Genomic DNA, 288358 nt, shown 5'->3' with positions numbered 1-288358 from the left:
TTGAGGAGACCTACCTCTGGACTGAGAGCGTTTCTCTTTAGGAAGTGTCTGTTTAGTGTTTTCCCACTTCTTTTTAGAAGTAGTGAGATTATTTTTTAATAAAAACGTTTTCAGGATTTTCTGTTATTTCGGGTTTTACTAGTTTTCCCCCCAAACTATCTCTTCCTAGTTCTTCATAGGATTTTTCAATAATTCTTGCAAGTTCATATGGTTGCTCTGTTATACCAGTTTCTTTTAGTTTTTGGCGTATTGTCACAGATGCTGCTTCACCGTTGATGTTAGCTAATAGTATAGCGAGACCAGTTTGAAATCTTTTAGTAACTTCATACCGAGATTTAAGGCAGGTTCTGGTCCGTATTCATTTTGAATCTGTTTTAGGACGTCTGGTATTACTGCCATAGACGGAACACGATGGGGCCGATTCCGATCCGGTAAAATAATCCGCCGTACGAATCGTATTCGTAGCCGATTCCGTACGAATGGGAAACTACCGTCCGACCTGCGAATTCCGATCCGTTTCCGTTGATTTCCGTACGATTTTCTACGACCCGTACGAATGACATTCGTTTACCCGTACGAATAAGCCTCGTGCAGACCACCGTACGATTCGTAATCAGTCCGTACAAACTCACTATTCCGATTCGGAACGAAAGGCCTGAGCGCGATACGTACGGGCCAAAGTATTCACGCTTCAACATTGATTCGTACGGGACATTCGCCTCACTGCAAGCTCCACCAATACATACTACACGCACACCCCTCGGCCAAGCCTACGCGAACCCCCCCACCCGCCAACGGCCCGTACCACTCACTCGCACACACAAGTACGACACGCACCCCCCCAACAAGCGTACGCGAACACCCCCACCCGCCAACGGCCCGTACCACTCACTCGCACGCACAAGTATGACACGCACCCCCCCCCTAACAAGCGTACGCGAACACCCCCACCCGCCAGCGGCCCGTACCACTCACTCGCACGCACAAGTATGACACGCACCCCCCCAACAAGCGTACGCGAACACCCTCACCCGCCAACGGCCCGTACCACTCACTCGCACGCACAAGTACGACACGCACCCCCCCAACAAGCCTACGCCAACCCACCCACCCGCCAACGGCCCGTACCACTCACACGCACGCACAAGTACGACACGCACCCCCCCAACAAGCGTACGCGAACACCCCCACCCGCCAACGGCCCGTACCACTCACTCGCACGCACAAGTACGACACGCACCCCCCAACAAGCCTACGCCAACCCACCCACCCGCCAACGGCCCGTACCACTCACACGCACGCACAAGTACGACATGCACACCCCCCAACAAGCCTATGCGAACACCCCCACCCGCCAACGGCCCGTACCACTCACACGCACGCACAAGTACGACACGCACACCCCCCCCAACAAGCGTACGCGAACACCCCCACCCGCCAACGGCCCGCACCACTCACTCGCACGCACAAGTACGACACGCACCCCCCCCCAACAAGTGTACGCGAACACCCCCACCCGCCAACCGCCCGTACCACTCACTCGCACGCACAAGTACGACTCGCACCCCCCCCAACAAGCGTACGCGAACACCCCCACCCGCCAACGGCCCGTACCACTCACACGCACGCACAAGTACGACACGCACCCCCCCAACAAGCGTACGCGAACACCCCCACCCGCCAACGGCCCGTACCACTCACTCGCACGCAAAAGTACGACACGCACCCCCCCAACAAGCCTACGCGAACACCCCCACCCGCCAACGGCCCGTACCACTCACACGCACACACAAGTACGACACGCACCCCCCCCAACAAGCCTACGTGAACACCCCCACCCGCCAACGGCCCGTACCACTCACACGCACGCACAAGTATGACACGCACCCCCCCCAACAAGCGTACGCGAACACCCCCACCCGCCAACGGCCCGTACCACTCACTCGCACGCACAAGTACGACACGCGCCCCCCCCCTACAAGCCTACGCGAACACCCCCACCCGCCAACGGCCCGTACTACTCAAACGCACGCACAAGTACCGCACGCACACATAAGGCCAACACCAAAACGACCACAAGGACCGTGCTAACGAGTCGCACTACCACACTGAACATGTCTCCTGTGTACACACCTTTGACAATCAATGTCCTGGTCACAGCCAAACAGCCAAACAGAGGACAACACCAACACCCACCCCATATAACACCCACCCCAACAATTCAAATTAAGCCACACCCACCATTTGACCAATAAAAGGGACCACACATACAACCCATCATCCTTTGCAACATACCCATTCTTGTGAGGAAACTGAGAGCACACAAACTATTGCAGACACATTCCTTCACACATACACCCTATCTCATCTACACCCACACCACCCCCTTCACATTCTGACCCAAACACCCTCATTCATACACACCATCAACCCCTCAATCACATACACTACACACCATGACCACACACAAGAATCCAAAATTCACTAACCCGGAGATGGAGATACTTACAGATGAAGTCATCAGAGTCGAGCCGCAGCTGTTTGGCGCATTGGTCAGACAGACCAGCCTGGCAGAAAGAACACGCCTGTGGGAGAGGATCGTAGACCGGGTCAATGCTGTTGCACCCATCAGGCGCACCAGGGATGAATGCCAGTCCAGGTGGTACGATCTGCGGAGGATGGTAAAGAAGAAGATGGCACAGGATTACGCCAATGCACACCACACTGGAGGCGGTGGTCCCCGCAGACCTCCTGTATACCAGCCCTGGGAGGAGAAGGTCATGGTCCTACTGCCAGCGGTGGGAGTACATGGAATAGAAGGAGCCATTGAGTCTGGTGAGTGTACAAAAAACACAAGTTACATGGGTAGACTAACAACAGTGCCCAGCAGCATGGGGTGGGTGGCCATGAGTCCAAGCAGTACACTACCAAATGGTGGTAGTTGCAAGGGGGAGGCACATAGGGTGCAATGTGTAGGGTAAGAGGCTGCTCTCATGCCATATGTCCCAGGGACACACACAAGCATAATGACCAATGCACAGGGATAGGTAAATATCACACAAGATATTAGACCACAGCTTCTAAATATTTACTATTTGCTGACACACCTTACAGAGATGCATCATTTTGTGACAAAGTAAGGCAGTGTAGCAAGAGAGCAAGCACAATCTACCTGTCTCCATCCCTGTCTCGCCCTCTCCCTCTGTCTCCCTCTCCCTCTGTCTCCCTCTCCCTCTGTCTCCCTCTGTCTCCCTCTACCTCTGTCTCCCTCTGTCTCCCTCTCCCTCGGTTGCCCTCTCCCTCTGTCTCCCTCTCCCTCTGTCTCCCTCTGTCTCCCTCTCCCTCGGTTGCCCTCTCCCTCTGTCGGCCTCGGTCTCTGTCTCCCTCTGTCTCCCTCTCCCTCGGTCGCCCTCTCCCTCTGTCGGCCTCTGTCTCTGTCTCCCTCTCCCTCAGTCGCCCTCTCCCTCTGTTGGCCTCTGTCTCTGTCTCCCTCTCCCTCAGTCGCCCTCTCCCTCTGTCGGCCTCTGTCTCTGTCTCCCTCTCCCTCTGTCTCCCTCTCCCTCTGTCTCCCTCTGTCTCCCTCTCCCGCTGTCTCCCTCTCCCTCGGTTGCCCTCTCCCTCTGTCTCCCTCTCCCTCTGTCTCCCTCTCCCTCGGTCGCCCTCTCCCTCTGTCGGCCTCTGTCTCTGTCTCCCTCTGTCTCCCTCTCCCTCGGTCGCCCTCTCCCTCTGTCGGCCTCTGTCTCTGTCTCCCTCTGTCTCCCTCTCCCTCAGTCGCCCTCTCCCTCTGTCGGCCTCTGTCTCTGTCTCCCTCTCCCTCAGTCGCCCTCTCCCTCTGTCGGCCTCTGTCTCTGTCTCCCTCTCCCTCTGTCTCCCTCTGTCTCTGTCTCCCTCTCCCTCGGTTGCCCTCTCCCTCTGTCTCCCTCTGTCTCCCTCTCCCTCTCCCTCTGTCGCCCTCTCCGTCTGTCTCCCTCTGTCTCCCTCTCCCTCGGTCACCCTCTCCCTCTGTCGGCCTCTGTCTCTGTCTCCCTCTCCCTCAGTCGCCCTCTCCCTCTGTCTCCATCAGTCAGTGTTCGTCCCTCTGTCACCTCAACGCACATCCCTGGGGCACACACACAGTTGCACACAAGCACTGCACAGGCCTCACAAACTCCATAGAGCAGAATGTTAAGGGATGTCTCACAAGTACCAGCAAACATCTGCTATGTGCCTGTAAGACACCCACCATTTGCTGTCAACACTGTACTGTGTCAGGACACACATCACAGAAAGCTCTGTAGTACACAATGGGCACAGGTGTAGGCAGCACAAGTCCCTCCTGTGCTCATTGCAAACACAAACACCAGGACAAGGTCACACATCCTGTGCACCAACACAAATCCACGATTATGGCAGCATGCCACATGAGGGGACAGCCAAATCATGAACAATGGACGCTTGCAATTCACAAACAAAGTAATAGCATGGCCTGTTGTACACACCCCTTACAGAAACTCATCCCCGGGGGACAGGCGTTGGATTGCAACACTGTCCCAATTGCCATGTACCACAACAAAACACGTACTCATATGAATATGCATACAACTCATACATGCACATAACAGAAGCTCCAGTCCATTGTGCCTCTCTAAAAAAGCACGTGCCCCATCTCATTACCTTTGTGGATGCACATAAGTACCAACATGGACATGGGTATTGACAAGGTGATGCGTCTTAGAGAAGTGCCAAGTTCTAAAGCCATGATCTAGAAGTGGGTGTACAGGTCCAGCGGTGTTGGCATTGTTTGGCCAGCATGGAACAGCAAAAGACATCCAAAGTAGTAGCTGACATGCTAAATAATGATGCTCTGTCTCTTACATCAACATGCTGCATCTAAACTCTGTGCATGCTTGACGCACACATAAGATTTTTCACCGTATCCAGGATGTTGCGTGAAACTTACCAATGCTTTACACGTGTGGTGCCGGCAACACAAGACACAGCAATGGCTGTGTCAGTCATTGTCAAGAGATTGAAAGAATGTAAATACCCCATCGTACAATTGTTTTTTCTACCACTAAATACACAACTGTACAATGTCAACAATGTATAGCTTGTGGAACAGTGATGCTGATAATGGATAACCAAACCACATGTCACTTGATATTGCCTTAACAGTGTCTGTCTCTCCCACACACAGGGCAACGTGCGGATCTCCCCCCCAGCCAGGGGGGACAAGGATCCCAGTCCCAGGCTCAGCAGGACCCAGACCCCACCGGCAGCGCCGTCCCTCAACGCACTGTGGATGACCCCAACCAACCTGGCTCCTCTGGATCCCAAACCCCTGCAGCAACTGTACCAGCTACATCTCTGCCAACCACCGGACCTATTCCCACCACATCCCAGCAGACAGGTCAGAGCCCTGCCCTTGATTCACAAGAGAGCCAGTCTGAAAATGAGGGACACCCTTTGTCGGGCGCCCCTGAGGTTGGTGACAACCTCCATCCTCCCAGCACTCAGGGGGCCCGTCGATCGGATGTGCCCACAAGCGCAGGCCGTGCTCATGTGGGTCAGGGTGGTGGGAGTGGCGCAAGGAGGAGGCGAGAATCTGGCCAGTCAGCTGCAGGGCCCGGTATGCCTGAACTCACTAACATCCTTGAGGCATACCGGCGGGACACCAGGGAGGTAAGCCAGCTTGCGGAGACCCTCAACCAGCTCAGAGAACAGCAGGCAGAGCAAATAGCCAGGCAAGACCTGCATTATGGACGGGTGGAGGCACACCAGGCTCAGCTCTTGATGGTGCATAGGGACATTTTCCATGTGCTACGTCAGATGGTTGCCAACATGCAGCCCCCTCCCTGTGTCACAAGGCCAGCAACATCACGGCAAAGTGCAACACCAGCCACAGGGAGGGAGGAGAGGGAGGAGGAGGAGGAACCCCCTGACGTAGCGTCCCATGCACCGTCCATGCCTGCACATGAGGGTCCCCCAAGGAAGGTGGGTCGTCCACGGCGAAGACGTTGAGGGCCTGTGGCCCATGGACTTCTCCCAGGACACTGGACCTGGCATATTGCCCCTGGGTGCAACAGCATCCCCTATGAGACTCTCCCACATGGACTTGCTGGTCACAGTCTGCCCAATGATGTCAGGCACTGTGGCCTGGACTCTGTTGACTGAAACTGTAAGGCATCTCATCTCCAGCTGTGAATTTTGGATTCCACCCCTTTCTGTACAGCACCTATTCACGTTTCATGCACAAGATCACCCAATAAATAATCTAAACATCATACGCATTTGGTGAGTAATCTTTGAAACAGCATACATGTATGTATCTGCAAATGTCAAAAATGCAAGGTATACAACAAACAGCAGTCATCCACACACTTGGATCAGAATCTGAGTGAGGACACACATTGGTCAGAAATTTCCACAAACTACATACATGGATGGTAAGACACACCTGTGTGGGACAGTCAATGCTGGAGGGGGGATTGAATCCCAATACTGCTAGCACAGGCAGGCCCAGGAGAGTCACTTTGAGGAGTACATGTCAGTGTCACAAAAGTAGTAGTCAATGTAGGGAGTACCTACAACTGTGTCCTCAGGTATGTGAGCTACCATCAGCATGATGCATTACTGTGTATGTGATTAATGCCGCACAGGATAACGGTGGCAGGACAGACTGTGGGCAATGGGCTGGAGCACTCTAGACAAGCACACCTGATTAGGTGACCTACCCCTATGGAGCTACAAGTACTATACTACTGTAATGTGAGCAACGCATACAGAACAACGACACACATCAGACAAATACCTACCCCAGAACGGCCAAATCACACCACACCCAAGAGACAGGGTCATGGTGTGTGTCCCATGTGCCAACTTGACTGACTGTGACAGCAATGTTGAAGTGGTGTGAGCATGTTTTGTTCTGGCACGTGACTGTAAGCTAACAGTTTTCTGATCTAGTGGTGTTGACAAGCTAACACAGCACAATATTGTGCCTATGTAAGGTGTGTGTGTGTGTTGGACACGGCACATGACCTGGTGGTACGTAGACCCAATGTCATGTGAATCTGCATAGTCGTGCCAGTATGTGTTGCACACACACGCATAGCAGCAGCTATGGCTGAGTACAAAGCATTTTTATAGCACGAGGGTGAATGTCTGGTGTTGTCTGTGTGTAGGGTGGCAGGAGCATGCTCTATTAATGGATGGAAGGAGGGTCATCCTGTAGGTGTCTGTGTTCCTGGATACTGTGCGCTGCATGGTGGCTGTGTATGCAGCTGCAGCAATGAGTGAAGACATGACGGCAGGAGGGGTGTGACTAATTGCTAAACAAACACATAACACAAGGGCACCCGCAATGCACAAAGTGACATGTGGATGTGAAGGCAGGAGTGTCTGCCTCACTCAGGATCACTGACAACAAAATGCCACAGTAATCACCACACATCACAGTCACTGGATCAGGGCCCTTACGGTCAAGTGGGGCACAAGACACACAGCGTCAGCAGGTGTATACAAGAGCTAGTGTGTTCAAATCCAAACTGCACCAACAAAGACATCTACCTCACACACAACATAGTATTCTAGCCTTCACCCACCCCATGCGTGTGGTCAATATACAGTTACACACATAACAAGCATGAGGTAACTACGTTCAAAATAGTATATGTGCACATTAGAAGGACATGTGTGTTGAGCCCCAAGCAGGCACTATATTCTGTAGGAGTCAGACGTCATGCACAACATGATAATTTACATTGTGAGCCCATGGAGCTTTCACAAACATACATGTGCATTGTCAATAAGTCAAATTTACACTAATCATGATGTCACCTGTAATGCCGCATTACAAATACCTACAAGGCTGTCAACGACTGGCCGTACCTTTCTTCATCAGAGTGGTGTGATGCTCTAAGGGTTCCACCTCCAAATAGCCCATTGGTCTGAGTACAAACTACAGACACAAAAGGGTGATCAGGCAAGGGAAGGAGAGGATCGGGAACTGCTGGGAGGGAGACCTGAAACAGAGGCAAATAAGCATTAGGACAACATTCTCATGTCACAGACACTTCAAAAACCTCATTAGCTACACTGTACCAGTCACACCTGTGAAGTGTACTGACTGGTGAAAAATAATGATGATTAATCATGCCATCACATGAGATACGATGCTGTGACACAGACAAATAAAAACTGGGACAGTCTGTCATCCATTAGAGTCATGTGTAACGCTCACAAGTGAGCACCCATGCAAAAAGATCTATGTAGTATAAACAAATTCCCAGGCACAGATGAGGTGGACCTCAGTAACAAATGGAAACATATGGAAATCCAACTACCGCTAACTCTAAAGTCTGTATCTGATATTGGTTAGCCATAAGGGCCATGTAGGCTAACTTGAGCAAATCCACTACAGCTGTTAGTATCACATATGATGAGGAAGCTAATGATCGACATGCAATGAAGGCACTCGGTAGCCAGTGTTTTGGTGTGTCAAGTATGCATCACAATGCTAAACATGATATGCAGGTACAATAAATATTAAGTGCAAGTGATGTCCATCCAAGCTACATAATCAGACCCTACCATAGCACAGTAATGGTGCCGGCGACCAGAGATTCATGTGAATGACCGCACTCCACTGGTGCAACACAAAAATTCACATATGCATCTTTCACACTTTTTACTTAGTCATGCTAAACATACATGGCATCATGTGCATCTAAACATCACTGCTACTCACTGTGAAGGCTGGCGTAGCAGTATTCTCAACCTGCACTGAGGTAACGACATGATAGTGACATGATATACTGCTGCAAGGGGCAATGCATCCATGTTAACTGATTCACAGGACAGTTGTCTTAAGATGTGGAACATACACTGGGCAACACCGACACCACATGGTTTCATGATAATCACACTGGACTGGCCCACAAGCTGGAGGTGAGGATCCAGTCACATTCTAATGCACACAGAGAGGCTGCAATCCCCCACAGAGTCCGTGGTTGTGACCTCTGACGCAATGTCATGCCATGGTATGTGCAATGTTGCTGTGGCAATGTCTACACACATTGATGCATTCACCAGAGTATCAAAGTACAACAGATGACAGAAGGGGTGACTATCCTGTCATGGGAGTGGCCATACATGTCATAAGGTACATAATGGAGTAGCATGTATGCAAGGTGACACTACATGCACATGAACATGTACCACTCGTTTCTACACATACCAACGCTAAACAGCCTCATATGAGTCCTTACCCAAATTGACTTCTCCACATGTCCAAGCATGCTCCGTTGATGTGGCTGACGTTGCAATCATAATGAGCAGTAGCAGGATGACCACGATGTACCCCAACGGACAACAGGCAGGGCGAGTTTTGGATGAGAGTGGCACACAAGGGGTCAAGTTCTGTATAATGTCATTTTGTCAATGTCTGTTGAATAGCCAGATGTAGTATGACACCTGTATATTCCAAGTGCACACATAGCACGTATGTGTGTAGCATTACAACTGAACGTGTAACACAGCACAACACACATCCAAGTGATCTTGCTTACAGTCTGTTGCATACACAGCATGCTACCCATGCAACTCTATAGTCCATCTTTTACATAAAAGCAGAAATGACTCACCATCATGAAAAGAAGTTGCGGATGAGGTGACCTCGGATATCATCTTCACCCTCCTCATCACTGGCATCCTGGCCAAGGCCTTCATCCTCAACGGGCGGATGTTCCAGCTCATCAGGATCCAGGTAGAGTGGCACAGCCTTCTCCACTGCCATGTTGTGTAGCATGCAGCACACGGTGAAGATGTCACACACCTTGCGTGGGCTGTATTGGAGGGCTCCGCCTGTCTTGTCCAGGCACCTGAACGGCTCTTCAGGAGTCCAAAGGTCCGTTCGATCACCTGCCTGGTCTTCACATGAGCATTGTTGTAACGCTGGTCTGCAGCTGTCCTGGGGTTGCGTTGCGGAGTCATTAGCCACGGCATGTTTGGATATCCAGCGTCTCCTGCAAATTGACATCATGTACAAGAGTGAATCATATGATGCAGATCATGAAGTTGTGACATACTGACATACAGAGCTCACAGTGTATACTCACCAACTAGACATGCCCGGTGGTTGTGCAGCTGCAGCATCATCTGTGGTACCCTGCTACGCCTCATGATGAAAGCATCGTGGCACGATCCTGGATAACGTGCACAAACATGTGAGATAATCATGTTGGCAAGACACACCACCAGGGCATTTATCGAGTGGTAGTGTTTCCTGTTGCGATACGCTTGCTCCTGAGCCTGTGGTGGGACAACAGTAACATATGTACCATCAATTGCACCAATTACATGTGGCATGCGGCCCAGGGCATAGAATTCCCCCTTGACATATGTCAACTCTTCTGGAGTAGGGAATGTAATGAATTCATCAAGGTGGAGCAACATTGCTCCCAAAACATCACCCAATACCCGGCTAAACATGGTCTGAGACATCCCTCCCACATCAGCTATGGTAAATTGGAACGTACCTGTGGCAAAGAAATGGAGGGCTGCCATCACCTTTACCTTGGGTGTCAGTGCAGTTGGATACCTGTGGCGTGGTTGTAGGTGAGCCTCAAGCCTGCCCGTCAGGTCCTTGATCAACTGTCTGCCGAACCGATATCGACGGATGCAGTTGCGCTCCCTCATGGCTTCCAAGTCAGGCAACGGCCTTTCCAGAGGGGGTGCCCTGCAAGACACAATTTTAAGGAAATGTCTTCAACTGTCTGAATAAGACTATAACAATGTACATGGCACAAGCAACACTGCTTCAAATAATGTAGACAATTTGGAGTGTGGCGTGGGATACACACTGATGCCAGCTCCCACACACTCCTCCGTGGAGAAGGAAAATACCTGTAGTGTGTGGAATGGATGTGAAATGCATACAAACGATCAGATGGAAAGGTCTTAGTGAGCATGACAATGTATCATGTCAGTGAGACACGTCATGTCAATGTCAGTAGGAGGTTGTCTGCACATCCAGACGGCTGACTGCAATACACACACACACCACATGTGCCATCATTTGCACTGTTCAGCCTTAGTCATGTTGCGGTGTGTACTTTCAGTTACAATTACATGACCATCATCATACAGCATGATAATTACATCTGTCACTGATGGTCTGTGATGCCATCACACATGTGAACGGGTCATTAACACACGTGGCATGGTGTGTGTACATTAGTCACCCTGCCATCACAGCAAGGACACAACATAGATGCTCCTACAGCAGATGCACAGAACTTTCAAAGACTAGTTACTTACCTTTTGTAAACCAATATCTGTAAGGAACAGTAGGCAGTAGCAAAGTGTCACATTTCAATACATACATAGCTTAGGACTAATTAGCCTCCCTGGGTGCCATCGATCTGACCAGTGAGTGGTGGCTATCCAGGCCACATCGGAACAAAACCAGTGTTGTAGATTGGCATCCGACAAGGGCGTGGCCACGTTTTGCCCGTACCTACAATGCATACACTGGCAGCTGTTACACAAACATATCCCACAGAGAGTGTGGGTAGCAGGCAAAGATGGATGTCAAGTAGCTAAACATCACTCCCAGAGTCAGGGAGGATGATGACATCTTTGCGTAGTGCCTGTACCTCTTGGATACCCTCTACAGCGTAGCTAACGGGAATGTGTTCTGTGGTTTTGAGGCCTGGATGCAGATGCTTCCTGGGATGGGGTGGTAGGACAGGGAACATGGTCAGTCCGGGTAGGGCAGTGGGGGTCTGACAACGTGCCTATCTACAGACAAACATGCTGCGTGGCTGTACATGCTTGCCAATATACATACAGTACTTTCATCAAGATAGGCCTGCAGAGGCTCAGCGTAGCGTTAGTGTAGTTGAAGGACCTCAGTGACAAGTTGGTCCTCACCGCAGCAACAGGGAGATGAAGGGCCATGGTTCCAACCGCCCACATAAACACAACACTGTACGTTGCCCAATCATCCAAATACATCTTTTGAGTTGAGACATCACCAGTGTCTGGCTAGGTGTCCACAACACTCGCATCCCCCAGTCCACCTGTCCTGTGGTCTTGGGACTGACACTCACGTGCCAGTGGGTCTTCATGACCCTCCCAATACTCATTAGCGCCAATTGTAATGAGGTGTGGCCAGCTCATTGATGTTTACATTCCCATGCAGCATTAAGAGCGGTGTTCTGCCACACAGTTACCACATCGGAGCCGTACAGTGTGTGGTATTGGGGCCAGCACCACCCCAGAATGGCGCCACGGCTGACACCTGGGGGAGATCTGGCAGTGAGGTTGTGAGTTGAACCAGCGGGGACCAGGATGAACATTCCGATCATGTCTGTCACAGCGGTTCTGGAACGTATGCACCGCAGGCGTCCGTCACTCAGCCAGTGATGGCGTCAGGGGCATATCAACAGAGGCGCTACTGCCCCCAGACGGGTACGGTGGGCCAGAAGCTGACGCTGAGTCAGTGGGCGGGGTGAGGGACATCATGGACATGAGGAAGTGCACTTACTCCTCCTGTGTCACATGCAGGGCTGGGACCGTAGGACGTGGTGCTGGCAACGACGGCTGCAATTCTGATGGAGCCGTGTGGTCGCTGTCACCCTAATCCCATGCAGCATTGCACTTGCATCGTGGTTATTTGTTAATGCAATTACACATCTCTGACTTCTTTTGTTTACCTGACGAGTTTGGCCTGGGGAATGATGTACTAATAAGGGGCTCACATGTCCCCACACCCACACACATGCACTCGTCCTACATCCCAACCATGAGCTATTGTGGTGCTGTGCCAACTGCTGGAGTCTGAGTGGCTTGTGGGACAAATCACACCTGGATTCATATGTCTGGTCCCCGCAATTGGAGCAGCTCTTGTTGTTGTGCCTGACGTGAAAACCGTGGAGACACAGACGGTGAGGGTCACTCACCAACATGAGGCGTTTTCATTCATCACAGGCTTTGTAAGTGACATCCCTATTGGCACGGTCTTGAGTATGACAATAAAAGGTAAATGCTCAGAAGTGTTAGTACAATGATTTAGGGTACAAAATGTGTAAGCTTTAACTTAGACCGGACCTGCGCTGGTGTTGAGGACCTAACGTGTGCACACAGAGGTGACATATGACTACTCAGATAACGTCATCAGGGCACACACAACGCCAAGGACACTTGCAGAGCCAGAGGATTTACACACCAACGCACAGGTGTACGGTATTACGGAAATTGCCATGTCCAGGATGACATGTGGGGATATTCTGAGGTGAGTAATACGTTACTGACCTGTTCATCGCATATGCTAACAGCATGCACAATGTCGCACATGGCACACACATGACGTGGTCACACAGGGTCATGCTGTGCGGCTATGACACCTCTGTGACAGTGGGCATGTTCCTGTCATCATGTGCCAGTTCCCTGTACTGAATTGTGGGCCATTCGAGTGTTCATGTGCCCGCTACATGTTGCTGACGTTAATCGGGTGGAAAATGTTGAATGCATGTGATGCACATGTGCATCATGATTGATGACATGTTGTGCACGCTATTCACACATCAACTGAGGCACAGGGTCACAATCCCTGTGCTTCTTCAATGTCTGCCACACCTGGCACATCCTGATGTATGTGTGCCATGCTGATGTATGCATCCACATCGTTGACATGAGTGTAGACTACATCCCTGCTGTGTGATTTCCTGGTGTAACTCTCCCAATGGTGACATGAAGGTGGACAGGGACGCAGCCTACACAATCGTTCACTTGACCATGTCTGACGCAATGTACCCCAATGGTACGTGCGTGTGTACGCATTGTTTCCCTATCGCATTTCGGCTCTACGCGAGCTAAGCTTACCCCAATGGTACGTGCGTGTGTACGCATCGTTTCCCTATCGCATTTCGGCTCTACGCTACCTAAGCGTACCCCAATGGTACGTGCATGTGTCGGCCTCGTTTCCCTATCACATTTCGGCTCTACGCGACCTAAGCGTACCCCAATGGAACGTGCGTGTGTCGGCATCGTTTCCCTATCGCATTTCGGCTCTACGCGAGCTAAGCGTACCCCAATGGTACGTGCATGTGTACGCATCGTTTCCCTATTGCATTTCGGCTCTACGCGAGCTAAGCGTACCCCAATGGTACGTGCATGTGTCGGCCTCGTTTCCCTATCGCATTTCGGCTCTACGCGACCTAAGCGTACCCCAATGGTACGTGCGTGTGTCGGCCTCGTTTCCCTATCGCATTTCGGCTCTACGCGAGCTAAGCGTACCCCAATGGTATGTGCGTGTGTACGCATCGTTATACCATTCAATGTGTAGCATTGGCAATGGCAATGTCACCGTACTTGGGTGTGAATTTTAAAAAATGCATAGGGAACAACTAGGGGAACAGTGTACTGTTCAAAATGCAACCAGGTTGTCATGGATACGGAGTTTTTTAAAACTCCTACAGGTGTCCTGGAAGAATCAGTTAGGAAAAAGTATACAATGTTGCGAAAGTTGTTGTTCAGCTCTGGCTCTATTTTCAAACCATGCATATGTGTGTCATGGGCTTAGGTGTGATGTGATTGGATGGAACATAGGATGCAAATTATGGTGGCCTATCACACACTACTCCTTGGACTCACAGACCCTCTGCAGCACAGATATAAGGCAGCATGTGGCTGTGGGAGGGCACTTGCCTGCACAACATTGGTGTGGTAACAACAGCTGCTGTCTCTGAATCCTCTGGACCCTGATTAGCTGAACATGGAGAGGGCACCTGCATTCACTGATGGTGAGAACAAGGCCCTGCTGGATGCCCTCCTGCCAAACTTCAGCAAGCTGTATGGGAGACCAGAGGATCAAGTGAGTGATGTGTGCAATACCTTGGAGTGTGCACCTGTTGTGTGTGTGACATCATAGCCACTGTGTAGTAATAGTGGATAGATGCAATGTTGTTGTGAGTGAGTGCCAGGGTGCACAGTGTTGTTACAAGAGAGTTATTTGTTGTAGTGTGGTGTGTGACAGCATGTCACGTGCTGCATTGCACCCAGTTTTGCATATATTGTTCAGTGAGTGCCATGTTCAAAGAGTGTTTTGCAGCCCTCATGTCATCTGTAGAATTTCAATGTCATGCAAAGCAGTTGTGTTTGCACACAGGCCACATACTCCTGGACAATGATGCAAATGTGTGTGGCATACGATGCCCTGTTGTCCTCATGTATTTTGTGCACATATGGGTGTCTTGGGAACATGGACCAGGTATACTGATGTTCTGTAACTTTACATTTGTGACAGGTATCTGCCTATGAGAAGGGTGAAATCTGGGTGGACATCGCCAGGGCTGTCCGGAGAGAGTGGGGGCCTCGCAGGAGGCTTCGAAACATAAAGAAGAGGTGTCAGGACATCCGGTGCTGGAGCCGCCGCATCGCCCGAGTCCAGCTGAAGCTGGAAGCTCCACGCCGGCATGGCGGCAGCCGCCACCTCACCCCCAACATGCTCCGGGTCCTGGAAGTGGTGTTCCCAGACCTCCATAGGCAGTTGCAGGAGGGACAGCAGCACGAAGGGGGTAGGTACATGTCTGTTTGTAGTCATGTGTGTGTGAAATGGTACCTGAAGAGCTCCAAGGCATGGTCACACTCCCATAGTTTGAGTGGTGTGGTCAGACAGGCAGTTCATGCATTGCCATTTGATTGTCCCTCTGTCAGCAGCTGCTTCTTTACATGCCTTGCCCTACTCCACATTAGAGGTTTGCTTTGGCTAATGCTTGTTTTTGACATGTACTCCTATGGTGCAGTGTCTCAGATTGCATCTTCCTTTGCACATCATCATGTTGTAGGGGGGTATGTGACACCTGTTGGTACCTTAAATGTAGCACCACATGTGCACTGTGTCTGCCCTTCTTCATATTGTGGCACTGTTCTTGAGTCTCAACAAGTGTTTTATGCACAAGTCAGCCTCAGTGGCCTTTGTCCATGGTACACTTTCTAATTATCTTGTGTTAGCTACAGGTGCACAATGTACATGTGCTATATTTTGGGCTTCTGCATACTCACACTGGGCAGTGCGTGTGTGCATATTCTCAACATCTGTTGCATGTTCTTTGTACATAGTATTGATGGTCTGCCACACAATGTGACTTTGGATGTACAAAGCTGTGATGGAAGTGTGAGGTGATGGAACACTTGTTTCAGGTCCCAGGATGGCATCACATGGCAGTTCGCCCAGGACTTTTCTAATGTGGCACAGAGTCAAAGCGAATCAAACATGACCAGGTCTTGATTTGGGTGGCAGGGTTGGCTAATGAACTGTTATGCATCATCAGCTATCCTGTTGTCAGGCAGTGGATCATGATTATGTCTCTCATACAAGTATTTTCCTTGCCTATACCTTGTCTCCTACCTTACATTGAGCGTTGTGTCTCTGACATTTGTCCACAAGTAGACTTGTCATTATGCAGAGTTCTGTGTCATGTGACTCATGATGCATGCCATGTTGAGGAATGAGGCCAAATGATTTGCAGCTGATATGTCTGATGTGTACAGGTGACTGATATGTTTTCATTCTTCTCCTTGCTCACAGCATCATCATCTGAATCTGGAGGAGACACAGGCGCGGATCAGGCAGAGGGACACACCGACAGTGCCACCTGCTTTGAGGTGTCAGAGGGAGGCAGTGGCACAGAGTGTGAGGAGAGTCTGCAGGCCGGACGACATGTGACTGACACATCTTACCATGCCGACGACTCCGAGTCAGACTCTCAGGAGGGGGTGGAATATGCAGCAATGGTCACTCATTCATCTTTGGCTGCCCTCCCCTCCTCCAGTCCCATCTCCAACCTCCCAGTCCTTGGTGTGCCTAGGGTCCATGCTAGCCCCCGTGTCTCCTTTGTTCCCGGCACCGCAGCCCCTGCCCCTGTGTCCCCTGCTGCCCTCAGTGCTGAGACTGTGGACCTACTCCGGCAGATTGCAGTAGGTCAGACATCCATGCTGTCTGTCCTCCATGGACATACACAACTGATGACACAGGTGGTGTCGTTCATGGAGGGCATGTCATCAGCCATGTCTGATCTGCGTCGGAGTGTGGCTGCCATTGAATCAACACTGACGGCACCTCTCTACACCCAGCAGCATCTGTCCCCCCCATTCCTTCAGAGCCATCCATCTCTGCCTCTCACATACCTACACAGCATACACGCACACGCCACAGGTCAGACACACCCAGCGCACACACACAGCATAAGAAGCTCAAAGCTCCACGCACACAGTCTCAAGGGCAAGTAGGCACACCCACAGGGAGAGGGGAGACACCTCACACACGCATCCACACACCCAGTAGGACAGACTCACAGCCCTGTACCTCCACCCCCAATGTGTCCCCGGGTTCAGGTGGTAGTTTTTCCGCCCTGGCTGAGGTGTGCAGCCAGGTTTTTGAATCTACTTTCGGCGATGCCCCAACCAGTGTGGATGAATCCACTACACCTGCACCCACTCCACCTGTCCTTCCCTCTCCTGTCCATGCGGTGCCGGAGGATTCCACAGATGGTGCCCCCATAGTCAGCACAGATGATTAAACGCCATGTGCAGGCAGGTTTGGGTGAGATGACACCCATGGAGGCACAAACTGTTGCAGAGACTCTATTGGACTGGCCATTGGCCTTTAATGAGCGAGGACTCTCATTTGCTTTTCTTTTGTGATTCCGCTGAATAAAGCTAATTTTTTCCTTTTCAGATTTGTAGTTTGTGTGATGATGTCTGTGACTGCTGGGTGCCTGGGAGCTGGTGTGATGTTCACATTTAGGTCTGCTAAAATGTGTCTATCTCCTGAGGGTAATGAGGTTGACAATGGTATGTTTTTGATGTACGAGCTGGGCAGTGGTGGGCACTCTGATGCTGGGAAGTGGTGGGCACTCTGATGCTGGGCAGTGGTGGGCACTCTGATGCTGGGCAGTGGTGGGAAGTGGTGGGCACTCTGATGCTGGGCAGTGGTGGGCACTCTGATGCTGGGCAGTGGTGGGCACTCTGATGCTGGCAAGTGGTGGGCACTCTGATGCTGGGCAGTGGTGGGCACTCTGATGCTGGGCAGTGGTGGGAAGTGGTGGGCACTCTGATGCTGGGTAGTGGTGGGCACTCTGATGCTGGGCAGTGGTGGGCACTCTGATGCTGGGAAGTGGTGGGCACTCTGATGCTGGGCAGTGGTGGGCACTCTGATGCTGGGCAGTGGTGGGCACTCTGATGCTGGGCAGTGGTGGGCACTCTGATGCTGGGCAGTGGTGGGCACTCTGATGCTGGGCGGTGGTGGGCACTCTGATGCTGGGCAGGGGTGGGAAGTGGTGGGCACTCTGATGCTGGGCAGTGGTGGGCACTCTGATGCTGGGCAGTGGTGGGCACTCTGATGCTGGGAAGTGGTGGGCACTCTGATGCTGGGCAGTGGTGGGAAGTGGTGGGCACTCTGATGCTGGGCAGTGGTGGGCACTCTGATGCTGGGCAGTGTTGGGCACTCTGATGCTGGGCAGTGGTGGGCACTCTGATGCTGGGCAGTGGTGGGCACTCTGATGCTGGGCAGTGGTGGGAAGTGGTGGGCACTCTGATGCTGGGCAGTGGTGGGCACTCTGATGCTGGGCAGTGGTGGGCACTCTGATGCTGGGCAGTGGTGGGCACTCTGATGCTGGGCAGAGGTGGGCACTCTGATGCTGGGAAGTGGTGGGCACTCTGATGCTGGGCAGTGGTGGGCACTCTGATGCTGGGCAGTGGTGGGCACTCTGATGCTGGGCAGTGGTGGGCACTCTGATGCTGGGCAGTGGTGGGCACTCTGATGCTGGGCAGTGGTGGGCACTCTGATGCTGGGCAGTGGTGGGAAGTGGTGGGCACTCTGATGCTGGGCAGTGGTGGGCACTCTGATGCTGGCCAGTGGTGGGCACTCTGATGCTGGGCAGTGGTGGGAAGTGGTGGGCACTCTGATGCTGGGCAGTGGTGGGCACTCTGATGCTGGGCAGTGGTGGGCACTCTGATGCTGGGAAGTGGTGGGCACTCTGATGCTGGGCAGTGGTGGGCACTCTGATGCTGGGCAGTGGTGGGCACTCTGATGCTGGGCAGTGGTGGGAAGTAGTGGATGTGTTTACTATACACCAGTTAGACAAACGTTGATCTAGCAGTCGTATGTCCCATACGTCTATTGCACTGGTGATGTGCGGTGACGTTCCGTACCCCGTGGTCGATGACGTAGGTTCGCCATGTCACCGTATTGCTCTACTGATGTGCGGTGACGTTCCGTACCCCGTGGTCGATGACGTAGGTGCGGCCTGTCACCGTATTACACTAGTGATGTGCGGTGACGTTCCGTACCCCGTGGTTGATGACATAGGTGCGGTACGTCTCCGTATTACACTGGTGTTGTCCGGTGACGTACCGTACCCCGAAGTCGATGACGTAGGTGCGGTACGTCTCCGTATTACACTGGTGTTGTGCGGTGACGTACCGTACCCCGAGGTCGATGACGTACATGCGGCACGTTTTACACTGGTGGAGTGCGGTGACGTACCGTACCCCGAAGTCGATGACGTAGGTGCGGTACGTCTCCGTATTACACTGGTGTTGTGCGGTGACGTACCGTACCCCGAGCTGGATGACGTACATGCGGCACGTATTACACTGGTGGAGTGCGGTGACGTACCGTACCCCGAAGTCGATGACGTAGGTGCGGTACGTCTCCGTATTACACTGGTGTTGTGCGGTGACGTACCGTACCCTGAAGTCGATGACGTAGGTGCGGTACGTCTCCGTATTACACTGGTGTTGTGCGGTGACGTACCGTACCCCGAGGTTGATGACGTAGGTGCGGTACGTCTCCGTATTACACTGGTGTTGTGCGGTGACGTACCGTACCCCGAGCTGGATGACGTACATGCAGCACGTATTACACTGGTGGAGTGCGGTGACGTACCGTACCCCGAGGTCGATGACGTAGGTGCGGTACGTCTCCGTATTACACTGGTGAAGTGCGGGAGTGTGTGGTGCAACGTACCCAGACATGACAGTCGTGCAATGGAGATGTGCCCGTGTGGCAACACGTACAGGTATGTTGGAGTTCGTTTTACTCACCTTCTGCGCCATCGTCGGTTTCTAAGTACGAGGTGGTGGGCGTACAGGATAGGGATGAGACGGACGATGGCGTTCATGTCCTGCTTGTCGTGTACCGGGTGCCGGTTTTGCCGGAGTGTGGGTTTACGGTAGTTTAGAGCTCTCGTAGCAAAAGAGCCGTACGGAGTGTGTTCAACACGGATCGTACTTCCTGGTTCGGAAGGCGCGGTCTATTTACGTACGGACGCTGCGTGGTGCATCAGCCGACTGCAATTCGTATGGATTTTTGATTTGTACTGTCTTTTTTACGAGTCGTACGGAGTGACGCTTTAATTTGTGATCGTACTTGCTGAATCGTACGGGGACGCCTACAGGTGCGATTCGTACGGGGAAAAACGCTCCGAACAGCAATTCGGAGCGCTTTTTACCGGATCGGAATCGACGCCCTGGAGTACAGTCTTTGCTTCAATCTACACAAAAACACATGGGCGTCTATTCCGATCCGGTAAAAAGCGCTCCGAATTGCTGTTCGGAGCGTTTTTCCCCGTACGAATCGCACCTGTAGGCGTCCCCGTACGATTCAGCAAGTACGATCACAAATTAAAGCGTCACTCCGTACGACTCGTAAAAAAGACAGTACAAATCGAAAATCCATACGAATTGCAGTCGGCTGACGCACCACGCAGCGTCCGTACGTAAATAGACCACGCCTTCCGAACCAGGAAGTACGATCCGTGTTGAACACACTCCGTACAACTCTTTTGCTACGAGAGCTCTAAACTACCGTAAACCCACACTCCGGCAAAACCGGCACCCGGTACACGACAAGCAGGACATGAACGCCATCGTCCGTCTCATCCCTATCCTGTACGCCCACCACCTCGTACTTAGAAACCGACGACAGAAGGTGAGTAAAACGAACTCCAACATACCTGTACGTGTTGCCACACGGGCACATCTCCATTGCACGACTGTCATGTCTGGGTACGTTGCACCACACACTCCCGCACTTCACCAGTGTAATACGGAGACGTACCGCACCTACGTCATCGACTTCGGGGTACGGTACGTCACCGCACAACACCAGTGTAATACGGAGACGTACCGCACCTACGTCATCGACTTCGGGGTACGGTACGTCACCGCACTCCACCAGTGTAATACGTGCCGCCTGTACGTCATCCAGCTCGGGGTACGGTACGTCACCGCACAACACCAGTGTAATACGGAGACGTACCGCACCTACGTCATCGACTTCGGGGTACGGTACGTCACCGCACTCCACCAGTGTAATACGTGCCGCATGTACGTCATCGACCTCGGGGTACGGTACGTCACCGCACTCCACCAGTGTAATACGTGCCGCATGTACGTCATCGACCACGGGGTACGGAACGTCACCGCACATCAGTAGAGCAATACGGTGACATGGCGAACCTACGTCATCGACCACGGGGTACGGAACGTCACCGCACATCACCAGTGCAATAGACGTATGGGACATACGACTGCTAGATCAACGTTTGTCTAACTGGTGTATAGTAAACACATCCACTACTTCCCACCACTGCCCAGCATCAGAGTGCCCACCACTGCCCAGCATCAGAGTGCCCACCACTGCCCAGCATCAGAGTGCCCACCACTTCCCAGCATCAGAGTGCCCACCACTGCCCAGCATCAGAGTGCCCACCACTGCCCAGCATCAGAGTGCCCACCACTTCCCACCACTGCCCAGCATCAGAGTGCCCGCCACTGCCCAGCATCAGAGTGCCCACCACTGCCCAGCATCAGAGTGCCCACCACTGCCCAGCATCAGAGTGCCCACCACTGCCCAGCATCAGAGTGCCCACCACTTCCCACCACTGCCCAGCATCAGAGTGCCCACCACTGCCCAGCATCAGAGTGCCCACCACTGCCCAGCATCAGAGTGCCCACCACTGCCCAGCATCAGAGTGCCCACCACTTCCCAGCATCAGAGTGCCCACCACTGCCCAGCATCAGAGTGCCCACCACTGCCCAGCATCGGAGTGCCCACCACTGCCCAGCATCAGAGTGCCCACCACTGCCCAGCATCAGAGTGCCCACCACTTCCCACCACTGCCCAGCATCAGAGTGCCCACCACTGCCCAGCATCAAAGTGCCCAGCATCAGAGTGCCCACCACTGCCCAGCATCAGAGTGCCCACCACTGCCCAGCATCAGAGTGCCCACCACTTCCCACCACTGCCCAGCATCAGAGTGCCCACCACTTCATAGCATCAGAGTGCCCACCACTGCCCAGCATCAGAGTGCCCACCACTGCCCAGCATCAGAGTGCCAACCACTTCCCACCACTGCCCAGCATCAGAGTGCCCACCACTGCCCAGCATCAGAGTGCCCACTACTGCCCAGCATCAGAGTGCCCACCACTGCCCAGCATCAGAGTGCCCACCACTGCCCAGCATCAGAGTGCCCACCACTGCCCAGCATCAGAGTGCCCACCACTGCCCAGCATCAGAGTGCCCACCACTTCCCAGCATCAGAGTGCCCACCACTGCCCAGCATCAGAGTGCCCACCACTGCCCAGCATCAGAGTGCCCACCACTTCCCACCACTGCCCAGCATCAGAGTGCCCACCACTGCCCAGCATCAGAGTGCCCACCACTTCCCAGCATCAGAGTGCCCACCACTGCCCAGCATCAGAGTGCCCACCACTGCCCAGCATCAGAGTGCCCACCACTTCCCACCACTGCCCAGCATCAGAGTGCCCACCACTGCCCAGCATCAGAGTGCCCACCACTTCCCAGCATCAAAGTGCCCACCACTGCCCAGCTCGTACATCAAAAACATACCATTGTCAACCTCATTACCCTCAGGAGATAGACACATTTTAGCAGACCTAAATGTGAACATCACACCAGCTCCCAGGCACCCAGCAGTCACAGACATCATCACACAAACTACAAATCTGAAAAGGAAAAAATTAGCTTTATTCAGCGGAATCACAAAAGAAAAGCAAATGAGAGTCCTCGCTCATTAAAGGCCAATGGCCAGTCCAATAGAGTCTCTGCAACAGTTTGTGCCTCCATGGGTGTCATCTCACCCAAACCTGCCTGCACATGGCGTTTAATCATCTGTGCTGACTATGGGGGCACCATCTGTGGAATCCTCCGGCACCGCATGGACAGGAGAGGGAAGGACAGGTGGAGTGGGTGCAGGTGTAGTGGATTCATCCACACTGGTTGGGGCATCGCCGAAAGTAGATTCAAAAACCTGGCTGCACACCTCAGCCAGGGCGGAAAAACTACCACCTGAACCCGGGGACACATTGGGGGTGGAGGTACAGGGCTGTGAGTCTGTCCTACTGGGTGTGTGGATGCGTGTGTGAGGTGTCTCCCCTCTCCCTGTGGGTGTGCCTACTTGCCCTTGAGACTGTGTGCGTGGAGCTTTGAGCTTCTTATGCTGTGTGTGTGCGCTGGGTGTGTCTGACCTGTGGCGTGTGCGTGTATGCTGTGTAGGTATGTGAGAGGCAGAGGTGGATGGCTCTGAAGGAGGGGGGGGGACAGATGCTGCTGGGTGTAGAGAGGTGCCGTCATGGTTGATTCAATGGCAGCCACACTCCGACGCAGATCAGACATGGCTGATGACATGCCCTCCATGAACGACACCACCTGTGTCATCAGTTGTGTATGTCCATGGAGGACAGACAGCATGGATGTCTGACCTACTGCAATCTGCCGGAGTAGGTCCACAGTCTCATCACTGAGGGCAGCAGGGGACACAGGGGCAGGGGCTGCGGTGCCGGGAACAAAGGAGACACGGGGGCTAGAACGGACCCTAGGCACACCAAGGACTGGGAGGTTGGAGATGGGACTGGAGGAGGGGAGGGCAGCCAAAGATGAATGAGTGACCATTGCTGCATATTCCACCCCCTCCTGAGAGTCTGACTCGGAGTCGTTGGCATGGTAAGATGTGTCAGTCACATGTCGTCCGGCCGCAGACTCTCCTCACACTCTGTGCCACTGCCTCCCTCTGACACCTCAAAGCAGGTGGCACTGTCGGTGTGTCCCTCTGCCTGATCCGCGCCTGTGTCTCCTCCAGATTCAGATGATGATGCTGTGAGCAAGGAGAAGAATGAAAACATATCAGTCACCTGTACACATCAGACATATCAGCTGCAAATCATTTGGCCTCATTCCTCAACATGGCATGCATCATGAGTCACATGACACAGAACTCTGCATAATGACAAGTCTACTTGTGGACAAATGTCAGAGACACAACGCTCAATGTAAGGTAGGAGACAAGGTATCGGCAAGGAAAATACTTGTATGAGAGACACAATCATGATCCACTGCCTGACAACAGGATAGCTGATGATGCATAACAGTTCATTAGCCAACCCTGCCTCCCAAATCAAGACCTGGTCATGTTTGATTCGCTTTGACTCTGTGCCACATTAGAAAAGTCCTGGGCGAACTGCCATGTGATGCCATCCTGGGACCTGAAACAAGTGTTCCATCACCTCACACTGCCATCACAGCTTTGTACATCCAAAGTCACATTGTGTGGCAGACCATCAATACTATGTACAAAGAACATGCAACAGATGTTGAGAATATGCACACACGCACTGCCCAGTGTGAGTATGCAGAAGCCCAAAATATAGCACATGTACATTGTGCACCTGTAGCTAACACAAGATAATTAGAAAGTGTACCATGGACAAAGGCCACTGAGGCTGACTTGTGCATAAAACACTTGTTGAGACTCAAGAACAGTGCCACAATATGAAGAAGGGCAGACACAGTGCACATGTGGTGCTACATTTAAGGTACCAACAGGTGTCATATACCCCCCTACAACATGATGATGTGCAAAGGAAGATGCAATCTGAGACACTGCACCATAGGAGTACATGTCAAAAACAAGCATTAGCCAAAGCAAACCTCTAATGTGGAGTAGGGCAAGGCATGTAAAGAAGCAGCTGCTGACAGAGGGACAATCAAATGGCAATGCATGAACTGCCTGTCTGACCACACCACTCAAACTATGGGAGTGTGACCATGCCTTGGAGCTCTTCAGGTACCATTTCACACACACATGACTACACACAGACATGTACCTACCCCCTTCGTGCTGCTGTCCCTCCTGCAACTGCCTATGGAGGTCTGGGAACACCACTTCCAGGACCCGGAGCATGTTGGGGGTGAGGTGGCAGCTGCCGCCATGCCGGCGTGGAGCTTCCAGCTTCAGCTGGACTCGGGCGATGCGGCGGCTCCAGCACAGGATGTCCTGCCACCTCTTCTTTATGTTTCGAAGCCTCCTGCGAGGCCCCCCCTCTCTCCGGACAGCCCTGGCGATGTCCACCCAGATTTCACCCTTCTCATAGGCAGATACCTGTCACAAATGTAAAGTTACAGAACATCAGTATACCTGGTCCATGTTCCCAAGACACCCATATGTGCACAAAATACATGAGGACAACAGTTCATCGTATGCCACACACATTTGCATCATTGTCCAGGAGTATGTGGCCTGTGTGCAAACACAACTGCTTTGCATGACATTGAAATTCTACAGATGACATGAGGGCTGCAAAACACTCTTTGAGCATGGCACTCACTGAACAATATATGCAAAACTGGGTGCAATGCAGCACATGACATGCTGTCACACACCATACTACAACAAATAACTCTCTTGTAACAACACTGTGCACCCTGGCACTCACTCACAACAACATTGCATCTATCCACTATTACTACACAGTGGCTATGATGTCACACACACAACAGGTGCACACTCCAAGGTATTGCACACATCACTCACCTGATCCTCTGGTCTCCCATACAGCTTGCTGAAGTTTGGCAGGAGGGCATCCAGATGATGATGCTGTGAGCAAGGAGAAGAATGAAAACATATCAATCACCTGTACACATCAGACACATCAGCTGCAAATCATTTGGCCTCATTCCTCAACATGGCATGCATCATGAGTCACATGACACAGAACTCTGCATAATGACAAGTCTACTTGTGGACAAATGTCAGAGACACAACGCTCAATGTAAGGTAGGAGACAAGGTATCGGCAAGGAAAATACTTGTATGAGAGACACAATCATGATCCACTGCCTGACAACAGGATAGCTGATGATGCATAACAGTTCATTAGCCAACCCTGCCACCCAAATCAAGACCTGGTCATGTTTGATTTGCTTTGACTCTGTGCCACATTAGAAAAGTCCTGGGCGAACTGCCATGTGATGCCATCCTGGGACCTGAAACAAGTGTTCCATCACCTCACACTGCCATCACAGCTTTGTACATCCAAAGTCACATTGTGTGGCAGACCATCAATACTATGTACAAAGAACATGCAACAGATGTTGAGAATATGCACACACGCACTGCCCAGTGTGAGTATGCAGAAGCCCAAAATATAGCACATGTACATTGTGCACCTGTAGCTAACACAAGATAATTAGAAAGTGTACCATGGACAAAGGCCACTGAGGCTGACTTGTGCATAAAACACTTGTTGAGACTCAAGAACAGTGCCACAATATGAAGAAGGGCAGACACAGTGCACATGTGGTGCTACATTTAAGGTACCAACAGGTGTCATATACCCCCCTACAACATGATGATGTGCAAAGGAAGATGCAATCTGAGACACTGCACCATAGGAGTACATGTCAAAAACAAGCATTAGCCAAAGCAAACCTCTAATGTGGAGTAGGGCAAGGCATGTAAAGAAGCAGCTGCTGACAGAGGGACAATCAAATGGCAATGCATGAACTGCCTGTCTGACCACACCACTCAAACTATGGGAGTGTGACCATGCCTTGGAGCTCTTCAGGTACCATTTCACACACACATGACTACACACAGACATGTACCTACCCCTTCGTGCTGCTGTCCCTCCTGCAACTGCCTATGGAGGTCTGGGAACACCACTTCCAGGACCCGGAGCATGTTGGGGGTGAGGTGGCGGCTGCCGCCATGCCGGCGTGGAGCTTCCAGCTTCAGCTGGACTCGGGCGATGCAGCGGCTCCAGCACAGGATGTCCTGCCACCTCTTCTTTATGTTTCGAAGCCTCCTGCGAGGCCCCCCCTCTCTCCGGACAGCCCTGGCGATGTCCACCCAGATTTCACCCTTCTCATAGGCAGATACCTGTCACAAATGTAAAGTTACAGAACATCAGTATACCTGGTCCATGTTCCCAAGACACCCATATGTGCACAAAATACATGAGGACAACAGGTCATCGTATGCCACACACATTTGCATCATTGTCCAGGAGTATGTGGCCTGTGTGCAAACACAACTGCTTTGCATGACATTGAAATTCTACAGATGACATGAGGGCTGCAAAACACTCTTTGAGCATGGCACTCACTGAACAATATATGCAAAACTGGGTGCAATGCAGCACGTGACATGCTGTCACACACCACACTACAACAAATAACTCTCTTGTAACAACACTGTGCACCCTGGCACTCACTCACAACAACATTGCATCTATCCACTATTACTACACAGTGGCTATGATGTCACACACACAACAGGTGCACACTCCAAGGTATTGCACACATCACTCACCTGATCCTCTGGTCTCCCATACAGCTTGCTGAAGTTTGGCAGGAGGGCATCCAGCAGGGCCTTGTTCTCACCATCAGTGAATGCAGGTGCCCTCTCCATGTTCAGCTAATCAGGGTCCAGAGGATTCAGAGACAGCAGCTGTGGTTACCACACCAATGTTGTGCAGGCAAGTGCCCTCCCACAGCCACATGCTGCCTTATATCTGTGCTGCAGAGGGTCTGTGAGTCCAAGGAGTAGTGTGTGATAGGCCACCATAATTTGCATCCTATGTTCCATCCAATCACATCACACCTAAGCCCATGACACACATATGCATGGTTTGAAAATAGAGCCAGAGCTGAACAACAACTTTCGCAACATTGTATACTTTTTCCTAACTGATTCTTCCAGGACACCTGTAGGAGTTTTAAAAAACTCCGTATCCATGACAACCTGGTTGCATTTTGAACAGTACACTGTTCCCCTAGTTGTTCCCTATGCATTTTTTAAAATTCACACCCAAGTACGGTGACATTGCCATTGCCAATGCTACACATTGAATGGTGTAACGATGCGTACACACGCACGTACCATTGGGGTACGCTTAGCTCGCGAAGAGCCAAATTGCGATAGGGAAACGAGGCCGACACACGCACGTACCATTGGGGTACGCTTAGGTCGCGTAGAGCCGAAATGCGATAGGGAAACGAGGCCTACACATGCACGTACCATTGGGGTACGCTTAGCTCACGTAGAGCCGAAATGCAATAGGGAAACGATGCGTACACACGCACGTACCAATCGGGGTACGCTTAGCTCGCGTAGAGCCGAAATGCGATAGGGAAACGAGGCCGACACACGCACGTACCATTGGGGTATGCTTAGGTCGCGTAGAGCCGAAATGCGATAGGGAAACGAGGCCGACACATGCACGTACCATTGGGGTACGCTTAGCTCGCGTAGAGCCGAAATGCGATAGGGAAACGATGCGTACACACGCACGTACCATTGGGGTACGCTTAGGTCGCGTAGAGCCGAAATGCGATAGGGAAACGATGCATACACACGCACGTACCATTGGGGTACGCTTAGCTCGCGTAGAGCCGAAATGCCATAGGGAAACGATGCGTACACACGCACGTACCATTGGGGTACATTGCGTCAGACATGGTCAAGTGAACGATTGTGTAGGCTGCGTCCCTGTCCACCTTCATGTCACCATTGGGAGAGTTACACCAGGAAATCACACAGCAGGGATGTAGTCTACACTCATGTCAACGATGTGGATGCATACATCAGCATGGCACACATACATCCGGATGTGCCAGGTGTGGCAGACATTGAAGAAGCACAGGGATTGTGACCCTGTGCCTCAGTTGATGTGTGAATAGCGTGCAAAACATGTCATCAATCATGATGCACATGTGCATCACATGCATTCAACATTTTCCACCCGATTAACGTCAGCAACATGTAGCGGGGCACATGAACACTCGAATGGCCCACAATTCAGTACAGGGAACTGGCACATGATGACAGGAACATGCCCACTGTCAGCAGAGGTGTCATAGCCGCACAGCATGACCCTGTGTGACCACGTCATGTGTGTGCCATGTGCGACATTGTGCATGCTGTTAGCATATGCGATGAACAGGTCAGTAACGTATTACTCACCTCAGAATATCCCCACATGTCATCCTGGACATGGCAATTTTCGTAATACCGTACACTTGTGCGTTGGTGTGTAAATCCTCTGGCTCTGCAAGTGTCCTTGGTGTTGTGTGTGCCCTGATGACGTTATCTGAGTAGTCATATGTCACCTCTGTGTGCACACGTCAGGTCCTCTGTTTGTTTCTCAACACCAGCGCAGGTCCGGTCTAAGTTAAAGCTTACACATTTTGTACTAACACTTCTGAGCATTTACCTTTTATTGTCATACTCAAGACCGTGCCAATAGGGATGTCACTTACAAAGCCTGTGATGAATGAAAACGCCTCATGTTGGTGAGTGACCCTCACCGTCTGTGTCTCCACGGTTCTCACGTCAGGCACAACAACAAGAGCTGCTCCAATTGCGGGGAGCAGACATATGAATCCAGGTGTGATTTGTCCCACAAGCCACTCAGACTCCAGCAGTTGGCACAGCACCACAATAGCTCATGGTTGGGATGTAGGACGAGTGCATGTGTGTGGGTGTGGAGACTTGTGAGCCCCTTATTAGTACATCATTCCCCAGGCCAAACTCGTCAGGTAAACAAAAGAAGTCAGAGATGTGTAATTGCATTAACAAATAACCACGATGCAAGTGCAATGCTGCATGGGATTAGGGTGACAGCGACCACACGCTCCATCAGAATTGCAGCCGTCGTTGCCAGCACCACGACCTACGGTCCCAGCCCTGCATGTGACACAGGAGGAGTGAGTGCACTTCCTCATGTCCATGATGTCCCTCACCCCGCCCACTGACTCAGCGTCAGCTTCTGGCCCACCGTACCCGTCTGGGGGCAGTAGCGCCTCTGTTGATATGCCCCTGACGCCATCACTCGCTGAGTGACGGACGCAGGCGGTGCATACGTTCCAGAACCGCTGTGACAGACATGATCGGAATGTTCATCCTGGTCCCCGCTGGTTCAACTCACAACCTCACTGCCAGATCTCCCCCAGGTGTTAGCCGTGGCGCCATTCTGGGGTGGTGCTGGCCCCAATACCACACACTGTACGGCTCTGCTGTGGTAACTGTGTGGCAGAACACCGCTCTTAATGCTGCATGGGAATGTAAACATCAATGAGCTGGCCACACCTCATTACAATTGGCGCTAATGAGTATTGGGAGGGTCATGAAGACCCACTGGCACGTGAGTGTCAGTCCCAAGACCACAGGACAGGTGGACTGGGGGAATGCGAGTGTTGTGGACACCTAGCCAGACACTGGTGATGTCTCAACTCAAAAGATGTATTTGGATGATTGGGCAACGTACAGTGTTGTGTTTATGTGGGCGGTTGGAACCATGGCCCTTCATCTCCCTGTTGCTGCGGTGAGGACCAACTTGTCACTGAGGTCCTTCAACTACACTAACGCTACGCTGAGCCTCTGCAGGCCTATCTTGATGAAAGTACTGTATGTATATTGGCAAGCATGTACAGCCACGCAGCATGTTTGTCTGTAGATAGGCACGTTGTCAGACCCCCACTTCCCTACCCGGACTGACCATGTTCCCTGTCCTACCACCCCATCCCAGGAAGCATCTGCATCCAGGCCTCAAAACCACAGAACACATTCCCGTTAGCTACGCTGTAGAGGGTATCCAAGAGGTACAGGCACTACGCAAAGATGTCATCATCCTCCCTGACTCTGGGAGTGATGTTTAGCTACTTGACATCCATCTTTGCCTGCTACCCACACTCTCTGTGGGATATGTTTGTGTAACAGCTGCCAGTGTATGCATTGTAGGTACGGGCAAAACATGGCCACGCCCTTTCGGATGCCAATCTACAACACTGGTTTTGTTCCGGTGTGGCCTGGATAGCCACCACTCACTGGTCAGATCGATGGCACCCAGGGAGGCTAATTAGTCCTAAGCTATGTATGTATTGAAATGTGACACTTTGCTACTGCCTACTGTTCCTTACAGATATTGGTTTACAAAAGGTAAGTAACTAGTCTTTGAAAGTTCTGTGCATCTGCTGTAGGAGCATCTATGTTGTGTCCTTGCTGTGATGGCAGGGTGACTAATGTACACACACCATGCCACGTGTGTTAATGACCCGTTCACATGTGTGATGGCATCACAGACCATCAGTGACAAATGTAATTATCATGCTGTATGATGATGGTCATGTAATTGTAACTGAAAGTACACACCGCAACATGACTAAGGCTGAACAGTGCAAATGATGGCACATGTGGTGTGTGTGTGTATTGCAGTCAGCCGTCTGGATGTGTAGACAACCTCCTACTGACATTGACATGACGTGTCTCACTGACATGATACATTGTCATGCTCACTAAGACCTTTCCATCTGATCGTTTGTATGCATGTCACATCCATTCCACACACTACAGGTATTTTCCTTCTGAGTGTGTGGGAGCTGGCATCAGTGTGTATCCCACGCCACACTCCAAATTGTCTACATTATTTGAAGCAGTGTTGCTTGTGCCATGTACATTGTTATAGTCTTAGTCAGACAGTTGAAGACATTTCCTTAAAATTGTGTCTTGCAGGGCACCCCCTCTGGAAAGGCCGTTGCCTGACTTGGAAGCCATGAGGGAGCGCAACTGCATCCGTCGATATCGGTTCGGCAGACAGTTGATCAAGGACCTGACGGGCAGGCTTGAGGCTCACCTACAACCACGCCACAGGTATCCAACTGCACTGCCACCCAAGGTAAAGGTGATGGCAGCCCTCCATTTCTTTGCCACAGGTACGTTCCAATTTACCATAGCTGATGTGGGAGGGATGTCTCAGACCATGTTTAGCCGGGTATTGGGTGATGTTTTGGGAGCAATGTTGCTCCACCTTGATGACTTCATTACATTCCCTACTCCAGAAGTGTTGACAGATGTCAAGGGGGAATTCTATGCCCTGGGCCGCATGCCACATGTAATTGGTGCAATTGATGGTACACATGTTACTCTTGTCCCACCGCAGGCTCAGGAGCAAGCGTATCGCAACAGGAAACACTACCACTCGATAAATGCCCTGGTGGTGTGTCTTGCCAACATGATTATCTCACATGTTTGTGCACGTTATCCAGGATTGTGCCACGATGCTTTCATCATGAGGCGTAGCAGGGTACCACAGATGATGCTGCAGCTGCACAACCACCGGGCATGTCTAGTTGGTGAGTATCCACTGTGAGCTCTGTATGTCAGTATGTCACAACTTCATGATCTGCATCATATGATTCACTCTTGTACATGATGTCAATTTGCAGGAGACGCTGGATATCCAAACATGCCGTGGCTAATGACTCCGCTACGCAACCCCAGGACAGCTGCAGACCAGCGTTACAACAATGCTCATGTGAAGACCAGGCAGGTGATCGAACGGACCTTTGGACTCCTGAAGAGCCGGTTCAGGTGCCTGGACAAGACAGACGGAGCCCTCCAATACAGCCCACGCAAGGTGTGTGACATCTTCACCGTGTGCTGCATGCTACACAACATGGCAGTGGAGAAGGCTGTGCCACTCTACCTGGATCCTGATGAGCTGGAACATCCGCCCGTTGAGGATGAAGGCCTTGGCCAGGATGCCAGTGACGAGGAGGGTGAAGATGATATCCGCGGTCACCTCATCCGCAACTTCTTTTCATGATGGTGAGTCATTTCTGCTTTTATGTAAAAGATGGACTATAGAGTTGCATGGGTAGCATGCTGTGTATGCAACAGACTGTAAGCAAGATCACTTGGATGTGTGTTGTGCTGTGTCACACGTTCAGTTGTAATGCTACACACATACGTGCTATGTGTGCACTTGGAATGTACAGGTGTCATACTACATCTGGCAATTCAACAGACATTGACAAAATGACATTATACAGAACTTGACCCCTTGTGTGCCACTCTCATCCACAGCTCGCCCTGCCTGTTGTCCGTTGGGGTACATCGTGGTCATCCTGCTACTGCTCATTATGATTGCAACGTCAGCCACATCAACGGAGCATGCTTGGACATGTGGAGAAGTCAATTTGGGTAAGGACTCATATGAGGCTGTTTAGCGTTGGTATGTGTAGAAACGTGTGGTACATGTTCATGTGCATGTAGTGTCACCTTGCATACATGCTACTCCATTATGTACCTTATGACATGTATGGCCACTCCCATGACAGGATAGTCACCCCTTCTGTCATCTGTTGTACTTTGATACTCTGGTGAATGCATCAATGTGTGTAGACATTGCCACAGCAACATTGCACATACCATGGCATGACATTGTGTCAGAGGTCACAACCACGGACTCTGTGGGGGATTGCAGCCTCACTGTGTGCATTAGAATGTGACTGGATCCTCACCTCCAGCTTGTGGGCCAGTCCAGTGTGATTACCATGAAACCATGTGGTGTCGGTGTTGCCCAGTGTATGTTCCACATCTTAAGACAACTGTCCTGTGAATCAGTTAACATGGATGCATTGCCCCTTGCAGCAGTATATCATGTCACTGTCATGTCGTTACCTCAGTGCAGGTTGAGAATACTGCTACGCCAGCCTTCACAGTGAGTAGCAGTGATGTTTAGATGCACATGATGCCATGTATGTTTAGCATGACTAAGTAAAAAGTGTGAAAGATGCATATGTGAATTTTTGTGTTGCACCAGTGGAGTGCGGTCATTCACATGAATCTCTGGTCGCCGGCACCATTACTGTGCTATGGTAGGGTCTGATTATGTAGCTTGGATGGACATCACTTGCACTTAATATTTATTGTACCTGCATATCATGTTTAGCATTGTGATGCATACTTGACACACCAAAAGACTGGCTACAGAGTGCCTTCATTGCATGTCGATCATTAGCTTCCTCATCATATGTGATACTAACAGCTGTAGTGGATTTGCTCAAGTTAGCCTACATGGCCCTTATGGCTAACCAATATCAGATACAGACTTTAGAGTTAGCGGTAGTTGGATTTCCATATGTTTCCATTTGTTACTGAGGTCCACCTCATCTGTGCCTGGGAATGTGTTTATACTACATAGATCTTTTTGCATGGGTGCTCACTTGTGAGCGTTACACATGACTCTAATGGATGACAGACTGTCCCAGTTTTTATGTGTCTGTGTCACAGCATCGTATCTCATGTGATGGCATGATTAATCATCATTATTTTTCACCAGTCAGTACACTTCACAGGTGTGACTGGTACAGTGTAGCTAATGAGGTTTTTGAAGTGTCTGTGACATGAGAATGTTGTCCTAATGCTTATTTGCCTCTGTTTCAGGTCTCCCTCCCAGCAGTTCCCATCCTCTCCTTCCCTCGCCTGATCACCCTTTTGTGTCTGTAGTTTGTACTCAGACCAATGGGCTATTTGGAGGTGGAACCCTTAGAGCATCACACCACTCTGATGAAGAAAGGTACGGCCAGTCGTTGACAGCCTTGTAGGTATTCGTAATGCGGCATTACAGGTGACATCATGATTAGTGTAAATTTGACTTATTGACAATGCACATGTATGTTTGTGAAAGCTCCATGGGCTCACAATGTAAATTATCATGTTGTGCATGACGTCTGACTCCTACAGAATATAGTGCCTGCTTGGGGCTCAACACACATGTCCTTCTAATGTGCACATATACTATTTTGAACGTAGTTACCTCATGCTTGTTATGTGTGTAACTGTATATTGACCACACGCATGGGGTGGGTGAAGGCTAGAATACTATGTTGTGTGTGAGGTAGATGTCTTTGTTGGTGCAGTTTGGATTTGAACACACTAGCTCTTGTATACACCTGCTGACGCTGTGTGTCTTGTGCCCCACTTGACCGTAAGGGCCCTGATCCAGTGTCTGTGATGTGTGGTGATTACTGTGGCATTTTGTTGTCAGTGATCCTGAGTGAGGCAGACACTCCTGCCTTCACATCCACATGTCACTTTGTGCATTGCGGGTGCCCTTGTGTTATGTGTTTGTTTAGCAATTAGTCACACCCCTCCTGCCGTCATGTCTTCACTCATTGCTGCAGCTGCATACACAGCCACCATGCAGCGCACACTATCCAGGAACACAGACACCTACAGGATGACCCTCCTTCCATCCATTAATAGAGCATGCTCCTGCCACCCTACACACAGACAACACCAGGCATTCACCCTCGTGCTATAAAAATGCTTTGTACTCAGCCATAGCTGCTGCTATGCGTGTGTGTGCAACACATACTGGCACGACTATGCAGATTCACATGACATTGGGTCTACGTACCACCAGGTCATGTGCCGTGTCCAACACACACACACACCTTACATAGGCACAATATTGTACTGTGTTAGCTTGTCAACACCACTAGATCAGAAAACTGTTAGCTTACAATCACGTGCCAGAACACAACATGCTCACACCACTTCAACATTGCTGTCACAGTCAGTCAAGTTGGCACATGGGACACACACCATGACCCTGTCTCTTGAGTGTGGTGTGATTTGGCCGTTCTGGCGTAGGTATTTGTCTGATGTGTGTCGTTGTTCTGTATGCGTTGCTCACATTACAGTAGTATAGTACTTGTAGCTCCATAGGGGTAGGTCACCTAATCAGGTGTGCTTGTCTAGAGTGCTCCAGCCCATTGCCCACAGTCTGTCCTGCCACCGTTATCCTGTGCGGCATTAATCACATACACAGTAATGCATCATGCTGATGGTAGCTCACATACCTGAGGACACAGTTTTAGGTACTCCCTACATGGACTACTACTTTTGTGACACTGACATGTACTCCTCAAAGTGACTCTCCTGGGCCTGCCTGTGCTAGCAGTATTGGGATTCAATCCCCCCTCCAGCATTGACTGTCCCACACAGGTGTGTCTTACCATCCATGTATGTAGTTTGTGGACATTTCTGACCAATGTGTGTCCTCACTCAGATTCTGATCCAAGTGTGTGGATGACTGCTGTTTGTTGTATACCTTGCATTTTTGACATTTGCAGACACATATACATGTATGCTGTTTCAAAGATTACTCACCAAATGCGTATGATGTTTAGATTATTTATTGGGTGATCTTGTGCATGAAACGTGAATAGGTGCTGTACAGAAAGGGGTGGAATCCAAAATTCACAGCTGGAGATGAGATGCCTTACAGTTTCAGTCAACAGAGTCCAGGCCACAGTGCCTGACATCATTGGGCAGACTGTGACCAGCAAGTCCATGTGGGAGAGTCTCATAGGGGATGCTGTTGCACCCAGGGGCAATATGCCAGGTCCAGTGTCCTGGGAGAAGTCCATGGGCCACATGCCCTCAACGTCTTCGCCGTGGACGACTCACCTTCCTTGGGGGACCCTCATGTGCAGGCATGGACGGTGCATGGGACGCTACGTCAGAGGGTTCCTCCTCCTCCTCCCTCTCCTCCCTCCCTGTGGCTGGTGTTGCACTTTGCCGTGATGTTGCTGGCCTTGTGACACAGGGAGGGGGCTGCATGTTGGCAGCCATCTGACGTAGCACATGGAAAATGTCCCTATGCACCATCAAGAGCTGAGCCTGGTGTGCCTCCACCCGTCCATAATGCAGGTCTTGCCTGGCTATTTGCTCTGCCTGCTGTTCTCTGAGCTGGTTGAGGGTCTCCGCAAGCTGGCTTACCTCCCTGGTGTCCCGCCGGTATGCCTCAAGGATGTTAGTGAGTTCAGGCATACCGGGCCCTGCAGCTGACTGGCCAGATTCTCGCCTCCGCCTTGCGCCACTCCCACTACCCTGACCCACATGAGCACGGCCTGCGCTTGTGGGCACATCCGATCGACGGGCCCCCTGAGTGCTGGGAGGGTGGAGGTTGTCACCAACCTCAGGGGCGCCCGACAAAGGGTGTCCCTCATTTTCAGACTGGCTCTCTTGTGAATCATGGGCAGGGCTCTGACCTGTCTGCTGGGATGTGGTGGGAATAGGTCCGGTGGTTGGCAGAGATGTAGCTGGTACAGTTGCTGCAGGGGTTTGGGATCCAGAGGAGCCAGGTTGGTTGGGGTCATCCACAGTGCGTTGAGGGACGGCGCTGCCGGTGGGGTCTGGGTCCTGCTGAGCCTGGGACTGGGATCCTTGTCCCCCCTGGCTGGGGGGGGGGGATCCGCACGTTGCCCTTTGTGTGGGAGAGACAGACACTGTTAAGGCAATATCAAGTGACATGTGGTTTGGTTATCCATTATCAGCATCACTGTTCCACAAGCTATACATTGTTGACATTGTACAGTTGTGTATTTAGTGGTAGAAAAAACAATTCATTTCATTTCATTTCAAAGTGCTTTATTTCGAGTATTACTCATAAAAGCAGACAAACATACATATAATAAAAAACAATTAAATTTACAACGTCATATTAGACTTAAGCACACAGTTAATATTTAAAAAAACACAATACATAAGAGAATTATCAAAAGCAGGATTGATATGAAAAAGTGCCAAAATAGTGATCATAAGTGAGCAATTTTTAAAAAAAGAAGATATATCATAAAATTTCGAACCGATGATACATTAAAATTGAATATGTTATAGAAGGTGAAAGATAAATACAAGTCTAGCAGTCTCTGACCAAATAATCATTTTTTCCAGAGAATAGACTAAAGCCTAGCAGTCTCTGAGTATATCATAAATTATTACAGAGAATAGACGTGTACTAACAATCCTGTAAACAACAGATTGAGTTATTGCCCTCTAATCGTTCTCTGTCTTAAAACCCAAGCCCACCCCAGGTACTTTGCAATGGCAATAATAATCCAATTAGCAGATGTAGTTCTTAAAATCCGCAGTGCTACCATGCTATTTTTTGTACCTAGGTTCCTACACATTGGAGCCAACCAAACTCTCCTAGGAATAGAGTACCTTGAACATGAGAACAGAAAGTGACCAAGGGTCTCATTACCTACCCCACAGGCAGGACAAGTTGACGCGCCCCCTGCTTTCCATTTAGATGTTAAGTTGGATAAAGGCAAGGAACCAACCCTCAGTTGGAAAAGCAGTTTCCTGTCCATGGGCTTTAATATGTAATCCCAATACATTTCATAAATTGGGTACAGCTTGGTCTCTAAGTAGCTAGTGGTCATAGACCCACTGTTTAAACTAAGCATACTTTTATTAACAACATGTTCCCAGTAGATACTTTTTATAGCAGACTTAGAAGGGAATAGGGCCCCGGCTGGGTCAACCCAAAGGGCATTAAGTCCTATATCGAACAAGGCAATCTTCAATGATTTAAACCATTTGATTTTGTTGTAGCAATCTCTTGTGACAACATCTTTAAACCCATTCGCATAGTGAGAGAGCTCTGGCGTGGTCCAAAGCCTACGCCAATATAAAATCGGGCGTAGTTTGGCCTTATCAGAAATTGCTCTCCTACCTAATTCATATCTTAGAGGCAATTGCGGGCTGCTCTGAGGGACGCCTATCAGATTCCTGTAAAATTTATTTTCTGAGGTTTGGAGCTCCTGAAGGTTTTCGTACCCCCATAGTTCCGCACCATACAGAGCAGACCCTATTGCTTTTGCCTCGTAGATTATCAGAGGTGATTTGATGGGCTTAGTAAATGATTTCCTTTGCTCTTTAATGATTGTGCCAGCTATTTGCTTGTGCCTTAATATAGCAATATTAAGGTGAGACCGCCACCTGTTTTCGTTGGAAATATGTATCCCTAGGTAAGTGAAGGATTTAACAACCTCCAGGGTACGGCCACTCAACGAAATATTAGATTTAAAATTTCTGTGAGGATTGAAGGCCATGAGTTTTGTCTTGGACCCATTTACCTCCAGTCCATGAGCTACACAGAAATCATCAAATATTGCCAATGCTTTTTGCAACCCTGCTGGTGTTTTTGATAAAATTAAAGTATCATCGGCGAACATTAAAATTGGAACTTTTTCACCTGCAAGAGAAGGAGCATCAACTGCCTGGGACTGCATAGAAGAAACCACACCGTTAATAAAAAGAGTGAACAGGGTAGGCGCCATTGAACAACCCTGCCTAACCCCACGCTCAACTGGGAATTCAACGGTGTCATTACCATACCCACCCCAGCGAATTTTGGCATAATTGCCCTCATGCAGCCGCATGATTAAGGACAACAATTCCCCGGGGACCCCAAGTGTCACAAGAACTTCCCACAGTTTTGACCTTGGAACCAGGTCGAAGGCAGCCCGCAAATCAACAAATGCTGCATACAGGCTGCCTCCGCCTAGCACCACGGTCCTCCACTGAATCAGCTGAAGACGGAAGACTTGGTCCACAGTGCTGGTTGCCCTGCGAAAGCCAGCCTGGAAGGGGGATAAGATGTTATTATCCTCAACCCAATCAAGCAGCCTATTTACAATTACACGACCGACTATCTTTTGAACAGTATCGATCAAACTAATCGGACGGTAATTACTAGGCAGAGCACGATCCCCTTTCTTGTATATCGGGATGATAACGGCACCCCTCCATGACACAGGGATATCTGCACCTCTGGCGATGTGATTGATTAGCAGATGGATGTATTTAGACCACCTTGCAGTATCGTTTAAAAAAACGTCTGCAGGTACACCGTCAATGCCAGGAGCACGACCGTGATGGACAGATTTAAGTGCCATCATTATTTCGTGCTGCGTAAAGGTGTCAGCTTCCATCGTGGCATGGGGTACACATACGCTATCCGTAGCCAGGTTGCTCGATGCGTATTGTTCACTAAAAAATTTAACCCAAGCATCCTGGGGGACGTTATTTGTAGAGGCATCTTCAATCCTGTCATGGCCCCATTTAACTATATGCCAAAATAACCTAGAGTTATTTTGGTCACTGGCACTCTGTAACATATTCCAATGGGCTTCATCCCAATCTTTTGTACAATTGTACGATGGGGTATTTACATTCTTCCAATCTCTTGACAATGACTGACACAGCCATTGCTGTGTCTTGTGTTGCCGGCACCACACGTGTAAAGCATTGGTAAGTTTCACGCAACATCCTGGATACGGTGAAAAATCTTATGTGTGCGTCAAGCATGCACAGAGTTTAGATGCAGCATGTCAAGTCAAGTCAAGTCATTAAATTTATATAGCGCACTACATACCCAGAGGGTCTCAAGGCGCTTGAAGAAGGGTGGGGAATTACTTGTCAAATATCCACGTTTTAAGTTGCTTTCTGAATGCTAGGTGGTTCTGAGTAAGGCGAAGGTGAATGGGAAGTGAGTTCCAGGTTTTAGCTGCCAGGTAGGAGAAGGATCTACCTCCCATGGTGGTTTTGTTGATGCGAGGTACAGTGGCAAGGGCTTGGTTGGAGGATCGTAGCTGGCGGGAGGGGGTGTAGAAGGACAGTCGTGTGTTGAGGCATTCGGGTCCGATTTCGTAGAGTGCTTTGTGTGTGTGGGTTAGGAGCCGGAAAGTAATTCTCTTATTGACGGGGAGCCAGTGGAGCTTTTTCAGGTGACCAGAGATGTGTTCTTTACGCGAGATGTCTAATATGAGCCTGGCTGAAGCGTTCTGGATGCGTTGGAGTTTTTTCTGGAGTTTGGTGGTGGTACCGGCGTAGAGGGTGTTTCCGTAGTCCAGTCGGCTCGTGACCAGAGCGTGGGTGACTGTTTTTCTAGTTTCGGTGGGGATCCAGCGAAATGTTTTTTTGAGCATGCGAAGAATGTTGAAGCAAGATGAAGAAACGGTGTTGACTTGTCTGTTCATCGAGAGTGAGGAATCCAGAATGACGCCCAGGTTCCGTGCGTGGTCCGTCGGGATGGGTGCTTTTCCAAGGGCCTCTGGCCACCAAGAGTCATCCCAGGCGGAGGGGGAGGTGCCTAGGATGAGGACTTCTGTTTTGTCTGAGTTCAGTTTCAGACGGCTGTGCTTCATCCATTCGGCTACTTCTTTCATTCCTTCATTAAGGTTGGTTTTGGCAGTGTTAGGGTCTTTGGTGAGTGAGAGGATCAGTTGAGTGTCGTCAGCGTAGGAGATGATGTTGAGATTGTGTTGGCGAGCGATGGTTGCAAGGGGGCTCATGTATACGTTGAAGAGGGTGGGGCTGAGTGAGGATCCTTGTGGTACGCCGCAGATGACTTCAGTAGCTTCAGACTTGAATGGTGGAAGGCGGACTCTCTGGGATCTTCCGGTGAGGAACGAGGTGATCCATTCCAGTGCTTTTCCTTGGATTCCGACGTTTCTGAGGCGTTGTAAAAGGGTGCTATGACAGACCGTGTCGAAGGCTGCGGAGAGGTCGAGGAGGATGAGGGCGACTGTGTCTCCATTGTCCAGTAGGGTTCGAATGTCGTCTGTTGCTGCGATGAGGGCAGTTTCAGTGCTGTGCTTGGCTCTGAAGCCGGATTGTGAGGAGTCGAGGGATTTGTTGGTTTCGAGGAATGCGGCGAGTTGGTTGTTGATCGCTTTCTCGATGACTTTGGCCGGGAATGGAAGGAGTGAGATAGGGCAGTAGTTTTTTTTGATTTCGGTGGGGTCAGCTGTGGGTTTCTTCAGGAGGGCGCTGAGTTCGGCATGTTTCCAGCTTTCCGGGAAGGTTGCGGAGTTGAGGGAGCAGTTGATGACGTCTCGGAGGTGCGGTGCTATAATGGAGTCTGCTTTGTTAAAGATGTGGTGAGGGTATGGGTCTGTGGGGGATCCTGAGTGGATAGAGTTCATCAGACGGATGGTGTCCTCAGTGGAGATTGGGTTCCAGTCATTGAGGATGTTCAGGGGGGGTGGGGGTCTTGCAGGGGGTTGGGTGGGTTGGTCTTTGGGACGGTTGTCGAAGCTGTTGTGGATGTCTGCAATTTTGTTGTGGAAGAATGAGGCTAGGGAGTCGCAGAGGGCTTGAGAGGGGGTGATGTCGTTGGAGTTGGCTGAGGGGTTGGTAAATTCCTTGACGATGTTGAATAATTCCTTGCTGTTGTGGGCGTTGTTATCTAGTCGGTCCTTGAAAGCGGCTTTCTTGGCATTCCGGATCAGTTGGTGGTGTGTGCGGGTGGCGTTTTTGAAGGCGTCCTTGGTGCTGGTGGTTGGGTCTTTTTTCCAGGCCTTCTCAAGGGAGCGACAGAGTTTCTTGGATTTCTTAAGATCATCGTTGAACCAGGAGGCCTTCTTGCTGCCTAGTTTGATTTGTCGTTTTTTCAGTGGTGCAAGGATGTCGGCGCTGATGGATAACCATTGGGTGAGGTTGGTGGCTGCTTGGTCTGGGTTTGCGGAGTGGGCTGGGGGGTTTTGAAGAAGCGATGAGGAGATCTGATCAATGGTGATTTTGTTCCAGTTTCTTTGCAGAGTGGGTTGGAGGTGGTTGTTGGATGTGGGCTTGTTGTAGGTAAAGTGAACGCAGCTGTGGTCAGTCCAAAGGAGAGCTGTGGTGTGGCTGAAGGAGACATGTTTGCTGGAGGTGAAGATAGGGTCGAGTGTGTGACCTGCGATGTGGGTGGGGGTAGTGACAAGTTGTTTAAGTCCGAGGTTGGTGAGGTTGTCCAAAAGGGTGGTGGTGTTGCGGTCGTTGTTCTTTTCAAGGTGAAAGTTGAGGTCTCCCAAGAGGTTGTAGTCCTCGGAGGGGAGCGCGTGTGGAGTGATGAAGTCCGTGATGTCTTCACTAAATTGTGCGCGGGGTCCTGGTGGCCTGTAAAGGAGGGTGCCTCTGAGTGTGGTCTTGGGGTCGGTGTAGATCTGGAAGTGAAGGTGTTCAGAGTTGGCGAGATTGACGTCTGAGCTGGTTGAGATGCGGATGGATTTCTTATGGACGATTGCGATGCCTCCTCCTGTGTGGCCGGAACGGTCCTTGCGAATGATCTTATAGCCTTCCGGGATGGCAATGGTGATGTCTGGGGCTGATGTGGCGTTCATCCATGTTTCTGTTAGGAAGGCGACGTCCGGAGAGATGGTGTCTAGGAGATTCCAGAGGTCAATGGCGTGCCTGTGGACCGAGCGGGTGTTGAGCAGGACGCATTGTAGGTGGTTGGGGTCGGATATCAGTTGTGTGTTCGTGGATGAGGAGTTGTTCTTGGTGCCGTCGAACTTGCAGGAGTTGCAGGAAAAGGGTCCATGGGTGTGTCCAGGGGCGGCTTGGACGCAGTTGGGAGAATGGCCGGGGTTAAGGGCTAGGAGGGTGGTGGCATCGTAAGTAATGCGGGGGGGGGTGGACATTACGAGGACCAGGGGCTCTGGCGCTGGGCGCGGTCCAGGCGCGGACGGGCGTAGACGGGCTTACCTTTGGCGCGCCTTCGGCGCGACTGGGGCGCGAACGCTGCGCGTGTACGCTGCGCGCATGGGCTACTGTCATATATGGATGGTGGGAAGGGGGAGGGGCGAGGGCGGCTCAGCTGGGAGGCGGGGCGGGCTCACGAGGACGCAGACCGAGGACAACAACAAAATAAACAAAATGGCAGCGGGGGTGAAGGCAGAGCACAGCGCCGGGGGTAAACGCGCACTAAAGTTAAATGAATAGCAGCGGAAGCGAGGCGAAGCAGCGCCCAGTGCACTACAGTACAAACAAACTTTACAATACAATACAATTCAATCAGAAGCGAGGCGAAGCAGCGCCCAATGCACTACAGTACAACCAAACTTTTACAATACAATGCAATTCAATCAGAAGCGAGGCGAAGCAGCGCCCAGTGCGCTACGATAAAGACAAACTTAGCATCATTATTTAGCATGTCAGCTACTACTTTGGATGTCTTTTGCTGTTCCATGCTGGCCAAACAATGCCAACACCGCTGGACCTGTACACCCACTTCTAGATCATGGCTTTAGAACTTGGCACTTCTCAAGACGCATCACCTTGTCAATACCCATGTCCATGTTGGTACTTATGTGCATCCACAAAGGTAATGAGATGGGGCACGTGCTTTTTTAGAGAGGCACAATGGACTGGAGCTTCTGTTATGTGCATGTATGAGTTGTATGCATATTCATATGAGTACGTGTTTTGTTGTGGTACATGGCAATTGGGACAGTGTTGCAATCCAACGCCTGTCCCCCGGGGATGAGTTTCTGTAAGGGGTGTGTACAACAGGCCATGCTATTACTTTGTTTGTGAATTGCAAGCGTCCATTGTTCATGATTTGGCTGTCCCCTCATGTGGCATGCTGCCATAATCGTGGATTTGTGTTGGTGCACAGGATGTGTGACCTTGTCCTGGTGTTTGTGTTTGCAATGAGCACAGGAGGGACTTGTGCTGCCTACACCTGTGCCCATTGTGTACTACAGAGCTTTCTGTGATGTGTGTCCTGACACAGTACAGTGTTGACAGCAAATGGTGTCTTACAGGCACATAGCAGATGTTTGCTGGTACTTGTGAGACATCCCTTAACATTCTGCTCTATGGAGTTTGTGAGGCCTGTGCAGTGCTTGTGTGCAACTGTGTGTGTGCCCCAGGGATGTGCGTTGAGGTGACAGAGGGACGAACACTGACTGATGGAGACAGAGGGAGAGGGCGACTGAGGGAGAGGGAGACAGAGACAGAGGCCGACAGAGGGAGAGGGCGACCGAGGGAGAGGGAGACAGAGGGAGACAGAGGGAGAGGGCGACAGAGGGAGAGGGAGAGGGAGACAGAGGGAGACAGAGGGAGAGGGCAACCGAGGGAGAGGGAGACAGAGACAGAGGGAGACAGAGGGAGAGGGCGACTGAGGGAGAGGGAGACAGAGACAGAGGCCGACAGAGGGAGAGGGCGACTGAGGGAGAGGGAGACAGAGACAGAGGCCGACAGAGGGAGAGGGCGACAGAGGGAGAGGGCGACTGAGGGAGAGGGAGACAGAGGGAGACAGAGACAGAGGCCGACAGAGGGAGAGGGCGACCGAGGGAGAGGGAGACAGAGGGAGACAGAGACAGAGGCCGACAGAGGGAGAGGGCGACCGAGGGAGAGGGAGACAGAGGGAGACAGAGGGAGAGGGAGACAGAGGGAGAGGGCAACCGAGGGAGAGGGAGACAGAGGGAGACAGAGGGAGAGGGAGACAGAGGGAGACAGAGGGAGAGGGAGACAGAGGGAGAGGGAGACAGAGACAGAGGCCGACAGAGGGAGAGGGCGACTGAGGGAGAGGGAGACAGAGACAGAGGCCGACAGAGGGAGAGGGCGACTGAGGGAGAGGGAGACAGAGGGAGACAGAGACAGAGGCCGACAGAGGGAGAGGGCGACCGAGGGAGAGGGAGACAGAGGGAGACAGAGACAGAGGCCGACAGAGGGAGAGGGCGACCGAGGGAGAGGGAGACAGAGGGAGACAGAGGGAGAGGGAGACAGAGGGAGAGGGCAACCGAGGGAGAGGGAGACAGAGGGAGCCAGAGGGAGCCAGAGGGAGAGGGAGACAGAGGGAGAGGGAGACAGAGGGAGAGGGCGAGACAGGGATGGAGACAGGTAGATTGTGCTTGCTCTCTTGCTACACTGCCTTACTTTGTCACAAAATGATGCATCTCTGTAAGGTGTGTCAGCAAATAGTAAATATTTAGAAGCTGTGGTCTAGTATCTTGTGTGATATTTACCTATCCCTGTGCATTGGTCATTATGCTTGTGTCTGTCCCTGGGACATATGGCATGAGAGCAGCCTCTTACCCTACACATTGTACCCTATGTGCCTCCCCCTTGCAACTACCACCATTTGGTAGTGTACTGCTTGGACTCATGGCCACCCACCCCATGCTGCTGGGCACTGTTGTTAGTCTACCCATGTAACTTGTGTTTTTTGTACACTCACCAGACTCAATGGCTCCTTCTATTCCATGTACTCCCACCGCTGGCAGTAGGACCATGACCTTCTCCTCCCAGGGCTGGTATACAGGAGGTCTGCGGGGACCACCGCCTCCAGTGTGGTGTGCATTGGCGTAATCTTGTGCCATCTTCTTCTTCACCATCCTCCGCAGATCGTACCACCTGGACTGGCATTCATCCCTGGTGCGCCTGATGGGTGCAACAGCATTGCCCCGGTCTACGATCCTCTCCCACAGGCGTGTTCTTTCTGCCAGGCTGGTCTGTCTGACCAATGCGCCAAACAGCTGCGGCTCGACTCTGATGACTTCATCTGTAAGTATCTCCATCTCCGGGTTAGTGAATTTTGGATTCTTGTGTGTGGTCATGGTGTGTAGTGTATGTGATTGAGGGGTTGATGGTGTGTATGAATGAGGGTGTTTGGGTCAGAATGTGAAGGGGGTGGTGTGGGTGTAGATGAGATAGGGTGTATGTGTGAAGGTATGTGTCTGCAATAGTTTGTGTGCTCTCAGTTTCCTCGCAAGAATGGGTATGTTGCAAAGGATGATGGGTTGTATGTGTGGTCCCTTTTATTGGTCAAATGGTGGGTGTGGCTTAATTTGAATTGTTGGGGTGGGTGTTATATGGGGTGGGTGTTGGTGTTGTCCTCTGTTTGGCTGTTTGGCTGTGACCAGGACATTGATTGTCAAAGGTGTGTACACAGGAGACATGTTCAGTGTGGTAGTGCGACTAGTTAGCAAGGTCCTTGTGGTCGTTTTGGTGTGGCGTTATGTGTGCGTGCGGTACTTGTGCGTGCGTTTGAGTAGTACGGGCCATTGGCGGGTGGGGGTGTTCGCGTAGGCTTGTTGGGGGGGGGTGCGTGTCGTACTTGTGCGTGCGAGTGAGTGGTATGGGCCGTTGGCGGGTGGGGGTGTTCGCGTACGCTTGTTGGGGGGGGGGCGTGTCGTACTTGTGCGTGCGAGTGAGTGGTACGGGCCGTTGGCGGGTGTGGGTGTTCGCGTACGCTTGTTGGGGGGGGTGCGTGTCGTACTTGTGCGTGCGTGTGAGTGGTACGGGCCGTTGGCGGGTGGGGGTGTTCGCGTACGCTTGTTGGGGGGGTGCGTGTCGTACTTGTGCGTGCGTGTGAGTGGTACGGGCCGTTGGCGGGTGGGGGTGTTCGCGTATGCTTGTTGGGGGGGGGTGCGTGTCATACTTGTGCGTGCGAGTGAGTGGTACGGGCCGTTGGCGGGTGGGGGTGTTCGCGTACGCTTGTTGGGGGGGGGTGCGTGTCGTACTTGTGCGTGCGAGTGAGTGGTACGGGCCGTTGGCGGGTGGGGGTGTTCGCGTACGCTTTTAGGGGGGGTTGCGTGTCGTACTTGTGCGTGCGTGTGAGTGGTACGGGCCGTTGGCGGGTGGGGGTGTTTGCGTAGGCTTGTTGGGAGGTGTGCGTGTTGTACTTGTGCGTGCGTGTGAGTGGTACGGGCCGTTGGCGGGTGGATGGGTTGGCGTAGGCTTGTTGGGGGGGGTGCGTGTCGTACTTGTGCGTGCGAGTGAGTGGTACGGGCCGTTGGCGGGTGGGGGTGTTCGCGTACGCTTGTTGGGGGGGGGTGCGTGTCGTACTTGTGCGTGCGTGTGAGTGGTACGGGCCGTTGGCGGGTGGGTGGGTTGGCGTAGGCTTGTTGGGGGGGGTGCGTGTCGTACTTGTGCGTGCGAGTGAGTGGTACGGGCCGTTGGCGGGTGGGGGTGTTCGCGTATGCTTGTTGGGGGGGGTGCGTGTCGTACTTGTGCGTGCGAGTGAGTGGTACGGGCCGTTGGCGGGTGGGGGTGTTCGCGTACGCTTGTTGGGGGGGGTGCGTGTCGTACTTGTGCGTGCGAGTGAGTGGTACGGGCCGTTGGCGGGTGGGGGTGTTCGTGTACGCTTGTTGGGGTGCGTGTCCTACTTGTGCGTGCGAGTGAGTGGTACGGGCCGTTGGCGGGTGGGGGGTTCGCGTAGGCTTGGCCGAGGGGTGTGCGTGTAGTATGTATTGGTGGAGCTTGCAGTGAGGCGAATGTCCCGTACGAATCAATGTTGAAGCTTGAATACTTTGGCCCGTACGTATCGCGCTCAGGCCTTTCGTTCCGAATTGGAATAGTGAGTTTGTACGGACTGATTACGAATCGTACGGTGGTCTGCACGAGGCTTATTCGTACGGGTAAACGAATGTAATTCGTACGGGTCGTAGAAAATCGTACGGAAATCAACGGAAACGGATCGGAATTCGCAGGTCGGACGGTAGTTTCCCATTCGTACGGAATCGGCTACGAATACGATTCGTACGGCGGATTATTTTACCGGATCGGAATCGGCCCCCAAGTGTCACAGTCCTCCACGTGTTGTGTGATCCCCATTGGTACACAGATTGTCAGAATTCTGTGTTTTTCATGAGGTGTACTATCGGGAAATACTGCCTCTATTTGAGTAATTTTTTGAGCTAACCAGAACGGAATTTGTTCCCTTTTTGCGGGTAATTTACCAATGACTGATTGTATAGTCTGTGGTGTAATTTTGGATCACTGACTAAATATTGACGGACACAATATAGACTACCCAAAATATCGACGCCAAAATATCGACGGACAAAATATCGAATTCCTATCTACAAACAGGTAAGTACCATAATATCAAGGCCAAAATATCGTTTATATATATATATACATTGTAAAAATATCGAATTTGTTAAAAATAATGTAAAATGAAAATATTATTAAAAATAAATAGCTAAAATATACTTAAAAATACTTAAATTACCTTAAAATTATTAAATAATTAATTTAACTTATAAAAAAGAAAAAATACAATCATATCTGTTAAAACATATATATATAAACATACTATTAATAAAAAATACATAATATTATTACCGTAGGATAGCCTAGGGGTAAAAATTACTATTCCCACTCCAGAGAGTGCAACAGTAGGGAAAGCGTTGGATGGCGTAGGGGTAAAAATTACTATTCCCACTCCAGTGAGTGCAACAGTCGGGAAAGCGTTGTATAGCGTAAGGGTAAAAATTACTATTCCCACTCCAGTGAGTGCAACAGTAGGAAAAGCGTTGGATAGCGTAGAGGTAAAAATTACTATTCCCACTCTGGAGAGTGCAACAGTAAAGAAAGCGTTGGCTAGCATAGGGGTAAATTCTAATATCCCCACTCTAGTGAAAATAAATAAATATAAATCACATAATTATAAATTAATCAATTAATAATTTTTAATTACCAATTAAGAATTAATTAATTACCAATTAAAAATTAATTGACAATTTATTTTAAATAAATACCAATTAATTAATTAACATGTTTAATTAAATATATTAAATTACCTCCCACCCTATTCCCCTATAAACCCACAACCCACTACTAAAAATAAAATATTATGATTCACATAATTAACAATTAATCAATTAATAAAAATTAATTATCAATTAACAATTAATTAATTACCAATTAAAAATTAATTGACAATTTATTCAAAATAAATACCAATTAATTAATTAACATGCTTAATTAATTATACTTAAATTACTTCCCACCCTATTCCCCTATAAACCCACAACCCGCTACTAAAAATGAAATGATATTAATCACATAATTATCAAATAATCAATTAATAAACATTAATTATCAATTAACAATTAATTAATTACCAATAAAAAATTAATTGACAATATATTCAAAATAAATACCAATTACTTCCCACCCTATTCTCCTATATACCCACAACCCGCTACAGAAAATAAAATAATATTATTCACATAATTGTCAATTAAACAATAAAAATTAATTATCAATTAACAATTAATTCAAAATAAATACCAATTAATTAATTAACTAATTTAAATAATTATAATTCAATCAATCAATCATGGCACTTGTATAGCGCGCTACTCACCCGGAAGGGTCTCAAGGCGCTTGGGGAGGGGGTCCGCTACTGCTCGAACAGCCAGGTCTTGAGTTGTCTCCTGAAGGCGAGGTGGTCCTGGGTCAGCCGAAGGTGGATGGGGAGGGAGTTCCATGTCTTGGCCGCCAGGTAGGAGAAGGATCTGCCTCCGGCGGTGGCTCTTCGGATGCGTGGTACGGCGGCGAGGGCGAGGCTGGCAGACCGTAGCTGGCGGGTGGACGTGTGGAAGGTCAGGCGGTCGTTGAGGTACTTGGGGCCCAGGTCGTGGAGAGACTTGTGTGCGTGGGTGAGGAGCCAGAACGTGATCCTCTTCTTGATGGGGAGCCAGTGCAGGTCCCTCAGGTGGCCGGATATGTGGTTGCGTCGGGGGATGTCCAGGATGAGTCGGGCGGAGGCGTTCTGGATGCGTTGGAGTCTTTTCTGTAGGTTGGCTGTGGTTCCGGCGTAGAGGGTGTTTCCGTAGTCCAGTCGGCTGGTGACGAGGGCTTGGGTGACCGTCTTCCTGTTTTCGGTCGGGATCCATCGGAAGATCTTGCGGAGCATGCGGAGGGTGTGTAATTAAATTACTTCCCACCCTATTCCCCTATAAACCCACAACCCGCTACAGAATTAAAGTATGCAAAAATTAAATAACATAAAATAATTACTTACAATAAATTACAAATAAATATACACTTTTCACACATAAACTAACATATAAAACACTTAAAAAAATGTGATATTATTAAAAAGGCGATATTTTTAATCACCTATATTATGTACTTCGAAATTTTGACTATCTATATTTTTAAATTCGATATTACAGTACTTACCTTCAAAACGATATTTTGGATGTCTATATTCTGTCCAGTCGATATTTTGTCCATTCTATATTTTGGACTCGATATTTAGGTTAGTCGATATTTTGGAATCGATATTTAGACCATTTACCGTAAAAAAAATTGTGTTCCCCTGTTGAGGGGTGTGCTGGGGAACCCTTATAGTAGGTTAGACTGTTAAAGTCCGCATGACATATTGTACCCACTGTCTATGTATTTTAACAAAATATTTTAGCTGAGCTAATAATTCTGGACCTGTCATTTGTTCAATGGCAGGATGTGGTGTATAGCTGGCTCATACCGGCAATGTTGCTCCTGGTCTACCTAGTGGACCGAGCCTGGTAATGTGATTTTGATGTTGAAGGGCGTCTTTAACCCAGAGCTGATTCTCTTGGTAAGTTAGTGGAATTTCAACGTCCTCGAAACGAACGTATTCCACTGGAGGTTCCTCTACTTTGTAGTAGTGGAACTCGTGTGTTACTGGATTCGCTGCAGGAAACAGAATCCATGAATAGAATACCTCTGTCTGCCGATATTCATGTGCCTCTATAACAAATATTACTTTACCACCTCTCGATGATACTCCATTATTTATAAGCTTTATAGTGATTGTTTTCCTTATATTTACCGGGATGAGTATAGCATCCGGGTCATTTTGTTGGAGACTTGTGTTGTCTAAAACTGCCTGAGCTGCTGCTGCAGCTCTCTCTCTTTCGTCGTCACTCTCTGACATTTTGTTGACCGAAAGTTTGCAGAGCAGGTGTCAAGGAAACAAAGATAAGGTGCACAATATTTTTGGAACACTGTATCCTTCAACGTTGAACAAACCAAAAAACTAATACATAGGATTTTCGTCCTACTCAGTTATGGTGGAAATTATATCCTTTTACTCACTCCAGACATCTATTGGAGTATTTTTACGGGAAAAAGGGGTCTGTGTGAAAAACATGACTGAGTTGCTCCAGTATCTAGCGCTAAGGTATTAGAGAAAACGACTCCTGCTGGAACTGCAACAACCAGAAAGGTGACCTGGCACACCTCCTCTTCCACTGCACCAAGGTCAGGAAACTATGGAACTCAGTTAACACACTAATTAACGACGTCACAGGGGCCACCCTAGCACTTGACTTCCACCATCTAGCACTGGGGTACACCGATCCCTCCATAAGATCCGAAACAGACCGAGACCTGATCGACCTCCTGCTCACAGCAGCGGTCAAGACGGTATTGACCAATTGGAAAGACACAGCGAAAGCCACCTTCAAAGCCTGGTTCAACTGGGTCATTTTCCTGCGGGGGCTGACAATATAACAACCAACAGCCTACCGAACGCAGGGAAGAAAAGTGAAATGTGGCTCTCGCTGGACAACTACCTGGCCTCACACAAGCCACCCTGAACGCTAGGGAGACAACAAGGAAAGAAGCCCCAAGCAAGATAAGACACCACTGAATAGACAACTTCAGATCGCCTACTCCGCTAACTAGCTGTGCCTCTCTACTTTCTTTACCTCTTTTTTCTATACCTTTCTCTCCACGCCACCAGGGGAACGAAAAAGCATTTGGACAGTATGCAAGGGGGAATGGGGAACGCCGAAAGAAACGGAAGAAGAAGCAAGAAGAAAATGGACAAACCCCCCCCCCCCCGGGGTCCCTTTCCCCTTGTCTTCAGTTATCTCCCATGTATATCCTCTGCAACATGTAAATATAATTTTCAATAAAAATTTACTGAAATAAAAAAAAAAATGAGTGCCTTACCAACCGTTGGGCGCCATGTAGTGTAGTTCCTATATTCCCAATAGGCGCTGCGCATTGGACTAATATATACTATAGATTAGACATAGGACTGAGGTCTACTAGGTCTCTATCGAATATATTAGACTTAATTGTGAGTGCCAGCTAGCTCAGAGGTCACTAGAAACTTTCTTGAATAAACAAGAAGGGATTAGTTTCTGACAACCGCATAAACATGACAACTTTGTTTCCAAGATAAAACTGATCTTCAGAGTCGTGGAAACAATAGATAGATATTTCACTCAGTCAATCGTGCATGCTTCGTTTCATCAGAGGTGCAGAGAATTAGAGAAACGGGCGTTTTTCAATAAAAAGTATTTATTGATCAGTCTTCTGTCTCATGCAGGAGAAATGAACTGCTACAATTGTAATACTGGTTGCAAAGTACAATGTGTACAGTACGAAGAGTATTATAAAATAATACTGTAAAAGCATGATATGGATTCTAAGCCATAAAATACATAGAATACATACATTAATAAATAAAGACTAAAAGTACTCAACTGGTGCTTCTAAAATATACCTACCCCGGTGTACCTAACCTAAGTCTAGTACAAGGGAAGAAGTAAGTGAGGTGTAGCTTAGTTTCAGTATTCTTTGCCAAGAATCTATCCAAGAATTCTCTAAGGGTCTAATCAGCTCCATACCTTGGTTTTAGAATGAAGGAGGTCTGGTATCTCTCTCTCAGGACTCGATTTCCCAACAACCCGCAAGTGTAGCTTGGAAACACTGGAGCTGGATTTTTCGGCAGGAGAAAAGACAGTGTCTCCCTCAGTGCATCTGCTGGTGGGTCGGGTTCTTTCGGCACTTGCTTTGGCGAGCTGTGTTGTGTAGGTAGATTGTCGAACTGCTCCAAACCACCGTATCTTTGCCTGGGCAAGTGTGGGCCTATGTATTCCTTGAAGGTGCCGAGTTTGACGTAAGGTTGGGCATAATAACGTCATCAAAGACTCAGTTCTTTGAAAACTCCATGAGTTCTTGGATAAATCGATATTCAAGCAAGGGGAGGTCCCTGACTGCTGAAGGCGGGTTTTTCCAAGAAATCGTTGTGGATTTTCCGAACTAGTGGAAGTAGCCATGCCGTATTTGGACTGCATGAGCTAAGTCTTAATATGGTTATGATTTCTATGCCTATATAAGGATGTGGTGATTTATACCTATATAAGGGCATGAATCTGGAAAATTACACTAGGGTCCTAAAATGCTCTTCAACAATACTTAGGAAATAGATTTTTGAAAAACCTTAGAGATTCACTGAAAAAAACAAAGGTTACAGGGACGTTATAGTTAGTCTCAAATTTCCCTTGAACATAACCAGTGAAATTCAGCAGTTATATTTACCTGAGCTAACTATAACTTACGCCTTCACAATGCACTGCTTATGACCTCACATATTACATCACTTATGACATGGTCAGTGACATCACTGATGATATCTCAAGTGATAACACTGATGACCTCATCCTGTGAGTGTGTTTCGTAAATGTTTCTGAGACTTAAAGACATATACTAAGCTACAGCATAAGTTAAATTGCTATTCTTTCTGTGCTGGTCATTTTTTGCGGTCTTCACTGGGTAGTTATAGTTAGGATTGCTGTTTCATAGACAAGATGTTTTATGGTTTGTTAATAACTTTGGTGCTGTTTGAAGAATCTTCACAAAACTTTTTTGTAAAACGCAAATTCACTTTAGCTCCTTCCTGGAACATTTTGGGGTGATCCATCAAGCGGGAGCCAAGAAAACATGAGGGTCCCAAAAGGTAAAATCCCTATGGGAAACAGCCAATACAACATGGCCTTTAGCACATGTTTGTTACAACGCAACTACCAGTACCACGCATAGCCTTTACCACTCATGCCTTTACAATGAATTACATTGTAAAGGTATGAAGGGTAAAGGCATATGGGTGATACAGGTGGTAAGGGCATATGCGTGTTAAGGTCATCAGCATTGTCACCTCAGAAGATGAAGAGACCCCTCTGAAACAAGCAGAGTCATCCCCTTTTAATAAAAACCTGCATGGCAGCTTGCAACAACTGGAACTGGTGTGGCCTCATCCCCACAGAGGTGAGGGGATTGCACATGAGGGCACGGGGCAGGGGAGGTTTCAGGGTTGGTGCTGCAGGGGTCCAGCTTCAGGCTCACGGATGTGGGTGGTTTTTTTAGGGCAGGGCTCTGGGTGGGGAGTAGCACCAGTGGCTGGTTTTAGGGTTCAGGGCTGGAGCAAGATTGTTTTAAGAGCTATGGGCCAGAGAGAGTTGCGCCAGGGTCCATTTTTAGGGCTCAGAGCTGGGGACAAGTTTATTTTTAAGGGCTTGGGGTCGTGGGGAGTTGCACCAGAGTCTTGAAAAACCTTTACCATGCATATGCCTTTAACAAACATGCCTTTGCAACAAAATTCATTGTAAAGGCATATTTGGTAAAGGCTATGCATGGTAATGTTATTCCCTGTCTAATGGCCGTGTTGTAATGGCATGTGTTACAACAGAATGCAGGGCTCAGAACCCGAATATGGTGCTGACGGGACACACGGCTCTCTCTTCAAACAGGATAATGAAGCCAAGAAGGATGCTGTGTCTGAAAGCAGTATTTATAGTCTGTCAAGCAAGTGTGAATCTGGAGCCTTCTAGAAGAGTACTCCACATTTCGTGACAGTTAGAAGGCTGTTACCAGCAGGAAGCTGAGGCAGGAAATGGAGGGTTGACTAAACAAACAGGTTGGGTACTTGAAACTTCCTGAAGATTACAGAGTGTTTCCTATCAATTAGAAGGTTATTTCTGGCAGAAGACTTAGGCAGGAAATGGAGGCTTTTCATTAGATGGCAGGGCAGTTGAACAAATAAACTACAAACAAGCATATCAAGCCCCCTCGAGGTCAGCAGGAAACAGAGGCTTTTAACTAATCAGCACCATATTTTAGGGCAGTTGAACAAACATTACAAGCATTTGCACTTAGGTAAACTGCTCTTTAAACAATGCATAGCATAGCAGAGTACATTGCACCTGACTATCTAGAAAAGTTGATGATAAAGTAGAACAAACAGCACAGGCAGACCAGGGTAAGACAATATAGGTGTGTATAAATTTATATGCACTCACACATACCTACACATACACACACACAACACAGTGGCAGTCGCCGCTGCGTATTTATGGTTCAATCGTACTTTCATGAAAAAGGCATTATTTGATTTTTATATATATTTTGAACTCATTGATTTGCATTAAATGTACCAGCTTAGTCATCTAAGCTTTGGCAAGCCACGTTTTGTGTCTATTGCCCTTGAGAAAAACAATTACGGGAACTGAAAACAGAAGTGTATTCCTATTTCAGTTCTCAAAGGAAATGTTGCTGTCATCTACAGCCCGCACTGCTGAACGAAGCAACACCAAACTAGGCTAGTAGTACATTTTTAGGTCTCACGTGGGTGTGGCAGCAAAGCTGCCCCGCCCTTGGAGAGATCTTGGAAACAAAAAGGGAGCCTAAGCCCCGCCCCTCCTTTCTATTGGGTAGCATCAGCGTTCATGGTAAACGCTGGCTTCCTATTAGAAAGTAGGGTTTTCCGTTGCGCCGTGTCCGCTTTCGGAACGGCCCTTCCGGACATGGTAGCCTGCATTATGGCCGTCGTGACGAAGTTTCTTCTCTGAAGCTTCGTCACGCTGCCTTGTTAGGTCTCGCTAGTTTAAGTAGGAAGCAGCTGCAAAGTGCTGCATGGCCACTTACTACCGTTATTGCATTTCATATGCATTTTTTTTAACTTTTTAATTCTCCATTAAGAACGTGTATTGTAACACTTGGTCCGCGTTTATTCAGGTGCTGGGTCTATTTACTGTCCCAATCCGACCCCGGGTGCCGCCGTCCTGGATGGTTTGCCCGTGTGACTCAGCACCACATCCAGCAGGTCACATGACTGGCAGTCCGTGCCCGGCGCAGCCACAGACCGTTGGAGACAGCAGTGTGTGTGAGGCAGGTGTGTCTGTCTGAGGGAGATACAGCAGCGTTTATTTATTTTATGTATTTATTTTATGCGTTTTTATAGCGGACTTTACCCGAAGGTGTCAGAGTGCTTCACAATAGGAACAGTGTGTGTGAGGGAGAGAGTCAGCAGCCTCCGTTTGTGTATGGGCAACGGAGAGAGGCAGCTGTGTATGCCCGAGGGAGTGTGTGTGTGCGATGGAAAGATAAGTGTGTGAGTGTGAGACATCGCTGTATATCTCAGGGAGAGTGACAGCAGAGTGAGAGTGACAGCAGAGTGAGAGTGACAGCAGAGTGAGTGACAGCAGAGTGTGAGTGACAGCAGAGTGAGGGTGACAGCAGAGTGAGAGACAGCAGAGTGAGAGTGACAGCAGAGAGAGAGTGACAGCAGAGTGAGAGACAGCAGAGTGAGAGACAGCAGAGTGAGAGTGACAGCAGAGTGAGAGACAGCAAAGTGAAAGTGACAGCAGAGTGATAGTGACAGCAGAGTGAGAGTGACAGCAGAGTGAGAGTGACTGCAGAGAGAGTGACAGCAGAGTGAGAGACAGCATAGTGAGAGACAGCAGAGTGAGAGACAGCAGAGTGAGTGTGACAGCATAGTGAGAGTGACAGCAGAGAGAGTGACAGCAGAGTGAGAGTGACAGCAGAGTGGGAGTGACAGCAGAATGGGTGATAGCAGAGTGAGAGTCACAGCAGAGTGAGTGACAGCGGAGTGAGAGTGACAGCAGAGTGAGAGTGGCAGCAGAGTGAGTGACAGCAGAGTGAGTGACAGCAGAGTGAGTGACAGCAGAATGAGTGACAGCAGACTGAGAGTGACTGCAGAGAGAGTGACTGCAGAGAGAGTGACAGCAGAGTGAAAGACAGCAGAGTGAGTGTGACAGCATAGTGAGAGTGACAGCAGAGAGAGTGACAGCAGAGTGAGAGTGACAGCAGAGTGAGAGTGACAGCAGAGTGAGAGACAGCAAAGAGGGTGGCAGCAGAGTGAGAGTGACAGCAGAGTGAGAGTGACGGCAGAGTGAGAGTGACAGCAGAGTGAGTGACAGCAGAGTGAGAGTCACAGCAGAGTGAGTGACAGCGGAGTGAGAGTGACAGCAGAGTGAGAGTGGGGGCAGAGAGAGTGACAGCAGAGTGAGAGTGACAGCAGAGTGAGAGTGACAGCAGAGTGAGTGACAGCAGAGTGAGAGTGACAGCAGGATGTGTGACAGCAGAGTGAGAGTGACAGCAGAGTGAGAGAGACAGCAGAGTGAGTGACAGGAGAGTGAGAGTGACAGCAGAGTGAGAGTGACAGCAAAGTGAGAGTGACAGCAGAGAGAGTGACAACAAAGTGAGAGTGACAGCAGAGTGAGAGTGACAGCAGAGTGAGAGTGACAGCAGAGAGAGGGACAGCAGAGTGATAGTGACAGCAGAGTGAGAGTAACAGCAGAGTGAGAGTGACAGCAGAGTGAGAGACAGTAGAGTGAGATTGACAGCAGAGTGAGAGTGACAGCAGAGTAAGAGTGACAGCAGAGTGAGAGTGACAGCAGAGAGTGACAGGAGAGAGAGTGACAGCAGAGAGAGACAGCATAGTTAGAGTGACAGCAGAGTGAGAGTGACAGCAGAGTGAGTGACAGCAGAGTGAGTGACAGCAGAGTGAGAGCGACAGCAGAGTGAGTGACAGCAGAGTGAGAGTCACAACAGAGTGAGAGTGACAATGACAGCAGAGTGAGTGACGGCAGAGTGAGTGACAGAAGAGTGAGAGTGACAGCAGAGTGAAAGTGACAGCAGAGTGAGTGAAAGCAGAGGGAGTGACAGCAGAGTGAGAGACAGCAGAGTGAGAGTGACAGCAGAGTGAGAGTGACAGCAGAGTGAGAGACAGCAGAGTGAGAGTGACAGCAGAGCGAGTGACAGCAGAGTGAGAGTGACAGCAGAGTGAGAGTGACAGCAGAGTGAGAGTGACAGCAGAGTGAGAGTGACAGCAGAGAGAGTGACAGCAGAGAGAGTGACAGCAGAGAGAGTGACAGCAGAGAGAGTGACAGCAGAGTGAGAGTGACAGCAGAGTGAGAATGACAGCAGAGTGAGTAACAGCAGAGTGAGAGTGACAGCAGAGTGAGAGTGACAGCAGAGTGAGAGACAGTAGAGTGAGATTGACAGCAGAGTGAGAGTGACAGCAGAGTAAGAGTGACAGCAGAGTGAGAGTGACAGCAGAGAGTGACAGGAGAGAGAGTGACAGCAGAGTGAGAGTGACAGCAGAGTGAGAGTGACAGCAGAGTGAGAGAGACAGCAGAGTGAGAGAGACAGCAGAGTGAGAGTGACAGCAGAGTGAGAGAGACAGCAAAGTGAGAGAGACAGTAGTGAGAGTGACAGCAGTGAGAGACAGCAGAGTGAGAGTGACAGCAGAGTCAGAGTGACAGCAGAGTGAGATTGACAGCAGAGTGAGAGACAGTAGAGTGAGACAGCAGAGTGAGAGGGACAGCAGAGTGAAAGGGACAGCAGAGTGAGAGACAGCAGAGTGAGAGTGACAGCAGAGTGAGAGACAGCAGAGTGAGAGTGACAGCAGAGTGAGAGTGACAGCAGAGTGAGAGAGACTCAGCAGTGTGAGTATTCCAGAGAGAGCAGGGTATGCTTGTGCACTTACACTGTGCCCTGACACACAAGAGCTAAAACAAAGAACAGCTGAACATGTGTCTTGGGAGCCTCATGGAGGCAGCCGGCCCTCTGTGAGGGGAGCAGCAAGGAGAGGACGCACCCAACCAATCAAGCACAACTACTCACACGTGACGGTCTCAAGGGGCGGGTAGAGGGCAGATCCTCTAAGTGTTGGGGTCACTGTAAGACCCGGGTCTTGAGGTCCTTGTTTTAAAAGGATTCACTTTTAACAGCCTTCTGCCGCCTCTCATCCGTCTCCATCTCTTCATCTCTTCATCTTCAGCTGATCCTCTCCCTGACCAACGACCCCGCCGCCGCCAGAGCCAACCTGCACGAAGGGATGAAAGAGGTAGCCGAGTGGATGACGACCAGCCGCCTGAAACTGAACTCGGACAAGACGGAGGTCCTCATCCTGGGCTCCTCGCCCTCCGCCTGGGACAACTCCTGGTGGCCCCCCGCCCTAGGCACCGCACCCAAACCGACAGACCACGCACGCAACCTGGGCTTCATCCTGGACGCCTCCCTCTCCATGACCAGGCAAGTCAACAACGTCTCCTCGGCGTGTTTCAACATCCTACGCATGCTACGGAAGATCTTCTGGTGGATCCCCACCGAGACCAGGAAGACCGTCACCCAGGCCCTCGTCACCAGCCGACTGGACTACGGCAACGCCCTCTACGCCGGTACCACCGCCAAGCTTCAGAAGAGACTCCAGCGGATCCAGAACGCCTCAGCCAGACTCATCCTCGACATCCCACGAACCAGCCACATCTCCGGACACCTGAGAGACCTTCACTGGCTCCCCGTCAACAAAAGAATCACCTTCCGCCTCCTCACCCACGCACACAAAGCCCTACACGACCAAGGCCCGAGCTACCTCAACAGCCGAGTCAACTTCTACGCTCCCAAACGCCACCTCCGATCAGCCAACCACGCCCTCGCCGCCGTCCCCCGCATCCGAAGAGCGACTACAGGAGGAAGGTCCTTCTCCTACCTGGCCGCCAAGACCTGGAACTCCCTCCCGACCGACCTGCGCCTGACCCAAGACCACCTCTCCTTCAGGAAGAAGCTGAAGACCTGGCTGTTCGAGCAGTAGCGGCACCCCCCCCCCCCAGCGCCTTGAGACCCTACGGGTAGGTAGCGCGCTTTATAAGTGTCAATGATTGATTGATTGATTGATTGATTGATTGATTCATCTTCCTGTCACGGCCAGCAGCAGGAAGCAACCGGACACACAGGCTCCCCATAGCCAATCACAACACTGAAATGCAGTGTTGTGATTGGTCTGAGCACCGTGGTTCGGCACACAGACGGGAACAGGGAGCCTGTGCATGCTCCTCACCAGGCTGTCTAATGCAGCCTGGTGGGAGCATGCAAAGTGCGCATAAACTGTTTGGTCGGCCCAAGAGGGCCGGCCAAACAGTTAATGCGTACACCACTCCTCCCCTGGCTCTGGCCAGCCCCGCCCCACCACTGACTGTAATAGGAAAAACAAGCATTTGCAATGCAATAGGTCTCGTATTTGCAGGAGTTTGAGCTGTTGGCATTGTAAATGACAATGCCTTTTATGTACGTGTTGGTTTTAAAAACATAAATAAAAGGAATTGCCATTTACAATGCCAATAGCTTAAACTCTCGCAAATGCGAGATCTATTGCACTGCAAATGCTTGTTAGGAATGCATCCATTCCTATAAGGGACAACCAGGCTCTGGACTCAGACAATAATCCACCAATCTCCCTGTTAGGCAAATGTGTTTTGGCATTTAGAGGGTTGGAGTCACCAAAACATGAATATCAGGTAAGTTGTACTCTTTGTGACACTCCGGTAAAGGACTTCCCGAGAGGCGAAGTGACAACACCACCTCCCAGATCAGCAGGGACCAAGGTAAGCAGGGCATGTGGTAGACAAGGTGAGTAGGACAACACACCATGCCATTAAGGGTTCATCACAGAAGATTCCCTCTGTGCTGCATGCCCGGATCGATGGCATTGCAATAAGCAATCTCAGGGTCGAGGATGAAGGCTCTGAAAGAATAATTTGCACAATGACAATTAATATTTATAGGAATGATACACATGCAGGGAAGGTGGTGGACTTCATGGGGTTCTTTAGAGAAAATGCAATACAGTGATGAACTAAGTGAACGCAGGAGCCATACAGCAAGCAGAAAGTTGCTAGACATCATCTTGCAAATCAATAACCTCTTTACATTGACTAGGAGGGGCTGTGTTCCTTCTACTGGCCCTAACCTAGAAGTGCCTGTTTTTAACCCTCTGTATCTGAGCCAGCCACACGAAGAGCCAGTAGTCCACAATCTCCACTCCTTCCCTATCTTTTGTGAATCTATTGGACAAAAAGCACAGGCTTGCCTTTATGTCTCCTTCCAAGCAAGTTCCAAGATGTAATCCTGATAGACTTTTCTAAAAAAAAAAGTGCTTTTGCCAGCTCTGTTCGGTAGTTTTTGAGATAGTAGAGTTAAAACATTTTTTATAAGGTTAACTCTTTTGCATGTGTCTGCAGTTTGGACTTGTGAATAATTTGTGAATCCAGGATTTGATTTCAAAAAGTAAGAAATCTGATTGAACGAGGGAGTCTTTTCTCCCTCCATCTCTTTCAGATCTGTGTACCAGAGTTGGTACCGTGAATCTGAGAGACATCTGGGATAGTCATTACAGGATTCAGGGTACAGTCCCTGTGACCGCCATTTGTTTTTAAAGAGCCATGTAAGTGGGCAGGTTGGCTCATCCCCACCCCTAGCCACAGTGAGGGGAACCTAAAATATCATCCCTTAGGTTAAATTAAAAAAACAAAAAGTTGTGGAATTTGCGAGTTGGTTTTCTGAAATTGACTTGTGATCCTGATGCATGTTTTTATATACATTACATAAAATAAAGAACAAAGGAAATCGCGAAGCACTATGTGTCATACCGTGGCCATCAAAAACAGGCCAAGGCCAGTGGCTTTCTCCCCTATGCATAGCTAGAAGCAGTGAACAGCTGGAGTTGGGCACTATTAGGGAGCAGAGCATAGTTGCACGCCAGACCCTGAGTGTAGCTTATGTTTGGCTTAAGTTTGTGCGCAGTAGGGAGTTTTGGCCCACTGCACGTTGGGCGCAGAACCTGGCTATTAATTAAGTGCATTAAAAAATGTATTTAATAAAAAACACAGGTAATGCTTCTGGCTCATTTGGCTCATCTTCCATCATCTACCATGCTCAAAACAGTAAGTTGCTAATGCACAGAAACAAAAAAATAAGTTCTCAGGAAAATAACGTAGTGGACAGTGCAAATAACGAAGTGGGCATTGTTGTGTTTATAGTGATAAAAAAATAAAGAGGCATTTCAGTGGGTGTACGTGTTTGAGCCAGGAAAACAAAATGACAATACTACCAAATTAAAACGAAGATACAATCCTAGTGTCCTAGATAGACAGATGAAGTTCCTCTATTTGGGAATACAGGAAATGTGCCCTACCACACTAAGCTGGTAAAGTAAAATTAATTCATGTGGTCTTGACAAAGACTATTATGAGGCAGTTGATATAGGAGAAAAGCTCCATCATCAGAGACGTTTTAGGACAGTGCTATTAAGTAATGCAACTCTCAGTGAAAAAATAAAAGGCACCAAGAGTAATGACAATTGAATTTAAATAGCAAGTAGAAGAAAAAGAAATATGAGACACAATGATAAAACGATAACATTTGCTAAACAAGTAGTGAAATAACACTGGATGTGTGTATGATGTAATTACGATATTTGAGGCTGGATGTGTGTATGATTTAATTATGATCTTTGGAGATTTGAATAGATTTGCATAATATTAAAATAAATAGGAAAATAAAAAGATTTAAGACCCCATTCACAAAGATAAATTTACAATTATGTGTAAGTTTACTACTTTTTGCTATTCACAAAATATGTGCGGAGTGATGTGCAGGTCTGTCCTAGTGGCACCCATTCCGGGAGTGCCTGCGAAGGGAGTGATGGGTCGAGAATCACCATCGATCTTTCATTGCTGCACTGTCTCAAATGCAAGCACAAATTCCACATTTGCTCCTATGCTAAAGTAAACACAGTTTATTTTTTAATGGGTCCCCAGTACTGGTCAGCGCTGTTCACAACTATGGAGAGTGCACAGTGGCACCGGGCACCCGATATGTAATTGAGCCTCAGCAATTCAAGATAATATATACGTGAAGCTTACCAAGACAACAGTGCTTATCAGCTCAATTGTACTTAAATACTGAGAAATGTGAGGAGAATGGAACCGAAAATGAGGTAATTTCCAAAGGGGAATGTTTGGAGTGATTTACTGGACTTACTTGACGCAGGTAATATAGCCAAGAAGTAGGCAGCACTCTCTCACCTGAGCTACATATAAAAACTGGTCCATCAAAGCATCCTGAACCAGATGTTCTACATCTCCAGCATGATCTCTAACAGAGTTCAATGATTACATTAGGCATGTCCACTGTCTGTGGCATTTCCCAATCATCTCACGAACTTTGGAATAGCGTTTGGATCAGAGTGGCAGAGGTGTCAGAGGTGGAGAAAGTGGAACTAGCTGATTTGTCTTCATATGTAGGTTTTGAAATCGCCACCCTTACCCTCACTACAGATTTTTGATGTAATACAGAGTAATACCAACATCAGAAAATGCTGATTGCAGCTAAATATTTTTCTAGGTCAATTTTCTGTGTTCATCAAGTGGCATAACTGTCCAAAAGTTTCTCCCTGAAAAACAGGCGGTTATCAAACTAGTTTCCATCATTAAAACAAGGATTCCAAGGGGAAAATACAATAGTAGCATCTCTTAGTCTTAGAAACATCCTACTCCCTTTGATGCTGTGAAACTTGCTGTCGCGTGTATTAAATTTAGCCAAACATCTAAGTCCAAAAGCATTACATGTCCACTGTAAACTTTTTCTGATGAACTCTTGCTCAATGCCGGGTACCTGATACACCAAAATGTGCTCTTGTTGCCTGCGACTTGAGCACTGCTGCCATATCATACACTTACCAGTCATTGATAAGATCCTCAAAAGCAATTTATTGTGGGCCAACTTGAAATCTTAGTGATCCACTCCCATCTGATTTTCAACAGCACCAGAAACCCAGAACTGTCACCCAAATTGAATTTTCACCTGTTTAATATTTTATGGTTTATGGATCGGTCTTTGCATTATGTCCTCTACTGTATTTAGTAGACCAGGCAAGCAGACAATTAGTAATGCTGCATCATATGAATTCTATAGCACTTGACTAGGATCTGACAAGCAGTCTTTGCTGTACCACTACAAGTGGCATATGTTCATGTTTCCTGTCTGATCAACCAACTCAAGTTTGGGGCTTATTTACAAGGAATTGGCGTAGGTCGTAGCAACAAGTCAATTTATTACAATGCCCTACACCAATTCGAAAGGGCAGGAATGCACCCTATTCACAATATACAGTGTATTCCTGTCCTTTTCAGCAAGCGCACAAATAGCAGCCGTGCTCAAATGAAGGCTCCCTTGCACCATAGTGCGAGGGTGTCTGTAATGTTGGCATGATTGCTTTTGTGCAGGAAGCGACACCTTCCTGCACAAAAACAATCATTGGAGACGTTTTCCTCTTTCCAAGTGTGCTGCAAAATAATCTGATATTCTTAAGTGAAACGCTTCCACTGTTAAGGAAAAACACTTCTCTGGATTTAGAAGACACTATCATGTTGTAACGTTATGTTTGGTGCATGATTTGCATCGAAAATATTTTCACGGCTCGGCTCCTGCACAGGCTCTTAGCGCAGCTCCCCATGCTGATTTGCTGTCTCATCCACCTCTTTCTCCCCACAACAGGTCCTATGGTGATCTTGGGTTCAGCTGCCTTTGTGCCATCCTACCCTCGCCTTCCAGTGCACTGTGCTCCAAGTGTCTTCTTTCACCTGAGAAATGTTGCTTCAGTACTACATGGGTCACCGAGCTGTGGCCCACTCAGCCTCCAAAAATTAGCCCCAAGACTTGTTCCACCTCTCCATCTGATACCAGATGGCTGCTACTCTTGTAATGCTACCCATGATGGTGGGAGGTCTGGTACCTACTCGCTTGTGTTTCTCTGCCATTCTCTTGTCCACCTATTCTTAGGTCAGCCCCCAGCCTCCAGCATATCAAGGCCTGGAAGTCTGATGGTTATTTTAGGCTTCTTAACCCCTTCCATGCGGATGACAAAGCCAGCTCGTCATGGGCGTTACCTGCGCTACGCGGATGACGAGCTGGCTTTGTCACAAACCGCGTGATTTTTAGATTTTAGCGCAGAGCGGGAAAACCCGCTAGCGCGGTAGCGGTTAAACTTTATCCCCATGCAAATCTTGCATCAGATACCAAGTGTCATTGCTGCGGTTCTGTTAGCGCCGGTGCATGCGCATCCACCGCCAAGCAAGCTTAAGTAACAGATGGCAGTGCTGTCTGGGATCGTTACACTCTCCGCTCTGTGTCCTGCTCACTTTCAGCTGAAGGAGCTCAAGCAATATGATTCCATGTGTAAATGGACTGTGTGTCCCTGAGGTGAAAGGTTGGAAACTGCCCTTCCAGTGTCACCGGTACACTGACGCAAGTAGCAGATTGGTCCCTCTTATGCTGCATAGTAAGTACATACCTCTATCTAAAGTCCTGTCCATTCCATCAGGGAGGGGAAAGACAGCATAAAACAGCGAACATTGAGCTGTACTGGGGCGCAGTGACTGGCCTCTCTACACACAGAGGGTGGGTGTGTGATGCACAGCACAACAAGTGTGGCGTGCGCGATGCATGACATCCCGTAGTAAGGGGCCGTAGTGCCAGGGGGTCCTCGGCCTTGCATCTGAATTGATGGGGTCCACCTTCAGCAGAAAAGAGGGGGACACACCGGATGGGCCTGCGGGGGCTGTCGGGCAATGAGTCCACCATTTTAACTTCCCTTGTATTCTGCTCTCGCGAGCCCTGGCTAACAAGGAGGTTGCTGTTGCTTGACTGCATAAAGTGTTTTAAATACATTCAAGGTGAAGACATATATGGCCAAAAAAGCACTTCTAGGGCAAAGCGCTGCATGATACTGCAGTCAGGCTCTGCAGCTGTGTTTTACTCTACAAAATGCATCTTGAATGAGGAGGGGACCCAGCTCTGTTCATATCTCATATACAACCAGCCAGAAATCACAAGCCGCCCTCCACAAGCAGCATGAATCAGAAACAGAGAAGCAACAGACACTCAGACAGAACTCGTCGCCTCAAAAATAAAAGATGCTTCGACAAAGATTACCTTGAGAATTAGTAGGCGTCACATCACCAGAAGCTCAGTGGTTTGGACAAAAATATTGAAGCAGGAAATACACCTTTCATTTATTTTATTTTTTTATTTATAAAGTTTTATATAGCAGGAACCTGACCCATGAGGGTATCGGAGCGCTCTACAATATACAATTATTTAACGTTAGATGGTTGAGGTAGTATACATACATTTGGTATTCGCCATTCAATAAAAAGGAGGTAGATAATAGTACATGGATAGCATAGGTCAACAAAGAATGATCCACGAGGGAATCAGTACGCTTCATAATACACAGTTATCAAACATTAAGTGATTTAAGTAGTAAACATACATTTGATAATCGCTTTCAATACAAAAGAGGTAGGCAGTTATATGTGGATCACGTAGGTGATCCTAGAGTTCAAGTCTTAGGATGTGAATTTGTTCATTAGAAGCATTTTTACTTCTTTTTTGAAGGAGATAAAGGAAGAGATGCAACGTATTATTGGAGGTAAGGAGTTTCAAATCTTCGGTACAATCCCTGAGAATGCTCTGCAACCAGTTCTCTTTTTATGGAAGGATTGTGGTTTCAGTAGTAGTGAACTCGCACTTCGCAATTGTCTGCATCCTCCCGATCGCTCTAGCTTCAAAGCTAAGTAACTGGGGGCATTGCTATATAGTGCTTTATGAGTCACACAAGCGATCTTTAGGTGAATTCTTGCCTCGTAGGGCAGCCAGTTCAGAGCTTTCAAGGTCGGAGAAATGTGGTTATTTCTTTTAGTTCCTGATACCAGTCTGGCCGCAGCATTAGGCAAGGCCCTCAACGGGTGCCAGCTTGTACTTGGGGAGACCGCATAGAGTGGTGCATCCATAGTCTAGTCTTGGAAGCACAAGGGCTTGTACTGCCATTTTTAAGTCGGTCTGAGGGAGGAAGGGTTTAAGTTTCCTTAGTATACTCAACTGGTAATTAGCTCCCTTGGGGCATTAGTAATTTGTGCCTGCATGTTCAGGTGTTTGTGTATGGTGGCTCCCAAGGATCTTGCAGTCAATAATGTGGGGAGCACAGTCAAAGGAAGTTAAATGTTTCAGCAATAAGTCTATCTTGGGCGTGTGATTGGGAGGGGAGATGAGAAGAAATTCCATTTTTTTTGGTGTTGAGCATGAGGTGGTTGCCATTGAGCCAACTTTGAATATTCTGTAAAATAGCAGTTAGGGCGATGAAGTCTTCTGGTGAGGAGATTTTCATATACAGTTGTGTGTCGTCCGCATACATGTGATATAGAATGTTCGCCGAGTTCAATGCGTTTGCCAGGGGCTCCATGAGTAGATTAAAAAGAATGGGTGAAAGTGCTGATCCCTGTGGAACCCCTATGGTGACCATGGAGGGTTGAGAGAGGGAGGGTTGCATCATCTTGATTCTTTGTGTTCTGTTATTTAGGAAGGAGGTGAACCATTGTAACACTGAGCCCGTAAGGCCCATCCTTCGTTCCAGTAGGGACAATAGATTGTCATGCTTAACCATATCAAAAGCGGAGGATAAGTCAAGAAGTATCAATAGGCATGATTTGTTGTGGTCTAGCATTTTTAGTATGTCATTCAATATGTGAGTGAATGCAGATTCCGTGCTGTGACCTTGACGGAAGCCGGATTGGTGTATGTCTAGGAGGTTGTGATTCTCGATGTGGTTACATAATTGTATTAGCACACATTTTTCCAGCTATTTCGCCAAAGCGGGGAGGTTGGATATGGGGCGAAAGTTGTTGAGATCTGAGGTGAGGGAGTCGGATTTCTTTGGTATAGGTGTGACCTGCCCTACTTTAAGACAGTCCGGTATGGAGACTTGTCTCAGAGAGGCATTTACAATCTTTGCCCGTAGGGGTAGAAGAGATGTTTTTATCATTTTGAATAAAGAGGGAGGTAGGGGTCAGAGAAGTGATTGGAGGGGTTGATTGCTAGAAGAGTGTTATAGATTTCTTGTTCAGGGATGGGCGAGAAGGTGTGCCAAGAGGCATTGTTTTTTTTGGTTTTCATCGGAGTACTAAAATGGATCTTGATCTGAGAGTAAAGTTTAGAATCATGAGCAATAGGTTGTGGAAGGGCCTTCTTAGATTGGATGTTGAGTTCAATGGACATTGTCTTTTCTAGGAAGAAATTGGCAAGCTCATTGCAATTGAGTGTAGCTGAATCGTTCAGTTCCATAGAGTTAGGCATGTTGCACGCTTGTTGTTTGACGATTTCGAATCGTTTTTTGGGACAGTTGATGGCATGGTTCAGTTGGGTTTTGAAAAAGTCTGCCTTGGCCTTTAGAATCTTCCTGTTGTATGAATTCCTCATCACTCTAAGGTGGTATAGGTGATCAGCGGAGGGTGCTGATTTTCAAAGTAGGTCAGCTGATCCTAGATTGCGCCGATCAGAGTTCGGGTCATGGTCTCATTGAACCATGGTTTGGAGATTTTGGAGGAAACATTTTTTACTTGGAGCAGCGCCGTAGAGTCAAGCATTTCAAGCATAGTGAAATTGTAAAAGACAGCGAGGTTATGGACATCAACCATGTCTGTCTTGGGGGTCTGGGCGGAGTTGCATCGGTTTACCAGGGCGATGGGGTTAATATTGTGAATATTCCTTTTCCATTGTTTAGTTTTAGTGGGTTGGACCCTTTTTGGGATTTCCTCGATATTAATAGAGAAGAGAATGTTGTAATGGTCCGTCCAGTCACATGGAGTGATGGATTCTAAAGATACAGTGTTCGTTTTCGCTATGATGAGGTCTAATGTCTCTCCCTTGTTGTGGGTTGGACTGTCACAGAATTGGGACAGATCCTGATCTGACAAAAAAGATTTAAGACAGCTTACAACATGATCGTTTGAGTTGTTCCAGTGGAGATTGAAGTCTTGCAGGAAGATCTGTGGCACTTGTGAGTTGTCGTTGGATGAAATGACTTCCATTAACTCATCGATGAGCGTTAGATTATCACCCAGGGGTGGTAAAATATGTGAAGTTTGCTGGCGAGGCGCTTATTGTCAGAGATGTTGATACAGAGATATTCGCAGGAGGATAGAGAGATGGAGTCTGCTTGATTAACTGAGATTGTGTTTCGATAAAGGCAGGCTAGCCCGCCACCGGGTTGCACATTTCAGTCAAGGCGGATTAAGTCGTGGCTATGAGGAACCAGTAGGTCGAGGATGGGAGAGGAGGAACTATTTAGCCATGTTTCAGTAAGGACGATAATGTCTAGATCATTCTCGATGATGAGGTTGGAAATGTCAGGAGCATGTTTGCTAGCAGATCTGCAATTAATGAGTGCACACTTCATCTTGCAAGTCAAATGGGAGAGAGAAGTTTCCAATAAGTTGGTGTTTGTGAGGTTTTCTCTATTTATGGTTTTGTAGTTGTGAGTCGGTTCTCTGAGGGGTTGGTTTGAATGGAATGGATAGTGCCACATCAAGACTTACTGTTGTCAGTTGGACTGGAAAAAGATATGAGGAGGTTGACTATGTCGTTGTCGGACAGTTCAGCAGTTGCCCTCCTTGGCCGGGATGGGTCATTGGGGGAAGGTATCGTACTGTGCCTAGAGTCCTTAGGGTGTGAATTCTTGGTGATGTATCTTCTAATCTTTTAATGAATGAGTGTGTTGGACAAGACACTAAATGAGATGTGATGAAAAGTTGTTGCCATCCAGCCATATCTTGTGCTACAGAGGGTGGTTTTTGTGGCTTGTTATGTGATTGCACAGACCTGCACGTCCCGGCCCTATGCCTTTTTGCAGAGGCTTATACAATGCTGTCTTACACTGTAGAGGTGTCCTGGGGGAGGCTGGGGGAGGCAGCGGGAACGCGAACTTCTCTGCGTTTGGAAATGCAGTCAAGGTCAAGCCCTGACATCGGAAATGCAATGCTGCACCTGTCAGAAATGCAAGCGAAACCGGTGGGTTTGGTATCACCGTGTGAGTATAACAACCTGTCGCCATCGGGCAAAGGCGGACGCTTGTTTATATTTGCATTGCGCTTTCGCTTTAACAATAGCTGCTGCAGCACTCGTTGGGTTGGCCAGCAGCTATTGTTAAAGTAAAAGCGCAATGCAAAAATAAACACGCAGCCGCCATTGCCAGAGCCGACTGAAAAAGAAGAGTTTTTACTGACTAATGAAGGAGACAGTGTAATGCCACAAGTAAAAGATCGAGTCCTCGTGGGAGGTACCAAATAGCGACAGGGCGGTAACAAGGAGGGACTAACAAGCCTTATTATCAATCAGAAGCCAGCATTTACCATGGACAATGACATCAGCAAATCAAAAATATGGGCGGAGAGAAGGCGCGGCTTCTACAGCATATTCAACTACTGAATGCGTTGCAGAGCGAGCAGCACATGCACGCTGCAACGCTAGGCTCATCCTAAAAACAGGAGAAATAATGTTATTTCTCCTTATTACGCCACCCCTGGGGACATGCATGGTTTTAACGCATTCCCAGATTTATGTAATGTTGTAAATTAGGGAATGTGTCCAAAACCTATGGACGTTGCTTGGGAACACCAACTGCGACACTCATGGCACGCCTCACAGACAGAGTGTGAGGAAAAGCAGGGACTTGAACTGCGTTTCCTCACTCCATATCTACAAGGTCATGAAAAGCCATGCAGGGTGGCTTTACATGGCCGTGTAGATATGGCTATGCCCTGTGCGCCACCAGAACGTCACAAAACGTGATTTTTGGCAGTGTACATGGCTTGTAAAGAAGCCCTATTGTGTTTACAAGTGGCTACAGCCTGCATTTCCCCTGCTTGTCGAAGAAACACAAACCCGAACCAATTGTGGGTGCGATCGGCATGTGCTAGATCTGGCCATTAAATCAGTGAAGTTTGCTTTAATGTAATATATTTGTATTATAAGTTAATGCATTTACCTACTTTTTCAGTTAATTTCTCTCATTTTGTTCATTATTTATTTTGTATTTTTAGTTCAATAAATTGAGTTGTAGACAATATGAGGCCATTAAATGTTTTCATTGTTATGTGTTATAAATAAGCATAATATTTGTTATTTTTATACACTTTCCTCATGCACATGAAATATATATTAATAGAGTATGAAAGCGCACAGAATTATCACCACAAAAGTCGTCGACATATACACGATTGAAATGATTGACTTCACTAGGAAAAACAACTTTCAGATATCTTGGTACTTGTTTATTAACATATGATTTTATTCTCATGTTGCCGTGGAATTCTTTGTTCGACTACAGTCAATTTTGTTTTATTGGGCGACTGCATGACCGCAGCTGCAGAACAGAGAACTATATATTCTAATAATGTTATGAACACTAAAAATTGGACATGCACCAAAGAATAATAGTATTTTAAGAAATCCTGGTTTGCAATGTAGTAGCCGAGTGTGGATGAAATTACTTATATAGAGGATTTAACGCAAATTACCATCACTAGGGGCCATATGTATCATCAAACTATTTTGCATTTCCTAAATAGCGAATTTTAAGGAATCGCTATTTAGGAATTGCAAAACGGTATGTATGTACAAAATCGCTTTTCAATAGCGATTCCTTAGCATTCCTAATTTGCGATTAGCAAATTGCTAATCGCAAATTAGCCATTCATTTCCATGGGCCAGGAGGCCCATAGGAATGAAAGTGCAATTTGCGATTAGCAATTAGCAATTTGCTAATCGCAAATTAGGAATTTTTCCAAGGGTGCAGGGGTGTCTCAAGAACACCCTGCTGCACCCCTGAAAAAGACATTTGGGGGCATATGGCGCACATACATGCCCTAAGGGCATGTATGGGCGTCATATGGCATCTTTTGTTTTTTGGAAAAAAGCTTTTTGAAAAGAATTCGCAAATTACCACCAACTAGAAGTTGGTGGTAATTTGCTAATCCTTAATGGCATTTTTTTGCATATTTTTTGTTTGATACATTGCATTTAAGGAATCGCAAAATTTGCGATTCTTTAAGTGCAATCGCAAAATAAGGAATAGCAAATTTTGCTATTCCTTATTTTGCATCAAACATGTTTGATACATACCATGTGTCTAATTAGGATTCGCAAAGGCCGAAATTCGCAGAATTTCGGCCTTTGCGAATGCTAATTAGCTTGATACATATGGCCCTAGGTCCTGGTCCTTGCAACCTTATTACAGGAGGATCCAGGATCATTTTCAACTGCTTGGCTTGACCCCAGTGGTTTGCATGACCTTTTGAGAGGGGCCATGCACTCCTCCCTAATCTGCCTTTTTCCTTAACTCATAACCTTCTTGCACAGGGACTGCTAGACCAGCAGGGAAATGCTGCTCATGCAGTTTTAGACCAGCCCTTATTGAATATTAGCAGTGGCCGTGCATAAACACTTTAGTAATTATCGGCTCCCGCGAGCTATGCTGGTAGATGAACAGTGGCTTTCTAAAATTAGCAGGCCTCCACCTCTTCTCCCACGTGGTTGTGGTCATCCCTGCTCAAGGATATGCTCAGGGTTACATGACTAAACCTACAATGTAATGAATGCACCATGCGTGCTTCTTGGGTACATGGTCAGCCAATCCAGGCAGGGCATACATTTCTGCTCTTGCTGTATTGTGTATCGCTCTGTAAAAGCCAAGGACAGATTACAGGAAGGGGAGAAGGAGGAGCCTTGTGAGTAGGGGTGGGCATCACTCGCGTAATTTGATGTAGTGTCATTTCATGAAATTGCAGTAAAATTATGCAAGATTACATGAATTATGCAAGATGTGTAACGTCGCATTTAGCTCATAGTGCAAAATGCACATTTGTGCCCTGAATAGATCAGAGGATACATGTTAAACTATTAAAATAGCAGCCAATGCAACAGAACATGAACAGCAGCAGTCAACAGCTCAAATTACTCTTAATTACGTAGCAGGCATTATTGGGTAATATCTGGTAATTTTGTGTCACAAGAATACCACAGAATCGTCAACATTACTCCAGAGTTAATGTAATTACTCAAAGGCCTACTTGTGAGTCTCTCTGTGAAAGAGGATGCCTGCAGGTCTACATCTGCTACACTACCTCGACACAGCCAGACACGCTTGCACACCGGCAAATGCTGTGTGCACTAGCTTGTTAAAATGCAGTGCATTTTTTGAATGTGCAATTTCCTCTTGTGAATATGCACATGTGATTCACACACTTAATCCCCATAAATCAAATCAAATCAAATCAAATATAACTTTATTTCGATTCCACATAGAAATCATAAAAGTATACATCAATATAAAAATAAAAATACAAGCTACAATAAAAACCACGGTACATATTTTACATGATACTGATTTCCATAAACGTTTACTACCGGTTTCTCATACCTAGAGCTGATCTAATAGGGGAAGGAGAGTTGATAATTGATAGAATCCCTTCCTAACAGATAATTGCGTGGGGCTATTGATCTTGGTGAGGGGATGGGTGTGGTACTCGGGTAAAAATCATAAAGATCCCAAACGGAAATGGAGCCATCTTTTTCATGGGGCTTGAAGGATCGTAAATAGGGGACTGTGTGTCTGTCCCTAAATTTAACTAAAATTAAGTCCCCGGGAATTTCTTTAGGTGATGACCCCAGCCAGCCCACCCTTCTGACGCTCAAGATGCCACCGTTTTTATTGGGTGGGAGGGGTCTATTTTTTGATAGCCAAAACCGGACTTTGTGAAATAGGGCCTGATGGTTTTCAGGTTTCCCGTGGGTAGGTGGAGGTACTCCTGCGAGAACAAGCACAAAGGGTGCTGCTTCTGGAGGCAAATTTATACAAGCTGCTCTGTTAAGTTCTGCTCTAGTAGCAGAAGAGTTAGATAGCACTGGTTTACGAGGAATTTTGGTGGCAATTGGAGATTTTCTCTTAGGAGGTCGTACAGATGTATGGGCGGTTTTAGTAACGGTATTAGGTAAATAGTTGTGAGATTGACTTAGAGTTGGGACAGTTTTTGTAGTGAGAGGCACTTTGGGGACAGTAGGAAAAATGGAACAGTTAGGTATAACAATCTTAGCAGGTGGGAAAGAATTGGCTTTGATAATAGCCTCTAGGCTTGTCAACCTATCCCCTAAAATGTTGATTTGTTCAAGCAGGGGAGATAGTACAGATCTTAACATTAATTCGAAGTGGGGCAATAGTTGTAGGTGGGAGGATGCTGCTTCGTCCTCCAACGTTCCAGTGTGCGCCTTGGATGGGGTAGGATTAATGGCGAGCGATGAGGGATCAGCACAGTCTGTTTCATCGTGCTTCCTTTTTGCACAATGGCCCTGTGTAAGTCCTATAATTTGGCTGTTATCCTCCTTGGGTGATGGGGGTGACTCACAATGTTTATCTGCGCGAGGGTCGATAGTAGAGCCTTTTACGGGGGAAGGGGCTAAAACTGGAATAAAATTTGTCCCGCACGAAGCATTTAATTCCTCCCAATATGACACTTTTTCTGTCCTGACAGAGGATTGTGGGAGGGTTTGAATTGGATCTAGGAGTTGACGACAGTCATCAGAATCTATATCACTAATCAGATGGCTCTGAGTGAACGTGTCCAATTCCTGGGCCAGGCGACCTTTTTGGGAGAAGATTGGATAGGCCCCCTTGGATGTCATACTTTATGTAATGTGGCTATGTTGATACAACAAGATGTTCATGCATCCTCTACAAACGAGAATGGGCACTGTACCTTCTTTAGCAGAAATGTCAAGGGGTCTGGCCCGTCCCCGTCCCTCTCGTGCCGCTGAGGGCCGTAGAGGGCCCGCCCTTGTCCCGGGCTTCTCCCGGCGCCGGCCCGCGCGCGTCCCGCGATGCGGGGGCTGTGTCCAGAACTTGTAACGCCTTCAGGCGCGTGATTGGCGGCAGGCGGCTGATGACAGTGCCGCTGGGGAGTCTGGGGGAGGTAGTCCTTCTCCTCCACTCGACGGCCGCTCTGCTTGGATGGCGGCGGCGGGAGGAAAGGTCAGGCGGCAGCAGCTAGGCTGATGGCAAGTGGGAACAGCTTCCACGGATTTCACCCCCCAAGGAATAGGTAATGCAGCCCCCGCTCCACCGGGGCTGCGTCCAGAACTTGTAACGCCTCCAGGCGCGTGATTGGCGGCAGTCGGCTGATGACAGTGCCGCTGGGGAGTCTGGGGGAGGTAGTCCTTCTCCTCCACTCGACGGCCGCTCTGCTTGGATGGCGGCGGCGGGAGGAAAGGTCAGGCGGCAGCAGCTAGGCTGATGGCAAGTGGGAACAGCTTCCACGGATTTCACCCCCCAAGGAATAGGTAATGCAGCCCCCGCTCCACCGGGGCTGCGTCCAGAACTTGTAACGCCTCCAGGCGCGTGATTGGCGGCAGGCGGCTGATGACAGTGCCGCTGGGGAGTCTGGGGGAGGTAGTCCTTCTCCTCCACTCGACGGCCGCTCTGCTTGGATGGCGGCGGCGGGAGGAAAGGTCAGGCGGCAGCAGCTAGGCTGATGGCAAGTGGGAACAGCTTCCACGGATTTCACCCCCCAAGGAATAGGTAATGCAGCCCCCCATAAATCCTAAGCACAATTTGAAAAAAGGCTTTCAGGAATCGGGTGGCTGAGAAACTTTTTCAGTAATCAGGTGCCAGATGTTTCCTGGAAATAATTGTTTGAACGACTGCTTCGAAAAATGACTTGGAATTTTTGAAGCAAGCATTGATTATTTTCCAAATATAAACAAGAATTCGCAATGCTCAATGGTGCCATTGTCAATTGTAATGCACACATTGCAAGCTCTGGTAAGTCATAAGGGGTGGCCGGTGGAGGGCATGAAAGAAGCATTCCTTGTGGCTCCAATGTTTTTACACAAATGTAAAACCACTTTGGTGGTTTCAAGACATAGAATAGTTACCAACTGTCAAGGACAGGTGACAACCAGTTACTCAATGGAAGCTTACACTTTGTGTGTGCTGACAGCAAGCTGCAGGAGAATAAGATAACACATCACATAACAAAACCATGCATGGCTATATGATTCCCCAGTGATACATACACAATGTGCCACTTTTTTTCCTTTGCTAATTTAATCCTTCGAATGCTGAAATGTTGGTCTGCTGTTCCATGTAGGCTTGCATCTCACAATTCGCTATTGTGCAATGATTCCCAACCTGTGAATCTTAATGGGGTAGGGGGTATGCATCTCACGGAGCACGGTCCCTTTGCACCAGAAAGGATTAGGGAATTCACTGATGCACTGCAGAACAAACCCATTGCACTGCAAGTAGCCAAATTCGAACCTGGAAATATAAAGTTGCTTTTGGGATGCAGAGGCAATACAAACATTTTTATATCGCTTCAATCCCGACATTTCACATACTTCATTACCATTGTAATGTGCATACATTATGTGCACTTAGGTACAAAGGTGTATGTACTTTTCTACTGATTTCTGTTGGCTTCTAACTTAAACATTGTCATGTTGTTAATTTTTAGATAAAAGCACAAACTCCCCCCCCCCAAAAAATAGATACAAGCAACAGAAAAACACACCTAAACATATGTGCAGATTTTTTATTTTGTATTCAAATTTGGGAACCTGTATAAAACACATATTCCTGTTGAGAACTCAATTAGTATTGGAAATTTGGTTTGGTCAATGTTGCAACAACAATGCATGGATGTTCCAAAAGGGACTGCTGTTTTCAAAGTTATAGGAAAGATTGATCAAACTTCTTTAAACAAATATTTAATTGTACCAGTTGTTACTATAATTTTACAGATGCGCACACTTTCACAAGAATTATAATGCATTTATAGATATGAATGGTGCCTTTTAAATTGCATTAAAAGGAAAATTACACCTTTGTTTACTGAAAAAATGTATGTTAAAATCGCCATGCTTTTTCAAAAATGGATATATAAATAATAACACATTTTACTGTATAGCACAACACGTTACTACTGACGAGTTGCAATATTGATTATGTTTCAATTTTTTTAAACAGCTGGGAGGTGTCATATACGAGGTAGCAAATGGTGCTAGAAGCATGATATTCTTCATGTCTTGAGAAACTTTAAGAACAATGAAGTGGTTACACTATGATCAAGGTACAATATGTAGTCCCTATTGTTGGTGCAAAGTGATGACATCAAAGTGCCTCTCTATATTTACGCCTGTATTTTTGCAAAGCATCATCAAAATAACCACATGGCAAGGGCTTGAGTCTTTCAAAATACCAACAGAAATGTATAATGTGCTGGGCTTTATCACAATGACCATTTATGTGTCAAGAGCCATGCTCTATGCGCAGTGTCAATGGCCTATAATTAGTCTACATCTAACATTGAAACGTATTAAATTATTACTATATATTGTTATAAAATGTGCCCTTCTTCTTGAAGTTGATAAAAGGCAAAGTACATTTATGTCACAAAGTGGGCCTGTTGTTCCTAGCTCCTTCACTGTGACTTACCAAGTATGTGAAAACATTTAATGAACAGAAAATGGCCTCTTAAAAAAAATCGGCATCTTAGAACTATCACCAATGTAAAATCTGTAATTTACTTTGAAGGTACAGATTGGTATGGCATGCACGTACAGCACAATGGCCTGTTATTGCCCCCTCCATTGTCTTCTATAAAATGCACAAGCAGTTAAAGACATTTTTGGGTGTGGTGCCCTAAAACAGTTGAAAGATAGAAAAAGGAAAAGGGCGATTCGGTGGCCTCTGTGCAAATCAATATGGCACAGTGGATCAGACACTTTGAAAATTAAAAATGTTGAGACTTTTTAAGCATCACTCCTTTGTTTTTTAATGTCCAATGTTTTCCAGTCATTCATGCTTCAAGGTGATGAATATATAAAGCTTTTAAAAAGAGCAGCAATAATCAATTGACTGAACAGTGAAACTAAAGTAGCAAAATACAAAAACCGAAATTGGAGAATATATATCTACATTGTGGTAATTTCTCAAGTTCAGATATGAATGCCTACGGGAAAAGTATGTGAAATTGATAAACAACCTACATTTCTTCAGTTTCTGTAAAGTTAAGGATAGAATATTCGGAATCTTGTTTGCGCTATATAAAACTTTATAAATCAATAAAATAAATAACGTTTTTTAAATATGAAGATTAGAAGCTTTTCAAAACCGGAAACATACACAATTTGTAATGATCTGGAATCTACTATATATTGGTGAGCATATTTGTCAAACTTGTGCAGTAAAGATGGGCTTTTGTAAACCTTGTCCATGCGTTCTTTTAATCAAAGATCAGTAGTAATGCAGTATAAATTGAGATATTGCAGATTTAATAGTACATTCTAATTGCAACAATATATTCGATGATTGCAGGACTGTGTGAACTACAGTAGAGCTATGTCCCTTAAGCCATGCATACCATTCACAACGGCAATTCATTATTTATTTAACTGCGTGCACCGTTTAATAAACTCAGATTTGTGAAATGTATATGACAGTCTTTCTAAAACATGGCTTTTACTTGTAGCAAATAAACTGTTGCACTGATACAACAACTACGTAGAAGCCAGAACCTATTAGGTTTAAACCACAGCCCTATTTCCACTAGTAAGTGCTTTCACGTGTAGAAAAATGAACAACTCTGAATGCAATATACGATCGTTATTCAGAAATGCACGATCAGCATATTTATGTGTGGAGCGGTCAGTTATGAATGTGGAAGTTCGGCCAAGAACGCAGGGTCCGGTTTACCAAGGTTTTGCCTTAAAGTGAGACTGCCTTCAGACTGTAAAAAGCCAAAAAACACAATCTTATGACTATCTGAAGCCGAGAATGACCACCTTCAGATAGCCTTAAGTCGTAAGACTGTTTATGCAAGGACAAAACCCTTTGTAAATCGGAGCCTTTATTCATGAATTGAGTCTTAATATCGCCTGAAGTATGGAAAAAACGTTAGTATATTAGACCTTTACATTTTTCAACAGTCATAATTGACGCGTGGTGGGTGTTTGCATTTAAAGAGAGTGATCGGTGCAAAAAAGGCATTCGGAAAAAAGTTCAACAAATATAATTTAATGGAATTTCATAATATCGTCACATTCCTCAGCATACTCCTATAGGTGTTCTACAGTGTCACACTTTCACTGCAGTATGGCGTAGAAATACAGGTCGTTGTCCGAAATGCACATTTGAATGCAGAAACTAAAATGTAAGAAGCAACTAAAATAGACTGGGAACTTACATCATACAGGTAATGTCGTAAATCTGTGCAATTAAAAAAAAAAACAGGAATATTGCTGCCTGGTGCATCTTTCAATTGCTCCAGCCAGAATTTAGCAGAAAGCACTCTATTCAGACGTGAAAGGTATTCGTGAATTGACTGCCCCCTACTTATGGATATTTGAACATTTTAGTGAAAACCGTGTTTTTTTCAGCAAGAATCACGCAGACAAACGTACTTAAAATTTTGAAATCCACACACTCAATCATGCAGACAAACTGACTTAAAATTTGCAAAGCACACGCACTCCTATTTTGTGAAAGCAAGTTATCACAGGACAATAACACTAAATTGGCCGTGCAAATAAAAAGAGACCTACGGCTGCTAAAATAAGTACCAGTTAAGTTAAATAGCACGGAAAGCTCAGCAAAAGTGTGTTTCCACAAGGATCACAAACAGAACATGTGACTAATAATTAGCTAGACTTTGAACTGGAACAACATGTTAGAGAAACATGAGCCGTGGATTTTTCTAGTGTTTACATTTGTTTTGTTTACAACTCAATCCCTGTCACACTTCCTCTGCTATCATATGCTCGATCCCTGGATGTTTTTTTATTCTCTCTGTTTTCTAAGTATTATACTGGGTGACAAGGCATGCATCAAGGATTCTAGCTTTTAATAACATTTTGCTCTTACTATCAAATGCTGGTAGAATAAATCCATGATGAATTGAGGAAATATGGTTTATGTGTCCTTTTTCACTTCTTCAAATGAACTGCAACCACGTTGTCATATAAACCACCCATATTCATGAGGAAAGGTACAAAATTACATGTTCTCGTGAATAATTTCCAATATTCCTGGATGTTTTGTTTGCAGTGCAGTAAAGCACTGCTCAACATAGCTTAGTGACCTAACAGTTTCATGTGTGATGGGTTTCTCCAGAATATCCAAGTTCTTTGTTGATTCATTATTTTTTTTATAAAATTAACTGATAAGATATTCAGTAGAGTATTTCTTTCTCTACAGTATATCCTTGATCTTGATGTCACAGTTTTCATTTGGATCGCCCTGTATTGCATCTTTCATTGCCAATACCCGGTGGCACGCCAAGATTTATTTTCATCTCCTGGAGAATGCCTGTGAAAATGCTGAATGACTTCGCTCTCAGCTCAACAGGACTATTAGGTCGACACAATATAGCTTCAATCCCACTGGTTATGTTCTGGAATAGCTAATGTGTCATCACATCTAGATCCATGTACATGTTGCATAGTGTTTCTACGGTGGCACCTCAGTTGCTGGACAAAATGCTTGTATTCCAGAGGTTTTTTTCTTCAGCAGGAATGGTCAAGATAGTTTTAGAGCTATGACACATCAGAGTTTTTGAAGCAGCCATTTTGTCTTTTTTCAAGTTTCGGTTAGATCAGCTATCCTTTACTCATATTATCCACTGGAGACTGAACCGTGCATTCATCGATCCTTTTTGAGACTGCATAGGTTATCTTCATATGCAGTTCTTTTCCATTCTAGAAGTTTGTGCCTCTCCTGCAGTAACAAACAAAAAACAACATACCATCTTTCTGTGACCCTCCAATGGGCTGTTTTTATTACTCATGTACTTCCCTAGATGTGTCTTCTAAAATTGAACATGAAGCACAGTGAAATGTTATTAATGACCAAATTGTTGTCCTCAGTAGTTTCTTCTCTTTGCCAGTCAATTCCCAAAGTACCCAAACAACATGTTTCTATGTATTTTCAATGGGGCCTTCAATCAAATCTACTGAGTGGCGCCTATGTCCTGTTGTATTAGGTGTGCCCAACTTATCTATAGGCACAACTGACGGCTTCAACAACAGTGTCCAAGTTTCAAAGCAGTTTGCTTCCTTGATTTTCTCAGAATATCATAGCACAAGAATGGCCAACACTTCTTTCACAATAATCCTGTTGCTTTGTCAGGACCAAATATAATTCCAGATGAAATCAAAATTATATAATTGTCCTTACCATTCATTCCTTAAATTGCAGTTTCTCACTTCAAATAAAGTACCATCTTATTATATCTTGGCCCTGGGGTGCAGCAGGATTGTCATGAAACGTGTTGGCCATTCTTGTGATATGATATCATGAGAAAATAAAGAAACCTAACATGTGTTTTAACTATTGCTTTTTTTTGTTTCTTCATCAACTTGATGTCATCTGATATTACCACCTAAATGCCTTTCTATTTGGTGTTCATCATCAGTATATCCTTTCTTAGTATGCAGTTTCCACTGTGAGTGCATCTTTTTTAGATAGCAAAGACTACCTTTTCAATCACTTATCAAGCATTATTAGATTTCTAATTATGTCTCTACTCCTTGTGTTGTTATGATAGTATCACTTTTTGCAATCCTTTTCCAAAACAAACAGTATAAAGTATCTTAATTTCCTAATAATGTAGATATGAAAATAAGATATCACCTGAAGTTACAGTTGGAACTCTTCTTCTCAGATAGACGTCTGCCCATTGATATCACCTAAACAGATGCGTGTCGTTCAATAGGGTGTAATAGAGACAGAATTGATAATGAAGTACATCACTAGAACTACAAGTCTGATTGTCATATCTTTAAGTTTTATTTTCATCAAATATGTACATCACTGATATTTTCATTTTAATACCAGTCACCGTAAGACAACATTCCTGAAGGATTTGCCCACAAAGCTATGGTGGGCCATGGCTTCAGTTCAGATAAGGAATGAAGGGGTTAAAATGATCATATGCGTGAGGACTTGCGGCTAAATGTGAGTGCTGTCACCTCTCCAGCTTGAAAGCCTCATCTTTCTGTAATTCATCAAATAGTTCTAATTTGTCAGCAGAAGAAATTGCAACGCGTGCCATAAAATGACCTCGATCGGGATGGGGGTGGCGGTGAAACGTCTGTCACTTTGCTTTTTGTGTGATATTGCAAAAAAGTGAATGTTTTTTTTAATACAAATTTTTACTTCATGGAGATTTATTCATGTACGTCAGCAACTTTCTAGTCTTCAATTCAGTAGTCATTGACAATGCTATGCCAATTTACAAAAGAGAGCTGTGCTGTGTTTATATCCAATGCTATAATAACTCAAATTCCTAAATCAAATCAAGAGGGCTGTACAATGAAAAATACTTCATTTTCTACGCAAAGCCATTGATAGCGATAATGTCTGTCTTTATATCAGACTTTAAATCAGTACCGCCAATGGGGACAACACAATGATTCGAAGGTAGCACTCTCCGTTGTGAAGTGGAAAACCATGTAATCAAATGTAGTGGCCCAAAATAGCTGTTAAGGTTTAATTATTCTGCTGGAGCCCACAGAGGCAGCTCCATCACACCTTTGGTATCTCACTACAGATTTAAATCACAAAGTTGAAAAGTCTTGATTGTTGTGGACTTTTATTGTCTCTTTATGATAGAGGATTACAGGATTTCAAGAGGTGGGGAAGGGCATCTTTCGAAATAAGGGCCTTCATAAAAACTAATAAAAAATTGTGAACTTATGCAATAATGGCATTTGCATTGGACCCACAGCCACAGGAATTCAGCAAGTCAAGCTGGGCAATACTTTTCAATGGACACAGAAGATGTGTATAATGGATTTATGTTTTAAAAGAATTATTAAGACTAAAATAAAACATGTTGCACTCAGATGACTCTTTTGACCCATGTTAGACTTACAAATGCTTAATTAAATGAGTGGTTGTCCTACAAACTCTTACGAAGAAATGAATGAATAATAAAAGTCAAAACACATTGTTGTACCAGTCATCTCACTGGGCCTAGGATGATGTAATAAAATACTTTAAACCTCAGGAATTCTAGTCATCAGAAAACTTTAATGAATACTCTCAGAACTGAAATGACATTTGAAACCCCGAGTTGAGTGAACTAAAAGAGATAGTCAAGAGTGCAACAAAATTAAGCAATATTCTAGACTTGATCCTAATTACATAGTGGGCATCTATATCACATCTTGGATTTGAGAGACCGCAAATTATTAACCTTTTCAATAACATCTGCTAAACTACCTAAATTTAAAACCATACTTGAGTTATGTACTATACAGTTTCAAATGTTATGTGACCTCGGACAATCTAATTTGGCTCAATTTCCTCTAATTCCCATATTGCAACCTGAATTGATATTAGTGCTGTATCAAAAAATGCTAGAATCAGAACACCTGAGAATTAAGAAATCTGAAGTAATTATTCAGCAATTACTAAGCAAAGTAGAATCTCGAAGAGAGAAATCAAGCACCAGCCAAGATAAGACACCAAGGGCCCGATGTAGGTAATCCCAGATTACCGATTCTTAAATACCGAATCATACCGATTCTGTATTTCAGGACAGGCAAATGGGATGTAGGTAATTTTACCGAAACAATTACCGAATCGGTAAGTTTCGGTAATTACCGAATCGGTATTTACCGATTCGGTAAAAGTGGGAAACATTGAAGGGTGGCAGGGTGTCACTTTGACACCCTGTTGCACCCCTCAATTATGTATGGGTGCACATGTTGCAGACATATTGTCTGCAACATGGCACTGTTGGAAAAGCAAGAAAAATGCTTTTTCCAAGGTTTTCATTATTTACCACCAACTTGTAGTTGGTGGTAAATAACGAATCCTAAAAGGGGAAAAGCACTCATTTGAATGCTCCCTACATAGCAAAATCGGTAATTTACCGATTCGGTATTTTAAGGAATCGGTAATTTACTGATTCCTTAAAATACCGATTTGGTAAATTACCGAATCAGTAAAATGCCCACCTACATCTCATTTTCCAAATACCGGTCGGTAACGTCCGAAATTACCGAATTTCGGCCGTTACCGACCGGTATTTGCCTACCTACATCTGGCCCCAAATGTGCACCCCTGAAATTGACTCCAGTAGAATTATGCAAACTTCTAAATACTCCGTTTTGGAACTAGTGTTGGAAGAAATAACATATCCATCTTACCCTAACCACGTTTCCATCACTATGATGAGTCCTGTGGCGAAACTGTCAATTATTTGTTATCCAAAATTGTAATTAGCAACAGCATCATATGTTCACACTGCTTGTTTTCAACCAGCAGATGTGGATGTCCATTCGCCAAGATCTCAGGATGGTTGGTGCATTCTGAAACCAGCCTCATATTATATGACATGATGGTGTGACAGCTGCATTTCTGGATATCTCTTTTGAGCAAATTGAAGTCCCTAATCCATTTAAAAGTGTCAAATCCTGAGAGCATACTCTCAGTTTTTGTTTCATTGAGGTGCAGCCAATGTTCACATAATGACTGATGTACATGTGAGAGAAAGTCTTTGATGGCATTTCAAGTGTCCTGCTCCTTATGTCTGTTCAAGGGGAACCTGGCGTCGTCTACATACAGGTGAAACCATGCTTTGTATTTGATGCCCTATACTGTACTTGTGATGATATTTGTTAAGGAAGCAACGTTTGTGCTAAATAGTACCAGCGTAAGGCAGTATACCTGCAGAACTCCAAAGATTACCCAAATAGGTACTGAGATTAAACACTCTAATCTGCTACATAGAGAGGAGTGATATAGATAACTGCAGGCTAACCCTTTAATTTCACTGAAAATTCTTGGAATTGAGATGAGAATGTTGTGACCCACTGTTTTGAAGGTCAATGAGGATCAAGGCACAGTCTAGGTCCTTTTCTGTGTTATTAGCTCTTTCCAAATATTCATTGTCTTTGTGCTTTGTCATTGTCACTGTCTTAAAGCTGACCTGAAGTCACTGATAAGGTGGTTAGTTCTAAGGTGAAAAAAGAGTTGGGAAAGGACAACAAAATTCAAGTACTTTTGCAACTTTTGTCCAGAGATCGGCCTTTCTGAGTCTTCGGGGAACTTTTAAACAGTGTTACAATGGCAATTTTCATTTCTGAGCGACTTCATCTGACTGTAAAGATTCATGTGTGAATTTAATGAATTTTGACTTTATTGCAGGTTAGTAATATTTATGGTACAGTTTTGCTGCACTGAAGTTGTTCAGAACGGAAAAAATAATCACAGGAGTTATAGGACTTTATAGATGGTAGTAACTTGGTTATGATTGGCTCCAGAATATCTTGAAGTGATGTGATTCTTATTCTTTATTGAAGAATGACTTTAGGTACAAGGATAGACATTGAGATAGTGCCAGCTAGCGTGCAGCTTTGGACGGTGCAATAATTTTCTCATATGGTCTGGTATAACAGCAATATCTACATAACCCAAGTGTAAACTTTTTGCAAATACTTTCAATGTTACAAAAGTGTACTGCATGATACCCCAATCACATGTTTATATTCCCCATGACTACCCAGTTTCCATTAACTGCTTCTAAACGTCTTGGTTGAAATGCTTCTGTTGTAATAAAAAACGTTCTTCATAAAGTTCTTCATTGTTCCTTGGAGCTTGGTTTGTTCTATAAAAGAATCTTAAATAAATTAAATTTTTGCATAATTACACTGTAATGTTGTATCAATCAATGGCTGGTTGTAGTTTACATGTAAAATAATTCTTGACCCACACTAGTCATTCCTGTTTTGGTTTTGCATTGTAATAGCACTATGTAAAGTCAACTGTACAACTGTGGCATACAAAGATATTATAACAATCCAGAACATAGCCTCTAGAGTCATTCTATCCCTAAAGTCCTTGAATTCATTTAAAACAAGCGTAGGAAAACTCCAAAAAGCATGTGTTTCCTTAAAAGTAATAGGAGTGATCTTCAAAATGCTTCATACTGAGTTCCCATGCACTAAAATCAAGACGTGCTCCTATAATGTGGCTCTCCGCACATCCATTCAAAACATTTTCTATTCTTTCAAATCCACTGCACCTCCTGAATAGAAAGTTTGCTAGAGAAACTTGGCTTTGAAATTCTTCTATTCTGCTTAGCTTGAACTTTCAGCATTTACAATCCCTGTTTTCTAGGTCCTTGTCCAGACTTCTTTTTGGCAGCACCAAAAGGACCCTTAATTTATAACACAAGTTCTTCTATCATCAGACTATGGTTAGTTTGGCTTCATCTGCTATTAGAATGCTGTTGCATTTGAGTATTGCAAGCAGCTGCCATCTTGTGACGCACGCTTGCATTCCTCTTGGGATTCTTTAATGGCTGAAGAGCAGGTCTCATATATTCTAACATGAATTGAATCTGCACTGCATTGTGGCAATGGGTGTTGTCCTTTATAGCAAGACTTGATTAAATACAATTAATTTCAATCGGTTATAGCATAGGAAGCAATAAGTTAGTGCATTTATAGATCATGATCCACAGAAGGCTACGTCCACAGAACCCTAGGCTCCTGAAGGTGTTGCTCTGTTTAACTTATGGTCTGAGCGCATACACAACCAGGCAGGTTGCACATCATGGCTTGTTTTTTTTAATTAAAAATGGTTCCAGTCCAAGGTGATGGGAGATGCGAATATGGATTGTGACTTCATATGTAAAAGCCCTGGTTCCTCGTTGACTCCTGCTTCGATCAGGAATTTTCCGTTCAATAAGCTTACAAGCCAAATATTCTGCAAAAATACCATGAGATCTAACTGGTTTTAGTTCAGTATCGTTGCTGCCAGCCAAGGATTGCAATCCTAAGTTATATTTAAATAAGCCTCTTCTCACTCCCATGCCATATCACTCTTGCCCCCGTTCTGCCCTTTAAATAACTAGATCTGGCACCAGACAGGTCACTTCTCAGTTGAGGAATTAGAAGCTGAGGCCAAACAAGTTGGGCCACTGAGGCTCGTAAATCAGTTGTAAGTCGCAGCTGCCTAGCCTGTACTTAGCCCATCTACTTACCCAGCTAAGCCTCTGTTAGTCTCCACTACTTCACAGACAACCTGACTGACTGCATGTGATCCACGTTCGTCGCCTTCCCACACGTACCAAAGAATCCTCAACAAGTGACATTCCAGAGTCCGAATCTTCCTACAAGCTTATGGTATGAGGCGGAGTAGCGGGTCAGTTTCATTTTACTCAGCTGACTGGTTCTGGGGATCTAAAAGATTTTTCTGTGGCCTGTTACACATGTGACCTATGAACAGAGTTCCCACCACACTCTGTTTTTTATTGGGTATCGCATTCCACCAAAAAGGCACTTTGGAGCACTTTGGGCTATTGCTTTCCTACTTCATTTTTATCCCTCCTTTTTTTTAATTGGGAGATTAAATACCTGTTGGAAAAAACACACATCCACTGCGCTCACAATATATATAGACAAATCCCACAGCCAAGTATTCTGAGTGCTCTAAACAGGTGTTGATATATAAAAAGGGCAATTAGGAGGGGGTTTCATGCAGCTGAAAGCGATAAGCTACAGTAGCGCGTTAGAAAAAGAAAATTGGGATCAGGAAGGGAGGGAGTAGCGGGATGTGGGATTGTTTTAATACAGACATTAATTTAGAACCCTGCTTTGTGACACTTTGTTCTGTTGACTGGTTGGACTTATATAGCAGGAGAGGGTGACTGTTGGCATGGCCAGCCGCTATAAACTGCCAGAGTTAAGATTGCTAAACAGGTGTTGTCAGTCAGTCAATCAGTCAGTAGACAAATGTGTTGCCCGGGCGCCATTACGGCTTCTTCTTTCTTCTGCTAGATGAAGAGTAACTGCATGGTGGTCTGTTGGATCAACCTGCGGGCACAGCAGAGTCGTCCGCTGTGGAACAAAGGTGAGTCTGGTCATTCAAGCCCAGAACATAACGTGCTGTCCTACCCTCAGGCATGTCACTAGTGGTAATTTAACTATGTCCTTGCAATATCTCCAACTACATCTGTATCTCACAAAATGTCGAATCCGCTGTATGGTGTATGTTACTTGCCAGGCCTCACCTGACTGTAAAATCAAAGATTGGGCATGACTATTGTGTACAAAGGCCCCCCAAACCCTCCTTACCATCACCAAATCTCCTTCCCAGGCCCACCTCGTAAAAATGTTGGTACTGCCTAAGAATTACAGCGAGCTTTGTGGTTCTTCTCTGTTCAGGGTAGATCAGTTTCACAAAACTGTGAACCAAGCAAACAGGGACTATAGAGGTCATGACCCGGGTTCAAGTAACAAAGCAGCATGCACCTTACCTCGGAAACCATTATGAAAGTCCCCAGCACGTTTCCTCTGGTCGGTTTCACCGGAATCAAAGAACCCTTCCGCTGATCAAATTTACCCAAAGTAACACGCATATGCTTTTTCTTTCTCTCCTCGCGGCAACAGCTGGGAACAGAGCTAAATATGATTAATTAGCACAATAAAAATCATGGACACAATTAAGATTTATGTGAGCAGGAGGGTGAGAGCTATTCGAGGGGAGTGAAAAAAAGAGGGCCCGAGATTAGGACTTAATGCTTCTCCGTGCTAAGAGGTATAAACAAACGGCTCTTTGCCAACTGCGCCCGAGCTGGCGGAAGGGGCCGCTTTACCCCGCTGGAGATCAGATGTTGAGCACAGAGCCATCTGAACATTCACGGACGTGATTTACTGCCGCGCGCTCGCCTGCCAGGCTGCAGGCATGCAGGCGCTGTCATTTGTTTCAATACTGGCCACAAACAGGGCAGGGAAACATTGGAGAGAGATGGATGGGTGGCGGGCAGCTTTTTTATTATTATGTTGCGATGTGCAGACTTAACCGCTTAAAGTTTGGACGAGATTTTATTGCCTGCTCCATTGATGGCGATTTTTCAAACTGCAAAAATATCGATCGTCTCTGCAAAGTTGTGCGATAATGCCAAGTTGACAAGTTCTTTGTTTTCCTCTTCGAATTGTGTTCTTGGGATATATGCATTACCTTGTACAAAGTTTTGTATAGTAAATATCGCAATTGGGTAAAATGTACCTTTTATTTCTTGCAATTCATTAGCGCCCTATTCAGAGAGCCGTCAGCTAGTCTTACAATGTCGGCAGCAGATGTACCCCACTGGCTACCCAGACTCGGCCTTTACATTCTCTGTGAGCAATGTTCATGTCTTCAAGTGTGCCGGGCCAAGTACCTTCACCGCGAGGGATCATCGTGCCCTATGTTTGAGTCAGACTCTATATATGCTTCTTGTAAATCTACCTCCTTACTAGTTTCAAGCTTTGGGCTTCTCATTGTTCTCAACCCTGCTCTCTCCTCCTTCACTTGCCAATTCATAAAAAAATGGCATCCCCTACATTGAAATCGTTATATTAGGCCTTGGGCACAGCTGAACCTCTCCATGGAGGTCCGCTACATCGTTAAAATGAATCCATACATTTTGAACAAAACTAGAGTTGTTGCTGCTTCAAAAATCATTGATCTATCCCAGGCGCCGGTTGCAGTGAAAATCCAGCGCTTTAGGATCTTTTATGTTTTGGGATTGTGCATTGGTTGCCCTCACCTTGTGTAGCAAATGGCTGCTGTATTCTGACCAGGGTAAAGTGGCACAAGATGTGTTGTTTTCTTGAAGCATGATTTGATGCCTGCTTGTAGCAAACCACCGTGTGAAAGGCACAGTAGCATCATTTTCTTATGGATTCCACATGTTATAAAATATAGGGGTGTTAATAATCTATGTACAGATTTTCCCTAATTTGAAAATAGGTAGGTGGCAAACAGTGTCTTGCTCACTTCATCACCGATACTTCTGGATGAAGGCCTCTGCAAAAGCTCTGTGAGGAGGCTTTTTTGTTATGTGCTAAGCTTGTTAGATGTTTTTATTATTTATTGTTTTGTAATAATCACAATTGCACTTCAAGAAATACAGGTCACATTTTATGGAAAGTTCATCATATCGTTCCATAAAGAATACTTGTAGCACAAAATGGGCGTAGAAAACACCCATTTTGGGCTCAAATGCTGATACAGTCAGTCATTCCCAGATTTTACCTCGAGGCATGCTAGTATGTCAGCAATGGCTGCCGGTGATGGTAATACCATCCCATAGGTAATATGTGCTGGCTCTTCAATAGTTATTTTCACTTCCTTGTTTCCATGCAGTGGATCTGTCAGGTTTGCAACCAGAATATTGAAACTTCAATACTGACCTGCCAAAATATGGTGGTCAAACACTGGTTACAAGAAAATAATGAAGGTAATTATGATTAGGTAAGAATAACTGTGCTATACTTTATTCCAAATATATGTATCTTGAGAGTGTATCTATTTTCAAGGCATGTTTATGTGGGGTTAGAAATGGTAAATCTATATTTTCCTTACATGTATGACATTCTTGTAGTTGATATAATGGCCTGGTCGATATTTTTGTACTCGATATTCTGACATACAACCCGTATAAAATCATATTATTACACCAAAACAAATTATTGTGATGAAAAACTAGAGAAAATAAACTAAATGCAGCTGAGAGCAATTTAGTTCTCTGAGCAATATCTTGAGCTAGGTTGTATTACGTGTTATATATTTTGGAGCTCAGATGAGCAGTATTTCCATGCCAGCCAGATATATATATAAAGAATTAGCAAAATAGGTATAAATTGTGCTAAAATATATACTTTTTGTTGTTGTTCTGTATTCATAAATTCCTAGCCCATACTAATTTGATCATTTTCATGAAGCATCTGTAAGAAGTGCTTGCATCCTTAACTAGGCATTAAATGACCAATGGATATGAAGGTGCAGATTTATCAACACTTTGCAATGGAGCAAAGTAAAGAAACAAGTAACACAAATTGTAACAAAGTTGTGATATAGTATTTTCTTTTCAGCGTTAACTTTTATTCACATTGGAAAGTAGCATTAAATTAAGGAAACTAGTGCTATGCGCTACGTTGCATTGAGGGAGCTTCCCAAGAGTAGTACATGGGCGTTCCCATGCTATCACACTTTTATGGTATTTCATGCAAAAGGCCTATCTACTAACAATTGTAGAGAAGGGTTTGAGTCAAAAACAAACATGCCCTTGAGGCAGGTGGCAAGTTTAAGAAATGCCTTAGTTACTTAAAACTTGTCCCATATTGCATGTGTTCTGCACTCTACAGCACACATAAAGGTGGGGACGTTTTTAAAGTCAGTCTAAGCATGGTATTTTGTCCTGGAAGGATTATCTCTGGATCACTAACACAATATCGAAAACAATATCGTGACACAAATATGTTGTGTCAAAAATATTGATGAAAAATATGTAGTTTCACTACATTCTAATGGTAAGTACAAAAATATCGAAAAACAACTACCCCTTAACACTTAACTACTTAACCATTAACACCTATAGACAGGTGGAAATGAAGACGTTTTCAAAACATTTTGGTACTTTGTTTTAATTTATATGTACAATCCTGAATTGGAATGGATTTTTATTTTTTGCTTTCTTTTAACAGCCCTGATGATGTCCCATGGGGGACGAAACGCGTAGGCTGGCTGTATTGAAATATTGATTGATCTGTGTTTGGAAGAGTTTGGAACAAGGGACAAGTGGACAAGGAAGCTTGCATTGGAAATTTGGATTATTTATGGACTTCAATAATTAATTGTGGATGAATTCATAATAACTGTACGCTCCTTCTGTGTGGATTTAATACATATCTATACTACTATTATAAAGAGAGAACTTGCACCTTTTGGCAAGGTAATCTCGGGAACCACAGCGCCAATCTACACACCCGATACATCTTTGAAAATGTCAGGGTGTGTAGATGGACATAGGCTATATACATTAAAAAAAAAAGCAAAATAAAAAAATTAATTTACAAAACAAAGTAGTCCCCTGAAAGTAGCGCCGGCCGGGACCTAGCGCTGGCCGCGACGCGACGTGCGTCATGATGAAGGAGGAGCGGCGGCGTCATGGAGGAGCGGCGGCGTCATGGAGGGGCGGTGGCGGTCATAGTGGTGCAGTGGTGCAGTGAGTAGCGGCGGCGACGACGACATGAAGAGGCGGCGGTGCAGTGGTGGCGACATGAAGAGGAGGAGCGGCGGGTCAGGTAAGCAAAGTAAATAGTCGGGGCGGGAGGGAGTCGGGCAGTACTCGGGAGGCTGGAGGCGGGGGGCGGGAGGCGGGAGGCGGGAGGGGAGGGAGACTGTCGGCGGGTGCACCGCTCGACAACATGCTGCCCCAGCCACCTTCTGCCCCAGGCAATGCTGGGGCGGGCTGCTAGTATATATATATATATATATATCACTCCAACATTGCTCCAAACGAACAGGTATGAGCCGCACGAATTGTGTTGAAATAAACGCTTTATTTTCAGCTGGCGTTTTCCTTATATATTTCGGTCACATTGACCTTCATCAGAGGACAGCCATAAACATCTCAGGACTACAAGGCGCACTAACATTCCGCTTGTAGCGCGTTCTTCATTTTATGCTTTCTGGTGATCAACTGATAATCAGGAGGCATGCTGCTCTGTGTAGTGCGCTACAGTCACTCTGGTCTTTTCCTTTGGTGGGCGATGTGTTGAGCATTTATTTCAGCATAATCCCCAGACAGTCAGCCTTTCAAGGACACAGCAGTGCTCTGCCATCCGGCTTTTTGCGCTTGTATGCCTGCCTCCAAACTTCACTTTCATTAAATATGCCAACACGTTTCAAGGTACAGGACCTCTTCTTCCAGGGCTGCAACAAATCACTCGAGAAACGTAATCTCTGATTTCCGGCTCTTTTTATTTCAGGCCCCCAGTGGACGTTTTGTTGGTTGTAATGCCACTTGCATGATTCCTGGGACATGAAGTCCGTGTTACATTTAAAGTGCTTTTCTTTCAGTAAGTTCGAGTTAATTTGCTTAATTATGCTGCATTCATTACCTTTAGTAGGTCGTGTTTGCATGAGGGCACCCGTCATTAAAAGCGAACACTGTGCCAAGGAAGTCCTGTAAAAGTTCACAACCCCACGTTTCGTCTGGCCATCAGCTTTGGTCACATGTGACCAAGGCTGCTGGGCCCCGAAATATATATATATATATTGGAACTTTTTACTGCTCCAAAACACTTCTCCTGGAAAAACGAGTGTGCACCCAATATCTAGTGCGAATTTCAGTTTATTGCCACCACTTCAGTCCGCCATGACACGTTTCGGCCGATTCATGGCCTTGACCACATGACACAGCCTAGGCAGTATTACCACTTTTTAAAGTGCTAGTGCATATAACCTCACAATGGACATAGAAAACATATTGCATTATGATGTTCCATTTGCTGCCTAATATTAAACTTGTAATAAAGATTATTATCTTTTCTGGCACAAATACATATTCAATCAATCAGAGTACTTGTAGAGAGCGCTACTTACCCGTGAGGGTCCCAAGGCGCTGAGAGGAGGGGGGGTGCTGCTACTGCTCGAAGAGCCAGGTCTTGAGGAGTCTTCTGAAGGCGAGTAGGATTTGGGTCTGTCGTATATGGGTAGGGAGGGTGTTCCAGGCCTTGGCGGCGAGGTAGGAGAAGGATCTGCCGCCGGAGGTCGTTCGTTGGATGCGGGGGACAGCGGCGAGTGCGAGGCTGGCAGAGCGGAGCTTCCGGGTGAGGGTGTAGAAGCTGAGTCTGCTGTTTAGGTTGGCTGGTCCGGCATTGTCGAGTGCTTTGTGTGTATGGGTGAGGAGCTTGAAGGTGATCCTCTTGTCGATGGGGAGCCAGTGTAGGTCTCTCAGGAGGGGGTGATGTGGATGCGGCGGGGGACGTTGACGATCAGTCAGGCGGAGGCGTTTTGGATGCGTTGTAGTCGTCGTAGGTGTTTGGCTGGGATTCCTGCGTAGAGTGCGTTGCCGTAGTCCAGTCTGCTGCTGACGAGGGCCTGTGTAACCGTTTTTCTTGTTTCGGTCGGGATCCACTTGTAGATCCTGCAGAGCATGCGGAGGGTGTTGTAGCAAGAGGAGGAGACGGCGTTGACCTGCTTAGACATGGAGAGGGAGGAGTCGAGGATGACTCCTAGGTTGCGTGCATGGTCGGTGGGTGTTGGTGCTGTTCCCAGTGTGGTCGGCCACCAGGAGTAGTCCCAGGCTGAGGGAGTGGGTCCGAGGATGAGGACCTCCGTCTTGTCCGAGTTCAGCTTCAGACGGCTGCTTCTCATCCAGTCGGCGACAGCCTTTATTCCCTCGTGAAGGTTGGTTTTGGCGGTGTGTGGGTCGATGGTGAGGGAGAGGATGAGCTGGGTGTCGTCGGCGTAGGAGATGATGTTGAGGTTGTGATGGCGGGCCACTTGTGCGAGGGGGGCCATGTAGATGTTGAACAGAGTCGGGCTGAGGGATGAGCCCTGGGCGACGCCGCAGATGATGTCAGTGGCTTCGGATTGGAAGGGTGGGAGGTGGACGCTCTGGGTTCTGCCGGAGAGGAAGGACGTGGTCCAGTCAAGGGCCTTCTCTTGGAATCTGGCTTCTAGGAGGCGTGTCTTTAGAGTGCGATGGCAGACCGTGTCGAAGGCGGCCGACAGGTCCAGGAGGATGAGTGCTGATGTTTCGCCGTTGTCTAGTTGGCGCCTGATGTTGTCTGTGGTGGCGATGAGGGCTGTCTCGGTGCTATGGTTTCGTCTGAATCTGGATTGGGATGGGGTCCATGATGTTGTTGTCTTCCAGGTGACAGGCCAGTTGCTTGTTGACGATTTTGTTGATTACCTTTGCCAGGAACGGGAGCAGGGAGATGAGCCGGAAGTCTTTGAGGTCCTTGGGGTCCGCCTTGGGCTTCTTGAGGAGGGCGTTGATTTCGGCGTGCTTCCAGCTTTCCGGGAATGTCGCTTTTTCGAAGGAGATGTTGATGACCTTCCGTAGTTGGGGTGCGATGGCTGCGTCTGCTTTGTTGAATACGTGGTGTGGGCACGGGTCTGACGGGGACCCTGAGTGGATGGAGTTCATGACCTTGTGTGTCTCGTCGTCGTTTACGTTGGACCAGGAGGTCAGGCGGATGGTGCTGGTGGTGTTCACAGGGGAGGTGGAGTTTGGCGTAGTCGGGGCGGTCGTGGTGTTGAAGCTGTCGTGGATGTCAGTGATCTTGCGATGGAAGAAGATGGCCAGTGAGTCACACAGTTGTTGCGAGGGCGGGATGTCGTTGGTGTTGGCGCTGGGGTTGGAGAGTTCCTTTACGATGCTGAAGAGAGCTTTGCTCTATTGACAACATAAATTAAAGAAGGAGCACCATGTTTTATAATAATGATAATATCTATCATGGTAATACTGGCATTAATGCCTACATAGCCTAAGACACCCCAGTCCAAGTGTGTAGTGTAAATTTCGGTTTGCCTACCCCTAATGATCGAAATTGTGTATAACCAAATTGTGTCTGAGTTCCGTCACTAGTCTTATAGCATGAAATGATATATTATTTCTGCTCAAATGCTTTTGAAGATAATTAATGCACAATATGTACATGAGTGTAAAGTGTGCACAATCCACTCAAGGTTGTATTGAATATCTCCCCGTCAACTTTTGAAAATGGGAAAAACCTAGTGCAACATATGCTTGAAGATAATAAAGTGACGAAGTGCTAAAAATAGAAAATTAAAACAATGTGGTGCCTAGTATGATTAATAAGTGCTGAGTGCTTAATGTCCTTGTGTCATGGATGCCTTATATCTAGAACAATGTGTTACTAAATGCTAACCGCTGACCAAGAATTGTGTGCAATACTATATGGTACTGGATTTAAATCTACATTACCCTTGCCATCGATGAAATGTTCCTATAGATAGATAAATGCTAATGGTCACCTCATGGGTCAGGTATTAAAGTGTATATAGAAGATAGTGCAAAGGTACAAAGGATCTATCATAAATATATAATGAATATCACATTTCACAGTTGATCCTCACATTGATTCATAAATAAATAGTGGCCTGTTATAAATACATTTACATATAAATATGATCCATAGAAACCAACTGTACAAAGTAATAAATACATATACATACATGATTAAAATTCTAAAACCTTTGAAATCATTCAAAATACTGTAAATGTACGAAGATAATTAATTTCACAGGTGAATTATTGAGATGGATAATGCCAGAGATACTCTAAAATCAATTCTAATATCTTGTGATGTCTTAACCTCTGTCAAATGTCATGACATAGGCATTATCAAAACCAAATCTCATAAATTGATTCCGATACCATGCGGAGATTTTGTCAACAAGTGATTCAGAGATATGTGTACAGGTCTTCGCTAGTATTGAGGCCTCCTGGCTGTTTAGAATCGAACTGCAGAATGTAACTAGTTTCCAGGAGTCTCAGTTTAGCTTCATGGTCCCCACCTCTTTTCTGGGGCTGTATGGACTCTATGACATAATATTTGAGGTGCCTAAGATTGCTATTGTGGCATGTCTTAAAATGTCTTGCCACCGGGTAGCTGGCATCATTGTTAGAGATGGCCCGTATGTGCCGGAGTATTCTTTTATGTATAGCCAGATTCGTACTACCTATGTACTTGAGGTTGCAACTGCATTCTAATATATAAAAAGCATATATATATATATATATATATATATATATATAAATATATACATATATATATATATACTATATATATACTTGAAGATGAAGGATCACAAGAAAACAACAGCCAGCCAGGGCAAAAATCTGGATACCAAAGGATACAATGAGTCACAAAGAAATTAAAATATCCAAGAAAGAAGTGACTCAAACAGATAGATTCACCAAAGAACAAAAATATATTTCCACTACAACGTTTCAGCTTTCGCCTTCCTCAGGTAGTTTCAAGATGGTAAGCTCAGTGGCTGCACAGATGACACAGCTGAATTTTCAAAAAGCATCATGAGTGAAGATTCCATTTGGAATGTGGAATCAATGCAGTCCTGAGAGTTCTTGAGATATGCAGTAATCAGGTTGTATTGTCAGTAATGTTCAGTCCATCTGGATGCAATGATTTTAAACGGTACATCCAGAAGTTTTCCCTGGAGTCCAGTAGTTCTTCCTTTGAGACATGTTCCACAGAAAAAATCTTCAAATCTGATAGTGAATGATCCACAAGGTTAAAATGATTGGCTACAGGCTGGTCAATTTTCTTATTAATTATTGCTGATTTGTGGTTCCTGAATCGTGTGCGGAGGTCATTCACTGTTTGGCCTACATATTGGCGGAAGCTGAAACGTTGTAGTGGAAATATATTTTTGTTCTTTGGTGTATCTATCTGTTTGAGTCACTTCTTTCTTGGATATATACTATATATATATATTATATATATATATATATACACATATATGTGTATATATATATATATATATATATATATATATATATATATATATATATATATATATACATATATGTGTGTGTGTGTGTATCTATATATACAATTTCCAAGTTGATGATCAAGCTAATACGCACTCAAAGGCAGGTTTGAAGAAAGTAATTCTTTATTCCCAAATTACGCTACGCGTTTCAACACAATCCTGTGTCTTGTTCACACGTGTGAACAAGACACAGGATTGTGTAGAAACGCGTAGCGTAATTTGGGAATAAAGAATTATTTTCTTCAAACCTGCCTCTGAGTGCGTATTAGCTTGATCAGCAACTTGGATATTGTGGATATTTGATAACGGCATTGGGGTCGCCGTGTGAAGACGCCACCTGACTATGGGAGGAATGATCTCGAAAGGACCCTAAATACTTGGATATATATATATATATATATATATATATATATATATATACATATACATATATATATATATACATATATATATATATATATATATATATATATATATATATATATATATATATATATATATATATATATATATATATATATATATATATATATATATATATATATATATATATATATATATCCAATGTAAAATTTGCTAGGCGCACTCTCAGGATACAGCTAAAAGTTGTGAAGTGTAGCAGGAATATGTTTAATCACACAACGTGTTTCGGCTGCCCAGCAGGCCTGGTCACATATAACAGTAGGAAAAGTATTTCACTTCAAACAAATTACATATTTGAATAACCCCATTAATTTAGAACAAATATAAAAGTCTTAATATGAACCTTATTAGTTAACCACTAGAAATGATATATATATATATATATATACAAATAAAACACAATTAAACAATTTACATTATTGGTAAACAATTTATAATTTAATTATCAATTAAAAAATATTTTTATTTATTACTTCTCACAGTACACTCCCACAAAACCTAGCAGCCCACACTTAAAATATAGCTAAAATAAATAAGTAGAACACAATTTACAAAATTGATAAGCAATTACCTAATTAATTACTAATTAATAATGATTTGTTTATTAATTATTACTTAGTTTACATCCCATGCTATACCCGTACAAACCTAGCACCCCACAACTAAAATAAAACTAAAAAAATCAATATTACGTATGTATGAAACAATTATAAATTAAATAATTATTCATAAATAATTAATAATTAATTATGACTTAATTAACTTCCCATCCTATATCCCTACAAATCCAGCATCCCACACCTAAAATATAACTAATATAGAAACGTATTACACAATTTACATAATAATTATTTGAATAATAATAATAAATGAATAATTAATTATTAATTAATTAGTACTTAATTACCTTCCCACCCCATACCCCTAAAAACCGATCAGCCTGCACCTAATATATAACAAAACAAAATAATTATTACACAATTTACATATTTTATAACCCTACACCCCTACAAACCCAGCAACCCGCCTCTAATATATGACTAAAATACAATGAATACTCAATTTACATAATTAACAACTAAATAATTAATAATACATTCATATTTAATTGTTAATTAATTATTTCTTAATATAACCTCCTACCCAATACCCCTAAATAACTAGCAACCCACTACGACATTATAAATAACTATTAGTAATTGCATTAAAAATTATAAATAAAATACAAATACAAACTATATTTAAAAATATTAACAATTATACAAACAATAATACATAAAAGTAATTTATGAACTAAAAAACATTAAGGTAATTAAAAAATGTTCCTTTTTGTAACTATATTATTGAAAACAATATTAGCAACAACGATAATTTTGACAATAATATTATTTTCCTGAAAAAATGTTATATTCTTGACAACAATTTTCTGCATTACAATATTTCTGTATCACAATATTTTCTTTCTGATATTTCTGAATCCCGATATTTACAACTGGGTATTGTGTCCAAATATCGTACCCTCCAGTAGTGTGTAAAGGTGTGTGCACGGTGTACGGCAGGCTGTTTGACCTGTATCACAGGGGATGATAGCAGCAGCACTCCACTATGCTGTGTTTTCCCCTTTGCACAATACAACACGGCATCTTTGGTTGCAGTACTGCATTGCACAACTTTTAAATAAATCTGCCCATGAATTTCTTGCCTGGGAAGGGCTTGTGATCAAAAAAGCTAAGAGATTTTGTACCACTGTAGCACTGTGTAAATCACTAGCGCTAAGAATGTACCATTAACAATCTTTTAGAATGTTTTAAGTTGATTTTAATCATACATTGGCGACTTTCTCAATATTGGAATAGTTCCAGATTTGTGAAAAAATTGCAGACATAAGTGAGAGCCACTGTTCGATAATTTGCTGTAACACACAGTGATACACCATCTCATAATTTGAAAAGTGTTACGTTGCTTTTAATAATACATTGTTGATTTTTACTATATTGGAAATGTTCCAGATTTGTGAAAAACTGCAGACATAAGTGAGACCCAGGTTCGATAATTTGCTGTGAAACACAGAGATAGACCTCCTAATATGAAATGTCGGACCAAGTAAAGAAATAGTTTTACTGCTTTCAACAAATTAATAGCATTATCTCCAAGCCTTGGCAGTGGTATGGGGGTTCTATTGAACTGCTTTTCTTCTGAATCTGATACAAGATATGAAACATTTTAGACTTTCCAAAGTTTGGCTAAATGTATGGCACTTGAGAAGCATTTGGCCTCATATACTTCATGGTGAGCTGACAGAGCACAACTTTCAAAGTTTACAGATTACTTTTTGCTGAACATTCTTACTATTTTGATGGATACACAAAACCAAATGCTTAGTTAATTTAAGCAGGGTACATAAATGACACCTGTCAATCTGTTGGCAATCAGATAGTCTGGTAACATCTGTGCACCTTATAGTAGACAGCCTTCTCACATGTTTAAAGTGCATCTGTGTCTTCAAAGAATTGTCTTGAGTTTTAGGAACCAAAACTAAAAATAGGGCTTCCATATTGCTTCTCAGCCATAAATCTGTCATTTGTGCTCTTAAAATATAATATTTCAACATAGCTCAGATTTCTTCACCCTCTAGGCTAGATTGGCTTTCCGCTAATTTAAGACCTTGCCCTAACGATTTCTAGGATTCAGATGAGCTAGGGCAAAGTGAATGGAGAAGTTTTACTCTGCATCTGTCAATTCAATCAATTAGAGGAGAAAGACAGCGCTCCATAAAAAATGACATGATAAAACTATATAAAAGTTTGCAGGAGTTGCTTTCATAGCAACAGCAGTGGGACTGAATTACTGAGCCCTCTGTTAGCTGCTGTTTCAGTGCCTCTATGGCGTGTAACAGGTCTGAGGTTTAAATCAATGAGTTTTGTTATTATTGCTTAGCAGTTGTATAGTTACTATGGCATAGCTGACCCTTATTGTGACCTAAAACCATTGCCCAATGATCATCTGTGGCCAGGGTTAGTTTGGTTTGTTGAGTAATTGGCCGGATGTACTAAGATTCGATTTGCAAAAAACGTTTGCAAATTGCGTGCCAACGTTTTGTGAATCAAATCAGATTCCACGAACCTGCCAATGTTTTAAATAGGTTCACAAAAATACAAACTACAGGGCTCCACAGAACTACTTTCTTAACTATTATTCATTAGGCATATCTCAATTTGTGAACCTCTGCGATTGACTGTAAGCGGGGGAATGGTGGCCTGTAAGGGACATCAAGCCATTATGCCTGTAATTGCATTCCAAAATGGCAACATTTATTTTTTAAGCAGCCCATTTTCCTTAAAAGAACCCGGCTGCTTTATGAAAAAAAATCTATTTTGGAAAAACTTTGGGGGAAGAGGACAGTTGTCCATTGGACCACTGCCTTCTCCGCAAAAACTGCCGTCTCCGCCAAGGCTACAACCATGATTCACAAACGGGAAGGGGTTTTCATACCCTTTGCAAATCAGTTAGTATGCCAAATTGGAAGTTCATAACTGATCAATAGTTTGTAACCGGAATTGTGACATGTGGGAGGAGTATGGAGTGAATAAAAGGTTCACCAGACCAGACCAGACCATACCACCCACACATACCATACCGACTCACAATCTGAAAGGAACGCCCCTTTCACACCCCTTCCAAGTTGCCAATCAAATTGGGTCTCTAACCCCATTTTGCGATCCTGACAAGCTTTTCTGAATCACAAAATGGAGTTAGTACATAGAAAAAAGATTTTTTGTCCCAAATCTTGTTATTTTTCAAATCGCAGGGTTTGCTTCTGCAAAAATCTCTTAGTACATCTGCTCCTGTAATTGTTTTCTAGCTCTTTACCTGGTCTTTTTGTTTCCGGGCACCATTGTGGGTAATTTGGGGAAATGTCCCCTGATTAAAGGATTTAGCAACTAAAGGTTGATTTGCCAAACACACGTTGATACTGCATTTTCAGAGAGCAGCTGGGGTCTAATCAAATCTTAATTAATAATATCAGCTACTAGGAATTCAAACATCAATCCTACCTCTAACCTGAATAGTTTGTTCAGGTACGTCTTATAAGTAGTTGCAGTGAGGCAGCTGTCCTTCCTTTGCCCATCTGATAGTTTTACAAATTAAGAACAAGACTAACACTAAATATGACTAAATATCCTAGGAAAAAGGCCTTTAAAAGCAAAATTAGTAACTCAATCCTGAATTGAGCATAACAACCACTAAAGTCACGTTTTATAAAACCAGCAACAACACTTATGGGTTTGTTAGTTAAACTTCCATCATCCTGTCACTGGGATGGCACCGTCTTGCTAAAATTGAAACCCAGCGTGCTGCTTTAGCGATATGGAAACTATCTACTTAAAAGCATGTATTTATGAAATAGCTCCAATGAAGTCGTAAATTATACGAAGAGTGCATTATAGCAGATCAGCTTTCCACAGGCAGGAAATTCTCTAATGAGATTTTGAGACTTGTGTAAAATGACTATTTGTAATGATAATTTGCCAGACACAGACTATTACAGCCCACGAGGGGCGTCCTACATACTCAAGACAGCACATTCATGATTAGGAGGTGCTCCTTAGAACTTTCTGCATCTTGGGATTCCTTTAAGAAGTCAGAACTGCCTTGATCCTCATTCCTTAGAGCCCAAACCACTAGCAGTGACACTGATAGGAGGCATGAATCCCAGAGCATCCGCTAGACACAACAGAATATCAAGGACAGAAACGCACATAGTGCTCTTGTTCACAAATATTTAAGAAGGAACATATATTAATCTGTCGGCAATCTCCCACACAGCATTTTGGATCTCATAGTTCTACTATATTTATGTATTTCTTTATTTAACATACTTTACAAACTCAAGTGTATTTAGGTAACTTTGAACCTCAAAGGCCCCACTTGACAGCAACATTACTGACCACGAGACACATCTATAGTTCACTGATGCAATGGTAGGGAAATTTCATTGAAAGTGCTCCTACCTGCACAACAGGAGCATGTTATTGCAGTCTGCTCAGTATTTTTGTATTGTCTCACAGACTAAAAGTAAACCTAACAATGCAAAATGGGCCTCTTGATTCCTTAGATGGTCCAGCAGAGATAAATAGATGGTCCCAAGATTCCATGGTTTCCTTGTTCTGATGAGACCCTAACACTAACTACAGCTAGAAACGTTGCCATTCCCTCCCTAAGTTGATTTCAAAACATGTTATGATTTGTCCGGAGATACCATATAAGAATGGACAGGATCATCATTTACGTTTGTTTGATATAAAATCCTATGCAACCTTCCTTGGCATCTGTTCAGTGTCTTGTTCTATGTTGTTGTATATACATTTGCTCACTGTCTGAGCAGTGCACCGTCTGCACTAATTGGATACATTTTGAAATGTATATTATTCTTATACTAAAAAAGTAAAAATCAACATCATATAAGATATTATGTCCTGTACCGTTTTTCAATAGCATTGATTATGATACAAGTTACACATTGAGTTATTACACTTTCAAAGCAAAAGTAGAAGGGTTGGTGAATGAGTTCCACAGGACATTTGCTTGGTTTATTACTTTAGGGAACTTAGGCATTATTCCCCAGCATGTTTGCCTTAATTTCAAAGGTAGATATGTTGACTCTTTTTGAGGAATGTAGGCCTTGGAGGCATTATTGGACATTCCCAACTTGCATCCACAAACTGGAAGGAGTTGGATTTAACACAGTAAGGGGCAGATGTATCATCACCATCATTTGCGATTCTCAAATAGCGATTTTTTAGAAATCGCTATTTTGAGAATTGCAATTTGGAATGTATGTAGAAAATCGCTATTTTTTAGCGATTTCTTAAAATTCCTTAATTGCGATTAGCAAATTGCTTATCGCAATTAAGGAATAATTTCCCATTCATTTCTATGGGCCAGGAGGCCCATAGGAAGGAATGGGAGGTTATTCTCAATTTGCGATTCGCAATTTGCTAATCGCAAATTGAGAATAATTTCAAGGGTGCAAGGTTGTCTTAAGGACACCCTGCTGCACCCCTGAAATTTACATGTGTGCGCATATGACGCACATACATGCCCTAAGGGCATGGCACATGGCACCTTTACAAATGCCAAAAAGTGCATTTGTAAAAGAATTCGCAAATTACCACTAACTACAAGTTGGTGGTAATTTGCGATTTCTTAGTGTGAAATCGCAAAACTTTAATGTTTCTTACATAGCATTTAAGGAATCGCTTTTTGCGATTCCTTAAAAGCTTGCGCAAAATTAAGGAATCGCAAATTTTGCGATTCCTTAATTTAGGGATGCGATTTTTTTCATACATCGCATTTGCCGATTTTTTTGTCGCAAATGCTGCTTTTTTAAGAATTGCAGCGTTTGCGACAAAAAAAATGGATGATACATCTGCCCCTAAGTGTGCTGAAGGTGCATGAAAGACATGTTTTATCTTTCATGAGACAAGTCGCTAGCGACAGAAGACGTTTGTATAGGTTCACTTGGCAAGTATATGGGATTAGTCAGGACTTTGATGAGGACAGAGGCTTGAATGTGTAGGAAAAGCTTATGCTAGGTGTGCTTTCATAGGGATATGGCATTGGTAGAAGGCAGATAGTAAAGGCAGTACAGATACACATGCCATCACTTTATGCTCACCTACATATTTAAACCCATTGGTGCCACACTCACCCTGATACTGTATCACTCCCTAACTAAACTAAGCAGATGACTCCAAACCATACAGAATGCAGCAGGCAGCCTCTTCCCTCAACAAACCGACACACACATACCATGCACCTCATACACCTCATGACTTGCCTCTACACATATGCGCCGTTTCTAAAATTAGTACATTCCGCACAAAGCTGAGTACTTGGCTCTTCAGTTAGGTTAATCCACAGATCAGCCATGACTGCTCTTGCGTCAGCGACAGGATGCCCTCTCGGGTGATAGTGCATGTTACAAAAAACATCAGTTTACTGTATGAGAAGTGCATTACAGTCACAGCACTGCACATAACTGTTGACGTGACATATGCTATATTCTCACTGACTGCCCTGTGTGAAATGTAGTCAAAGTGTTTATTTATTTGTAAAAGTTGTGGATATACCATCCTTTGACATGTCTGGACATATGTGTTTGCAGAGGTTTGTTTGTGGTGTATTTGTGTGCAATGTGGTTGATGTCTGGTTGAGAGATTGTCTTGAATGAGGATTCCGTCTTGTGACTGGTCCTGGGTGGTAAATTCCTTTCCGCTCATGGAATTTGCAGCATTTGGGTAATTTTGCGTTCCGCGGAGAACACAGAATTGCCGAAAATCCGCGATCTGTGGCTTCGCAGAATTTTTTGCTTGTTCGCGCTTTCAAAATGTCTGTTTGCAAAATATTTCTCCCCGAGCACGCAAACAGTGTTCGCGAACAGTCAAGTTCAAGTCAAGTTTAGTTTATTAGCATAGTTAATTAAAACCATTGCAATAAAAGCACTACAAAATACGTAAACACGAGTGAAATCATTTAAAAAAGAAACTTAAAATAAGTATTTCATACAATTTAAACACAGTTAGATCATGCTAGTTGAGAGAGTCAATAGGTCACTGGATAATGTGCTTTGCGTGAACTCAGAGATCTATACTCTTGCCTTATTTGCCAGATTATCTAAGCGAATTGACTTTGTTTGTTACTGTAGTGTTCGCATTGCTCACATCTGACAGTCTGTTTTGCGATGATGGGCTTTTCGAAGCATTTTTTATTTATTTTTTCCTTTTTTTTTAAATTTTTTTTTTTATCTTAGCAGCATTTTTTGTTCAACCATCCTCAGGAATTTTACCAGTCTACAATTCAGTTGAATATTTGTCGGGTTAAAGCAGGCCAGCACTGCTTGCCTTCTAGTGCCGATGCCTTTCTGTTTAAACGGTTCTTTCAGAAGTTGTATCCGTGCTTGGTGCATATCTTCACATAGGCAGATTAAATGGAGAATATCACCATTCTTGATATTACACAGCCTACAAGCATCTTCGCCTTTTATCCTTTGCCATGGTGGTAGATGCTGAGTGCATGGGAGGATCCCCATTCTGTACCTTAAAAAATTCATTTTTGTCACCCTAGGGTAGCCTTGATTTAAATATGGTTGTGGAGTTAGTGATTTGTAGGAGCTAAGTGTCATCCAGGCATGTGATCGTTTCGAAAAAATTGCCTTGTCTTCCAGTAGGGAGGATAGTTTTATGTTTTTCCAGACCAGCTTTTTGAAATTGAGGTGGCCGAGTTGCGCATCCCAAAGACCAGAGAGTTTGGTGGAATCTAGGGCTAATTTAAGATAGTTTCTTGCCTGGGAGAACTCCCTGTGTTGTATATCGTGCCACAATAGATGGTTAAGCGTGTTTGTATTGGCCTTGCTTATCTTATGCCAACAGATGATATATGCGCCATATCTTGCTAAGACTTGTTGTTGAAGGCCAAACTCCAACCTTATCTGTGCTGCTGACGTGTAAGAAGGAAGGCAGAACATAGTTCTGTATGCTTTCACCAGCGTTCTATCCAGCTCCTTAGCATCTCTACCCCGCATTGCCTCACTGCCATAGGTTATCGAGGGGAGAAGTTTAGCCTGAGCTACCTTCAGTAGTGGAGTCAGCATCGGTCCCATCAGTTTGTTTGCAAGATTTTTCATCATTAAGGCAGTTAGCAGACCTTTCCTTCTTATTTCCTCTTTTTGATGCCAGGTATTTATACTCACTGGCGTGGTCAATTCTGGTGCCACCTAGGAACCAATGTTTCTGTGTGCTCTTTTTGCAATTGATTGACATTGTCTTTGTTTTGCTCATGTTTATTTTTAGATTATTTTCTGTTGCATAATTCTGCAGTTCAGTTAGTAGATGTTGAAGACCAACATACGTATGACTTAACAGAATTACATCGTCTGCGTACATAAGATTTGTTAGAGTTCTCCCTCCCAGCCTCGGAGCATGGGAATTGCAAGCATACAGCACTTTTGAAAGGTCAGCCATAAATAAATTAAACAGGGTTGGTGCAAGCACACAACCCTGCTTCAGTCCCTTTGTGGTTGGTACTTTCGAGGAAAGATGAGTGCCTCCGCCTAGTTTCACCTGCACCCAGGTGTCCGTATGTAGGAGCATCAGCATGTTTAAGATGGTCTGTGGAATGCCCCACCATGCCAGTTTCCCCCATAATCTGCCTCTCTCGATGTTGTCAAAAGCAGCACTAAAATCAATGTAACATAGGTATAAGGGTAACTTAGAGGCTTTTGCTGCATCAATTATTAGAGAAAGTGCAAGAATGTTAGTGGCTGTACTAGTCATTTTACGGAATCCGGTCTGATTCAGCGGAATTATCTGATTCGTTTCGGCCCAGAGTGTGAGCTCCTCTAATATAATGCCTGCAAAGTATTTCGCTTCGTTGTCAATCAGCGCAACTAGGCGATAGTTGTTAGGCTCAGCCTTGTCTCCTTTTTTGTGAATTGGGACTATTGTTGAACCCTTCCAGGCTTCTGGTAATCTGTTTAGAAGCCTAATTTCCAGGAACAATGGTTGTAAGATGTCTGCCCATTCTTTGCGATTTGCTTTGAACAGTGCTGGCGGTATACCGTTTGATCCCGGAGCACCTTCTTTCCTACCTTTGGCGATCTGCTTTTCAATTTGAAGTGGCTGCAGATGTTTTGATGCGCCTAGTAGTTTGCTTCCTGTGGCAGGACACTCCTTCTCCCTTCTCTCAGGTGTGCTGGCTGGTGTTATTCCCTCTGAGAGGCATCTGTTGACCATTCGTTCTCCTGCGTTTTCTGTGTGGTTATTGAAGTGGTTGGTAAGATATTTTATCCAGGTTGCTTCTGAGATGTGAGAACCGATGTCCTCTAATTTTGGGCGCAGTATCCCGTTCGCAGTTTTCCAAAACCGGGCACTGTTGTTGCGATTTATATCGTATAGGAGTTTTGCCCAAATTTCGTTCTCACAATCTCTCTTAATGTTCCATTTAAATTTTTTTAGAGCTGCCCTTTGGTAATTCAAGGTTGCTCGAGCATTGCCATTTCCTGGAGATCTTCTCAGCCTACGCAGAGCCGAATTTATTGCTCTTTTCAGTGACTTCAATTGTAGTCTCTGCTTCTTCTGTATTTTGTTTTTTCCCCCTTTCTCCTGAAGATTAACTTTGGTGGGGGGAGGGCCTGCAAGCTTTTGTGGCAGTATAGCTGTAAAATGCTCCCAATGGACAATTAGATCAACTGTACTCAGGGTTTGCGAGATGAAGAAGTTTAGTGCGGCTTCAGACAGAGAATTTGCGTTGTTCATTGTGAATTTAATCCTTTTTAGATCTTGGGTGTAGATAGGCCCCAGGGTTGTATCTGGTCTGATTAGAGTAGGTACAGTAGCTGCTAATTGAATTTCCTGAGGACGGTGATCACTATCACCCTTGTCCCCCAACCTGAACCCATAGATGTAAGGGAACAGCTCAAGACTAGCAAAGGTGTAGTCCAGAATAGAGCTTGTAGTCGTGGAATAATAGGATTCAACTGGGGGACGATCTTCCGGGAATCTTCCGTTCAATGCACGTAGATTGTGATGTTCCAAGTCGTCGAGGAATCGGCTACGATGGTCTTTCTTCTTTACATGCAGGGGATCTGATTGTGCCGGGATGTTAAATATTTTGTTTAAAGCTGATACCTCCTCCCCTTCTGCTGAGCCGAAAAGATAATGATTTAAGTCACCTGTCAGAATGAATATTGGATTTTCTATCTCTGCTGAGATTGATGATTTTATTCGAGTCCTTTGCTTTATATTTGGGATGCACATATAAGTTGATTATACAAACTTCCTTTTCCTCAGCGTCCAGCTTAATCCTGATTCTGGTTGCTAATGTTGCACTTGACATCGAGTCCATGGTGGTGGCTGAGGCTATGGTTGTTGTAGAAACGTAGGTGATCAGCCCTCCTGAGCAGTGACCAAATCTTCCAGTCTTTGTTGCTGGTACCGCAAAACATGTGTAGCCCTTAATATGCTGTGGATCTATAAGCCAAGTTTCTTGCAGCAAGATTATATCGAAGGTGGTAACGTAGTTCAAAAAGTCAGGGTCCTCTATTTTTGTTGCTAATCCACTGATGTTCCATGAGCATAGACTAAGATGAAATTCCCTAGGCCTGCTATGGGTTCTATCTCGTAGATTGCGTCAGTCTGCCTGTGGATGCACCATTATTGTGCGGGATAATATTTCCCTGCTAGGACCTTGATTTAAGTGTGATACTGTTTCCAGCCACATGTCTGATTGATCCCTCAGGCTGTTTATATTCCATTGTCCCGTTCTTCCCTGTGCTCCTCTGAGTACACTTTTTGCGTACATTTTGCGTTTTGTTGATGCCGGGCTTGTGGTGCACAGTAGTGGAAGCGGATAAGCTGGTTTTTGTATTGGGGTGATGTCAATACCCCAGTTTTGGAATGCCCCCAGTTCAGCCAAAATAGTCTCTGCAATTTTGGTTGTGGACCATGTCGTCTTTGTGGCCTCTTGATTTTTTGAGTTAACAGTAGCAATAAATTCTACAAGAAGTAGATCCTTTGAGCTTATGTTAGTCAAGTTTGGGATGGACTTCATTAGTCTTAAGATGTTACCTCGATTTAATGTATCCTGAGGACCCTTGGAGGTAAAAAGGGGATGAAAAACCAAGACCTCTGTTTCTTGCGGTCTAATTCTTGATGCTTGTGATGACTGTACGTTTACAATATCAGATGATTCTGGTGGGAGTATAAAGCTGTTTGCTTTTTCAGATTGTATATCCACCTGGTTTCTTGGTCCTTCTACCGTGAGGTTCTTTTTGATTCGTTTCGGTGTTTTGAACATGAGGGTTGTCTGGTTTAGTTCTTGACCCCCACTCTGTGCCTTTTCTTCCAGTGGTTTGCATCTGGGACTGAGTTTGGTTGGAGTGCACAACCTTCTGTTCTCCCTGAGCAGTAAGGCCTGATCTGGCCTATCTGTCATTCCGCAATCCTTCCTGCAGGGCCCAGTGGCAGGGCTTGTGTTGATGATTATTTGATTTCTTGCAGTCAGACTTGAGGCCCCTGAGTCATGCCCTTCTCCACATACCTGTTGTAATATTGCTGGTTCACACCTCTGATTCGGTCTATGTATTGGCTGTCGCTTGGAACCTCGATCCGATTTTGTTAATGGCTCAATAGTTGTAATCTCTTCTTTTTTTGTTTGATTTTTATTAACCTTTTGTGAAGTTATTTGTTTGGTTCCTTCTCCTATTTCCACATGTGCCTTGCTTTCGTTTGGCTCTTTTATGACTGTTGCCTGTGCCATAAGATGTTTGGGATTGGCTGGTGACGGTTGAGCGTGATTTATTGAATTTGCATCTTTAAAGTTGGTTTCATGTTTATTCAGAAGGCCACAGAAGATAGGAAATTATTTCATTGCGTTTGTTTGGGGCTTTTGATTACGCCCTTTCCTTTTCTACTGTCGACGTTGTTTGGCATTACGTTTTTGGTGCACTCCATTATCGTGGCTACTTGTCTTCTCGATATCTGCCTCTGGCTTGCATATATTTGTATTGCCAATTATTAGCTTTTTTGTTATTCCCTCCGTATTATTAATAATGCCTTCGTCTTCAGTTAGGTTTCCTATTGTTGCACATTTAATATCCGTTAACAAGCCGCTTAACATTGTGGGCAGGGTAGATAGTTTGTCAACTACCTGCTCACATTTACAGCTGAGGTATGTATTTGATTGCGCTCTTGTTATCAGACCGTTTAGGTAACCCAGTTTTTCATCAATGCCTGCAGTAAAAACTGCCAGTGTGTTTAGTAAAGATAGCTGAATCTCCATCTTTTCAGACTGATATTGCAATGCTTCAACCGCTAGCTGTATTGTGTTTAATAGTGAGATCCATGTGCCAGTGTTTTGCTCCTTTCTGTGTTCATTCTCATTTGAGATTGTGTTATTTTGTTCTACCGTGGGAGAATCTCTGGGACACTCTTGCCGAGAGTCTTGAGGGAGGGGCACTCTTTGTGCTGGGTCTGGAGTGTAAGTGGTGAGCATGTCCTCCCATTCTTGTGTATTTAAATAGGACATGGTCGTTCTTCCCTCCTCTTTCTGGCTTGTGTCCGGCACCCTTGCGCATGGACCTCCTTGATGGCTAGACACAATACCGGGGGCCAAAGGTTGTAAAGTTGGTGATTTTGCGGTTGCTCGATTTAAAGCTTTGATAGGAGTACTGTAACTTCCTATTGCCATATTGGTTAAGGGGCTAGAGTTGATTTCAGTGTTTTGTACCACATCTTCTCTCACTGGGTCTGAGCTGATTTCAGTGGTGCGTTTAATTTCTTTGATGACATATTCTTCAGCTCTTGCATTATCATCTATTTTTTGGGGGTTGTATTCTGCGGTCCGGCTCTTCTGAGTGCTGCCCTGTTGCCTAGATTCTATTAAAGGCGATCCTGGGTTATCGGGCATTCCTACAAAAACCACCGGCGATGGGCTGTCTGCCTCCTTCACCCCAGCCGAGTGTAATAGTGGTTGGTGTTTAGATGCAGGTAGCTTGCCTTGTTGCTGAAATGATCCATTTTTGTCTGATGGAGGCAGACTTGGATCAATCCCTTCCATTTGTGGAGGTAGGGGTACCAGTGGCGAATGCAGGCCTTTAAGAGAGGCATTACTAGAAAAAAGGACTGAGCTTGCGTCCTTTAGAAAGCTGAACTTTGTATATATTTTGGGCTGGTGGGAAGGTACCGCACTGCCTGAGAGTGACCTAGCTGTACTCTCCTTCTGGCCCAGTTCAATTTCAATAAGCTTTTGTTCGGCATTGACCTGAGAACTGTTATTTTGTTTCTTTCCTTTTTTCCCTTTCAATTTGGGCGGCAAAGCCTCTCTCATTCTTCCCGACCTCATTGGGCCGCCTGGGACTGAGACGGTTTAATTCCGGCGAGGTTGTCGCCCTGCACCCAGGTCTTGAGTCTGTGAATTATAACTTAGAGACAGTGTGCTCAAGACAGGTCTCTCTCCGCGCGAGCTCGTAGGTTGGTGCGCAGAAGTTACGAAGTCACAGGCTGACAGCTCCACGCCGATTCCAACGCTGCTGCTACTGTCGTCTCGCACACCTCGCGCCTTGCACCAGAAATCTGTAGACGTGGGGAATGGACTCTGAGGCTGCTAATGCGGGGGGGCAGGAGAGTGGGGAGCTCTCTAGCTCATGACCCACTCAATCCTGGATCTTGATCCAACTCCTCCCACAGCGCAAAGGCACTCGCCCCCACCGGTCTGAACCCCTGTACCTTGTGCTGATGTCTGCCTTGGCTCGTCGTGGTATGGAGAAACGCTGAAAGCAGGAGAGCAAGGGAGGCTCTATCACTGTCTTCACTCAGTCCGTTCCAGCAGCGCCAGAGCTGGAAAAAGTCTCACGCCGTGTTTGGCAGCTCCCGGTAAACTCCCGGTAAGTTCCGGCTCCTGGTAGTCACTGCTCTCTGCTTTTCCTCTGCGGTCGGAGATCCTACAGGTACCAGGATCCACCTCGCGCCGCACGCTGGCGGCTATTCTGGCGGCTACTCTGCTCTACTCTCTGGCTCCTATGTCTCTGGCTCCTATGTCGATGAATAGCCAGGCTCCTGTCAGTTGCAGAAGCCGCAGACCGCACAATGCACGCTCCCGCCGGCTTACCGCTGATCTGTCCCTGACGCTCACTGGTGTTCGCGAACAGGAAAAAAGCCTCACGAACACGCTGAACGAGCAATTCCACATGTTCGCTGAACTTTTGCTTGCTCACAGAGATTTTTTACTGTTTCGCAGAGCTTTGCGTAGCGCGACTAGCAAATTCCGTCCACCGCTACTTGTGACGTATTAAAGTGATATGACCTTGAATGGTGTGGAATGTTGATGTGAGTGCACTGATCTGCTGGATTGGGCCTGTGGCCGTCGGTATGAAAGTGTGTAGTGCGTAAGTGGCATGTGAATGGACCATGAAGTGGTTCATGCCTTGACTTGGCTTTATGGCTCTACTTCAGTAGTTTTGGTTTCAGTATTCAGATACTTTGATAAGTATTTAAGCTTAGAAGCTAGCATTTCTGGAGGTTCCAAAACCAACCAGTACAAATGATGGATTAACTTTAAAATATTAGTACCATATTTTTATCTGTGGCAGTAAGGATAATCTGTCGCAATGGCGAGAGTATTCTTAAAGTGAAGATAATGGTCTGCCCGCCCGATATATATGTGGACGGACCATTGGTGTAACCATGGGTAAGACTACTCCATCTCTGGCATGGTTGCACCCTTCCCGTGGCCTGGCTGAGTAAGGGCCATGTGTGGTTGACCTCTATATCTGCCCACATTATTTAGATGTGTAGACATACAGTCCAGATTTCACTTCCTGTCCCCACCTGGAAAACCATGCTGGCAAAGGGCAGTGAAAACTGTCTATTGTCCCTTACCCCCATCCCCCTCAACCCCCCCCCCCGATGCCTATGAAGATAACTCTTTTCCAAAGAGAAAATCCGGCTTCGGGAACTTGCTTTAGAAAATTTTAAAGAAATTGATGGACGGCTCTGTTAGGTTGATAGAGCAGTGAGTCAAATGTAAAAAGGCATAGACAGGAACCACCGTAACGGTGGCTCCTGTCAATGCATTTAAATTGACCGCCAGCTTGGAGGTCACTTCAAAATTTGCCAGGCGGAGTAGTTTCAGCATGGCAGACGTTAAGTCCTCTGCCAAGGCAACAGAGTTTTCTTTGTCACCCAAAATGTAAAAATGGCCTAAGAACACCTCAGTTTTTTTCCATTGTAAACACCAAGAGGTATCCAGCATCATGTAATTGATTCTCTTCACTTTCCCATAATACCGTACAAAACTTGAAAGTGTGTACATGGCTAACATTAGTCATTTATTTACTTATTTATTTACTCATTTATTTACACTTTGGGTTGGAAATTTCTGTAATCTCTTGAGAGCCACAAATAGTCAACCAACTAACCCTGGGCGTAGTTCGCGTAGTAGCGCTACGTGTAGCTACGCAAAGTGCACTTCGCACTACGCGAGCTACGCGTAGCTACACGAACTGCGTAGTGCACTGTGCAAAATGCTGTTTGCACTGATTGCACAGTGCCGGATGCTTGTCCACACTGTGCAATCAGTGCAAACCGCATCTTGCACAGTGCAAGTGGTCATTTTCTGCTGCTCGAGTAGATTTCTACTCGAGCAGCAGCTTTCTCAACGCGGACTGGTAGTTTCTCATCACGAGCGGTCGCGAGCATACGCGACCACTCGCAATGAGAAACCTGCCCTATCCGCGTTGAGAATCTCGCCGTGAGGTTTATTTTTCACGCTCGCGATCGGCAACTTGATGTTGCTGATCGTGAACGAGGAAAAAGTCTCACCCGGATGTCATTTTGCTCGCTCGCGGTCACTAACTTGACGTTGAGGACCGCGAGCAATCAAAAAATGACTGCTACGCGTGTTTGCACTGTGCTACGTGCAATTTGCATAGTGCGAAGTAGCGCAAACTTCGCAAACTACATGAGTGTAGCCTAGTATTTCGCTCAGGGTTACAACCAACCAGAATTCCCATGTATCTCCACATAAACAACAAAAACAATTGTTGTGGCGCCTATGATTGAGAAATGCTAAAAACACAACATAGACACATCACATTTAGGCAGTGAAAATGCACTTTTGTTCACAATGTGGGTGGCTGTGGATTTTGGGCCCTAGCTTAGCTGGCACCTAGAAAAACCAGCAACATTTTGAAAACTTGACAAGCAGGGAAGTCCAGGGGTGAGTGACTTGCATGAGTCTTAGCAGGCTTTTTTACCCAGAAACCATTGCAGATGCCAAACTTTGTGAAGAAACACACATTTGCCTCACATTTCTGTGATGGAAAGTTATGAAATCTTCAGGCAGCTACAAATTTCCTGCCAGTATGAGCATCCCACTTGTGGGGGTGGGCCAAGAGACAAAGACACAAAAGGCCCTAAAGCGCTAAGTTGAGAGATAAGGAATAGGGGTAGCTGCTGTATTTGGGGCCATGCTGTGGCACTACCTGGGGTGTAGCTTGATCAGTAAGATTAGGGTGGTGTGAGCATCAGGTTTTCTACCAACGATGTTGGATTATTATTTTAAAATACATTATAAGAGAAGCAGTGCAAAAGGGGAGCTTAGGAGATGGTTGAAAGGAAGCGGGGGTCTCAGATTGTAAGGGATACTTAAAACACAATACTTTTGTCTGTATGTTTATGTAAAAATCCCAGGTGGAATCCGACAGCCTCCTCACTATACCCAGCTGAAAACACCTGTACTCAACTATTTACTAGAGAATAGATTTATTATGGGGTGTAACACCCCAAACACCCCCCCTGAAGCTACGTCCTGGATGCTACCTATGCAAACCTGCAAACTACAGACATTTTTGAAAACCAGACAACCAGAAGAGTACAGGGTGGTGTGCCTAGCGTGGATCTCAAATGGTTTTTTTACCCATAATGCTCCCATTGACCTTGATTTAATCAGTTTCTGTCATAGGCACTAGGTCTAGCCACACAAGTGAGGCAGTATTTTTATCTGTACAAGTAGAGCGATGCTGGATAGTAGAAATATGGTGCATTTCTGTGAAATCCAGAAGTTTCCATCACTGAAATGTAATGAAAATGTGTTGTTTCAGGCAAAGTTTGAGGATTGCAAAATAAATTCTGTGGTTTGGAGATTTGTATGAGTGGTGCCACAGCACAGCCCCAAATAAAGCAGCCACCCCTATTTTTGCATTTATGAGGGCACACAAAATAGGTTGTTATGTCATAATATCATCCACAGAAATATCGTCTGACATACATTGTGTCCTCAACATCATTTATAAAAATACTGTCTCATTGGGTGTAGATTATCTAATAATAAATCCAATGGGCAATATTTATGCAAATTACATTTAGGTCACAATATGTATGTGATATTTATGTCATACAATAAGCAGAAAATTATATTCTGGTACCATACTCAAAATAGTTTTCTGGTGCTTTTAATCAAGATATAGCAGAGTTTGCTTTAGCTGCCTGAAACAAAAAAACATAGTGGAGCACTGACCCGATGTGGATCTCAAAATTGGGGTAAGAGGTCACATTTGAAGTTAGAGCTACAGCCCACCTCTACATATTTTGATGTTTTAACAAAAGAAGCTGCATTGAAGATTATTCAGGTGTCTGAGGGTTTTGGCTAATGGTTCAGAGTTTGTGATCGGATCCCATTAGGAACAGGCGCTCCCTTCGTAAAAAGATACAGCAAGCAATAAGAATAGAAGTTAAATACGTTTTATGCCAAAATCTTTGACAATAAGAGAATAACAATATTTATTTAATCACATAACAAAAAGGAACTCAATAGAAGTGCGAAACATGAAACAACGGGGAAGGGGAACAATACGACTCAGACATTGAAAAAGAACTGACAAGTAATAATACTACAAAGTTTGCATCACAATTTTTGGTACCAATGCTAATAAACTGATAAATCATTGAGATATGCAATAGTCATGGTACTGTGTGTTGACATTTCAATCCCATTCAGTGATATAGGGATCATCATCAGGACTTAGATTATGCCTTAGATTGAAAATTGTCTGTGAAAAAAAGGAGGGGGCATCGGAAAAAGAAAGGAAAAGGAAACATTGCGGAAGGTTTAAACAATGCTAACTATTCAAGACAGATACGGAGGAGGCCGCGCTTACAAACCATGCACGTACGTGATTGAGTGTTGTGCATCCCAATGCATACAGGCAATTGTCAGAATGCATGCTGCTTTTGACAGTGCAGAACTTAATGGAATGATAAGGTCTGGTGAGAATGAGGGTTGGTCATGAAAGACGGATCAATTAATATTACCCGGTATGGTGAGGACTGTGGGCTAATTGGAAGGACTAGAAAGTACTCCTCATGGGAGGATGGCTCTCAATAAAGGAGCTGGGAAGCCAGAAAATGTGTGCTGGGGTGGAATGGGGAAAGACGGTGTCAATAGATGGAAAGGTGGGAGCGGAATGGAACAAATAATTGAGGCACAACACAAACCTGGGACTGCCGTGGAGTGTGGGCTCTGTATCCGGAGGAAGGCAATTGCCCATGATTACTATGCGTGGGAGTCAGCAGGAGCTGATAAGGGGAAAAGAGTCCAAGGAGGCAGCCGCCTCGAAGAATGCTATGCGACATAAGCGGCAATCGGCTTCGAGTTATATACTCAATGTGGCAAAACTGAGAAGGGAAAGTAGCCAAAAGGTTAGGAAGCTGTGAGGGGCATTGATATTTAAAGGAAGTGACTTGTGCTGAGCAAGGAACTTACCGCGAAGGTATACAGGCTCTGCAGCAGGACAGTGTATGACTCCCGGATTCAGGAGATGGAAGGCACGCAGAATGAGCGTGAGTAAAGTGGAGTGACTGTGATCCATAAGTGCTAGGAAGATAAGTGAACACTGCACATGCGCGTAGTGTTCCGAAGTGGGAAGTGCAAGTCATAAGTGTGGTGGCCATCTTGGAATTGGGAGGCATTGGTGGTATTAAGTGCAATAAAAAGAAAGTGAGAAAGGAAATGAATTATATGTAGACAGTAGAAGAGAATGGAGAACAATGAAAGGATTGAGGTTGAAACCAAAAGTTTATAAAATACAGACCAAGCGTGGTATCCAACATTTTCTAAAAGGATACTATAGTGCTGGTAAATTGGATCCAGTGCCGAGATACCAATGAGTAAGTGTTTTGTTGCAGAGACACAAAGTAGTCAACAAGCTTAAATGATAACAGTGCAGCTAAGACGTACAGTATTATACTGGCACTGTCCATCTTGGGATAAGAGCTAAGGCACACAGATGACTCTGGGAGTTAATTTCAGAAGAGAAAACCTTTGAACAAGAAAATAAAATAACAATATTTGAGAGTAGAGTACACCTGTAAAAGGCCTCATAGTGTAATGTATAAGCTGGGGTAAGTACCATTAACTGCATACCAATTTATTACAGACAGTTAGCAGTATGTATCCTGAATTCACCCAAAAATAAAAAAGCAAGTTTAAATATGCAAAGGACGTACATCATATTATTCACTTGCATTTCCTACTCAAGCCATCAGTCAGCAGTATCCCAAATAAATCCCCTGTTTCCTATGCTTAGGGATGTGCCTCTTTGAACCTTTTCCCTTTTAAGTAGATAGCCAAGATGGGCCCTTCTCTGGGATGTTGCTGGAGGGATATGTAACTTTTATTATCTCCTGATAAGGGACAGGCTTGTTGAACAAGAAAAGAGAAAGCAATTGAGAGTGAGAGCCAAGGTAAGCTTGAGCAATCTCAGAAAAATCTAGAGATGCGTGAGTGCATTTAACAAAACCAACAAAGCAACTCTCACAGAGACAAGTAGACGTGTGCACCCAGAATGACCTCCCAAACATTCAAAAGATTAGCTAAACCCATTTTATGCATCACATTAACCACTTGGTATTCTTTAATTAATCCAAGTTATATGTTTCATAAATCTATGAATCTCTTTTTCCAACTTCAGTGACGGACAAGCATGGGAATGAAAGGTTAGGCATGGGAAGCATCTTGTTCTGTAAGGAAAGGCAGCGTCCATTGCAGACAAAAAGGCCATTGTTCATTGCACAGTCTGTGGTTAATTCTAAGGTTGTATTTTTTTCACAACTCTGTCAGCAGGCAAAAATGAATGGTCCCCTGCTTATCTATCTGAGCCTTATAGACTGCTCACCCTTAGTTAGGTTGTATAACGTATATGTTTTAGTCCAGTACATACGGTTCATCTTCATATTCAGTGATTTCCTCTGGAGGTAGATCATTCACCACACTTATTTGAAAATGTACACTCATTTACTGTTGTGTCTTGTGAAGCCTGATAATCTTTGCAGATTAAATGCTTACTCGTTTCAAATATTGTGAATCTTTTCACATTATAAGGAGACAGGCTGGTCCTAAGTTCTGACCATAACAATTGTACCAACTGTACTGAAATCCCACTCAGATAAAATGTTGGCAACAGGACAGCCTTGATATTTTATTGCTAGCTAGCTGAGTTCTAGCCATTGTTTTTCCCAACTTCCAACAGAGAAATGCATCTTGATCTACTGTGAATAATATTTGGTCATCCAAAGACTCCAGTAACATATTTCCTATTATGATACCTGCCATTTGCTACTTCTGAATTTCCTGTATCTGTGTGCTTAAGGTAACCCTTGAACTTCCTAAAAACAACAAAGGATGTTTCTAGTGCAGGAGCCTCCAACCTTTTATGTAGTAAGAGCTACTTCTGTTCAATGAATACCCTCCCGAGCCTCAAATATTATCAGAGATGTAACAGTTAACACATCAGGCATCATTACATTAGTTGCCACCATATGCAAAGATTACCAGCAGCGATCATTTCAGTGTGTTAGGCAAGGTTGCTAGTAGTATTGTAAAAATGCTTTCTCAATATGGAATGCCTCTACATGGTTAATAAATAACAGCCATAGGTGTAATGCACCTGGCACCAAGTTAATAATATTAGTAATATATCTGCCCAACTCCATTTAATTTCTTTATTCACTCAAATATCAGCTTTGAGTCAATTTTGAAAATTCAACCATTTTTCTCCACACATCAGTTTATGAGCCCCAGACACATGCCTTTCAAATTCGGATTACATATATTAATTCAATCAAGCACACGCTTCTAATTTAGTTGACTAGGATGCGTGCAGGAGTGCTACTTACAGGTAGCTGGACAGCTACTAGTAGTTCACAAGTTACTCGTTGGAGAAACCTGTTCTAGTTATACAGCTGACATGCATTTTGACCCCAAATAGTAATTGTTTTAACAATAATTGGCACTGCTGTTGCAACATGTTGCAAGACCCCCTAGTTTGCAGGTTGGTGAACACAGTCCATCAGATCCTCTTTGCACTCAAAGTTGCAATCTTTCATGTTCGAATTCAGTCGCTTTTTTGACAATGCAAGTTTTATAAATCCTTATAAATGTAGATATTCAGCACTCAAAATAGGAATGAAAGTAGACGGCTTGTTTTTGCAATTTGGATCCAGCATAGCGTCATAGATTTAGTCTTTGAATGACAGGATCTCTTGCTGCAACCTGGTATTGGTATCCAGATGAAGGAGTAAGCTATAAACCAATCCGCTGCTTCTTTATTAACATTGGTAAATGTGTCATCCGCCTTACACAAATGAGACTGCAGCTAAAGTGCATCAATGGGATAGCTTGGCTTTTGGTACTATCAGCCTGATTCATGAAAAACGGCATTTGCGAGTCTCAAATATCGATAAAATGCGAATCGCTATTGAGAACTCGCAAATCAGAATTCATGTACATTACGGGGAAAAAAAAGCGACTCGCACGCGGGCGCTAAATCCGTTAGCGACTAACTATAATCGCAGAATAATGGCTATTTCCGGCTACCTGCGTCGGGAATGCGAGTCGCAATCTCGTGCGATCGGGAATGCGAGTCGCAATCTCGTGCGATCGGGAGTGCGAGTCGCAATCTCGCGCGATCGGGAAAACGGGAAGTCGCTTTTCGAGCACAGTGATGACATCACAACCAGGAAGCAGGCAGTTCCCACCCCCAAACACCACAGTGAGGCAAACCTCGAGGGAGCAAGTCGGAAAGCAGCAGCTAAACTAGTGATAGCGACTTTACTACCAAACTGCTGCCATGTCTGAGGAACCTGTTCCTGGCCCCAGCAACAGCGCAGGGCGTAAGAGGAAGCTGAAGTTCTCAGAGCAGGAGCTCGAGAACCTGATAGAAGGGGTGGTGGCCAACCACGACAGACTCTTCGGGATCAACTCCAGGAAGGTCCCAGAGCAAGACAAACGGAGGATCTGGCTGGGAATAGCCTCCAGTGTGAACTCCGTGGGTGTGGCCGATAGGTCATTGGAGGAGCTCAAGAAGCGATGGTATGACCTCCGAGGTCGTGCCAAGGAGAGGGTGGCGAAGCGCCTTGGAGAGGCATCGGGCACTGGAGGTGGCGGACCTACAGTCCCTCCCAACACACCCTTGGAGGACCAGGTCGAGAACACCCTTGAGAGGGAGGCGTGCGTTGGCGTCACACCTCTGGACTCCTCCCGCCCCACCCAAGACACCCAAGGTAAGTGGCATGCGACTGCGACCCTGTCCCCTATGACCGTCCCTGACCAAATAGGCTCACATAATGGCCCTTAGTCATGCCTTTGTTGCGCATCAGGAAATGCCCTGAAGCATTGTGGGAGATGTAGTATGTCCACAATGTAGTAGTACCACAATGCAGCCAGACAGGTTCCAAAGTACGCAAATCCACAGCCATCCAGGGAATGTCACCCAGCATGCATGTAACATCAGCACGTCTGGCAGTCACATGCAACTAATGAGTATCCACTTACCCTCACAGGTGGCGCAGAAAGCAGTGACAGCGAGAGGCTGCAGATAGATGAGGAGGCCCAGGAGGAGGATTCACAACCGGAAACCCAGGCACCAGCCCCTGCCGCTGCAACAACACCAGCAGCCAGGCCCCCCACCGTTGTGGCCCCTGCATCTGCCGTTCCAGCCGCAGCCAAAGCCAGGCACCCCACCGGTGTGGCCTCTGCATCTGCCGTCCCACCCGCAGCCAAAGCCAGGCCCCCCACCGTTGTGGCCTCTGCATCTGCCGTCCCACCCGCAGCCAAAGCCAGGCCCCCCACCGTTGTGGCCTCTGCATCTGCCGTCCCACCCGCAGCCAAAGCCAGGCCCCCCACTGTTGTGGCCTCTGCATCTGCCGTCCCACCCGCAGCCAGAGCCAGGCACCCCACTAATGTGCCTCCAGTCCCTGCCGCACCGGCAACGCCTGCTGTGACACCACCTGCAGCTGGTGCTACGACATCTGGGCCTGCGACAGCGGCAACACAGCGGCCAGCCACTGTGACAGGCCAGCAGAGCAGGCGTGGGAGTTCTCGCCGTCACACCACAGCTCCAATCAGCAGGAGGGGCAATGGACAGCGCCATGCCTGTTTGAGCGTAGAGAGGCGCATACTCAGGATCCATCAGCACCAGTCACAGCAGCAAGGTGCCATACAGCTCCAGCTGCACAAAATTGGGCGCAATGTGGCGGGAGTGGGAGACCGCATGGACCACATGACGGCGGCCATGGGCCGCATGACTGCAGCCATGGAGGCAAACACTGCTGCGATGATCAAGCAGCGCAGTACAGCAAGCCGGCGCCACCACCAGCTCATGAGCCGGCTGTCCTCCTACAGCAGGTCAAATTATGTGGCTGCAAATGCCACCTCACAGTTGTCGCGCCGGTCACTCACACAGCAGCACCAACTAGTTCAGTGCTGTGAGGACATCACCAGGGTCCTGGAGCACCTAACCACCGCGGTAACGGCACTACACCCTCCTGCTCTACCTGCCACTGTAGGGGGTGACGATGGCAGTGAGGGGGCTTCCAGCGTTAGCAGCCAATCTGCCACACTTGTTCCGCCACTTAGGCGCAGCACCAGGGCAACGCCTGGTACAGGTGCCCCGGAAGAGGATGAGCCTCAGAGGCGCCTGGGCATAACGCGCAGGAGGCGCACTTGACTCTGTCAGAAAAACACTGGCACAGGCTGACTATAAGCCTGCCATGTACTTTCACAATGCAGTATGAAGGAATACTGTTAGTTGTAAATAGTTGTAGTGATTACCTTTTTCTTGTGAATGAAACAAATATATTTATTTTGCAGCACACATTAGCCTTGTGTAATCATTACATTTTGCATGCAATTGTGATATGTGGGGTGGGGGAAGAGGGTGGGCTAGAAATTGTTCTGTGTGATGTGGTTGCGACGTCTGTGCCCTTCAGCTGGGTTCTCCCCGCGTGCATGGTGCGCATGTGCTGGTGGCCGGTCGTCCCCTTCTGATTCACTGCCTGAGATCTCAACAGGTATCCGGCGCTTGGTTGCAATGTTATGAAGCATTGCACAGACAGCCACAATGCGGCAGCAGGCAGCAGGACTGTAATACATGGCCCCACCTGTCTTGTGCAGTATACGGAACCTGCTCTTGAGCAGGCCAAATGTCCTTTCTATACAGTTCCTTGTCCGGATGTGCGCAACATTGTAGCGCCGTTGCTGAGGTGTGGCAGGGTTGAGGTAAGGGGTCAGGAGGTATTCCCGTAGGGCGTAGCCACTGTCACCTGAATGAGAGGAGCAGATGTTGATTGCCTGTGCAGCGCAGTGACTTCATTGCAATGTGACATTGTCGACAAAGTGTACTTACCAAGTAGGTGTCCTTCCCCAAACTCTCCCCTGAGCAGTCGTGTGTGGAGTCCGCTGTGCCTGAAGATAAAGGAGTCATGGGTACTCCCTGGGTACTGGGCGACAATGTCAGTGATGATGGTCTTGGCATTGCAGACCATCTGTATGTTGAGGGAGTGGTAGGACTTCCTGTTGCGGTACATATACTCCGTGGCAGCTGGTGGGCAGATGGCGACGTGGGTACAGTCTATGCAGCCGAGGACATGGGGAAAATGGGCTACATTGTAAAATTGAAGTTTTGTCAGGTCCAGTTCCTGTTGGCTCGTGGGAAATGTGATGTGGCGGTGGAGCTGGGTGAGCATGGCGTCAACGAAAGTGTGGAGGCAGCGTGACATGGTGGGCTGGGATATCCCCCCAGCAGCCGCTACTATGCCCTGGAAACTGCCGGAGGCCAGGAGGTGCAGGCTGCACAATACCTGCACATGTGTAGGCACCGAATTGTTTCGCCTTGTTGGGTGCTGCATGAGGGGGTCAAGTTCATGTATCAGCCAGATGATCATTTCCCCATTCAGCCTGTATTTAGCACATATCTGTTCTCTGGTTTGGCCCAGCAAGGTGACCCGCTGCCGGTAAATCCTTTCCTGCCTCATGCGTCTCCTCCGTGCTGCTCGCTGTAGCCTTCGCCGCCTCACCACCATGTACATTCCTGGCATTGTGAAACGCCTAATGCTGCTGCTGAATGTCCTTATGTGTGATTGGTCAGGCCTGGACCTGTTGGTGATTGGCCAACTGTTTTTCAAATTTTACTTAATCATGGCTTTTATGGTTACCACCTGCTTTGAGTTGTCCTTAATTTGCGCCGCGCAAAAGTGCGATTTTGGGGTTTTTCGCTATTGTATATTTTTCATGAATGCCGATAGAGAATAAATTGCGTTTCGCTATTCATTTCGCAGATTCCGTGGTTGGTCGCTATTTCCGTATCGCTAATGCTCGACTACCGGGAATCTGCGACTATTATAGCGTAATCGCTATTATAATCGCTATTCTGTGTTTGCGAATTCGCTATTTTGTTCTTGAATGCCAATTCCGTATTTTGCACCCGCAATTGCATTTTCGCAGCCATTGCGGGCGCTATTTCGCTTCATGAATCAGGCTGTATGTTCCTTGCTGACTTCCTGAGTCAAACATTTCAAGCATTTTAATCAGGCACTCTATAAGATTTCATTTGGAAAGATCCATTGACAAGGCTTTGGTAAAGCACACACTACCCTTTGGTGCACATAATAATGTATAGACTTGTACTGCTCAAAAAGGTTTTGTACCATGTAGAAAGTGGAGTTCCAACTGGTCATAACCTCTTGTATGAGGGCTTTTACTGGGATTTTATTAGCAGGCTAAATGATGTATACATTCTTCTTTGGCTTTAAACAAATGGCTAAAATGTATGTAAGCAGGTGACAAGTAGGTTTTGGACTATTGCTTCCTCTTGGAGGAAGCCTTGTAAGCTCAATTTCAGTGGGTTCTGTCCACCAATGGGTTGAACAGAGCCCACTGAAATGTATTTCAACTGACATGGCTTTGACAACATCACTGCCATTGTCATGCAAGCTTAAGAAACCCTTTAAACGTATCAGCATTGGTGCCACCAAGTAATAGACTTACCCAAACTACCATGAAGAAGAAAAACTGTGCAATGTTACACATGCAACCTACAGCTGGACAACTGGCCCACATAACTGTAGTGAGATGGATGGAACATAGTTCTCCTTCTTTCCCTTAGCAACCAATCCTAACACTATACGGTGCAGCTATGGCACAGCACTGAATGAAGAGTTCAGAAAAAAGCTCCGCCTTGGAATCTACCATTTTGGCTATAAAACATCCACAAATTTCAGAAACCTATCCCCTTCCAAGAAAGAAAAGAGGAGGAGTTTGATGGAGCAGGGTTTTACAAAAAGAAACCTGCTCGGATTGACACCCCCGTAATACATACTAACAGTGTGCAGTGGAAACTAACAACCAAATCACGTGAAATACATGGGAAACACCCATGCACTAATGTGAACTAATGCATGAAACAACTAAGCCGTATTTTACATTGCGCTTCGAAAGAAAACAAGAAATAATGCATGACTAAGCCGTATTTTGCATCTTGCTTTAAAAATAATTATAAATAATGCAGCTTTTGCTTAAAGCTTTGCTAAGAAAAATACTAACATGGGATAGTGCAAAGGTGGGTGGTAAACAGTGAAAAGTGCACTTCTATGTAATTAATGAGTGCTTATATTTTATTCGTCAAAGTGAGCCGAATGAGCCTCCATTTTCCCTAAAATTGACATGATAGATGGGGGCTGGCGAGAGCATAAATAACCCGACAAATAGACCGAAAAACTGAGCATTGCAGAAGTGCCTGAAAAGTCAAGATTGTTCAGCTACAGAGAACATTGTGTCTGCCAAAAGATGAGACTGGCCGTGGGACCCAAGACTTCTTCCGCAGACGTAGTTGAGGGACACATGTAAAATAATGAAGAAGTTACAAGTATTAAAATGAATGAACGAGTCAAGAATTATATCATCTGAAAGGATGTAAAACAAAAGACTGTAGAATTTTTAATGTAATCATGGTGGTGTGGCAGACCACCGCCCAACTCATCCAATAAGAAGCCCATTTTTATTAATTGTTTCAACTAATGTGGGTTGGACATGTAGGTTTCAGGGTATTACTGGGGTGCCTTTGGGGGTGTGGGTTTTTGGGAGAGAAGGGCTGATAGGAGAGGTTGGTCGTCTGGAGAGGAGAGAGGGGTGATTCGTTGCTGTCCGTTGGTTTGCAGACAGGCCTTGCTGTTCCTGTCCCTCTCCGTTCCTGAATTCTGAAATCTTTGTTCCCTGACTCTATTGCAGGGGACCCCACTACCTCCTTTGGTTAGTATTATCCTTCTGACTCGTACTTTGCATAATAATTTGCAAATTTATTTTTGTCTCTGAAACTTATGTCTCCTCATCTATCTCCTCTGTCATCTGTATATTGTTTCACATTATTTTGCTGAAAGTATGTCTCTTCATCTATCCACTCCTTCATATGCATATCATTGTTTTGATGATGAATATGACACTGTTTGCATTTTGCTGATGTTTTTCTTTCCCTCCTATGAGATTCTTTGTTTGCATTTGTAATCTGTATGCGATGAGCATCAATTATTCACATTTATTTGAGATAAACTTCATTAATCTTACCGAGAGTCTGTAATTATTTAGCTAACTAGATGATAGATAGATAGTACTATTATTACCATTAACTACTCAACCAGAGAGTTGATATACATGTTTAGTTATGCTGGATCAAGTTCAATTGCCACTATTTTGGCAAGCCTCCCATTGTATAAATGGATCAGATTATGCGCTCATTGGTACTCCGTATTCTTGCTGAAAATAGTTGTGATAATGCCTTTTTTTGTGACAATAGAAATTATCCCTCTTCAAGTCACGCTGATTGAGGTAAGGTGCATGAACACTTGGGGTGACCATGATAATATCATGCTATGTGGACACTTGATGTGATTGCAATAATATTCCCCACTTATGCTAAACTGAGGAGGCTGTTGGTGCTGAATGCACGCTAAGTGCAGCAGGGTTTCTTCTCCTGACAAAAACATCATCTTAATCATTACATCACCTTTATCTCTCTCTCTCTATTTTGCTCCCGGTTGTCAAGATTAAAAGCCCTCTCGACCAATTAGATAGCTCCATTTTTTAAATTGCGCAATGCAGGACTCTTGCAAGCCTCTTGCGAACCCAACCATCCTAATATACAAACATTTTTTAACCTTCATTTCTCAAAAATTACTGAACAGATTAACAACAAATCACAAAAAGCACTCTTTCTCAACCACGTCCTATCTTCCTGCCAAATTTGGTGTAATGTTATATAAATAAATAGTCACTGAAAAAAACAAAGGTTAAAGTAACGTTATAGTTAGATGATATGTTTAATAACAACGTTATGTTTTAAACTTTAAGCACCACAGAAATTCATAAGTTATAGTAATAGTTATTTCAAGTAACAATAACTTGTGCCCTAAGACAACCATAACTCGCTCCTTCGACATGCAATGCTAATTACCCAACATATTAAGTCTTCTTTGACATCATTGTTAATATCACTGAACATTTGCAGTGAAGTTATTGATCAGAAAAATGTGCTTGGTGGGGGTACAAGTTATAGTTGCTCAGGATAACTATAACTCTAACTGGTGAATTTCTGTTGTTTTTAGAGTTAAAATGCTACGTTGTTACTGAACATTTCACCTAACTATAACATTACTTTAACCTTTGTTTTTTTTGGTGTAAAAAATATATCTTTCTATATATATACATTTGCAACCAATTACAAACCCACAGTAAAAACAGAGCAGGCCAGATATAGAAGTAAGACTAAAGGCTTTAGCCCTACCTTTATGTCTGTCCTGTCCTGATTTCTGCTTCCCAAATTCCGATCACGCGAGTTGAAAAGTGGAACGGCAGTTGTAGGTGGTAGGATGACTTCACACCTTTGACGAAGTAAGTTCCAGCCTTTTGACAGATATTGAGAAACAGGCATATCTTTCCTATATGGCAAATAATGATTCACAGTTCACCTAACTATAATGTTATTTTAATCTTTTTTTTCAGTGACTTTCTAGGGTTTTAAATGTAAAGTAATATTTTATTACCATACGTTAATCCAACTCCTGCCGCACATGGCCCCTGGCCTGTAGAGAGGCGCTGCAACCAAACCCCACGAATGCAGCCTACCCCACGATGCGCACTGCCTTTGGCCGTACGTGATCAGAGGTTGGTCACAGAGCCTGACTTGCGGCAAAGCCTTGTGGCCTATCTCCCCGAGGCAGCTAAACCCCATGCTGTGCAGGGCCTTAGGTGGTGGGTGATGGGCAGTTGGCGGCAAGGCCCTGACACCAACCCAGCTGCATAGATCCTTCAGCCATGCCGTGGCGGGGGTTTGGCCACAGGGCCTGGCCTGTGGGAGATCCTGTGGACAACCCCTGCAGGCAGTCACCCTCATATTATGCACAGCCTTCTGCCATTTGTGACGGTGTTTAAGCCTTGAGTATACAGCATAGAAGTGACCTTTGGGCCCCTGGGGACCCATACCCTGGTGCCAAATAAAATGAAATGGGGGAATGCACCCCCTCCCTGAACCTTCTTGGGCCCCAGAGGCCCCACCACCGAGCCCAAATATAATAAAAAGGGGAGTGGGCCATGCAGTCCCTCTCCCCGAGCCTTATTAGATTCAGGGACCCCATTCTCCAGGACGTACATTATTTTAAACAGTATGGGGCCTCCTCCCTGTGGCCACTCGAACCCCATCCCTGGGGCCGAATAATCAATAAAGGGAGGGGGCGTGCAGCCCCCCTCCTTAAAACCTTTAAAGGCCCTGGGGACCCCATTTCCTGGGGCCGTATCTTTTTCAAAAGACCCAAAGTGGGCCACATGGACCCTGCCACAAACCTATTTTAGCCTTTGGAATCTCATCCCCAATAGCTGTGTTTTTTTAAAGGGGAGGTGGGCCATGTAGCTGCCCTCTCAAGCTTTTATAGACCCAAGAAACCCCATCCCCTGGGGGCATTTCTTTTTAAAAGGGTAGGGGGTCACATGGCCCCCTCCCAGAGCCTCACCAGGCCCTGGGGACCAAATCCTCCAGTGTTGTATCTATTTTGAAATAGAGGGGGACCTTGCAGCCTCTCTCCTCGAGCCCATTATGGCCCCAGGGACCCCTTTTCCAATGGCCCACATTATTTAAAGGAGGATGCCCTTCTGTCCACCCAGAGCACCCACCATGCACAACTTTGGGGACCCTGCAGCCCCAGCCGAATCCTCTCATGATTTGGGAGCCGTTGTTGCTCCCGAAACAAGGGTACAGCTGTTTACGCTGTTCTCCAGGCTGGAGCAATATCTTGATCTGTTTCCCTGTCAGCATCAGTGTGGCAGGGAAACAGATCTCAAGTCTGCTCCCAGCTGGAAGGAGCACTTTTAAATCTCCCACCTGCGGGGAGCAGACTTTGTATTTGCTCCCTTTTTTGGCAGGAGTCCTCAAAACACAAGTTTTCCTGCCCACTCCAGTGAGAGCAGGAAAACTGCTATGTCCTGGGACGGGATTCCGGGGACACAGCAAGTGAGACAGCACCGGGGGCTGGGGTCCCCGGGCCATTAAAGGCTCTAGAAGGGGGTCTCCCGGCCCCCTCCATTTCCATTGAGTAAAAACTTTGAGGGATGTGCCTCCCAGGGCCTCTGCAAGGCTCGGTTAGGGAAGCCGTGTGGCTACTCTCCCCTTAAAAACGACTTTGGGCCCCGGGGATGGAGTCCCGGAGCAAGAAATGGTTTGGGAGGGGACCCCGCACCTGACTCCCCCCAGAAAACCATGCCTCATCCCTCCAGGCCCTGGCTAAGCCCAGGGGGGTTTAAAAAGAAACACAGATCCTCCATGAATTAATCTCAAAAAAAAAATTCTAAATGATTTTGGCCCCAGTCAATGTCCCTCCTGGATCCCATCACCAGGTCTAGGGGGTCAAGGTATACCTACCCTGTCCCTTATGATGTATTTATAATTTTTTTAGGACACAAGTCCAGAGTACTAAGATGGCTGCCACCACTTCCTTGTTGCTGTGGTGGCAACCAATCAGATCCCAGCAGGAGATCCATTGGATCCACGAAGGATCCGCTTCCTTTGATATACAATATTTTGGCGCATTGATTGTTCAAAAACTAATGAACGGATTAACACTAAAAAGCACTGTTACTAGACCAAGATCTAGCTTTCTGCCAAATTTGGTGTAAATCTGTTCTGCAGTTTGGGACGCCCCTTTTCTCAGCCATCGCTTAATGAATAACCCCAAAACTTTCCATGTAAAAACTAGTCAAAACATAGTATATGTTTGGAACGTTTCATGGCTATTCATCAAACAGGTCTAAAGTTATTAGCAACACAAAAAAAGCATTTCATATGGAAAAACAAACCTAACTATAAATATCCAGTGGCACCTGCCACTGGGTAATATATAGATATATTTACTAAAAACAACAAAGATTACAGGGATGTTACAGTTAGGAAATAGAACTAAAAAACCTTAGACATACACTTAAAAAAACAAAGGTTACAGGGACATTATAGTTAGGAAATAGAATTTAAAAAACTTAGAAATTCACTTAAAAAAACAAGGTTAAAGGGACGTTATATTTCGGAAAAAGAAATAAATAGTTTTATGAAATTCACTGAAAAAAACAAAAGTTAGAGGGTACATGGATGTTATAGTTAGGCTCAGAGTTTTACTCATTCAAAACCAACAAAATTCAGCAGTTATAGTTACCTGAGCTAACTATAACTTACGCCCACGCAATACACTGCTTATGACCTCACATATTACATCACTCATTACATGGTCAGTGAGATCACTGATGACATCACGGTGACATCTCAAATGACATAATTAATGGCATCAGCCTCAGGAGGGGAGCCCACGTGCACCCCCTCTCCTATTAACCAAATACCCTTGGGACCTGGCCCACCTAGGGGCCAATAATTAACAAAGCGCTGGAGGTTGCGCTTCATTTTCTTTTTTAGTTCACTCCCAAATTTAAAAAAAAATGCTTTTTTGGCACTGTGGGACAGGGTCGGTGTATTTCTGCCCTGTCTCTTTTTTTCCTTTTTGAAATCTTTGATGGCTGCTAACACTTCCTAGTTTGAAGTGTAGGCATCCAATCAGATCTCAGTACGAGATCGAGAGGAGTCGCGGATACTCTGCTTCCCTATATATACAGATTTGGATTTTCCTTAATATTTCAAAGCTACTGAACAGATTTACATCAAAACGCTAAAAGGCACTTCTCTGAACTGACATCTACCTTTCTGCCAAATTTGGTGTTATTCAGTTCAGCAGTTTGGGCTGTAGCCATGTCCAAATTTCCTATGAAAATTAATATGGGGAAAATGCATTTTGGGACCCTCCCTTTTTCTCAGCCCCCACTTGACTAATCACTACGAAACTTTCAAGACAGCAGCTGAAGTAAGGTTCATATTAAATTTGAAAAATTCCTGAGGATTCATCAAACAACACCAAAGTTATTGGCAAAACAAAAAACGCTCTTCCAATGGAAACTAGGTCCCAACTAAAACCACCTACTGGCGATCGCCAGTAGGATGACATATATATCATATGTATTTCCTACTGACAGTCGCCAGTTAGTGGTTGTAGTGTTAGGACCTAGTATATATATATATATATATATATATATATAGAAGAACACAGGTTGCCCCGAATGAGAACATCGCACCAGCAGGGGTTACTGCACACAGCCACCAGCAGCAGAATCACTCAGTCATTTCCATCCAAGGTACGTATGTGACTGCCAAACGCATTTCGAGCGAGTAACGCTCTTGATCACTGGCCCTCTTCAAATTATACAAGAACAGCGGTTTGGAGTGGAACACACCTTATATTTAATTATTAGTCCCGCCTCCGTGGGCGTCAGCAAAGCAAGGCATCATGGTCTTTGTAGTATTGCCCATCGCTGCTTAGACCAATCAGTTCCATCAAAAACCCGGTTGGGCACCACAATTCAAATTGAAAAGTTCACTAAAATGTCAACCCCAGTGGGCACGGGCTCTTGGAGGGCTGCTGGTAATTCCGCCAATGAAAATCCGGCGGTTAGGCCCCCTGCTCTCCTAACAGCGCTCGATGTCGAATGCCAAGGACCCGCAACACAGCGGTGGGACATCCTCGCGTCTAGGCTTGCCGCTAAACATAGAAGAACACAGGTTGCCCCGAATGAGAACATCGCACAAGCAGGGGTTACTGCACACAGCCACCAGCAGCAGAATCACTCAGTCATTTCCATCCAAGGTACGTATGTGACTGCCAAACGCGTTTCGAGCGAGTAACGCTCTTGATCACTGGCACTCTTCAAATTATACAAGAACAGCGGTTTTGGAGTGGAACACACCTTATATTTAATTATTAGTCCCGCCTCCGTGGGCGTCAGCAAAGCAAGGCATCATGGTCTTTGTAGTATTGCCCATCGCTGCTTAGACCAATCAGTTCCATCAAAAACCCGGTTGGGCACCGCAATTCAAATTGAAAAGTTCACTAAAATGTCAACCCCAGTGGGCACGGGCTCTTGGAGGGCTGCTGGTAATTCCGCCAATGAAAATCCGGCGGTTAGGCCCCCTGCTCTCCTCACAGCGCTCGATGTCGAATGCCAAGGACCCGCAACACAGCGGTGGGACATCCTCGCGGCTAGGCTTGCCGCTAAACATAGAAGAACACAGGTTGCCCCGAATGAGAACATCGCACCAGCAGGGGTTACTGCACACAGCCACCAGCAGCAGAATCACTCAGTCATTTCCATCCAAGGTACGTATGTGACTGCCAAACGCGTTTCGAGCGAGTAACGCTCTTGATCACTGGCCCTCTTCAAATTATACAAGAACAGCGGTTTTGGAGTGGAACACACCTTATATTTAATTATTAGTCCCGCCTCCGTGGGCGTCAGCAAAGCAAGGCATCATGGTCTTTGTAGTATTGCCCATCGCTGCTTAGACCAATCAGTTCCATCAAAAACCCGGTTGGGCACCGCAATTCAAATTGAAAAGTTCACTAAAATGTCAACCCCAGTGGGCACGGGCTCTTGGAGGGCTGCTGGTAATTCCGCCAATGAAAATCCGGCGGTTAGGCCCCCTGCTCTCCTCACAGCGCTCGATGTCGAATGCCAAGAACCCGCAACACAGCGGTGGGACATCCTCGCGGCTAGGCTTGCCGCTAAACATAGAAGAACACAGGTTGCCCCGAATGAGAACATCGCACCAGCAGGGGTTACTGCACACAGCCACCAGCAGCAGAATCACTCAGTCATTTCCATCCAAGGTACGTATGTGACTGCCAAACGCGTTTCGAGCGAGTAACGCTCTTGATCACTGGCCCTCTTCAAATTATACAAGAACAGCGGTTTTGGAGTGGAACACACCTTATATTTAATTATTAGTCCCGCCTCCGTGGGCGTCAGCAAAGCAAGGCATCATGGTCTTTGTAGTATTGCCCATCGCTGCTTAGACCAATCAGTTCCATCAAAAACCCGGTTGGGCACCGCAATTCAAATTGAAAAGTTCACTAAAATGTCAACCCCAGTGGGCACGGGCTCTTGGAGGGCTGCTGGTAATTCCGCCAATGAAAATCCGGCGGTTAGGCCCCCTGCTCTCCTCACAGCGCTCGATGTCGAATGCCAAGGACCCGCAACACAGCGGTGGGACATCCTCGCGGCTAGGCTTGCCGCTTAACATAGAAGAACACAGGTTGCCCCGAATGAGAACATCGCACCAGCAGGGGTTACTGCACACCGCCACCAGCAGCAGAAACACTCAGTCATTTCCATCCAAGGTACGTATGTGACTGCCAAACGCGTTTCGAGCGAGTAACGCTCTTGATCACTGGCCCTCTTCAAATTATACAAGAACAGCGGTTTTGAAGTGGAACACACCTTATATTTAATTATTAGTCCCGCCTCCGTGGGCGTCAGCAAAGCAAGGCATCATGGTCTTTGTAGTATTGCCCATCGCTGCTTAGACCAATCAGTTCCATCAAAAACCCGGTTGGGCACCGCAATTCAAATTGAAAAGTTCACTAAAATGTCAACCCCAGTGGGCACGGGCTCTTGGAGGGCTGCTGGTAATTCCGCCATTGAAAATCCGGCGGTTAGGCACCCTGCTCTCCTCACAGCGCTCGATGTCGAATGCCAAGGACCCGCAACACAGCGGTGGGACATCCTCGCGGCTAGGCTTGCCGCTAAACATAGAAGAACACAGGTTGCCCCGAATGAGAACATCGCACCAGCAGGGGTTACTGCACACAGCCACCAGCAGCAGAATCACTCAGTCATTTCCATCCAAGGTACGTATGTGACTGCCAAACGCGTTTCGAGCGAGTAACGCTCTTGATCACTGGCCCTCTTCAAATTATACAAGAACAGCGGTTTTGGAGTGGAACACACCTTATATTTAATTATTAGTCCCGCCTCCGTGGGCGTCAGCAAAGCAAGGCATCATGGTCTTTGTAGTATTGCCCATCGCTGCTTAGACCAATCAGTTCCATCAAAAACCCGGTTGGGCACCGCAATTCAAATTGAAAAGTTCACTAAAATGTCAACCCCAGTGGGCACGGGCTCTTGGAGGGCTGCTGGTAATTCCGCCAATGAAAATCCGGCGGTTAGGCCCCCTGCTCTCCTCACAGCGCTCGATGTCGAATGCCAAGGACCCGCAACACAGCGGTGGGACATCCTCGCGGCTAGGCTTGCCGCTAAACATAGAAGAACACAGGTTGCCCCGAATGAGAACATCGCACCAGCAGGGGTTACTGCACACAGCCACCAGCAGCAGAATCACTCAGTCATTTCCATCCAAGGTACGTATGTGACTGCCAAACGCGTTTCGAGCGAGTAACGCTCTTGATCACTGGCCCTCTTCAAATTATACAAGAACAGCGGTTTTGGAGTGGAACACACGTTATATTTAATTATTAGTCCCGCCTCCGTGGGCGTCAGCAAAGCAAGGCATCATGGTCTTTGTAGTATTGCCCATCGCTGCTTAGACCAATCAGTCCCATCAAAAACCCGGTTGGGCACCGCAATGCCCACTGGGGTTGACATTTTAGTGAACTTTTCAATTTGAATTGCGGTGCCCAACCGGGTTTTGATGGAACTGATTGGTCTAAGCAGCGATGGGCAATACTACAAAGACCATGATGCCTTGCTTTGCTGACGCCCACGGAGGCGGGACTAATAATTAAATATAAGGTGTGTTCCACTCCAAAACCGCTGTTCTTGTATAATTTGAAGAGGGCCAGTGATCAAGAGCGTTACTCGCTCGAAACGCGTTTGGCAGTCACATACGTACCTTGGATGGAAATGACTGAGTGATTCTGCTGCTGGTGGCTGTGTGCAGTAACCCCTGCTGGTGCGATGTTCTCATTCGGGGCAACCTGTGTTCTTCTATGTTTAGCGGCAAGCCTAGCCGCGAGGATGTCCCACCGCTGTGTTGCGGGTCCTTGGCATTCGACATCGAGCGCTGTGAGGAGAGCAGGGGGCCTAACCGCCGGATTTTCATTGGCGGAATTACCAGCAGCCCTCCAAGAGCCCGTGCCCACTGGGGTTGACATTTTAGTGAACTTTTCAATTTGAATTGCGGTGCCCAACCGGATTTTTGATGGAACTGATTGGTCTAAGCAGCGATGGGCAATACTACAAAGACCATGATGCCTTGCTTTGCTGACGCCCACGGAGGCGGGACTAATAATTAAATATAAGGTGTGTTCCACTCCAAAACCGCTGTTCTTGTATAATTTGAAGAGGGCCAGTGATCAAGAGCGTTACTCGCTCGAAACGCGTTTGGCAGTCACATACGTACCTTGGATGGAAATGACTGAGTGATTCTGCTGCTGGTGGCTGTGTGCAGTAACCCCTGCTGGTGCGATGTTCTCATTCGGGGCAACCTGTGTTCTTCTATGTTTAGCGGCAAGCCTAGCCGCGAGGATGTCCCACCGCTGTGTTGCGGGTCCTTGGCATTCGACATCGAGCGCTGTGAGGAGAGCAGGGGGCCTAACCGCCGGATTTTCATTGGCGGAATTACCAGCAGCCCTCCAAGAGCCCGTGCCCACTGGGGTTGACATTTTAGTGAACTTTTCAATTTGAATTGCGGTGCCCAACCGGGTTTTTGATGGAACTGATTGGTCTAAGCAGCGATGGGCAATACTACAAAGACCATGATGCCTTGCTTTGCTGATGCCCACGGAGGCGGGACTAATAATTAAATATAAGGTGTGTTCCACTCCATAACCGCTGTTCTTGTATAATTTGAAGAGGGCCAGTGATCAAGAGCGTTACTCGCTCGAAACGCGTTTGGCAGTCACATACGTACCTTGGATGGAAATGACTGAGTGATTCTGCTGCTGGTGGCTGTGTGCAGTAACCCCTGCTGGTGCGATGTTCTCATTCGGGGCAACCTGTGTTCTTCTATGTTTAGCGGCAAGCCTAGCCGCGAGGATGTCCCACCGCTGTGTTGCGGGTCCTTGGCATTCAACATTGAGCGCTGTGAGGAGAGCAGGGGGCCTAACCGCCGGATTTTCATTGGCAGAATTACCAGCAGCCCTCCAAGAGCCCGTGCCCACTGGGGTTGACATTTTAGTGAACTTTTCAATTTGAATTGCGGTGCCCAACCGAGTTTTTGATGGAACTGATTGGTCTAAGCAGCGATGGGCAATACTACAAAGACCATGATGCCTTGCTTTGCTGACGCCCACGGAGGCGGGACTAATAATTAAATATAAGGTGTGTTCCACTCCAAAACCGCTGTTCTTGTATAATTTGAAGAGGGCCAGTGATCAAGAGCGTTACTCGCTCGAAACGCGTTTGGCAGTCACATACGTACCTTGGATGGAAATGACTGAGTGATTCTGCTGCTGGTGGCTGTGTGCAGTAACCCCTGCTGGTGCGATGTTCTCATTCGGGGCAACCTGTGTTCTTCTATGTTTAGCGGCAAGCCTAGCCGCGAGGATGTCCCACCGCTGTGTTGCGGGTCCTTGGCATTCGACATCGAGCGCTGTGAGGAGAGCAGGGGGCCTAACCGCCGGATTTTCATTGGCGGAATTACCAGCAGCCCTCCAAGAGCCCGTGCCCACTGGGGTTGACATTTTAGTGAACTTTTCAATTTGAATTGCGGTGCCCAACCGGGTTTTTGATGGAACTGATTGGTCTAAGCAGCGATGGGCAATACTACAAAGAGCATGATGCCTTGCTTTGCTGACGCCCACGGAGGCGGGACTAATAATTAAATATAAGGTGTGTTCCACTCCAAAACCGCTGTTCTTGTATAATTTGAAGAGGGCCAGTGATCAAGAGCGTTACTCGCTCGAACCGCGTTTGGCAGTCACATACGTACCTTGGATGGAAATGACTGAGTGATTCTGCTGCTGGTGGCTGTGTGCAGTAACCCCTGCTGGTGCGATGTTCTCATTCGGGGCAACCTGTGTTCTTCTATGTTTAGCGGCAAGCCTAGCCGCGAGGATGTCCCACCGCTGTGTTGCGGGTCCTTGGCATTCGACATCGAGCGCTGTGAGGAGAGCAGGGGGCCTAACCGCCGGATTTTCATTGGCGGAATTACCAGCAGCCCTCCAAGAGCCCGTGCCCACTGGGGTTGACATTTTAGTGAACTTTTCAATTTGAATTGCGGTGCCCAACCGGGTTTTTGAAGGAACTGATTGGTCTAAGCAGCGATGGGCAATGCTACAAAGACCATGATGCCTTGCTTTGCTGACGCCCACGGAGGCGGGACTAATAATTAAATATAAGGTGTGTTCCACTCCAAAACCACTGTTCTTGTATAATTTGAAGAGGGCCAGTGATCAAGAGCGTTACTCACTCGAAACGCGTTTGGCAGTCACATACGTACCTTGGATGGAAATGACTGAGTGATTCTGCTGCTGGTGGCTGTGTGCAGTAACCCCTGCTGGTGCGATGTTCTCATTCGGGGCAACCTGTGTTCTTCTATGTTTAGCGGCAAGCCTAGCCGCGAGGATGTCCCACCGCTGTGTTGCGGGTCCTTGGCATTCGACATCGAGCGCTGTGAGGAGAGCAGGGGGCCTAACCGCCGGATTTTCATTGGCGGAATTACCAGCAGCCCTCCAAGAGCCCGTGCCCACTGGGGTTGACATTTTAGTGAACTTTTCAATTTGAATTGCGGTGCCCAACCGGGTTTTTGATGGAACTGATTGGTCTAAGCAGCGATGGGCAATACTACAAAGACCATGATGCCTTGCTTTGCTGACGCCCACGGAGGCGGGACTAATAATTAAATATAAGGTGTGTTCCACTCCAAAACCGCTGTTCTTGTATAATTTGAAGAGGGCCAGTGATCAAGAGCGTTACTCGCTCGAAACGCGTTTGGCAGTCACATACGTACCTTGGATGGAAATGACTGAGTGAATCTGCTGCTGGTGGCTGTGTGCAGTAACCCCTGCTGGTGCGATGTTCTCATTCGGGGCAACCTGTGTTCTTCTATGTTTAGCGGCAAGCCTAGCCGCGAGGATGTCCCACCGCTGTGTTGCGGGTCCTTGGCATTCGACATCGAGCGCTGTGAGGAGAGCAGGGGGCCTAACCGCCGGATTTTCATTGGCGGAATTACCAGCAGCCCTCCAAGAGCCCGTGCCCACTGGGGTTGACATTTTAGTGAACTTTTCAATTTAATTTGCGGTGCCCAACCGGGTTTTTGATGGAACTGATTGGTCTAAGCAGCGATGGGCAATACTACAAAGACCATGATGCCTTGCTTTGCTGACGCCCACGGAGGCGGGACTAATAATTAAATATAAGGTGTGTTCCACTCCAAAACCGCTGTTCTTGTATAATTTGAAGAGGGCCAGTGATCAAGAGCGTTACTCGCTCGAAACGCGTTTGGCAGTCACATACGTACCTTGGATGGAAATGACTGAGTGATTCTGCTGCTGGTGGCTGTGTGCAGTAACCCCTGCTGGTGCGATGTTCTCATTCGGGGCAACCTGTGTTCTTATATATATATATCGGTGGCAGCGAATAAAGTTCGAGCCATCATGTCCAAAAACTGGGGCATTTTGAGATCCGACCCCGTAATAGGGAAGGACCTACAAAGACACCCCATGATCACCTTTAGAAGGATAAGGTCACTTAAAGACAGGTTGGTCACAAGTCACCTGGAGAAAGAGAAGCCTAAGGGTGATTTACGTGCCATGCATGGGTCATACCCGTGTGGGAAATGCAAGGCATGCAATAACAGCCAGAGAGTACTGTCATATGTGGTTCCACACAGAAAGAGTAAGATTAGGATCAGCAAGTTTATTACTTGCTCGACTACATTTGTAGTTTACTGTCTAACATGCCCCTGCGGACTTAGATACGTGGGTAGCACGACAAAGGCAGTTAAATTACGTGTTTTGGAACATCAAAGGGCCATCGCTAACAGAGATGAGAGCTACCCGATGGCCCGACATTTTGCCTTGTGTCACAATAGTGATAGGAACCTCCTAAGCTTCTTCAGCCTAGACTGTGTCCCACAGAGTATAAGGGGCGGGGATCTGAAAATGAAATTAAGGCGACTTGAGTCCAGATACATTGTGGACCTGCAGACAAAATCACCCGGAGGCCTTAATGCAGGAGAGGAACTCTTATCACACCTTTGAGTTACAGTATTTGATAATGATGGAATGGAATTGGACTGTGTCTTCCCTGAGAATAAGTTGTTTCGTTTTTGAAATTAACTTGGAATTTCTGTTGGTGGAGGGGCTATTAAATATAGTAGTAGATCATGACATTAGGTATTTAGTAAGAGTACACATAAGGATGCATGTCATCAATGGTACACAGCATTTCTGTTAATTAAATGTTAGTTTTAGGCTATATGGTATTATTCAGCCTAGATATGTCCCTTCCCCTTTGAGAACCTGTAATGATTCATTGCAATGAGGGTCAGGTCGACCCATATAGATTGGATTGCTTATATACAAGATGAATTAGCCCATCCAGGGCTCAATTTTGTAAAATTCTGTATATATATTGTATAGATATTTGCTCTTTCTTATGAAATAGAGCTGTTTGATTAATAGTATTGTGTTGACCGGTCAAAACATTGCTTGATCTTTGTGCATTATAATTTTGGGTTATTTACCATTTCAAGATGGCGCCCATATATCTTAGTTTATAGTCCATTGTTTGTTTCAATGGGTCTTGCTTTATCTCGCTTCCGCCTTGCCGCCGCCAGCTGACACTGACGAAGGCAAAAGCTGAAACGCGTTTGTTTATTTGATTCCCTGCGCAATAAACTTTGCTAAAAAGAAGTTAACCTTCTGCGAGTGCTTTTTCGGGAGGGTTTGGAACCACGGAGCTCGAGATATATATATATATATATATATTACCTACTGGCGGTCGCCAGTAGGTATATATAGTTAGGATTTTTTCTCTATGGGATTTTTGAAAATTCTATGTCTAATAACTTTGGCGTTTGTGGACGGAATTGGCTGAAATTTTCAGGACAATGGAACATTTTGTTTCTGAGCAGCCCCTGAAAATGTGGGGGGGTTTCGTCAAGGGGGGGCCGAGAAAAAAGGGGGGTCCCAAAACGTGTTTTTAACATTGAGTTTCCCATAGGGCGGTTGGCCTCACTTTTAGCCCGAACGGCTGAATGGATTTGCACGAAACTTGGCAAAATTGTAGGGACTGGTAGCCCGATGTGCCTTTGCTAGGTCTCAATATATGTGCTTCAGTGGATTTTGAGAAATTAACGTTCAAAAAAAGATATATATCTGTAACAGCGGACCGGGCAGCGCTCCGGTTCGCGGACTTTTCGCGGTACGGAGCTTTGTGAAGCGAAGCTGATTGGTTCTCCGGCGTCTGTGAATATTCCAAACAGTCCGTAGCGGCCGCCATCTTGTCTCTCGGTAGGATCGAGAGACAAGAGGAGGCCAAAGCGAAGGGGCAAATGACCATAAGGGGGCATAGTAGATCCTTCCTGACCTCTTAGGTTTGATGTACCATTTTGCCAAGTTTGGTGTAATTCCGTTCAGCCATTCAGGCTGTAGACGTATGTAAATGTCCTATGGAAAATTGCATGGGGAAAACACATTTGAAAGTGTTGAAATTTAGAACCAATTAAAATGTTACTTTGGTTTTGTATTTGTGTGTGATGAAAGTTAATTGGTTATGTATATATCTCAAATGAGAGGAAACCACAGCCATTTTGTGATACTACTGTCTGAGGTACATTTGTGAGGAATTTTTGGTGGTGAATTTCTGGTGTTTGATTTACACAGTACTAACACTTCTCCTACTTTTAAAAAGGTGAGTTGTTAATTTGTAAGGGGAACTATGTTGTACACTTGAAGATAATTTGAAAAATGTTTTCTGTTATTTATTTGCAGTCCTTCTGTTATACTAAATACTTGATAAAGTTAGTTTTATATTATGTATTACTAAAAACGATAAATGAAAGTGATTATTTTTTTCTGCAATTTACAGCAAGCAATTTCAAAATAAAATGGCTCACAATGAAGAGACCGTGGCAATTTCTTTTGAATTGTCCACTACATTGATTGAAATTGACAGCACCAATAATGAAATATTGTCACAAGTAGGAGATGACTTGAATGATTCCACTACATTGATTGAAATTGACAGCACCAATAATGAAATATTGTCACAAGGAGGAGATGACTTGAATGATTTTTTGGATCAATCTGTTGATGGCGAATTTATCGAATGTTTGGAGACCATAGAGTTACAAGAATCATCATTGCAGACTTTTAATGAGGAGATTCCAGATGAGATGATTGAAGAGGAAATTACTGATGAGGACATGTTACTAGTTCTTTCAAATTTAGAAAATTCAGAAGAATAAATTTATATTTAGAAATCAAAAATTGTTTGAGACATTATTCATTTGTATTTTTAATTTATGAGGTTGTAGCGAAGTGATTGTAGTATAAAATGAGACTTATAGTATAGAGTGCAACATTTTTATGTTACATGGTAAGTTTACTCATATTTACTTCCCTTCTACCACTATATTATCTCCAATGTGTATTTGACATCTCTTCTTCATCTCCGGCCTCCTTTCTCTCACTGTGTGTCTCTGATGCATCTTATCGCTGCTATTTTGTGTAATTACAGAAGAGAGTAAAATAAAATGGTCCGGAACGTGAAAAGGGGGCAAAGTAGAGTACCCCTCACCCCCTAGGCCTTCTCAGGCGGTCCCAAAAGGATCAGTTTCTGCTTTCCTGAGAGATTATGGTATGAGTTCCATATACCACAATAATTTGCATTACAACATGCAAGATATATATCTCCTATTACCAACTTTTGGCGATATTCGCGCTAAGCGCGAATATCTCCAAAAACTAACACCTGCCCTGAGCAGTTCTTAGCCATGTTATCCAATGGGAGGTGGATAACATGGCTAAGAGCATTAGCTCGGTAATGCATGAATATCGCTGAGTTTTCAGCGATATTAATGCATTGCGGTCGTTTTTTATCGCATTTGCGATAAACCTTGATAATAGCAAGGTTTATCTTCGATAATTTCTGACGATGCTTAGCGGTAAAAAATTCGTTGGTAAGCATCGTTAGCGATAAATATCGCTTAACTTTGGTAATATGCACCAACGTCTGTTAACGTTCGATTCGAAGGAAATGAGGAAGTGTTGAAAAACATTGTTTGCGCCATCTTGCCTTTTTTGAAATGCCACACTTTTGTCGTGCACGGCAGCCATTTTAGATGCCTTGACCAGACCCACTCTCTGCACGCTGTCGATTCGTAGCATGGCTCCCCACTCTCGCAAGCATCTTCCCCAGGCACTGGTCACCCCCGCTCTCTGTGTTATGCATGGGCAATAAACCTCTCCCCATCTGCGCTGCTCTTCCCTGAGAATCACACTCTGTGCCCGCCCGACACCTCCCTTTCGCCCTATTCACTACCGCACCCTCTGACACTCCTCTTCCTCTGTGTCCGATTGTCCAGGCTATCAGCTAGCCCTGCAGATGTAGTTTATGGCCCCAGCTGTAAAGAATCACCCCTCTTCAAAGGAGTTATAGTAGATCAAGGCCCACATCCGATGAGATCCGTCACACCACACGTGTTCCTACTATCTGAAAACCATCCTGTATTGTGATTGGGGAGGGGACCGAGCCTGAAGCGGAAGATTCCAGGGATGACTCTTTGTACATCAAAGTTTTTACATTTATGTGTCACATTAAAAATATATAGCACTCCAACAAAGTAGTAGGATTATAAAACTTTAATAACTTATAAATATATACAACAAAACAAAAACAGTAAAAACATTTAAACAACGAAGAGACCGTGGCAATTTCTTTTGAATTATCCAATACATTTATTGAAATTGACAGCACCAATAATGAAATTTTCTCACAAGGAGGAGATGACTTGAATGATTTTTTTGATCAATCTCTTGATGGCGAATTTATGGAATGTTTGGAGACCATAGAGTTACAAGAATCATCATTGCAGACTTTTCATGAGGAAATTCCTGATGAGGACATGTTACTAGTTCTTTCAAATTATGAAAATTCAGAAGATGTTGCCTGGGGGTGGGTCGTCAGTAGCAGTCTGTTGTGCGAATAGTTCCAAGGCAGCAGAACGCGCTGAAATCTAGATGGCACAAAGGTGATGTCTAGTAAGTTGCCGCCCAGCAAATAACGGCGTGGGGCGCCGCGGGGGTGAGTGAGTCCAGTAGGCACCACAGGTATTCTTACCGGCATTGCAGAATTACTGCTGGGGACAATGCCTGTGCTGTAGCAGGGTCACAGCAGAAACAAAAAGGATTCTGTTGAAGATGTTGTTGGTTTTCAATTTGAAAACAGTTCTGGTGTCAACTGCTATGCTAATGTAGTGGTTAATGTTTGGTTTTCTCTAGAAAATGTAAAAGAGGGGGAGGCAGTCCAAAGTTCTGGTAAAAGGGCAAAGGAAAGGATCGGTGGTTTGAACTATCAGTCAAAAAGGGGAGGGGGTGCAACAATTTTTCCTACCGGGTCACAGTGTGCTTTCACCGGAACTGAGGTTTGCAGGATTCTAGTAATTCAAAGTGAGGCTGGCGCCAGCATGGGAGCGCCGACGTCCCGCGGATACAGTTTCGTCACTCCACGGGCGATCATGGCAGTCATTCCCCATCGGGGGTGTCTGCGGGGGTCGGAGACTCCCGCGGCTCCTCTAGAATCTTCAAGGTCGTGGAGGACTACTGTGGTGGAGTCAACCAGTGACCGGGCCATTTCTTTATGCTGGGCCCGCTCTTGCCACGTAGATCGCCATTTTGAGAGTTCGGTAGCTACTGGCGATCGCGGGGTCAAATGAGCGGACGGGCTCCACCCTGCCGGGCGAGACGTTGCAGCATCGCCACAGTGGAAGAACCCTTTTCCGGGCGCCTGGAGCGCTGAGGGTGCAGGTGGGAAGCCTCCACTGGGGAGGCGGGAGAGGCCTGTTCGCACCGTCTCTCCCTCCCAGTGCACCCCACGGCGTCTCGCTTGAGATTTGTTATGGCCGGACCAGGCGATGAGGACGAGGGGGGGGGGTCGGAGGCATGTGCAAGACATCCCCCCCCAGTGTTGTCGCAGCCATTATTCAAGAAAGAAGAAGTGTCCCGTCCGTCTTCGGGCCGGGCTTCCGGTGGATGTCGGCCGGACGCCCCTTGCTCTGGCCCCGTGAACGGGTTCCTTGGTTTATCGGCTGCAGCCGGATCCCATCGGCCCCGGCCGTTGGTGGCCGGACTGGTAGAGAATGTGGCGGGACTACCTGACTACCTGAAACTGTCAAGGGCCACTGCTACATCTACGGGCGATAGTGAATTCAGATCAGAGTTATCCAGTAGCTCGTCGTTTCAAACTAGTACATGAAAACAATTTGATTGATTTGAACTATTTTGTTATTGACTCAGTGCCCAAGAATCTTAGAGGTGGGAACAGGGAGAAACAATGAAGACAATTGGAATCCAAGTATATGGTACTACTCGACACTAGGATTTCTAAGGGTCTCAATACGGGGGAGGACGTCCACAATTTTTTGTAAGTGGGGAGGGAACTAGTTCCAATTGTTTCTGTTTGTTTGTACTCTGCATTCTGATATTTGAGATGGGGTTGCTGAGAGACAGCATTTTTAAGCCTATCTTGGGGACTGGTTGGAGTCTCGTTTTTACCGTGATTTTAACCTTTGGTTTTAGTCTGGGTGATGGCGAGTACTCTTGTTGGTTTTTGGGATGGGTTTTTTAGGCTGTTTTTAACAATCTCATCCATTTAAACTTTGTATTTGATGTTTTAACTTGGATTTGTGCAATATTACAGGGTGAATTGTTATTGAGATTGCAAGTATAATGAATTTTCATGATCCGGATGGATCACTTAGGTTAATTCACCTGTTAGAATGCTTTATGAGGGAGGTTTCTCAATGGATTTATCCCAATATTGAGTATTTAAACTTAAACTAAATTCATGATCTAATTGCACTTGCACTTAGTACGGACTCGGACGACAGTGGGTCTATTTCAATGCAAACCCAGATTCCTACAAAGTACACACTATCAGAGGAATTGGGTTTTTCAATAGAGGACCGCCGTCAAACTTTACGGCCATGACCACAACTGAAGAAAAACACAGGAGAAACAACAGGCGCACAAGGATACATCGCGAGGGGCACAGGGAAAAAATGGTAACTACATCTACACAACCAATTGCTCCAGATAACACAGTGGTGAATTTGTCAGACACAGTTCTCACTAAGGCAGAGTTACAATTGTTATCTTTGGGACTATCTTTTTGCCCACAGAATTCCTTCAATTGTGTTCAATCCCGCATAGATGTTTTCAAGTTTATTCGAAAGCTTAAACTGAAGAAACATTTCAAGTTAAATAAAGCACAAGAGCAGGCAATTAACATCACCAATGCCAATCGACCCCGTAGCAACTTTCAAGTCCTGATACTAACATTCTACGAACTGTGCACGCACTCAATAGTATGGATAATGAAACTGTAGGGTCTACTCAAGACGATTTACAGGAAATGAACATCAAAACTAATCTTCCTTGTAGCAGTACTTTTCGGCCACCTTCAACATTCAATCCGTTAATGCCGAAAGATGCAATTGACACTTTTAATGATGATGATGATGTTGTGATCGAAGATCTTAAATCCCTCAATTATACCACTCTACGCAAATGCAAGAGATACAAAAACATGTAAATACAGTACTCAAAACTCATGCGGAAACTAATGAACAATTCCAACTTGATTATCAATAAAGCGGATAAAGGGGGAAATATCGTAATTTGGTCACAAACTTTATATATGGAGGAAGCAGATCGGCATCTAAGAGATAATACCTATTATAGAAAAGGCACATTTAATGATATAAGATGCATAAAGGAGGCAGTGGTAAAAGAAATGGGCCAGTGGAAAAGGAATGGATTAATGAGTAAACATGAATACAATTTTAACTGATTTTCCAGTTACTCCAACTCTATACTTCATCCCGAAGACACACAAAAATGTAATGCCAATACCAGGTCGCCCAATAATCTCAGCCCAGCGAAGCCTCCTTGAACTTCTATCGAAGTATTTTGACCATTTCCTTCATGAATTTGTGGAAGATCTTCCATCTTTTGTTAAAGATCCTGGTCACTTCCTGTCAAAATTGAACACCATCAAAAGGGAAGATGATTATGTACTCATTATAATGGATATTTGCACCCTCTACACCAGCATCCATCATGTGGATGGACTTAAAGCAGTAAAATATGTTTTAGAAAAACGTAACATCAACTACTGCCAGCATAATGAAATGATTCTGAGAATGATAGAATTATGTTTAATGAACAATTATTGTATGTTCAACAGGGAAGTCTTTCAGCAACTTCGGGGTGTTGCGATTGGGGCATGTTTCTCCCCCAGCTACGCATGCTTGCATGTGGGCTGGTGGGAAGAACATGTCCTTAGAGGCACCCATGGAGAGCTGTTTGACTCCCATGTGGTGGAATGTTGGCATCTTATTGATGACTTGTGCATGATTTGGAAGTCCTTGGAATCAGTGAATGAATTTGTGAAAACAATCAACAAGAACGATTTAAATTTACAGTTCAGTGCTGATATCAGTAAACAATGTGTCCAATTTCTTGATGTAGAAATATATATAGATAACAACTTACTGCAGACCAGACTACATAGAAAGACAACCCCTGGCAATGCGATATTGCATGCGAGCAGTTCCCACCCAGGTCATCTGATCAAAAGCATTCCGTATGGGGAATTTTTAAGAATGCGGAGAATCTGCAGTTCTGATAAAGACCTTGTTGAATGCCAAACCCAAGCACAGAATAGGTTTATTGCCCATGGATATGACCTGAAAATGTTAAAAATGGCGAAATTAAGTGCAATAGTCATTCAAGAGAGAAATGTTTGGGCACCACCTCAAAGGAGAGAAATAAAGAGGCAGGTAGGGTGAACAATGACCCCCACCTACTTAATGATCTGGTAAGACTAATAACGACATTCAGCAGTGAGGAGAAAAAAGTTAGGGACATCATTAACAAGCATTGCCCCAATACTTAAAACAGATATAACTGTATCCCAGTTTCTACCTAATCACCCTCTTATTACTTTCAGACGGGCACCCTCGATAAGTGATGCCCTGGTTAAATCTAGTCCGGAGGTGGTAACCACCACCAACTGGCTATCCAAAAGAACAGGCTTTCACAAATGCATTTCATGTCGGGCCTGTAAGTTTGGCATCAACACAACAGAATATTGGAGCTCTTTTGACCCATGCCCTATTAAAATTAAGGGGTTGTTCACTTGCCATACGGATTTTGCGGTAAACGTCCTTGAATGCACTTGTAAATTAAAATATATTGGTAGCACAAAATTACAGGTATTTAACCGTATACTGCAACATCTACCGGCGATAGTAAATTCAGATCAGAGTTATCCAGTAGCTCTTCATTTCAAACTAGTACATGAACTCAATTTGAATGATTAGAGCTTATTTGTTATTGACTCAGTGCCCAAGAATCTTATAGGTGGGAACAGGGAGAAACAATGAAGACAATTGGAATCCAAGTATATTGTACTACTCAACACTAGGATTCCTAAGGGTCTCAATACGGGGGAGGACCTCCACAATTTTTTGTAAGTGGGAGGGAACTAGTTACAATTGTTTCTATTTGTTTGTACTCTGCATTCTGATTTGAGATGGTATTGCTGAGAGACAGCATTTTTAAGCCTATCTGGGGGACTGGTTTGAGTCTCGTTTTTATCGTGATTTTAACCTTTGGTTTTAGTCTGGGTGATGGCGAGTACTCTTGCTGGTTTTTGGGATGGGTTTTAGGCTGTTTTTAACAATCTCATCCATTTGAACTTTATATATAACATTATCGCTGCGTTAGCGGCAGAAAACTGCTGCTAAAGCGGCGATAATGGGCTTGATAATATGCTCTTGAGAATTCCAATAGCTGCCCATGTTCTGGTGTTACCATAGGCTTCTATTGGAATTCCCAAGGCCATATTATCAAGCCCATTATAGCCGCTTTAGCAGCATGTTTCTGCAGCTAAAGCGGCGATAATGTTAATTCTGTTTCTTGATAATATGCCCCCAAGTTTTTAACTTCTTTTTAAATAAACCTGGATCCCTTACAGAGTGTAAATCCAGCAGGAGCAGATTTCATGCTACCACGCCCAACAGGGCAAAGCAATTCCTGGGCATACAGACCATCAGTTTATTCGAGGATTGCAGTTGCTTTGGCGAGTTTTAGAAGCTGAATCTGGAGCCCAAACAGGAGGGACATTTGCCATACAGGGTGGTATGAACCAACACCAAGGTCTTGAACTACAGTCTTTCCCTAATAGGGAGCCAGTGGAGATAATAGCACCCCTTGCGAGTTTCTCTCAAAAGTGGGGAATAACATTCCGATTTTAGGGTTTACTGCACCAAAATCTGCCTCTACCAGTATTTATTGGGCATTTCCCCCAGTTCAATATCACTAGGCTTGAGCTGCTGAAATGTATCCAACAATGCAGTTTTTACCTCACCCATTATTTACCAAGTGTGATAATAAATAGTCATTCTCATAATTGCGAATAGAGCAGTGACAGGAATTACTTGACATATAGTCATTTATTGGTTCACTTTTAAAGAAGGCCTTCATCTATACTAGGTGGTCCGAGCATTTTTGCAAATGTTTATCATTAACGGTAGCTGGGATATCTTTGTGGAACCCTAGGTATTTGGTTCAGGTGCCCTTTTATTGTGACATTGTAACTGGGGTTAAATAAAGTTCCTGCTGCGATTAATGTTCACTACTATGTGTTCTTCTATTAATATTCCAATAGAACAGAATGGAGATGGATGTTTTTAATTGCAATTTTTGCACTGGAACAACAATAAAATGCTAATAATTGCAGATTTACAAAGCATAAAAAAAAATGTAAAATGTTTGTTTCATATTTATTGTATGACCTAGATGTGCAGGACTTTTCAGCAGTGTTCGTCCACAATTTCCTATTTCTGGAACATTGAATTTTGTATAAAAACTACCAACAATTCCCGTGCACAGCGGAACTCTCAGGTGCTCCCTATTGTTGCTGTATTTGCTTTCCCCTTAGTTTTAGAAAGTTGCAGAGAAAGCCGATTTTGCAGCTGGGTTGGAGGGAGCGCCTGTGTTAGCAAACAGCAGTCACAGTTGTCTGTTCTGTTAGCTATGTGCAGGGTTCAGCAGCTTTGAGGGAGCCCACCAGAGAGTCTCCGAACAGGTGAGATGTACTGAGCTCTACATCTTTAGAAAGCATTCCGATCAGTGCTTAATTTGTAAAATATTAAGTACCAGGGCTCTGACCAGGAGGCTACTGCAGATTGCACCACCCATCGCCCCAGACATCGCTGCCAAAACAACTACTAACCATATCTATCGCATGTAAATGCAACAGATCAGATTATTCTAGGTCCCCAAAGCTAAAGGAATGGCTGGGGAGGCAGGTTTTAGTATTTTTTATGTATATTGTTTCCTACTGCTCATCTCTAAATTGCTTGAGCAGCGCCATTTTGTGGCAGACTGCCCTAAGTGTGGTGTTGCCAATTAGGTATCGGTGCCGAGCACTGGAAACCAATTAAGTGCTGATGTTCAGCACCGGAAAGCTCCTGCTCAAATTAAGCACTGATTTCCGATGCACACGCCAGTTACCATAAGGTGAGCAGAGATGCGTGAAGTTGATCAGATCAGTTATGGTGAACTGGTAGATGGGACCCACCAGCTATGCAACCCCCCTGTCTGTACTTATGGTTTTAAAGTTAAAGTTTGTAGATTTATATAGTGTGGCTTATCACCCGTGAGGGTATCCAGGCGCTGTCCGTGGCCACGGGGAGATTAAGTGATCTACCAGAGTCACAGGATGTTGCGCCGACGCCGAGACTCGAACCCGGATCCCAGCTCATCACATCTTTAGGAATATGCTGTAGGCACAAAAAGAAATGGTATTTGCACAAATGTAAAGTCTCCATTTGGGATGCCTCCGCATAACTTGGAGGGGAACTGCAGAACGTGCTTACAGGTGTGGTCTGCAAACTACATGATGTTGGTCCTCCACTATAGAGGTGCCCTTATAATAGAGTGGAATAGGGGCCGCCATGACAGTGCATATAGAGATTGTGCCTTGCCCTCCACCACATTCATGATGCTTTCAATGAGAACTGTATGTAGTCATTGTAGGACAGTTGAAAGAAATTATACAGATATGCACATAACCACTCCAGTCTTACAGAGGGGTTCAGATGTTCCTTAGCTTCATGTGCTGGGAACTTCCTTTCCCTTGCCTATTCTTGGCAGCTGAAGCAGGCTCACTTCCTTTGCAGTTGGTGGCTGTCACTTCATTAGCATGAAGACTTCTTCTCTGATTCCCTGCAGGGCAGAATGATGGGAAAGGAAGGAAATAAGAGGTCTAAACGTTCCTCCACTACATTGCCCAGCCCCACCACTGTCTAAGGTTCACCACAGTGTCATGATTTAGGGCTTTGATCAGTTCCCAACAGGTCCTGTATCCCACAGCACCAAATGGAGTAATGAGAGATGAACCCAACTGTCCACACAGTCTTCCTCATATCTTGTTTATAAAAATCTCAGCTCCCTTTGGGAATTTTATCTGCTTTGATCTCGAAGGATTAATAAAGCTAGTTGAGATGGCCTTCCTCTAAAAGAGCCTTTTCATAGCTTGCAATTTCCTCGCACACCAAAAGCAGTGACCTTGAGGACAGCTTTTTTCTGGGATGATCTATCAGATTAGACCCAGAAATCTTGATTTACAGTCAGGTGGTGGTGTTGCTCTAAAGCCTGCAGGAATCTTTGATAAGTGCAACACCAGCTCTCATCCTTCTGATAAATCACCCACACCTGCAAGGCTGGGCGGTCATTCCTCTGATCGCCCTGCAAGCGGTGTGCAATACCTTCCTCGTTTCCATAATGCAATAGCCAGAATGCACAACATTTCCTAATATGCTGGCCTGATACTTCAATCTTGGAGTGAGTCTGCCTTTTCCTGTGGCATCCAACATCCAGTATACCTGAAACCAGCAGTAAGAGGCCATACCATACGGACCTCAAGCAATGGCTAGGACAAGTGTCTTGAACAGTAAAAAGTATGAGAGCAATACATCAGCCAATGAGAAAATAGCAAATACTGGGGGAAGTATGGCATTAGAAACTAATGGTAGGCAAGATGAATTAACACCAGTGGGGATAGTAGATGAGTATGTTCAAGGGAGAATCGATAGGGAAGGGATCTGAACAGGGCCCTAATTAGATACCGTCTCATCTGATGGAGAAATGGGGGTAAACATGCAAATGGCTAGGGTGCAAAACCTGTGTGACTGTAATCCAAGGCCATCTTAGATGGCCACTGCATCATCATAATGTTGCAGTGGCCATCTTAGATAAGGGAATCCAATGGGATATGCAGGTCAGCTCTACCAATCAACTACACTCAATGTAATGCCTCATTTTCACAATGGCTGCATCCTGATCGTGTCCTCTTTCTATGTCTGTGCACTGAATCAAAATGTTAATGACATTCCAATGAAGAAATGGATGACAAGGGATGTCCCAGGCAATCTAAAAACAAGGGCCGACAAGAAGAGAACCCTCCTCCTCCGTGTATAGTTAGACAACTATTGACCAATCAAATATTGAGCTAATATTAGGAGACTGATGAACAAAGGGGTGGACACCAAAGTCTCTTTCTGTAGCTCCTTTTTTCCTCCTTTTGTGGGTATGACATGAGTTCTTGAAACAGCCAAATCTTTCTCATGCCGAACTAAAATGAAAACTAAATACCTGACGAATGCGTGGGTGAAGGAAGATGAAGCTGAGAGCCAGGTGAAAGCCCAGAGCTCCACCATAACTGTAAAATAAAAAATGAAAAAGCAGCAACCACAACAGTAAAAAGGAGGTAGCTACAGATGAAGGTGAAAGTGTTGCAGGAGAATTAGAGAACCCATACAAAAGATATAATAATTGTGCTTGTACTTTGTTGGGTTTAAATTTCCCCTTTGAGATTCTATCAATCGTGTAATTGAGTGGAAGTATGAAGTCTCCACCTATAATTATACCTACATTTGAAAGTAAGTTGGTGATTTTCTTTGTGAAGGTTTGACCAAAGTTACGGGGAGTCATTATTTGGGGCATAAATATTGATTATATAGAATTCTGTATTGTATGTTTTTGCTGACAGAATAAACCATCTGCCATTTGTATCTGATTTATGAGATTGTATTATATAATGTTAGACTTCCTCGAGATCAAGGTGATCAACCAGCTTTTTGTTGTTGTGCTGGGGAACTATAGCAGCTTTCAATCCAGGTGTACTTAAATGTGAATGCTTCTCTGGTACTTATTTTTGTCTCTTGGAGTAATATAATGTTACCTTTAGAACAATAGCCACTTCTTTTTTTCCTCTTGACAGGGTGGTTAAGTCTTTTAGTGTTCAAGGAGAGTATCTTAGTAAACGTGTTGTATAAGGCGCTTATTTAAGTTGTTACATGTAATAGTATAATGAAGCTTTGTATGCATGCATTTAAGGGCGATTGGAATTTGAACCCACTCCAGTTGGTTTAGGAAAATAGAGATAGGAATCTGGGGTAGAAGAACAATTTTTGAAAGCTAGATTCGGGAAAGGAGAGATAAAGAGCTCAAAAGAACACATAACCCCACCCAAAATCATCTGTAGAGAGCGAAGGCACTCTCTAACCCACCCTGGAGACATATCCTCAGAGAGGGAGCGATACGAACTGGCCTTCATAATAACTGTCATCACAAATGGTATAAAAATTACAATGAGCAAACCTTTGACCTGTAGCTATGATGTAGAAGGCCTAAAAAGGTAAACACATAGTATAACCCTTATTTCTAAGATTTATATCATTAACAGCAAAAGACCACCAAAGTTTATACGTTGTCCCAAAAAATTATATTCTTTATAGGGTTATATATCATTACAACTGAAACAGTGCCAGTTAAAGTTGAACCAGAAAGTGTCAGAGGCTTAATGTATAACAGATATATAATATTTATTGGTAACATCCGGGAATATCACAGAGAGCAAGAGGAAAGTCAACACTTAATGAAGCCTGTGGAATTGTGGTGTAGAAAGAGAAAGGTGACTTGACATAGAATAGATTTGAAATTCCACCAAATGTGCCTGTAAGTTACGCTATGACATGTTTATTGAGTGAAAAGTCACAGGTAGTCAGGATAGAGGGCATTAGTGAACCATCTTGGATTGCGAAATGCCTTCAATAAATTCTTTGAGATCCTGAGGATCCTCAAAGTATTTCGAGTTTTCATTGTAGGTAATTTTGAAGCGAGCAGGACCCACAAAAAAGAAGGCAATCCAAAGATCTTAAAGCTGTATCCTAGAAGCAAGGAAACCTTTCCTGTGTTGGACTGTTTCTTTTGCGTGATCTAAAGAAATGATGATTTTGGACTTATTCCATGTCACATGTTGGTGTTTCTTCATGGGGCTAGGATTTCTTTGGCACACCTGAATCGTAATAGTTTGAAGTGCATACATCTCAAAAACCTCATGGATTTGACTAGCTCTGAGTTTGGTTTGCCTGAGGGAATTCATCGGGTCATTTGATTTCAAAGTCTTTTGTGAAGACTAAACCAAATGTTTTAGGAATTCATGATTATAGAAATTCTGCACATGAGTTAGCCCCATCTTCTGCTCCCTTGGGTAGACTGAAGATATGTATGTTTTTTCTGCAAGTGCGATCCTCTAGCGCTGTAACCTATTTTGTAAGGGCCTAGACCTTGGTGAATAGAGAGTTTGTCATTTTTGGTTGTGGGAGTTGCTGCCTTCCAGTTGGCGAATCCTGGATTTTGCTTCAGATATCCAGCATGTTAAGATTTTAAGGTATATTATCTGTTTTGTATTTTAAGGGAGAGTCATGGAACGGTGGACCTGCTTTAGATCTTTTGTGACCAGCCTTCACTTCCTTGGACTCTTCTGGATCTTTCCTCCTGATATCTGCCATTTTGATTTGTGATACAGCAGACAGGTCGAACTCTGGTTAAGGTGTTTAGGTGAGTATTGTTGTGAGCACCATGGTCAAGGAGGATTTGGAGGCCTGGGTGATGTGAGGCAATGCTGGTTAAGTATTGGAGGCCGCTCAGAGATAAGATACACTGGAGATCAAGAAAGCGGCAAGGTTACTGGAGTTAAGCTGAAGGTACGACAACAAAAATAACTTATTTCATGTGTAGAGTAGCTGAAGGCTGGTAGCGAGTCATTTGAGAGTGACCCTATAAGTATGGATAATAATAAGCAGGAGATGGTCATTTACGGAGAGAAAAACCTGTTGTGTTTTTAGGACCTGTTCTGTTGGGACTATTGTTGGGAATTTACAAGCACTTTATGTGGAATTAACAAGCTTCAATAAGGTAAGATATCAAATTTTATCAATCAATTTGAGCAATTTTATAGAATAAGGAAGCTCAGTGGGATGACCCTCTGTCATCTTCAAAGGGCCAACTCTAGGAACAGGGATAATTCTAGGCTGCAAGGCGTACAGTGAGAGTTATGGTCTTGTTGGGTGGAAATATACTACCATGAAAACTGGCCAAATAATTAGTTTTGCACTAACAATCTCAGGTGAATTTAACCTCCCTCCCACCAACATGTTAAAACACGGACTACTTCAGGTAGGACATACACTTAAGGAGGGGCAAGGAACAGTCCTGACAAATACCAATGGCCAAGTTTTTAGGTGGAAGTAGGGCAGAAATATGCTGCATACAATAAAGGCTTGCATTGTACAATCCTCTTAGGACACTGCTTTTACCCATGTGAGGAAGGGGCTGTTGATAAAGAGATTACTTTCAGATCTTCTAAGCATTTTTACTTTATAGGCCCTACAAAACGTATACCAACCTGGAGGGTTCTTCTTCTTCATTACACATGAATAGAGCAATCTCCCCTGTGCTTGTTTACCACTTCTCTTGTCTAACTAATCCAGTCCGCCCCAAAGTGTTCTATAGGAAGCTTGCTACATACCTAATGTGTGCTTTGAGTGAGGAGGTACCCAATTATGCAGTATGCCACTGGAAGTGAGCAAAAATAAGAGTTTATTTTAAGAAAGCCTGCAGTGAGGTGATAGTATGACTAGGGTAAGATAACAAGGAGATCTCATGTCTAAACCATCCACAGGGCACCCTGATATCTGCATTTTTTAAGAATCAGCACTCTAACTGGCATCACAAAAATATATTACAGAAATTTTGTCAGACGTGCCAGGCAGAGTGGTTAACCTCTGAAATAAGATAATACCTAGGCCTTCATTTCAAATTCTGAGAAGGCTGAATCAGGCATGACTTTGGGTGTTTTCATAAAAATATAGAAGTATAGAAGCATACCCGTACAAAAAGAAGGCTATTTTAAGGAAGGCAAAGGCATGCATTGAAAATGTTCATGAAAGGGGGTGGTGCTATGAGAATCCATACGTAATTTGCCTCGATTATTAACAAATAGTCATGAAAGAAGGGAGAAGAATAGTAAATAGTCTTACTTACAAGCTCATTTGTAACTCTGCACTTGTAGATTTACTAAAGCACATTAGTGCAGATTTACCAATTTCAGCAATTCGCAAACCTTTGCCAGAGTACTTCTCGAAACCCTCAACAGTCGTTTCCAGGAGTACTTCATGAAAATGTGAAAGAATTAAAAAATCGAGTCAAGAAAAGGAATTTTGCACGCATGCCTGTTCATTGTGTTCAACTTTGCACGCAAAATCCCTTAGTATGAGTGTAATTAGAACTTTTTATTTTTTTTCTACCACAGGAAGAAATATATTTCCCTGTGGATACAACTATTCCTCAAGTAAATCTGTGACTGTTTTCAGAGTGGGTATTCGTTGTGGAGACGTTTCTGAATGTTCACAAACTCTTAAGTTTGTGGGTTTTCCCAAACTTTCTCTAGGGCATGCCCACCCTCCATGAAACTGCCGCTCGTTGACCCTAGTAGAAGATTTTGTACTATAGTAGGGTAAGATTATGAACGGGTTCATCTTAATCGATTTATGTGTGCAAATTCACCTTTTGTGGTTTCTTTGCAAATGAAAATCAACTCGTTTGCATATGTAAATATTCTAAAATGTGCAAATGCTTTTGTCATTGAAAATCGAAATGACCCTAGCTTAGGAACTGACAACATACAGAATTTCAGTGACTACTAATGCATATGCTTTTTTAAATAAGATGTGTATAAATGGAAGAAAAATCATTGATAGGAAGAGCTGTGGAACGCCATCCAGCCAATTTTACTACTCAAGGCCATACAAAAGCAACACATTGTGATCTTAAAATAAGAGGTTGCATATTTACATACAAATATGTCTTCAGTTACTAGTGGTGGCACATGAGTTACAAATGGGCACAGAAATAAAAGACCCTAGCAATCTAGACTTATGGCACCCTAAGAGCCGTTGAGTACCTCCGCAAAAGGGAAACTGGCAGGATGCATCAACACAATAGCAGCAGATGGTAAGGCTGTAGCCAAGAGGTAAACAATATACAAGGATGTTACCTTGTTAGAAATGGGATTTCTGGTTGGCTAAGGCTTGCAACAAAGCCAGGCAGAAACCACCACTCTAGTCAGGGCAAGGGAGTTACACGCTGAAGATAACCTCTGCTCACCCCCTAGGTAGCTTGGCCCGAGCAGTCAGGCTTATCCCAGAGGCAATGTGTAAAGTGTTTGTACAACACACACACAGCAGCAACACACTAGGCACACCACAGAAAGGAACTCCACAAAAGGTTATATAAAAAATAGATAAAAAAACAAACACTGGTGGAGGGTCCAAGGGCTAGATTAACGACCCATACAGACACATGCCCAAATATAACTTAATGATAACAACAAAGAATGTCTGTAGGTCAAACAGAGAAGAGAAAGAAAGGTTCAACTGTGGTAACTTGAGTGTAGCCTAACCAAAAAGCAAGTGACTAATCAAAAAAGTGCAAAAAGTGTACCCAACAACACACAATTCCTAAGTTTGGAAAAGGTGCCCATCAGTTCCCACACGGTACCGCCCTATTCATCATATGGGCTCTCCTTTTTCCAGGAGAAAGGGTGTAGTCTTTCACTAGTTGTTTTCGTGAAAAACAATCAACCCAATGCGAGTAGTAAAGTATGTGAAAGGTAGGACCGAAGATGTTAAATATATCAGGGCAACTGAATTGCAGTGCAGAAAATGTGTGGTGAAAAATTAAAGTATATAAAATTGGGTAGAAAAAGAGTAGAAAGATACAATTTTAATAGGTTCTCTCAGATCTCCCAACATTAAAACCAAGAGAATAGACTAGCAGATTTAACAAAATATCCGCAAGCTAGTCGGTCTACTAGCAAGCTAGGCAATATTCACAGGGGATTATTTACAGGACAGGGCCAATCGGGCCACTGTCAGAACCATTAGATCAGGTAAATAAATCTAAAACACAACCAGTAACTACTGGTACCATAATGACCTAAGCATTATCACATTAGCATTAGACACCATCCTAAAATATCATAGCATGACATTAGGCAATAAATCACATTAGGCCCAAACCTCATTAGCATAAACGCATTACGCACTAGGTCTCACCAACATAAACACATTATGCATAAACATCCTAAACATAAACACATTATGTCATAGTCATCACCAGCATAAATCACATTATGCAATCACATTAGGGCCTTGTGCCCTACCAACATAGAACTGACCCCCTTGCCAACTGGCCTTTTGCTGCGGCTCAAATGCCCTCTGTCCCAAAATGTCAGGGCTGGCTGCCAATGCAGCAGAATCCTTAAACGGCACAATTGCACAGGCCTAAACAGAGCAGCTGCAGCTAATTGTGGTGCAGCTGTGTGGGTAAAAAAATGTGGGCACTGGCACTCACTGTGCCCTCTCAGTGGGTCCCCACTGGGACTCTGTAAAACAAATGTGGCCAACGTTGCAGTTGCATGCAACAGCGGTGCAACTGAGGAATACCCAAAGAGGCCCTGCTCTGGGCCTCTCTACACAAAAATGCACCAACGTTGCAGCTGCCCACTTTCAGGCGGGGCAGCTGGTGTTAATAACTCAACAGAGGCACAGGCACCCCTGGGCCCTCTGGACCCCCACGGGGCCCTAAAAACACTGTGGCCCACGTTGGAGCGGCCAGCTACCCTGCGGGACCACTCAGGCACCAACAATGTTCCTCCGGAGAGCAGGCCCCGCTCCCGGAGAGCGGGACTTGGAAAAACAAATGCCCCCCATCGTAGGAGCGGCCCGCTCTCTTGTGGGTCCGCTCAGAACTAAGAGATAGCACTGTGCCTCGATCCGCACACACAAAGAACAACTGAGAAGCCCCATTCTCCGGGGCTGCCGGGGAACTCTACCTCTGGTGCTCCTTTCCTTCTCAGCAGGGGGAAAGACTCTTCATCCGGTCCCTCTCTTGGCCCCTGCTGCTCTTATATAGCCACATATATATATTTCACAGTGGGGATCACCACATACATGAGTCAGAGTTACCTCAGGAAGAGCATTTTCTTGTTTTGCCGTGTGACAGACCTTTATGAAACTTTCCAATAAAAAAAGATCATCCTCCTCAGCTCCTTTCTGGAAAGTTTTTCCGTTGAACCATTAAGCAGGGGCAGAGAAAAAGAGGGTCCCAAAACACGTTTTTCACCATGCATTTTCCATAGGAAACATTAAACAATGATACAGCCAAAACAAATTAACTGAATTGCACCAAATTTGGCAGAACACAATATCTTTACCCAGGAAGTGTGCTTTTTGTGATTTGGTAAATATGGTCAGTAGTTTTTGAGAAATGAGATTTAAAATGTATGGCTATATTGACAGTTGATCCCATGAGACTAGTTAAAAAATTGAGGCTATCTGATTGGCTGCAATTGCTTTTTTCCATCTGCCCGGCTCGCTCCCGCTGGACTTACAGTCCGGTCGGAGCCAGCAGTCTGATTGGCCACAACATGAAAGAAAATTATACGGCTTTCTTTACCGGACATCAGACTTGGTCCCTGTGTTCTGCAAAGGTAAAAAATTAAGATATTGGGGGCATGGTAGGGACACTCTGACCATCATGGTCCATCTGGGACCCCTTCTGGGGCCCCAAAAAATTGGGCTCCGGCATGAGGAAGAGGAGCCCTTCCCCATGTGCTTCAGTGGGTTTTCAGAGGGTGTCCCGCAAAAGGTTGGGGGGGTCTGTTGCCGGACGGCTAAAGGCCATCTGTGGTGGGGTTTTGGCTGCACGTGAAAGGTTGCCCCCTCCCCACTGCGCACAGTCAAATGATATATGCCACAATGGGTAAGAGCAACCCTTCCCTCATTTGCCTTAGAAATTTACAAAAAAAACACTAGTGTTTAAAAAACAAAAAAATGGGGGAATTTGTCAGTTATACGTTACTGACATAATCAGCACTTGCACTTCTGTAATGCTATGCTTATGTCCTCACATATTACAACACTTATGATATCTGAAATCTATGGCGTTGCAGGTTATACTTATGTCAGTTATGTATACCTGATTAATTGTCCTGTTTTTTGTTTTTTTAAATGGTTGTGCTTTAACGTAAGTTAAAATCTTATTACATTCCTCACGCATAATTCTATTTTAACCTTTATTTGTTTCAGTGAACAGATAGCTAGCTAGCTAGCTAGATAGATAGATAGATAGATAGATAGATAGATAGATAGATAGATAGATAGATAGATAGGTTGATTTTTACAAATTAAGCACTCTAGAAGCATGAAAACTCATCTATTTAAAAGTCTACTGTGCTCATCCCAACACGCACCTGATGAACTCTGGCATGTAATATCAATGCATAATTCTTGCCACACTGAAAGAACTAGGCACACTGCAACACATATGTTTTCCAGTCACGCTAAAAAAAGAATACCTGTTCTTTCATTTCTTAATTGATTGTCTCTCTGTGTGTCTGAAAGATTAGTCAGGACAAATTTAGCTACAATTATTTACAATTAATTTCCCGTGCACGTTTTCTTTCAATTTAGTGAAGCGCCTTTGTGTGTTTTACCCCTGATTATGCAGCATGCAGAAAGGCTTACTGTTAGGAAGAGGGAAAAAAAGATGCATTTGAACAACAACAGTGGACCCAGGGGAGCCTTGTTCCAGCTGCACTAGCTGCTCGTCAGCCATAAGGGGACCACAGAGCAGAGCTCCTCTGCTCAATTTCTGCCTGTTTAATCACACATCTGTGGGTTAAAACAGATTTAGTGAACAAGACCAAAGACAGGTAACAGCAGGTGATGAAAGCTGCTGATTCCGGATAAACCCCGGAAAACTGACTCTAGAGAGAGAAACTGCTAACTCCAAGCAGAAGGAATAAGACGGTCTGAAAGGCGGCAAGTGACAATGCCAAGACCCAGCCACAACACTGGGAAGGGACTGAAAGGGACAAATACTTGTGGAGTTGGCATTATTAGCGTTTACAGGAGATTTACTCTGTCAGCATATATTTTTTTCTCCAGTTGTGGCAAGAGGACAAGAGAAGAGACTTTACCCCTTTGATAATATCTAACATTAAACAGCACATATCACGCACTGAGTCATCTCTGCTGTAGGTGATGTCACCTTTCACCCAAGGAAATGACATTCATTTTATCAACCTCAGAAAAGGATGACTTAGCTCTACTTGGGTTTCAAACAACATCTCCGCAGCTGATGCTTTAAAATGCTGAGCTTTCAGACTGGTGCTGCGGTTTTATAATGGGGCGCATTCACACAGACCTGCTTCAAGTACCCAAGCGCTATGTTGTGGAAGACACACGTCATTGTTATCTTAGATGTGTGTTAGTTGAGGTAGAGAGACATTGAGGCAGCCTTTTGTGGAGAATGTTGTGAAGTGAAGTGGAGTTGATAAAAAGAAGTATGCTCCAAATGCAAAGCTGTTCTTGAAACTCCAACTACATGGATGACTTTAGCAGACATTCAAGTCATTAAGGTTATCTGGTAGAGTCTGTTTTTTCAAATATATTGTTGGACAACCAAGGCTGCACATTCTGGCATGCATGATCTCTTGTGATAAGGAAGTGATCGGGAGCATGAAGACCGAGCCAACATTTTTTCATAGGAGTATTCTCACCAACTTTCTGAATGTTGGTGAGTGTAAATTAACAATTCTCTATAGGTTTATATAATTATTGGTTATTTTTTGACACCACACCACATGCTCCCGTTGGCCTTTAACAGGTTCAATGATTATGGCACCTATGTGGTACTTCATTATCGGTAGATGAAGAAGCCACTGACTCCACTTAAAAAAAATCACTGGCAAAGCTGATAGGCCTCGCTATAGTGCATACAAAATCGGTAGCGCATGCAAAAATTATTCATGCATGTCCTTGTTTAGCAGTGTTAGGACATTTAAGTCAGATTTTTGGGCTTTGCCAATGTTTTTTTTTGCACTAGTGAAACATTTGTGCAATAGGTCTTTCACAGGCACTGTCTGAATGAACATCTACCGATTTTCACAATAGACCACTTCACCACTATGCATCTAAGCAAAGAATGGCGTCAAAACACAAGTTAGAGTGTGTGGATACAATACACAGAAAATGAAATAAAGTTTTGATAATCTTGAAAGTAAAGTTATGGCAAAGATGGAGAATCGATTGACAATCTCTAAACGCCACCTCTAGATTTAACTTTAATCAGCGAACCTTACATTCACATGTTCCTGGAACTTTCTAGGTAGCACGCTTTCTGGAGGAAAGAGAATCAACTTAGAACAAAACAACAATCAGTTGGAAAGTCCAGCATCTGGATGGAGAAACCCAGATTTGGAGGTAGTGCGTGTCTTAAGCAAGGGATGGAAGAACTGGGGAGGTGTGTGTTACATAAACTCTATAAATTGTTGTTTATGGCTTCTATGTCTTTTATTGGAAACATTGGCATAAAAACAGAAGCTCAGTATTTCCCTTGCAAGTGAACAGTATGAAGGAGTTGTGGTTGAGAGTAGCAAATGGATCAACAGGGCACAGAAAGAAGCGAGGGTGGAATGGAGACCAACATGTATGATGGATGGATGTGGAGAAGGGGAGAAGAAGGATGAATGGAAGCAAAGATGGAGGGGTGGATGGATGGTAAAAAGGGAAGAAAGAAAGATGTATGGTAAGAAAGAAGGAAGGATGATGGATTGGGAGAATAAAGGTGGAAAGAAAAAAATATAGAGATATGAACAGCAGAAAATAATGTAGGAAAGAAAGATGAAAAAGAAAGAAGGATGAAAGAAAGAAGTATGAAAGAAAGAAGGAACAAGACAGATGAATAAAGACAAATGATGGAGAGAGCGAAGTGGAAATAAAGGCACAGAAAAGGAAAAGAGAAAGATGGAATACAAAGAGAAAAAAGGATTCAGAGAAAGAAAGGATGATAGACACGATGAAGGAAATAAAGAAGAAACGAAGTAAAGAGGAAGATAAGGTGTAAACAGAGAAAAAAAATACAGGAAAAAAAACTGAAAGCTTGAATGAAAGATAGAAATATCAAAACAAAAAAGAAAAGAGCAAACATGTGTCAGGCTCTTATGGTCGCTTGATCACTCGTGCCATTGGAATATATGGGGGTGTTTTATTTTTCTGGCTATTCCCTTGCCCCACTATATTTGATGATCTGCCGCCATGCTTCTCCATGCCCTATTAATCATCTGTTTCTTTCGTGCGGTCACGTGCTGATGACAAGGAAACATTTTAAACATAAATTGACATTATATACCGTACCCTACATGCACCAAATGGTTTCTTAACACTTGGATTGCTTATTATCATTAGTCAAGCTAAAGGGTCTTATCCCATCCACTTCACAAGTACGACGGACTAAATCAAAGAGGAGGTAAAACACAGGTCGCAAAAGATCTCGCCCACTTAAATATCGCCCTATGTAACTCTGTACATCAACTTTACTCTCGACACTGGTAAGCGTTCTTTTTCCTTTGCCATTCACATCATTTAACATCAATAAATGCAAATTAATCATGACTATGGATTGTTAGAATGAGCTCTCTGTAGAGGAGCCAGTGTGGGTACACTGCGTCTGCATTCCGACCTGGTTAAATCTTGAAAACCTAATCAGTTTCCCTTTTCACTGTCTGTCCTTCACACGCAGAATCACACGGTCTCCATCTTTACTCTAGCCTTTTCATTGCCTTTCCTCTTTAGTCCTGCATGACTTTAACTGTGTCAGGAAAGGTAGTGCTGGTTAACAAACTGGGCACTAAAAATGCCACTGGATCAGCACATTGAAATACTTGTGATGCTGCAACAACATTCAAAGTGTGAACTTTAATAAAGCCATGTAAATGATGCGTATTTACTCTGAACAATATATTAGCCTGCTTTCCGTAATATACTCCATGACTAGCTTGTTTCAAGGTATGTTTTAATTCACAATTGTGCAATGTTGTGCATGAGGGCCTTTGCGAAACTCTCCCTGGTCTGGGTGTGCCAAATTTCGAGCACTATTACCTGGCCTTCCAACTACAGTGGGTGGCCCGATGGCTGGCGGGCTGCCATTGGAGGACACCACAACTGCCTCTCCTCCATGGGACCTACTCCGCATCCTATACTTGTTCCACCCTCGCTCCAAGGCGCCGCTGCACCAGTCCCTCAAATTGCGGGTCGCATATCGATGCTTTAGAAGGAGTCTCTCTTCAGATCAGTAACACCCTATGCCAAAGCATTGCCGCTCCTTTGTATGCCACACGGCAACTCAACAACCTACCTGCAGGAGCTGGGCTGCTGCCACGACACAGGGCTTCATAACCTAGGCAGGGACATCTTAAGAATTTTGGGGGCCCGGGACCAAATGTATTTTGGAGGCCCCTGTTCGAAACAGCTTTGAATTTATAATTCAATTTCAGCTCCTTCATGCCCTCTTTGGCCATGACTGTGTTTACATCTAATATTCAGGGATAGTGACGTGGATTTTCAATATTGCACCACACCAGCAGTTCAGTGATATTTCTGCTAATAATATGTGTGACCCCTCTACATTTTCTCATATGTGACGTCCTATTGTGATCTAAAAGAAACTTTCTTAATAGGTGTACCATGCAACATATACACAACATTTCTCTGTGAAATGTCTGTTATAGACTCTCACGCATCACCCACATTAAAATAAATGAAAGGAAAACAGTATTTTAAACAATCTGTTTAATAATTATTGAAATTCAATAGGGCAAGACTCTCTGCAGAACAGGGCTGGCTCTATCAGGGCCCCCCCCCCCCGGAAGGCTGGGGCCCTGGGCCAGTGCACAGTTTGCCCATGCAGTAAAACATCTCTGAACCTGGGGGTTTGTATCCAGACGATGAGCTCCTCTCCATGGAGGAACTAATTGCCAAGACTGGACACCCTTGGGGGGCGTGGCTTGGGCGCCGATGGTGATGGTCGCCTGAGAGCTCGGCTCCGGGACTGAGCCCGTGATTATCCTGTAAATCGGAGGCTGCGGGGCACCCCGAACCCCGCATTCTGCTGGACCGACCGACGACGACCTGCCAGGGCCCTTGCTGTGACTCGGATGAGTGGTGATCCGGCGTAAAACCGAAGTTTGCGGATCCAACATGGCGCCCGGACTTCATTGTCCCCCTAGCCGGATCCATTGAACTGGAGGAGCGCCGCCGGCGGCGTCTAGCCCCCGGCTTTGCCATCCCCGGCTGATTTGTGCACTAGATATCGGTCGGATCGGACTTTCCACAACGAGAATGCACTCGGTTGGGTAACCGGGCGGATGCCCACGTTATAGTGGATCCCGTGAGCGGACGTCTGGAGAACCAGGCGGTGGCCGCGCTCACGACGCCGCACCTGGCTACAGTTTCCTGGCCTGTCCACTCCCATGGGAGGCGCGACACTCTGGCGCCACAAATCGTCCGGTGGAGTTGGTGACCCTCACCCCGGGACTTTAGCGGCTGTGCGGGCCTGCCCGACCTGGCGGCGGTTGTCTCCGCCCCCTTATCGGTGCCCTCGGACGCCGTGGTGGTGGCGCGAGCCGAAGCGGAGAAGTTCCCACAGGCCCTGGAGAAGGAGGTCTCCGATACTCGACTTAAGATCCAGTGACCGGGAGGGTCGCGGTCGGCATCTGCCCCCGGAGACGCATGCTCCTGGACCATCACGGAGTACCCCCGGCGACATGGGGAAACCTAGAGGAGCCAGGGGGGCTACCCCAACCGCCTCAGACTCGGAGACCCAGGACAGAGAGGAACATGGGGACCCAAAGAGTTCTGGTGGTGCGTCGATGCAACAGCAGTTCGACCGCGTCCTGGAGGCGATAGCGACCACACGATCGGCCCTCCAACAAGACATTGCCCAGGTGGCGACGAGCCTTGGTCTCCTTAGAGCGGACCACGGCAAACTGTCGGACCGGGTCAAGGAGGTGGAGAGCTCGGTGAAAACCTTGGAGCCGGCGCAGCGAACCTTGGCTGCGTCTATGAAGGATGCCTTATCCCGGATTGCGACCCTAGAGCAGAGAGCGGAGGATGCGGAAGGCCGCAACAGGAGGAACAACATCCGCGTGGTGGGCCTTCCGGAAAAGATCGAGGATGGCGACATGGTGGCGTACTTGGAGGCCTGGCTCCGTGACACGGTGGCCCCGGAGGGGCTATCCTCCTTCTACACCTTGGAGCGTGCCCACAGAGTCCCGGCGCGGCCACCGCAGCAGGGGCGTGCCCCGAGACCAGTGGTGGCGCGGTTATTACACTTTCGGGACAGAGACTTCATCCTCAATGCCGCCAGGCATAATGGCCCATTCAAAGTGGCGAACAGTCAGGTGAACATCTTCCCGGATTACACCTACGAAACTCAACGCAGGCGGTTCTCCTTCCTGGCGGTCAAGCGCGAGCTCAGGAGCGAGGGCATCCAGTACTCGCTACTCTATCCTGCTAGGCTCCGCATCATTGTCGATGACAAGACTCAATTCTTCAACACCCCGGAGGATGTCTGTGCCTGGCTCGAGCTTTACAGAGCAGGGAAAGATGGCTTTGGCTCCTCATCCCAACAGGCGGAGGGGCCGGAACAGAGACGGCGATCCAGGAGGATTAGGAATCGTCGTGGCCGCTCAGGGGGGCCCTCAACTGCAGAGACGTCGACGGAGCGGAGGGGAGTGCTGGAGATGTTATCTGAGTTGTCTGGCGCACGGGACGATGCCATTGAAGAGGAGGCGGACCCGGGTGACGAGGGGGCACAGTCGGACTCCGAGGACTCGGTGACCGATAGCGCCCATACACCGGTGATCACACCGAAGTCGGCGGAAGACCTTCTGGATGGACAGGGGTAACGGGTTAAGCTACCTCATTTTGGGAGGGGGCCCGGCAGGGGGGAGGCGGTTGCCGTCACTTGATGCTGACAACGAGGGCGGGGAGGGTGGGGTGCCCCTGTTTTTGCCCCGAGGGTCTTTGGTACTGTTTTGGGCTTGTTTTAGTCCTGGTAGCCTGAGCGTCGAGGGCCCACTGCCTCCGCCCGGCCCGCACCTGGCCCTTAAGGCCTTCCTACGGTGGCGACCGCAGGATTAGTAGGGGTTATTGGGTTGTTAGAGGGCAAGGTTTGGATGGGATCTGGATGGTGCTGTTTGGGTCCTGTTCTGGGGAGGGTGGGTGGGGGTTTGGTTCGTTCATGGGTTGTTTGGCCTTGGTTGGGGAAAATGGCCGCCATCAGTGCTGGGAGGTATGATGTACTTTTTTTGTGGGGACCCGGTTGGGGAGACTGTGCGAGGACAATATGGGACAATGGCTGATGTTGCTAATTTGAAATGTGTTACTTGGAACGTGCGGGGGCTTCATACTATGTCCAGGCGCCACAAAGTCCACGCTTATCTAGTGCGTAGGGGAGTGCAAATGGCGCTGCTGCAGGAAACTCATCTGAACAAGGCGGAAGGGGCGGCGCTACAGCGTAGATGGAGGGGGCAGGTCTTCTACACATCATACTCCGCGTATGCCAGGGGGGCGCTAATTTGGGTTAGAGCTGGGGTCCCCTTCCAGGTCACGAACACAGTGATAGATCCAGAGGGGCGTTATGTGGCCATTTCGGGCACTTTAGGAGGGAGGGACTTGAACGTTTGCTGTATGTACGCTCCTAATATAGACCAGACTGCCTTCCTTTCCAGGTTATCGGGCTCGTTGGCCCACTTCTTTTCCGGGCCCCTTTTGCTTGGAGGAGATTTCAACTCAGTAGTGGACGTAGACACTGACCGCTCACATCCACCCCTTCCCGATTCTCCGGTTCGTCGCACGGCTAAGGGTCGTAAAGATTGGCAGACCCACTGGGGTCTGACGGATATCTGGAGGGCGCATCATCCCACATCTAGGGACTATTCATACTTTTCGAGCCTACATGAGTTGCATGTCAGACTGGATGGATTTCTTGGCTCGCCCGAACTGGTTTCGGCAGCGGTCCGATCTGAGTACCTGTCCAGGACCATTTCAGACCATAACCCCCTCCTGCTGGACCTTCGCTGGCTCCCCGGGGCGCCGGCGGTGCCCACCTGGAAGTTACGACCCGAGATTCTTGAGGACAGTGTTTTCAGGGCGGACCTGGGGGACAAGGTATCGGAATATTTTGCGTCCAACAGCGGCACCGCGAGTACAAGAGCGTTAGAGTGGGACGCTTTTAAGGTAGTGGTGAGGGGTTACTGCATCTCTAAAAAGGTGGGCATGAGGCGAGTTATCCTAGCTGACTTAGACGCAGCGGACCGGAAGCTCCGCGAGCTGGAAGTTCGCCGCCCCGGGTGCCCGGAATTACAGGTACACACGGCGGGGGCGAGGGAGAAGGTGGCGGCGGAGGTCGAACGGCTTCGCTGTTTTGACTACAAGGCCTACACGGTCCGGTCCATCACAGATCGAGCGCGTTGTTGGCATGGCTGGCCAACCCTACGCGTCAGTCCTCATTGACGACAAGTATGCGTAAGGCGGACGGAACCGAGGTATACACCCAACCGGAGATTCTCAGCTGCTTCCGGCATTATTACGAAAGTTTATACCGCAGTCGCTCCGCCCGAGACCCTGACCGGCTCGATAATTATCTGCGCCCACTGGAGCTCCAAACAGTGGAGCGCGAAGTGGCGAAAGCCCTGGGGCCCGACATAGAATTGGGGGAGATCCGCGGTGCCATTAAACGGATGGCGAGAAATAAGACCCCGGGCCTGGACGGCCTGCCCGTGGAGTTTTATGCAGCTTATGCTGACCTCCTGGCCCCTAGGTTGTTGGTGGTCTACAGAGAGGCGAAGAGGCTGGGGCGGCTCCCGAGCTCGATGTGTGAGGCGTTGGTGGTTCCTCTCCTCAAACCAGGAAGGGACTCGTCCGACCCGGGGTCTTACCGTCCCTTATCGATGCTGACGGTGGACTATAAGATACTGAGCAGTATCTTGGCCTCGAGGCTGCTGGGACACATGAGTTCCCTGGTGCATGAGGACCAAGCAGGTTTTATCCCAAGGCGTAACACGACTATGAACATTCGCAGGTTGTTCCGTTTGCTAGGGGAACCGTTTGTGGATGCCCCGTCCCCGGTTGTCTTATCGGTGGACCTAGAGAAGGCTTTTGATAGCCTGGAGTGGGACTACCTTTGCACGGTGCTGCGGAGATTCGGCCTCGGAGAGGGCTTCATCAGATGGACCGCGGTTCTCTATGCCTCTGCATCGGCCAGGGTCCGGGCGGGACCACTGATTTCCTCGCAATATCCGGTGGAACGAGGCACGAGGCAGGGGTGTTCGTTGTCCCCACTTCTCTTTGCACTGGCGGTGGAACCCCTCGCGCTGCATCTTCGATCGGGAGCTCACTATATGGGCCTGTGGACGTCTTCGGGCCCGCACTACGTTTCGCTGTATGCAGACGATCTGTTGCTCTTCCTAGAGGACCCCCTCGACGCTTTACATGGAGCGGCGACGGCGCTCACGGAGTTTGGGGAGGTTTCGGGCCTCCGGGTGAATTGGTCCAAGACCTGCCTTTTCCCGGTTCGTAAGGGTGCCCCCGCCCCTACTCTAAGTAGGGAGATTAGATGGGAGCCCGACTGCTTTAAGTACCTGGGGGTATTCGTCTATCACGACCCATCCGACCTCCTGGATGGGAACGTTGCCCGCAGCACTCGAGCACTTCGAGGCTGCATGGACTTCTGGGCCACGCTGCCGCTCTCGGTGGCGGGACGGATCGCTCTGCTTAAAATGGTGGCGCTACCCAGGCTCTTATATTATTTCCGGACACTACCGATCTGGGTCCCACCGGCCACGTTTCGACTATTACGATCTATGGTGGTCGGATTCCTCTGGGGCTCGGGCCGCCGTCGGGTGGCCCTCAAGACCCTGGTGAGGCCGAAGGATGAGGGGGGGCTTGCGGTGCCGGACTTCGAAAAGTATTATCTGGCGGCGCAGCTCCAGACCCTCACCCAGGCGATCGCCCGGGAATTTCGAGGCCCGGAAGACAGACGGGGGACGGGCATGGCCAGGCATGTTCTCTCCTTCATAGTGCTGCGACAACGTTTGGCCCTGCGGGATTTGTCGTTGGAGGAGCGGACCGTCCGCCTATGTTGGAATCGGGCTCACGCCCGAGGCCATCTGAGAACACCATATGCGCCCGAAATACCTTTGGGGATGCTGACGGCCCTCCCCCATGGAGGCGATTGGTCGCGATTGGCGGCCTGGGAGGACGCTGGCTTACAGCTGGTTGGGGATCTGTATGAGGACGGGGCGCTCTTGCACTTCCAGGATCTTATCGACCGCTTCGAGATCCCCCGTGGTGACTTTCTGTTGCACTCGGCCATTGTTCGAGCGATCCAGGCGCACTGGAAGAGCGGGCAGGAGGAACCCACCTTATCTCCGGTGTGCCAATACGTGATGATGTCTGCGGGCACGGTGAAGGCGGTCACTTGCCTTTACGGCAGATTGATCAACGAGGGGTTGGCTCCTCTCACTACTTTGAGAAACCGCTGGGAGGAGGACATTGGCAGGGAGATCCCGGAGACGACCTGGTCCCAGTTGGTGCGGCGAGCCTGGAAGGGCACACGCCACGCCCGTTTTCAGCTGGTCCACTATTACGTTCTCCATAGAGCATATCTGACCCCAGTGAAAATTAAACGATATTTTGCCACGAATTCGGCGGATTGCCCTAGGTGCCCGGCTCAGGAGGCGGACCTCCTCCACATGTTATGGGCCTGCCCGGGACTATCATCCTACTGGGTGGAAGTGGGGAAGACCCTGGAGGAGGTGACGGGGAGATCCTTATCATTTGATGCGGCGGTGGGACTCCTACACTGGTTCCCTCATACCCCTAAGAATAAAATCTCCAGCAAATTTATCGACCTAGGGCTCCTTCTTGCTAAGCGAGAGGTGACCAGGAACTGGAAGGCACGAGTGGGTCCGACAGGAAGTCGATGGCACAGCGAGCTCTTGAAGTGGGCGGCGGGGGAGAGCACCCTGAGATACCAACTGGCTGGGAGGCAGCGTAATGAGAAGACGCAGGAGGCAGCGTTGGAGTGGGAAATGTTAGTGCAGGCCCTCAGGGATTATTGCGCCCCCAGCGACTCTGAAGGTGAAGAAGCGACTCGCCCCGAGTCCCATTAAAACGTTTGCACTATTATTCCTGTTGCTTTCCCAGTGGGTCCCATAGTAGATCCGGTTGCGGTTGTTCTCAGGCGCTGATGGCGGGGTTGGGTGGGATTTACTTTGGTTAGTAGTATTTTGAGGGTGGGGGGTTTTTTTCTTTTGGGTTTATAGGCTTGTTTGGAAAAGCAGATGACGGACAGTGGATCATCCGGACCAGCTCTGACATCCTTCTGAGCCCCCATTGAATTTCGCCGCCCGACCCCAGGGTTGTGGGCCGGACGGCTGTGTACGGAACTTACGGTGCGGGGACAGAGGGTTGTATTTCGCTGATATTGCTTGTGTTATTATGCTGGTCGATTTTGTACCGATTTACTAATTCCTGCAATAAAAATATATTTAAAAAAAAAAAAAAAAGACTGGACACCCTTCTGGGCAGTTTTTATTGTATACTTCCATCATTCAGTCGCTGGGAGCCCATTGGGGTGACATACAACGGTAACCAGGTATGCACCTAACAACCCAATACCTTCATGTAATGGGAAAGGGTCATCACCTGACTCAATGGTTGTCTGGTTCCTTACGTATATCAAAAATAACAAAAAGGGAAGTTTAGAGGTTTTTAGAGATATAATCTACCTGCAGTAAGACTGTATATAAACAACAAGATTATATCCTATCCTATTTATTTCTATTTTATTTCCTTGTGATGTGTGAGATTTCTGATCCCTAAGAATGTAAGGGAGAAGCACTATGTGTTTTTAAAATATCCCTCACACACTATGAATCCCATAGTGTCATGCTTCATCATAGGGGTCTTCCCGTCCGTCTATAGGGCGGGGCGTGCTTCGACCTACGACTACGCTGGAGCACTTGATTTTGTGTGAGATAGACTATATGTGTTAGGGTAGTGAGAGTGGTAGGGAGTGTGCTAGTGTACAAGAATATGCAAAAAATACAAAAAATACAAGGTATGTTAAAAATTCCCTGGCTAGTGGATAAAATACATTTTAATGTTAAAAAGGGGAGGGAGAGTAAGTGGGGGGTAAATATTACTCCCTACTTGTTCTGGTCGACATGTTTCGTAAGCAGTCCCCTGCTGCTATACTCATCTGGACCTCATATGATCCTACTACACGCTATATTAGTCAAGTAATATTTCGTATGCCTGTCTTTGCACAATGTCTGACAGCAAAAATAAGCTGTTCAGCGTAAAAAAAGGGTTGATTAACACCTCAAAAAAGTATTACCAATTTGGTACACTTTTTCTTCATCATCGTGCCACATGAGCTAGCGCCGGGGAGGAGAGTTCCTTATTAAATTTCTGTCAGTGACCAAAGGTAATCCCTCACCTGTCTAATACCTCCGTGCTGCTCTGTGAAAAGCTTATTTTTGCTGTCAGACATTGTGCAAAGACAGGCATACGAAATATTACTTGACTAATATAGAGTGTAGTAGGGATCATATGAGGTCCTGATGAGTATAGCAGCAGGAGACTGCTTACGAAACATGTCGACCAGAACAAGTAGGGAGTAATATTTACCCCCACTTACTCTCCCTCCCCTTTTTAACGTTTCCAGCAAGGGACAGGAATAAAATGTATTTTATCCACTAGCCAGGGAATTTTTAACATACCTTGTATTTTTTGCATATTCTTGTACACCAGCACACTCCCTACGACTCTCACTACCCTAACATATATAGTCTATCTCACACAAAATCAAGTGCTCCCGCGTAGTCGAGGGTGGAAGCACGCCCCGCCCATTAGGGGGACGGGAAGACCCCTATGATGAAGCATGACACTATGGGATTCATAGTGTGTGAGGGGTATTTTAAAAACACCTAGTGCTTCTCGCTTACATTCTTAGGGATCAGCAACTTCACACATCACAAGGAAATAAAATAAAAATAAATAGGATAGGATAGAATCTGGTTCCTTACGTTCACATGCCACCACACCACTCACCGCACTGCAACAAAACTGGGACACTAAATTAGACCGCCCTTGTACAGATAAAGAAGGACAGAATATCTAGGCATACCCTCCTGTGGTATCTCGTAATGCCTGCTTCAGGCTTATACAGTACTATGTACTGCACAGAGCTTACCTCACCCACCACAAAATCCATCGCTACTTTAACTGCATAGGCTCTGACTGCCCCCACTGTCATACACCTGACGCCAACTTCCTGCACATGTTCTGGACGTGCCCATCACTTTTCCGGTACTGGCTAGGAATTACGACTCACGTAATGTGCTCCACGGGTCACAATACGTTAAATACTTGAGAGGTGTGCCTGTTGGGCCTGATACACCGCACCAAGAAAAACAAAGCAGTGACATGGTTCATAGATCTGTCTCTCCTACTTGCCAAACGCCAGATCACCTGCACGTGGAAATTGCCCAGTCCCCCTGCTTTCTCTTCCTGGATGCTCTACGTGGAGGAATGGACACAAGCTGAGTGTCTGGCATTGCATCATGAGCACATTAAGGGCTCGAGAAAATACCCCACTGCAGTCAGCTGGGATGTCCTCCTGGCGAAGCTGCACGTTAACCTGAGTGACACTGATCACCCCTCCTAATGCACAACAGTAGCTGGCTCCTGCTGGCTCCCAACAGCACCAGGGGGACACACCATACAAAAGGTACTACAGTTCATTCCCTCGGCCCCACGAATATCGCTAGTCAAGCTCTGGTGTCGCACAGTCAATCCTGGTCCATGAGGCGGGTGTGGGCTAGTTCTAACAAGTGTTGTTTCAAAAGAGTCCTTTTTATCATTGCTTATTCAATTATGCACATCACCTATGCTTAGGCAAATCAGACTCTGTGCCACTGTCACTTGCAGTCACACATGTTTTTGTAAATCCTGTTCTGGTATTATTGTAGATGCCTCGAACTGTGCTGAGGCAATTTGCTAGGTATGGCTCTGCCTTGCAGTCTGAGATACATGAAGTAAAATGTCCTTGTAAAATGCACAATATATATATATATATATATATATATATATATTCACTGAAAAAACCATAGGGTAGAGACCATATATAGTTAGGAATTAGCATTTAAAAAACCTTGAAAATTCACTGAAAAAACCATAGGTTATAGACCATATATAGTTAGGGATTAGCATTTAAAAAACCTTATTTTACTCTCACAAAACCATTGAAATTCCATATATAGTTAGTTGCACTAACTATATATCGCGCACCCGCAATCCACTGCTGATGATGTCACATATTACATCATTCATGACATGGTCAGTGACATCACTGATGACATCACTGATGACATCTCAAATGACATCACTGATGACATCATCCAGTGACTGTGTGTTTCTGTAAAGTTTAAATATGTTTACATATTGAAGAATGAGTAGATGTAGAAGTGTCTGGATGAAGGATTTAGTAGGTGCGTGACTGACTGTATGAGTGAGTGATTAAATGTGTCTCACTGAGTGCATGGGTTAGTGACTAAACTGTCTTAATTTGTGCATCATTATGTCTGTTGTTCTGTAAACTGCTGCATGTGTTGATCAGTAGCTATATGAGTAACTATATGGGTTATTGATTGATTGCCCAAGTATTTGTATGGGAGACTGAGTGTGTGTGTGGCTGGCTGGGAGGTGTGTGACTCTGTGCAGATCAATGTGTACTTGTATCAATGATTGTATAAGAGAGTAAGTATGTGTTAGTATATGTTTCAAAATGTAAGGTGCTCTATGTTTAACTGTATAGATTAGAAAATGGAAGTGTGATTGATTATTTACAGGACTGACTAGGTGTGTGAGTAACTCCATGGATGAGTGACAGAGTGTGAGAGTCTGTATAGGTGTATGAGTGCATATGATAGTGTTGTAAAGATGAGTGATTGTATGTATGAATGATTGTATGGGTAAATGAGTGAATGTGTGTGTAAACATAGGAATCACTGAGTGCGTATGTAGTAACTAGTATTGGTGTCTCAATGGTTTCAAAAATTATACTCTGTATTTAACACTGGGTGTAACAGAGGTTATATTAAAGTGTGAGGAGATGCATTGTATTGTCACATGAATGATATCATCAGTGATGTGGTCATTGATGTCAAATGAGATGTCATCAGTGATGTCATCAGTGATGTCATTTGAGATGTCATCAGTGATGTCATTTGAGATGTTATCAGTGATGTCATTTGAGATGTCATCAGTGATGTCATCAGTGATGTCATTTGAGATGTCATCAGTGATGTCATCAGTGATGTCACTGACCATGTCATGAATGATGTAATATGTGACATCATCAGCAGTGGATTGCGGGTGCGCGATATATAGTTAGTGCAACTAACTATATATGGAATTTCAATGGTTTTGTGTGAGTAAAATAAGGTTTTTTAAATGCTAATCCCTAACTATATATGGTCTATAACCTATGGTTTTTTCAGTGAATTTTCAAGGTTTTTTAAATGCTAATTCCTAACTATATATGGTCTCTAACCTATGGTTTTTTCAGTGAATTTCAATGGTTTTTTAATAGCAAATATCATAAGCTGTCGAATGTCAAGTACGTGGTAAGTAAAAACATTTTCGTGTTTATGCACACTGATCTGCTTTAAATGCTGCCCCTCCTCCCCCTCATTTCTATTAGGAGTACTCTCTCTTTGCAGATAGTGAAGGGTAGTTAACGCAGGCCTTTGCCCCCGTTGTAATCCGTCGTGCCTGCTTCTCTCTCCATTTGATTGATTGTTATCCAAGCATTTACTGTTTTAGAATTGGTTCTCTTTGGTTCATTCTCTATTTACAAACAAGCACAGAGTCGCAATACTCTGTTTAGTCTTTGCAGATAGTGAAAAATCGTGTAAAAAAACAAAAGGAATCGAGCAAAATCAGTAGGCCACTAATGGGATCTCTTTTTGACCTCGCTAAAATAGAAACATTAGGAACAACCCCTCATGAGAAATACGAAACTAGTGAGATGAACTGAGCTCCACACCATGATGGCTGCAAGACAGCTCGGCTCCGCCACCCACCCCGCCCAAAATAACGATAAACTCTATGCAAATATTACAAATATATACAACACACCAGCAAAGTAACAGGGTAAAACATTGTATTAAATAACTATTTACATAACTATTTTATACTTTTTGTTGCCCGATCCGGCTAGCTCAATCGATCGAGCATGAAACTCATGCACTCTGATAATTCAAAGTTTTGAGGAGTGCTTGTAACACTGTCTGAAGCCTATTTGCACTTGCTACAGCTTCACTATTCTCAATGTAAGTGGGGGCTGTTTGAGGACGTGACTGCATTTGAAAACAATGTGATGCGGTGCCACCCTGAACCGCTTGACGGAGGCCCCCGAGGGACGGTGTCATGGCGCGGACTCGGAGGGGGCGCTTGGCTCCGGCCCCCTCCGCAAGTCGTGTTGCCCTGGTGTGGCCTGAGATCGCCCCCGACATAGGTGGCCGGCTCCCGGGGTCAAGCGGAACTTTTTGCCTTTTGGTGAGTCTTCCATTCTTGACCTTGTCCCACAATCCGTTTCACCTTAAGACACGCTGTAGTGGGGCGCCCCTTTACCGTTTCAGTTGCCATTCCGCCCGCTTTTGCTACACTGTGCCTCTTCCGCTATTCAGCTGTTTACCGCCTGCTCTTTTGACTACAGCGTCTCGCTCACCATGTACTTGAGTTGCTCCCGCTCTTGCGGTGCAGCGATAGGCGGCTGCCACAGGACTCTCAAAATGGCGGCCGGCTCTTCAGATTTGGGCGTGGTCCACTAAAATGGGCCTGCAACACCTTGGAACTCGGACGCTTGTCTGCTAGGTCTTGGACCCCATTCTCGAAAGCGTCCCCTCAGCCTTGAAGATTCTACAAAAGTCTTGGGGGCCCCCGACTCCCGCAGGCTTCTGGTGGGGAGCGGCTAGCATGATTGCTCGTGGAATGGCCACGACGGAGCTACGAAATGGTGGTGCTCTCATGCTAACGCCAGCTTCAGTCTGAAACATCCAGAAACACTGTAGACTACCAATTCGATCAGTTCCGGTAGCGCCCCAACGTGACCCGGTAGAGAAGAACTTGCCCTCCCCTCTTTGACTGATGGTTCTTGTTGCCCGTCCCTTCTGTTGTCATTTAACAGAACTATTTAGCCTGCTGAAAGGGGTTGTGTTCCGACCGCTGGTTGGTGGAGACATTTTGACTATATTCTGGACCTGCGTTGTCGCGTAATGCGTCATATGACGCGCCGCGTTAGCGCATCCGGAAGTGCTCCGGTGCGCGAAGCGCAGCTTCCCGGAAGCGATCTGGGGCGCGGCGCGCAGCGCGTAACGTAAGCATAACAGGTCATGTGACTTGTTAATAAAACTTTTCATTGGTTCATTTTACTTTTCTTATTCTAATGATGAAAGGCTTGGTCATATGACCTAAAAATTACGCTTTTTATTACTTTCTAACATTATTTTTTCTTTAACATATGTTATAATGTTCCAGGCTAATGTACTTTCCCGGATAATTTACAACTGTCCTGCAAGTAAAATATATTCCTTTTTCGAGAAAAAGGGCGTTTCTTCGTCCCATGACGGAGCCGTTGAGCAAAAGAGGCTCGGCCTGCTGTCTTAGTCGCCGATACGACTGAATATCAGATTCTTATCGATCACTTTATGTTGCAGAAGTAGAAACACAACAGCCCTTGACCATTTATCTTTACTGCGTTCCTGCGTATTATACCTTTTACCCTTCATGTAATTGGACTGCTTTATTTCACTTGCCTTTTACTGATTCTAAAACAGTGACTATTATTAAAAACTTTACCAATGTAAATACTACTACCATGTTTTCTTTTAAAAACCTTTATTGTGAAAATATCAGTATACAAATACGGGCCTATAACCACGTGGGCCGGCCACGGAGCAAACTGTAATCATATATGATGAGTAGACATTTACACTGTAGAGGAACGTAACGGGCGGGCCATTAGGTTGCAAGAACTAAGGTGTCTAACAGTTGCGGAATCGGTGGACGTACATTTTATAATTAAAATACGACAGAGCCAGTTACAATAAAATTATCTAGATATACATTTGCGGGCAAGTACCATGGGTGACGTTAATTCGAACTTTCAATAGTACAGTAATCAATAACACATCAGAACTTAATATCAATAGGGATGTCGAAATATTCAATCAATTCTCGTCCCCGCCCGCCATGTGCTTCAAAACTGCATACGTATCTCGTGATTTCAAGGTTCAGCAACCAGTACACAACAAGGAGTTACGAGTCCCATTTATTCCGGCGCCATTTTGGGCGAGGACGGGCAGGTCCAAGATATAGTCAAAATGTCTCTACCAACCATCGACTATGATGATGTTCATATGCTGTATTTATTAGAGTAACACTCATCTGTCCACATGAAATTAATTTGCCACAATCTAAACATGTCATTTTAATCTTTCCAAAGTTCTTCTAAATATTTGGGACCGTTTCCCTTGCCTCTGATGCTGTCAGTGCCACTTCTTTGGTGAATGTACTGGCAGGTCGGGAGTTCTCCTCCAAATCTCTCTTTTGTGCAGCACTATAATTAATCGGTGCCACCTCTCCATATGACGATGCATGGTATAGTTACCATAACTATATTTTTTTTCGGTACCTCTGGAGAGTACATCGTGGCAGATGAGGCAGGTAACGTACCGGGCATTTACCTTTTTTGCATGTAGAGGAAAGGAAAAAAAATTTGAGCGTCCGAGTTCTAAGGTGTCCCAGGGCCATTTTAGTGGACCAGGCCCAAATCCAAAGAACAGGCCGCCATTTTGAGAGTCCTGTTGCAGCCGCCTGTCGCTGTAGCATCAAGAGCGGCCGAAACTCAGCTGAATGGCAACTGAAACGGTAAAGGGGCGCCCCACGACAGCAGACGAGCCTCCACCTGGGAAGGCCCGTTCACGCCGCCTCCCCCCCCCCTTCGGGCACCCCATGCCGTTATTCGGAGCAGGATTGTAGGATGGCCACACCAGTGCGGCAATTTGCTAGACACCACCTCGGTGCCAACCGAATCTCAGCGCCTTGTGGTGTCTTCTATTCAGAAAACATTGTTGTGCTGCCTTCGGCCTATTCGCCGCAAGTGCGCACGCAACTCAGCTGCATAGCGAGTGAAACACCAAGGGGCGCCCCACTGCAGCCGAGGAACCTTCATCTTGGGGGCGACGCACAGCATCACATTGCTTTCCAATGCAGTCAGATCCTCAAACAACCCCCACTGACTGACGCGAACTCACAGGCCAACGGAGCGCCCCACGCCGACTTTCGGCGCAGCATTGTAGGATGGCCACACCAGTGCGGCAACTTGCTAGACACCACCTCGTTGCCATCCGGATCTTGGCACGTTGCGCTGCCTTTGGCCCTATTCGCACATCGGTCCGCTACTGACGCCATCTCACAGGCCAACGGGGCGCCCCACGCCGACTTTCAGCATTGTAGGATGGCCACACCAGTGCGGCAACTTGCTAGACACCACCTCTGTGCCATCCGGATCTTGGCGCGTTGCGCTGCCTTTGGCCCTATTCGCACATCGGTCCGCTACTGACGCCATCTCACAGGCCAACGGGGCGCCCCACGCCGACTTTCAGCATTGTAGGATGGCCACACCAGTGCGGCAACTTGCTAGACACCACCTCGGTGCCATCCGGATCTTGGCGCGTTGTGCTGCCTTCGGCCTATTCGCACATCGGTCCGCTACTGACGCCATCTCACAGGCCAATGGGGCGCCCCACGCCGACTTTCAGCATTGTAGGATGGCCACACCAGTGCGGCAACTTGCTAGACACCACCTCGGTGCCATCCGGATCTTGGCGCGTTGTGCTGCCTTCGGCCTATTCGCACATCGGTCCGCTACTGACGCGAACTCACAGGCCAACGGGGCGCCCCACGCCGACTTTCAGCATTGTAGGATGGCCACACCAGTGCGGCAACTTGCTAGACACCACCTCGGTGCCATCCGGATCTTGGCGCGTTGTGCTGCCTTCGGCCTATTCGCACATCGGTCCGCTACTGACGCCGCCTCACGTGCCAACGGATTTTCTACGCTTTTTATACCCTATGCCGCATAACAGGTCATGTGACTTGTTTATAAAACTTTTCATTGGTTCATTTTACTTTTGGTTTCCTAATGATGGAAGGCTTGATCATATGACCTAAAAATAACACTTTTCATTGGATGAAAACTTTTTTTTTTCCCCAAACGATGAAAGCCCCACCTTGTTTCTGGATGTTTCAGACTGAAGCTGGCGTCAGCATGAGAGCACCACCATCTCCTGGCTCCGTCGTGGTCATTCCGCGAGCAATCATGGCAGCCGCTCCCCACCGGAAACCTGCAGGAGTCGGGGGCCCCCAAGACTTTTGTAGAATCCTCAAGGCTGAGGGGACGCTTTCGAGAATGGGGTCCAAGACCTAGCAGACAAGCGTCCGATTTCCAAGGTGTCCCAGGGCCATTTCAGTGGACCAGGCCCAAAAAGGAAAGAGCCTGCCGCCATTTTGAGAGTCCTGTGGCAGCCGCCTATCGCTGCACCGCAAGAGTGGGCGCAACTCAGCTGAATGGCGGATTTTGACACAGTGTACCAAAAGCGGGCGGAATGGCAACTGAAACGGTAAAGGGGCGCCCCACTACAGCAGACGAGCCTCCACCTGGGGAGGCCCGTTCACGTCGCCTCACCCCCCCCCCCCCCCCGGGGCGCCCCACGCCGTTATTCGGAGCAGCATTGTGGGATACCAAAACCAGTGCGGCAACTTACTTGACATCACCTGGGTGCCATCCACATCTGAACGCGTTCTGCTGCCTTGGGACTATTCGCACAACAGACCGCTACTGACGAGCCACCCCCCGGGACGCCCCACGCCGTTTTTCGGAGCAGCATTGTAGGATACCCAAAACCAGTGCGGCACCCAGGCAACATCACCTGGGTGCCGTCCAGAACTCAGGACGTTGTGCTGCCTTGGGACTATTCGCACAACCGACCGCTACTGACCATTGTTCCTTCTTTTTTCCTAAAAATGTTTAAATGTTTTTACTGTTTTTGTTGCGTTGTTTATATTTATAAGTTATTAAAGTTTTATAATCCTACTACTTTGTTGGAGTGCTATATATTTTTAATGTGACACATAATTGTAAAAACCTTGATGTACAAAGAGGCATCCCTGGAATCTTCCGCTTCAGGCTCGGTCCCCTCCCCAATCACAATACAGGATGGTTTTCAGATAGTAGGAACGCGTGTGGTGTGACGGATCTCATCGGGTGGGGGCCTTGATCTACTGTAACTCCTTTGAAGAGGGGTGATTCTTTACAGCTGGGGCCATAAAGTACATCTGCAGGGCTACCTGATAGCCTGGGACCGGCCTGGACAATCGGACACAGAGGAAGAGGAGTGTCAGAGGGTGCGGTAGTGAATAGGGCGAAAGGGAGGTGTCGGGCGGGCACAGAGTGTGATTCTCAGGGAAGAGCAGCGCAGATGGGGGGAGGTTTATTGCCCATGCATAAGACAGAGAGCGGGGGTGACCAGTGCCTGGGGGAGATGCTTGCGAGGGTGGGGAGCCATGCTAAGGATCGACAGCGTGCAGAGAGTGGGTCTGGTCAAGGCATCTAAAATGGCTGCCGTGCACGACAAAAGTGTGGCATTTGAAAAAAGGCAAGATGGCGCAGACAATGTTTTTCAACACTTCCTGATTTCCTTCGAATCGAACGTTAACAGACGTTATCTCTCCCACACTACCGGTCCCCCTGGGCTTAAACGCCGAGATGGTAGGGACTGCATCCCGTGGAGATAGGCCGAGACGTCACTCAGCAGAAAAAAAAGTAAAAAAAAGTCTATAAACATACAATAAGTTAAAAGTCAATCATTCTTGTTTCCTTGTAGTACGCTCCCCAGTCCGCTTCCCGTTACGCTAACCGGGCGCACCCCACCAAAAAAAATGATTTTTTTTTTTTTTTGCCCCGCGGAGCCCTTTTAAAGCCTCCACATCAAACCTATGGGGTCAGGGAGGATCTACTATGCCCCCTTATGGTCATTTGCCCCTTCGCTTTGGCCTCCTCTTTTCTCTCGATCCTACCGAGAGACAAGATGGCGGCCGCTCCGTACTGTTTGGAATGTTTACAGACACCGGAGAGCCAATCAGCTTCGCTTCGCAAAGCTCCGTAACGCGAAAAGTACGCGAAACAGAGCGCTACCCGGGACGCTGTCACAGATATATATCTTTTTTTAAATGTTAATTTCTCAAAATCCACTGCAGCACATATATTGAGACCCAGCAAAGGCACATCGGGCTACCGGTCCCTACAATTTTGCCAAGTTTCATGCAAATCCATTCACCCGTTCGATTTTTTTTTTTTGATTTTTTTTTGCCCCGCGGGGCCCTTTTAAAACCTCCACATCAAACCTAGGGGGTCAGGGAGGATCTACTATGCCCCCTTATGGTCATTTGCCCCTTCGCTTTGGCCTCCTCTTGTCTCTCGATCCTACCGAGAGACAAGATGGCGGCCGCTACGGACTGTTTGGAATGTTTACAGACGCCGGAGAACCAATCAGCTTCGCTTCGCAAAGCTCCGTAACGCGAAAAGTACGCGAAGCGGAGCGCTGCCCGGAGCGCTGTCACAGATATATATCTTTTTTTGAACGTTAATTTCTCAAAATCCACTGGAGCACATATATTGAGACCTAGCAAAGGCACATCGGGCTACCAGTCCCTACAATTTTGCCAAGTTTCGTGCAAATCCATTCAGCCGTTCGAGCTAAAAGTGAGTCCAACCGCCCTATGGAAATTAACATGGGAAAAACGCGTTTTGGGACCCCCCTTTTTTCTCGGCCCCCCCTTGACGAACCCCCCCCAAATTTTCAGGGGCTGCTCAGAAACAAAATGTTTCATTTTCCTGAAAATTTCAGCCAATTCCGTCCACAAACGCCAAAGTTATTAGACATAGAATTTTCAAAAATCCCATAGAGAAAAAATCCTAACTATATATACCTACTGGCGACCGCCAGTAGGTAATATATATATATATATATATATATATATATATATATATATATATATATATATATATATATATATTGTAATGAGGGGCCATGACATGGGCTAGGTTTGTGGAAGGCGCAGACAGGGCCTTGCCAGATTGCACAGCTGGGGCTGAACCAAGGAGGCACTAGTCACACACCAGGTCACCAAGAAATACTGCGAGGTCATCCATGGAGGCAGCCATGCCGCACTGGGAAGCCTCGTTCTGTGCTGCCAGGCATATCTAGGAAGAGATCTTGTTGAGGTGGCTGCCAGCAATGGAGAAGGTAGGTAGGGTTTAGCACTCTGGGAGGACTGGTGACGTCACTGCGGTTGGGGTTCCTGGGGCACTAGGCAGCATTTAGAGTGGGATGCAGGGGTAGCTGGAGCCTGGCAGACCAGGCAGGCGTGGAAGTAAGCGGAGGCTTTTGGTTAATGATGCCGATTTACCATGGGGTCATCGTAGCTCCTTGGGCCTTTGGTGACACATTCTGACCCCAAATACTGTGGCTGCTCACAGGAGGTGGAGGGTGGGCGGAGAGGAGGAGCAGCCTCAAGTGTGAGTGCACCTCTCTGGAAACCAAGAAATGGAGCCAGGCAGGAGCACACATGCCGCTGCTGTGAGAGACGGCTGCTGGGCACACTGGATGCCCAATAGCAGTCTCATGCTACACACAGGCAGGCTCAGTTGGCCAAGGCGATATGTGCTGGGTCCAAACACCTACTGAAATGGCCTTACTTCTCAACCGTGTTTCATTACCAAGGGAATCTCCTCCTCTTAGATCGCCCTCTAGTATTTTTTCTGTGCTTCGCTGATGTTTGGCCCAGTCTGCTTCTCCTTGGGCTGGCACGTGAATGGCACTTGAACAATGCAGTAGCTAATGGGGCAAGTGGCTTCTTTTCTGCGCAACAAAAATGCATTTAAAAAGAGAGTTTGCCAGGAGATCCTTTCAAGGTGATCTTTTCCAAGCACTAACCAATGTCTACTGCAGCCGACAAGCAAAACTACATCTGCCATTCACTCTTTTGCAATTAAAGGGCTCCCCAAAATGTCACTGACAGTGAAACCCTATGGCTGAAGACGACTGACAGAGAGCTGTCTGCGGGCCATTTCACAAAGCTTTTTCTCTGAGTAGTTCTATCTGTCTTTTTCTCGACCTAATTTTAAATTTCTTGAGTAAGAGGTAGATCCTCATGGAGAAAACACTCGGGGAATCAATCACTAAATGGACAACATTTTATGAGAGTAGTGACAGCTGCAGAATCTCAACTTTGGTAGATGGCCAGTGTCAAGATTCCCTTTCAAAAGCACATTTGAGAGAAACCGGTGTCACCAGATGTTTTGTGTGTAGGTATTGACACTCCCTCCAGTAGATATGCACTTTGAATGGCTACGGTGCAAAGGAAGCAGGTCAGCTATCCTTGTCACCTCAATCTCAGACTAATAATCTCGGATTTATAATTTTTGGCTTTTTATAATATATAGAGCGCTGTATGCTTTGGGGCTGGCAGTATGCAATGTATCCTTAAAAAGTTGTAATGTGAACGTCTATAAAGAAAGGCTCTTGGATGCGAGTATCTTTATGTAATGCATGCACTATGGATTCCTGTGGGTTAATGTGACGGATGAAATCCTGGAAGGAGAACTTGTCAAGGCCTTGCAATGAAAAACTTGTGTGCACAACAGTTTATGCGTGGGTTGTGCAGAAGGTATGACAGTTTCCTTTCTGCTTAGTGAATCCATCCCTGGGATTGTGATCTTCAACAGCACTACCACACCAGCCAACAAACATTGGCAAAGCCAATAGCACTGCCTATGCAAGAGCGATTGGCTTTGCCAATATGTTTTAGCACTGTTGCACACCAGAGTGGCTGCTGTTCAGTGCGGCTAAAAGTTAGTAGGGTAAAAGCAAGTTGTGTGGCGTGTCGTAAGGTGAAGTACAGTGGAGTGTTATGGAGTGCCAAAGAGTGGCGTACAGTAGAGATGAGTGGCATGGAGAGGAGTGAAGTGGAGTGTCATGGAGTAGTGTACAGCTGTGTGGAGTGTCGTGAAAGGTGTAGAATGTTATAGAGCGGAAGGGCGTAAAGTTAAGTGGCATAGAGTGAAGTACAGTGTCAGTAGAGTGAGGGACGTGGCTATGCACCAATAAAGAAGGACACGGACTGAGGCACTCCTGGCTGAACTCTCCCATTCAGATGCATTCTGTCCTCCATCCATCTTGTTTGACCATGTCTGACAGCGGATTGGGAACCTTTCACTGATGGGGACCCAAAGTGGTCTCTAAAAAGAATGTTTTTGCAGCTATACCGTAGGTATTTACAAGTCAGCAGGCCTTATGGACAAAGAACAAAATGGTGGCTCATCTGCAGCAGGTGCCTTCTGTCTGCTCAGTTCCCTGGACAGACTCTAAAGCGGACACCAGAGAAATGAGGTACCAAGCGCATTGTGGGGGGCCTCCACGTCAGCAGCCCCCATTGCGCTGACCTGGTTGTGTGTACGAAACCAGGGGAATGCGGCGAACAAAGGAATAGTGGCAGACAGCCCATCGGGCAGCCCGCAGTGCGACTGGGAGCCCACAGTGATGGCCGCTGCATATACCGCAACATCTCTGCGAGCTGGTGCAGGGCGGCCTCATGTGGCAACCACTAATTCCCGTCGAGACAGCTGACTCCGAGAGGCCTTTGTGACCTGCCTCGATGGACTGCTGCAGTGCTATAAAGAGGCCTGAGCGGCCTCAATGTCCCATAAACGCCCCCTGGGGAGCACAAGGTGGCCTGCATTGTCTGGGCTCGCTATTGCATACCATGAATGCCAGTAAGCTGCTGAGGTAACTGATACTTGCCTCCATCTGAAAGTCTCCAGCCATCCAGGGCTTTAATAATATGTTCAAAAGATATAAAACATATACATACCTTAAGAGGTGAGGCATGCATATGGCCCTTCTGCAGGAAACTCACCTCACTGTATCTGAGTGGCTGGCTCTTTATACAGAGGTGGCAGGGTCAATTATATGCCTTGGCCTATTCTGCCTTTGCCAGGTCGGTTCTGTTATGGGTGAGATTGGGGTACTTCTTCAGAAGATGAATGTACTGCTAGACCATGATGGTAGATATATAGTGTCATGGGGAGATTAGCAGGACGCGATTTAGCCATAGTTGGAATCTATGCTCTAAATACAGATCAGGGAGGGTCCTAGGGTCTTGGCCCCATACCTGACACGTCATACTCCCAGGAGTAGACTTTAATAGCATTGTTGACCCTGCCCTTAATTGGTCCCATCCATCCCTGAGCGACTCACCAATGACCCGCTTTGCGCAACCTGTTTCCGACTGACAGCATCAGTGGGGACTTGTGTACTCTTGGAGACACCTCCACTCTATGCCGTGGGACTATTCTTTCTACTCTGGCATGCATACACTTCATGTTCGTCTTGACATTTTTCTGTGCATGCCTGGGGTCCATGGGGTGGTTCACCATGTGGAATATCTGTGTAGAACAGTCTCTGACCACAATCCAGTGTTGTCTCATTGAACTGATTGACGTTTGCGTGCCAATGCGCTAGATGACCCAGTCTTTCAACATAACATCGGTGAGACCATAAACACTTCCTTTGCCAATATTGCTGGTACTGCTACCTGCCCTATGATTGAGTGGGATGCTTTTATAACAGTTAGTAGGGGCAATTGCGTTGCCAAGGTCAATAGGGTGGTCCGTGGAGCTACTTGGGCTGTGCTGAGGAAGATGGCGGCAGGTTGACGCCGGCCGTGTGAGTCCTGTCCCCCGACCGGAGAGATTTCTGGCTTCGTCTACATTCTGACACCTAGACGGACTAATCTTCATTATGCGGTAAGCGTGCGAAGGCTACCTTTCCCCCGATTCCAGGCATATTATTAAATCCTCTTTACCTTTGTTTTTCTTGTTATTCATCTGTGAGAGCGGACTGAGCTCGGCTGGAGCCGGCGGGCATTCGGACCCGGTGACGCGGAGACGCAGAAGCTCGATGGGCGTAGACTACACGTCTGACGGCGGCGGCGAACGAGGTGAAGGAGACCGAGTCAAGCGAGGTGTGCGAAGCGGGATCAGCACTGCAAGCCGGTCCGATACCTGGCGGAGGATCCAGGGTGCTGCCGCAAAAGTCTACCCAAGAAGGCGCGGGATCCAGGCGGTGAGCGGGTATCGTCCCTGGGGTGGAGAGGCGGGAGGAAAGACTTCAGACATTCTCTATGTGCTCTACTCCGATAGGCAGAGGAGCTGTGTCAGAGTACTACCTGCAGTCCCAGCTTTCAAATACGTGCATATAGGTCGCGAGGGGATGGACGCTGATGTTGATGTTGTGATAAACTCCAAGTCTGTTCAGGCCCCTCAAGTACCCCCGAAAGAGCTTCCATTACAGCAGGAGAGTCGTAAGAAAGCTAATACCAACTCTGATAGTAATCTTGGGGTGGAGGAGACGCCACACACATTAGATACCGCTGTTGCTCCCCCAGCCATTAGGAACAGATATCTCCTTCGCTCTCTACCAGTAAGAGAACTCTCGCATCTTTCCTCTCTAAATCAATCTCGTGGGCCCATTCCAGTCCCTCAAACTCCACGACATAAAAAAGATAAGAGGGTGAGAAATAAAAACGAGGAAGTAAAAAAACTGAAAAAAACATCTATAGTATTCAAGCCTACTCCATCTCTAATATCGTATTTCAAAATAATGGAGAAAACTGTATCTAGTTAAGATACAGCTACTAGGCAGACTGAAGCACAGGAGACTGCTCAAGTATTTATTACCGCTACTATGCCGAATTCCGGCTCTAGTCCCAGCCTTGACTCAAACCCTAGCTCCGGACCTGGCCCGTTTGACATTTCTCACAATAGATACGCCCCCCTGCTTCTAGAGCCAGAGACCAACCTGGGAGATGACATCTCCAGTACTGCTCTGCAGGGTGATTACTGGGCAAACTCTAGCCCTCACATAACCATTGAGCCTATATTAGATATCACCGCACAAGCAGCTCAAACAACTGCTAATATAGTTGGCAACTCCTCCGCGGAGACAGACGTCCCATTAGCGGAGAGTGGCCAAAGAGTGGAACAGCAACAGAAAGTTGGAGGTGAAAATATTGAGAGCTTATTTAGATCTCTACGTGAAGATCTTTTGGTGAAACTACTACCTAAATTTGAGATATCTGAAGGTAACCAGAAAGAGATCACACAGAAGTGTACTATCCTTGAAAACAAATTGAATGACATCTGCACAAGAACAGAAGCTTTAGAAGGACAGGTAGCTGTACTCACGAGGGTCTCGCAAGCACATTCGAAAACAATAACTGAATTAAAAGCCCAGAATCAGACCTTGCAGCAGGATATGGAACGTATGGAGATTCATGCGAGACGTAACAATTTGAAATTTCTGAAAGTCCCTGAGGGAGCTGAAAATGGAGACGTAAAGACTCTGATCTGTAAGCTTTTGAGAGAAGGAGTCCTGAAGGACAGACCGGACATCAATCTTGAGAATGAAATACAGCGGGCTCACAGAGATCCATTTCGACGCCATCCTGATAGGAATGCCCCACGTAAAATCTTGGTGAATTTCCTAACATACTCAGTTAAGGAGTTAATATTAAGTAGGGCCCTCATTGATTCCACCCTTCAGATTGACTCATCTAAGTATTTAATCCGGTCAGATGTTGGCAGAGCAACAGCCCAGAGACAGTGGGAGCTGGGGGCCCGGATGCAGGAATTGAGGGGGTTGGGTGCACAGGTTATGATGAAGTTCCCAGCCTCACTAAGGGTGGTATGGAATAATAAGACACACAATTTCACGTCTCCTCAAGAAGTAGATAGCTTCCTTATCAGTCTGAAAGAAGCCCAGAGACAGCTATACAATAAAACTTAGTCTCAAGAGATGAGCAGTCATCACAGAATACTGATGACAGAATCTTTTTTATTTTATTTTTATTTTAGATAGTTTTTATTATTGCAAGATACGACAAACCAAAGTAATACAAGTATACAAGTACCATAAGTCTGAATTAACATAAGATTAACATTGGTATAATTTTAATAGTACAGAATAAAAGTTAGGAGAGAGAAGTAGTAAAGAGACACTCTGGTGCCCAAACAAAACAGCAGAGTGTTTCTCACAAGAAAAAGTGTTAGCAGACAGTCCCCACTTCTTGTACTTCAAAAAATTGTTTCCAAATCCTTTCCTTTCTAGCGAGGGCTTTTGGGCCTCTATACTTAGCTAGTGTGATTTCCATGATTCTGATTTCCCTAACCAAAGCTAACCACTCAGCTACATTTGGAGGTTCCTTAGAGATCCATGCCCTAGCTATAATTAATCTTGCACATGCGAACAGGATCGTTATAAGGTCCCTGTTGAGACAATTAATCTCTTGGATGTCTAATAAGACCAACTGTGGAGAAAGTTCCGGTATCGTTATCTGATTAATTTTTAGATGGTCTGTTATTCCATTCCAATAGGTAGAGAGTGCGGGACAGGAAAATAGCATGTGCTCAATTCCAGCAGCATGCATATTACATTTTGCACATTTAGATTTATCTGATAGTGAATTCCCTTGCGTCCATAAGGATATTCTTTGTGGTGTGTAATACAGCTCAGTAATTGTCCTATATAGTTGCATTCTGAAGTTAGAAGAGTGTACTATGTCGCTTAAGTGTGTTAAGGCACTTCCAATCTGCGTTGAGTTTATGTCTAGATTTAGTCTACAAGACCATTTAGCTGCAATTTTGGTAGTATTTTCACATTTATCTTTAATTAAAAATTGGTATCCCAGTTTTATTAGTGATTTGGTTTTATCAGAATAGATACACTCCAAAATATCTGACTGTAAAACTTCCGTTATTTTCATTTTGTTATGGAAGAAGTCTCTCAGTTGTCGATATTTGAAGTGCATATCATTCGTTAGACCGTTTGTTATTTTCAGGTTTTCAAAATCTATCAAACCATTGATTCCATATATATCTCCTAGTGTGTTGATTTCGTGTCTAATCCAGCGAGTCCCTGTCCCATCAGAAAATATACCCGGGAGACCTGGGTTGTTCCATAATCTAAGTTCAGCATTATAAAATGAACTTTTGCTAATATGCAAGATTTTGTCCCAAATTCTTATAGCGTGTTTTGCGGTCTTAAATTTGACCCGCTTGAAGTAGTTTGGATCATGGGTGCGAAATAGGAATTGGTTAGAATCAGCGCCTAACATATATTGGTGAAAAAATAAAGATGGCTCGTTTTTAGGTTTCGACCTGGCGAGGGGCACGCAGTGCCCCTCCCAGATCGAAAACTTTTGTTTTCAGTAGGGATGTTTGGACCGCCTCTGTTTCCAATTGGCTAGCTCCATAAATGGAGACTAGCCATTGGGAGACAGAGGCTGTCAATCACGCTTTCTGGTGAAAACGCGATTCGGGGGCGTTTCCGTGTGTTTTTTTAAGTCCCGCCCTCTCCTCTTCCCATTGGCTGGAATTTTACCTTCCAGCCAATGGGAAGGGGAGAGCACGAAAAACACACCCACAACCCCGTCCCTCCCTCCCGCCATCGTCTTGTTTAACTTTGTTTCAGTGACGTCAGTCAAAAACACGCCCCCCACTGCCTGCAATAGATGCGCCGCGGCCACCATTTTGAAAGATAGCAGCTCGGCGGTGGCCTCTCCACCGCCAGCGGCATGTCACAGCAGCCTCCGAGCCCCGCGCCTCCCTCTCATTGTGTCCGTGATGCCTCCACTCTCCGCTTGTTTTGTTTTTTTGTGGCCCTCATTTGAACTTTTAAATTGCTGTTAATGTTTTGGCGTAACAAATTTGTCTCTCATCACGGAGCCAGGCTCGGAATGGAAAGCGCCCCCAAAGGCCATCTCTCTGAAATTGGGGTCATTCTCATTTGCATAGCAGGAGCCCGCGCGCCATAATGCAGGGAAATGTATTCAAAGGCGGCGGCCGGTGGGATTACGCTCTTTGTAAATATAACTCAGAGAGATTCCTCGCCATCCCCCGGCCTCCCTCCTGGATTAGCGAGCCAGTCGGAAAAATACACAGCGTTTGCACTTCTCTCCCGTGATTCCGAGGGCACGGCTGTCTGTCCGTCCTCTCGCCGGTGCTCTTCTTTCCAGTGACTCACAGGTAACAACTGCTTCCTGCCCTCTCTTTTGCACGGCTGTCTGTCCTTCCGTCCCTCTCTCCGGTGTTCTTCTTGCCAGTGACTCACAGGGCGCAACTGCTGCCTGTCCTCTCTTTTGCACGGCTGTCTGTCCGTCCGTCCCTCTCTCCGGTGTTCTTCTTTCCTGTGACTCACAACAAGGCACTCCTGCTGCGTGTCCTCTCTTTGCACGGCTGTCTCTCCGTCTGTCCCTCTATCCGGTCTTCTTCTTTCAAGTGAGTCACAGGGCACTCCTGCTGCCTGTCCTCACTCTTTGCACGGCTGGCTGTCCATTTCTCCAGTGCCTGTCAGAGCACAGCTCTCTCTGGCGCCTCCCAGTGCAGTGATGCCTCTCTCCTTCTCTGCACGTGAGTCTGACTGCCTCAAGTACCCTGTGCAGGGAGCAAAGGGTCTGAGGACCCTTGTATCTGTATCTCTCCCCTGCCTCCTAGGACACTTTGGTATCTGCCCATCTGTTGCCTACCCCTCGGGTTACTAAAGATGCCATCTATCATATGCCTCTCAGGAACTGATGTCTTATTTCTATGCCTCACTGCTATCTCCCAAGGCACTCATGTTTGACCATGTTGTCTGTATCTTGGCAATGTTGATGTATTTACATGGTGTCTGAAGGCACTGCTGCTGACTACATATATCCCTGGTCAGGATGTCTTCTAGAGCACTGCTGTGTGGCCAACGCTCCTGTAGCTGACACTGCCTTTCACATCACTGCTTGTCCAGTTGCTCTGTCTGTCCCAATGCCCGGATTTCTGTCCATCCCTGTGGAGTCTCTCTATCTGCAGAGCTCTCTGCTGCCTTCTAGGTCACTTTCACGCCTCCAACTCTACTCTGGCACCTATGGCACTGCTGTCCTTCTCACTCTCCAGTGTCTGCGAGGGCTGCTGCGAGGGCGCAAGGGAAGGGGGGGCGTAACATAAGCTGAGCTAGTGGTTTGTTTTGTCTTCAAGAGCAAAATCATGAGCGAAGGCATCAGAACAGGTAAATAAAGCAACATATGAGATAATGACTTTAAACTTTAATAAAAATCATTTTCAACATTTCTCTGTGTTGCAATAAAGTACATATGGTACTGTCACGGAATTCTAGATTTGTAAAACATACTGTCTTCATGTTGTCGTCTTATGTTATGTACCTTCTTACCTGTTGTTACTCTTTATGTATGTTTATAACCAGTGCTGCAGCTGTTAAACGTCCTGCTCATGACGGCAGAGCTGTCATTGTTTTCGTGCGTGTGTATATCTGGAGAAGCGACTGCTGCCGTCGATTTGTTCTGCAGTAACGCATACAATTCATAAAATATTATTAACAGTCGTAGTATAGTGTTACTGTCACTCGACTCAATGGTACTTATTTTACTGACATCGGAAGGAGTATTGCTGAGTTAGAACTAAGGCAATAATGTGCAGGCGATAAACCTGGCCCTGCCTCTAAGTTGTTGAATTAGGCAGCTGTGTGTGTGGCTCTGTGTGTGTGTGTGTGTGTGGGTGGCTCTGTGCGTGTGTGGGTGGCTCTGTGCGTGTGTGGGTGGCTCTGTGCGTGTGTGGGTGGCCTGTGCGTGTGTGGGTGGCTCTGTGCGTGTGGCTCTGTGTGAATGACTCTGACTCACAGGGCACAACTGCTGCCTGTCCTCTCTTTTGCACGGCTGTCTGTCCGTCCGTCCCTCTCTCTGGTGTTCTTCTTTCCAGTGACTCACAAGGCACTCCTGCTGCGTGTCCTCTCTTTGCACGGCTGTCTGTCCGTCCGTCCCTCTCTCCGGTCTTCTTCTTTCCAGTGAGTCACAGGGCACTCCTGCTGCCTGTCCTCACTCTTTGCACGGCTGGCTGTCCATTTCTCCAGTGCCTGTCAGAGCACAGCTCTCTCTGGCGCCTCCCAGTGCAGTGATGCCTCTCTCCTTCTCTGCACGTGAGTCTGACTGCCTCAAGTACCCTGTGCAGGGAGCAAAGGGTCTGAGGACCCTTGTATCTGTATCTCTCCCCTGCCTCCTAGGACACTTTGGTATCTGCCCATCTGTTGCCTACCCCTCGGGTTACTAAAGATGCCATCTATCATATGCCTCTCAGGAACTGATGTCTGTATTTCTATGCCCCACTGCTATCTCCCAAGGCACTCATGTTTGACCATGATGTCTGTATCATGGCAATGTTGATTTATTTACATGGTGTCTGAAAGCACTGCTGCTGACTACATATATCCCTGGTCAGGATGTCTTCTAGCGCACTGCTGTGTGGCCAACGCTCCTGTAGCTGACACTGCCTTCCACATCATTGCTTGTCCAGTTGCTCTGTCTGTCCCAATGCCTGGATGTTTGTCCATCCCTGTGGAGTCTCTCTATCTGCAGAGCTCTCTGCTGCCTTCTAGGTCACTTTCACCCCTCCAACTCTACTCTGGCACCTATGGCACTGCTGTCCTTCTCACTCTCCAGTGTCTCCTAGGGCTGCTGCGAGGGCGCAAGGGAAGGGGGGGCGTAACGTAAGCTAGTGAGCTAGTGGTTTGTTTTGTCTTCAAGAGCAAAATCATGAGCGAAGGCATCAGAACAGGTAAATAAAGCAACATATGAGATAATGACTTTAAACTTTAATAAAAATAATTTTCAACATTTCTCTGTGTTGCAATAAAGTACATATGGTACTGTCACGGAATTCTAGATTTGTAAAACATACTGTCTTCATGTTGTCGTCTTATGTTATGTACCTTCTTACCTGTTGTTACTCTTTATGTATGTTTATAACCAGTGCTGCAGCTGTTAAACGTCCTGCTCATGACGGCAGAGCTGTCATTGTTTTCGTGCGTGTGTATATCTGGAGAAGCGACTGCTGCCGTCGATTTGTTCTGCAGTAACGCATACAATTCATAAAATATTATTAACAGTCGTAGTATAGTGTTACTGTCACTCGACTCAATGGTACTTATTTTACTGACATCGGAAGGAGTATTGCTGAGTTAGAACTAAGGCAATAATGTGCAGGCGATAAACCTCGCCCTGCCTCTAAGTTGTTGAATTAGGCAGCTGTGTGTGTGTGGGTGGCTCTGTATGTGTGTGTGTGTGTGTGTGTGTGGGTGGCTCTGTGCGTGTGTGGGTGGCTCTGTGCGTGTGTGGGTGGCCTGTGCGTGTGTGGGTGGCCTGTGCGTGTGTGGGTGGCTCTGTGCGTGTGTGGGTGGCTCTGTGCGTGTGGCTCTGTGTGAATGACTGTGTGGGTGGCTTTGTGTGTGGCTCTGTGTGGGTGCACAACTTGACAGCATTTTATCAATGTTAATGGCATGGTGTCAGAGATTGTGAAGATGGTGTGCCCCACCACCTCCACCACATCCACATCCACCACCACATCCAAAACCTCCACAACCACCACATCCACCACCACCACATCCACCACCACTACATCCACCACCACTACATCCACCACCATATCCACCAGCACCACATCCACCATCACCACATACACCACCACATCCACCACCACCACATCCACCACCACCACATCCAACACCACCACCACATCCAACACCACCACCACATCCAACACCACCACCACATCCAACACCACCACCACACCCACCACCACATCCACCACCACCACATCCACCACCACCACCACCACATCCACAACCACCACATCCAACACCACCACATCCACCACATCTATCAGATCCAACACCACCACATCTATGTGTGTGTGTGTGTGTGTGTGTGTAAATGTAATAGGTCTCGCATTTGCGAGAGATTAAGCTATTGGCATTGTAAATGACAATGCCATTTATTTATCTGTTTTCAAAACCAACACATAAATAAACAAGCATTTACAATGCAACGGTTTCGCCTTTGGAAAAGTTTGAGCTATTGGCATTGTAAATGACAAAATTTGTATTTATGTGTTGGTTTTGAAAACAGATAAATAAATGGCATTGTCATTTACATTGCCAATAGCTCTAAATTTTCCAAAGGCGAAACCGTTGCATTGTAAATGCTTGTTTAATAAGCTCCTTATTCGGAGAAAAAAAGTAGCTAAGAAATACAAATTAAAGTCCGGGAAAACTAGTCCCCCTTTAGATATTGGCAATGCCAAAAAATTTGTAGCCCTTCGTGTTTTTTTGTACCCCCATATAAAGCTACTACAGATACCGTCTAGCCTTTTAAAGAAAAGTTTATTCGGTTGTAATGGTATGGCTCTAAACAAATAAAGTAGTTTTGGTAGTATTTTCATCTTTATCAGATTAAGTCGACCTAATAAACTGAGAGGGAATTTGTGCCATTTTTTGAGACTTATGGTAGTTTCTTTTAAAAATGTCTCATAATTCATTTCCAAAATTTTCCCCACTTTGGCAGCTAGTTTAATACCTAAATAAACAGCCTCTCTACAAGTATCGTAGATATATGTATCCGGGGTATAGTTGACTATAATTTGAGTTTTGCTCACATTCAATTTATATCCGGAAATTCTACCATAATTTTGCGCCTCATTAATAATTTCTGGCATAGCTTTATTGATGTCAGTTGTATAGATTGCGATGTCGTCAGCAAAAGCAGTTAGTTTAAGAGTTATGCCCCCATGAATAACTGGAATAATATTGATTTGCTCATTTAGTGCATTTAAAAAGGGTTCTAAAGAAAGAGCAAAAAGTAATGGGGAGAGGGGGCAACCTTGTCTTGTACCTCTTGCAATCTTGAAGTTGACTGAGTCTTTACCTCCGTAACTAATCATAGCTAGTGGTTCATCGTAAAGTGACCTTACCCAATCTAAGTAGGACCCAGATAATCCCAATTTCTTTAGTACCGCCCACAGATATTCCCACCCCACTCGGTCAAATGCTTTTTCCGCATCTAACATAATCATACCGAGCGGGGTGCGGGTAGCTTCTGCTACGTCAAAAGCTGTAATTGATGTGTTCACATGCGTAGTGGTATCTCTGCCCATTACAAAACCATGTTGTTGAAGGTTAACAATATCTGGCATAATAGGAGCTAGGCGATTGGCAAGGATTTTAGCAAAGATTTTAACATCTGAATTAAGTAAAGAGATCGGCCGGTATGATCCACATTCTTTTTCAGGTTTTCCCTTTTTCAAAAAAAAGATTATTTTAGCAATTTTCCATGATGAAGGTGCTTGCTTAGAAACAATAATTGAGTTTATCACCTTTTCTAATAACGGCTGCAATTCTTGGGCACAGAGTTTGTAAAGTTCCACAGGTAAACAATCTTCTCCAACCGCCTTCCCTAAGGGTAAATTATCGATTGCTCGTTTTATTTCATCTAATGTTATTTTTGGATTAAGTTGTTGAAGGACATCTGTATTTAACGCCCGAGGTAAAGTTAAATATTTGTTAAGATATTGTATGATATCGACTTGGGGGGGTGTAGCCTCTGGTGTATAAAGTTGTTGGTAAAATTTAACAAATTGGTTCAATATTTGATCCGCTCGTTCATAAGAGTTAAAGTCTGATCCTATTATTTCTTTGATTTTAGTTTTGGCTTTTCTATCCGCAGTTTTAAAAGCTAATATTTTCCCAATGCGGTCGCCGCCTTCGTATTGATCGAGTTTGTACTTTTGTAATTTTGATATATATCTTTCTCTCAGAGTTTTTTTTAGTCCTGCTTGTAATACCGCCAACTTTACTCTAATCTCATCTATATTATTTTTTGAGTGCCGTGTTGCCTCAGCAAGTTGTACTTCCATGTCCAGTATATTAGAGGTCATTTTTTTATTGTTTTTACGACTCTCCGCAGTTAGCCTAAATATGTATTGTTGGGCGAACCCCCTAATGCTGCATTTACATGTATCCCATATAATGTTTATATTCGCCGAATTGATATTTATTGAAATAAACTCTTGTATATGTTTTTTGACTAAAGTAATGAAATTTATATCCACGAGTAAGTATCTTGGGAAGGTGAATTTACGTGGTTCTTTTTTTTAATCTTTAATTGTGACTTCAATTAGCAGGGGATTATGGTCAGAAGTAACTTTTGGGCAAATTTCAATCTCACTATTGTCTATAGTTTGATCAGAGGCCCATATCATATCGATTCTAGAGCAGGATCTGTGTGGTGCAGAGTAATGAGTAAAACCAGCCAACCTAGGATATTTTGATCGCCATACATCTCTGACATTGTTCAATCTTGCTAATTCTAAGATTGCTGCTCTAACTTTGTGCATTCTTTCATAGTTACTTTGACCAGTGGAGTCTACTTTATAGTCAATAACACAGTTGAAATCCCCAGCAATGATAGTTTCTCCCTCCCATTCAAGTAGTTCTAAGCTTAGCTCTTCGAAGATTTTGGGATCATCAATATTTGGTCCATATACTACACATAGAACAAGTTTCACATTATCACATTGCATCTGTGCAATTGCCCACCTTCCCCGAGCATCTGAGGCAGTTTTAATTGAGCTCCTTTTTGTTTTAAAATAGCTACCCCCCTAATGGTCTCGTTTAGAGTAGAGCATACAACCAACTCGTATCTTAATTGAGATAGTAGCTTTCGATCTTGATATTTGATATGGGTCTCAGAAACCAAAACTATATTAGGGTTGTACATTTTAATCTCTTCTTGTACTAAATTCCTTTTGATTTTGCTATTTAGGCCATCTACATTCCAACATAATATTCTTAGTTTAAGCATTTAAATATTATGGTGTTTCTCTTGTACATATGTCTCCCCTCTATTTTTACCCTTTTCGTGAAGATTAAATTTTTCCTACTGATCTTTAAGAGAAAGTCGAATCTTGCAATCAATTTTTTCCACAGTTTTTCTACCCCCCACCCCCAACACACAGGGTCGCGCCCTCCCCTGCAAGAAACCCACCCCACCCTCGCAACCTCCCGTCCCTTAGGGGGGAGCACCCCTCTATCTTATGCTGCCGCTGAAGGGGCAGCGAAGTGAAGGTGCTTACATGATAGACGCTCATGCCACATCTTAAATTTCTCAAAATTTACTCACACCTACAGAATGAAAGTAGAAACAAATTGAGCCCAGCTTCAGAAAAAGTTAGAAATGGAAAACTAGGGTAAAGTCATGCACAAACCAAAATTTAGCAATCTGCTCATTGAATATAGATTCAGTGTATTGGGCTCAAGAGAAACGAGAAACTAAATAGTGTCATTGGTGTTTGAGCTCCAGCTTTTCCATCACATTAGTTTTCTTTTTCTTTTTGTTTTTCTTTTTCATTTTCCCAAGAGAATTTCTCCAAAGTTTGTTCAGCGGCTGAAAGGTCAGTAAAGAAAACCACTTGGCCGTTACGTATGACCTTGAGGCGAGCGGGCTCTTGAAGGTAGGCCATACACCCTAGGTTTTTAAAAGCATCTATCATCTTCCGAAGCTCCCAACGTTTGTCCATTGTGCCCTTACTTAGGTCGGATTTCACAAAGAAAGTAAGGTTGTCAACAGTAACAGGATTATTGGGCCTGGCCTTAAATGATACAGCTTGTCGCAAAAGAAAATTGCCAAAATAAATCAAAAATGGTCTAGGAAATTTACTGTTTGAGTTTCTTTGGGTCAGAGGCAGTCTGTGTACTCTCTGTAACTGAGAATCCCAGTCCCAATCAGCGAGATCCGTAAAGGCTCTTTGAAAAAGTTTCACCATGAACGCCCTCGGGTCGGACCCCTCCATCCCTTCTGGTATACCAAATAATCTGAGGTTTTGTCTTCGTGCCCGATTTTCCAAATCCTCCACTTTAGCTTCTAGCTTGGAAACTCTAGATGTATTCTGTTTAACTGTTGACGTATTCTTATGAAGATCCTCTTCCACTTCAACAATTCGTTGTTGTATGTCCTCTATATCCTTTGTCACACCGCCCAAACCTTGGCAGATATCTTTCATAGTTTCTTGCAGCTTAGTATTATCTTCTCTTAGCTGCAGATATTGTTGTTGAGTCTCCGCTCTTTGCTCTAAGAGGGTCTGCATAATTGATTCCATTGATATCTTTGTTGAGTCTGAGGAGTTAGAGGAATCGTGTGAGACCATTTGAGGAAGTTTTTGTACGGATAAGGATATGGGACCTGCTATTGTTTTTTGAGGTTTAATATTTGAATCATCCGTCATCATCTCAACAAGTTCTTGTTCAAGATTTTCTCCTGAGTTTTCAACAGAATTCCCAGCTGACAGTGTTTGAGTTTTTGTCAGACTTGATAATATAGATTCCGTGTCCTCATTTAGCTGATCAGAGTCGTGAGCTATTATTTCGAGATCTTGGTCTTCAGATTTGTTAGCCTCTACATTGTATGTAAGAGGAATAGAAGAGTTATTGAGAGTAAGAGTAGGAGAAGTTGTTGAGATTATTGGAGAAACCCCCGCTCTGACCCCGCTAGTCGCTTCCGTGTTAGTTATGGTCATGTGCCTTGATGTCTCTTGGTTTATGGATACTGTACCTAGACTAGAGTCAATTGTGGGATCTGAAGGGTTAATTATATTGACCCCCGAAGTGCTATGCACGTCGTCGGGGCTGGCGCCAGAAAGTCTTAAACCCATATTCTTGACTCCTCCCTTTGCCTCTATCCATCTTCTCAGAGGACTATCGTCGATTAGGCGACTTTTCCTGTTTCCTGGCAGCTCTTTACTAACAGTCTTTAGTAACAGATTTTTTTGCTTGGCTTTTGCCTTCATCTTAATTTTCTTTGATGCAGTTTTTTTGTTAGTTAAAGCTTTAGGGGTTTCGTCTGATCCCTCTTCTTCTGTTAGTTCCTCGTATTCTAAATTAGAATCTTCATCTGATATAACCATAGATACTTGAGACAGGCCAACTCCACTTTTCTTCTCCTTTATTTTATTTTGGTCAGTCTGTGATTGGGCATTAATGTTAATATTAATATTAAATTCATCAACTTCCGCCTTTTGGTTTTGAACCATAGGTTGTAATTCCTCTGCTTCTTCTGTGCTCTGAGTGGCCTTGTTACCTCCACTCGGTATATCCTCTCTAGTCTCCAACCGAGTCTCCAGAGCTTGTGTATTTGTATCTGAGCCTGGATTTCCGTTGACGCTAGGTAATTTATCCGAGCCTTTCCTTCCATTCCTTCCGTTCTTTACCTCTGCTTTGTCCCCTACTACTCTCCCAATAGTTTTTTCTGCCAAGGTTAAATTCTTTGCAGGTAGAGTAGTAATTGTGTTCACATTGATAACTTCATCTTTGTCGTTCGTTTTCCTTTTTGTTTTGGCCTCAGCTGTTAGCTCTAATCCAGGTTTGGGCTCGATACAGCCGCCTCCCCTAATAGCTGGAGCACATTTCGCATCATAGCGTAAGCTTGCTTTACTTGTATCGTCAGTCTTAGTATTATTAGCTTTAGTTTTCCCACTGTTAGAATTTAAATTTGTGGTATGTGCCTGTTGGGCCTCATTGTTAGTGCCTGGCGCCATTGCTGCCGCTATCCCTGTTACCGCTGCCGCCATCGTACCTGTGTTTGCTTGTCTCCCTGACTGGCAGGTCTTTCGGCTCCGTGTAGACCTTGTCTGCCGCGTGGACATCAGCTCCTTCGTTGCCTCCGTATCCTCTGGTCTCCTCGGCGCTCTCAGCGTGGTTGGACGTAGGGTCAGGTGAGCGCCCAGCTGCAATGAGGATGCCCAGCTGACTATCCCCGCAGGCGTGCGAGTAAGGCTGACCGCCACGTAACTCCAGGAGCGTAGCAAACTCCCGCTGCAATGCCGGAGCAGAACCCGTATCATTGGCTCGGTTTTGGATCCGGCAGACGAGCAAACGAGCACTCCACCAAAAGAAAGCAGGATAGCTGTGTGGTGCCGAAAGCTGAGTCCGCAATCCGAAGCTGTAGACTGCAAGTTTTAACGTGAATGAGTTTTTCCGCTATGTTTTCTGCTGTCTTTTGCTTTGCTGGCTTTTCCAAATCAGCCGTTTAGATGTAAGTAATTATTTCATCTGTTTGTAGCGGACCTTAGGCAGAGCAGCTCCATGCAGCAGCCTTCACTCGGCGGTGTCAGCCCGCCATCTTGACTCCTCCCCCGGTATATGACAGAATCATATTAGAGATTAATTGAATGGGCTATAAGGCCTATAAGACCTATAGGGGTATGGAGTATAGAGCATACAGTATATGGGTTTAAAACAAAAGAGAGGGGCACTAGGGGGAAAGGTAAAAAAAACAAAAAAAATATATATGTATAATAAAAAAATAAAAAAATAAAATAAAAAGGGAACCGCGGTGAAAAAGCTGGGGAAAAGGTAAAAAAAACAAATATAATTTTTTTTTTTTTTAAAATAGGTGTATGTGTGCGTGTATATATGTATGTATGTATGTGTGTTTATGTGTGTTTATGTGTGTATATGTGTGTATGTGTGTTTATGTATGCATACATACACGTGAGAAAGAAAATAATAATTATTCTTCACTTAACTCGCAGAATAAAAAAGAAAGAGAAATAGTTTGGCGTTAGTTACTTCACTCTATAAAGGTGCCACAACTGGGATCAGAATCCGGTTCAGGGGGACAGGCCCCAAATGGCGATACAATCGCCAAAGGTAATAAAGGGGGGTTCCTCATGGGGGGAGGAGGGTGGGAGGAGGGGGAGGTGATGAAAAAAGAAAAAAAAAATCCTCATATATTTAGAAAAGATGAGATAGGCATGGCTCAGTTTCTTATTATAAGGATACTGGAGATAACACTACTACCGGGTACACACTTCACAGTGAAAATCTGGGAAAATGGAGAATAGAATAAAAGTAATAAATTGGAATGTTAACGGATTGAGGGAGAGTAGGAAACTTGGCAGAATCTGCGAATTCTTAAATAAATCTGGTGCCCACATTCTTCTCTTAGAAGAAACACACCTTGAACTGCAGGAATGTAAAGTAGCTTTTAAAGATCAAAAGTGGATACAGGACCTCCTCTGCTCTTATCAGAGCGGTAACACCAGAGGGGTGGCGATAATCATCAGAATCAACAGTGGGATAAGAGTAGAGAAGTACGAAACTGATCACACAGGTAGATGGCTGACTGCAGCTCTAGCTATAGGTAAGGCTAAGCTGACATGCGCGGTATATTATGGACCAAACCAGGATTCTCCGGAGGCTCTGATTAGCTTAAAAACGAGCTTCCTTGAATTAAATGCCCCCATCATCTTAGGAGGTGATTTTAACCTTGTACTTGACCCGAGGTTGGATCGTACTTCTAAAGCTGCCTCGCCCTCCCTATGTAGATCTAAAAGAGAGCTTAGAAATATGATGAGGGATTTCAATTCATTAGACGTCTGGAGGGTCGAGAATCAGAACATCAGAGACTATTCATTCTATAGCCACAGACATAAACATCATTCTCGGATCGACTTCTTCCTCATGGACCAAAGTCTTCTTCCTGAGATTGTGTCTACCTCTTATATTCCAGCAATCCTATCTGATCACTCCTTGGTAGAAATAACAGTTACATTTTCACAAAGCCCTCAAATTAGGCGGTGGACCCTAGATAGATCCCTATTATTACAGGAAGAGTTAAAACAGGATCTACTGAAACAGATGGCAGAGTATTTTGAGCTAAATAAAGCCACCGCATCAGAACAAATAATATGGGAAGCATTCAAGTGTTTTCTAAGGGGGACACTTACATCCATAATGATACGGAGAAATAAAATCAGGAAAAAGGCTGAAGATGAATCTGTATTTAAAATAAAGCAAAAAGAACAAGAATTACAGATAGCCTCCCTTGAACAGCAGATTAATTTAATCCCCATACAGAAGGAGCTGGAGAGCTTAAAAATTAAATATCAGGCCAATCTGGATAAAATGATCAAAGAAAAGTGGGATGCAAGTAAACTGCAGAACTTTTCTTATGGGGAGAAATGTGGTCGAATATTAGCTTGGAAGGCTAGATCCGATCGTACTAGGAACCAGATAAGTAAATTAAGGATACAGAGATCTGGGGACATCTCATTTGACAATGACGAGATGTTGAGAGAAATTAAAACGTATATGCAAGATCTATATATGGGGAATAACGACCAAATCTTAACTGAAGGTGCAGTCCATTGGTTAGAGGGGGTATGCCTTCCACATCTGACTGAGACAGATAGCCTGTTTTTGAGTTCTTTGATCAAGGAGGGGGAAGTTCATGATCAATTAAAAAGAATGGCCAGAGGAAAAGCAGCTGGCCCAGATGGGCTCCCGGTAGAAGTATACCAAATGGGGTCTGACATATTGGTTCCTATTCTTATGTCTTTATTTAATAAAATACATCTAGTAGGAGAGCCCATTCCCCCGTCCTGGTTAGAGGCCACTGTTACGTTAGGTTTGAAAGCAAATAAGGACCCTACTAATGCCGAGTCTTATAGGCCGATCTCGCTGCTAAATATAGATTACAAAATCTTTGCGGGCGTGTTGGCAGGGAGACTGGCCAAAGTAATTAAGTCTGTGGTCCATGAGGATCAGAGGGGGTTCATGCCTGGTAGACAGCTCAATGAGCTGACCTTCCAGGCAATTGCTGCCATTGATTATGCCACAGAGGAAAAATCTCCATTGACTATCGTAGCAATTGATGCCGCCAAGGCCTTTGATCAGGTTAGTTGGTTGTACTTGTGGGAAGTTCTGTCAAAGTTTGGTATTCCAGCCAACTTTATAGCATCTGTTAAATCATTGTATCGACACCCCAGAGCCAAATTTCTTGTAAACAACTCACTTACAGACTGGGTTCAAATAACTCGCGGCACCAGACAGGGATGCCCCCTCTCTCCCTTATTGTTCAATCTATATTTAGAGCCCCTGGCTATCCAGTTAAGATCGGATACTCTAATCAAGCCTTTCCGTATAAATGAACTAGATTTAAAACTTGCCTTATACGCGGACGATCTTTTATTGTTTACATGCAATCCTGAAATATCAATTCCGCGATTATTTCATCATGCGGAAGCTTTTGGTGAGGAACAAAGAAAAAACCGAGGTCATGCAATGGAATCCGGTGGTTCAATTGCCTGGAACAAAGCCTCGGATGAGATATCTAGGTGTACATTTGCTACAGAACATCTCCGAGATTTCCAAAGTCAACTTGGACAGAGTTTACAAAGATATAAGTGTACTTTTACATCGATGGTCGGGACTGCCATTGAACATTTTCGGGAGGGTAAACCTAATTAAAATGGTTATTTTGCCAAAGATCACATTCCTCTTTAACTCGATACCTTTGTCATTTAACCCCAAGGATATTGCCAAATTGCAGGGACGAATAGGATCTTTCATCTGGAACTGTAAATCGCCCAGAATTTCCATGAAAAAATTGAGAAGAAAGCTGAAGACAGGTGGACTTGCTATGCCTGACATCCTGCATTATTGCCATGCTTTTCACTTTAAAAATTTTAGACAAATGGCTGACAAAGCTGATACATCTTGCTTGGGTCGGCTATTTCAGGCGCTATTACATAGCATCCCCCTAGGGCATGAATCCTTCTCATTTAAGTTTGGAGATCCAAAATTCTACAAGAAGGTCAGACTAAAGATATTGGGAACGGCCCTGAGAAGTTGGGTGTTTCTGAGAAAAAAACTAGATATCCCCTATTATACACCTCTGGCCCCTATATGGGACTCTCCGGGAACACCCGAATGTCTCAGGGATCAATTATCACTCCCCCTCAGAACAGCTGGTATCATGCAGTGGAAGGACCTCCTTGATGACTCAGAGTTACTAGGGTGGGATTCACTCTCCTGTCTGACAAACGGAACTCTTACCAGGTTCAAATTTTATCAGTTATCTAGCTGGTGGAGTACTATAGCTTGGGGTCTAACAGCTAATCCTAAGTTTGATCTGGTAAAGAAAAAAGGGAGCTGGAAAAAAGAGATCTCCTTCTGGTATGAGGCTTTAAATGAGAAGGATGAGGTCACAGAACTTGAACTTAATAAACTATGGGGAGAAGCAACAGCTTTGCAGGGCAATAAATTACGAGCTCTATGGGGAGATTCTTTTAAACTACTACATACAGTCATGAAATCAGCCCCCTTAAAACGAAATCATCTGTTCACCCTGTACAGAGCGTATATATCCCCTAAGAAACTGGTTAAGTTTACGAACCTTGAACACTGCTGCCCACGCTGTAAGGCTTCTACTGCGGACGATGTGCATATGTTTGTTGAGTGCCCAAGACTATCGCCTTTCTGGGCTAAAATCGAAGAATTTATAATGGAAGTTTTGGGTACTCATATAGCCATTACACCCATGATCATCCTTTTTGGGCTAGGGGAAGAGTACCAGCTTAATGAGATGAGGACCAAATTCTTATTTTATATAATGGTATTGGCTAGACGGGAAATATGTAAATCCTGGAAATCAGAGAAGGCTCCCACCTTTGCTGATTGTCTAAGTTATATCATATATGTCAGTGAATCTGATATTGCTTGTGATGGCTCAAGCCTTGTTAAGATCTGGGCGGCCTTGGCGGCTTTGCGGAACAGATGAGAAGATTCCTATGATTTTACCCGGGTACTGTTGGTGTTTTGTCTCCTACCCAACCAAGGGTCTTCCAGATTAAAGGGTATGGAGTGGACATAGCAAACAGTCCAGCCTGGAGGGGGATTCTCTTTTCTCTACTATTTTTGGATTGAATTCCTTGAATTTAATCCTGGTGGCCGGTACATCGCAATGGCGAGAGGAGGAGATACCCTATCCAGAATACCCATTATTGGTATATGAGGAATTACAAACAAGAAAAAAGAAAAAAAAATAGGGTGCTCCGCACGTTGGTGGGTGAGGTCAAAGATCAGGAGAAATTGTTCTGGGACCTTGAAAGGTTGAGATCAGGAAACCTGGCACTTAAGCGTCCATTACTGGAGCCAAAGGAATTACTTGTGGCCCAAGATGAAAAACTCAGATGCTTTGACTATTGGGAGTACTTGATCCGTGCTGAAGCAGAGCGCGACAAAGCAAGTACTCTATTGGCATGGCTCACTAACTTGACCGCTACGTGTTCTTTGATTTTAGAAGTGGAATCAGACACAGGCAAGCCTTTATATAGTCAAAATGCCATTAATGCGAGATTCAAGAGAATATTACAAAGCTCTTTATGCCCCATCATCTGACTTGAAGCCTTAGACCTTTCATGAATTTTTGGACCCAGTGGAACTTTGCAGTGTTTACATAGGAAGATACAGAGTGGTTGGGGGTCCCATTGCAATTCAGGATGTGAGGGCTGCTATTAAAGCCATGGCACGAGGTAAAGAGTCAGAGGCAGATGGCCTGCCAGTGGAATTTTTTCCCACAAATAGGAACACCTTAGCCCCAAAACTAGATGATGTTTATGCTACAGCTCATGTTATGGGCCACTTGCCGTTGTTTACATGTGAAGCCCTGGTCATTCCACTCTTGAAACTGGGCCGTCCTCCCAATGATGTTAGAGCCTAACGCCCTTTGTCCGTTCTGATGTGCACTATAAAACTCTTAAGGCGCCAAATTTCGATGTTGAATGGACCTGAGTCCATCTGACATTGATTCGGTACTGGGACCAACCGACCTCCTGTCAGCGAGTCTAACCCAGAAATTAGGATGTGACCGAACACTGTTCGGTTGCACTCCTATTCTTCACAATGGGAGCATGCATTCCGACCAGAATGCATGCTCTCATTGTAAAGAGAAGAGGTGCAGTTCTTCCCTGCGCCCCGTGGCAGGCACCTTGGGGTGCCTACCACGGGGTGCAGGGATCAACAGGGGGGCACGGCCTCCAACCGGAGGCCCTGCACCCATGGGGGCCCTGATGGGGGCCCCCAAAATCAACCTCTGACAGCCTTTCTGTGACCAGCAGAAAAAGGATGTCATGATCCGTCATTATAATCCCTCGGGCGGAAAGAGCCGCACTTGGGATTACTGGAGGCAGTCCAAATGGCAGACGGGCTCTCAGAACCCGTCGGAAGCCATTCAGAAATCCGGTTTGGATTCCTTTCTGACCAACTCCATCCAAATGGATCGGTCAGTAATGAATCCGAACAGAAGATTACGATGCCGTAGGAATGGCTCTGACCCTTACTACGGCATCGTAATTGGCCCCTTAGTCGGATATTGGCAGCCTGTCTTTTTCCCCACATGCCCAATTCGATTCATACCGACCAGTCAGGATTGATACCAGGACTCAACACGGGACTCAATATTCGCAGTCTAGAAGTGCCAGACCTAGAGGCCTATTATCTACAAGTGCAGTAGCAATGGTTTAACCATTAGATCTTTGGCAGGAAGAACTCTGAGGTGGGAGCCATCAGCTTGTTCCCGGACCTTCAGGACCTGTCTCACTTTCTCTTGACCTCCAACAGCATCTGCATGGTACCTCTCAAGAACTGCTAGTAATGTGTCACTGTTGGCATCACGGCTTCCAGTGACCTCGCACTCTTCGGACTTACGGCTGCAATGACACAGACTGGGCAAAGATCCCAGCGAATACTCCTACCATTTCTCCCACTGCCAGATTCAAGTTAATTAACTTCTATTTCTGGCATAGAGCTTACCTCTCACCCAGTAAAATCAATAGATTGCAGCTGCAGTAACTTGTCCCAGGTGTGGTGAACTTGGAGCTGAAATGTTCCATATGGTATAGGCGCACCCCTCCCTGGTGGGGTTCTGGCAAGAGGTGACTGGCAGTATCAATGACCTTACCCGACGGGTGATTCCTTGTACACCCTTGACCTGCCTGCTTGGGGGATTACCGATTACCGATATAACGATGCATTGGAAGGCAATTGGGGGTGTCATGATTGGTTAAATGGCAAGAAGAATTAGTTAAATGGGCAGGACTTGAGAGTGCTGTGCTGTTTCAGGAATTGAAGAGAGGGCAAGGTACGATTATTAGAGCCAGAGCATGGGTGCACCTAGTGGATTGTCTCATGGCCCTGGACACAGACACGCCAAACAGATCCCCTCTATCTGCTTGGAATTCAGGTGGTGAAAGCTCCTAAGATCCCTCAACCCCAGAACAAGGCAGGATATGTGGGTTCTGTCCATACTAGGGATGGACCAGACACTGAACTCCCATTGTTGGTTTTCATTCGAGACAGTGTGGTGGGGGATGGGAGGTGAGGGGAGTTGAGTTGGGAGGACTCTTTGTTAGTGGCATGGTCAGGCTTATGTTATATTATGCACATTGACATTATGTATTGTAATCTCACCTTCGGAACATTTAAATGTCACAAATACCTTGCATAAGGACATGATTATTCCTGATATACAATCCCCTGTTTTCTGCTGTATTGTACTAAAACAATAACGTTATGTTTAAAAAAAATAGAGCAGAGTAGAGTGCTGTAGAGTCCAGTGGCATAGAGTGGAGTAGAATGTCAGTGGAGCAGAGTTTAGTGGAGTAGAGCATCATTGAGTGGAGTATAGTGGAGTGGAGTGGAGTGTTGTAGAGCGGAGTGTCGTAGAGTGGAGTGGAGTGGCCTAGAGTGAAGTGGCTTAAAGTACAGTGATGCAAGGTAGAGTGGTGTAGAGTGCATTGGTTTTGAGTAAAGTGGTGTACAGTTCATTGATGTAGAGTGCAGTGATGTAGAGTAGCATAGAGTGCAGTGGCATAGAGCAGAGTGGTGCAGAGTAGTTTGCAGTGGCAAAAAGTGCAATGGCGGAGAGTGGAGTAGAGTGGCATAGAGTGGCATAGAGTGGAGTAGAGTGGCATAGAGTAAAGTGGCATAGAGGGGAGTGGTAAATGATAGAGTGCAGTGTAATAGAGTAGAGTGACAGAGTGCTGTGGCATAGAGTGTAGTCATGTAGAAAGCAGTAATGTAGAGTGGCATAAAGTTGAGTGGTGCAGAGTAGAGTGCAGAGGCCTAGAGTGCATTCATGAAGAGTAGAGTGTCAAAGTACAGGGTTGTAGAATGGTGCAGAGTAGAGTGGTGCAGAGAGCAGCGACGTAGAGTACAGTGGTGCAGAGTAGAAGAGAGTGGCAGAGAGAGCAATGCTGTAGAGTGATGTAGCATGCAGTGGCATAGAGTAGAATGTTTTAGAGTATATTGAAGTGTAGTGGTGCAAAGCAGTTGGCCTAGGTACAGTGGCATAGGGTGCATTGGTTTGGAGTAAAGTGGTGTAGAGTAAATTGGCATAGAGTGCAGTGGTTTAGAGTACGGTGGCATAGCGTAGAGTGCAGTGGCACTGGGTGGCATAGCGTAGAGTGCAGTGGCACTGAGTGGCATAGTGTGCAGTGGCACTGAGTTGCACAGTGGGGTGTGCAGTGGGGTAGAGTGGAGTGGCATAGAGTGCAGTTACATAGACTGCAGTAGTATAGAGTAGATTGTTTACGAGTAGAGTGAAGTGGAGTGGAGTGAAATGGTGCAGGGTAGAATATAGTGGTGCAGGGCAGAGTGCAGTGGCATAGAGTAGTGACGTAGAGTTCAGTGGTGTAGAGGTGTAGAGTAGAGTGGCAATGATTGGAGTGGTGCAGCATTGATTGCAGTGGCGTAGAGTGGAGTTTCGCAGAGTGGAGTAGAGAGGCATAAAGTGCAGTAGCATAGAGTGCTGTGGTGTAGTTTGTTTCAGAGTAGAGTGAAGTGGCATAGAGGAGCGGTACATGGTAGAGTGCAGTGGAATAGAGTAGTGGTATAGAGTGCATTGGCATACAGTGCAGTGGTGCAGAGTGGAGTGGCATGGAATGGTGTAGAGGGTAGTGGTGAAGAGTGCAGTGGTGAATAGTAGAGTTGGGTAGAGTGCACTTGCAGGGTAGAGATGTGCAGAGCAGAGTAGAGAGGATTAGAGTGAAGTGGTGTAGTGTGCAGTGTCAGAGTGCAGTAGTGCACAGTAGATTAGAGTGTGTAGAGTGCATTGGCAAAGAGTGCAGAAGAGTGGTGTGGAGTGGTTCAGAGCGGAATGCAGTGGAAGAGAGTAAAGTGGTGCAGAGCAGAGAGGCACCGAGTAGAGTGGCATAGAGTTCAGTTGCAGAGAGTGAATTGCTGCCTAGTAGAGTGGCGTAGAGTTCATTGGTGTAGAGTGCAGTGGCATACAGAGGTCAGAGTAAAGTGACATAGAATGCAATGGTGTAGAGCAGAGTGGTGAAGAGTGCAGTGGCATAGCATAGAGTATAGTGGCATACAGTGCACTGGTGCAGAGTAGTATGGCATAGAGCGCAGTGGCGTGGTGTGTATTGGTTTTCAGTGAAGTGGTCCATTGGCATAGAGTGCAGTGGCATAGAATGAAGTGGCATGGTGTGGAATGGTATGGTGTGGAGTGGCATGGTGTGGAGTGGCGCAGAGTGCAATAGAGTGGAGAGGACTGCAGTGGCCGAGTAGATAGTTTGAGAGTAGAGTGAAGTAGCATAGAGTGTTGTGGTATAGAGAAGAGTGTTATAGAGTTCAGTGGTGCAGAGTAGAGTGGCTTAGAGTAGATTGGTGTAAAGTGGTGTAGAGTTCAGTGGCATAGCGTTTAGTGGCATAGAGCTCAGTGGCCTAGAGTGGCATAAAGTAGTGTAGCAGAGAGTTCAGTATTGTGGAGAATACTGTTGTAGACTGCAGTGGTGTATAATAGAGTGGCATGTAGTGCACTGAAGTAGAGTGCAGTGGCACAGAGTAGAGTGGCATAGAGTACAGTGGTGCAGAGTAGAGTGGTGTAGAGAGCAGTGGTGTAGAGTACAGTAGTGCAGAGTAGAATAGAGTGGTGTAAAGTGAGTTGGTGCAGAGTAAATTGGCGTAGAGTGCATTGGTTTGAGGAAAGTGGTGTAGAGTGCATTGGCACAGAATGCAGTGGCGTAGGGTTCAGTGTTGATGACTAGGGTGGCATAGAGTGGAGTGGTGTAGAATAGTGTAGAGAGCAGTGGCCAAGAGTGCAGTGGTGCATAGTAGAGAAGTGTGGGGTAGAGTGCATTAGCAAAGAGTAGAGTAGAGAGGCGTAGAGTGGAGTGGTGCGTAAAAGAGAGCAGTGACGCAGTGTGGAGCGGAGTGCATAGTGTGGAATGGTGGAGAGGAGAGTGCAGTGGGGTGGAGTTGTGCAGAGTAGATTGGAGTGGGGTAACATGGAGTATGTATGGTACTGCCATTACAGACAGCACATGTTGAATTAAAATAACCATTACATTTGTGATCCATTTGTGAGAATGTGTAGAAATGTCATCATCCATGTATTGATTTGATCATCAGCAATGTTTAGTTACAGACATTTAAATGTTGTTGTACACTACAAAAAAAATAACATCTGTGCAGACTTCCTCAAACAGACCCCCCACTAGTCAGCATGATTGTCACATAAATCCTCTCACTTTGAAGTCAGGGAATGAAAAATGAATACCAAGCTCCTTGGAAGACACAACCCGACGTTTGACCTGTGTCTTTGAATGCTGCACAGCAAATGTGACAAGAAAAGAATAAGATTTAAAGGCTTGTTTACAGAAAGCGAATTTGCAGAAGAATATGGTAAACAACGTTTGGGCAACGGGTGGGTACGACTCGAGCTGGACAGCCTAAAGCAAATAAAGCCAGCGAATAGAAAGCCAAAGCATGTGTGAGGTATACGCCACAAAGCCAATGGTAAGCAATGGGCTCAACTTTCTGAATGTCCCCTAGATGTCTTTAGCAAACTGCCTGAGATCTAAAAAGGAGTGCTTGTCATTGCTTGAGGCTGTTTTCATCCAGCTCAAAAATTGATTGGTGCTTGAGAGCTACTTAAAATATTTGCTTGTTGCGTTTCTCAGAACAATGGCAGTAAATAGCTGCATTTTTACTTTCATTAGACGCTGTTTGATGCACAAGCTACTACGAGTACTTCGAACAGTGTGTCAGAGGCATCCACATTGTTTTTTATGACTTAAGCAAGAATAACAACTCTTGTTTTGTCAGGTGTAACGCAATAAGGTGCTATGAGTGATTTCCCACTTGGTTGGTTCTCACCGGTGGCCGGCACAGGTAAGCACGGTGGGGTGGTGGAGCAAGGCAGGGTGCGGCAGGGGGGAAGCTGGCAGACGATGGAATAGGTGTTATTTATTTATTTATTTATACCTATTTGATCGTCTGCCGCCTCCACCCTGCCCCGCCGCCCCCACCCTGCACCACCGCCCAATTGCATTTACCTGTGCCGGTCTCCGTTGTTTGTTCTATCAATGCACCTAGCATCCACAACACTAAGAACACGGAAATTAACATCTGCCATATTCTGTTTCCTCTGGTTTTCGGAAGTTACCTGGGGCAAGACGTTATGAAAGATTTACTTGTCAACAATATCAAATAAAATCAGTAATTTCTCGAAGATCCTGCAATGATCTGAATAACTATCTCTTCTAGGACTCTTCGTTTTCAGCTCTAATGATAGCCCAGGTCCTCATCCTCCGAGCTCAGCAGTTAAGGAATTCTCACTTATATCTCTTTATACATCTCATAGGATCTAACCATGAACCGTTTTCTGTCCCCATCTCTACTCTCTGAGAGATCTGGTCCTTACAATAATTCGCTTGTAAAGTCCTCCTCAGCTCTCTCGCTATATTGGCGCTTTGTGGGATCCAATATAGTGAGAGTGCTGCAGTGTAGATGTTATGTATAATCTAATATCTAGCCTTCATTGTGAGGACATATATTTCACAGGCACTCAATAAGTTAATTCAGTTCTCTGGTAACACATCTACCCAGCTCTTCCCTCACACAGTGGGATTCATTCTCAGTTAATCTTCTCATATATAATAAAGTAGGGATGAAGCCTCCTGAAATACTTTTCATCAACTGAGGCATCTGACAGTTTTGTTATATTGAGCTGCAGGATAAATAAACTTCTCAAAGATTTCTATTTCTTTTCCATAAAAATCAATAAAGCTACACCAGTGTGAAAAAAGAAAGCTGTTTCCAATAGCATCTGCTGATGTTGTATTTTAATATTTTACGACTGTGAGCTTTATGGTGGATTTAAAGTTATAACTATCCCAAAAAAGGAGTATAAATCAAACTTAGATATCAAACAGCGCCGCCATCTTCACACTTGCCTGCAGTCTGCCGGTCCTGCGACTATGTCATATATAGTCTAGTGTCAATGTCTGAAAGAACTATGAGCAAAGAAAATTAATGTTACAGACGCTTTAGCTCTGCCCACAAGAGAAAATCTCAACTTTTCTTTAATTACACAAGAGTAGCAAAAAAAATTAGCTGGTTCTGAGACCTCGCACATCTTTCCTAAAAACAGCGATGGAACAGGAAGAAAAAGGTTGTGACAAATCACACTCGACTTGCAATTTAACAGATGAATTAGCAAAAAGATTAAAGCCATTGTTATTCTGCAAGCAACCATAATGCACTTTAGTTGAACGCACTCAGTGCAGAACTGGGTTATTCTTAGAATGAGGTTTATAGTTCTTCAATATTATTTTTAGTTGCAGGCCTGAATTTGTCTCCACGCATCAGTAGGCTGTAAGTTTAAAAACTGTGAAATTTGGCAGTTTGCTGTATGACAATGTATGTTATGTTGCTCGTGCACGCTCGCCCAGGGTTCTCTGTTCCCGTTTTGTGTCTGCTATTATGTAATGTTATTTACTGTTGTGTACTATATTTCGGCACCACATATCATCACGATCCCCTCCAAACTCCTCTGTCAGACCTTTACTCCGGCTGCAGCACAGATACGTAACTATGCAAGTAGTCCAGATCATGAGAACCAAGGTGACTCCTGCCTTCTAGTCCTCCTTGACCTATAAGCAAACCTTCAACACCAGGAATATTCAAGTCGTATTCGGTACACTTCACAACCATATGGGCATCGCTAGAACCCTCCTCAACCGGTACTCTTTTTTCTGAAGAAATAGGGAGCATCTTTTACAGGAAGCACATTGCCTCCCTTTTATAAAGGGCCTTACACGTTGTTGATGGAAAGTAGATGTATTGCGAGAGCACTTGAACAAAGGTGTGACCCCTTGGCAGGCAAGTTCAACTGTGCCCACTTCAATCTTCCGTATTCCAGAACCCCTGGTGACATAACAATATAAGGGCAACCTGGCTTACAACATAAGGCAATATGTAACACACACCACCTTAATAACAATAAATAAAACTATTGAATACATAACCTAACGATTGATAAGATAAATTAGAACTGTTTATACCTATTTCCCAACTAACGTTTGAAGCTAAAAAAACATAAAGATATCATAAATTCAATTTCACAGTTAACACATATATAATTGTTCAATTTACAAGGCCTTGACTTGATGCAGGACTTTAATCTATCCCCCTTGTAAGCTTCTAGGCCAACATCAGACTTTCCACTTTTATGCCAAACTACTGGTTCAACATCATGACACAATGTTAACTTCCTTACATTCCACCACTGACCACCATCCACACATATCACTAACTAGCTTAGGAACAGAGCACTGAGAAGTTCAGTGATGGGTATTACTTCCACCACACACTCTCACTCAATCCCTTTTCTTAAAGACTCTTGCACTCCTCCTTAATTTCCTATTGTGCTTTCTTGCATACTGCTCCGATATCTTTTCATTCTGTCACCCAACACACGATCATCTTTCGCGACTCGTGAAGTCCTTTCACTCCAAACTGGAACAGCAGCTGTACAAACTACTCTCCCTTTCCACAATAAAACAATGTCTCCTGAGTTGCTGAATGTAAAGTTGTTCTGTAATTCCATAACATGTCTTTTACCTCTATCTTCCAATCTAAACCTCTACCAGAGGCCAGTTGTATGCGCTCTCCTAGCACTCAGTTGAACTGTTCTATTAGTCCATTCTCACTGGAATTGTACACCGCAGCCTTATAATTCTTGATACCTTGTTTTCAGAGAAAAAAAATCGAATTTATCGGATACAAACTGAGTTCCATTATCATGCACAATAATACTTGAACAACGTTCTAGTCTAAATCTTTCCACACAAAAAGAAATTACTCTAGTTGTTTTAACATCCCACAGAAATGCAACTTTGAGCCATTTGGAAAAGTAGTCCACCATAACAATGGCAAACCTACTCTCAGGACCGAGACTGTCCAATGGCCCCCAAACATTAATTGCCAGCTTCTCCCATGCCCTGTTAGGGAAAGGAACTGATACTGTAGAAGTCTCTGAAACATCATGAGATTTGTCACTGCATGCACAAGGCACGCAATCACAAACAGATCTCTCTTTTTATCCAATCCAGGCCACCAAAAATCCCAACGTGCTTTTCTTGTCATTGCAGATATACCCATATGTTTGCTGTAATGAATCCTTGTGCAACCGATTTGTCGCTCCTTCTAACAATGACATTTATTATCGGCAATTCTGATAACACAGGTAAAAATTCACTCAACTTGGCTTTATCCTCACAATTGAGAGCCTCATCATCTGACAGCTTTCCTAATATTAATTGCATGTCCTTATCCTCTTTTATTGCATTTCTTCATTTCTCTTCACAAATGGCCCCCTTACTAGCTTCCTCTACACTAGCTACCATCCACTCATCATCGTCTTCTGGCTCACTGGCACACAATGGTAGTTGAGGCAAGCTGTCTGCACTAATATTCTTAGATCCTGGTACATACTTGATTGTAAACATATACTCCTGCAATTGGTATAGCCACTTTGCTATCCGTGGAGTTGTCTTCCCAGCTCCTCTTGTAGCAAACAAGTCTATTAGTGTCTGAGAACAGTCCACAATTCAAACCGAGTCCCCAACACATATATTTTAAAATATTGTACCCTGTCAACATGCCAATGCCTCCTTCTTGATCGTAATGTAAGTGCCTTCAGCACCCTTGAGAGTACGTGACGCAAATGCCACAACCCTTTCGTGCCCTTTCTCCACTTGCATTATTATTGCTCCTAGGCCATACCCGCTCGCATTTGTCACTATAATAGTTTCATTATCAGAATTAAAAGGCTGTAACACATTTGCATTCACAATTGACTCCTTTATTTTGTCAAATGGCATATGACATGAATCTGATCATTCATACAAAGCATCCTTTTTTCAACAGGGATCTCAACAAATGCACCCTTTCAGAAAAATGACTCACAAATTTGGAGTAGTATTTGGCTAAACCTAAGAAAGACCATAATTGTTCTTTGTCTTTAGAAGCAGGTGCTTTTTCAATGGGTTCAATAAATCTCAACTTAGGTTTAATACCTTGGCATGACAATGTATGTCCCAGATATTCTACTTCTTCTTGTTCAAATTTCCATTTGTCAATCCCCACGATTAACCCAGACCTTTCTGGTTTTTCCTACATGTTTTCCAAGGCCAAATCATGCTGTATTATCAGAATGCAATACTAAAATGTAATTCTAAAGAACAATACATTTGATAAACCCTTCAGTAAACATTGCATGATTCTTTGAAAACCGGCAGATGCCGAAGCTAGGCCAAATGCCATGCATGAGTGATAATGGACGTCAGATGCTTTGAATCAGAATGTAATTGCAGCTGGTGATATGCATTCGACAGGCCCAACTTGGTGAAATATTCGACATTCCTAACACACATCACCATTCAATATTTCACTGATTGGAGGGAAAGGATGTTGATCCACCCAGATGCTATCATTCAGATCTTTCATATCTACACACAACCTTACCCCTCCATTAGGTTTAGTTGCTAAAACAATGAGCTGAGCAACTCAGATGTTTCAATGAGCTCTATGATTCCCATTTTGCACAACCTCTCCAACTCATCTTTCAGTTTCTTGTGTAGGGCCAGAGGGACATGTTGTACTTAATGTACCTTCAGAGTTGCACTGTCCTTTAGAACAATTTGATGTTCAAATTTTGTAAAGAACAACCAATTTAGTATAACTAGCTGTCCATTTTTCCATGCAAGATTGCGAAGTAAGAAAACTTGATTGGGACCGAGTCGTATTCCCAGTGCACGTTGCTCCTTTCACCCCAATAAAGTTTTCCCTTCTCGACAAACTAAACTTTTCCCACAGCAGTCCTGTTTTTGTAGTTTAAGTTTGCTACATAAAATACAGTTTTTGGAAGATTTACTTCACAATACCCTTGCTGTACTGATTTGTCATTTAATGTATATGGAGGGAATATGCCCATATGAGAACCTCCGATTCATTAATCAATCAATACCGTGCACTTCGGTGGATAATAAGTGTCACCCCAATCCATGTCACTTTTTGAAGTAATTTCTTCTTTTCTTTAAAAATCATCACTACTCATTACCATAACCTCCACTTCATCTGAGTCAACGTCATCACTGTTTCCTAATTTCTCACTCTCCGGCTTTTTAATTAGATTAATCTTTCTCACACCTTCGTTGGAATTGCTCATTCTACACACCCTAGCGAAATATCCCACTTTTCACATTTGTGACATCTAGCCTTGACCGCAGGACACATGGCCGGCTCAGCCAGATGTCTTGCACTGCCATATCTGTCACACAGTTTGTTTATTGCAGCACCTTGTGTCTTCCGTACATTGCATCCCGCTGACTTATTTTTCCTCAACTCTGAATTTTGCAATGTATTCACATCCCTTTTATCATTCAGTTCACACTTATTCTGACTTTTACTGAGCTTCTTGACACATCAAGACATGTGTCCGATCTGCCTTGCAATGTCAATGTTTTTTTTCCAAAGATGGATTCTTTAAACCCAATGTATTTTCATATTATTCATTCTATCAATCATTTGGTCTCTCATGATCTCCTAATTCAAGTCCATAAATCTGCATGAAGCTGCAAAAGTTCCTAATACAGCAACACATTGTTCAATAGATTCTCCAACTAAATGAGCACAATTGAAAAAATTGTGCCTTTCCACCAGTATACATATTTTCTTCCCAAAATTCTCTTCCGGAGCTTTCATGTCACTAGTATGCTCATCCTCAATTCCTTCACTATCATCTGACCCAACCTCTCCATTAACACTCCCATCATCATTGATGGGCATTGGTAAAGTTTTCAGATCCTTTCTACCTGTCCCTCCTAAACTATATTTCAACATAGCTAGTTTCCTTTTTGCTACAAACACATTCTGCCCTGTGGCTTCCAAATATATTTCAAAAGACTCCCTCCATACCTTTGACAGGAAGTCAGGAAGAGGTGGGGGACTAGGGATAATCTTCAGGGACTTCTTCCAATGTTGTTCCCGTTCCGCCGAGGTGCCCAACTGTGAAAGTATGAGTTTCGCACTGGAGTTTTCATCTACACAAACTTTCTCTGGTCTACTACTCTATCGGCCTCCCGGACAGATGGGACAATTTCTTGATTCCCTCCCCGCCAACGTGGCTGAGTTAGCTTTATCCCCGGCAAACTTTACAGTGCTTGGTGATCTCAATATTCACCTTGATGATCCGGCTGACCACCAAGCGAAGGCCCTACTGTCCAATCTAGAAGCCCTCCAATTCACACTGAAGAGCTCCGAATCCACAAATGTGAGGGGCCATCTGCTAGATGCGCTACTTAGCAACACTCACACGCTCCATGTGGGCTCTCCAACTTCCCTCCCTTGGACCAATCATCTACTTGTGCCTCTTACCTGGGAAACTGTGACTCCTTCCCCGGCTCCTACCATAGCTCCGCTGATGGGGAGGAATTGGTTGAATCTCCCCACCAACCAATGGGTCCACTCCCTGTCCGCCGCACTCCCAGTGCTGGGCAAAGACCCAGAGATATCCAATAGGAACTTCAACTTTTGGATCCAGACCTCGCTGGATTCGGTAGCCCCTCTAAAAATTTTACATAAAAAAATCAAGGCTAAAGAAGCACCATGGTTCACCCCTAAATTACGAGAGCTGAAAAATAAATGCAGGAAATTAGAGAGGGAATGGAGAAAGGCCCCAGAGGTAGAAAGTTGAACAAACTATAGAGAAGCAATCAGGAAGTATAAGGTGGAAATAAAAACGGCGCAATCCTCCTTTTATGAGCAGAAGATAAGGACTGCAGCCAATTGCCCAAGGGAAATCTTCCAGATCGCAAAAACACTTGTTAAGATCCCTCAAAATCTCCCCGACCCCAAAGAGGCCCAAAACCGCTGCGATAAACAGGCGGAGTACTTCCATCAAAAAATTGAGCTGATCTCTCTCTCCTCCGCCCCCTCTAAGAGTGTATCTAATCCTTCACAGGCCGAGGACATCACTGTAACCACTCACTGCCTTCTTACGGAATTCCCTTTGCTTGACGAGGAGTATTGCATACCTTAATGCTAAAAGTGTCATCTGGCTCTCCCACTGACCCAGACCCTCCCCGTCATCTGCTACCAGTCGCAGATATAATTAGACCTGCGATTCTGAGTATACTAAACGCTTCCATTGCCACAGGATTAGTGCCGTTGGCATGGAAGTGTGCACAGGTTAGAGCCCTATTGAAAAAACCTAATCTTGACCCTGCAACTATGGCTAACTACCGCCCGATCTCCCTCCTGCCGTGGCTGGGCAAACTGTTAGAGAAGCACATCAATCTCTCTCTGGTCAACCATCTGGAGTCTTACAATTTACTCCATGATTCCCGAGCAGGCTTTCGTCCAAAGCTCGGAACGGAAGTTGCCCTTCTGGCAGTGACAGAATCAGCCCGGAGAGACATGGATCAAGGCGGCACCACAGCAATTATTTTGCTAGACCTGAGTGCCGTCTTCGACACAGTGGATCATAAAATCTTGCTAGCTCGTCTCAGGCGGCTCGGAGTAACGGGGCTAGCCCTCTCCTGGCTGCAATCCTACCTAGAAGACCGGGTGTTTCAGGTCTCGGAGGGTGCTACTCAATCTAAGCCATGGCCCCTCAACTGCGGGGTCCCGCAAGGCTCCTCCTTAAGTCCAAACTTATTTAATATCTATATGGAACCCCTCGCAGATATTGTGCACCCGTTTGGCATTGAAATTGTCACCTACGCAGACGACACCCAACTGGTGGTTGGCCTAAACCATCCCAAGGGCTCGTCGACCACTCTGGGCAGCTGTTTAGAAGCTGTAGCCAACTCGATGGCACTTTCCCATCTGAAACTGAATGGGGAGAAAACGGAACTGATGTTCCTGGGGAAGTCTCCTTCTCCCGGATCATTGGCGACTAGCCAACCTGTATGGGCACCATGCCAGAACCCAAAGATCCGATTAAAAGCCTTGGAGTATGGCTTGATAACACCTTAGGGTTCAACCATCAAGCCACCAAGCTCTCTGCAACATGCTTCGGGCTGATGAGGATGCTGAGGAAAATCTTGCCGCTCCTCCCCTTCCAGGCCCGGAGGATCATGGTGCAGGCTATCATCTTGTCCCGCCTTGATTATGGGAACTCCTTGTACTTAGGTGCCCCGGCAAGTACCATTAAAAAACTGCAGGTCACTCAGAATTCTGCAGCTCGCCTATTGCTTGGACTTTCCCTCAGACATTCAGGGTCAGCCGCCCTGAAAACACTCCACTGGCTGCCAATACAGGCCAGGATCGAGTTTAAGGCAATGTGCTTAGCCCACAAAGCTATGTGGTGCACTGGTCCAGCATTAGTCTGTTCCCTAGTCTCTCCTTACCATCCGCCAAGAACCTTACGATCTGGAGGTACCTGCCTGGCAGTAACTCGCAAAATCAAATGAGCGAGGTGGGGGGCGCTCGTTTTCTTGGAATGCCGCTACCCGCTGGAACTCCTTGCCCCTCACCCTACGCAGTGAACCAGATCCATCCAAGTTCCGCAAACAGCTGAAGACCCTCCTTTTCCATTAACGTGCATCGTCTGACAGTTGCTTCACCCACCCGTCCTAAGCGCTACGAGGCCTCAGGGCGGAAGTGCGCTCTATAAAACCCCATTACATTACCTCCCAAGCCATACCCGGAAGTCCTGGCCCCTGCAAAAACATTGGGGGAGCAAGTACTGCTTACAGAGCCTTAATGTTATAATACAATAAACTAAAATAAATAAAGTAGTCCTATTGCCTTTTGGCAAAAAAAAAAGTAGTCACCGATGTCTCAATTTTCATCAACTTCCAGCCTTCACTTCACTGCTTTATATGACACTGTAGCAATTTCTCAACAGTCCACCTTCTATGTTTATTCCCCTCGACCATTTGTCCTTCATAATTTGCTGCTCTACATCAGGCTACCATTTGTCCTTCTTCACTGTTTGCTGCTCTAAATTAAGTTCCTCTCATGTAAGTCTTCAACGTGGTGTGCTCCTCCTATGTTCATCTTCAATGCGGTGCAACAGTCCATCACACCACTTATAAAAGATGTTTGCGTACTCTCATTGAGAAACCGTCCCACTTCTGACCAGGTAACGACAGCAGCTACACATGCCTTGACGCCACTCCCAGTTGCCGCTTGCTCACGATCCCCACTCTACTTGTGATCACCGTCAGTTCACGATTACTGCTCAGCTAACCATTGCCAAGATCTTGGCTAGAGGCATTCCTCTCAGCTACCATCACGTGCTGCAACACCATGCACATAAATCTCTGCATGTCGTGGGCTCACAATCAGCACACCCAATCTGCAATGCCGCATCAGACTAAACGTTTTCTAAAATATCTAAACAGCCCCAATTCTTCCTATATATCCACCATAAATCACAAGCGGCTCACCAGTTGCAGGCAATGTCAGATGTGTATTTAATACTGAAATGGCACTTGCCCATCACAAGTCCGAATAATCATTATCCTTCACTAGAAAAACTCACAGGGATCTGCCAGAATACTTCATCAGATCCTTGACACTTGCATCCCGTCCTCTTTGCCAATTTAAAAAAGAACTTAAATGTTGTTGATGGAACCTAGATTTATTGCGAGTGGACTTGAAAATATGTGCGACCCCTCGTCAGGTCAGTTTAACTGTTCCCACTTCAATCTTCCACATTTCAGAATCCCTGGTGACATAACAATATAGGGTCAGCCTAACATACAATATAACACTCACCTGCAATGAATGCATAACAAAAGTCACAGCATCGTGATTCTGAGTCTTCCACAGGGCCGCCACAGCCATCGCACCCCAGCTACGTCGAACCATCAACTGCTCCCTCGAGACCGCCACATTCGCCGACAACTAGTAGCGCGCCAAAGTCAACCCCCTCCTAAAGAAACCCTCCGCAGACCCGATGAACCTCAGGAACCTCACGCCCATCTTGTTGCTTCCTTTTGCAGCCAAGGTCATCGAAAAGGCCATCAACACCCAGCTAGCATACTTCATCGAACCCAACAACATCCTAGATACCTCCTAATCTGTATTACCCAGCAACCACAGCATCAAGACTGCTCCCCTCACCACCACAGACGACATCCGCTCCCTCCTTGACCAAGGCCAAATGGCACCCCTCATCCTCCTGGACCCATCAGCAGCCTTCAACACTGTCTTCAACTGCACACTAGCCACCGAACTCTATGACACTAGCATCCAAGAAAAGGCCCTAGACTGGATACGCTCATTCCTCACGGGCACAACACAGAGAATAAGACTCCCGGCCTGCCTCTCAGAACTGACAGAGACCAGATGCGGAGTACCCCAAGGATCCTCCCTCAGCCCCATCCTCTTTAACCTCTACATGGCCCCCCTCGAAACCAATGTCAGAAACCATGGGCTCAACATCGTCTTCTACGCCGATGACACTCAACTCATCCTCTCCCTCACCAAGAAACACGACCTCACCAGGCACAACTTCCAAAAGGGAATGAAAGCTGTCGCAACCTGGATGAAGAACAGCTGCCTGAAAATCACGTCAGAGAAAGCATAAATCCTCATCCTCTGCCCCACCCCCTCCGCATGGGACAACACCTGTTAGCCCCCTGCCCTCGGAAACCCACCCACCCCGACAGACCATGCACGTAACCTTGGCATCATACTTGACTCATCACTCATTATAAATCGCCAGATCAACGCCGTCTCCTCCTCATGCTTCAACACCCTCCGCATATTACAAAAACCATTCAAATGGATACCGTCTGACTCCAGAAAAACGGTCACTCACACCCTCATCACCAGCAGACTGACTACAGCAATGCCCTCTATGCCGGAATCAACACAAAACTCCTCCGCAAACTCCAGACCATCCAGAAAGCTGCAGCCAGACTAATCCTCGATATCCCACGGCACAACCACATCACTCAACACCTCCGCGACCCCCACTGGCTCCCCGTCGAAAGAAGAAGAATTTTCAAGCTGCTCATACATGCCTACAAGCCCCTACAAAACATTGGACCACAATACCTCAACAATCCGCATCTCCTTCTATGCCCCCAAGAGAAACCTCCGCTCAGCTGACCTCTCCCTAGCCACCATCTCACGCTTCTACTGGAACGGAGCCGGTGGAAGGTCCTTCTCCTTCCTTGCATCCAAGATCTGGAACAAGTTCTCCCTTCACCTCCGGAGAAGCCAGACACTGCACCAATTCAGGAAAGACCTCAAGACCTGGCTCTTCGAATGACCACAACGGAGCTGCACCCCCCCCCCCCACCCAGCACCTTGAGATCCTAACGGGTGAGTAGTGCGCTTTACAAACCCCTGATTGATTGGTTAATTGATTTATTAAATCAGCCATCTACCCAAGATCAAAACGTTCATCCTAATACATGCCTTCCAGTCTATTGAAAAAGTCCTTTTGGGAGCAATACTCTGTTGACCAGTCTGCATGGCTTTAATCTTACCTCTCTAAGAGCTCTCTTTTATATTGCTGTCCAGTTGAGCAATGATGACCGAATGTTCAGCCACATCTCTTTCACACTGTTGGCTCCCTTCCCAGCATGAAATGTAATCTGTGTGTACCATCTACTACAAGGCCATCCACACAAACGCGCCCAACCTTACTGAAAACGTATCTTCTGTGGCTGTTTCCGCACCACCTGCAGTCCAACCTTCCTATACCTGAGATCCCCATGGCATGGAAAGATTAAAATAGGAAACTTTTTTTTTTTACTTCGTTCCATCCACTAGACCAATTTCTCCCTTCCCCTCATACTGCCATACTCACACCTGATGTTCAAAAAAGGGCCTACTTCACACCACCCCAACTACCTATGCAGGCAAATCAGCAAATTACACAGAGCATATGGACGAATTAATGCACTGCAGTCAGACCTACAACTTTTATGCTATAATGTAATTCTTCACTGTTACTATGAATGTATGACTACTCTGGAAATCTGCAAGTTCTGATACTTAATGTGCTTCCTTTTGTAAAAGCACGCCACACATCCTTAACCGTGCCAGGCCATCAAGAGAAAATATGTGTTAAGCATATATTGTTAGTATCAAAGCATAATATAAGGTTCATAGGTGACCTTCCTGTTTGACTAAACTAGCATAGCCTGGTCTGTGAAAATGGGTCTTAAACAACTGAACAGCTTCTGAAAAGAGAACAAGTCAAAAGAAGAGACATGCGAAGAAGAGACGTGTGGACAGACTCATTGCTGGAGACTAGTTGGTGGCACCATAAATTGTACATGGTTGTTTTGCAGCCATGCGGTTGAGAGAGCGTCATTTACAGTGAAATTTGTAGGGGTGCAGCATATGTACAAGTAGTCAGCACCCGCATATATAGAGGCCTGTTAATCATATTTAGATGCAAGGTATGAAAAGTGCTAAAGTGAATTGGTATCAGAATATGTGCAGAGCCAACGTTACAAAGTGCAATCTAGGCTTGCTGACTTATATAGATGCTTTTAAAATGAAACCTTCTCCTAATGCAACGTGTGTTTAACAATGCAAGAGAACTTGAGATCTGCTTTATCTGAAATGTAACGAGTTACATACATATATATATGATTTGCTTAAAGTAGAAGATGCATTTACTGTTTAAGGTTTGATGCTTAGTGAACTAAGAGAACAAGTTAATGTAACACGTTGGGCCCATAACACAAGCAGAGGCCTAGTTAATGGAAACGGTGCAGACCTGTTGAGAAATGTCTTGTTTAAACATTGCAGTAGACAGGACTGATAGATGTGACCTTTAGAAATGTTGCAATAATCATAGACTGCGAGTTATTTGCGTGTATTCCTTTGCAGGCGCCTCATCGAGCAGATAGTGTAGTAGAAGGGCCCATTGTGTGTGTATGTTAGGATTCTAGACCTAGACATGGAGGAGTAGACCCGGAATTCAAGGAGGCAACTTGAAAGGATGAAGAGCCTGAGACCCAAGGACGGCTGAACGGACAAAGATGGATCCTCGCCATGTGGAATTTTACAGAACTTAACACCTTCTAGAGGGCGTACCTATAGGCGTGTCAACAACATTGTGGGGTTTCGTATTAGGGACAGTGCCCCGAGGGTGGGAGCAGAGCAGATGGCTGAGGAGCTAAGGAGAGCGGTCGCATGGGCAAGGAGCTTAGCAGCAGAGATGGAAATTTTAGTCTAAGAGAGAAGGTGGCGAACTTCTTAGGAAGTCTCCACGGCTGACACCTTTGGTTAGGTTGGGCTATTGTAGAGTAGGGATGTCATCTAGCATAGAGTAGGGACAGACTAATCTGAATTTATGTCTTTTATCCTGATGAGCACCAGAACACAAGTTATAGCTATCCTGTTTAGTTTAATGGTTCTGGAATTGATTCTCGTTCTTTTCATTAGTCGGTTGAGACTTTTCCGTAGGATTATGTTTGTGCTAGTACCTGTATATCTTCTGAACCGCTTGTTGAGGTGCCTGTATCTTCAGTTATTTTTGGTTATGTAATAAACCCTTTTAAATTCAGTCGTTAGTCAGTGGTTCTTTGGGGAAAGCAATTGGGTATTCTGAAATTGCTTTATTTAGTTGTGACTAGATTGCCTAAATTCACTCTATGACAGGTAAAAAGGTCCAGTCGACCTGTGACGGGATTCTGGAGAATGGTAAGCAGACTCAAGAAGTTAAATCCCGCCTTTTCAGTTGGTAGCAGTGTAGGATGGTTACCTTCTAGAGAAAGGGTAATCTAGAAGTAGGTTGAGATTTCCCCGAGGCCCATAGAGAAGAACATGAAGAGTGTCCAGAGAGCCACGGACGGAGGATGGCGTTCCATGGAATCTGACGGAGAGTAACAGTGCGGTGGAAAGCAGCAGGTCGGAGGAGAGTGAGTATGAAAAGGGTCATGCGTTGCTAGATTGCGGTGTTATGTTGTGTCATTGTGTTGTAATGTCTTGCGGAGTTGAATGCCTGTGGTGTGAAAGGAGATCAGGTTGTGAGCGCGCGCAACCGGTGAAAATCTTAAGCTCAAGGAGAGTTTAAGTGGTTTGGGTGTATCGAACATCCACAGTAATTGTCGACTGTTGTGAAAGGGGGTCATGAGGTACCATTGATCGCCCGAAAGAGTGTGTGGGTAACAGACGCTGGTCGGAAATTACCGGAGACAGTTGAGGTGATTGTCTGTTCGCTCGCGGACAGGCATTTGCCGGGAAAGGTGACAATTACAGTTAGACTGTGGCTGTACAGTCAGGGAGGTGGTTGCTTGATCGGAAGTAATCATTTCTAGTGTGTGATTGGGACGCATGCGTGACCGGCGAGACATCGGAGAAAGGAGGGGAACTGCTGCGAAACGGAGGCGAGTGACGTCAGAAGGAGCCGCGCTGTGATAGGGCGGTTGGTGTGAAGCCGCGCTGTGATAGGGCGGTTAGTGTGAAGCCGCGCTGAGATTGGTGGATTGTCATCAGGAAGTAAACAAGGGTTGTAAACAAGGAAACGTTGTGGGTTTCATCATGAAATGTTTTAAAGTATTGCGGAAATGTTTCAAAGGAGAAAACAAGATAGAACCTCGGGGCGGGGAGGAGGCTCCACCCGAGGATACTCCAGCTTATTACATGGCAACGAATGTTGGGTTGCATACCATATTGTGGCTTGATAATTGGTGTAAGATGACAGATGGAAATGAGGAATTGACCTTTCCTAAATATGGAACGTTTAGACTAGAAGTGTTATACCAGTTGAAAGCAATTATGGCTGCATTGCGACCTTTGCCCAGACCAACACAGTTTGAAGCGCTCAATGCATGGATCAGGGCAGCCCACGACAGGAACAGAGACAGGAGACAGGAAAGAGTGAAGCGATCGGTAAGGGCGGTTCAGGAAGCGAGATGGGATGCCATGGAAAAGAGATGGAGGGTACAGACCATTACAGTAGATAAGTTGTATCCGTTACTGGAAAGTACAGGGGATGGGAAGAAAAAGAGTACAGAAGATGAAGACAGCGAGACAGATGACAGCCTGATAGAGAGGCTGTTGTCAGAAAGGCCACCCCCATACAATCCAGAGCTAGAGGGAACGCAACAATCGAGAAAGCACTGGGAGGCCCCAACAGGGGAAGGCGGAGTTCCAATGGGGAACGGATGGGACACCTCAGGGGACAAGTTTACCCCAGATAAGGGAGAAAAGGCACCTCCACCCTCACCGGTAAATAGGGTAGTGGGAAGATTTACAGTACAGAAGGTACGGGTGGAAGAGGGTGTCCATTCTCAGAAACTGCCAGACGCACTTACAGTACCGGTAACCATAGGTCCCATAGTATCAGTGTACAATCCAGAACAGACACATAATGAGAATTTACCCCAGATGGGGAGAGAGAGAAGTGCAAGCGATGGTAGAACTCATGTGGCAGATGGGTGGAAGACATTACCTCGACCTGTAGAACGGAGCACCCCTTTGGTAACATCGGCAGACCCTTCAGAAGAAAAAGGGGGTTGGAGGGGATCGATGGATCTGAGGGGACCAAGGCCAAAGTCGATGAGGGAGTTAAGGCCAGATTTGAGAACTTGGGAAACAGTTGTAGATACCCAGAGCGACAGGTCGAGGAATGTGTTTGGGTCAGAGAACGAGGAGAATAGGATGGTCTCTCACTGTGCAGCTAGCGAAAGCAGACAAGAATGGGAACGCGGAGGTGTGGGAAGTAGGGGGACGTCCCACCACACCTCTGGAAACAGTAGGCAGGAATGGGACTGCGAGACCTGTGAGGGTAGAAGGGTTCCTCCTAACACACCTGAAGAGAACAGAAGAGTGAGTCAGAACGGCAGCGGGAGGGACTCTAAGGAAACTTCTAGCCAAGGCACGTTGAGAGCGGCAATAAAGGCAAGAAGGTTAGACGTGCTGAGACTAAAGTCAGAAGTAGAGGAGATTGTAGAAGGTACACTGCCACTAGAAAGGATTGAATTATACGAACCAGATGAGCTATTGTTCGTGGCAAAGGATGTCACTCGGAAGGCTAGGACTGCTCATGAGAAACTCTCAGAATTAGCGAACAAGTATGAGGTGGATTTGACAAAAACGAAAGCCCTACAAGGGGGCCATAGGTTACAGTACTCAGATCAAGACCTGGAAGAAAAGAGGGTGATCGGGTTAAAGACCCATATCACGGAGCTGATCATGGGAATCCGAACATGGTCCAACTTGGAGAGATGGGAGGAAAGGTGGTCAAAGAAAAAGACTGTTAGGCGGAGTGTTATTGGGACACCCCCGGGAGGAGGGTTGATGCATGCCGAAGCGTACCCCTTGCGGGAGGTGGCCCATGGGGGATATGTACATGTACCCTGGAGCAGGGGAGACCTGGCTGCCTTTACTAACACTTTCCCAAAGTTGCGAGAGAGCCCAGTGGAATGGTACAAGCAGGTAGAGAGGTTCGTTAAAATCTCAAAGGTGTTGTGGATTGATTTAAACACACTGTTTGACATTGTGGTTCCAAGTGATTTGTGGATAGCGTGCAAAGTCAGTGTCGAATGGCCCACAGCGGAGCCAGAGCGAGATACAGCCACAAACAGGCCGTCACCTAGGGTAATGGCAAAGTACGAGCAGGCGATCACGTGGCTGAAGACTAAAGTACCACCACAGGACATAGACTGGGTAAAAATAGATCGGACTAGGCAGGAACCAAAAGAGACGGTGCATGAGTACTATGAGAGGCTATTGCTGATTTTTAAACCGTACAGTGGATTAGATGTGATGGATCCGAAGGATATGGGACAGTTTGTATCCAAGTTTGTGCTGGGATTGAGGCCTGATATCTGCCTCAAGATACAGCAACATTTGATCTGTTGGCAAAACAAGCCTTTAGACAAGATTTTGAGGTATGCAAGGTACTGCAGTGATGAGATAGATTCGAAAACGAAGAAGCTTAAGGACAAACTGATGCTAGTTCAGATGCAAGCAGGAGGACAGGGCCAATCAAGAAATGGCACCTTGGGAAGGAAGTCAGGGGGACAGAAAAGAGACAATGAGGAAGGTCCGAGACCTAGGATAGATATAGCGACCCTGAAAAAGACGACCAAGTGCCATCAGTGTCACGAGGTCGGGCATTGGAAACGCGAGTGCCCCCATAATTCGGACAACCAGTTGCAGGAGGAGGAGGAGGAGGAAGTCGAGGAAGTCGAAGCCCCTCCGAGGCGGAAGGTGACAGTGACTAAGCCCCAAATGACAAAAGGGGGGACATCGGCCCCTAGGGCTCTGGTTCCTCAACCACCTAAGATTTCAGTAGGGAACAAGGTTTACAAGCAGATGCCCTTCATAGTCGAGGGAGATGAGCATTATTACTTTGATCCAGTGTCAGGACGGTGCCTGAATGGGGAGGAAGACTGTACCCTTGGAGCAGTACTAGAGGTAGATCAGAGGGGACCCTTTGTAGAGGCTGACGTAGATGGACACCCCACCACCTTCTTGGTAGATACTGGTGCTTCCAGGTCTACTGTGCGGTCCGCAGTGGTCCCTAATTTGCCCCTTTCAGGACAGACTATTCAAGTGGTGGGGGTTGCAAACAGAAGAATGACAAATCCCCTGACTGAGCCAGTTCCGGTAAAGATCGGAAGTTTCAGAGATAGACACCAGTTTGTGGTGTGTGATTCTAGCACCGTATGTCTGCTAGGAAGGGACCTTTTGTGTAAGCTGAATTGCACCATCTATTGTACCCCCAAGGGAGTAGAGTTGCAGACTAATGATGATGATGCCGATTTTAAAGTTGCAAATTCGCATGTGTGCATTGAACTGTACCCTGCCATAACTGTGGAAGAGCTTCCCTGGGATTTGAGAGATTCAGTCGCACCGGAAGTGTGGGACTTTACGGGGGAAGAGATCGGACTGATCAAAGGAGTAGAGCCTGTTAGAATACAGATAAAGCAGAACGCTGACTTCCCTAGAACGCCACAGTACAAGCTGACCCCAGAGACACTTGAAGGTATAAAACCCGTGATTGAGTCCATGATTAGACAAGGGATCTTGAAGGAGATTATGGGCAGCCCCTGTAACTCTCCGATAATGGGCTTGCAGAAGCCAAGCGGGAAGTACAGGATAGTGCAGGATCTACGAAAAATTAACAACATAGTTGTCCCATGTTGTCCAGTGGTACCGAATCCAGCAGTAATACTGTTTCAGATACCGTTCCAAGCTGAGTGGTTTTCTGTGATTGATTTGTGTCAAGCTTTCTTTTCCATCCCACTGCATGAGGAAAGCCAATTTCTTTTTGCGTTCAAAATAGAGAGTCACGTATTAACATGGTGCCGTATCCCACAAGGGTATACAGAGAGCCCATCGATCTTTAATCAGTTGCTGAAAAGGAATTTGGAGAGTCTAGTACTGCCACAGAACTCAGTTCTCGTACAGTACATAGACGACCTCCTTGTTGCGTCAGACTCCGAAGACGCTTGTAGGATTGACACCATAGCCTTGTTGAACCATTTGGGAGAGAATGGGCACAAGGTATCACCTAGCAAGTTACAGTACTGCCTGCAAGAAGTGCAGTATCTGGGTCACAGAATCGAGCAGGGAAAGCGGAAGGTGTCACCAGACAGAATAGAAACGATCATGAGAATGACTGTGCCCTCGACCCAGAGAGAGGTTAGAATGTTCTTGGGCATGGTTGGCTACTGCCGACAATGGATTGCAAACTTTTCTCTGAAAGCAAAACCCTTGCAGAAACTGACGCGCAAGGACGTAATAGATCCGGTACCATGGGACACAGACTGTATGATGGCTTTTCTCGAGCTGCGAGAGGACTTGTGTCGTGCTCCGGCTCTGGGAATGCCAGATTACCACAAATCATTTGCATTATTCTGCTGCGAAAGGGAAGGATGTGCTTTAGCAGTTTTAGTGCAGGATCATGGAGGAGACCGTAGACCAGTTGCCTATTTTTCGGCTACCTTAGACCCAGTAGCCGCAGCGTTGCCCGGATGTCTCAAATCCGTTGCTGCAACAGGTGTCAGCATTGAAAGATGTGAAAGCATTGTAATGGGATATCCACTGACAGTGCATGTACCTCATTCTGTGGAATTGTTGATGACCAGGACCAGGACGCAGCACTTAACCAACAACAGGCTCACACGCTACGAGCAGGTTATACTTGCTACGGAGAATGTGACTCTCAGGAGGTGCTCTGTCTTGAATCCTGCTACCTTGTTGCCATTACCAAACGATATAGAACATGATTGGGAAGACCATGATTGTCTTGATGTAACTGAACTGTGCACAAAGCCTAGGCCGGATATTGTTGATGTGCCGTTGACCGACCCAGATGAAATTTACTTTGTCGACGGCTCATGTATAAGAGACAATACTGGTCAGTTGAGAGCAGCGTTTGCTGTTTGTACTATTTCTGGAATAATGGAAGCAGCCTGCCTTGAAGGAGTACACTCCGCTCAGGTGGCTGAGATCATTGCGTTGACGCGTGCCTGTTTGGCAGCCAACGGTATTCGGATCACTATCTTCACCGACAGCCAATATGGGTTTGGGGTGGTCCATGACTTCGGTCAGTTGTGGTCTCAGCGGGGTTACATGACGTCATCTGGCTCCCCAATCAGGAATGGCGAATTTGTCAGGTTATTGCTGGAGGCCTTGCAGGGTCCTGCAGCGATAGCAGTGGTTAAATGTACAGCTCACACTAAAGGCACAGACTTCGTGACTATGGGGAATCGCTATGCTGATGAAGTTGCACGTTACTGTGCAGAGCAGGGATATTCATATACTGAACAGACGATCGAGGGGCCAAAGGAGAGAACTGAGCTAAGCATGATGCTTGAGGTGGCAGATACCTGGGAAGAATTGAGAGACATGCAAGGACAGACGTCAGATTATGAGAAAAAGGTGTGGGAATCGGCTGGTTGTGTCAAGGGAGATCTGGACATGTGGATTTCAGCGGATGGAAGAGCTGTGTTGCCGAATGAGTTGGTGAGTACGATGGCACAACAGATACATGGTCCTGTGCATCTGGGAAGGGATGCGATGTTGCGTGTGTTCAGACAGACATGGTACAATCCCAAATTTAGACAGGCGGAAGCAGTATGTCGGAGATGTGTGACATGTCAACAGATAAATGTTGGGAAAAGAACACCAGTTACACTGAGTCACATTGGAAGGTCTGGCGGACCTTTTTACAGGATGCAAATAGACTTCATTGAAATGCCGAGGTGTAATAGCCTTAGGTATGTCTTGGTGATTGTGTGTGTGTTCTCTAGATGGGTTGAGGCATACCCTACTCGCAGGTGCGATACACTCACTGTGGCTAAACTATTGTTGAGGGAATTGGTGCTACGATTCGGGGTTCCGACCTCTCTGGAATCGGACCGAGGAAAACATTTTAATAGCGAAGTTGTGAAGATGCTTTGCTCTGCTCTGAACATTGATCAAAGACTGCATTGTAGCTACCGTCCAGAGGCTTCTGGCATAGTAGAGCAGATCAATGGGACCCTGAAGGCCCGAATGGCAAAAGTGTGCTCATCCACGTCCCTGAAATGGCCCGATGCACTGTTGTTGGTATTAATGAGTATGTGTAGTACCCCGGATAGGAGGACAGGGCTCTCACCTCACGAAATCCTGATGGGGAGGGCTATGAGACTGCCATCTATTCCTACAACTGCCTTGCTGAATATCACAGATGACCTGATTCTTGATTATTGCAGGGGACTATCTGATGTCATCCGTTCTGTGTCCCTTCAGGTGCAGGCTGCTGAAGTTCCGGCTGCTAGCGACCTCTGTCACGACCTGTGCCCGGGTGACAGGGTGTTCGTGAGGAAGCACGTGAGGAAGAGCTGCTTGGATGTACGCTGGAGAGGACCTTTCCAGGTGATACTCGTGACCACTACTGCTGTGAAGTGTGGCGGATTGCCGAATTGGGTCCATGCTTCTCACACTCGACGAGCTCCAGCACCTAAAGAAGGAACAGCTCCTCTCGTAGATGAGAACAATAACGACGAGGAGGATCCGGAAGAGGGGACAAGTCAAGCTGTGGGGGTGTCGGTAGAAGTTGGGAACTCCCCTGATCAAGCTGTGTATGATCACGACGACAGTGATACTGAATCCGCCCCAGAAGAAGGAAGTGGCGGAGAAGGTGATCTGAGTGCAGAAGAGGCTGACAGTGAGGAAGAACAGGGTGCGCAAATGAGAGGCCGGCGAGCAAGAGGTGCAGAAGCTCATTGGCCCGAAAGGCGGAGGCGAATGAATGTGAGATTGGCTTCCGAAAGAGAACTCGCCCCTGTGTCCGAAGAGTCCGATCTGGAAGGAGAAAACGAAGGAGCGGTGCAGAGTGGACCGAGAAGGTCAAGGAGGGTGCGAGTGCCGTGCCAAAGATATGCCACTCCAGAGTGGACCTATCCTTTCACAAATGTTAGGATTACCAATGCCAGGGGTACTGAGGTCCAGGAGGGTGAGGTCAGTGGAAGTGACCAGCACAATCCCCAACGTTAAGCTGCAAGTGGTGCTGTTGATACCTGGGCTTGAAATTGAAGGTATCCTGACACTCACCATTCCTAATCCCCCTCTCCTAAGCAAGATACGTGATTTACTCCTGGAAAGACTGATTTTTCCTACCTTCGTTCCGGACATGCCAGCCTATGATGTAGTTGTGCTTCGCATGGAACTTTTGGATTATGTGTTGCAGGCAATCGGATCAAGTATAATCATAGACTATTAAGAGCCGTGAATTGAACTCTGAACTTTTTGAAAAGAACTTTGAGCTTTAAAATGTGCGTTGAAAGACTTTGAAAAGACTGTTGTGAATAAACTGTTAAAAACTAACCTAGAGCCGAGTGGAAGAAGAACAAAGTTAGGGACTTTCCACAGAGGACGGAGAAGGGTTAGGGCTGTCTGTTGATTGAAGAAAAAGAAGAACTGAAACAGAATATTCAAGTTGCCAGGTGTGGTTCAAGAGACTCAAACAGCAAAGAAAGAGACTTGGGTGCTTTCCGAGCACGAACTGCTTGAGCCGAAACCATGGCGTCTGGAGACCCGAATCGTAGAGCCAAGTGCATAGTAGGCACCCTTTTAGCAGGAGTGATCCTCCTTATAGTTATAGTAGTTTCAGTTTCCTATTTTGCACCACACGAACCAGTAGAGAAGGCTGAGGGGACACCGGCACCTGATACCCCTAGTCAGAAGGAAGAAAGGGAAAAGAGAGAAAAGGCCTTGCTGGCTGCAGAAAGTCGTAGGTTGCATACTGACCTGTCTAAAGGAAATTTTGGACAGAACGCTTATGCAAAACTGTTGTATGAATACATTGATGCGATGGATGCGAAAGACTGTTACGTGTGTATGCAATTGCCAGCTTCAGTAGATGAGGGTATTAGATACCATCACCTTCCGTTGACATATGGAATTTCCTGTAGTTTATTGATTAGTATATTGTATGGTAGAAATCATTTTGAATATTATTTTTCAAATTATGATGCTGTGTTACCAGAAGTCCCAAATTACAAGCATTTGAATAAGTGGGACTATTATAAATCGGAAGACAGACTGGGATATTTTTTCATTCCAACACAAGAACTAGACACACCGTATGCACACCGACACAATTTGACTTGTTCGTTGTCAGAGGTAGAAAAGAAGTTAATTGAGCAGGTGGAAGATAGGTACACGAAGCAAAAACAGTTGCGAGATTCAGGACAAGGAAAGGTAGATTGGACCGAAGAAGAGAAGAAGCACAAGTCAAAAGGGAGTTACGGTCCAATAGCTTTAGATGAAGTACAGAAAGGGAAGCTGTGCCTCCATCGACCACAGACTTATTATGAGAATGTGTATGTGGGGCATACCACGTGCGAACACACCTTTACATTAGAGTACTACACGAAGGACTTCTTGAAGAGCGTAGTGCAGGTGATCCCTACTGTATACTTTGTCTGTGGGAAGAATGCGTATGTGAGATTGCCAGAGAAGTGGTATAGAACGTGTTATCTAGCATATATCTTTCCCAAGATTTACCATACTGAGGATTTTGCTCTCTTGGAGGGAGGGTCCCAGAGGAGGGTAAAGCGGGGGGAGAGTGCTGGAGCAGTGATTGGAGATGTGTTTGGAGCAGCGATACCTATGTTAGGAGTCATTTTGAATGACATCAAGATAAGACGGATAGCAACTGTAGTGGATGAACTGTCAATGAATACAGCCAAGTCATTAGTGCTGGTTGAGGGTGAGATGTTGTCGATAAGGACAATGGTTTTACAGAACCGTCTTGCCCTAGACGTCCTCCTAGCAAAAGAGGGCGGAGTCTGTAAACGTTTGAAGATTCAGGAATGCTGCACTTATATACCAGACAACTCTAAGGATCTGGAGACATATATAAGCAACATTACTGCGATCCATTATGAGATCGAGGACTTGACCCAAGAGAATACATGGGAGACTGTTGGCAAAGGATTTGGGAAGGTTGGAAACTGGTTTGCCAACCTAGGAAAGGGTTTCCTTGGTTTTGTACTAAAACCCCTTATCATAGCAGTGGCATGTGTGATCGCTTTGTGGGGTTTAGTGAGGTTGTGCAAGTGGTATAAAGCGAATAGATTGGCGAGATCAATGAGGGTGCAAGAGATATGAATGGAAAGACTGCAAGATAATCAATACCGCAGTTTGAGAGCATTGGAGATGCTCAAGAGGGGAAAAATGGCAACAAGCTCTGTTTAGTTCAGTTCTTGCCCTGAGGATGATGTGAGGGTGGTGATGACACGGGTCATCAAAGGGGGGAACTGAGAGAGCGCCATTTACAGTGAAATTTGTAGGGGTGCAGCATATGTACAAGTAGTCAGCACCCGCATATATAGAGGCCTGTTAATCATATTTAGATGCAAGGTATGAAAAGTGCTAAAGTGAATTGGTATCAGAATATGTGCAGAGCCAACGTTACAAAGTGCAATCTAGGCTTGCTGACTTATATAGATGCTTTTAAAATGAAACCTTCTCCTAATGCAACGTGTGTTTAACAATGCAAGAGAACTTGAGATCTGCTTTATCTGAAATGTAACGAGTTACATACATATATATATGATTTGCTTAAAGTAGAAGATGCATTTACTGTTTAAGGTTTGATGCTTAGTGAACTAAGAGAACAAGTTAATGTAACACGTTGGGCCTATAACACAAGCAGAGGCCTAGTTAATGGAAACGGTGCAGGCCTGTTGAGAAATGTCTTGTTTAAACATTGCAGTAGAATAGATGTGACCTTTAGAAATGTTGCAATAATCATAGACTGCGAGTTATTTGCGTGTATTCCTTTGCAGGCGCCTCATCGAGCAGATAGTGTAGTAGAAGGGCCCATTGTGTGTGTATGTTAGGATTCTAGACCTAGACATGGAGGAGTAGACCCGGAATTCAAGGAGGCAACTTGAAAGGATGAAGAGCCTGAGACCCAAGGACGGCTGAACGGACAAAGATGGATCCTCGCCATGTGGAATTTTACAGAACTTAACACCTTCTAGAGGGCGTACCTATAGGCGTGTCAACAACATTGTGGGGTTTCGTATTAGGGACAGTGCCCCGAGGGTGGGAGCAGAGCAGATGGCTGAGGAGCTAGGGAGAGCGGTCGCATGGGCAAGGAGTTTAGCAGCAGAGATGGAAATTTTAGTCTAAGAGAGAAGGGGGCGAACTTCTTAGGAAGTCTCCACGGCTGACACCTTTGGTTAGGTTGGGCTATTGTAGAGTAGGGATGTCATCTAGCATAGAGTAGGGACAGACTAATCTGAATTTATGTCTTTTATCCTGATGAGCACCAGAACACAAGTTATAGCTATCCTGTTTAGTTTAATGGTTCTGGAATTGATTCTCGTTCTTTTCATTAGTCGGTTGAGACTTTTCCGAAGGATTATGTTTGTGCTAGTACCTGTATATCTTCTGAACCTCTTGTTGAGGTGCCTATATCTTCAGTTATTTTTGGTTATGTAATAAACCCTTTTAAATTCAGTCTTTAGTCAGTGGTTCTTTGGGGAAAGCAATTGGGTATTCTGAAATTGATTTATTTAGTTGTGACTAGATTGCCTAAATTCACTCTATGACAGGTTAAAAGGTCCAGTCGACCTGTGACGGGATTCTGGAGAATGGTAAGCAGACTCAAGAAGTTAAATCCCGCCTTTTCACGGTTTTGAGAGCAAACTCTGGGAAAGGCATGTGCTCTCATAGAATGCAGATGTCAGACCTCTCAGCCCATCCGTGAAAGTTTTCACCTGTCTCAGATTTTTGACAGACTTAAGAGGTGGGGAAGTTCTCCAGTGCAGCTTTTGTTCTCCTAGCTAATGCTGAAACGGGGAGATTCAGACAGGAGGGAGTTTCTAACATGTTTAAGTAGTGCTACTCTCATATCTCCCACGCTACATACAGCTACTCTGTAAAAAGATGCAAAGAAGGCTTTGAATGGTGGGCAGATGAGGTGCTAAGAAAACTGAGCTTACTTGATCCTCCGATATTCGTTTACAGGGGTGAGTTCCTTTGAGCTCCCAAGCCGCAAGAAGGCAATTTCTATGGTGTACCCCACGTGGCTAGGAGACAGAATGGACGCAGGCTAGGGAGGAAATATTCAAGAAGGCATTTAGCACCGACCTTGAACAGAAGAAAATGTAATGGGAGGCATGGATTGCAGGACGTGGTTGGTACATGGTAAATGTGTAACTACCTAGAGGTACAGTGAAAGGTGGTAGCGGTTCGGTGAATGCAAAGTTGTTGTTGAAGCGAGGAGACGTAGTGTAGCTACTCATGATGGGAGGTGTTAGTATCAGAGGAGAATTGCCAGGTTTCATTAATGAATGCAGCCAGGTGTTCTGTGATTGAATCCATTTGAAATTTGATTCACTTGCATGTAAAAGGTTAGGATGAAGCTGACCTGGTGATTGTTCTGTGGAGATAGCGTCAGCAGTGTCTGATGGTCAGGAAGTTGGCATAGGCAGGGCCGTTTCTGCCATTAGGCAGGACTAGGCGGCCGCCTAGGACGGCAAAATGGTGAGGGCATTTTTTTGTGTGTGGCACTAGTCTGGAAGGAGACAGGAAATCAATCATACAGTGGAGTCCGAGTGCACTGTGCAAGCGCAACTGCTGTTTGCAATTGCTGCCTTGTGACATCATGATGTTGCGCAGACAGTTTAGAGCTGAGCGGCACACCCTAGCATAGTGGCGGGGGAGGGGGGCGGCGCGCACCGTAGCGTGTGTGTGTAGAGCGGGGTGCGGGCCCGGACACACTAGTGTAAGTGTGAGTCCCCAGGGCCGTCAATCTTGTAGCGCTGGACAGCGCTACCAATGACGGCCCTGGGGAACATTTTTAGCCAATCCGTGAGCAGTTCTTTAGCCAGGGAGGGCAGCCCAGTGACGGTGACGCACACGGCACACCAGTGCCACCATCTCTCTCGACGCGTGCGGGGGACAGTCGGACTGTGTGTGTCGGCTGGCGCGCTGCTCCCCCTGTGATGGCTGTGAATTCAATTTACCATAATTAGTATAGTATACTGCAGCTGCCACCCTGCTGCTGCCAGTGCCACACACAGTCTTGTTGTCTAGTCCCGACTCCGTCTCCCGCCGGCCCTCCAAACAGCACAGTGGTCGTGGGCAGGCCTGGTCGTGGGGACATACGTTTGAAATCATAAGATGGCGGTGGTGGCGGCCCCATGTCCAGGCCTCTGGCCTGTGACTGAGGTGAGGTGATGATGGCTGATAGAATCTATCTCCATGCATGTGAGCGAGGCTGGAGCCTGGAGGAGTAGTAGGACACGGGAGAGGGGGTCAAGGAAGCACGAAGAGAGTGTGCAGAAGAAAGAGCAGAGGACCCCTTATCTTATTTATGCGTTTTTATAGTGTTTATATTGCGCAGACTTTACCCGAAGGTGTCAGAGCGCTTCACAATAGGAACAGAACTGATACATGAGAACATTACAAGTGAACAAATTACAAAAGCAAATGTTACATTAAATGAGGCAAAAGTGACAATCGTGAGCCAACAAAATACAAGAGGTAGCAAACGGTGCATTACAGGAGGAAAAAGTGACATGTGTGCAGGTTACAAAAGTGTACAAAGTAAACATAGAGGTATAATACTGCAATAAATGGAGGACACTCAAACACAAGAACAAACGTTACGTAGGCACTGGTGGCACTTGTGCAGACATCGAAAGCAAACAAAATGTAAGAGGTAGAAAACAGTGTGTTACAAGAGAAAAGTGACGTGTGCATGTTACAAACGAGTACCAAACACAGGTAGAAGGATAATACTGCAATACATGGCAGACTATCTAATGCATTAATTCTTCTAGCCTGGATGACGGGGGAGAGAGTGATGGTAGAAAAAGGGAGGGGGCGGCATTTTTCAATTCTCGCCTAGGGCGGCACAACACCTAGAAACGGCCCTGGGCATAGGCACAGGTGGTGTGAAAGAATGGATTCCACTGGGAATGTTGCTGTCAAGGCGAGGAAGTTGCCTTGTATGCACACTGGGCAACTGAGATGGAAGGATTTTCAATGTAAGTAACTGCCGCCCCCAAACAAAACTGTGCAATAATGCCAGGCCAGCCACAAGGAAACTCTCCAACATTTAAAGGAACCATAAGTATTGAAATTATGAATCAATTAATCAGACAGTCATGGCATTTAGAACTCGCTCACTATCCCAGGGTCAACTGACTTAGGTCATTGAAGCTCTTAAAACAGTTACACCTTGAGAACCTTCTTAAAAGTGGACAACATAGGTAGGGATCTAAATTATAAGTTTCAGATGAGGCAAATTCCAAAACAGGCAATGAATTGAAAAGGATTTTCCTCCTCTGCTTTTAAGTTTAACTCTCGGGACAACCACAAGTCGTTGGTCCAAACATCTTAGAATTCTGATAGGAATGTAGTAGGTAATTTTCCTGTATGTATAAACTTTCAAAATGAAAATTATTTGTTGAAGTTGGCTCCTGTGACATGCATCTCTGATTTGCAATCCATCCACCCATCGTGCCTCTAGGTCATTGTGAAGGTGACCATTCCCTACTTAGAGCAAGGCGAATGGCACTAGATGTCCGTGACTGGAAAGCATAGTGGTCACAGGCAGGGATTAAAGGAAAAACTTTGTCATGCAAATAAAAAAAAAAGCCTACATGTCAGTGCCGCTATTCTTTTCTTTAAAAAAAACCTCCTTCTTTTTTTCTGAAAACTAAAAATGTGAATGTCTACAAAGTACATGCCCACTTCAAAAGAGTTTCTTGGTTATAGAGAGAATTATCATCATCATCACTTATTTTACTTTGTTACCTAGTTTGTAAGTAATCAGTTATTGACAGAAGTGCTTCAACAATCCATGGTCACGGGCAAAAGAAATTCCTTATTTGTCATTGGAACTAAAGTTTGGCATGAGGATGCATGTTCTATCAATTGGTTCAAACATGAGCTTTGCGAACAGTAGAAGTGGAAAAAGGAAAACTGCCACACAGTAAGTACACAAAAAAATGTATGCAAATTGGCTGCATAGACCTGCTCCATTACTGGTGAAAAAGAAGTACTCTGTGAAGTGCAGACGAACACTGTAAAGCAGTAAAAAGAACATTTTCGAATTTTACAATTGCTTAACTTCATACACAGGGTACACACAGAAATGTCATGCACATGTTTTTAATGACTAAAAATAAATCTCGGACTTGCTATGAACCTGTCCTGGAATATGGAATTTTTGAACGACGTTGAGAGAGACTATGAAAAATGTATGAGGATACACTGTGCCTGATTCAGCGAAATGTTGCGTGTTAAATATTTGTGGCGATGATCCCCTGCCGAGATGTAGTTAGCTGTGGTTGTCTTTGGCGATGGAAGTGTCCTCCAAGTTAGAATCTGAAAGGAACATACGGAAACCTTGTTTCCTCTGGTATGGACAATTTGTAATCATTCTCTGCAATCGGGCACAAATCTACTTCCATGGTGAAATGCCATAGTTACGCCTATTCTGAAAAAGTCATCTCTTGATCCAGTTATGAGTAACTACAGACCCAGCGAAAATTGTGGAATGCTATATTAGCAGGCTCTTAGTTCAATATCTAGAAAATAACAACTACTTGGAGGTAGAACAATTTTGATTTAGGCCTGGCCATGGAATAAAGCCTTGATAACGGCCATGGATGAGGTAAGCATGTGAGTCGATGAAGGTCATTCAGCGGCACTGATTCAATTAGACCTCTTGGTCGCTTTTGACACAGTGTCATGCCAGACTTTTATCTCGGCTGGAGTCCTTTGTGGTGTATGGAACTGCTTTGCAATGGTTCCATTCATTACTCCAGAATAGAAGTGAATCAGTGGCTCGTCCCCTTTATCGTTTCCAGGTCAGGGCTACTAATCAGGGAGTACCACAGGGCTCTGCCATCAGCCTGATCTTATTTACCATCTATATGGCCCGTAGATTAGATTTATTAAGTCCCATAAAGTGACCCTGATCAACTATGCTGATGACGCTTAGCTTATTGTTTCTCTAACTGGCAACCAGGAACTCTCCTCTCTTCAGGATGGCATGGCTGACATTACTCAGTGGCTCAGGCTCAATTCACGGATGTTTAACAGGGATAAGACAGAGATCCTCTGTTGTGCTGCTCACAGAATTCTGGAGGCTCTATCCCCCAATTTCTGGCCTCGATTGTTCAAGGGGCCTGTTGCCCCTGTCAGCACAGTTCAGAATCTGGGAGTCATTTTTGATAATAAACTTAGCATGGAAAGCCATGCAAATAAAACGACTGAAACTTGCTTTGCACTTCTAAAACTCTTTAGAAGATCCTACTGTTGCGTTCATCCTCTTCTTTTAAAGCCTTGGTCGTCCGCTGTGTTGTCCTTATTGTTTGGACTACTGCAATGCTCTTCTTTAGGATGCACCTGATTATATCTTGTGTCGCCTGTCAAGGGTGCAGATTGGAGATGCTAAACTTGCTCTGAACAGATCTCGGAGAGTCTCTGCATCTTTGGCTCTAAAGGAGCTTCACTGGCTGCCACTAAAGGAGAGAATCCAGTTTAAATCTCTTTGCCTGACCTTCAAAGTCTTTCATGGGCTAGGCCCTGTTCATTTGCAAAAAAGGCTGAGAAGATATGTTCCTGACAGATCTCTTTGTTTTGCATCCGCTAACTTGTTCTGTGAACCCAAGTTTAGGAAATTCAGGAAAGGTGGCAGAACATTTACGGTCTAGGCTATTAAGCTCAGGAAGTCCCTTCCTTCCTCTCTAAGAGCTATAACTGACTTGTTAAAGCTTAGGAAAGCGCTCAAGATCTGGTTGTTTCCTAAGTAACTATATTGAGCGTCTCTTCCCCGTAACATTGAGTATTGCTCTGTCCTATGGTCCCTTCCTTATTTCATGCACTACCTTTAACTGGGTTGGCCAGCAGCAGACTACTACTTGGCGACAGAGCACTTTATAAAAACTATAAATAAATAAATAATACTGTGGCCAGACGTAATATAGCCAGAAGATAGGGAGCGAGTCAAGCTCCTATGTGGCGGCAGGAGTAAACACATGGACGGTTGTATGCTAGCAGAAGAGACGATCTATCGCAGCAGAGGGTGTCCCAAAAAATGGGAGAAAATCTGGGTTTCTTGAGAGTATAGGGGTTAACAAGAAGATCACTCTATTTAAACCCTGCAATTGCCTTAAGGTGTATGACAGAACATTACATCATGATGTCCATTGTCACTTGTTTCAGAAAACTTGTCTCAATAACCCTGCATTGATAACCCTTATGGTGTGTTGCCTTGAAATCTGCCTTTTGTGTTTATGCTTTTTTGTTTTGTTCTTCTGAAAATCAATAAAAATATATATTTTTTTTAATCTAAGATTGGGCATTTTCTCCTAAGCGTGGGCTAAATAACATTACCGGCTTCCATACTCCCTCCTCCACTGGCAAAAAGATGTAGGGCAGTGTTATGTCACTGCTGCAGATTTGCAGTTTAAGATTAAAGAACCAAATGGGAAAAAGTAGGTCCTTGGTTCAGTTGGTCGGGGGGTGAGGTGGGTGTAAATTTCCACACAGGTAAAACCAGGGTGGTGTGGGTTGGAGGAGTCACATTTATGCTCCTGTTAAAAACTTTTGCTGGTAACTTCCATGCATCGAAAAATAGTATGTGCCGCAAACTATGCATGCAGATCCGCCAAGAGTAATGAGCTATTTAGCACCGTTACTGAGGCAGGGGGGGCGAGTTATGACCCACTCCAGGCTCCGTCTCCTGTGAGTCATGCCCGGTCCCCAGTTAGCAATGACAATAAGCAGCATATTACTCTCTGCGCATGCATTCTGAATATAATGTATATGCATGCAAATATATAAATGAATATATGCAGTATATACTTACATATATAATGAAATAAATGCAAAAACATAAATATCTTTTTAGTGCCCCAACCCATTTTATTTCAGTAATCTCTGTGCCGAGTTATGCTATTTCTTAATTCTCTACTGTTCCCAGTTTCACCCTATTGAATAATTATGTAGCATGAAGCAGCCTGAGCCAGCCACCATCTTGAACTGGGAATGAACTTTGCTTTCTACATATAAATACAGATAGCAATCACACCCCAATCAGTGTGCAGGCTTCAGGGCATCATCTTAGCAACTCTAACTTTCCCATTACGATAATGTGATTTTCACTCAGTCTATAATATTGCCAGCCATGAATAAAACAACTGCCTCCGCTCCACACCCTCTCTTCCGCTGCCTCTCTCTCACTTCCTTGCTCGCCTGCCTTACCTCTCTGGCGTCCTCGCACAGTGAGGCGGCGTTCTTTGCATGCTAATGCCCTCAGAAAACTGCCGCCCGTGTGAGGATAAAAAGATTGTTACTGCACAGAATCGTTCAAAGGTAAAAGCGCCTCATCATACCAAACAGCAGCCCAGAATAAACATTTTTCATCTATGATTTCTGCATGCCATCAGCAATTGAACATTTACAATCAACCTGAATTTATGTACACCATCGAGGCTGGTTCCTGAAGTGTTTACTAATTTTGTGTCGGTGTGACAAAAAAAGCTTAGCAAACGTGGGCTAAGACTCACTGTGATGCACTAGTATTTGGCCTACGCAAATGCAGAACGGAGGGCACAAGGGCAGATCCGTAATTCTCGTCACCCTCTTACAAAATAGCTTAAAATGCCCAACACTTGATGGCCCTCAGAGTGTCTGACTGCAGGAGTGGATAGTGAGGAAAGGACACATCGCGCTCATTTTGGTACAGTCAGCAGTCATTGAATCGCTCGTAGAAAGACAGAGGCCAGAGTACACTGTGTCTGCCGTTGATGGAGACGAAGGTTTCATCTTTAAAAAAGACCTTCATAAAGTTAAGATCCAGCTAAGTAACAGCATGACAATTTTTGCGGCAGAATCATACCATTTGCATTTAGTTCGCATAAGGAAATTACCTATTGGCCTCAGTGAATCATAGTACAGTTTTAAAAATTCATTAAGCAGTAGAAGAAAGAGTATGAAAAATCACTATTTCTTTATCTGCTCAATTGGTAAATGTCTAACAAAACGCTTGTTTTTACACCTCGAAACATTGTTAACCTTTGTTTTATCATGTTTGTCAAGGCCACTTACAAGGAACCAGTAACGCCCGTGGATGCACAGAAAGGCTGGAAAAATCTAGGGATTCTTAAGAGAACAGCAATAAAAAAACATCTGTTCCAAGTATGCGGAGGGGTGGACGCCATATTGTTTAACCGTTAACAAGAGAATGAGTCCACTGGAGAGGAGGAAGTGTGTTTAATGCCAGTCTAGATCATCGAGGTCTTCTAAAAGGGGTGAGTGTGAAAAGATGGATGGGCAAAAGGATCAATGATGGTTAGACGTATTAATTGATTGATGCCTAAGTCAAAGGATGAGTGGATGGATGAATGCATAGATGATGAGTGTGTGGACTGATGGCTTGATGGGGTGACTCATTGTGATTTGATGGCATGGCGAACAATTGAATGATGGTTAAAATAATGAATGGATGGCAGCATAGAAATGTGAAATGGTGGATGTCAGTAGTTCAAGGAAAGACTGAAAGTATGAATGGATAGATGTTTGGATTGCAGAATCCATGGAGCTCTTCAAGGGAGAGTCAGGCTCATTTGCTTCTCTTGCATGGACCATATGTGCTTTTGGCTCAAATTGGGGGGTATTTAAATGTTCTTGTTACTCCCTTGGGTTCAAGTTAGGCAGTGTCGGTTACTGTGCTTGGGTTTAAAAATTGGCATCAGGTATGTAAAAAAAGCCTTATTTACAAATAAAGATCATGCTTGATCCCAAAGTAAAAATGAGAATCAGGTATTTCACTCTTTAAAGAGGTAATCTTCGACTGATTTCTTTTTAAAGATAACTGGCATGTTTAAATTGTTTTTTCTGAAGTATAAAGGATTATTGGTTATGACACGACTGACAGACTTCATCTGCCCATTTTGTCAGTTGGTAAGGAACAAATTGGCCTTCTGTGACCCATTCTATGCTTCTTGCCACCTGAAAAGTCCATCTTAAATAGACTGAACCTGCCCCATTTGATAATCAACAGTAATGCAAAAGCTGCACATGAAATGCACTACCAGGAGTGAAACACTTGTCAGCTCCTACATCTGTCGTTAATTAGGGAACCATACACAATGGAAAATGGAGCATCATTTCTTTGAACCTGTAGCATCCTCCCCAGCCCAGGAGCATGCACAAGACCATACCACATAAGGAGCTCTTGTTTACATGTCTTTATTCTTCTGCATGCAACCGTTAACTGAACGTACTGAGTCACAAACTTTATTAACCACGCCCAGTTACACCCATCACATTATGTAATACTCGTAAAGAGTTTGTCAAGGGCCACTAGAGTCTTCTTGCACATAAACACAGGACACAACATCTCCCCCTTTGTTAAATAAAAAATATGAACAAATGTATACACATATAAACAATACGATTCCTCAATGAGTCGTCAAAGTGCTCGCACCAGTCTTCCAGATCTAGTTGTACGAGATAGAGAAGGGGTGCCTTCATATGTCATCTCCGGAGTAGAGTCGGATGCTTGACTTGGGAACTCAGGTAGACTTGCACTCACTTGAGAGGTCTGGAGCTGGCAAACATTGAGGTAAACGCAAAAAATGTGACAAATCTCTGGTTATGGATTTTCAAATTTGTTGGGCAGTTACCATATGTCCTTTGCTCTCCGCAACTCTTAGTGGTTCAGCATCAAATGGAGTGTCTGTTTTGCGGGTCAACTTTTGCTTACCAAGAACTCAGTGTCCCCGCTCAAAAACCGTGTCTCGAGTGTGTCGCACTTTTTGGCACAGGCCTTCATTTTGCATTTGCGAGAGGTGTAAGTGGCATGAATCTCATCAGGGTCTGTTGACCAGCTGGCAGTCAATTGAGGTATTTTCATTCCAAGAGCTCTCCCAAATAGCAAGGTGGCAGAAGTGGAATGATAAGTACAAAGGGCTGGGCGTAGAGCAGACTTGAGGCCGATGCCTTCCAATGCAGCACGTTGAACGACCTTTTTCAAGGTACTCATAAATCGTTCAGGAACACAATTTCCTGTGGCCAGAGAGGTGTATTTTTCAGATGCTTGATGTTCAAACAATTGAGAAAGTCTTTGAACTCTCTACTATTAAAGGGTAGACCATTGTCATATTTGAGGATGGAGGTAGCATCCAAGTTGTGAAAATGTCGTCCAGCCATCTATGACTCTGTCATATGTGGTTGATGATAAGTCTTCCACTAGAGGAAGACATGAGTACTCATCGACAATTACCATGAGCCGTTGTTGAGATTCCCAAGGAAATCAACAGCAAGCGTGCTTATGTAGATCAGACATGTTCAATGGGTGTTGAGTTGTTTTGAGAGACAGGCAGTTGCATTGCAGACAAGCTTAAAGATCCCTTTCAACTTGAGGTTCCGTGATTTCGAACCGGACTCCATTTTGTTTGAGTTGTTCGTGACGCCATTTTTGTGTTGCCCTCACGTAGGCCTATGGAGGTAAACAAACGAACAAAGTTGCATGGGCCTCATTGTTCATGTATGCATTAACAGGCCCTTTTCTGACTTGTGAGTGAATTGCAAAGACGCTGACCCCGTCACCTGAAACTGACCCTTTCACGAAGCCAATTTCTCTGGCTGATCGTTGTCTAAAATTGCCAATCAATGTTCAGGATATTGTTAACTTTTAGTTTCTTGCACATATCTTATCCTACTCAACATCTGAATTGTTTTTTTCCTTACGACTTTTCATTACATGGGTAGTGCTTTCAATTATGGGTTTGTCCGGCTTGTGGAAATTGAATTTGGGACAGTCCTAATAATTAACTTTTGGGTTGGGTTACTGTAAATTGGGTTTTTGTTAATGTGATACTCAGTTAGAAAATGTGTCCTATTGGTCAGAATTTTGCGCAGTGGGTGTACATTTATAATGAGAATATGGTGTATAAAAAGAGATGTCTTGCTCTACGAAAATTGAGCAGTTTCCTGAGTTGTACACCGTGTTGTATTGCTTGGTTTACTGTTACTAGCTGCAGCTAATAAATGTGATCTTTGACGCCATCCAGAAGTATTCCGTGTCTCTGTATTCCAAGACAGGAGAACTCGAAGACTTCGGGTGTGTCCCTGGCACCGCTGGGTTCTAAGAAAACCCAGTTCTTCAGTTGGCGCCCAACGGTGGGGCGACTTCAGTGGTACCGGTCCAAGCCTGAGGATCGTGAGGAGCCCCGTGAGGAAATTCTGGAGGAAGGCCGCCACTTCATCGACCCCTGCATGTCGACGAGGACCGAAAGTCTTTTCTGCGAGGCTTCCCGCTTTCCAACGGCTACGAAGGACTGCTGCCCTGACTGTCGCCCTGTCTTAGACCCTTGATTGATCCTTTGTAAAGCGAGACGATAGACGGTCTTCTGGTGGCGTGACAGACATTTTGCTTAAGTATAAGTGGGTCGCTCCCACGACTTTGTTTTGGTTCTTGGTTTTGATTTGGTTATTGCAATAGTCGAAGCCGAGGGGCTCGTATATTTACGAGTATATCGATAGTTGATAACCCCTTGAAGTTTGAAGCTAGACTAGTGAGCTATAAGATGCCTGGTTTTAGTAAATTTGGGAAATGGTTTAGTTGTGGTTGCAACAGGGATTCCCGATTGGAGGATTCATGTCCGATACCTCCGGTTGGAACTCCGACTTATGAGCTCTATTCAAAACACAGAGTGGGTCCTATTACTTATAATGAAGTGTGGGTTCGCTATACAAAGAAAGACGGTGTTTTACGATGGCCCCAACATGGTAGTTTCGAATTAAATATTTTAGATAATCTGGAAGTTGCGCTATTTAGGAAGAAAGCCCGGCCGGCGATGTTTGACTCTTTCCGCCTCTGGCGAAAGGAAGCCAAACAGCGAGAAATTAAGCAAGCAAAAAGAGATAGGAAAGATAAGAATATGTCAGTACTACAAGCTGCTAGGCAGTTTAGGGAAGATGGAGAAGAGAGTGCGAGTGAAGTTTCAGATAGACAGCGTTGCATGGCCATAGATAAATGTTATCCGGCCTTGCCGCCTTCTCCTCCGAAAGTAATTGAAGATCTTGAAAAAGATCCTTTGATCTCTCATTTACTGAGATTGCCACCCCCTTATGTGCAGGGTGTTACTGCGCCTCCATTACCCCCGGTTGTTGCACCCTTTGTTGTTCAACCTCCTGCTGTTGTTCAGCCACCCGGTGCTCCACAGATGGTTTTGCCTCCTACTGCGCAACCCACTCTAGGGTCGCCAGCTTTGCTACCAGCTTTGCCTCAAACTCCTTTGCCTTCTACTTCTGTATCTTCGACTCCTACTGTTCTTGTCCCTACACCTCTTTTGCCTCAAAATACTTATTCTCCTGTTCTTATGTCTGCTTCTTCTCCTTCTGCTCGAAAACGAATGACTGAAACTGTTGTTAATCTGTTGTCTCCATTGTTTGGGTCACTGAATATGACCCCTGTTTCGGAACGAGAGCAGAGTCGTAGTCAGCTTCCTAGTTCCGAGGAACGGACAGTGTTGGATTTGTTGGCTCGTAGGTGGATTTTAAATGCTTCCAGGTATAATTTGCCAGCGGTTATGGATGTTTTCTTTCAGTGGGAGCCGCCTAAGCAAAGGTATGTTTTTGATGTAATGTGTACTTTTCTCCGTCAGGAATGGGAAGATAATGAATTGGGTCCGATTCCGCAGGAAGTGCTTGATGTTCAGTCCGAATTTGCTAAAGGGACGATAGTGGAATCTGATGTTACAGATGCCGTGGAGACGATACTTGTTTTTAGGTCTAGATTACCGCCTCAGACATTGTACAAACCTGATTCCTCTGTTAGGAGGAAAGTGAAGCAGTATCCTATGAGAGAGGTTCCCCCTGTATGGAGAGAGGAAGTTGTTGCTAATGTTAATCAGGGTATTCAGGGTGTGCCGGCACATTTTCAGCAAGTATGGGTACATGTCCCTTGGAAAAGAGCAGAGGTCTTGGCTCTTACCTGACCCCCGTAAGAATCCTGCCAGTTATTACAAGGAGTTGTCCCAGACAGTTGATGCGTGTATTATGAATTTAGCTGACATAGATATGTTGATGGGTAATGTAGTTCCTCAACCTTTGTGGGCGAAGATTCGTTATGAGAATCATGCGGCAGAATTAGGAGATACGTGGGCTAATATTGTTGCTGCAGATGGTCGGCAGGTAGGAGGTGCTAAACCTGAACCTTTAGTTGCAGAATTACCAGGTAGGATTATTAATTTGATGAAAACTATGATGCCTCCTTTGCGAGTGAATTGGGACAAGTTAGCAGCATGCAAACAAAAGAAAGACGAGAGTGTGTCTGATTTCTTCACTAGGTTTTAAGAAACGTTTATTGATCATAGTGGTCAGGATATGAGCACTGAAGGTGGTCAAAGGTTGTTTGTGGACAAATTTGTCTTTAATTTGCTTCCCGAACTTTCTAATAAGTTAAAGGACTCTGAGAGTTCATGGGCTGTTTCTTCGTCGGCCCAGATATTGGCTACTGCACAATATTACGAGAATAGGGATAAAGATGAGAAGGATAAAGCAGAGAAGAAAACTAAAGATCTAAAGACGAAAGTTATTTTGCAGCAAGCTTATCCGCCTCGTCAGAATCAGCCTCAGTTTCAGCAACCTCCACAGTTTCAGAGATTGTTACAGAAGCCTGAGCCTTATGCTCCGCGATTCTTTCCTGGTCCTAATCAGTGTGCTTATTGCAGAGAGGATGGTCATTTCAAGAATAGTTGCCCGGCTTTGTTACAGCGTGCGAATGGCGTATCTGGTCAGAGAGGTCGTGGTGGTTTCCAGCAAGCTCCTAGGGGTAGGCGACGTGGTGTGTTACCCCAGAATGAGCGTTCCTTTTCCCTTCAGAATTCTGCGAATTATTTTGACAGACAGAATGTTCCGAGCGGTCAGTCTGCCCAGTACTATGTTGAGGATTACTGTGTTGAAGGTGAGAGTGTTGGTTATAATGATAGTTAGGACAGCCATGGGCAAAGAGAGGGAGTAGTGTCAGTTCCAGTAGACCAGAGTGGACCTTATGTTGAAGTGATTACATCAGGTGTGGCAGAACCTTTTCTTTTGGATACTGGTGCGACGAAGAGTTCTATTATGCACTGTAAACTTCCTGGCGCACCTTTGTCTGGCTTGACCAATGTTTCAGTAGGATTTTCAGGTGCCCCAGTTCGTAATCCGGTTTCTAGTCCTTTGTCCCTTTCTATTGGTCCTTGTGAATTGGAAGCTCCACTTATTCTAACGACTGGTTGTGGTGAGAATCTGTTGGGTTTGGACCTGCTGAAAAGACTGCATGCGACATTACATTGCTCTCCTTCGGGAGTACATCTTACTTTGGGTAAGAAAGTGATTTCTCCGATGTATTTGTCTAAAGATTGTCTTCCACTGGAATTGCGTTCTCTCCCTGATACACTTTGGGCTACAGGTCCCAATGATGTTAGTCTCTTGCAGATTCCACCCTATGTTGTTACCCTTAAGTCGAATGCTAGGCTACCTCGTATTCCCCAATATAAAATATCGAGCAATGGCGAGAGAGCTCTTCTAGCAATTATTTATGATTTGGTTGAGAAGGGTGTAATTGAAGAAACAAGAGGTAACGTGTGTAACAGTCCTGTTCTGCCTGTCCTTAAGCGTACTGATGCTTCTCAGCCACCTGTGTATCGGTTTGTGATCGATCTTTGAGAAGTGAATAAGATTGTGGTGCCACAGTTTCCTGTTGTCCCTGATATCACTGCTTCGGCAGCCTGGTTTTCTGTTATCGACTTGAAGAATGCTTTCTTCAGTATTCCGATTGCCGAGGAGAGTAGAGATATTTTCGGCTTCTCTTTAGGAGGCCGCAGCTTCCGGTTTAAGAGAGCTCCTCAAGGTTATTGTGAAAGTCCCTCCATCTATAGTCAGGCGTTGAAAACTCAGCTTGATGGTTTTGTGGTGCCTACTGGTGCTACTCTTATTCAGTACGTTGATGATTTGCTGATTACTGCTGATGACGAAGAGATTTTTAAAGAAGCTACTCTTTCTTTTTTACAACATTTTTCTGACCATCATCATAAAGTGTCACCTTCAAAGTTACAGTATTGCCGACAAGAAGTAACCTACGTAGGTCATCTCTTGTCGAAGGAGGGAAGAAGGTTGACCCCAGAACGAATTCAAGCGATTGCGCAAATGAGTGTGCCATCCACGCAGAGAGAAGTGCGTGCCTTTTTGGGTATCACCTCGTATTGTAGGCAGTGGATCCCCAACTTTTCCTTGCTAGCAAAACCTTTGTTGGCACTGACACTTAAAGATACTCCGTATCCTCTCCCTTGGTCTGATGAATGTCAGGAAAGTTTTTCTGAATTACGTGATGCATTGTGTTCGGCTCCGGTATTGGGTACTCCGGACTACAGTAAACCTTTCACATTGTATGTTCACAAGAGAGAAGGTTGTGCATTGTCAGTGTTGACGCAACAATTTGGAGACAAGCAGCGCCCATGTGCGTATTTTTCAGCGACGTTAGATCCGGTAGCTAAAGCGTTGCCGAGCTGTTTGAGAGCTACAGCGGCAGCGGCTGTTTCTATCCGACAGTCTGCTGGTTTGGTATTGGATAATACGTTGATTGTGATGGTCCCACATGCAGTGGATACCTTATTGAATAGGACTAAGACTCAGCACCTTACTAGTGCACGTCTGTCAGATTATGAGCTGACTCTTTTGGCTAGCCATGTTCACATTAAGAGATGTAATGTGTTGAATCCAGCTACGTTGTTGCCGATTTCTGTAGAGACAGATGCTCAAGAACAGCATGATTGCTATCTTCGGACAGAGGAAGAAACAAAGGCTAGAGTTGATTTAAAAGATACTCCTCTTACGAATGTTGATGGTACCCTATGGGTAGATGGTTCGTGTTTCAAGCTTCCGAATGGTGAAACGACTGCGGCATATGCCGTCACTTCTTTACATACAGTTGTTGAGACAGCACGTATAGCACAGAATTCAGCACAAGCAGCAGAGTTGATTGCATTGACTAGAGCGTGTGTGTTGTCAGAAGAAAAGCGAGTGAATGTTTATACTGATAGCCAGTATGTGTTTGGTGTTGCCCATAGTTTCGGACGTTTGTGGAGAGAGAGAGGATTTCTTACTTCCCATGGTACAAAAATTCTGCATGGGCAGTTAGTGAATGAACTTCTGGAATCACTTACTCTCCCAAAGCAGATTGCAATTGTGAAGTGTAGTGCGCATAAGAAAGTTGTGGATGATGTAGGTCGAGGAAATGCGTTTGCGGATGAAGTTGCGAAGGAAACGGCGAAAGACATGATGAGCCGTATGTATGTTGCAGGCCCTGCTAATTGGGTTATGGCTGGTGGAATGTGTGAAGACACAATAGAAAGTGTGAAGTCAATTCAGGCTGAAGCTACGGAAAAGGAAGTGAGTACGTGGACAGAAAGTACGGGTATGTTGGTTCGACAGGTTGTTGGGTTGAGTTGTCGGAGCACCAGCGATGGTTGTTGCCTGATGCTTATGTGCTCCCAGTGGTTACTATCGCTCATGGAATGGCTCACATTAGTCTGAAAGGGATATGCAAGTTGGTGGCTCCAGCATGGCAGAATTCGGGAATTCCTAAATGTGCTGAGAATTTGGTGAAGCATTGTATGATTTGCTTGATGCATAATCCTGGAAAGGGAACCCCAACTCCAGCTGGTCATTTTGCTCCCCCAACTTATCCGTTTGAAGTGATACAGCTAGATTACATTCACATGGAGAGATGCAATAACTTAAAGTATGTCCTTGTGGTTGTTTGTGCCTTTTCCAGATGGATAGAGGCCTACCCCCTAAAGGATAATACTGCCTTGTCCACAGCCAAGGTTTTGCTCAAAGAGTATTTCCCTAGGTATGGTTTGCTGAGAATTGTATGGAGCGACAATGGAAGTGAATTTGTGGGTCAGATCATGAAGAAAGTCTGTGCGGGTTTGGGTATTAATCAGAAATTCCATGCTGCGAATCACCCCCAGTCTGCTGGACTTGTCGAGTGCTATAATGGTACCTTGAAGCTGAAGCTAGCTAAAATACAAGCGAGCACTGGTCTTACATGGCCAGATGCCTTGCCGTTGGCTCTTTTGTCAACAAGGACGACAGTGCATTCTCGTGTGGGACTTAGCCCATACAAAATAGTTTTTGGTCATCCAGCGAATGTTTGGGGTGTGCCTCGTCCTAAGAAATATAGTGAGATTGAGTACCCTATGTTGGTGGATTACTTACATGACTTGACTGCTAAATTATGTGTTCTCCACCAACAGGTCTATGACAGTTTGCCGACAGCTACTGCGGATCCAGGCCACACGATTCAACCTGGAGATTATGTCCTTACGAAAAATTTTCAACGAACCAAGAATTTGGAGCCAAGGGTGACTGGACCGCGTTTAGTGTTGTTGTCAACTCGAACTGCTGTTAGGGTAGCTGGTAAAAAAAACTGGGTGCATGCCACCCATTGCAAAAGAGTTCCTTTGCCCTTACCGTATGATAAGTGGGTGAGGGATAGTATAGCCGATTCCGAATGTGAAAGGATTCCTAGATTTTTACCTTTTAGTGATGCACATTTGACATGGACTCAGTCAGAACGCGAGGATGATGACATACTGCAAGCTGCTGTGCCTTTGCCCTTGAGACTTGACACAACGAATCCGGAAATCCTTTTTCGAGAACAAACTGTGCCTGGTAAAGAGCTCTACAATTTAAGGCTGAGAAAGACTGAACCTATGGACAAATAAAGATTGCATTTTTTTTTATGTAGTGAATTACACCTTGTCAGATCAAGAGACTATTTTTCTTTTTTTCTTTTTCGAGTGACCATCCGGACTCAGCTGCAGGGTCGCGGTACAGCCTTAAGGGGTGAGCCGCAAACTGACGAAAGGTCTGTGGTTCATGATCGTTAGTACGATCTTGACACACACTTAAGTGAAGAAGGTAATAGCCGTGAGCAGCACGTTAGAGGATGGAGTCTTTTGAGTCTGATAAGGGTATTAAGAGAATCAATTCTAAAATGAAAATGTGTACATTGGTCCGTAACAAATGTTTTTTAATACTGTTTTTTTAATGCTTTTGAATATTACGTTGGCTTGTGTGGGTTGGATTGTCTATGTTACGCAACAGACACTTGCATCTACGTCCCAACCTACTCTTTCTTTCTCTATGTTTCCCCACATGAGTTTCATACGTTGTCTGAACATGAACAGACACGAAGATCAGAATTTGTATACAATTCGTTCATACAGATGTTGCATCAGCATCAGCTAGTCGTAAATACCACAAATTGTTGGGTTTGTGGTCTTATGCCACATACGACAGATAAGGGAATGCCATATTTGGTTTTGCCTTTTTCGCCTAATGGGTCAGTATGGGCACTCCAAGCAATGTTTATCTATGCGAATGAAGCATCTCCTGTACGTTCCGTCAAAGATAATGCGAGTAATAATGCCTTGATACAGGGAATAGTAGATATGATCAGAGATATTGATGTGTATAATGCTATCCCTAAAGATGAGGTACGAGCATATGTTGGTTGGAACAAGACTGGATATAGTATTAGTCTGACAGCGAAGGAGAGACGAAAAAGGTCTCCCCCTATTTGGATTGTACCCCACCGAGGTCATTTTTGTCTGCAAGGTAATGGTCAGAATCCGAGAGCTCAGCTTGGTAAGAGTGTGTGTGCTCACACCTATGTCTATACATCCCAGAAATCTCCACCGCTCGTGCCAGCTAAAGGCACGTATTTTGTTTGTTATGATAGAGCATATACATGGTTGCCTTCTGATTTTTCAGGCACATGTTATGTGGCATTTTTGCTTCCCCCTACATACACAGCTGCTTTCAATTACCATAAGACAAGATATGGTAGAGGTGTTATCGATGCGAAAGATACTGTCGCACAAGAAGTTGGGGACTTCTTTAAGGGTTTTCTGCCCTTTTGAGGTCCTACGGCTAATAGTAGAAATATTCGTCAGCTTACGAGAGTGGTCGAGGCCACTATAAATGAGACTGCAGGTGCCCTTAGCAATATTACAGCTGAGCTTCAAGCGGATCGCCTTATGACATTACAGAACCGTTTTGTTTTAGATATTATACTTGCAGATGGAGGTGGGGTATGTAAATTGATCAGGTCTAGTTGCTGTGTTTTTTGATTCCAGATAACGCCCCGACAGTGCACCAATTGAGGTTACATAAGTCCGCTGAGTCTATACATGTAGACGCAGGGAACTGGTCATTGATAGAATGGTTTTGGGAACTGCTGTCCAAATGGGGATGGAAGATTCTGATGTTTCTTGGTATGGCTTTAGCAATCCTTTTCTCGTGTTGCTTATGCATCCAGTGTGGTCCAGCCATTTGTAGTCTTTGTGTTACGATCTGTGTGAGAAGACCAGTCCAGAGAGAAGTGAAGGATAATAAGATGATGTTACAGCAACACCTTGATGACCTGATGAGAATAGATATAGACCTAGATTCAGATTGACGTGAGTTTAGGTCATTGCCTACGTAATGGCAAAAGGAGGGACTGAGGTTCCGTGATTTCGAACCGGACTCCATTTTGTTTGAGTTGTTCGTGACGCCATTTTTGTGTTGCCCTCACGTAGGCCTATGGAGGTAATCGAACGAACAAAGTTGCATGGGCCTCATTGTTCATGTATGCATTAACAGGCCCTTTTCTGACTTGTGAGTGAATTGCAAAGACGCTGACCCCGTCACCTGAAACTGACCCTTTCACGAAGCCAATTTCTCTGGCTGATCGTTGTCTAAAATTGCCAATCAATGTTCAGGATATCGTTAACTTTTAGTTTCTTGCACATATCTTATCCTACTCAACATCTGAATTGTTTCTTTCCTTACGACTTTTCATTACATGGGTAGTGCTTTCAATTATGGGTTTGTCCGGCTTGTGGAAATTGAATTTGGGACAGTCCTAATATTTAACTTTTGGGTTGGGTTACTGTAAATTGGGTTTTTGTTAATGTGATACTCAGTTAGAAAATGTGTCCTATAGGTCAGAATTTTGCGCAGTGGGTGTACATTTATAATGAGAATATGGTGTATAAAAAGAGATGTCTTGCTCTACGAAAATTGAGCAGTTTCCTGAGTTGTACACCGTGTTGTATTGCTTGGTTTACTGTTACTAGCTGCAGCTAATAAATTTGATCTTTGACGCCATCCAGAAGTATTCCGTGTCTCTGTATTCCAAGACAGGAGAACTCGAAGACTTCGGGTGTGTCCCTGGCACCGCTGGGTTCTGAGAAAACCCGGTTCTTCAAACTCGTTCATCAAGACATGGGACTGCACTCAATCCCTGAAGACTCTTTTAGTTGGAGCACGATGCCACAATGTTCTTCGTGTGCCAGTACACAAAGTTGTTGCCTTAGGTTTTCAGGGATAACTATTTTTGCCCTTCTTAGTATCACACCATCAGGTGTAAGGGAAGGCTCTTCACAAGCAATTTTGAATGTCTGGTATTCACCATCATCTGTAAGAGGTTGAGTATGCTTTCCATGATTGTGTTGTAATGATTCCTTTTCGCTTGCGCTTGAGCATGTCTTTGTCAGTATTAGAAGCTGCAAGAATCTGTTCAATAGAAAGAGCTGCAGGCACACACGACTTTACTATGAAATTGAGGTAGGCCTCAGTCGCTTTGGACATTGTGCTATGATGCTGGAGTGTCATTGATCAAAAGTAGTCTGCAGGGTTCTGATGTTTACTGGTTTGTGCACAATAGTGTAATCATACTCCTGCAGACACAACCCCCACCTCATGATGTGAGTGGGCATCTTGGCTTTCGGATTTCTGAAAATGGTGAGCAACACTTGATGATCTGTGACAAGGGTGATATGGTTTCCATACGGAGACACACAGAAGTATTCACACACCCATACTACAGCTAAGCATTCTTTCTCCGATTTAGAGTAAGCACATTCAGTCTGAGATAGATTCTGACTAGCATATGCCACAATGTGTCTCTAACCATCAGGTTGTCCATTATGTTGGGCAAATATTGCCCCCCAACCCCAACGGGCTTCCATCCTCCACAATTTCTGTATACAATTTCAGATTAAAGTAAGCCATGTCAGTTGCATTTTCAAGTGCATGTTTTATTTTCTTGAAACTTTGGGCACATTCAGACGACCATTCAAACAGAATATCTGAATGAATGAATAAATGAATGGGGATCTTGTAATGCGCAAACTTAACCCAGAGGGCATCAAGGCGCAGACAACAAAGAAACATAGGGTCTCAGCAAGGAAAGTAGCACAGAATTAGTAGACCTGAGAGAAGAGCCAGGTCTTTAAGAGTTTACGGAAAATCCCCAGTGAGGGCTGATTGGAAGGTTCAAGGGGAAGAGAATTCCACAGTTGAGGGGCCAGAATGGAAATGGCTCTTCCTCCCCACTTTGCCCTTTTAAATCTGGGCACAGAAAGAAGATTCTTAGAGGTCGAGCGAAGGGTTCTGCTGGGAGTGTAGGGGCTGACAAGGGACCTGATACCTTCAGAAACTGATCCAAAAACTGCCCTATGGGCCAGGCAGATAAGCTTGAAAGAAATCCTGGCCTGGATCGGTAGCCAGTGGAGATCTTTCCTGGCCTGGGTTGCAGATGCAAGCCTAGGGAGGTTCAGGACCCTCCTGGCTGCGGCATTCTGCACCATCTGGAGGCGATGGAGAGACTTCTTATTAATGCCACCATAGAGCGCATCACAGTAGTCGAGCCTGGAGGAAACTAGGGCAACTGTTGACTGTTTGCAGGCTTCAGGCAACAGATATGGGGCAATCTTTTTAAGCATCCGAATGATGGCACAGCAGGTGGACACTGTTCTGTTGACCTGAGGGTCAAAGGAGAGGAACTGATCAATTAGTACGCCCAAATTCCTGGCTGAATGGGTGGGGTGAGGGCAATCCCCCAAGGAGGGAGGCCACCAATCCCCAGACCAGATGTCTTGGTTTCCTCCAAAAATCAAAACCTCCGTCTTTTCCCCATTTAATTTTAGATAGTTTCGCACCATCCATTGCGAGACTGCCTCCATACATGCTCGAATTTTAAGGGCAGAATCTTTTGCCGGCTGAGTAGTGAAAACAATGATCTGGGTATCATCGGCGTACGACAATACCTGGAAACCAAAAGATCGTATTATTTTAGCAAGTGGGGTCACGTAGATGTTAAATAAAAGTGGTCTCAGAGCGGAGCCCTGCGGAACCCCACATTGCACGGACTGGGAGGAGGAAACAAAAAGTTACCCAATTTTACTCTCTGGTGTCTCTGGTGAAGAAAAGAGGACAGGAGATTAAGGGCAGCACCTCCCACCTCTATCCCTTCCAACCTATCGACCAGGATTGCAGGGGACAGAGTATCAAAGGCTGCTGTGAGATGAAGCAACACCAGCAGCGTAGTCTGTCCCCTGTCGACCTCACATCGGATGTTGTTGACCACAACTGTGAGGGCAGACTCAGTGCTGTGGGCAGCACGCAACCCATGTTGGGAAATGTCCAACAGCTTCGCGCTCTCCAGATAGGAAGTTAGATGGCGATTGAGATGGACCTCAAGTATCTTGGCCGGGGCAGGAAGCAGTTATATGGGCCGAAAGTTTTTTAGGACACACGGGTCGAGGGAGGCCTTTTTTAGAAGAGGCTTAACAACTGCAGTTTTCCAGGGTATGGGGAACACCCCCTCAGTGATGACCGTGTTCATGACCTCTAGAAGAGGAGGAAGAACAACCTCTCTGCATGACTTCAAAAATTTTAGAGGACAGGGGTCTAAGGGCGAGCATGACTTGGTGGTGTCGAAAGGTGATTTAATTCTTCCAGGATCAGAAGAGGAAAGCTAGTAAAACCGGACTTGGAACTAGATTCAGAAGCCTTGTCCTGAGCAGGGAAAGGGGAGGAGAGTGGGGAAGCACAATTAGTATCCAGCTCCAAATTGGAGATTTTAAGGGAGTTGTAAATGTCAGCAATTTTAGAGTGAAAGTAGCTCGCGATATTATCACAGAGCTCCTGAGTCTCAATAACAGAGTCGGCAGCTTTAGGTGTCGACAGAGTGCCAATGATTTTAAAGAGCTCTCTCGATGATTTTAGCGAGGTGGTGATATTGCTAAAGTATTTCTTTTTTTCATCGACTATAGCCATTTTATATTCCCTCAAAGCTAATGTATGTTGAATTTTCCCAGAGGAATCAGGATGTGCCTACCAGGATCTTTCTTGTTGTCTGCATTTCTGCCGTAAGAGTCTTAGACGATCCGAGTACCAAGGCGACGAGGGACTCTTCCTGGCCGAATAATGTTTCTTAAGCGGCGCTAGGGTGTCCAATGCATTAGATAAGGCGATGGACATACCAAGTGCAGCAGCATTGGGGTCTAACAGGGAGAGGGAGCTAAAAGCCGTCATGAATTGGGCGAGGGAAGTGTTACAGACCTCTCTATAATTTCTTCTAGTTTCCCAAACATTCCTGTTCCCTTGATTGTGGGCGCCGAGAGAGGTGTTAAGATGAAAAGGCACTGCCCGATGGTCAGACCAGCAAAGAGGAATAGGTATTCCCATCACCAGTCTAGTGTCGTTCGAGAAGACGCCGTCTAGCGTGTGCCCAGCAAGGTGTGTAGGGCCATCAACCAGTTGGCTCAGCCCACAAGCAGTCAAACCCTCAACCAAAGACATCGTATCTCTGTCATCTGCCAGCTCAAGATGAAAATTGAAGTCGCCAAGAAGAGTTAGGTTGGGCTTGTTAATAAAGGGCTCTAGCAGTTTGAGTATTTCATGGGAAAAAGTGGCCCTGGGCCCCGGGGGCCTGTAGCAGAGGATGCCGGAAAAGGAGGCTGTAGGGGCAAACTGTATAGAAAAATACATTGCCTCAAAATTATCTGAGGGAGACGAGAGGGGATCAGTACGACAGGTAAAGCAGTCTCTACAAAGAATTCCCAGCCCTCCACCCCTCCACCTGGTCCGATCCATTCTAATCAGGGCGTATCCCTCTGGAATGGCATCGACCAAGTCTGGGCCAGAGGAATCCGAACCCCAGGTCTCAGTTATAAAGACCCAGGGGGGTTTCTTCTGTGCTACAAAATCATTGAATGCTACGTTATTTTTAACGAGTGACCTGGCATTAACAAGAAAGCCTGCCTCCTTTAAAGGGATTTTAAAAACATTAGCTGCCCCAGAACAAACTCGGTGCTTTCTAACATGCCGAATTCGAGCAGGTCTAGGTGCATTACAAGCACAGTTAATAATTGATATATCCTCAGGAGATAAAGTATAATGACATATCATGGGAGGAGGTCTAATAGAGAGCAAGGTAGAAAATGTATAAAACTCACAATCACCAGAGTGTGGAAAGCGGTGAGGTTCCGTGACAATTTTAAGTGATGTTTTCGACTCGCACGAATATGGTCGAGTCTGGTATCTAAGAACCGCAAATGACGAGTTTAGTAAGTGTGCGCAGTTTCGCTGTGCTAACTTAAACCGTTCATTTGATATGTGAGTTTTTCATCTGTACCCACGGGTTCCATCTTAGATACGGCATCCATTTTGTCTCTTGCCCTCAAGTAGCCAGCGAACGGACACTGTCCGCTTCGTCACCCTGGGACTCTCAGGATATTTGTGGAAGACACATGTACTTTGTAAATATCTTTTACGATGAGGGGGATGATACTATAAGGCAAATGGCCCCGCTCGAGGCTCATCTTGCCGTCCGGTTTATTGTCTCAGCCGTGCATCTCATTAGGCACGTCCCTTTGATGCCTGTATCTCGTGTTTTCCGATACCTCCCCTTTTACACCCTTTTCGATTTCCCCACTGTCTCCATCTCCCTCTGCACCTGTCTTTGTCCCTATTTCGATCTGTTTTACTGCCGATTGGAATTCACTAATGTTGGGAAGATGGGTTTTTACAGTTGGGAACCGCCAAATGTTTCCGCACTTATGTTCCGGACCTTATGTGTACCAAAGTGACCAAAGCGACCCCTCTGAGGGATAATTATGGGAACCAGGTTGTAAACTTTTGTGTACCATGTTGTCCTATGAGTTAATTTTGTATAAAAGGAGCGATCCACAGAACCAATTTGAAGCAGTCTCCCCAAGTTGCACGTGTTGTACTTGTCGTGACTTCTGTGTTCCCTGCAGTAATAAACCTTGAATCTTTGACGCCGAAGGAAGTGTCCCGTGTCTCTGTAGTTTGTGCGCCGAAACAGGTATCCCATGAAGGTTATAGGTGTTGTTCCCTGGCACCGCTGGTACTGTTAAAAGTCCAGTCCTTCAGTTGGCGCCCAACGTGGGGCGACTTCAGTGGTACCGGTCCGGTCCAAAGCCTGATGATCGTGAGGAACTTCGTGTGAAATCTCCGAGGGAAGGTGCACCCCGCTTCATCGATCCTGTTGTCGAAATAAGTGGCCCGAAGTTTTTCCCTGCGAAGATTCCCGCCTCCTGACGGCTGCGACGGACCGATGCCCTGACTGTCGACCTGTCTTCGACGCCCGGCGTAGACCTTATGTACAAGCGAGACGATAGACGGGCCTTCCTGGTGACGCCATTGAAGTTCTGAGTTAAGTATTTGTGGGTCGCTCCCAGTCCTTAGTGGTTGTTCTAGCTTTTTGAAAGCTTTGTGGTTAGCCTTTAAGGCTTTGTGGTAATAGCTCTCCGAGCTTTGTAATAGCCTTAAGGCTTTGTTGTATTGCATGGTTCCATTGCATTTGTGGTTCTTAGTATTGGTTCTTAGTATTATTTGACAGTTGCAATTGCCAAAAACCGAGGGTTTTGACTTACACGAGGTTTTATTGCTTCGGTAATCCTTGAAGTTTGATACTAGGTTAGTGTGCACGATGCCTAGCCATAGTGATTTGTTTCGTATTTTCAAATGTTGCGCAATGGATTCCCGGTTGGAGGACTCGTGTCCGATACCTCCAGTTGGAACTCCGATACATGATCTATATAGTCGACATGGGGTGGGTCCTATAATCTATAATGATTACTGGATCCACTATACAAAGAAAGACGGTGACCTTAGATGGCCACCACACGGAACTTTTGAACTTTCGATTTTAGATAATCTTGAGGCTAAATTATTTTTAAAGAAAGCTAGGCCAGCTATGTTTGATTCCTTTCGGATATGGCGTAAAGAGGCCAAGCAGAAAGAAATCAAACAACTTAAAAAGGATAAAAAGCAAGAGTTTGTTCCGATAATGCAAGCTATAAAAGAATGTAGACAAGACAAAGAAGAAAAAGATATGGAAATCGCTACTAGATTGCATCACATGAAAATAGATAAATGTTACCCAGTTTTACCGAATAAATCAGAAAAGAAAGAAGAAGATTTGAAGGAGGATTCCTTGCTATCATACTTGATGAAATCACCACCTCCTTATGTACAGGGTGCTACTGCTCCTGTAGCTCCTCCTATAGCTCCTCCTGTTGTTCCTCTTGTTGCTCCAGCGGCTGCGGGCCAGCCCGCTGTTAACCCTACGTTTGTTCCACCACCTGTCCTCGTTCCTACTGCTCCTGTACCTGTACCTTTGCAGACTGTTGTTTCTGCTACTCCGACTATCTTGTCCGTTCCTACTATGCCTTCCTTCACCTCTAGTGTTGTTGCTCCTGTTTTTCTTTCTCCTTCTGTTCGTAAGCGTGTTCCTAACTCTGTTGCTACCCTTTATTCACCTCTTTCTGGTCCGTTATTTTCGTCTGATTCATCTGAAACTCCTCAGAGACGGAGTCAGATCCCTAGTGGTAGGGAGAAAGAGACGTTAGTAACAATGGCACATAGGTGGATAAGACATCCTGCTAATTACACTCCGCGTGTAGTCTTTGATACGTTTTCTCAGTTTAATGAGCCTACGCAGAGATTCGTATTTGAGGAAATGTGTAACTTTTTGAGAGAAGAATGGTACAATAATGATGTAGATGATGTACCATCCGACATAATTGAACTCCAGAGTCACTTTTCGAACGGTATGATTATAGGAGACGATGTACGACGTGCCGTGGAACGCTTATTAGCATTCAGACCCACAGCACATTCTCGGGTGTCATTAGATGATACCACTGAGAACTGGAAAGCGGTTCCTGGTCAGTATCCCATGAGAGAAGTTCCGCCACTGTGGGTGCCTGGTGATCCTAATGCGAACCCTGTGGTGCTACCGCATTTTCGAAGGGTGTGGATACATCTTCCATGGAAACGATCGGAAGTTTTGCAAGTGAAGCAATCCTTACCCGATCCGCGTAAAAATCCGGCTGGTTATTATAAGGAGTTATCACAACTGATAGAAGCTTCTATTATGAATATTGCCGACATCGACATGTTGTTTGGCAATGTTGTACCGCAACCAGTTTGGGCTAAAATTCGTCAAGCCAATCACGCAGCTGAATTAGGGGGTGATTGGGCTGCACTGCTAGCAGCTGATGCATTACAAGTCGGTGGGGCTAAACCTGAACAGTTGATCTTGGATTTGCCTCAGAGAATCATTACGCTCATGAAAACTCTCATGCCAGCGATGAAGGTGAACTGGGATAAGTTATCAGCTTGTAAACAAAAGAAAGACGAGAGTGTCTCGGATTTCTTTACAAGGTTTGAGGAAGCGTTTGTCGACCACAGCGGCCAGGACATGGGCGCTGAGGGAGGTCAGCGGTTATTCGTTGACAAATTTGTGTCAAATTTGCTGCCTGAGCTATGCAACAAATTAAAGAATTCAGAAAGTGCGTGGGCAGTTTCAACCCCTGCGCAAATATTAGCAACGGCTCAGTATTATGAGAATAGGGAAAAGGAAGAAAGTGATCGTGTAGAAAAGAAAACGAAAGAACTCAAAACGAAGGTTTTGTTACAGCAAGCATACCCTCCACGATCAAATCAAAATGATGCACAACAGCAGTATCGACCACGAGCACAGCCCGATAGGACACAACCGCGCTCTGACAACTTTGATTCCAGATCTTCACTTGGGTATAATCAGTGCGCATATTGTAGGAAAGAGGGACACCTAAAATATGATTGTCTTGCTTTACGGGACCGTCTGAATGGTGTGTCAGCACGAGATCGTGGCGGTGGTCCTCAGCAGGCACCACGTGGTAGAGGTCGTGGTTCATCCCACAATCAGATTGATCGTCATCAAAATCAATCGGATGCAAATAATTATTTTGACCAGCGAAATGCGGGGTCAGTTCGATCTGCACAGTATAATGTTGATGACTATTATATAGACCACGAGACTGTTGTAAATGACCACTACTAGGACAGCCAACGACAAAGAGAGGGAGTAGTGTCAGTTCCGGTCGATCAGAGTGGGCCTTACGTTGCAGTGACTACATCGGGTGTAGTTGAGCCTTTTCTGTTAGACACTGGTGCGACGAAAAGTTCCATCATGCATTCAAAACTCCCTGGCGCACCTTTGTCTGGCTTAACGAATGTTTCCGTCGGATTCTCTGGCGCCCCTGTTAGTAACCCAGTCTCTAACCCTTTGCCTCTTATGATTGGATCTCGTGAGCTAACGGCTCCACTGATTCTATCTACAGGTTGTGGTGAAAATCTTTTGGGCCTGGATTTGTTGAAACGATTATATGCAACATTGTATTGTTCCCCCGAAGGAGTGGAGCTTACATTGGGAAGGAGAGTGATCTCTCCCATGTATTTATCGGTTGATAAATTCCCACCGGAATTGAATTCCCTCCCTGCGTCCTTATGGGCCACAGGTCCCAATGATGTGGGCCTGTTAGACATTCCACCCTATGTGATTCAATTAAAACCAAATGCGCGATTACCGCGTTTACCTCAATATCGTATTTCTCTTGAAGGCGAACGAGCACTGTTAGCAATCGTTCATGATCTCATTGGAAAAGGTGTTGTTGAAGAAACTCGTGGAAACGTATGTAATAGCCCTGTATTGCCAATTCTGAAACGAACTGACCCAACTAAACATCCTGTGTATCGTTTTGTTATAGATTTGAGAGAGGTAAACAAAATAGTGGTTCCGCAATTTCCTGTGGTCCCTGACATTACGGCTTTATTAACAATGATTCCGGCATCTGCCTCCTGGTTCACAGTGATCGATCTAAAGAATGCTTTCTTTAGCATCCCGATTGCAGAGGAAAGCAGAGACCTGTTCGGATTCTCATTAGGAGGTCGCAGTTTTAGGCTAAAACGCGCTCCACAGGGCTACTGTGAGAGTCCATCAATCTACAGCCAAGCACTTAAAGGTCAGCTTGATGCCTTTGTATTGCCTAAAGGTGCAGCTTTGATTCAATACGTTGACGATCTTTTAGTGGCAGCTGATACAGAAGCTATTTGCAAGACGGCTACAGTATCATTATTGCACTATCTACATGACTTGCACCACAAGGTATCACCTTCAAAGCTACAGTATTGTTGCCAAGAAGTTACCTATTTAGGTCACTTATTGTCAAGAGAAGGGAGAAGGTTGACCCCAGAGAGAATTGCAGCGATTTCCCGAATGACTGTGCCAAAAACCCAGAGAGATGTTCGTGCCTTTTTAGGTATTACGTCCTACTGCAGACAATGGATTCCAAATTTTTCATTGTTGGCGAAACCATTGATAGCCCTTACGTGCAAGGACGTTTCATCCCCAGTACCTTGGTCTGAAGAATGTCAGAAAAGTTTTTCTGAATTGCGTGATGCGCTGTGTTCGGCTCCTGTGTTGGGTACCCCTGACTACAGTAAGCCGTTTACACTATACGTTCACGAGAGGGATGGTTGCGCGTTGAGTGTTTTGACACAATCTTTTGGTGGTAAGCAACGCCCATGTGCCTACTTTTCTTCGACTTTAGACCCAGTAGCAAGGGCTTTGCCAAGTTGCTTAAGAGCAACAGCGGCAGCTGCGGCGTCCATTCGACAGTCTGCAGGTCTAGTCATGGATAATATACTCACGGTAATGGTTCCGCATGCAGTCGACACTCTATTGAACCGAACGAAAACTCAACATCTGACAAGTGCAAGATTGTCCGGATATGAGTTGACGTTGCTGGCCAGTCATATACGGATAAAACGGTGTAATGTGTTGAATCCAGCAACATTGCTGCCGATCGACACAGAATCAAGTGGTGAAGCAGTACATGACTGCTATCTCAAAACTGAAGAGGAAACCAAGGGTCGCATTGACCTAAAAGATACTCCATTGACAAATCCCGATGGTACTTTGTATGTGGATGGTTCTTGTTTCAAGTTGCCGAACGGTGATGTGACAACTGCATATGCTATAGTTACATTGAGAACGATTGTGGAAAGCGCAAGGTTAAATCAAAATTCGGCTCAGGCTGCTGAGCTAATTGCTTTGACGAGAGCGTGTGTATTGTCTAAAGATAAACGGGTGAATGTGTTTACAGATAGCCAGTATGCATTTGGTGTGGCACATAGTTTTGGACGACTGTGGAGAGATAGAGGATTCCTTACGTCACATGGTACGAAGATTCAGCATGGCCAGCTTGTAAATGATCTTTTGGATGCACTTACGTTGCCTAAGCAAGTGGCGATTGTTAAATGTAGTGCGCATCGTAAGGTGACGGATGATGTTGGTCGTGGTAATGCGTTTGCGGATGAGACTGCTAAGGAGACTGCCCGGAACATTAGCACTCGAATGTATGTGACGAGTTCGGTTAGGTGGCCTGCAGAATCAAGTATGTGTGAAAACACTATCGAGAGTGTGAAAGCAATTCAGAATGAGGCCACCGAAACTGAAAAGACGAAGTGGAAAGAAAGTACGGGAAAGTTGGATGCGAATGGTTGTTGGACTGACTTATCGGAACAGAAAAGATGGATGTTGCCTGATGCGTATGTGCTGGCTATTGTGACTATGGCACATGGGTTAGCACATATTAGCGCGAAAGGTATCTGTAAATTGCTGTTTCCTGTGTGGAAGAATGATGGTATTACGAAATGTGCTGAACGCTTGGTTAAGAATTGTATGGTGTGTTTGATGCACAATCCTGGTAAGGGCACTCCCACTCCACCTGGTCATTTTGCCCCTCCTGCGTACCCTTTCGAAGTTATCCAGTTGGACTTTATCCACATGGAGAGATGTAATAATTTGAAGTATGTGCTGGTTGTGGTGTGTGCATTTTCTAGGTGGATTGAGGCCTACCCCCTTAAGGATAATACGGCTTTATCCACGGCAAAAATTTTACTCAAAGAGTATTTTTCCCGCTACGGAATGCCTCGGGTTGTGTGGTCAGACAACGGAAGTGAGTTTGTTGGGAGCGTGATGAAGAGTGTGTGTCGCGGGTTAGGGATTGTACAGAAATTTCATAGTGCCAATCATCCTCAGTCAGCCGGTTTGGTTGAAGGGTACAATGGCACCCTTAAACTAAAACTAGCAAAGATTCAGGCTACGACAGGTCTTTCGTGGCCTGACGCTTTACCCTTAGCATTGCTATCAACAAGGGCAACTGTACACTCCCGAGTAGGGCTCAGTCCCTATGAAATAGTGTTCGGTCGTCCTGCCAATGTTTGGGGGGTCCCTAGACCGGGTGCCTTTTGTGAACTTGAGTATCCAATGTTAATCGATTATCTTCATGACTTGACTGCTAAACTGAGGTTAATTCACCAACAGGTTCACGAAGCATTGCCGACACAGACGGAGGGTCCAGGCCACCAGCTCCAGCCCGGAGATTGGGTGGTAACGCGCAATTTTTCGCGCAAGAACAATTTGGATCCCAGGTTCACTGGACCCTATCAGGTGCTCCTTGCCACGAGAACTGCAGTTCGTCTTGAGGGGCGGAAAAATTGGGTGCATGCCACCCATACCAAGAAAGTCCCCATTCCGTTGCCAGCAGACTCGTGGGTAAGGAAAGGCATTGCATCAACTGAAACCGAAGGATTGCCGGCGTTGGTACCTTTCAGTGACGCACAACCTGTCGGAGAATCCTCAGTGCAGCAAAAAGGCATTATTGAACACTTGTCATCAGAAAACTCAAGACCAGAACATTCAGCGGATCAACAGGGCGTTGTCCCTTCAACGGATCTTTTGTTTAACGAACAGACACGTCCTGGGAAAACCCGATATTTTTTAAGATCCAGCACTAAAGACTAATAAAAAACCCCGTTCTGTCCCTTGACAAGTGCATTATCCCGTTTTCCATGATCAGTTTGAACACTCATACCATTGTAATTATTTTGTATATATTCATTGAGCTTCGTTCCTTACACTTTTTTGTTTCCACAGCTGAGAGACATTTGTTTTTGATATATATATATATATTTGTGAAATAAAGGCCGTAGGGCCGCGCGTGTACTTCCTCCTGGTTAGTAGGTCTTGACGCTAGGTTAAAGACCGTTGATTCCTGGGAACTCCTAGGAATTGACTATTGCTACACAGAATGAAGTGCGTCAAGAAACGTTGCGGACGGTCATAGGGAATGGCATTTTTGAAGCTGATGGACTTGGAAAAAGCTCAAGCACAAAGATTCAAGCTGCAGCAACTCAGTCGTACCAAATGTTTTGTGTTCCAAATATTTGTACTGTTTGTAACTGTTTCAGCGTTATTGGCGGGTGGGGTGTATTACACAATGTCTTACTTCTTGCCTTCTACTATACCTACTCCTACCCCTGACCTTAAACTCATCTCCACTGACTCTCCTCATTCTTTTCACATCTTACCTGAACACGAGCAGACTAGACGTGCAGAATTCCGCAACAATTCCTTTATTCAACTCCTTCATCAGCATCAGTTAGTGGTTAACACTACTAATTGTTGGGTGTGTGGGTTGATGCCACATACTACGGATAAGGGAATTCCATATCTGGTGTTACCGTATAGCTCCCAAGGGTCTGCTCGAGCATTTCAAACAATGTTTCGAAGCGCACTGGGTTTCCACCCCATTCGAGAACCACGTTCCCCTTACTCTGGTCCTACCTCGTACCAAAAATCTTTGTCTATAGCAATAGAGGATTTAGATAGCGATATCTATGATCCCTCGCTTATCCCTGAAGAAGAGGTACAAGCCTATAGGGTCCTAAGTAGAGGCGAATATAGTGTGTTCACTGGTGAAAAACAGCTTAAAAGCTCGCCTCCGATATGGGTCGTACCCCACATTGGTAATTTTTGTTTAATAGGTCGCGGCCGTAGATCGAAAGCCCGACTTGGAGAGAGTGCTTGCACTGAAAATTATATATTGCCAATGGTCTCGTCCCCTGTGTTTTTGGCTGCCAAGGGTACATACTTTATTTGTCATGATCGTGCATATGCATGGTTGCCCTCTGACTTCATGGGCTCATGTTTTATCGCAAACTTGTTGCCTCCGACGTTTACTGTAGATGCAGATTATCACAAAACTAGAGTTGTGAGAGGCGTAATTAGCGAAGAGGATACTGCCGGTCAAGAGGCAGGAGACTTTTTCAAGGGTTTCCTCCCATTTTGGGGACCTATGGTTAATAGTAGGAACCTAAGACAGTTGACTCGAGTGGTAGAATCGACAGCTAATATTACTGCCAGTGCCCTTGGTAATATCACCACAGAACTTCAGGCGGATAGACTTATGACGTTACAAAACCGTATGGTTTTAGATGTGATCTTAGCAGATCGAGGTGGGGTATGTAAGGTGATCCATTCGAGCTGCTGTATTTTCATTCCTGATAACGCCCCGACTGTCTATCAAGCCATCTCGAAGTTGCATAAGATTTCCGAATCCATACACGTGGATGTAGGGGATTGGACGCTACTTGGATGGTTTTGGGGCCTGATGTCGACTTGGGGTTGGAAAATTCTTACGATCATTGGAGTCGTTGTAGTGTTCCTGTTCACGTGTTGCCTTTGCGTGCAGTGCGGTCCTGCCTTATGTGGCCTCTGTGCTACAACGTGTATGAGACAGCCACCTGTTACCAAAGGGTCTCGGTTGGACAGAGCTATGCTACAACAACATCTCGAGGGTCTGATGAATATCGAATATGATTCCGACTAGTGCTTGCCTACATGAGGGCAAAAGGAGCGTCTGAGGTTCCGTGACAATTTTAAGTGATGTTTTCGACTCGCACGAATATGGTCGAGTCTGGTATCTAAGAACCGCAAATGACGAGTTTAGTAAGTGTGCGCAGTTTCGCTGTGCTAACTTAAACCGTTCATTTGATATGTGAGTTTTTCATCTGTACCCACGGGTTCCATCTTAGATACGGCATCCATTTTGTCTCTTGCCCTCAAGTAGCCAGCGAACGGACACTGTCCGCTTCGTCACCCTGGGACTCTCAGGATATTTGTGGAAGACACATGTACTTTGTAAATATCTTTTACGATGAGGGGGATGATACTATAAGGCAAATGGCCCCGCTCGAGGCTCATCTTGCCGTCCGGTTTATTGTCTCAGCCGTGCATCTCATTAGGCACGTCCCTTTGATGCCTGTATCTCGTGTTTTCCGATACCTCCCCTTTTACACCCTTTTCGATTTCCCCACTGTCTCCATGTCCCTCTGCACCTGTCTTTGTCCCTATTTCGATCTGTTTTACTGCCGATTGGAATTCACTAATGTTGGGAAGATGGGTTTTTACAGTTGGGAACCGCCAAATGTTTCCGCACTTATGTTCCGGACCTTATGTGTACCAAAGTGACCAAAGCGACCCCTCTGAGGGATAATTATGGGAACCAGGTTGTAAACTTTTGTGTACCATGTTGTCCTATGAGTTAATTTTGTATAAAAGGAGCGATCCACAGAACCAATTTGAAGCAATCTCCCCAAGTTGCACGTGTTGTACTTGTCGTGACTTCTGTGTTCCCTGCAGTAATAAACCTTGAATCTTTGACGCCGAAGGAAGTGTCCCGTGTCTCTGTAGTTTGTGCGCCGAAACAGGTATCCCATGAAGGTTATAGGTGTTGTTCCCTGGCACCGCTGGTACTGTTAAAAGTCCAGTCCTTCAGCGGGGCCCAGCCCGTCTGGCCCGAGGCGTGGTCCCAGCGCGGACGGGCGCTGACAGGCTTAACTTTGGCGCAACTTCGGCGCTCTCCCGCTAAATAGGGCTGACCCCGAGACTGGCGTCCCACCTGACCTAATCCAGCCAATGGGAGCGGGGACCAGCTGCTTGCCGACGCACCCTCCACGCAAACGGGAACACCCGCGGTGGAACGGGGCATTAGGCAGAGGAGGCAACAAGCAGTAAAGCAACAAAATAGTAAGTAATCAGTCTAAGAGCCCAAAATCATGAAGTAAAGTGCAGAGTTAAAACATGGCGAAATTTTAAAAGAGTATTTTTTTTAGTAAAAGCAGCAATAGTTTCATAACAAGTGCTAGTATCCAGAGCATAGTAATCATGCACTGGAAGCTGAGACCAGGCTTTGTTAATTCTCTTAGAGAGACACTTACAGTGGCAAAGTCATGAATATACCTGGAGCAGTAGCTGGCCATACCCTGGAAGGAGCGGAGCATGGTCACATCTTCTGGAGGGCATGTAGATGGCAATTCTTGTATGTTTTTGGGGTCAGGAGTCATCCCTTTTTCAGAGAAAATAAGCCCAAAGACTTTAAGTCTGTTTTTGTCAAATTCACACATCTCAGCATTTAGTGTGAGACCTGCATCAGCAAGCAAGCAGCATACTTGGGTGAGTGTTCTGTCATGATCCTTTATGTAGCCCCAAACACCAGTCTATCATCACTGTAGTTAAAAGCATGTGTGACAGGCTGAATTACTCGATGAATGACGACGCACCAAAATGGACTCTTTTATATCTGAACAAACAAATATGCATTGAAAAAGTAGTAATGGGCCTACAGTTTTCTTCCAGTTCGAGTTGATGGTAAACTTTGTTCAGATCAAGGTGGGAAAGCTTTGGCTGCCATTCAGCATTGTGATCATGTCTGCAATGTGTGGAACTGTTGGCCTGTTGCATATCAACACAAATACACACTGAACATCCACTGTCCTTTTTTTGCACCACCACAGTGACAGACCAGTAGAGTGCTCGATGATGTCAATCCTTTAGCAGTGTTTCTAGTTCTTTCTCAACGGCTTCCTGTAAGTGAAAAGCAATATGACGGTGTAGCTGTACAATGGAGTGAATATCTTCATTAATAGATGTACCTTTGTTGTCTTAAGTTTCCCAAGTCCATGAAACAATGTTGGAAACTGACTCACTAGTTCAGAATTGGCATTCAAGTTGTATGCAATAGAAATCAGTCTCATGTCAGTAGCAGTGTCGCAACTTAATAAGAATGCAGGTGATGAAGTAAATGGATCGGTGCTTGCACTGGTGTTTTCTTGTGCCACATGGTTGCCACAAACGATCTTTTACTTCGCAAGGGTGTAGAAACTGCACAGGCATACATCTTTGTTCTTGACGATGTGAGACATGGTTTGGAGACAGTTCTTTGTACTTTTCTGCCGGCATGATGTTTACTGAGGAAACACTGCCTATAATGAGAGTTGCAGAGCATCCATACACCTTGAGCATAATTATAGGACAATGTCCCAAGGAACTTTGTTGCTTTATGTGGTAATTCTTTTCAGACTTGTGTTTTTTTCTTGCAAGCAGCCAATCCTACATAAGCATGTCAATCTGTGACTGACATCACCATCGCACATTCATTTTCCTCATTGTCACTAGATGATGATGTCAATGAACCATTGGACGAAGAACTTCATAACGATCGACTTTGTTTTGTTTCCATTTGCCTTAGTCAATATTGTCATTTGGCCTTGTGGGAGTGGCTAGAGTTCTTCTGGAACTTTCAGGCGTCCATCTTCTCATCTCATCGTGATGCACTTAGTTTCTCTTTCGCTTTGCAAACCATTATGAAATGGTTTTCCTTCCTGCAGCCTTTGCATATCTGTCCGATACCTGGACATATACCTTCACGTAGAAAGGAGAATCCATAGCGGGAACAACATTTCTGAGACATCACTCAGTGTGCGTCTGCCTTGTGTTCCTGTTTACTTTTCATTCTCGATGCTGATTCAGTTTTGAGTTGTTCCAGCTTCCATATCAGAAGCTTCTTGCTTGGCTTGTTTTCTCGCTCATGCAGCTATGAGCACTTTCTCCAAACTGAGCATTTCTTGCACCATGAGTTGGAGAAGCAACCATCAATATTTCTAAGATGCATTGCTTCTTCATCATGAGTTTGATAGAGAGCGATTATGCTCTTTTTATTATAGGGGTGCATTGTAATCACGAGTAGTTTGCACATGCATTTATTCTTTGTTGTGTTAACATTTGGTTACTAGAATGCAAAATGTAATAAAGTGTAAAGTGAAGTGATAGAGAAACTTCATGTAATGTGAAGAAATTAACATGGTAATTGTGCTTTAAATGATAAAAATTCTAATGTTTGTTTATAAATGATTAATGAGAATGTATTAACTGTCATGTAATACATTAATTTGGATGTGCAAAGAAATAATGTTTATGCATAATTGTGTTTAACAAAGTTCATGGTGATTCTTATGTCAGCCAATTTTCAGTAGGCCTTGTGTATTTCCCTGGCTCTCCAAAATGGGTTTGTTCGTAATGTTCATGTGTATGTAGAATCTTTTTCTTTCTCACGTTTCTGTTGCAGGTGGAGAAATTCATCTTTGTTAGTTAGAATAACGCTTTTGTTTTAGGAGTTAGGATTAGGGAGGAGAGGATACATTTGAACAAGTAGTGCTGATAATGTGGGATGGTGTTCTTTCTCACTGGAGATAGCCTGGGAATGAAGGTCATCGAGCCAGAGGCTGGGAGTATCAAAACTAAATGGAAAATCACCTACGGGGAGGTGTCCAGCTGAATGAGGCAATCAGATGATGTGAAATGGATGAGTCCTAGGATTTTGGTGTTGGAATTATGGACAGTGCCCCAGGGGTAAAGAGAGGAGAGGAGAGGAGATCATCGGAGAGAGAAGGAGCATCTTAGAACAAGCTCTGCAGCTTTAAGCTACTTGACCAATTTAACTTGAGTGCATTTCTTATGAAGTCTTCACGTGCTAACACCTTTTTCCTGAAACTTGCCTAGGGAATGCTAAGTAGGGATGTCACGTTAGTGGTAGATGTCACATTAGATTAGGGACAGACTAATGCTTTTTACTTATGAACCTCCAATGAAGTCTAATCTTGACGTTGGGGCGCTCATTTGCCTGCATTCTGATTTTGGAACTTTTCATTCTTTGTATGCTCCAGAGATTGAACTTTGCCCATAGGTTTGGTTTTGTATTAGTTCCGATGTATGTTTACAGCCTCACCTTGAGGTGTCTGTATGTCCAGTTATTTTTGGCTTTGTAATAAATTACCTAACCTGGAACCTGAAGTCTGTGATTCTTCGGAGTCATGAATTATTGGTACTGTGGATTCTGATAGAACAAGTTATTTCTCCCCTCTACACTTCTAAGCAAGAACAAGCGGTCCATTGACCAGGGGTTCCAGAGCATAACCAGAAGAGGAACCCCCGCCCCATCAAATTAATTGAACTTGCAGTACTTTATAAGTGTTTAAAGTCTCTCAACAAACTCATCCATCGTCTCACTCGGTTGCTGTCTTGCGTGGTTGAAACTGTACTTTTCATAGTCGACATTCAGCAGTGAATTGAACTTGGCCTCTAACAACTTCTTGATTTGACTACGATATTTCACTAGCTTGTGATTTCCTCTTTATCACCTCTTTTACTCTGTGACCTGCCAGATTTTTGAATATTTTATTATCTTTTTGTCATCTGCCTCTTCTATAGCATCTATGAAGTCAACGAATGCTTCAATACAGACCATCTGGTGCCAATATTCTGCTTTTTGGTAGTATCGAAGGGAGGTGGTGGGTTCAGGAACACAGCAGCATCGTAATTTGTGCTGCTCCACTGACGTCGAGAGTATGTGCTGCTCAGGCAGCGTTTGATCTTCAATGTCACTTTGCCTGGTGGCACCTTTGCAAGCATCAGCTTGCTCACTGGTGCTCAGGTCTTCAGACACCATCTGCCTTCATCACGGTGAGTAATGATTTTGCTTCTTGCATGCGTTCTTCACCCCTCTTGACTTTAAGCATTATACCTGGCTGTTGCTGCCTTTAGCACTTCTTTGTACCTGGTTGTCACTGTCTTCAGCGTGTCTGCTTAGTATCAATGCTGGCTCTGTGTTATGCTGTAGCACAGTATCTCTTCTTTTGGCCTTACCAGTAGATTTTGGGCAGGCTTTGACTATGCTCCTCTGAAGGGCATTCACCTTCTTCGAGGACCTCTTAACAGCTGGAGTTGCACTTTGACTCCATATACACCAACTGTGGGCCACTTCTTGAGGTGCATGTGGCACACACAAGCAGTTTGAGGGACTGCTGCAAACTCTCAGGGAGAGCAGTCTTGTATTGTTGGGGGCACGTAACCCCTATCTCGTCGCCAGTTGTAGCATCCTCCCCAGGCCAGTAGCATGCAACAGACCACTCGCACATGGAACTCTGGATGGCATATCATTAACCTTCAGCATGCAACCAAAAAACAAACATACTGTATTACAAATGTTATTCTCCACACCCATCCACACACATCCGATTACGTAATACTTGTAAGGAGTCTGTTGAGGGCCGCTAGAGTCTTCATGCACATAAACAAAATCTTATTGATCCTAATGGACTAGGATATATTATCTTAGGAACAAAACAGTCTGCAACAAACATTCCATCTTGGGCGATATCCATGATAGAAAATTAATTTGAGAAATATGGGTCCCTGATTTACATTAATTGGAAGTGATTAACTCTTTCTCCTTTTGACATCCACTTACATTAAGAGTGTACCAGACTAACAATGTTCTGACTGTTTGACTGCTAAATCTTCTTTGCATTAGGCTCCAGTCGTACTGCCTTTTCAAGCTGCCCTTTGAGTTGTGAAACACGTGTCGGTTGAACTCTACCCGTTAAATTTTTTCCAGGCCTACATTCTTGTCTGTTATATTGTGAAACATATCATCTTTGTAGACTAATGAGATGGCACATGTAACTTAGATGGACTTTTGCATTTCAAATTAAAGAAATATGATGCTCAAATATAAATATAAATGTATCTTGGATAAAGTTCCCCCTGTTGTATATTATGAGGATATTAGAAATCACCAAGGAGTTCACAGAAGCTATAGAAGAATGTAGCTGTGTTTCCTTGTTAAGGTCCTGGAACTCCAAGGTTACTAGTTTATTGAACATGCTAGCTTCTTGTACTTGTGCCAAACATTCTCTGGTCAACTGAAAATGATAATGATTAGGATTATATACTATAAACCAACAAATACTCATGATTATATCAGCTGCTTATCATGGACATCCATTGGAATCTACTCAGTATGACACATACATGACAAGCACATGTATGACAAGCACATGAACATCCAATGGTATATTCTGAGTATGACAAGCAACCCTGAATGAAACTACTCACTTTAACAATCACTGATACAACTTTAAAAAGTGCCTTTACCAACTTCCCCTCCTGTGAAAGATCTAGGCAGTCACTGCCTACCCTGTCGTCCATTCCATGGTCCAAGCGATAACCTTTTCCAGACTTGATTGTGGTACTTCGTCACTAATTTACATCACCAATGTCTTTCTCCCTTCAGTAAATGTTATTAAAGTATGAGTGAGAGAGACTTAGAGTGAATGTGAGTGTGAATGAGGGAGAGAGAATGAGCGAGTGAGAGTGTTTAAGAATGACTAAGTTATGGCAAGTAACGATGACTGAGAAGTAATCAGAATGAGTGCAAGATAGTGAGTAAGAAAAAATTAGTGCAAATGAGAATGAATTATAGTGAGAATGAGTTTGAGTGAGTGAGTGTGAGTGAGAATGAGAACTTATGCTTGCTAGTCTGCCATTGGCCCTGACATACTATAGGTAATTTTTGGCTTACAGAATGTTGGACCTGTCAGCCTTAGGGTGGTCTTCCCTCAAACTTGTTGCCTTCACTCGCCTATTTTTCTGACTTAGGTTTTGAGGGCTTTAGCACTTTTCTACTGCTAACTAGTGCTAAAGTGCTTGTGCTCACTCCATGAAACATGACAAAATTGGCTTACAACTGATTAGCACATTTAAATTACTTATAAGTCCTTAGTAAAGTGGTATACCATATCTCCAGGCATGTAAATTGAATACTACTAGTAGGTCTACAGCACTTACTGCGCCACCCAGTTAAGTAGCTCTTTTAAAATGCCCCAGGTCTGCCATTGCAGCCTTTATGCAGTTTTAAACTACCAATTCGACTTGGCAAAATAACCCACTTGACAAACCTCAAACTCCCCTATTATTTCTTATAAGTCAAGATTTACATGTCTTGGTAGTGAAAAACTCGAATTCGTTTTTTACTACTGTGAGGCGTACCTCTCCCATTTTGAAAGTTCCACTTTTAAAAGCTAAAACAACAGGTGATGGACAGAATACAGAACACTTTCATACATTCACCCCAGTACAGAGATCTGGGTCTAAATCCATCGTTTTTTTACTCACCATGCCATTCCAGTTTGAACCCAGCCATATGCAAATCTGTCTTGACCCTGTGCCCCATGGGAACAGTCCAGCCCGAACTGCCAAACCAGGTCCTCCCTGGACAGGAAACAAGCATCCAAGGTCCGGTTTCGGGCTTTCAGCCCTCATCAGCCTGGATAGCTTGATTCCAATGGCATGGAGAGCACGGGACTCATGTCTGAGCATACCCGTCCAACTCGGGTTGACAAATGCAAAAACAACAGGTGATAGACAGAATGCAGAACATGGTCATACATTCACCCCAGTACAGAGATCTGGGCCTAAATCCATCGTTTTTTTGCTCACCATGCCATTCCAGTTTGAACCAGCCATATGCAAATCAGTCTTGACCCTGTGCCCCATGGGAACAGTCCAGCCCGACCTGCGAAGCCAGGTCCTCCCTGGACTGGAAACAAGCATCCAAGGACCGGTTTCGGGCTTTCAGCCCTCATCAGCCTGCATAGCTTGATTGGCAGGGTATGCCCAGACGTGGGTCCCTTGCTCATTTTGCCACTGGATTCAAGATAGCCTGGCTGAAGAGGGTTATTAACCCGAAACCGGTCCCAGGATGCTTGTTTCCGGTCCAGGGAAGACATGGCTTGGCAGTTTGGGCTGGACTGTTCCCATGAGGCGCAGGGTCAGACTGATTTGCATATGGCCATGTCTGAACTGGGGTGGCGGAGTGAGCTAAAGACAGATGATGGATTAAACCCAGATCAGTTGACTGGGGGTGAGTGTTTGCATTGCTCAAACGCTCCGTCCATCATCCCCTTTGGTTTTGCTTTGTTCGCACTAAGTTGATAGGGTATGCCCAGGCGTGGGTCCCTTGCTCACGTTGCCACTGGATTCAAGATAGCCTGGCTGAAGACGGTAATGAACCCGAAACCGGTCCCAGGATGCTTGTTTCCAGTCCAGGGAAGACATGGCTTGGCAGTTTGGGCTGGACTGTTCCCAAGAGGCACAGGGTCAGACTGATTTGCTTATGGCCATGTCTGAACTGGGGTGACAGAGTGGCTAAAGAACGATGATGGATTAAACCCAGATCAGTTGACTGGGGGTGAGTGTTTGCATTGCTCAAACGCTCCGTCCATCATCCCCTTTGGTTTTGCTTTGTTCGCCCTAAGTTGGCAGTGTATGCCCAGACGTGGGTCCCTTGCTCACTTTGCCACGGCATTCAAGATAGCCTGGCTGAAAAGAGTTATGAACCCGAACCCAGTCGCAGGATGCTTGTTTCCGGTCCAGGGAAGACGTGGCTTGGCAGTTCGGGCTGGACTGTTCCCATGAGGCACAGGGTCAGACTGATTTGCATATGGCCATGTCTGAAGTGGGGTGGTTTTATTTTTAAAAGCTGGCATTTTCCTGCCCTACCCAATTGGTGCCTGCAGCCTGTTCCTGGATCACATGGCTTGGAGTAATTGGCAGTAGGACTTTGCATATTCCTCCCAGGCAGCCACACAATAGAGTGTGCCTGGATGGGCCATCACTTGCAGGAAGGGGGTGGAGTTTGGCACAGCCCCACTTGCAAATCAATAGGCTGTGTTCTGCCTGCACACAAAGACTTTCTTACTAGTCCAATGTATCTGCAGCCAAGCTGGAGCCAGGGTAGAAGAGGCTGGAAATTCCAAGCACTTCAAAGAGAATATCTAGAATTGTCTCCCTACTTCAAAGAAGGCACAAGGTCCAAAAAAATAAGACCTTCAGACCCACTCTTCAGTTCACATTCTGGGCCAGCTGAAGGACTCTCAAAGGACTGCCTGCTGCTGTGACTTGCTGTGCACTTCAGAAGACTGTTTTGTGCACCTGGAATGAGTGCCCTGTTGCCTGAAGCCTGCCTTGATCCCTTAGGGGCCTGCCCTGCTGCTTGAGCCCTGTTCCACGTCTTGAAACCAGGACTACCGGAGTGACTCCAGTGGTTAGTTGCCCGATCAGAGTCTCAGTGGCAGAAAAGGCTCCAACCATCTTGAACCCACAACTGGATCCATCCTGAGTGAGTCCTGGTCCTCTAAGTGGTGCCTTCCGGTCCTGAAGCCTAGGAAAGTGGTGCTAAAGGAACTCAGAAATCCAAAATCCAAAACTTCAAACTTTAAATATTTTTGGCTAAAAAGTGCTCTGAGAACCGAGTGGAGACCAAGATTTACCTGCTTATCGCTCCACCCAAAGTGCATTGCTGGTTTGCCTGACTTCGCGGCAGCTCTCAATACCTTCTTCTCCGCAGCAATAAATCCTGTTCAGTGGTACTTCGCAGAAGGGGTATCTGGCCTTGTGGCGCCCTCGTTGGCTACAGCTTACAGCTTCATCCTGCTGGAGGTTTTGAACTTTCAAAAAAGAGACTAAAGTAGAATGTAGAAATCTTTACTACGACTTCGCCCAGTTACTCCATGATGACGAGGTCTCCTCCTTGGACACTGCCTTCAACCTTGCTTTGCTGAACTTCACCTTCATAGACATTTTTCTACAAAATTTCTTCTGACTCTAAAGTTAAGTGCCGATCGGGTTCAATCAACTTCTTGTATCCATCCTACTCTTCATTGCGGTGAACCATATTTTTCGACTTTGACCCTAATCTTGAATAACTAGATGTCTGTGGTTGGCACTTTGATGTTTTATGTGCTAGTTTTTACCTTGAAATTAAAAAATTCACATCTCTGGGTCTACTGATTGGATTTTTGTTGATTTGGTGTTAAATGATTTATTACAATTCACTCTATTTTCCTAAACTAGCGTGGGATTTTTCCTGTGTTGTGTTTTCACTTTTTTGCTTCTTGCATTCTGCATACATACTTTATACATTACCACTAAGAGATGCCTCACTGTTTTTGTATCAAGTTACCAGAAGGTTAAGCACAGGTTAATTTAATAACTTTACTGGTTCACCCTGAAAAGGATTGTAGCTGTTGCCTGAGCAGGGTTTACACCCAACTTAACCAACAACCCAATTTTTCACATAGAGGAAGGCACCCATGGAAAAATGCTACTGCTGGCATAATGGAGACAATTGTTAGCATGACAGGTACCTGCGAAAAATGCTGGTACTGACTTGATGGATGTAATTCTTGGCATAATGGGAACCCATGGAAAAATACTGGCATGCTTGAGGGAATTGTTAGCAGAATTGTTGGCAGCATTGTAGACAAAATGCTGCCCCCTCCTCCGAACCTAGCGAGAAGCGGTATGGCTCACTACAATACATGGTAAGTAATACATCCTTCCACTTTCAGCGATCATGTCACCACCCTAATTAGGTGGTTTCTAAAATTTCCATTTGCTCGTTTTGTGTTATACTAATCATGTAGTTATTACAGAACTTCAGTGATGCCAATTATTGTAATTTATTCAGGGTTAAGATCTTGTGACACAACTTCCTAGGGACATTTAGAGTCAAATGCCATATGATGTTATTAAGGTCAAAGAGTGTGTGATGTCACTTTCGCTACCCTTGGCATTATGGTGAATCAACATCCTTGATAACTGCTTGGCTCTTCACTCATTCCTATTTCGGGCTCAATGTCCACTTTTGACCATTGGTACATGGTCAAATAGGCTGCCTTAAGTCAGCACCCTCGCTTCCGGGTTCATGAATTCTTTGTCTCAGAACTCTTGACGTTGATTGGCTCCAGGTTGAACAGCAGTTTTCGTATTTCGACAGCAACAGAAAAGACAATTCTATTCGAACGCAATTCCAGCACAAATAATATGAAAATAAAATAGGCGCCACATAGTTATTTTTTGCTTCGAGGCAATAACACGGGAGACTCACAATGCTGTACAGTCATGTGATGTGTTATCTTCACTCGGCATGCTTTTTACGTTATTCTGTTTTAGTAACTGCACATTATAATTGTGGCAAGGAAGCTGGAGAGCCACTAAAAAAACTGCAATTTGTTTTTATTATTCCAACCTGAACAAAAGGAGGTTAGGAAGGGCTAAAAACAGCTTTATCCTTCTGTCCTTCAGAGTGCACCATTAAAATATATGCCGATATTATCCATTATTTTTTTAAATGATTGCTAAAGTGCAGAATTATTTAGCTGGACTCTCAGTCTATCGGAAACATCATATATAACCTTCACTGTTTGCAGTTTAATCTCCCTTGCATGGCTGCGGGCTGTGTTTTGACATTTTAAACTCCATAAATGACAGCAGAGCTCCGAGCCATTGTGAGAAAAGCCAAGCACTTGGAGGAGAAAACAATAAAATAAAAAATAGACACACTTTGCGAGGACATTTCCGCCTATTCTAAAGTTCAATCTTTTTAAAACGGCCTTGCTGGAAGAAAAATAGAGGTGACAGTTCATTTGCATCTCCTCTTTTTAATGCGGCCACATATAGGCCTTTGGTACTGAAGCGTGAACAAAGAAATCAGAGCATTGTGTGGCATAAAAAGTGAGCTAAAGTACACGGTGCCTTGTTGAAGCTAAGGCTCCTTTCTTGAATACGACTCTGCTAGTTAACTTGAGAGGACAACCTTCTCCTGCTTTTGGGGCCTAGTCAAAAAGGCATCTTGGAGTACATTAACTAGTTCTGCTGTATAACTCGTTTGCCTTCTCTTGCAGGTCTTCGTTAATTAGCCCAAAATATTAGAATGCTTAGGGTAAAGGACTAGTCAGATATTTTTAGGTTAACTAATAAAGGGCTGCGCTCTCTTTGCAATTCCACTAGTAGGGAGCTGTGCATTTCGGGCCACTTCACAAAGGCATGGAAGAGTACATAAAAAAGTACTCCTGTTCAGGGGCGTAGCTTCAGGGTGCGGTTTGTGATGTTACACCCTCCTAATAAATGCATTTTCTGCTAAATAGTTGGGCAGAGGTACTTTTCAGTGGAGTATGGTGAACTGTCTGTCGGGTTTTAACAGGAATATGTACCTTCACACTGACAAAAACGCATGCACACTTTTCCCTCTCTGTTTTGAAAATCTTCAACAATGTTGGCTATTTTACAAAATGATGTTTTTCTCTTACATAGTTCCCCTACGTATCGTCTCCCTTTCTATTGCCCTTCTATAGCCCCTCTTAAGCACCCTGTTTGTCGTATAATGTATTTTAGCTTTATACACTAGTGACATTGTTGGAAAATCTAAAGCTCCTCCTGTAAGCCTTCTCGCAATGTTGAACTTTATTGGTTACCCCTTACCTTGTTTTTAGATCAATCTGCCAAAAGAAGCTACACCCCCCTTTCCTCTGACAACTTTAAACCCCCCTGAATGCTGGTACTCTTGCCTTTAGTTTTACTTCTTAGTATTCACAGTTATAGTTTTTGGGGTTTGGTTCCGTTGTACACCTTTATCTATGATGTATCTCTTTTCGGTCTTGTGCATTTGTCGATCTGCCAACAATTGTTCTTATATATTTATATACTCATATATTAATATGACTTGTTTAACATGATTCCTTTCCTTTTCCTCCCTCCCCCTAACCCCCCCTTAAAATTAGAAAATGCTTTGATTCTTAATGTTGACATCAGTAGTCTACAATTATATTTCCTCGTGCATTTTGTTCCTATTTTCTGCTGGTGCCGCCGTGTTGTTGTATATCTTTTAATTCCAATAAAGCTTTCAAACCCTGGAAAATCTAAAGCTCACACCCCCCCAAGCTTACTGACCTAGCTACGCACATGCTCCTGTGGTATTGTTTCCTGTACTCATAAGTGGTTTTGTGCATTCGCCTCATTGCATTTGAATGAGGGCTGAATTTCCTTTCAGTTTTCAATCCTAAATGCGCCCTACACGGCTTCCAACCCCTCAATATTGGAGCTTCAATGGTTGTTGGTGCATGTTGGGCCTAAATAGGGTAGTGTCTGTGCTCTATAAATTGCTCTATATCAACATTCAGACCAGGGTTTGTTACAGTGGTTAACTTGTAAAAAAAAAAAGAAGAGGTGCTGGGGCTCTCGCCAGGATGCAGCTTGCACCAGCCCATTTCTCCTGTTAGCACTGCCAAAAACAGAACCCACTGCCAACCATGAAAGAGGGGAGAGGATGTAGCGTAATGGCCAGAACTGCCGACTTTGGAGCTGGGGAACAAGGTTCGCATTTCGGTATCGACTCAACATCCTGTGATTCTGGGTAAATCACATTATCTCCTCGTTCCTACCTTAAAAACAATGGTGCTCATAAAAAGCGCTGGTGCTGTGATGATGGAATATATGACATTACAATACATGCAATTACAACGCATGCAATTACAACACATGCTTTTACAACACAGTCTTTACATTGCAACTACCATTACATTGCATGATTTTACAAAGCATGTCATTACAACACATTTTTTTAAACTACCATTACAACGCATTCCATTACAACGCGTACAATTACAACGCATAATACTTTTAGGGCAACAGTAGGGTAAGTGTTGGATAGTGTAGGGGTAAAAATTACTATTCCCACTCCAGTGAGTGCAACAGTAGGGTAAGTGTTGGATAATGTAGGGGTAAAAATTACTAAGTGTTGGATAGTGTAGGGGTAAAAAATATTATCCCCACTCCAGTGAGTGCAACAGTAGGGAAAGTGTTGGATAGTGTTGGGGTAAAAATTATTATTGCCATGAAACTCAAAACCCATACCCATCATAATACTAAAAAATCTCCATTACTTACCTTTTAATGTGTTGTAACTGCATGCGTTGTAATGGTATGAGTTCTAATGGCATGCGTTGTAGTGACGTGTTGTAATGGCATGCGATGTAAAGACAGTAGTGTTGTAACAGTTACGCTGTAAAGGTAGGTCGTTGTAATGATTGCGCTGTAATGGATATTTCCTGAGTCACAAACGTAAAGGGCAACCAAAGCTATTTACTCAACGTGTAAGTCACATCGACTCCTGTGTGTAAAGTATGCATTTTGGTACTTCACGTACATTTGCTTACAAGAGTGAGTTACATTTGCTATAAAGACTCCTTCAAATGTATGTAACTAACTAAAATCAAGAACGATAGAGCCACAGGGGCCTGATTCAATCCCCTGAACAGAGAAACTCCACAAGACAAAGGACACAATGAGGATTATTTTATTGTATTCCCTAAAAGAGCAATGCTTCCCCAATGTAAACATTCCTCTGTAGTAAGTGTTAGTAAAAACTAAGACTTAACATTTTGAAATTAAATTGAATATTTTTACCTCCAATTACTGAAGTGAATTTTTGAGAATGAGATTTCTTATTAAAAAAGTAATACCAAAAAAAATCATATTTGTTTCCTAAGATTCGACCAGATAAAATTCATGATTTGCACCAGATGGAAACAGAAGGACTATTACCAGGAACAAGAGGAGGACATTTGTTCTTCTCTTTCATGAATCCATAAGCCTACTTGGAAATTCCTCATTTTTGCGTGCAGGCCATCATCTATATTCTCCGCTCATGGCCAGTTCTTGACCGTCCTCGAAAAGTCCACATTGTCTATATTTGATTGTGCGAAAGGTAGGCAAGAGTTACTATTTACACAGCCAGGACTCGGTCAGCACATAAAAAACTAGAAGCAGAATTTCTGCATGGTGTAAACGTATACTTTATCGTGTTTGTGCATGTAGCTATTCACAAGGAAAAGATGTGGAAATTAGACATGCGTAGACATATGGCATTTTAAAGCAAAGTGATTAAAACATATGACCAATTAAACCGTGACTGAAACTATGTTTGTATATTGACAGGATATTCAAGATCGTGTATTGGTATGCAGAAAAATGAGCGGTACTATGGAACAGTAGTTCGGCACACTGGGAAAATTACATGCACCTTTATGCATTCGCTCAAAGAACATTTAACAATCAAAGGAGTCTTCCTATGGAACAGCAGCGCAGTGTCCTTATGGTCTATGGGGGCAGTGCTCAAATATTTGCTAAGGCCAAGAAGAGGAAATGGACAATCACTAGGTAGAATGCATTTGTTCTTATGGTATGCCATGCATTTCTATGATTGTTCCTGGTATATGTGGTGCCATTGGAGCAAAATAGTACTCCAAAATGTAGACATCCTGAAAATTGACCTAAATCATACCTCCCACATGTACTGGATCGGAGACGGTGTTGAACCTCAATTTCATGAGGCAATGTGTCCCTGTGTAAAGGCACCCCCCAAAACGCAAAACTTAGCAAAGTAAAGCAACTCTTTAAGTAATGGGTTCCACTCAATAACTGAGATCTAGATCAATGAAAAGTTAAAGGGTTTTATTACAAAAATTTAAAATAATGACAGAGTCAATGCCATAAAGGGCATAGCTGTAGTTTTTGAACCCTAGCTCTGCCGGCACCTAGGGAAACCTAGCAAACCTATACATTTATGAAAACTAGACACCCAGGGAAATCCAGGAAGGGGTAACTTGACTGGCTCACACCAGGTTCTGTTACCCAGAATCCCTTTCAAACCTAAACAAATTGCCCAAAAAAAAATTTTCCTCACATTTCTGTGGTGGAAATTTCTGGAATCTGCATGGATCCACACATTTTCACCCACCCCGATCCCCAAAGTCATTCGAGAAAAACTGTACCTCATATGTGTGGGTAGGCCTAGTGCCCGCAACAGTAAACGGCGCAAAGCACAACGTGGATACAGCACAATTTCACAGTGAAAAATGACCCTTTTTTGGCAAAGTGCCTAGCTGTAGTTTTTGAACCCTAGCTCTGCCGGCAACTAGGGAAACCTAGCAAACCTATACATTTTTGAAAACTAGACAACCAGGGAAATCTCAGATAGGATGACTTGTCTGCCTCTCACCATGTTCTGTTACCCAGAATCCCTTGCAAACCTAAACAAATGTCAATAAAAACACATTTTCCACACATTTCTGTGGTGGAAAGTTCTGGAATCGGCGTGGATCCACAAATTTCCACCTACCCCGCATTCACCAAAGTCTTCCAAGAAAAATGGTACCTCACTTGTGTGGGTAGGCCTAGTGCCCACGAAAGGAAACGGCACAAAACGCAACGTGGACACACCACTATTTTACAGTGAAAAATGACCCTTTTTTGGCAAAGTGCCTAGCTTTAGTTTTTGAACACTAGCTCTGCCGGCACATAGTGAAATCTAGCAAACCTATATATTTCTGAAAACTAGACACCCAGGGGAATCCAGGATGGGGTGACTTGACTACTTTTCACTAGGTTCTGTTACCCAGAATCCCTTGCAAACCTAAATAATTGTCCAAACACATTTTCCTCACATTTCTGTGGTGAAAAGTTCTGGAATCTGCATGGTTCCACACATTTCCACTCACCCCTCCGTCCCCAAAGTCTTCAGAGAAAAATGATACCTCACATGCGTGTGTGGGTCAAAGACCCATGACAGGCAGGGTCCCAAAACCTATTGAGGCGACATCAAAATTACCTATCACAAAACAACCTGGTTTTGCAAGTGGGGGTCCCATGACTTTTTGGCCCCGGCGGCCGTCTAGGGAAACCTATCAAACCCACAGATTTCTGAAAACTAGACACCCCGGGGAGTCCAGCAAGGTATGGCTTGTGTGGGTCCCCTAACGTTTTCCTACCCAGAATCCACTGCAAACCTCAAATTAAGCCAAAACAAAATCCCCTTTTTCTGAAATGTCTCTTTGGGAAAGTTCTGGAATCTACGTGGATCCACAAATTTCCTCACACCCAGCGTTCCCCCAGGTCTCCCGATAAAAATGATACCACACTCGTGTGGGTGGGTCAAGTACCCGTGACAGGCAAGGTCCCAAAACTTATTGAGGCAACGTCAAAATGACCTATCACAAAACAACCTGGTTTTGCAAGGGGGGTCACCTGGGTTTTTGTTCCCGGACTCGGCGGCCATCTTGGGAAACTACCAAACCCAAACATTTCTGAAAACTAGACACCCCGGGGAGATGGCTCTGCATGCCTTTCCGTGGCGGCAATGCCACTACGGAAAGGCATTCCCAAATGCACATTGTAATATGGCTGGAGGTGTCAAACAGACACCGCCACCATATTGCAGTCTTTTCTGCCCGGTCGCCATCCTAATGGGGCCCTGTGTGTCCAGACAGACTACTGTGTCGCCTGCAAAGGGTGGGTGTGTCGCGGGAGGACACCAGTATCAAGGGCACTTAGCACATAACTGCTTCTAATTAAGAGGCATTTCTTTGAAAGAGTGTCTCGGAGTCCGCCGCAGCAGCACAGACTCTGAGACATTCTACTCTATGGGGGCCGGGCGATTCACAATAAAGCCTCATTAACAAGTAAATGGTCTTTTAAAGACCTGCGAAGTACTCGGGTGCAGCAGTGTGTGTGCCCGGGAAGCTGGGGTGAGGTGACAGAGGGTGATAGGCAGAGGGTGACAGGCAAAGGGTGACAGGCAGAGGGAGGGAGACAGAGGGAGATAGAGGGAGGAAGACAGAGAGAGAGGGAGACAGATAGAGGGAGATAGAGAGAGGGAGATAGAGAGGGAGACAGAGGGAGGGAGACAGAGGGAGGCAGACAGAAGGAGGGAGACAGAGGGACGGAAACAGAGGGAGACTGAGGGAGACAGACAGAGGGAGGAGGGTGACAGAGGGAGGGAGACAGG

At 45.4% G+C, this 288358-nt stretch overlaps 1 long non-coding RNA gene across 1 annotated transcript; it reads left to right on the top strand.

Annotated features, from left to right (window-relative positions):
- The first annotated feature begins 87336 nt into the window (after positions 1-87336).
- Positions 87337-275257, top strand: LOC144753493 (uncharacterized). The gene is made up of 3 exons (XR_013594386.1): positions 87337-87436; positions 154313-154456; positions 275104-275257. It is a non-coding gene; the product is annotated as an uncharacterized LOC144753493 (long non-coding RNA).
- The last annotated feature ends 13101 nt before the right edge of the window (positions 275258-288358 follow it).

Source organism: Lissotriton helveticus, chromosome 5_1 (genome assembly GCF_964261635.1).
Source record: "Lissotriton helveticus chromosome 5_1, aLisHel1.1, whole genome shotgun sequence".
Taxonomy (NCBI): Eukaryota; Metazoa; Chordata; class Amphibia; order Caudata; family Salamandridae; genus Lissotriton; species Lissotriton helveticus.
Note: the sequence above shows the minus strand (reverse complement) of the source record. Positions and strands in the feature narration are given on the sequence as shown.